Below are 284923 nucleotides of genomic sequence, written 5' to 3'. Positions count from 1 at the left end.
TTGAGTGCACTTCGGGTTGGCAGCTCAGTTAGCTCTGAGGGAGGGTATCCTGTAGAGGAATCTATCCCTGCTCAGCCTTTACCACCTAGATGGTTTTCTGTGATGTTTTGTAGAGAAGTCAGTTCTTTCTAAACACTGCTTTGGCCCCCTGCATTTGTATACTTCCTTTTTGGGGTATGACTTGATGCCCCTTGCCACAGTGGCACAGGATCACAAACAAACAGCTACGTTGCCATCAGTGAAAATGTTTTAGCTAACATGTGCACGTAAAACTGGTTAGAATAGAGCTGCGAACTCCGGGGAGAGAGGGGTTTAGCCTATTGTGTAAGTCTTGCCAGTGCCCAATTTGCAAGTCCCCTCCCTGCAGGGAAGTGTACGTCTTTTACCTAAAAAAGGAAAAACGTGCCATTCTCAGGGTGTGAAGTAACGTTAGTGTTTCACTGACGCATATCTCCTTGTGATGTAAAAATAAGCTAAACGGAGGCCTCAGGAGACTTGTGGGCAAAACTACTTTTCTCCTTATAAACAGAAGGTGATTTCACAGAGACTCTTAAAAGTAGAATAACTTTAGGTTCACGTATTGTAATGCAAATCTCCTGTTCCTATCACTGAAGTTTGGTGTGCAAAACTTTTATCTACTTTGATTCTGCTATTTCCTCTTGCTTGTTTGCAGCACTTTATTTAAAGTGAAGGTTTTCTATTCCAGTCAAAGCGAGGGGTCTCGCGAGGTTGTTAATTATTGCATGTGATCACTATTACTTCGTTATGCATTCCAGCTAGGCAAAGAATGCATTCATTTCCTCATACATCACTTAAATACACAACTTCAGACACTGAAATAAGAAAGGTGCTGAGGACTTCTGTTAATGGCTCACCAGCAGTTTCTAACACCTCTTGGAAATGCTCTCTCTTTTAACAATATGATTATTAAGACACTTTGGGTTGGGTTTCGTTAATATCACAGATGATTGTCTTTCATGAGAAGTGGATCCCCCTCTATCAAGGATTGATATTTTGGACTGCCATATCTGTGTATCCTCCACACACATGAATCCCAAAGCAAACTGCTAACAGGCTACTTAGCACTTTTTCATTTAGACAGAATTTGAGCTGGATTTGATCTAGAAGATGAAATTAGATTTGCTTGCCATGGCATATGATCATCTGAGTTGGAGTAAAGGATTTGTCTGTCAGTTTTTTACCTGGTCTGTGGACAATGAGAAGTCATGGTCTACTTGGGAGAGGGATGTGAAAGGTGACACAGAAAAGCTGTGTGTTATTAGAGGCCCTGAATTTGCTTTATGGGGATCCACAGGTACAATGGAAAACTATTTATGATCTGTAAATTGAAAAAGGTCAAACCTTTTGGCTTGTAGAATGAAATAATAGGTAATAACAGTTGATGACATCTGATTCAAGTCTGGGATGTGTTAAGTGGGCAAGATGTAGTCTTACACAGAGCTGACATGCCAGCTTCTCGCAGTGTTCTTTAGCTATTTCAGTGGTAATCAGAACCTTGTAATACAGCCGTAAGCCACTATCCTATGTTTGCTCTGAACTCAAAGATTGTCACCTCACTACTCCCAAACGTGGTCCAAAGATGAGCCTGATTTGTTTGCTTCTCAGAGAGTGACTATGAAGGCATGATATAGTCTATCGCTATAGGATACGTTTGTTCCCTTGCCATGGGCCTTCTGTGATTTTGACTGAATTGCTTCATCCCCTTCCATTCCGTGTGCAGTTTATAAGCTAGGGAAAGCTTTGTATCATGTTCTGTCTCTGTGCTATGTAGTCTGTGGGCCTTCTACCTCAGTTTAGGCATTTCTACAGTACTGGTTTGTAATCTCATCAGTCTTTTATCATTGCTGTGTAATGGAGCGTGCAGCTAAGCACTGAAGAGGCAGTTACAGCTGGAATGGAGTCCAAAGGTTATGGTTTATCATTGCAAACTGGAACAGAACCACCCCTGGATGGTTTTCTATGAAATAAATACTTAAACATGCCCTGCAATATTATTAATAGTGCTGACATTTTGTAAACAGGAGCAAAAGTCACTTTTATACCCTAAGTTTAGGAATGCAGAAAAAAGGTATTGTTAAAATTTAAACTGGATTACACTTCAGGGTGTGAAAGATTTTTGAAACAGTTGGCTGGCACAAATCTTTCTTCATCTTGCTATTGCGTATACTGTTCATATCTATTTTTTACTTGAATGGAAGACATCCTTGTGTGTGCTTTTCCAAAACCAGCTTGTTGAATGCGTTGTCAAAGCATCCATCTAAAGTCAGGGTTTAAAGAAGTAAAATGCTTGATGTTCACCTAGGGATTTCCTTAGGTATGTACAATAGGCAGAGTATACATTGTGCTTTGAAGTGTGCTCTGTGAGTTTTTCTGTAACTGGTGTGTGAAGAGTTGTAGGAAAACCTCCCCCAAACATTCTGTATTTTCCATTTATTACACTTTTCCCTGAGGACTGGACAGTAGTTGGTGTTGCAAAGGGAGGTATTTGGTTGGACAAATAATAGCATGATCCAGGAAAGCAAGTCCTGTGTCATCCTTCTTTTAAAAGAGGACGTTGCAATCAAAACTATTTCTAAATTTTCGTTTTCTTTGAAACATCCCATTGCTGACTTAAGCTTATTTAGCTCTTCAAGACCCACTTCCAGTATTTTTGCTTACGACCATAGAGAGTTTCCTTGGCTCTAAAAGTGGAGTCAGTAATTTTATTTCTCAGTTCTCCTTTTAAGAGCATTGTTCTTCAGTTTATTCTAGAAGTGTAAAAGGCTGTAGGTGTTGAGGTAAGAGGGCCTGAGGAGAGCCAGCACAGCTCTGTTAAGGGGAATGGCGTGCTGGTAGAGCAGTGCTATCAAGGGCATCAATACCTTTCCTAAACACTAGGTGAAGTTGCTTCTTACTGCGTGCAGAGGCTACACTGCTCTGGGTGATGTTGTCTCGGGATATAAATGCTGACAGGGAACTTGCAGAGTGTCTGTCAAGTTTGCATCTTTTGCCTGCATATCGGAGGAGGGAGGCTGCTCGGATACTTAGTGCCCCTACAGTGCAGTGCATGTTTGAAATCAATGACTCCCCCACCCTGTGTCCTCTCCAAGCACAGCTGCTTCCTTTCATTGAAAGACTGGAGAAGAGCCTGTTTGCTAACAGGTTCAGTTGTGGAAGCTGTGTTCTTTATACAAATGCATGATAGGAATAGGTGTTCCATTTTACAGAACGTTAAAATGCCTTGGAGGCCACTGCCACTTTCCCCAGAGTCCAGAGGTCGGACGTCTCCCAGAGAGCGCCAGGGTAGGACTTTAGGTGCCCTGGGCACACCTCAGAGAGTTGCTGCATTGTCTCCCCATCTGATGAGGTTGGGCTCAGCTGGCTGTGCTGCAGTGCGTGGACTCCACTCTCAGCAGATAGTTGTGCTGCCCTTTCCCACTGTACTGCATGTAAATCAACACGTGGCACTGGAAGCAGAAGTCTCTGGTACTCCTCCCTTTCTAGAATAAAACAACTGACCTCCTGAATTCTGCTTGGTTTTCCTGTTTCTGCCCATGTGATTCTCTTGGTTTTGTCAGGTGGTGTTCAGCCAGAAGCGATATTTTGGTGATAGTGGTGTTCCTACTGGTGTAAAAGCCATCTTTTTTCACACCAGTTCTGCACTCTTAGCTTAAAGGTCCCAAGGCTTTGGGTCTGTTTGTCTGCTTTATGAGTTTGCTGGATCCCCTCCATTGAGAATGCTGTCTCCTGCAAGCTTCCACCTGGGGTTCAGGAGCTGTATTCACAGAGAAACATGCAGCCATCTTAGTGAATACTGCTGAACTGCAGTGTCGGTGTTCTCCACAGCTAGGAAATTATCCTTTCACTGCTAGAGGCTTTCCATTTATGCAGGTAACCATAATGCTATTGGTTGAGCATAGAGCACATCTCCACGCTTTACTTCTCAACTGTACCACTTCTGCTCAACTGCAATTTAAAGTTGGTAATTATATGGTTTAGAGTTGGGGTACCGTAGCCTAGACATCATTTCAGCCTTCATTTCTTAATGAAGGTTCTGGGGAAGGTGGCAGAGTGGAGTCTTTGGAGGCTGTTCAATTTTGGTTGAATTGTAATAAGGTGACTGCAAAACTGTTATCTTCAATTCTGGTAAATTCATTCTCTGCAGATGCTCTTTTTGGCATGCCAAATTTTAAGCATTACCTTCTACTTTAATTAGAAAAATCTGCCTTTGTTTGCTTGCTTCTGGATGGAGATGGGTTGGAAATGTTGACACTTTTAAAGAGTCAAACTGGGATTAGAAGACGACAATTTGCTAATAAGATTTGAAATGCTCAGTACTGAAATTTACCATGGGACCAGAACTGTAATCCTCAAATTTGGGTAAACTTCTTCATAGGTGAATGAGAAAATTAAATTTAGACTTAAAAGTTTCCTTGAGATTGGTGGCAGACCACTGCATCATGTCATACTGGTTCAATCTGCTTGTGATCTTCTGAGCAAGCTGGAAACGGTTTTAAAAGTGCTTTCATTCCAGAGCTCGGAAATGCAGGAGTGTGTAGGTAGGAGCTGTCTCTAGAGAATTATGGAATAAGTCAAGTTTGGCGAGCTATTTTGGGCTGTGTTATGGCCACCACTATTATATTAGTTCTTTCCCTCTGAAGAGAGGGTTTGTCATGCCAAAATAGTTGGGAAACATTTGCATGACAGTTCTGGGGGAAGGACTCTGACACAGGCTTGTAAAGTGTCTGAAGCTTGAATGATAGGATTGCTGTTCTGCAAGCACTGGGGCTGGTGTACCCTTCAGTCGCACTCATACTTTGCAGGCAGTTTGCTTTCTGCTGCAATGAGAGCAAATGTCTAACACCATGGAAGCCATAGTGACTTCCTGTAAGCGTTGTGGGACCTCATTTAAATAAAAGCCTGTCTTATTTTAGGTGTGCTATGTTTAGTGTGTACTCCGCTTAAGCATGTAATGGTCTGCAGTTGTGTTGCAGAGACCCTATGGTTGCCTAAAAAGATTTCAATTCACATGCTAAGGTGAACTCCCCTTTCCAGGCTAGTTTTTTAGATGTTGGGTTTTTGTGTGTTTTTTTTTTTTCCCTATCAACATGCTTTAAATCTGTAAATCTCCACATGTGGTTTGTTTCACTTGAAACTACATAGGAAATCCCCTTCTTCATAGGAAGGTTTTTGAGAATGAAAAGACTACTTAAATTTTAGTGGGGTGAACGCAAGTAGGAGTTCATCCACCCTTAGAATTGCTCTGTGGCTGTGAACACCTCACTTTGGATAGATCTACTGTTCTTTTGAAGTGCTTTGGAGCTTCTGACATGAATTATAGGGACAGCCTTGTGGGTTTTTTGCTGCAAAGCTGTGGGTCAGTTCTTCCTTTGAATTTAATCCTCCTCCATGCGATCGTTTTGCACCCGTACAGGAGCCCCTGGAGGATATGATGTGCTGATTGTGTATGCAAGTGACGCCACTGAATGGTGTCAGTACCTCCAGAACCTCTTCCTCTTTACTCGGCATGTTCGAAAGCATCGGATTCTGAGCTACCAGCTGGAAGGCGAGTCTGCCATCTCCCACCAGGAGCTGGACCTGTTCAACAGAAGTCGGAGCATCATCCTTTTGCTATCTGCTGAGCTGGTGCAGAGTTTTTATCTCCCTCCCGTCCTGCAGAGCCTTCAGGAAGCTTTATGGCCCCCGTACAAAGTAGTTAAGCTGTTCTGTGGTGTTACGGACTGTGATGAGTATTTGACCTTTTTCAAGGACTGGTCTCAATGGCAAGAGCTCACAAATGATGATGAACCTGATGCTTACCTTGCAGCTGTCAAGAAGGCTATTTCAGAAGGTAAGGTAGCAGCCATGGAGTTGTGCTTCCTGGTCAGGTGTTGGAGGAGGGAGATACATGATATTGTTTATCCTTATTTTAACACTGGTAACATGTCTTACTGAAATAGAAAACTAAAGCAAATTGCACAACTGTTGTAAACTAGGAAGTTTTGCAAGCCAATTTTTCTATGCCTGGTAAATTGGTCCCCAATTCAGGAGAAATTACTAGGGACTCGCGGAGAACTTCTGAATTTGGAGGTTATCTTAGGTGCCTGGTTTTGAATGCAAATTGAAAATAAAAAATGAGTATCTTTGAAGTTCTGTCTGTAGATGTGGTGCCCTGCAGTTTATTGACCCCAGTCAATAGAAAGTTATCTTTTCCTTCAGACTTACATTTCTGTCATCCCAGAACTAAAATAAGGTTGTGTAATATGTATTCTCTAGGTCTGGGCCTAAAGTCAGAGATAAAACCGTGCTGGCAACAGATCAGCTTGTTACCTGTGATGGAATGGCAGAGATTAATTGGAGAATTGCACTGATAGCCTTAAAAATAACCAGTCTGAAAGTGATCACCTCATAACAAGCACAGAGGACTTACTAGCGCAGAAGTATTAACAGCTGGAGACTACAGAAGCCCAATGTACCAAGGTTTTAATTGAGTCTGAACTTTCCTAAACTCCAGAGGCATGTTCGGTACTCCGTTCTCATAGTTTCTGTTGAAATGGAGGTGAAGAGCTCCGGGGAGTTGCACTGGTCAGGATTTTTTTTATGACGCTGTGCCATACTTAGGGTTATAGTGTTCTTTGTCAGCCTTAGTAGGATTGGAGTCCTGTGGTTGCATCTTGGACTAAGATTTATTTGTATTCAGTGGCATAAATGAGGCAGTGCAGTCTTCCAGTGTTGTGTGCATGAAGGTGCTCTATGCCAGGGTAACAACGGCAATAATCATGATGACAAATTTATCACAGTAAAAACAAATTTTGAAAGTCATGATCTTGGCCAAAACAGTCCCCCTGAAAAAAGATGACTTAGGGACTGTGCTGAAGATGGCATTCTCAGGTAACAAGGTCACAACAGATGTTTCCTAGTACCTTTTAAAAACCTGCATAAGCTGAAGTTTGTGTCTCCCTTTCAAACACCCCTAAAACATCTTGGTTTCCCAATGGATAACCTAGGGCTAAAGTAGTCTGGCTCCTTTGCTTTCAGACTGGACGAAGACAGTAAACAGTGGCTGAGCTTTTGAACTCTCAAAAATAAAACTGACCAGAGATTAAATTAAATTTTCTGACACTTTCTGGCAAAAGTAAAAGTTTAGTTACTGTTTTCCTCCAAACTTGGGTCTAGAGCATGGCACCAATATTTTATTGATTTTAAACATGCTATTCAAAGTTAGGGAGGTTTAAACAACATCTCCCTGGATTACTAGTGTTAATGGTTTTACTTAACATGTCCAAGGACTGTTAGAGTTATTTTAGGCCAGAGTAGGAGTAAGTTCTAGTGTACCTGAAAAATGTGTGAGAGTACAATGGGATGTTGATCCTGAAATCTCTTCCCAGAGTCAGCTCTTGCCAGTCTCTTCTGGCTTGCTGCATTCTGAGTGCACAAAGCACAACATGGGGCAGAAGAAAGACTCCTGCTTCGTGGACTGCAGGTGTAGCGGGAGGTGCGAGTGTCTCTGTCCTTCAAGGGGACTTGCTGTAGTGGGAGGTTTCATGTAGCCAAGTGGATCCCTACCTAGTGAAAGACTTTCACCCATCTTGCTTGTTTTGGGAGCATTAAAAATCAAAGAGAATTTGAGGTGAAGGGAAGGGGATGGGAATGGATCAGCTAGAAACCACTCTGGATCAACTGCTTTGCTCTATAGAGGGAAGCTGTGTTTGTCGAAGAGAAGCATCCAAAATCTGAGTTTTATGCTGGGAAAGCGTATCTGTTGGCAGTGGTGCACTGGATGCAGAGCCTCGTCAGCTAAAGAGCAGCCTCCACTCTCTTTGATGTCGGATGCAGTTGGTCAATTGTATTATGCTGACCTGGCTCTCTTCCTCCACTGCAACAAGTGGTTCTCCACAGGTACGCTAGCTCTCCCTGTGTACGGCTGGCTGCCCTTCGGCGCACTGGGGGCTGTGCCTGGGGGACCTTCCCAGCACTACTCAGAACCCACCCTGGGAGGGGCAGACGTGAATCTTACTGGTAGCACTATACTGTCTGTCTGAGCAGCTGGGGAAGTACGTCTTGTGTGCCTGGCTGTTTAGTGGGCTGGCTGCCATACATCTATGGCAAAACTTCTTTGGGGTAAGGCACCACAGTCTGACTTTTCAGATAGATGTAGAGTCCTTCTCCAGAGGTGTCATCTCTGCTGAAAGTTAGCACATGCTGAAAAAACCTGTGCTTTAGCTTTATGTAAATGGTGTTTTGAAAGGGAGATTGTGCTTTGGATTTTTGTTGTTGTTTCTACATAACAAAAATAAATTGGTTTATTTTCTGTTTTCTCACTTGAACAAGCATACATTCATCTCAAAGTGACTTAAGTATATCTAGAAAATATTTGACTGAGGGGAAAAAAATGAGATAAAACCAAACTCATTTGCTGTGGAATCTGCTGTAGCATTTTCCAAATAGTTTGGTACACAAAGATTCAGAATTTCTGGATTTCTGTTACTGTTATCGGAGCCCTACCTGATGTGAGCTGTCAGCTGCATGCAAAAGTTGGGCAGTGTCAGGCTGTTTCTTCATGCACATCAGAGCAGTTGCCAAGGCAAGCCATCCGCTGTCACTCTGACTCTTGTGAAGGAAGAACCTACTTCAGATAGGCTGGGTTCATGGCAAAAGTGTTCGGATGAATATATCAGATCCTATCTCTGTGTGGGGAAAAAAATGACTAGGTGACCTCTTCCATCATGTGATTCTACAGACCAAGTTTTGTGAATGGCCTCAAATGCAAATGTTCTGATGCTTCCTCTGAAGAGAAGACAATCCCAGGTGTACATAGTTCCCTTTTTGGGTGAAACTGAAAACTTTCTTCTTGGTTGGTAATAAAAAATTAGCATCTCCCTTACAGTTTGGTTGCAGCCAACACCAGCATGAGTGACTTAAAGTTAAGATTGTTTGTGACAGCAGACCTTTCCCATAGAGAAACACAACCTGTGCTCTGCCCCCAGCACTTCATTGTTAGGATTTTAGATGAAGGCTTTAAAGTCAGGAGCTCTTAGAAGGTCTCAATAATGTCCATGCTCCACAGCAGACTGTGAACTTTTCCTGAGTAAGGTAGCTGTCAATTCTTACAGTACTTAGCAGAGAAAGTTAATGACTGTGTTTGAAATCATTTGTCTGGGTGTCTTCCTCCGGGAATTACTTCTCTCCACACACATTCACCAGTGCTTCTGACAGCAGTGTCAGCACACGTTGAAAAACTAAGCCTGATGCAAAAATGACCAAGCTTCAGCTTCCTAATAGCTGAATCCTGAGCTAGTGGAGCATATGACACAGGACACGATGAGGGCAAATACCTCCCCAGAGCCTGCACACTGGCCCTGCTCAGGCTATGCTGTTGCCTCTAGTGCAGCTGTTAGGCTGTGGTTTTTTTAGTGCATCATGAGAACATGACACCCCCAGACATCACACACTGAAAGCTATTTTAATTTTTATTAGTTTAGTACAAATTCAGAAATGAGGAAGCACACATGTAGCCTTGTTGAGAACTAACTGTGTGCTGATGCTGACTCGTGCTCTCTTGTAGTTGGGGCATTTTTACTTCTACAGTTTCTCAATCTTGGCAAACTGCAGAGGGCATGAAAGTTCCCGTTTGCAGGCACCCCTGTTATCTGTGGGGAAGTTTGTCAGGCTATGCAATAGCTGTGCTAAGGACGTGGAAATGCTCAGGATGGCACTGTACGAGCCAGCTCAGGTCCACCAGGGTATAGTCACCAGCCAGGGTGCAGTGACCAGCCTGCTACTTAAGCCCTCTTGTCTGGCTTGTGAGACCACACCATGCTGTGCTGTGCTGTGTGCATTGGGCAGCTGGGAGTCTGTGCCGCATGGTTGGAGTCAGTGACCTTTCTCTTCCTCCTGTGTTCTCAAAGCTCAGTTGACATCTTTTTTGTATTATGCACGTTTCAACTTGTCCAGTTTATTTCAGCCCCTACCTATGCTGTCTTGATAAATTTGAAATTTCCTGCTTTAGAAGTTGACGTTTCCAAAGCGTTTACTAATTAATCAGTGGCTTTGAACTTTCTGTACCCAAGCAAACTCTTGCAGGGAAAAACCCAGGGAAGTCAACATCTGCCTGAGATTCCTAAGGTGATAACTGATTGTAACAGCAGCTGTGAACCGTGCTGTTGAAGGTCAAGTGTGGCCTTGGCTGAGCAGTGCTCTCATGCAATGAAATGGACAAGAAAGAAAGATCAGTACAACAAACTTCTTGCAAAATAAGAGGGTCAGAAGTGGGTGTAAGGAAGCATGTGGTGAATATGGAGGACAGTGGACAGTTAGAAGGAAGATGAGAATTTTGCTGGAGCTTTGTAGATGAAGAAGAGCTGGAATGTTACCCCACCTAGTGAGGGGCTCATCGAGAGATGCCAGAGACCAAGGCAGTGAGCTTTTGTTGGGAGGGAAATGGCATAACAGAAACTGCATAAGCTGTTATCATTCTCCCTCCTGTACCTGTCAAGGAATTGAATTAACTTTCTGGCTTTTTTCTGTTGCACTGGTGAAGCCATGAATGAAACTTGAGAGCATATCACAGAATCATTCAGGTTGGAAGGGACCTCTTGAGATCATCTAGTCCAACCTCCGTGCTCAAGCATGGTCAGGTAAAGCAGGTTGCCCAAGACCATGTCCAGTCAGGTTTTGAATGTTTCTGCAGGTGGAGACTTCACAACCTCTCTGAGCAACCTGTTCCAGTGTTTGACCACCCTCAGAGTAACAAAGCGTTTTCTTGTGTTCAGATGGAATTTCATGTGTTTTAGTTTGTGCCCATTGCCTCTTGTCCTGTCAGTGGGCACTATGGAGAAGAGTCTTGTCCTGTCAGTGGGCACTATGGAGAAGAGTCTGTCTCCCACTTTTTCATTCCCTCCCATCAGGTAAACATTGATAAGACCCTCCCGAGTCTTTTTTTCTCCAGGCTGAAGAGTTCCAGCTCTTGCAGCCTCTCCTCATATGGAAGATGCTGTGATCCCATAGTCATCTTTGTGGTCCTGTGCTGGACTAAAGCTGTAAAGGTAAAGTAACCTTGGAATAGGCTACTCGGAGTTTCACAGAATCGCTAAGGTTGGAAAAGACCTGTAAGATCAAGTCCAACCATCAACTAACACCACCATGCCCATTAAACCATGTCCCACAATGCCTCGTTCACAAGTTCCTTGAAAACCTCCAGTGATGGTTTGAGGTCATGTTGGACAGATGCATGAGATGTTCTGAAGTGTGTCTCAACCCAGGGGGATGAAGTGGTAGTACGCAGGAGATTTCCTTCAGCCTGACACTTCTGTAATTATTTGATGGCTAACTTCTGCTCATCGCTGCGATATAGACCTAAAGCCTTAAATTCACAATTAATTTTTAAGTTTGGCAGGAGCTGTTCTCCTGTTACTTTGGGGGTTAATGATAAATGATCTGTTCAGTGATGATACATAAATTCCTATTTGTTATGTATCTCGCGATTTCTGCCGAAAGGCAGCTTTTTTCTGGAGTAGCTCATTGGCCGATAGTCCTTCTGTGGAAGGGTGTCAGTCTGTTCATTTGATTGCTCAGACAAGCTCTGTGTTAGACCTTGATGCACTTATGACCTTCTGCTTTACCATGTAACTATTTCAGGACACAAGCACAGTGAAATCCAGTGTTATCTGGTATGTTACCCTTATACTTGAGATGTCCTGAGGAATGGCAAAGCAAGTAGCATAACCTAGAAGAATAGTCTGTGGCTTTTATGAATAAATTTGAACACTCTTCCCTTTTTTCCCCCCCCTTAAAAGTATGTTAACTCACATTGAATACTTTTAAGGGCAACTTTTCACTAGAAACCACAGATGCCACCAGACAGTAACAGAGCTGCACACTATACCATAGGACAGTGGTGATCTTATCTCAAGTGCCTACTACAACAACTCATTGAGGTGCAGGTGCTTTGTACTGTGCAGTGGTGTTGATTACTATTCCTCTGACAGTAGCAGCTACTGTTATCTGTTGTGGTGTGTCTGTTCCTGGCAGGTAGCACATCAGTCAGGACTACTCTGTCAGCCTAACACTGAGATGTGCAGGTGAGGCAGTAGTGAAGGGGATGCTATAAACTGGGAACTGCAGCCTCACTCCCCACGGGTCCATTCTGTCCTGTATAGGAACATGTTCCTACAAGAGGGAGTGCTGTAGTATGATTTCCAGGGCCTGTGGAGTTTGCTGTTGCATGTGGATGGAGTTTGCTGTTGCATGTGGAGGCAGAACAAGACCTGAATGCTGTAGCAGCTCTTCCCTGTGCTGCTTGTTAAATTTCATAAAGCATGGCCAATGAGGAACACTGGATGCAGAAAGTAATCCTGCTAGGAAGAGGCATGACATGGCCAAGTACTTTATGGGAAAGTTGTGCCACACCCTTAAAGGATACATCCTGGAAATAAAGCAGCCAAAAAGAGTTCTGTGAGTTAATTTGACATCCCTGGTCATCCTCTAAGAGAAGGATCATGAAGCTATGTCAGATCAACACCTCTATGAAACTACTTCCTTAATCTTTTGCCTTACAGAAAATAGTGCTTTGGGACCTGTTATATTGCTAGAGAGCTAATACTGTATCTCTGAGGCTCCAGCTTGTGAGCAGACCCCAGTTCATGCAGCTCTAACTTACTGCGATGTTCCTCTAGCCCTGCCGGAGTCTCTTTACTTGTCTGTATGAGATCCTAGCATTGTATTTTCCTCACCAGCTGATCTGTTCAAGCCCTCATACTGTAGTCCCATGTCGTCACAATGTTCCTGAAGAGTTTCCAGTCCCATGCATACAATTGCCATTCTCTGCAAGATCCATTTTGGCCATTAGGAGGTTCTAGAAACTGCAGATTCGATGTGGATGCCTGTGCCAAGTTTGTGATCTCTGCTTGCATCTTCAGAGTCTGTTTGGGTATCAGAAATACAGTAAAGAAAGCAAGCTGGAGGTAGGAAGGGACAGGAATCGATGTACAGACCCAAAGGGACAGAGAAACGTGAAGCTGGGGACCATTTGGTGTTTACTTCTGGTTCTCAGTGCTCTGTGGAGGAATATGTTCTGAGTAGTCCTATCTCAGAGAATTATGTCCAGCATTTATTTCTGCTAGCTTATTGGAGTGGCCTTGAAGACATAAGGTAGCATGATTACCTGCTGTACTTCAGTTCTCCCTCCCTTGCTCCTTTTTTTTCCCCTCTTTGAAGGGGCAAAATTAAGTGAATTCTTAAAACTGTATTTTTCTGTGTTATATTGTGTTGAAATAGAAGATACGCTTCTTTGACCATGCTCTTTGAAGAGGAACGGGTGAGGTGTTAGTCAGCCCTCTGGGTGCAATGAGAGTCTGATTCATTATATGGGAGCTCTGCAGCCTGGCTGGTTCTCACTGCCTGTTAGGGAGAGGAAACTGTGACACTCTTGCACAGGAGTTAAGGTTGAGAGAACATACTGGTAGCATGCCCTTCCTTGCAGATGCTAGTACGGTTATATGTGACTGATGCTGGAAATGCAGAGACTTCAGAGAGCTGGTTAATGCAATCAGAGAAACCTTAACTAAGCCCCCAAGTGATATTGAGAGAAATGCATGAATGTCCTTATCCATCTGTAGCAAACGGGATCAAGCAGTTGAAATAGTCTTCCAGCTGCAGGATGGATGCATTGTTTGTCATCAAGGTGCTTCATAAAGTCCCGGTTTATGCACGTTAAAAGCAATACTTCACGGCTCACCTTTCATGACAGTATAAGGTTTAAGCAGCTAGCATTAAGTGCATACTAGCTTTCTAGACAGAGGCAATGAAATGATAGCCCAGAACTAGTGAAGTACAGAAACTGGTGTGGTTAGGAAGTGCTGGGCTATAACAGACTTTGTCCACATTGCAAACACTAATCATATTTCTCTGTAGCTTATAGTTCTGATAATCTCCCCGCAGGTTGCTTTAAGGTAGTGACTAAGCCTAATTCTAAGTATCTGCCAATGTGAACTGCAAGGCTTTAAAACACCTGCTTAAAATAAGAGCCCAGTGACCATCACTGATGGCTTCTTCCGAGTTTGGAACAGTTGAAGTAATTTCTGCAAAACCTTTGCAGAAGTGTGTGGTGGAACCAAAGATGCTTTACAGAGCAGGTCTGAAGAGATGTGTGGAGCAGACTTCAGGCTGTTTCAAAGACATTTGTTGTGCACTTGGACAGTTGTTTTGCTTCTAGGGTTGCATTTTGTAGGATTTTCATGTCTGTTCGTAATTACCACAGAAAACTTCTGATGCGTTTTTCAAAAGTGACTTGCGAATAACAGTGGATCTTGAGTTTACCAGGGAGAAGTTTCATCAGTGGCATAGGCTGACCTTAGCATGGACTGCTGCAAAAGAGAGTGTGCTGCCTCATTCTCCACATTTCATCTGTCTGGATGATCTGGCGTGGCATTGGACTGCAAGGGTGGTATTCCAAGGGAAACTATTTGAAGGAGAGGGAGGGCAGGACTGCCTTTTCTGTAGCAATGTGGCCTTAGATCTACTGAAGCCACCTGTAGAACCACACCTTCAGTCAAACGGTGATCTCCTGGTGGGATGTTTCCAAAGCAGCTACCCAGCCATCTTAGGTGGGATTCCAGCTTTGTGGGCTTTTATGTGGACAGTCTTTTCTGTCATGCAAGTGCTATGCATTGTGCTTAAATTGGAGAAAGCACATGCTGCAAGAGGAGAGATAATTAATCAGCAAGTTGGATGTTCATGTTTCTTGCATGTGGTTGCTCAGGAAGACTTGAATCAGTCATGGATGTAATGTGATTCTTGGCACCGTCAAAAATCATCAGCCATGCATATGCTTTTTCAGTAGGTGTTGTCTCCTCCTGGCACAGGTGGTTGAAATGAACAATTCCAGCCTCTCTTTCTTGAGATTTTGGTCTTGTACACAGTGTCTGTTGTCTGGGTGGCCAGAACCCTGCATCTTCCTCAGAAGCTCTTTCCCATCTCTGTCCTGTTCCTGTAAACCCCAGCTAATTCTTTAGGTTTATATACCTAATCCTGTCAAAAACTGACCACTAGGCCCATGAGACCCTCAGGCTAACTGAGAGCTCAAAGAATTACAATGAGTTGCCTTGCAGTTTCTGAACCATAATAGCCAGGCATGCTTTTAGCTTGAGGCAGGCATAGTGTGGTATATGTTTGCTTGAACCTTAGGGAAAGAACTACAAGCTAAATACACTTTGCATTTGTAGCACGCTCTAGACGTGGTCGGGTAAACTATGTTATCTCTGTCTTGTAAGGGGGACTTTGCATTTCACCCTTGAGCTGGCAGCTACTGTCTTTGCAGTAGGTATGAGTGAAATGTATAAATGTTCCTCTTCATGCTGAAGTTCAGGGACTGGCAGCTTAGCTTACACCCCCGTTGTCAGCTGCTGAAGCAGAGATCCTGGTCCTGTGTCTTGCTGATGCAGCCAAACATGTGCTCTTTTCCACTGGTTCTGATGCGTGGGCCATAGTCTCTGGTGAAAATAAAGACAAGAAGGGGAAACAGGAAGAGGAAAGAGGGCTGTGATGGGTGCAGTTGTATTTTAAACTGCTATAGCTCTTTCTGTTGTAATGTCTGCCCCCAGACAAATGCACAGATTTTTATTTTTTTTTTTTTTTTTCCAGCTTAGCAGACTCACTAAGCCACGATAACTCTCTGGAGTGAGGTGTGCGTCTGAGCTGAAACAAAGTCTTTTCTGGACAAGTAACAGCGCTGTAGGGGCAGTGTTGGTAGTCATGTGCTTTATTAGGTAATGGAAGAAGACATTTCTTCTCCAGGACTGTGCATTCCCTAAACAAATATTCCCACAGAAGGTACCTTTGATCCTGTGAGTTACCTTCCTGTTCTCTGCCAATTTGCCATCTGCTTGAGGTTTTCATTTTACCACTCTTTTCTAGTGTCTGGTATTTTTTCATTTTTTTTCCCTTCTTGTTTTCTCTTCTGTGTCCTCTCACTCTTGTGGCTTTTCAGACTTTCCTTTCTTAACCTCACTGTTCTCAGAACTATGTGCTGAGTTTCCTGTTCCTGCAACCCAAGTATGGTATTTATTGGCGACTTTCTCATCCCTACCTTCCAGTATTTACAGGAGTGACATGGAGTTGCCCTTGGCATTGTAAACAACTTCTGGTGACTCAGCTTTCTCAAAATCCTTTTTGTTTCAAAGTCTAAATTAAAAAATAACTTGGAAGCAGCATTTGGGAACACTGAGCCAAGAAAGGTGAACAGATCCATTCACTAGGGTTAAATTTTCATGAAGATCGTGAAAACCTCTTGCATTCCACTGCAAAGATGTTTTTCTCCTTTCAGTTACCTGTCTGTAGTTCTAAAATATAACAAAGGATACCCGTTCCTTGAAGTTTGGATGAGATAGAGGAACTGTGGAGTAATGTATGTTTTTGAGTATTAAGGATATATATTGTCGTAGTAGGTTACAAAGGTAAAAACTGTGCCTTCTGGCTTCTCACAGTTTGCTGAAATGCTGGTCCTGTCAACAGGTCTCTTAACAACCCAGTTGTGTTCTTCGTAAGGATACAGCTTCCCTAAGAGGTGCACAAGTGTGTGTGTGCACACTGGCTCAAGCAAAACTTGGCGTGGTAAAATACAGCCTGTTTCCTTGATGGAGGATGAGAACTAGTTCATTGTAACTTCCAATTTCACGGGACAAATGAAACATGACCGCTTTCTTTGTAGAACTGAAAATCTGGTTTTGGGTGCTAGGCTTGTAGATGAGCTGCTTGGGGTGAAGGATTTGGAGATAAGGGGGATATGTCCCATACTTTATTTGTTCTGTGTGGACAGTTTTACAAAGTTTTACATTTTCCTGTGTTTTTTCTTCTCACCTGCTGCTTTTCTGCATGCTTCTCTCTGCTCTGTTGAAAGGGAAAATGTTGCTACAGTATAACCCAGTTTTGAGCCGTTATCACAAGGTGTTTCACTGCTGAGCATGTATCTATCTCCTTGGTAAAGCAGGGGCTCTGAGGTTAGCATGATGAAAATAACTTTCCCTGCTTTCCCTGACTACTTTGTCAGTACTCTGACTGCTTCTCGCAGCTGCAACTGGAGTTGCTCTGGGAGGCTTTATGTCCTTGTTCGCACTTGGAAAAGGAGTCTGGCCAGTTGTAAGCTTCAGGTGGTAGCAGGAGCTCTCTTTGAGGGACTTCCCTCTTGCTCTGGGTGTACTGAGGTGAAAGTCAGAGGCCTCATGACAGCTAGTTGTCTTGGCTGGTGAGCTGGTCGATGGACGGAGTGGGAAGTGTTCACAGATGCCAGCGAGGGGGTAGTCCGCACATGCAAAACCTATAGGGACAAGCTGTTGCCTAGTTGTACCATTTGCATTAATATCTGGATGACAGTGGTCTGGACAGGCTGCTGACTCCTTCCGAGCATTCACGTGTCCTGTGGTGTGAGGGCTGACTTCTGAGAAACCACAGCTGTCGGCTCCATGCCGATAGCCTGCCAGCTTAGCCAGGAGGAAATGGATGACAGAGCGAGTTGCGTGCACTGTAGAGCAACAGGTCAAAATAACTGACTGTTTCATATTAGTTTCTAAAGCTGCTAAATGGCTCGTGGAGCACGTGGCCATGCCTGTGTTTTCCCTGGGCTTTTCCCGGGGATGAGTTTCTGCAGGGCAGCTGCGTGGGGAGGCCGGCAGGGCAGGTGAGAAGGGGCCAGTGCGGGGCTGCTCTCTGTAGCTCAGCTACTGACACTTCCTGGAGGGGGGCACGTTCTTCAAGGGGAAATGTGGTTGGGTTTCTTGGACCACATCTCCTCCCCTTGCTGCTATTCTCACAAGTATTTCACAGACTGTCAAGCGTGGCCTGAGGTAGCCTGCGTTTAAAGGGGAACACAAAGGTCCTCCAGTCAAGGCAGAACCATTTATAACCACGAGCTGTTGACCTGCAGTGGTTGCTCATGGAGAAGCTCAATTCAGGTATTCACTTAACTTTTTCTAATGAGTCTGTTGATCTCCTCAGTGAAGGCCTCTCTAGACTGGGTATCATTACAATGATATAATTGCTGAATCTGTATATGCAAATGGGTTGTCATTACTCGAGTATCTTAGTGAGTGGGAAGCCTGATCTAACAACACGTCCCTTTAGACCATGAATATTACCAAATGTAATGGGATGGTTTCCTCTTCCAGTGCCTGCATGTTCACAGATCTGTAGCACGTGACTGGAACTTGCAAGATGACCATAGCATCACTTCACTGCTTATGTGGGAAGTTGGTAATTTGCAATTTCCAAATTTTCTGAATGAAAAAACAGATGAATAATTCATACCCGAATCCCAGAGTGCCTGTTCTGTCAGCTGTTAATCCAGCTACTGATTAACATTGCTTGCTTCTTTCTGTATTACCTAACAGCTCTGTTCTTACATATGACCTCCGGGCAGTCAACTCTGTTACAAGAATGCGGAAGTGCAAGACAGGATCAGGCAATGCCAGAACTTCTTAAAAGCTCAAGTTATTCTTTATCTGCTAATTTGTTTCTAGTAACAAATAACATCAGTAAAGCAGAGAGACTGGGGGGCTTGTTCTTTCCCTGCTCTCCTCTTATCCTTGCTTACTGTGGTTATGATGTAGCTGAGATCCGCAGCTTTAGGTTTCATTTTTCTCTGAAATTGACCATATGTAGGACAAGTGGGATACAAATTACCACAGTAATGGTTCCATACTGGGGTGGGGATGATGCCCTTAGTGTCAGGATGCTGGCAAGTATCAGCTTGTGCATATGTTGCAGGAACATTAATGCTTTGCTGTAATTTGGTCATCATTGGCTCTGTTATCTGTAGTAAGCTTAGTCTTTCTGATTTAGTCATATTGGAAATAACCAACAGAGATTACAGAGACACTATTCTAGTAACAGTTGCCTCTTCTCCTCCTCTTCCCCAAAAGGCATGGTGTCTTGCTCTGCATGTGCCAAATGCCTGATAGCTATCATGTAAGGGAAGGATGTGGGACCAGTGCTTTATTTTCTCCTGTGCAGCTGGGCAGCCTGGCACTCCCAGGTGGGAGTAGTTCGCCTTTCCCTAAGAGAAGTATTCCTAAAACTGGAGTCTGGCTCTTGCAGGTGATGACTTCGGACAGTATCAATTAAAATACTGAGTTAAGGAATTTAAAAGCTCAGTCCATTTTCTGTAATACTTAGTACCACTGTCTGAAAATCCTGAAGACCACCTTCAGTACATAGCCTTGTGTCAAAGCAGTTTCTTAATCAAATCTGCAGATTTGTGTTGGTGCAGTATTAAAATCTATTTGCTAAATTACATGTACTGTTCTAGGTTTGTTTAAGAAATGTCGATGATGGTGGTGCCTTACTTGAACTTTACAGAGTTGCAGATTTTTGGCTCTACTCTTTCTACAGCAAACATTAAAGCAGCAATCTACTTGTACTCATGTGAGTAAGCTTACTTGCCATGTGGAGTAATTCACATACTTAAAGTTAAGCGTATGTGCACCACTATTTGTGACAAATTTCAGCTGAATGATTCACTAAAATTTTGTGGCTTAAAGCCTGTCTCCTGAAAGCAAAGTTGCATTCGTATAATTCATAAAATCCCATTTAAATGTATAGAAAATATAAAAAAAAAGCATGACAAAGAATTTCAAATAGCCTAAGTTTAAGTCTTTGGTAATAATAATAATGAAGTTGTCTAAATTTAAATTCCTGACTGACTGCTAGCTTCACTGTTTGAAACTAGCAGGACATGAACTCCTAATAGAAGTCTGCTTTAATAACTTTGACTCTCTTGATTTGTGGAAACTTGATGTACCCAGAGGTTGGGGGAGTCTAAGTAAAATCAGGATGCCACAGGTTAGATGGTGCGGTTGGTTGCTTAGGTCTTCTCATCAGGACTGAGCATTTTAAATAGAAAACTAATATAAAAACTCTGCCAGTCCAAATCTGAGATTTTATCTAGTAAGTAATTTGTACTGCTCTTTACAGATGTGTTTTACAATAAGTAGCAAATAACAAATAACTTCCAAAATGTTGTCTTAAATCCTTGACTGCTCCACAGTTTTCCAAGGTTTGGAAAATTTTGGCCATGGGAGATAGAGTTTTAAGAATTCATGCTAGTCTTCTGACAAGGGGAAGACAGTGACTTTCACCCCATGTTTGGGAGACAAGGTAAAAAAGGTGTGAATGATGTGAATCAAGAGGTAGAAACTAGATAAGAAGGCGCTCTACTGACTAGATACAAAATCATCTGTTGTTTCCTTTCTCTAGTTGGGAAAAGTATTTCCTGGCACGGGGAGGAGACCTGTAATCTATTTTAATTCTTGCTAGGTTTTTTTGCAGCCAGTGATATCAATTCAGTTTGTTTGCTCTTCCATCAATATCTATGCTGTTAAACAGTAGTGAGAACATTGGTTTGTACACACAGTTTGTAGGGTTACATGTGTTTACTTCTACTCTTGGATCTGTTTGGGTAGCATACTGTTACTCTTCAACACAAAGACTCTGTTACATTTCAGTTTCACTCTTGTATAGATACAGGAGCTTATAGTTCTTGCTTGAGGAACAGGATTCCTTCAGACTACTGCTTCATGTTGTATTTTGTTGACATAATAATGAACTTGGGAGTTGGGGTGAGCAAAATAAGCAGGATCCAGAAAACTAAAGATACTACTAAAAGGAAGGAGAAGTTGGTTTTCTTCATTTACTTTAGGAGAGGAAGACTAATGGCTGCTGCCCATCCTACAGTGTACTCAGAGCACAGCTGGAATCAGATGAGTCCAGTTGCCGATCATTCTTATATTAGACATTGACATAATAATTATCTAACATGAGAAGGGACTATCCATCTCAGCAAAGAGTGGCATTGTTGTTTGTTTTGTAAGCATGTTCAGTGCTACTCCAGCACTTCTGTGTCTTTGTGAATGTTCCCCAGCAATCCTCTTAAGGGAAAGAAAGAGGAAGCTCTGTAGTTTCCCGTTCTTCAACTAGATCCCCTTCTCTGAGCATTACTTTGAGAGGAATAGCAAGTTCCAGCCCACTACCACCCTGGCTGTTTCTCAGGATGGATGTGTATGATATGCATTTTCAGCAAAGGGGAGTGATCTAACAGGACTCTGTATGCTTTATTTTAGATTCAGGCTGTGACTCTGTGACTGATACAGAAACAGAAGACGAGAAGAACCCAGTTTACTCCCACAGACTTGCCATGAGTGAAGAATATGAATCATCCAAGAGCACTGGGGACCATCCGGTGGTGCAGCCTGACCGCATACGGTGTGGGGTACTGTATGTTCACTGCTTGGGCTACGTTCTTACTGTGGGTTGGTGCAACCCATTATGCTGCTCTGTAATGGACAGCTTTAAAGGCCTGGGAATTAGTTCCTGATTCCTTTTCTGTGGCCTTCCCTCTCAGCCCCCTGTCCTCAGTGTCTCTGTTTCATGAGCTCCCTAGGCCCAGAAATAGCTTGGTAACATGCAGTGCCTAGTGTTGTCTAGGCTGCAATGCCACTTATTGACAGATAGTCTCATTAATATAGCTGCTTGTCTTGTGTGCTGTGAGGCAGGTTCACACTCTTGACTTACCATCTTCCATTCTGATGAGATTTAGGGATGGCAAGTGGAGTAAGGTGATTGTAATGAACCAATTAACTCTACAGCCTGGATGCAGTCTAATATGACAGTTCTGGTGCATGTCCTGCAAGTGACATGCTCTGAAGAGCTTGGATCACGGCTTCCTGTCTGAAAAACAGGTTTTCTTAGTATAGCATTCCCTCAGATGGAAAAAGTCTAAGTTTCTTCCTTTGCTTCTCTTTAGAGCAGTGGGGCTGTGTTGCTTGATGGAAGAGACTGATAGAGTTAAAACGAAATCATTTTATGAATCTAGTTTTAATCAGTTTATAAATCTAGCTGATAAATCTGGAGTTTTATCAGCTTAATGCATGTTTCTGTGCTGGTGCAAGCGGTAACAGAAGCCACCTGCCCAGTTACTCCATGACTGGAAGATGCTCCTGAAAACCATTCAGGACCGTGAAAATGACAGATGATAATTTATGTGTTACTTGCAATGACAACAAAATCCCTAGAAAAGGGAATTAAAGTAAGTGTTCTTATGTTGTGAACCTGCATGTTGTAATGCTTTTTCTTTTAGGTGCAGACAACAGTTTATCTTATCATGCAATGTAAACTAGATGGCGAAGTGAAAACTGAAGTTGAATTCTCTCCAGAGAATGCATCGCCTGTGCGTGTGCTGGCTGAGATGGAGAATGAGTACACAGTCTCTGTGAAGGCTCCAAGTAAGCTGGGCTGTGATTTTTCGCCCCCCCTCCTCCCCCCATTGCTTCCTTTCTGTCTCTCTATCTCAACCTTTCTGTCCTGAAAAGTGCCAGAGGGATAAGCGTAAAGGTTGCAATGCAGAAAAACTTGAGGACAGGAAATCTTGAACTTGCATTCTCATCTGTAATACTTTTGTGATGAGGAACTGAGATAGATTGCTGCTTGGGGGCTCTGTTTTCCCCTCACCAGTGGCAGGGTTGCAGTGTGGCAACACCTTACTGGGAGTTCTGAGAGCAGATTGCAGCTTGTAAAGCACTTTGAACTTAACTGCATGTTATAACCACCACCACATTAGCATTGGCAAGGCACCAAGAAAAGGTGAGTGCTAGTACATAATTGCATGACTATAACAGCATGTGCTTAATGTGCGATGACATCTCTGTGATCAAAGCTGAAACTAGTTATCCTGGCTTGCCTTTTAATTTAGATACGTTCTGTCGCTCTAGATACTTACATTTACAAAACTGTAGGTTGTCTAAATTTTATGTTTGCTAAACTTTAGTTGCAAGATTTCAGAGCCTTACAGATTGATAGTAGTTTCCCAGCATGATTTTATTTAATCTACTTTGGTCTGTCCTCTTGAAGAGTCATTGTGCCAGCTCTGATAATAAAGATTAATAGTCATTATGGCAACTCCCATAAAGTCACTGAGGTGGATTGATTTAAAGAAGGTGACCTCACCCACATAAAAATGTTCGGCTTAGTCTGTTTTAAATCAAGACATGTAATTTAAAGGTGGACCTGGAAACTAACTTGCACTTTGAATTATAAACATGACCTTCACATTCATGGAGTGTACAACTATGTAAGCTCTGCAGTTTCTAACAGTAAGAGAAATATATTTTTAATTCCTTTTTCATGTGACTGGAACTATTTAATAATTTCCTGAGTTGTTAACAGCCGAGCATATATACAGGGAAAGATTAATTTCAGTGGGATTCAAATTATTTGTGTTTCAAAGAGAAAGTTCAGACCTGTGAATGCACATTGGACAAAACATCAAGAAGCTCCCAAGGTGCAGGGAGGAGAGAAATCTTGTGCATGGGTAAAGTTGCAGAGACGGAATTCTTTTAAGCTGATCTCATTCAGAGACTAGTGAGGCTGACAGGGGTTGCAAATCCCTAATGACTTTTCTGGTTTCTCTCCCCTTCTTCCCCAGTTGTCATATTCTATGGCATGGTTTAGAGACTGCTCCAGAGAAAGCCGGGGTGGAGAGATGTGAGGCTTGCTAGTTTGAGGTGGTGCACTGTTAACATTAGTGGTCCAGACTACTGTTAGCAGAGGACTTAGCAGGTCACAGGTGATGTGCATTGACATGGCTATGAACAAGGTAGTTCAAAAGTACTTTCCTACCAAGTGTTCAGACCAACATCATCTCCTTTTTTTCATGACTCTTCATGAATTCAGTAGAACAGAAACTGTTTTGTTATCCACCTGGCAGTATCTCCAGACTCCTCCTATCCTCAGGGTGTTTGATGCAGACTAATTCCCATTGTTTGTTCTTAATGGTGATTTCTTCTCTTTCTTTTCAAAGATTTAAGCTCTGGGACAGTGCGTCTGCAGATATATTCAGGGGACTTGATGGTGGGAGAAACAAGCGTCACCTATCATACTGACATGGAGGAAATCAGCAGTCTGTTGGCTAATGCCGCCAACCCGGTACAATTCATGTGCCAGGTAATGATTCCAGCAAACAGCTGCTTTGGAAGCCAGCTCTTTCAGAGGCTAGACAAGTGGACGTAAGCAAAAGTGCTTGCCATGAAGTAGCTCTTCTGAAATGAAGAAATGCAAGGTTATTTAGGGATTTTTCACATAACCTTGACATCCCATTTTAGCAAAAGCATGGGTGCTTTTTCTGTCTCTGGAGCAAATAGCTGGCTAAGGTGACTCAGGCTATTCAACTAACAAAAAAAATGCAATCAACACTCATATTTAGACCTTGATGACTTGAAAAGATTGGGATGACAGAACTTGATACAACAGAAAGTACCTTAAAGACAGAAACTGTTTGGAAATTTGTACCTAAGGGTTCTTGGAAGAAATGTGAAACGGTAGCAAGGATTCATACCAGCTGAATGAAGTAGAGTAACATAAAATGATGTGTTTTTTCTTAGCACTTATTTCTTTAAAGCCACTCCTCAGTTCTCATATCATATTTTGCACAGTTGGGGTATCTGAACCCTATTAGAGGGGTAAAGCTTGCACAAGCGAGTTCTCCAGCTGTGTTGTCTTGCTGCCTGCCTGCATGTCCCTGATCAGCCGTGTAGCAGAAGCCTACAGAGTAATGTTTTTAGTCACCAGCATACCTAGGGCAGGGGAGATCGTCTTTCCCTTTCTTTTTAGTTCAAGTTGTGGAGCAGTTGATACTGGGCTGTGCCTCTACTTGGGGAATAGGCATGCTTCACAGTCTTCGGCTAATAACCAATCCAAAAGCCAAACCCAGAGTGTACACCAGAGCAATTCAAAATGGGCTAGTTCATACTTAGAGCAGGAGTGACACTTCATTGGAGCAGTTTCAGAAGTAAGATTATACCTGTCAAGGAGGTAGGAAGTAACATTTTTCTGTGCTTCCAGTTGCATGAGTGACTTTCTCATTGTACTCTGTCTTGCTGTGGAGTGTACGATTCTTATCTGCTCAGATTAATGATGCTCTGTTTCTGGACCAGGAAGCTATTAATGTTCTTTGCTTGACCTGAACATTGCTACCTTCAGTGTTTATGCCTACTGTTTTCTGATATGTGCTAAATAAAGAAACACCTTATTAATCTCACCTTAACTGAATCTCCAGACTCCCCCAAACAAAATCACTTTCCATTTATCTCTAGGCCTTTAAAATTGTGCCATACAGCATAGAAGCACTGGACAAACTGCTGACTGAGTCACTCAAGAAGAACATTCCTGCCAGTGGCTTACACCTGTTTGGAATCAACCAGCTGGAAGAAGAAGATATGACAACAAGTAAGTTGAAAGATTGTTGTTTTCTTTTTAAACTTAATCTGTATCAGTTGTTTTACCTTGGAGTGCCTTAACACTGCAGTGTGTGGTGCCTGCACAGGCTGTCTCAAAAATCTTGGATTTCAGTCAGGAAGCTGAATTTCTGATGATGCCTATAGAAGGGGGATTACCATTTGAGCCAGGTAACCCTTTTTTTATTACATGCATCAGTCTCACTTCCTTGCACTGTGACAGATGCAGCTATGTAGACAGCTTCAAACACAACCAAAGTGAAAAGATGATGCTCTTCAAAATGTCTCCCATATTTTTCTCCCTTGTTCTTCTCCCAGTCCCATGTGGCACTTCTCCCCAGCCCAGTCCTCTTCCCCCAACCCCCATGACTCTGCTCTAAGGTGCACAGTGGGCACTCAGCAGTTGGATTGATGTGGCACCATGACACGGTTGCCTTACAGCAGCTGGATCCTACTGGAATGATGATCTAAGAGGTGCTTGCAAACCTGTGATCCTACATACATTAAGCTATTACAGTGCCAGATTCCCCATTAAAGATCATAGGACTCAGGCCTGGAGATGCACTAGATACCTCAGTTAATTTGTGTAGTTAGCTCCATTTTGAAACTGCATACGCATTTTTCAGGGCTTTCACACCTGCATTGGTCTGTGTGTTTGCTAGGAATTTTGTTTCTCACCTACTGACTGTTGCTGCTAGAATGAAACAGGTTAGATGCTAACAGGCTCCTGTTCTCACAGATCAGAGGGATGAGGAGTTGCCAACACTGCTTCACTTTTCTGCAAGATACGGGCTGAAGAACCTCACTGCCTTGCTACTTACATGCCCTGGAGCACTGCAGGCCTACAGTGTAGCCAACAAATATGGCCACTATCCAAACACCATAGCAGAAAAGCATGGCTTTAAGGACCTCCGCCAATTCATTGATGAATATGTGGTAAGAGGGAGCAGCAGTCCTTCTACATTGTCCCACAGCAGGTGTGGGTAGTGGCACCAAGCTTGGCACTTAGTGTTGTGGGAGCAGGAGTGTGATGGGGTAATAAAGGGTGTAATGTGGTGTGGTAGGATGTAGAAGACCAGCCACACTGAAAGCTTCCAGGCTGGAGAGTTGGGTGCATCTCTGGAGCTGGGGAAGTTCTTGGGACTTTTGCACAGAGCAAATAAGATGGAAGTAGAGACTGCCATGCTGGGTTTCCTTATCATCCATCCATCTAATGAAGTTTCTGCAGGGATGCGGTTGGTGCCTGGTATACTCTTCTAACCTCTGGTCTTGGCAAAACTACAGCCCCTATATCCCACTTACTTTAGGGAGTAATGTGGGAACAGAATATGGTTGGGAAGGTGCAGTCTGAGGTGCTCTCTGATTAGTCATAGTACAGTCTGGATTGCTTATTAGCTCATTCACAGCTGATCTGTGTAGTCTGCCTGCTCCACTTGAAATCTGTTTCTTCCTGTGTTAAGAGAGCTGTCCATACCCTACTTATTCTCTCTGGGAGCCCAATTCACAATTCAGTGCTCTTTGAGCTAATGCCATCCTCAGAAAACAGCACTCCGACTTTTCCAGATTATGACATGGATCTGACTACAGGTGCACCAGGCGATTGTTTCTGTGGGGTCCTTGGGTGTGCATGGGGTTTATCCTTTCTTTTCCATTTGAGTTGTTTCCAGCCTGTATGCTTCAAAATAACAAGCGGCTCCTTGACTCAGATCACATGAACTCTTGAGCAGATTTTATTTGCTCTGGCTTTCAGTTGAAAAGTTGTGCGTAATTGTCCCTGACAGTTCTCTGAATGGTGAGTGATAGATCTGCCAGCCTTAGTTTTTGCTGGTTTTGCCAGCCTGTTACAGTAGTGTTTAAGCCCTGTTTAGGAGGCATGGATGGTTCTTAGACTTGGGGCTTGCTTCTTGACATAAGCATGAATTTAGGGTTATACATTAGAGCTAAATAAAGGTCATTCCCTGTCCTGAGATCAGGCGGGCTGCAGAAATTGTAAATAGTGTGATTAAAATCTTTGCATTGGGGTAAGTGAGAGATGCTTAGGAAGTCCTTCCAACCTCTTATTGCTGTGCTGTGCTCCTCCCACGTCCTCCTCTCTACCAGCACAGTGATGGATCTGTGTTAAGAGTAGGTCCTGCTTACTGACCATCAAGCTATCTGTGCAGCTTAGTATCAGAGCACACAAATGATCTGCACCAGTGTGTCTACTGCAAGGTAGTGACTAGAAGCACTGCCAGTATGGATATCTGAAAATCCTGGTAAACCCCGTTACTCACCTAATTTTCTCTCTGGCAAAAGTTCCTCTGCACCTCCCTAAAGCACTGCATGAGCTACCTGCCTGACCCATTTTGAGTGCAGAGGGAAGCATGTGTAGACAGTTTTAATGCAATGTGCCCTGTGGATTGAAGGCCCATGAGGTGGTGGTTGTGGGTGGAAGAATATTTTGTAGTACTGCAACCGGTTAAGATGGCTGTGCTTGTGACATTTGGAACTTGGGGAGGAGGCTGGGATGAAGCTTTACATCTTGCTCCCTTGCATGGTTTGGTGAAGGTCTGCACTGACCTCCCTCTGCACTGCTCCCCCTTCCCCCCGATGTTGCAAATATGTGAGAAAGGGTTCTGCTGTCCTGTGAATCAAAAGTTGCCTATGTTACATGAACGGCTGCGTGCTGTGAGGTTTCCTGTTAATCTCACAGAAAAGGGTCTGTGTACTCCCACTCTGGGTGTTACGTGCTGCTGCTAATGCCAAGAAACTGAAACTGAATCTACACCAAAGCTGTAACTTTGCTTTCTTGTAAGCGTTCTGCCTGCAGCAAGCTTTCCCCCTTATGGTCAGCTACGCTTAGCCCAAAATAGCCTTTGACAAGCATTTGTACTGTTAGAATGAGCTTTGCTTATGTTCTAGGAGTTTGCAGACATCAGGTAGGACATGAAATTGGGGGGGCGAGAGGCTGTAATGGCTATTCAGAATGTGTCAGCACCAGCTTGTTTCACCTTCATTACCTATTATTACAACATAGATCTTGAAGGCTGGACCCAGACAGCTGTAGTGGGGATTCAATTCCTTTGAGAAGCCTTAGTCTTTGGGAGTGGGCTGCTTTTAGAAGTTTTCCATCCCAGTGATGGGAGAGTGAGATATCTTTTGCTTGCTTTGATTCTCCAGATTCTTTATTTAAATGAGACTTAAACTATTTTTTTTCTTGCCTTCCTTCATCTCCAGGAAACTGCAGATATGCTGAAGAGTCACATTAAGGAAGAGCTGATGCAAGGCGAGGAGGATGAGTCTGTTTATGAGTCCATGGCTCATCTGTCCACTGATCTGTTAATGAAGTGTTCCTTGAATCCTGGCTCTGATGAAGAGCTTTATGAATCCATGGCTGGATTTGTCCCTGGTGCTCCAGAAGATCTTTGTATGTATATTCACAGAATCGTAGGACAGTTTGAGTTGGAAGGGACTTCTAAAGATCATCTAGTCCAACCCCCCTGCAGTGAGCAGAGACATCTTCAGCTAGATCAGGTTGCTCAGAGCCCCTGTCCAAGAGGTCTAAGCTGCTCTGTCTGTCTTATACATAGTAGCGCCTCAGCTGAGTTTTAGAGCAAGGGCTGGTTTTAGCTTTTCTGCTGTCACCACAAGGCAACGATGCTCCAGTTCTGATGTTGGCTGGATGATAAAATTGCTCTAAACCTTTCTTTGATTGCCAGTGTACAAGATCAAGAGCTGTTTCCTCAGTGCTTTGAGGACTCCCTGAACCCTGCACAAGTGAATTAGCATTTGGAAGAGACCAGATTTTCTACCATGTCCTGCTTTTCTCTCCTGAGATCCAGGGAGGGAGGGACACTGACTTACAGACACTGGTGGAAAAGATCACTATGTAAGATGTGATTTTACTGACAACTGGGAAACTGAAAAACAAGAGCTGAGCTTTTATCTCAACAGCTTGAGAACCAAAGAAAGCAAACATCTAGAAATATGTGTACTGAAAAGATTATAATTGAAAAATCATTATTCTAATAATGCAATAAACTTGGTTTATTGCTAAAAATATAGAGCTAATTCTGATAAATACGCATATTTAACTTTTTCACCATTCCACTAATATTCAGTGAGACCAACTGCAAATACCAAGTTAAGTACCTATGCTAAGCAATTGTAAATTTGCTGTTTGTACTTATCTGCTTATTTGGTCTGGCTTCATCCCACTGATATATTTTTATGATTCCCATGACGAGCAGAGAATCTAGCTTATTATAGTTTAAGTACCTGTATAAGGACTTCTAGTTTTCTGCAGTTTTAAGTGTGCTGCCTCAGGGGAAAAGCTTCTTACCTAAACACTTTTGCTTGTAGACTATATCTGTCCTGGGCTGGTTTTCTCCTCTTTTAGATTAAACGATGTTACAAAACACATTTTATTTGATTATGGAGTCCAGAAGACTTTGTTGATTCTCTGCCTGAAATCATAAACTCTTCTCTGTGAAGTTTTGTTTGGCTGCTGCAGGGATAGTTTTGCTACCAAACCCAGGGTTATTCTGCCTTCAGGTGGAGATAAGCAGTAAGGCCAGTTGGACTCCTAAGGAGCAAAGCTGCTGTTGTTGCAGTAATGGGGGTGAGAGTTTCTAGATGTTTGGAAGCTCTGCATGCAATCAGTGCACCTCTGAGTGGGGTTGATTGACTAAGTCAGTGGAGGGGAAAAAAAGATGCTTAAAACCACTAAGCTCAACTTGTCGTCTTCTACCCCTGAAACATCCAGCTCTCTCAGAAACTATGCAGGGAATATTCCGTTCTTTCATGGATGCAAATCAAGCTCCCTGTAATTTACCACTTTTTGAACTGGACTCTGAAAAGCCTCTCCAAAAATATTCTCATATTGGTTCAGATTTAGATCAGAATTGCTCCCTGTCAAGAAAACAATTTGCTAGCCCTGCAGGCTGTTGATGGAAGAACTAATTGTTTTAAGGCACTTGTTTCTTCTTCCCTGCTGAAGATCACCACCTCCCTCAGTCTACTGCCTCAGCTGCTTGTGTGCATGTCCCCTTGCCTGTTTTTGTCAAACAAGCCACATTAAGTTAAACAGTTCAAGTACACAGGTTTTCCTACTCTCGCTTACTCTGAGTGACAGAGCAGGAGGGAGTTTGGCTGGTGTTTTGGATGAATACATGAAACAGAGCCTGCTTGGCTGACAGGCATGGAGATGGAGACCTAGGAAAGGTTGCCATGGGATGGGAAAGGTGGTGCATTCAAAGCCTAAGTCAGGCTGCTTTCCTTAAGCCTCCTCAGTGGCAAAGGCCCAGCAGGCATATGTCCTTTAGGGGAAGCTTCTGCAAGCGCAGCCGTATCAACATGGTGGCAGAATTCTCTGGGATCAGCACCAGAAAGTTCTCCTGGTGTGCAAATGTGCTGCAGGCTCTGCAGGGCTAGTAGGACTAGAAAGGTAAAAACCCAAGCTGTCCCTAAAGTAGATACTTATGATTCCTTTACTGAAAAGCAGAGCTGAATGAGTCTGCATTTCAAAATGTTTTCCTCATTGGTGAGATGCTGTATGTGGCTTATCTATAATACCTCAGCAAGGAATGTGAGTGTGTTTCCTGCTTCTTCTGGAGTTCTCCTAGTGTATTGCTCCTACACACAAATCTCTGTTACCTTCCACTCAGGAGTCTTTTACTGAAAATACCTGTTTTAATTATGTAGCCTGTTAGTCTTTGCCTGAAGAATATTTACAGCTTGTCTGAACAGTGCTTAAAATCTACCTGTATTGTAACAGGTAAGGTTAAATTGGCACAACGCTTGACACTTAGATCAGTTCTCTCAAAGTGAAGGTGTTTCAATATTATTTTAGAATACCAGCATGCAGGCAAACCCTCACTGAAATTAGTGGAAGTGCTGACTGGTTTAGAACTGCCATCACAAATAAAGGCTTCAAGCTTTTGTACTGACTTAAAGATTTGTGAGGATGAAGAACTCCTTGGGAAATCATAAACAACTCCTACTGAGATACTTTCTCCAGGTCAGAGTAGCCCTTATGTGAGGAGTTATGGCTGTGGTGTAGAGGACAGTACCTGGGCTATTTTAAGCGTAGCCATACCGTGACAGCATGCCCATTTATTGTGATCAAGATGTGCTTCCGACACAGTTTTTCAGAGACTGATCAAAGGAAGGTTAGATACCACAGGGTCAATTTGTCTGGCAGGAACTGGTTTGAGAATAAGGTAACACAGGACTGGAGCCATTGTAATGAGTTAATAGTAGTAGCAAATACTTGAATACCAGCGTGTTCTGTTAGTTCTTGTATTTTTCATCCCAGTTCTGATTTTTCAGTGCATTTTTATGTGTTGTTTTTTTCTCTCTGCATTTGGTCCTGGGGAAACATTTACAGAGAAAGTGCAGAAGCTGTGCAAGGGCCCAATTTTGCTTAAACTGATGCTGCATGAGAGTTGCACACACCTGTGTTGAGTTGCTAGTTGTCCCTTTAAGTTTTGAGATAAATGGTGGAATTAAAAAAAATGGAAAAGGTTTTGTTCATCTACAGAACACTGCCTCCCCTTCTGCTGGAGGGGAGTGTTCTTTCCCAGGTAGGTCTTAATGCCCTGAGCAGTGTAGATCATAAAGTACTCCTGACCAAATCAGTGGGAACTTACTAGCTCCTGCTGTTAACCTTGTTTGCTGTTCTTTAACAAAGAGGTTGAATTGCCTTATTTAATTTCTTATCATTAATTTAATTGTTCCCGCTTCAGAAGAGCACTTCTCTCTTACTACACTTTTCAAATACCTATAAAGTCAAACATAATTTTCCAGAATATGTTCCAGGTTGGTGCAGGTTGCAGGTAAATGTCATTTAGCTGAGTCACTCACACGCTGTAACAAACAGCAGCTGAATAGCAAAAAAGAGTTATCTCCATCATATCAGTCTGGTACTATGAACTACAGCATCAGATAAAGTGCTTTGCTTTTTCTGCTTTCCTTTCACTAGCATCTCCTGATTTTTGCAAAATGGAGTATTTTGAGTAGGCTGGAGTTGTGTGCAGGGGGGGGCTCTGAGAGCAAGGACTTTTGAAGGTGCTGAAAACCTGTTTGATTTTTGTGAAGATTAAACTGCCTGGTTTGTGTGTGTGTTACTATGCTGTTTTACTTGGGGAAAGAGTTAGGCTGTATTTCCTCTGTCCAAGGTCAGACAATGGCAGTGGCCAAGGGCTGGTGGAAACAAGTCTCTTGTCTCTCTCAAGACTCTTAGCCCTGTTTCCATATCTGTGAACTCTGTGGACACTCAGACCCTGGATAATGTGAGTTTCATGCGGAGATTTAATCCTAGAGAGTTTCAGCTGACTAAAATCTATTGTCCTGTAATTTGCAGACCTCCAACACCTAAAGAGTAGATATTAGTTCACATAGAAATAAGATGTGATGCCCTTATTCTACTCTTTTGCATATCCTCTCCCTCCTCCACCATTTTTCTCTTGAGACCAAGCTTTCAACACTGTCCTCATGAATTTTTATTTTTTCCTTAGTTAATGCAAGAAACATCAGCCTCCTTGTCATCCCTGAGCAAACTGAGGAATTGTGCACAAAAATATAATTGCTTATAAAGTTCTGAGTTGTGATTTATGTCAACACATTGAAGCCTTTGTCTTGCATAATAAAGGACTCGTGTCTGTAAAGAGGTAGCTTGCTTTGTGTGCAGGAGTACCTGGCATCCAGTGTTTGCAAATGTTTAAAGAGGGAAGGGTGTTACTACTTTCTAAAGGGTGCCCATGCATAGATATTTTAGCTGTTGTGAAGGGTCTGTAGGTCATAACTCGTCTTCTGTATGTCTGTCTGTTCTCGGGTTGGTTGAGCTCCCTTCTGAAGCCTTAAACCCTGCAAAGGGAAACTGAAACTCTTTGAATAAATGTATTTTAGCTACTAAATTCTGACATCTATGAAATATTTAACCCTCTTACTGCTAACCCTTCAGACCAACTTTCCCCAGTAGCCTCAGGAAAATCTGGGGACCTTTCTGGTGATACCCAAAGTTTGAGTGCGCCACCTTCTTGTCACTTCTGTCTCACTACCCTGTTTTTGCAGCAAGTGGAACAGGTGGTGTCATTGACGAAGTCAAGAACTTCTTTTCAGTTTTGGTGCATGGGTCAGATGTTAGGTCTCATCTGTATGCCATACAGATGCCCATGTGCAAGAGGGTAGCGAGGTGGCAAACATGTCTTCTAAGGAGAACTAATTAGCTGATGAATTTAGCTACAATGACTGTGTGATAGAAAACAAACCCTGCAGTATCCTGTTGCACTGCTGGTTTAGTAATCCTGCAGAGCACAGCCAAAACTGGGAAGATACTGTTCCCTCCACAGAGGATGAAAGGAACTTTGCACACCTGTTACATTCTCTTCTACCCCCAAACCCATAAAGAAGGGGCTTTTCTCTGGGCTTGTATTTGCTACAGGTTCATTTCTAAAAGCTATGTTAAAAATAATCAAGGTGGCTGCAAGGTGGAAAGATCACTCTATAGAAAAATACAAGTCTGTACTGCTGATTCTTTAGGATGCTCAAATGTCAAATCTCTGCTTCCATGTAGTGCAGTGATACTTGTGTGAACTTTATATTAGGTTGGCAGTGAGCAGATTAGCTTCAGCAGCATGCAACTTGGCATGGACTGCAGAGGTCTTGAGAAGCTGCAGTATTGCTGTGGCTATGCTGGAGGTATTCCTGTGAGGTTAAAGCTAGGTTGGGTGCATTCATATGACTGTCCTTTGACAATTATTGTTTAAAAAAAACCCCACAACATTCTAACAAAGCAAATTCTTGCTAGAATATTTTTATCCTTTTCTCATAATCTCCTCAGCTTTGCAGGAAAAAAGTAAGAAAGGTCATCAAATATTAAAAAGAAATTTATAGATAAATATTTCATATTCTCTCATGTAACCCAAACAATCTAGTTTACATAGTAATAGACATTTCACAATATGCCTCAGCAATTCACTTATATCAGTAAGCCTCAACAATTCATTTATATCAGTCTTGGTTTTAATATCATTAGGAGCATGGTTACCCAACATTTTATTTTAGTTTTAGGATTAGTTTTAGGGTTACAATGAGGTTGACCCTTTTTCTTAAACCAGAATTCTTCATGTCGAAAAAATGACTTGACAAAGTATCTTATTGTTTGCTGTCACTCCTTTCTCAATACTAAATTATCATTTAACCCTCTAAACACCTTCCAGTCCAACTAATTAACTCAGCCAGCTGTTTTGACTTTTATCCAATAAACAGAACAAATACTATCTTCTGTGTCATGGGCAAATTGCCCTTAATGTATTGTTTTGCCAAGTCACAGAGTTTCCACTCAGTTTGGCCTCTCAGGAGCACTGTGCAGAGGCCAAAACCTTCACCTGGCCAGCACACTCTCAATAATAGCTAATCCTCAGTGCCTGCTTGGAGCCTTGTCAGAACTTCTCAATAAGCAATGTTAGTCACCCTCAAGCATAAGCATCGGGCAGCTGGCAACGATTTGTGCAGAGTGGACTGAACATAGCAACTTAGGAACCTTTTCTGAGGCAAATGTCTGTTCAGTTGCCTGGCTTCCTCTTTGATTTTTCACCATAGACTAAAGGTCCAGTCAGAAACATCACATCATTTTATTATATTATATTACATTGTTCTACATGTTTAAAGGCATAATCAACAGGTTCATCTTTTTGATTTTTTTCAGATGTAGAGATGCTTCAGTCCAAACCAGATACTCCAGTTGCCGGAGACGAAGTTTCTCTAACTACAAAAGACTCAATGCTCCGCAAGTTTTTAGAAGGTGAGACCTGTTTGAAGAGAGGGATGGCAGTAGCACAGTTAAAGCAATTAAATGGAACTTGAAATTTCTCCTTGACCTGTTAAGGATAGGAGCTAGTCCAAACTGTTTGACATGGACAGCTTTGCCTTAGTGGGTACAAATGAGGCACAACAGAAAAAGCAGCTTGTGAGGTGATTTCACAAACGCAGTTAGTTTCTTACCAAAAAGAAAGAGTGATTTCTAGTTCCAGTCCCTGCTTACCAGTGAGTGCTAGCACACAGCTGGTATCTATTCAGGAATGGCTGTCTTTTGTCCATATCTTAGTGATGGGAATTCATTCTGGCATCCATATGTGGGTGCAGGCTCCACTCATGGGCAGAGGCTGAGTATAAAATAGAGCAGCACAAGCTAGTGATGAATTTTAGCATAGGTGCTTTATTCAAAAGTCCATCCATTGAAAGCAGAAGGCTGGAAAGGGGAAAAGAACTGCTGGCTCCCAAACCTGATCTACGCTGTGCCTCTTCAGTGTTCCCTCTGCCTTCTCTGACCAAAGCCAGACCGCAGCTCCACGCTATCCCCACTGAGCGTGATGGTGTTGTCCAAGCCTTTTCCTGACTCACCAGGTTCTATGGGATACAGGCTCACTTTTTGTGGGTGACCCAGCTGGACTCAGAGCAAGATTAAGTCTGGGGCTCTTAACATCTTCTTTTTCCCTGCCAACACTGATGCTCTGGCAGTCTCATTGCATTGACTCAGCTAGGTGTTTCAGTATCACTAAAGGAAAGTCAGTCCAGTGGTTAGGGTATTCACTTGTGGCTTGGTAACAGAGTAGGGAGTTAGTCCAGGGGCTCTTAATTCTTTTTGCTAGCATGTAAGAGGGAAACTAGGTTTTACATTTTATGATTTTGCAGTCACGTTAGGAGTGAGAATAAAATGGAGGTGATGAGGTGATATAATGGTAGCTGGGCTTGTTAAGTACAAATGTGCGTACCCAGCTCCCTCTGAGACACGTTGTTCTGAGATCAAATATATTGTCAGCAGATGGCAATTGCTCATTTCAGGCAAAGGAATAATTGTCTGTAGTACTTTGTAGACCACCACAAGTAGCTTTTGGAAACCAGTGCTCTGTTTGATTTGTTAACTGTTATGATATGTTAATTAACTGGAATTAATTGAACTAACTGTTCCTTGAGTTCTTAAAAACAGTTATGAGATTTTCCACTATGGTTTCTTCACCAAAACAGATGGTACAGGGTTAGTGGCAAACACTTACATGCTACTAGATGTTAATGACTTTATCAAGTCCTGTCTTGAAGGGCTTTGGCACTTTAAGTCACTGCAAAACTGGATGCTTTTGCCTGTGAAATAGCCAGCTTGGTAAGAATGTGGTACATAGTGCATCTGGAGGGATCCAGTGTTCAGTGAAGTGGCCAGGTTGTTTTTCATACAAACTCTACTCTGTTTTAGGCAGTAGCATGGATGTACCAGATTCAGAGGAAGGAGTTTACCAGAAGTATGGTGAAGATGTATACTACTCAGTGGAACAAGATACTTTTCCACAGGAAATGGCTAGCAGACCTCCAGTTCCTGTTCCAAGACCAGAATCCAGCTCTCCACAGCCAGACAATGAGCTGTACATCTCCAAAAGTGAGTTGGCTCCCAGGACCTAAACTGTAGACTAGTCAACTGTAAAATGGCCTTGACATGGGCTCCAGTTTCTGAAGAAATGCCAAGAAAATCTACATGTTTCTGAGACCCCTGGATTATTTGGCTCTGGAGCCTTTCTTGCTCTATCAGAGCTGGGTTACCTTTGGGATTCAATTTCAGATCTGTTTCTCATCTTCTGCCTACTGTGAAAATGTGGGGATGTTGTCTCCTAAGGTCTTGGCCTGAGCTTGCTCTTAATGAAAGCAGTAGGATGACAGATTACCCCCAAATGGTATAAACAAATCCAACTAAATAGGAAAGATCCTGATATTATAAGGACACGATCAAGCTAATGAATTGAGACATTGCTGCTCTGTAATGGTATCATTGATGAAATAGCGTTTGTATAGGACATGATTCTATACCTCAATACCTCCCTCTGAGGTGGGGCTTAATTGAAATTGAAGAAACTTGTGCCTCTTAATTTTCTAGGCAGTTTTGGAAATTTTCATCACATTTCACAAACAATCTAACAAGAACTACGGTAACATGTGGGAGAGTAATTTTCAGTGGCTCCTCCTTGCCCCCATGACAGGAATGTGGGGAAAGCACATCCAGATTTCTCTTAGAGGTGGCTGAGCTAAATTCTTTGAGGTCAATAGAAGGGGAGTTCTACTGTACAACTCCTTATCTTGTTTTCTTCAGTGGATTTAGTAGGGTAACAGAAGCTGTAATGCAGTGCAGAATTGTGTATGCTTCCCATACTCATCTGTGCTATTTCTGTCTTCATGAGATGCATTTCAGTATCTAAAGAGTGTTTGTTTTACAGTTTTTGCACAGAAAGCTCAAAGACCTGAGAATCTTTATGTGCCTAGAGGAAGGGTTAAAAAAGGTAAGTCAGAAGTTCACCCTGAAAATCTTTCCAGTAATCCAAAAGCAAATCTGCTGAGGTAGCTTCATTTGTGTGAAATGTGACAGAATAGTCTGCTGTACAAGGCTCGGGAGATAATAGTCCTATATGAATGACCTAACCTTTCTGACCTTATATGACATTGGAAGCTTTTTATAATTGCAGAGTGTGTGTTGGGGTGCCCTTTTATCACATGCTGTACATATTCCCTGACTTGGAGTTTATCCTCAGTCAGGATCATAGTGATCATTGAAGTCCTTTTTTATGTTGTGACTCATATTACCTCATGGAGTCCATGTCCCACTTTTGGTCTTCTGGATATAGCCACTGCCTGTTGATCATTATTTCCTGGGATTTAACCTTTAGTGAACTGCTTGCCATTGATCTCTGCACTTCCAAAACTGTGCCCTTATTCTTTCACCTCTTATCCTTGTACACTATCAGAGTGCCAGAACAACATCTGAGTTTTTATCTCATGTGTTGGGAACTCGTCTTTATGTTGCAAATGAGTTTCAAAGAGCCAGCATCAGTAGGATGAGTTTTCACCTTTCTGCTTCTGGAGTTACACTGCACAGATTACCTAGGAAGAGTCTAGCTTTGTGACTGCCAAGGTGAAAGCTGTCTTGTGGATTGCCGAGGAGAGAGATTTTTGCAGTGAGGAAGCAGAGCACTTTAAGGAGTACATTTCGTGCTGTTCACTTAAATTACATTTTTAAGAACAGAGGTTATCCCTGGGACATACTTATGTACAAGGCTACCTCTTAGCTGAGCTTTTAGCCCTGACAAATAGCAGGATGGCATAAGGACAAAACACTCTTATGGTTAGGGAAACTTTCAGTCTGTAATATTGATTTTTTTTTTCTTTTTTTTTTCATCTCTGCTATATCAAGGGTGCTTGAGTTTCTTTGTATTCAGTGAGGAGGGCAGATGCCACAATTTCAGTAATATTCTTGGTGTTCTCTCTTCAGAGACTATTGTCAGGCCTGTAAGGGACCTGTCTCAATCAAGCATATATGATCCATTTGCTGGAATGAAAACGCCAGGTCAACGGCAGCTGATTACGTTACAGGAGCAAGTGAAAATGGGCATACTCACCGTTGATGAAGCTGTACTTCATTTTAAGGAGTGGCAACTGAACCAGAAAAAGAGATCAGAATCATTCCGGTTCCAGCAGGTACAGGCTTATTCCACTGCTTTAAGAAATACAGCTGTCTCTCTAGGTATATTGCACAAGCTCTTCAGTGTGGGTACATTTCTTTCCTGGCTGGAGCAGGAAGACTGCTAACACAGTCCCCCAGCTAGCAGAGTTCTCTCCTGACACAGAGGGGCTGTTCCCATACAGCAGCAAGCAGGTAGCTGTTTTACAGATCTGTTTGTCTTGCAGTAGTATTGTTAGTTTTTGGAGATCTGCACACTAGGAATTGGGCCAAATGCAGTTGGCTAAATTACCTTTCTAGAGGTCATCTAGCACCTACCTGCTGGCAGGGGCCTTCCATGTTGAACATTTAGCTTGTCAGTTCTCATCCATTTCAAATCAGTGAAGACTCAGTGTCCCAGAGGCTGTACTGGCTTTAAAGTCCTGTCTTGTAGATGGTCTGATCCCTCCCTAGGTGTTTGATGGCTCCAGGACTACCTGTTCTTTGCAGCTGGGCAAGGTCTAGCAACAGTCATTAGTGAAAGCACAGTGTTTGGGTGGCTTAGCTGAATGAGGGAGTCATTATGTTGGCAGCAGCAACATAATGACTGGTGAAACTAGCAGTCATAGTTTAAAATTTCCATTCACAAGTTAGAGTGGGGCTCCCTCTTTAAAACCACTGCCTGCTCTCACACTTGAGGTGCTGGTCTCTGGTGTGGGATGCTGGTTTGGGAGCTGTCAGAACAAAGCCAAGACTTTTCTCCTCCTGATTCTCCCTTGGAAGGGTTCTCTCTATGCAGAAACAGTCAGAGGAATCCCTTCTTCTGTCAATAAAGAATGCAGTGCTACTTTAGTAGATGCCTGTAGCAGTGATGAAGTGGCATGCTCTGTGCCCCATCCCATGAGCAGCTTTCAAGGTCTCTGCTCCAGATCTTGCCTCATGGTACAGCAATTGCTCTGTCTGCTTTTCCACCTATTCAGGGATTTCCTTCTCTTACATATGTACATACTTCCCTGCTGGAAAGGTTGTCTTTTTTTTTTTTTTCCCCTCCCCACCTTTCTTTACTGTTGTAAGGTGCAGTATTCTACCACACTAGGGTGAAGAGACTTTGCTTTCAGTTATGTTTCCAGGTGTCCCCTCTTGCTTCAGTGAGGACATCCTGAATTCTTTCTGAATTGTCTCTCATACTCTGGGATGCGTGGCAGCTTCCTCTGTCCTTGCAGTCAGAATTACCTGTTCATTAGTACAGAAAGGACTGTGCAGTTACTTGAACGTGGGTCTTGTTTCTGTGCCAGTGTCACAGTGGAAACAGGAAATAGAGGGAGTTCTAAACCAAATGTGCTGCTTATCCACAACTGCCAGTGAGTCTGTGAACTTGACCTTAACATATACAATGAACATCTGAAAAAATTTGGCTTCTGAAAGGCACACATGGTTTTCTGAAGGGAATAGATTAAAACCTGTTGACATGATTTGGACTTCAGCTAGGTCTAGCAGCCTTTGTTACAGCTTGGTTGCAAAGTTAGCTGAAATATAATATTGGTATTGCCAGAAAACTGATCATCTTCCTTTATCCAAAGCCCTGAAAATAATATCTTGTGATGTTTTTAGGAAAATCTGAAACGGTTACGAGACAGCATAACCAGGAGGCAAATGGAGAAGCAAAAAAAAGACAAAAGTGCAGGTAACAGTGTCTGATTCTGATATTCTCTGGTAGTGAAGGAGCTAACAAAATTAATGGTCTCTTCAGGCAGAAATGTCTCTGTGTGCATTGTAGTTATGTGGTATCTTAATACTCATATCCATGTGCCTGTTGGCTAAAATATAGGGAAGTTGCTTTACTCCTCAATTTTCCCAGACTGAGGAACAGATGCCCACATCTGTGGAGTGAATCTTGATTCATTCGTGTACAGTTATGATCGCCCTTACATGATTGTGTTTAACTTTGTTCTGGGGTGCAGAGCTGTCTCTCAGAGGGTATACTTAGAATCATGGAACGGTTTGGGTTGGAAGGTACCTTAAAGATCATCTAGTTCCAACCCCCCTGACATGGGCAGGGACACATACTTGCATAGACCCTTCTGAGCTGTTGATTTTCCCTTCCAGATTTGGAAATTACAGTACCCATTCGACATTTTCATCATATTTTGGGGAAACCAGAATGTGGAATATATGAATATGCCCCCAGGAAAAATGTTTACCCACCAAAAAAGGGGTTAAAGCGAGGAGACTGGAAAACAGAAAGCACATCCAGCACAACAAGTAAGCAAACCCTGACTGTCACCCTCTCTACAGAAAAGCTGGATGGAAAACACTTCCTCAGCCTGACTCTGGGGTCAGCTCAGTGGACAGTTCCTGAATCCCAGTGCTGAATCCCATCACCACCCCAAACCCTGCATGTCTCAGGCTGGCTGCTCTCAAAACTGTAAAAGCAACTCGAGGTAGATCAAGTGGTTTGGGCATCTTGTGTCTGCATCTTTGCAGGATGAGAACCTGAAAGCTGAGAGAATGATTCCCTTGAGCCTTCTCAGGGAAGGCAGATCACCTGTCTTCAGTTCTTAAAAGTAGATGGCAGCTGCTGTCTTAAAAAAAGGATGCTCTCTTGCTGTGACTCTCAGCAGGCACTGTGCTCTTCTGGTCTGAAGGGCATAGTTATATTGCAGGCTGGGAACCAGTCTCTACATGTTTCCTCAATTGTTGTAGATAAAGGACAGCACTTTTCATTGGTAACTGTGGGTCCTGTTGAGTGACTTGGACAGTCTGCACATTTTTATTATCTTTGTTTTTTATTAGGTTTAATTTGTGCAAATTAAATCCCTGCATTCTTGCTGTTACTGCAGACTGAGCAATTCTTGCAGAAATCATTAAGATCATTTTGGTCCTCTGAAAGGAAAACTGAGTCCCAGTGAGGTTACTACCTTTGTGGCTCTTAGCAAGTTATAGCTGGCACGCATCCAGAGTAGGTGCCAGAGGCAGATAACTGAGCTGGTAACTTGCATATACGCAGTTGTGAGAGAAATGTTAACAAGCCTGCAGAGTTCACTGTGTGCAGCTTGGCTCTCTTTCCTGTGGCATGACTGTGAGAATGGACCCTAAGACAGTATTTAGCACTCTTAAGTGCTGCTGTTTGTACCAGCTGATTAATGAGAGTTATCTCACCAAGGCGAGGGATGGACTGCATCTTATGAGAAAACCCCTCTAGCCTCCATTTCAATGTATAGGTTTCTGAACATTAGTGTCCTAGTATTGCACAGCCCTATAGAACATCATTTATTTATGACTGCAACCAGCCACAGCGGTGTAGGATATGTTTGTGAGTTGCTGTCACCTTCAGAGATAGCATGACTGATTGCAAAAACATTCCCTACTCTGAGCCCAAGCAAGTTAAATGGGTTTGCATAAATGGTTGCTGAAGGTTGTTTGAACAAACTTGTCATTTTTAGCTCTGAAATTGACAAGGAAACATTCCTGCGATGAGTAAGGATTTTTGTGGGAGAGGGGGTGGTAAACAGCTATTAAGAACAGTAACCTCTCAAGCAGTCCCTTATTCCAGGAATGAATGTGTGACAGTGCTCAGAGCCATCAACTTCCACGCAGTTGTTAAGGTCATGGGGACTGATAATTTAGATATATGTAAATGTTGGGTGTGTAACACTCGTGAAAATATTTACCGGACTTGCTAGCTGATACTGGCACTGGATCCTTTCAGTTAGATTATGGTTGTGAGTATTTAACCAGAAGCCTGGACTTAGGGCAGAAATCTGCTAGAAAGAAGGCAAAACTGAATGGTTTGGCTCTGTGGTCTGTCTTGTATGAAATGCCATTGTTTGGATCCTGAACATGTGAAAAATAACAGTGGAAATAAATTAAACTAAATGAGCATTAAATTATGTGTGCAAGAGGTAAGCATGAGATTAGAAGGAATCCTGAGTTAGTGATTTGCAGTTAAAACACCAGGATTTAATAATCAGTTTGTTTTCTCTTGCTTACTTGCTCCAGGTAGTGCAAGTAACCGCTCCAGCACTCGGAGCATACTGAGCGTCAGCAGTGGGATGGAAGGGGACAGTGAGGTAAGCTCTCACCTCTGCTATATACTAGTTCACTCTTCTTAAGTACATGGCTTTGTTTTCATGCAAAAGAAAAGGAGCTCAGGGATGGCATTGCATTTGCAGAAATGGCAAAATGTAGCCACTTCTGTTGTCAAGCTAACAAGAACCAAATCCTGCTGGTCTCTAACCTCTTTTCTTCCTTTTGTAGGACAATGAAGTCCCAGAAACAACTAGAAGCCGCAGCCCAGTTGCCCACCAAGCAGAGAGGATGCCTTTCCCAGAAAGGCCTCCCAGAGTGCCTCCTCGAGGTGCAAGCAGGTAAAGCTAAAATGCAGCTCAAACATGAGCTTTCAGTGAGTCAGCATGGAAACCTTGGGCAGAAAACAACGCAGGAAGTGAATGTGCCTTTCAACAAAATCTACCAGACTATTATCTATAAACACACACTGTTTGGAATTGCAAGATCTTTGCTTCTCATCTGTAGCACTTGGTGGAATTGGTGTCCTGGTTGGTGACATGCCTATTGCAATGCTGTTACTGTGGTTCACGCACTGCAAGGGGCAGCACTATTGAAGCACACATCTCTTGCCATAGTAAGACTGACCCAGGTGGAGTAGCATCCTGCCCCTGGCAGAGATTTAGTACCTGATCCTCCTGAGAAGATCCTCTTGGAACATACAAAATGTAGTGCAGAGGGAATTCCCTTTTGGCATTCCCTTAGACTTTTTTTCTTTTTACAAATTTCAGATCTTTCCATAGCACACTTGTTTACATGTATGATTGGCCTCAAAGTAGGAACTGCACTGGTTTTGTAAAAGGTGTTGAGGAGTTTTGCCTTGATTTGATCAGACCACCACAAACTTAAAGTAACCTGTAAACATTCCTTTAGTCCAACCAGTGCAAGTCTATGGAGTCCAGGCCGCAGAGGTTTATCTAAGTACAAATGCTAATAAAATTCTCCAACTGTTAAAATAATAATTACTAATGTGTGGGTGCAGTAAGTTCTGTATGTTGACTTGGCTCTGTCAAGAATATAGCTGGAATGTATCTGTAGTTAGTTTGAAAAAAAGATTTTTAATTTTTTGATCTCTTCCTATTGCTCTTCATCTAATTTTCAGGAGAAAGCTACTATACTATCAAAGTTTAACTCCAACCATATATTATAGCACCTCTTTCCAGTAATAGTAGAATTACTGCAGCTGAAGAGCAGAATAAATAACTTGGACAGGAACAGGGCTGTGGCACCTTGGCATCTGCTCTGTTGCTAAATCACTGATAGCCTATTTTTCTTCTTGTATGACTATTGCTTGCACAGTATTCTTAGATATGATGTTGTTGCATGCAATGTGTTCCAGAACCTTATTATTTACTATTTTTTTTAATGCCTTTGTATTCTTTGTCTTTTTTTATAGGCCTGTAAGCTGTGAAGGCTTTTACCCTCCACCTGTGCCCCCAAGAGGTCGCTGAATCTCTCAACATCTGTGGAATATGAGATTTTTCTGTTTGTATGTGTGTTTGTACAGATATTTTTGGGTTGTCTTAAATTATTTATAAGAGGGAGCCAAATGTTTTCTTCCCCTTCCTCCTCCCTAAAGCTCTGGTGACTTTTCACATGATTTTCAGTGAGACTTCTTGGCCTTCTATAACTTTTTTGCTTGGAAGAATTTTGGTGCTTTGGGACTTCAAGAAAAAGTATCATGGTTGAGAAGAAAATCGCTGATGTGTGTCTTGGCAGCCCTGCACCAACATGAAGTTTCCCTTTGACCGAGAAGGAACACATGTCCTTTTAGAAACTAAACCCTGATAAGCATTGTTACCAAAACCCTTGATACAACTGTCAAGGGCTTGACTGGAAAACATGCTTGAAAAAGTAAAGAAAATAATTTGTTTGAAGAATTTGTTTGAAGAACACTCATTACAGCAGGAGCAGGTGAATGTACTGCTGTTTGGTGTAACATTTTGGGTATGGATATACTGATCTTTCAGAAGGTGTAAAATCTCCCTCCAGCAATCATTAAACCATGGGAGGATGAGAAGTTGTCTTTATTCAAGAATGTATTTTGCATACTGCCTTGCAAATGCCTTTTCCTTTCCCCTTCAATTCCTGAAATGGACAGACAAGGTGTTGTGTGTGCTGCATTTACCATGAAAATTCCCAAGACAGCTGGTAAGGGACCTGCTGTATCAGAAAACAACTGTACTTAAACCTTTTTTGGGGAGGGGGTGGGTATGTTGTTACTTGAAATCACATGAGTGACCTCTCAAATTGGAGGAAGGAATTGGCATCAATGCTTTGCTCTGTATCTCTTAACATGTGTTCATCGTAGAAGCAGTATGAAGGTGTTTCACTTCATGCTCTGGAATAATATAGCGAGTCTCCAAGTATAAATGCACACACCTCACGAATACCAGCCATGTAGTTAGCCTGCTGCAGTGGAAACAGGCAGCCTAGGGGCCGAACTTTGCTTGCCCTACTCTTCCTTTCTAGCAATGCGAATCTGCAACAGCTGTGTCCAACCTTTTGTCTGCCTGAAGGCTTACAAACTTAAGGAGAGCTTCCTGGTTTGGGTCTCTGTGTTCCAAATGTAGAAAGCATCTAAAGCAGAAATTAATTTTGATTCTTCATCTCAAGGGACTGGAATGATGGAAATGAGGTGTTTTGGGGTTTTTTATATTTATTTTTCTTCTTCCAGGCCTTGCGATCTCCCATGTACATCCTGGCCCTTGGGGGATAAGTATAGGGCTCTGGTTGTCCATGCAGATGGGAATTCTGCAAGATAAAATTCAGGGTAGAGAATTAAGCATCATTACCTACTTGGTTTTAAAGCCACTCCCCCTCTTCCAGCCCTGAGAGAGACATAGATACATCTGTATTAGGTGATCCCTCAGGTACAGGTAGGACACACAAAGCTTCTGTCATGTAAGCTCCCCTTAGTCTGTATGAGAGCAGGTGATAAGAGTTGTAGCTCCTTTCTTTTGCAGGGTGGCAAAGCCAATGTGTGGAGCTGCAGGAGTGACAGATGGCAACTGTGACTCAGTCAGCACTGAGTGAAGGTGGAGAAGCCCCTGCTGCTCTCACGAGGTGTAGGCATAAGCTAAATTATCATCTACACATTAAACTCCCAGGGCATGACTCCAAATGCAGTTCATATAGCCTCTCCTTTTCATGACAGAGGGATTCAGGTGTTGTGCTGCAGGCCTGTAGCTACAGAAGTGACCTTTTTCTTTTTTCCCCCTCTTTTAAAGAACCTCAGTGCCTTCTCCAGTAACTCTTAACGCTACAGACTCTCACTGAGAGTTTGCTTTTTGTTCACAGTAGCCAGGGGAATAGTGAGGTGGGAACCGTGTTCCGGTGCTGCTCTTGGAACAGAACGAAGTTCCCAGCACTATCTGGTCAAATTGGAAGCTGGGAAGGAGCTTTTGGTGCTGAAATGAGGAAAATGGTAGCATGGATAAGTGAAGGAAACTGGGATAAAAGAAATAAACTAAAAGAGGAAATTCAACTGCTTCATTGTCTACAGACATTGTCTACATTGTCACACATGTTTGGTTTGCACGCAGCTCCCTGGTTTTGCTTTAAAGTTCCCCATCTCCTTACTACTGGCTGCAGCTGTGTTCCAGAGCTTAGAGCTGTGATGTAATAAGAAGAATTTATCTGCTTCCACATCTGCCAGGCACAACATAAAGTAGAAATGTAGGATGTGGGGAAAACTGTAACAAGGCAGGAAGGAAAGAGAAAAATCTGGAAGTGTGTAATTTAGATTTCCTTTCAATGCTGTTGGACTGAAGCAGCCCAGGGATCTGTTTTCCCTGGCTAATTTTTAATTCTGCACCCACTGCATGTAATAGCTTCTGTGGGAGGGGTTTATCTGAACTGTATCTGAGCATTTGCCTTTGCATAATCCTAATAACATGGCTATGAACTGGATTTTTATTGCTAGTACTGCAATGAGATGGTTTATATCTGAATTGCTGACAAGTAGCTCATAAGTAGCCTTTCAGTCCCTGTCCTGTTTGCAGCTTAGATACTTCCTTAGCTTGACCTGACCTATCATACAAAACCAAATGCTAGTGGGGCTCTTGGAGGAGAGGTGAACTGGGACAGGCGGGCTGAGTAATGCTGTAAATGCAGTCTGTTCTGGCCCCTTCTGCGCTACGTAAGGGGGAAACATCCAAGATACAGCTGTAGTCTTGGACATTCCCGTCTCACTTTTTCTTTGTAACTTCCCCTGGATTAGTTAGGGATCTCACTGACAAGCAATTGCAGCAAAACTATCACCTTATCAAGGAGAAAAGGAACAGCACTAAAATGGCCTCACTGTTACATGCAGGTAAACAATTTGGATGCAGGCATGACTTTCATGTCTCTTGCAGGCCAGCAGAGACGCACCTTCTTAGCTGCCAGAACATGTGTTGGTTTGGTTTCATTTAGTTGCTTTAAGCCTCTTATGGCTCAGTGCATGGAGTTCTTGTAGGTGTAGACTCCAGCTGTGCTGGTGAGCATGCAATTTGTATTGCCTCCACCCAAGATGAGAAGTACACCGAAACTGAAGCTTGGAAGAGACTGGAGAAGAAAACCGCATGCAACCAGATTGTGGGTTACTCAAGAATATGCTTAGAGGGGAGAGTGAGAATGAAATGTATTTCCATCCAAGATTAGAGCTGGACTGAATAAATAATAAAATTGCTGGTAAAAAGTAAATGGCCTGGCCACATGGGGGACATTAACCAATCCACCAAGCTCAGGTGGCAGCTGGCTGGCCTGGGGAAAGTGTTTGCTCTTTGTACAACGTGCCTCACAAAACCCGCTGCAGCAGATGGCTCTGGCTGGCCCTGTTGTTGACTGAGAGACTTAAGTACTGAATAAACTGAAGATGCTGAAGCTTCCTTTCTCTGTCTCTCAAGGGTAAGCTACTCTGTTTTGGACTGAGATGCAACGACTAGAAAGAAACATATGGTGTTATCAAAGCTGTCTTAAGTTTTTCTTTTTTTTAAAATATGAACAAGGGTTATGAATGGGTTTTGACAAGTATCTCTCTCTACAGGGACCTTGCTGCTACTGAAACAGGAGATTGTGAACATACTATCTGGAAAAGGGTTCATATAAATGTAGCTTGCTAAAATATGTTCAGGGAAGGTAATTTGAATGTGTAAGACCACAAGGGGAAAAGTTTTTACTACAGGTGTATGGTGGTCAGTGGTAAACGGGGAAATCTGGTTTTGAATCGTTTCTACAGAGCATGGATGGCATCTAACAGCTTAGAGAAGCTCCTGCATTCAGCTCATGTCCTTCTCTATTTGTTGGTTTATGCAACATTTGAGAAGACGGTGTAGCCCCTGTTTTTTTAAAATATTATGCCTGATGTCCTCTAAACATTGTTTCTGTATTTGCTCAGTTTAAAAATTGTCGTATCACTGAATGCTTAATACAGTGAGCTTTTTGGCTTGGGGGTTTGGTTTGGTTTGGGTTTTTTTGTTTTGGACTTGCAGCTTGAGACAGTTCCAAGTTCACAGAGAGGTTTGTAGGCTTTGCCTTAACCAGCACTGACAGAAGACTTACCACGCGTTACGTTTGGGAGCAGCTTTGCCGCCTCAGCAGCTGCCCCTCCGCCAAGTGCATACGTTATTGATCAATGTGTTATGACTTTATCAATTACAAAATAATTCTGTCCACTAAAAGATAACTGAGCTTCCCTACAGTCATGCTGGAGGCCGTAGCGTCTCAAACGCCCGCGGTCTCTGGGCATTTCGGGTCCCTTTGTTTCCGCAGCCCCTGTTCCGCCCGCAGGCACCGACCGGTCCCCCTCAGCGGGGGAAGCGCCGAGGGCGAGGCCGGGACCCGCGTAGCGCAGCGCTCCGGCGCTCGGCTTGGCTCCTGGCGGCCGCCGTAGGCGCCGCGCTTCCGGCGTGCAGCCGGATGACGTGGCCGGGCGGAGCGGAAGTGGCGTCGCAGGTCGGCGTTGGCGGCGGGGCGCGGGCCGGCTCCGCGGCGGGGCCTGCTGCGTGCGCGGGGACGCCGAGGCCCGAGATGGCGGCGCCCGGGCTGCAGCTCTGCGCGGCCGCCGCGCTGCTCCTCCTCCTCTGCCTGCCGCTGCGCGCCCGCGCCGACGAGCACGAGCACACGGTAAGGCGCCTCCCCGCCTCTCCTGGGGGCGCCGCGGCGCTCGGGCCGCAGCCTCAGCCTCCCCCCCCCCGCCCCGCGGGCCCTGCTGCCGCCGAGGGGCGGCGGCGCCCGCAGCGGCCCGGAGAGCGCGGCCCGGCGGGCGGGGCGGAGCGACGGGCCGCGGCGCGAGGAGAGCGGGCGCGGCGGGTGGCGGCGGCCCTCGCAGCAGGCGGGTGGCTCCCGCCCCGCGGGGCTTCCTTCTTAGCTTCTCCGCTGCTCGGCTTATTTTGGCCGCGCGAGCCGAGTTTATGGGGGATCGGGCCCTGTCCTCTCTAGTGCGGTGTGAGCGGGACGCTGGGGTGCTCGGGGAAGGGCTGCCGGAGTTTTCTGATCCGGTTTGGACATCCTTGTGTTAGCCGCTAGCGTGGCAGCCGTGCGGCCAGCTGCTGTAGTGCTGTGCTAACTACCGCGCGTCCCACCTTTTCCTGGAGCAGATAAAAGCCTCGGCAGGTATGTGTGCTTTGTTTAAAGAGGGCTGCCTTGCTGTTTGACTTGCACTCTGCGGGAACAGTCATTTCTTCCGGGAGAATGTTTGCATTTGCTTCAGAACAGAAGTCCAAGGGGGAGCGCGGTGACAGCCCTGCGGGCAGACGCTGCAGTGTGACAGCTCGCCTCTGGGAGAGGGAGATGTACCGTGGGTCCAGGCTGAGGAGTAAGAGTGGGGCAGGGGGCTCTCGGACCTGGAGCACCGACAGGGACCTCTAAGGAAAATGAGTGCGTGAAATACTGCTGACTTGAGCGCTCACCTATTGGTATGAGGATAGTTTTTCTAAAGTGCTTGCAATATCACCTGGAAAGAATCTCTAGGAAGTAAGTACCAGTGCTTCACCAATTTCTGATATTGCATTGGAGTGTTGTTTCCCATGGCTGTTGGTGTGGGAGGGTGGAAGTCTGTGTGATGAGCTGAGATGTGATTTTGGAATGAGACTGCTGAAAACCATCCGTTTCCTCACAAGTGGAGTGGGTTAGAGTGTGGCTGGGATTAAGCACACTGTTTGTCTGTCAGAACTTTTGTGCTCTTGAGCATCCTGGCTGGTGAACGCTTGCTCAGTTTCTTAATGAAGCTTTCTCTAGGTGTGGTATGGTAAGCTTAATAAGTGTTTTTAATACAACAGGTAAATAGCATTGATAGTTTTTGTATAAGCAATAGTTAATTAGTTGCCTAATTCCATGCATATATGAGACTTGAAACTGTTTAGGGTTGTCTTTATTTCTTAAAAGCTAATGGGACTTATCAGTGCTGCACTAAATGACAGAAAAGTTAAGCTAATATTGAGTACTTTCAAGGAGCAGATATTCTGTGAACTAGCTTAGGTCTCAGTTTTGTTGCTGAGCCTGTGTTTTAGGGTTAGGTTTCTGCTGAGGTGAGATGATTTTCAGCATAGCACTGTGTTTATTTTAAAGGCTGTTTGACTTGAGGGTTTCCTAATTATTCATTTGATATTGGTAGTCTTCTGGGGAACAAGTATTTCATAAAGCTGTCACTGAATTTGTTGCTTTTTGAGCTCTACCTTCAGAAGTGAATTCTTCTGATGGTTTTTAGGTCTTCTGAATGATTGCCTAAACAATTACCAATGGAAATCACAAATTCCTTTTGAAGGCTTGTCATCTTTTCTTCTAAATTGCTCCACTCTTCAAGACTATAATTCTGTCTCTTGGTTTAGTATTCTAGTTCACATGATATCCAGCTTAGTAACATCACATGATAAGTTAGGAATAGTTGATGTAGGATGACAGTTACCTTTTTTTGGAAGGCTGTCTCCTTGCTTAGGTATTTTGATACTTTAATATTGTACAGGAGATTGGAGTGGAAGCATTATTAGTATGAAACATGAACAGGGTTTTGTAGTAGTACACTGATTTCGAGATTAAGAACCTGAAGGAAATGTTCCTTAAATACTGCATTTTTAATTAATTTCAGTTTTGAATATGATTGCAGTTTGAAGATCAGTCTTTCTGTAACCGAAGTGTTTTATTGCATTTTGGAGGCTTTGCTTGCTTTTGGGGAAGTGGAGAGGAAATAATAGTATACTGGTTCAGGACTTGGTAACTTCAAAATGTAAATTTTCACTAACTTTAAGACTTGAGTCCCACTGGTAGGAGTACACACCATTATGTGCTGCTGTTTCCTTATTAATGCTTTAGTGTGCAACTTCTTGTGCCCAAGCACTTGGTCGTGTCTGGATGAAGGTGTGTTGTTACATCTTGCCAGTTTACTTTTAACTGCTGATGCACAGGGCCTTATGTGTATTGAGCATGCTGAACATTTCGAAGTACTGACTTAACTGTTTAGTGCTCTGTGTTAGCAGGTTAATTTTTTAATTCCTTTACTGCTGCTATAATACATAATAGTACAGAATATTTATAAAATAATACACATGTGCTATAATATGTATTTTTGTATTAATATAAATTGGCTGTTAATGTTTTTTGTGTCCTTTATTTTATAACTGCAGGACTGCATAAGCAAATATTATAAGAGGTAATTGTGAGAGGACTCCCCATGAAGCGCTAGGACTATAATTATTAATGTTTCTGGAGGTAGTAAGTATGGATAGCTTCATTGGATCAACAGCTAAATGCTTTATCTTAAATTTGAATTAGTCTTTAAAATGGTGTCTGCATTTCTTTAGGGGAGGAATAGTATAAATACAGTTATAAGATAAAGACTTGAGTATTTAAAATCAGTAGTGAGTGAAGAGAAATTGGGATTTGATACAGCATTTAAAATCTCCGTTCTCAAGAGTACAGCAGCGTAACTTCAGACCACAACAGAAAAAATTATCAGAAACTAACTGAAAACTTGTCTGCTGACTCTTTAACTTATTTTCATGCTTCAGAGTGTGTCAGGTACCTGCTTTTTGCCTGTATTCTGATAGTTGCACCATTTTTTGACAGTTGGCCTTTTACTTCTGGAAGTGGTAGTATAGATGAGATATTGGTGGCCTTATCACAATACATGCTGATCTTGCAGAAGCAGGGTTGGTGGGCTCCTGCCTGCCCTTTCCTTTCACATCTTCCATTGCTAGACTTGTTCGAGTTGATGATAAAATAGAGAAACCATAAAAATATGCTGAAATATGCGAGGGTTTTTGTTGCGGGGGAATGGTCTAGGGAGTAGGTAGCATTTTAATTTTAATGTTGCTTCAATTTAATTATTAGTGCTCCGTAAGGATGGAAATACATGACAAACATTGAAAAATAAACAAAACACAGCCTATACTGCCTAGCAGAATTCTTAATTTGTAACAACTGAGAAAAGCATTTTTGTTTGGCTTTTAGCCTGATTAAGTATGTTAAAGCCCTGAGCCTGTAAAGCTTGTTTAAAATTAATACATAAAATTATGAAATTTCTATAGTATTTGCAAATTGTCAGTTAGAGAAGCATTGTAGAAAACATTTCAGTGCATGTAAAGTACCTCTTTGCATACGAAGTTGTGTGCAGATGAGCAGCCTGATTCCTTTTTGAAGTTCTCATGGTTCCATTTTGAAGAGGTGAAATAAATGTCACAGAAGCACCACGTGGTGTGCCTGAGCAACCTTGTGCATCTAGGAAGTGTAGCAGTAAAAGGACTGCTTGTACAGTAGTTCGGACTGTGCTGCCAGTACAGTTCTAGCCATGTTTTGGTGAGGCCCACAATTCAGAGAGAAATGAAGAGATGTTACTAGAAATAATCTGTTTTATCCAAAGGAGAACGTGAGTCTGAAATCCACAGTTTAATAGACTACGAATGTGAGCTGCAAACATTGAGTATTATCACAGTGCTTGTTAGATGGAATATCTGTAAGATACTGGGGCCTAGAAGCCTGGGATATTACTCACTGGTTGAGTCTTACTTGCTGCCTCTCTTACTTCTTGTCCTGCTTCTGCAGCTTCACTCTGCCAGTAACAGATAATGTTGGTCCTTTTTCCTCTGAAAGATGTGCTGGTGTTCAAGGAACTGCATTGTGGAAAGCCTCACTTCAAACTTCAATTTGAGAAAAGGAGTAAAATTGCATACTTTCTGAAAGAAACTATCTTGATTTGAATTTATTTTGCTGAATCATCACATAAGATTTGGTAGTTGTAAATCCTCTCTGTGCCTCCATCATTTTTTGCAAAGTGTTTTCATGGTTTAGAAAAGAATATCAACAACCTGCCAGTCTCATATCTTTTTCTGCAGTCTTTCATATGCTGACTTGATCTAGCCTTAATTGTTTTGTAGAATAAATAGTTTATTTCTAGGCCTACCATGCTAATTTCTACGGTTGTGCAAAGAGAACATTAAGTTGCTTTCCACATCATGAGTGACCTATTGGGTGACAGGAAAGAAAGATGCATGTACTGTGCTGAAGACAGTCTCAGTATTGCTATGCTTGAATTGTTTTTAAACCATACAGATGTATGGAAATTGTCTTTGTATTAAGCCTCAAAGTGGGTCACACACCCAAGTTTTCAGTAGTTGTATTGTCATGGAAGAAGTCCATGCTTGGCCAGGTCAAACTGCGCAAGCTTCGTGCCAGTTTAATACTCTGCAGGGGACTGGAACGGTAGTGTTGCCTTGTCGCAGCTATGGGTGGGTTTAACGTGATTTTACGTGCCCATGCATGACATCTCTATAGCTCAGTGCTCTGAACAGGCAGTGTGACCATATTGTGCTGCTTTGGAACAGATGTCCCCAGCTGTGATGAGGATTGTAGCTGATACAGGGTTGCACTTGAGGTGCAGATTGGTCCTCCACCACCTGGGTGGCAATTACAGAAAAAAGTTTCTGAAGGTTTACCTCCCATTAATCAGATTGTACCAGCATATGGTAGGTAACTTGTGTTGATGCTGAGGCTTGTTCAGGCCGCCCCTGTGGTTTTGCACAGTTGAAATAGATCATTATATACTCCATGTAGTTACTGAAATTGCCGAGCTGATATTAAGCTTAGTGCAGAAAAAGATGCAAAGCCAAACTTGCTATGCTTACAGAATGAGTACTACATTTTTCGTAAATGACATTAAGTTAAAGGTATTTAAAATTGTGTTTTGTAGTCTTTTCTCATGTTTGGAAGTAGTGAACACTGTGAATTCTGGCACCATTACCAAGTTGCCAAATGCTTGTGCCTTGTGAATTTAACTAGGATCTCTGAGCTATATGCAGTATGTTGTCCCTTGATGTGAACCAAAATCAGAAGAGCTTGCTGAAAAATACCAGGGTAGAGATTGCAGTATCTTATTTGTTGACCTTTTTTGCCTTGTTAGTTACTGTGATCTTAATAGGACACTGGTGTCCATCTTCTAGCATATGAAAAGCTGCCTTTCCACCGTCTAATTCTGTACAAATGAGTTGGGAAAGAGCATGAAGAACAAAAAAGAATTTCTGAAATAGCAGTACTTCAGTACAGCAAAGTAAGTCCTTCATGTTAGGAAGATGTTTGGCACTTGTTTTCATAAAGGATGAAGATAAAATGGCATTGGTGTGTAAGTGTAACTCTAGATATTAGATTTATGTCACTCAAATGATCTGGAGTCTACTCTGCAGATCATTAATTTTACTTCAGATTATTTTACTGTTTGACATGTTATTTCATTACTACTTGCCCCTGTTGCAAGCCTCAGTAGTTTAGATATAGCTGTAATAGGAATATGTTTGTTTCTTTTCTAAAAGTCTCATAGCAGTGATGGGTCAAATAGTGACTCAGGACCCTTATCATATGTGGAATGAGAGCAAGAAATTTTTATTTAGATCTCTTAAGATGACAGCTATTGTTGGCGAATTTAACTTGTTGGATGTGTGACATGGATATTCTTGCACATTGTAGCCGACTTCCTCTTTTGTTTGTTCCGTACCTGTATTGATAGGGAGTACTTGATACTTTTTTCATGTTTTCTGGGATCTGGCAGAATCTCAATGAGTCAAAGTATTTTGCTTGCTGATCATGTAGCAGAAGATAAGGAAACTATCACACTTACAGTTGGTTATGCAAGTTTTATATTGCTGTATAACAATTTTTGAAAGAGACCATTGGACTCGTCACCTCCTGTCTTATTCTGTGTTGGTTTTGACTGAGTTACTGGTGACTTGCCTGCTAAGGTTAACAGAAGGCAATAGGATTTTGATTTCCTCTGTTGTGTTCAGAGCTCAGAGGGTACAGTTGATATTGGCTCATCAGCCAATATCAGAACAGTAAAAATAAGAATTTGGGGTTCTTCTGTTTTGTCATTTTGTCCAGTGTGTCTTAGGCTGATCGGTTCCTGATGAAATGAGAATTGTCAATGTGTTCTTTCTGCCGAGAATGAAAGGTGGTGCTATGGAGCTGAAATTTTCTTCCTGTTTTCTATGGCTCCAAGTTCTCCACAGTTTGCAGGAGACTTCACATATGCTGAAAGAAGATATAAAAGAGCATGACAGTAGTTGAAACTACTGCAAGACTGACAATAAATGTGCTGACCGAAATCTGGCTGGTACTGATACAGCATACCTGAGTGCTGTGGCTCCTTTGGAACCAGGGCTTTCTTTAGCAACTTATTTTATGTTATCTTTCTCATAGTGTTATATTTTTGCTGGAAGCTGTGTTGTATGTTGGCCTTCACCAAACCTAGAAGTCCTCATACAGAGGTCCTACGAGATACTCTAGTTCTTTGTCTTGCCTAAATAAGATTTTTTTTCCTGTGTGTTGACACTGTTATTTGTTTTAGATGCTTTGACATTGTGAAGGCAGTAATGAAAAATTAAAAAAAAAAAAAATCTAAAAAACCCAAACCACCACAAACTTGAACTCTTTGATAGCACTGAGTTCTTGCCACCAAATTACCCTGCCACCAGGGTAAGATTATAAGGATGAGATATGTCATGATAGGGAAACATATTTAAATATGAAAGCTCATTTTTATAATTGAGAATGAGCAAAGCCCGACAAATACAGGGAGAAGAAAATCTGTTCGAGTTTCTACTAGACACCACCCCCAAATTCAGGCTGAAGTTGCTTAAGCTGGGTTACTTGCTACAGACCTTTTAATTTTGGGAGGGCACTAGGAGCACCTGATGGATTGCAAAGCGCTGTGGCTGGGGACTTTCTGATTGTGAGGGAGGTGTAGCCTGGGGTGGGTGAGGTGCCATGTAGCAATCCTGAACAGATTTCTCTTGTGCTGTTCTGGGATGGTTGTGAGAAAGGAGGAAGTAATAAATGTAGTCTGAATTCTTTGCTTATGTTTGGTTTGGTCCCTTTTCTCTCCAGAGCAGACTGACGGCATCTTGGAGTCATTGTGGGAAAAACTTGTATGCTCTGCAGGAGGCCTAAGCATCATGCGGATAAGAGACAAGCAAAGACCAAATTTGTTATTGTAGAGGTTGCAATTACGAGGTAGTTACATTATTAGATGAGAAAATGTAACAAGATTTTGAATAACATGTTCTTAAGAAGTTGGTTTCTGTCACTTGAAGGTGATCTGGTATAGTTCCAAAAATGCAGAGGTCCCAACTCAGTATGAAGCAAGTCAGAAACGGGACACTAAAGTGGTGGTCAATGCTTTCCTTATTCAGGCACGGTCAAAGATGAATTCACAGACCGAAGGATGTTGTTGTATTCTATTACTGAAGGTTGCACAGAGACATAGCTCAGTTCACATGTAAGCTGTTGCATTACAATGAGTAATACTAAAGGGGGCTCTTGACAACTTAAGACCATTTTGGGAAAAAGCTGAAGATATGTTCTGCATCTCTTAGAGGAAGAAACAGAAGACATGCGAGGCATAATAGACTAGAAAGAGATATGGACCCACTTGTCCCTTGTTACATTGGCAAGAGCTAGATGTGGTATCATAGTGCAGATTCCACTATCTGCTTCTGCTGCTGAGGGGGCTGGAACTGTGATTTTTCTTTCTTCCTTCTTTCCCAACTTTCTTTGAAGTTGGACAACTGTGCTGCACTGGTATAACCTTTCTGGTTGCTGGCAGAGAGAAGGAATGTCTGCTTTCTTTTGCTGTGGTGTTTACTTTTTCTTTGCTCCTTCATTGACATTCTTTACCTGTCAGAAATGTTCCGAAGAGTGTGCTCTGCAAATGGGCAGGTTTGTGAAACTGGTAAGTGTTTGGTCTCTGCTGCAGCTGAGAATGAAATTAGTAAGATATTTAAAGTTTCTTTTTGGAGATAGCTCACATAAGAGGCTGGAATGACCATTGTGCATTTTTGTAAACAAAAAAGATGATGCTTGTAATTGAGATGACGTGTTAGTATAAAGGGATTAAATTATTTCCCAAAGCATGTTTGTTTAAATCCTTGAGTTTAACTTTAAACAGCTCATCTGAAGAATTTATTGCATTCCACATGTAGCTAATTGTTTCTGAGTTAACCACAGTCATACCAATAGGTTATTCAGAATAAATGGAGTTGAAGAACTTTTGTTCATTTATTAAAAGGGAGATGCAGAACTGTATTCAGTATTTCAGCTGTGTGCTATGAAATAGTTACGGCTAATTAACATTTGACTTTCTTTTCCTCTCCAGTGTGTTCTGTGTTTGAGTATTGGTCTTAAAATAGTACTTTATTCTTCTGTACTTCTAAAAAAAAAAAAAGGATCTATATGGTGATTGTGCTAGCAGGTGGGTACAGTTATAAGTAGGGGATTTTTTCGGCCTTAAAAGTTAGATCACTGTCCTTCCTAATCTGTTGAAATTATAGCGGGTGAAGAAGTTGACTTGGGTGAGAGTCTTTGTAGTAACCAGCAAACTGGATACCTCATCCAGATGCATTCAGATATGGTGCAAGTAATGATTTCATGTCACTTAATTCTGCTGAATTCATGCAGTGTTTGAATACTGATAGATGAATGGCTTTCAGGACGACTTGCGTTGTTGAAAAGTTACAAGGGCTTGAAAAAAATTACTGGCTCCTAGCCAAGGAATAAGTTTTCCTGGCCAGCAGTAGCTGTGGAAAGTGAAGGGTGGATGTTCTCACAAAGAATTTCATGGCAGCCACCAGACATCTTGCTGTTCTGGTTTTTTCACTGTGAGAATGTTGGAAATGCATCAAAATACAGTCCTTCTGTCTGAATTTTTGTCTCTTGGCTACTGTAGGTATGCCACAGTTTAATTTTAGTGCTTCCTGTGAGGCATTGCGCTCTTCCGGGAATTTTGAATGTAATTTATACCATTACAAAAATGAAAAGGAGTTGCATTTTGGGAAAATACAGTATACCAATCACCATGGGTAGATTGCCTGATTTATTTGCTAACATCTTGTTTAACAAGATGGTAGTCTGATATTTCCTTTCTCTCAGTGCAGATAAGTAGAGTTTTGCTTTTGTCTGATGCTTTTAACTTGCACAAAATTTGTAAAAGCTTATTTATTTTTGAGAGTTCAGCTTTTCTCCGCTTCTGCTTCTCTACTAAATTTGTATGAATCTTCCTTTTCTGATACTTCAGTGATAGGATCTAAGAAACCGTATGATCAACGAAGTGTTTTTTTTTTTTGTAGGAAAGCAGGCTGAAAGTCTTGTCACAGAATCCCTGCCACCCAAAAGACAAAAATACTCAGCTGTCTTTAAATGTAACTGTTGCCTGTGATTGTTCAATCCTGCCTTGCTAGTTAATATGAATTAATATTTTGAAAATTTTTATTCTGCCAAACTTCTCATCTAACTCAGTAACTTTATCTTTCAGTACCAAGATAAAGAGGAAGTTGTTTTATGGATGAATACAGTAGGACCCTACCACAATCGTCAAGAAACATACAAATACTTCTCTCTTCCTTTCTGTGTGGGATCAAAAAAAAGCATCAGCCATTACCATGAAACCCTAGGAGAAGCACTTCAAGGAGTTGAATTGGAATTTAGTGGTCTTGACATCAAATTTAAAGGTAAGCAATTGAAAGTGCATTTAGTCACTTAAGAAAAGCTACGAACCCTTAAAACTTGATTTTTGAACTAGAACAACTGAAAGTTTGCTGCTGCTAGCAACTGAGTGTATTTTGTGTTGTTGCTTGAAACACCCTGCAAGGTTGTCTATTACCATTGGCTTTTCAGTTTACAGTGAAGTTTTCATCTATGTGCCCTTTGAGGAAGATGCTTGCAGCAGATACATGCTTCTGAAGTAACTGATTACATTTTATAAAGTAAAACTAAGCTTTCTGCGTATGACTGATTAGAGGTATATTTACTGGAGTTAATATTCTGGAATTATCAATTCTGATGATGTAATTTTTTCCTATGATGTTGAATACTTGCAGACTCAGTGCAGTTGGAAAGGAGTAGCAAGGACTCAACATCTCAAAGTTCTACCTTAACACAAAGTTAATTATTGTATTCTTCTGTTTACCATCTAGTTTAAAATACCTTTGACAAATACCTTTATATTATTGGCTTGAACTCATATGCCAGTCAGGATGGAGCTGGCCTGGTTTTTTTCTGTTGTTTCCTGTCCTCTCCGTCTTTCCATACTGTTCCAGAGATGACATTTAACTTCTTTCACAAATACATTTCTTGGTGTTAGAGGGTGAGTCTTCTATTGCATAATTTCTCTGTGTGTTTCTTTGGTACCCAGAGTCCATTCAGGTATCTGTAACTGGTAGTTGTAGAGCTTCAAATAATAACAGATTCTTTTTATCTGTATTGAATTATAACATTTATCTATTTATCCGATTTCAGTTTCTGTGTTATATGTAATTTTTTTCCCTAGAGGGCTACACTTCATTGCATCACAAGTGCTTAACTGGATGGAGAGCTTAAGCATAGTATTTTTTGTCTGAGCATTTGCAATCAGATGGGACTTAGTTTCTCTAAGTTACAAAAGTTTTATCCAAAACTGGACATCTGCAAAATAAGAGACTTGATGGTGTTTTTCTTACAAGTAGGATAAGTGGAATAAAAGATGAAACGTTTGTTAAAACTATAAATTCTACATAAATTTTTAAGTTGCATAGGGGATAGCATCTCTGCGTTAAAGGAATTTGGAGTTGAATCTTTCCTTTTAAAAAAAGGAACTGTACCTGCACAAACACTGGAAAACAGTCCTATGACTGGTTTGTAAGACTTGTAGCCTGCTGAAAATTTTATTCAATATGGCAGAAATAGTTTTCCTGTCAAACCTCACAGAATATGCTCGGAAATGCAAAATGGAAAGACCAGACAAGGCAACTGGCAGCTATTCAACATGGCTGTGAAGATTAAGTAAAACTTCTGTTGTTAGAATGTGATAAATATTTATTTTTACAGCCAGTTATATGTGTAATTTTTATCTCGTTTAATGGCTCCGTCTTTATAAAGAGCTCATGTTATTCCAGTGACAAGTGTACTTTCTAGATGCAGCACCAAATTGAAAAGACTGGAAGGTGAGTTAATGTTTACTGTTATGAAGTGTCCTATTGCCAGATCTATTTTCTGAAGATTATCCCTAGTTAATTTATTCCCCTATCATATAAAATTTTTGGTAGATCAAGTCTGCCATTTTGTGACTGGGAGTGCTGAGCAGATTGTGCTGTTCTGTAGCTCACTTCTCAGCACTTCCATCCTGGACCTGCCCTTTTCCTTACTGACCTGGAGGTAGTAATTTAGTAATCTGTTTTTATAGTGGCAATGTTGAGATGATATCAAGGGAAGGAAATGGACTGGCTCCACATCAAGAACTGGCTGAAATGCTTGAAAAATTTTCTTCTTTAGTGGTCCAAAACCACTAGATCCTCTGTTGTACCAGAAGTGCATGCAGTAGTCAGGCTGGTTTAGGTTTGCAAAGCGTGTTCATCTTGTTTTTCCAGAAATAACAGATGAGGTAGATGAAACTTTCAGTTTGTCTTTTCTCTCCTCTTGTAACCACTGTATAGCCTGTAGTCAGATGTTGTTTAGCTTTCCAGAGTATTTTCTGTCGTTTGAGGGAAATACACAGAGCAGAGCATTGGGCAAATCCATCCTTCTGTGAATACGCTCTCAAATACTTCTGTAAAATACTCCAATAATGGAGAAATTAATGAGTTTTTGGTTTGGTAATTCTTTAACACTTAGAAAAAAGATATTTAACATCTGTTTAATTAAACAAAAATAAGTACAACTTGGGCAATACCGAACCTCCAGTTCCTCAATACATAAAAATTGATACCATTCCTATTTGGTTAAGAGAAGTCTTTTGGAGTTCAGAACTACAGGGAGCCAAAGTCATCCTGGACTAACACAAACTCAGAATGGTGGAAAAGTGCTGTGGTTTTTGTACCTTGTGATTGTTTTGATTTTAATTATGTCCCTGTCATATTAGTTTATCTGTTGTCTTCCGTAGTTCTTTACAACAGCTAAACCTGTTTTCCGTAAGTCTTATTTTGCTTTCAGGTTAGGAGGTTCAGATTCTGATTCACAACTGCTTGTGCTGATGTTTTGACACAGAAAGTTTAGATTTTCTCTATTTTAAGTATTATTTATTGTGAAAATTTGAGTGCGATTTCTTCAGGGTTTACGGTCTGGTCTTCCGCTCATACTAGTTTTTTTAGGTGCCTTTTTGCACCTCTAATTGCTTTACCAGTGCATACCAGGTATGTAGTTGCTCTATTAGAGTATATTCTTCCAGACAGGCTGGGGATGATGTTGTTCAAAACAGGCTTTGAACAGGTACGGAAGAGTAGAGATTTCAAAAAGAAGTACGTGTTTATGGCTTGTGAGTATAAGTGATTGATGTGCTGGTACATTTCCCAGCAGGTGGGGAATTCCTCTTCATCTATGTCCTTTGTTGCTTTTTAAAAAATTATTATTAACACATTGGTGCTCTGTGTAGATTGATAATCTGTATTGGACTGGCAGTGAATTTACCTCCTAACCAAAGTGGCTGCAGGTCAGATGCTTTTCTCTAAAGCAGATGGTACATGGTAGCTGGTTGATGACTAAGTATGTGTACATGATCTGGGAAGCTGTCCATGTGCACTTCTAGTTTTTTCCCATACAATCTGTGTCCTCTGGATAAAAGATGAAGACAATAATCTCTTTGCTGTCAGCTGGCATCCAGCAGCTTCTGTATCAGGAGGTGCTTTAGCATTTCTAGCAGTGGATCCATGAAGTGAAATCTGAATGGGAGTCAACTCTATTTTACTATCTTTAATCTGCTATTAAAAGTATTAAAATAGCCTTTTTCCCAAATTAATTGTAGCAGTAGTTATTAGTACTTATTTAATATAAAATTATGTAGAATTTGTTGAAATCCAAATCCCCTTGATATACAGGTTTTTAAAATAAAAAAAAGAGCAAAAGATTGGTGTCTGAGATTAATTTTTTACAGGCTTAAAAGCTGTCATAAAACCAGTACAATTTATATCAAATGCGTGTAGGAAAATATAAATTTCATAGACCAGCCCTTAAAATTTAGCATTTTTATAGAGAATTCTTTTCCAATTTAGTTGTTGAAATGTGATGGTAGCTCAGTTTTTTGGTGACTCTTTAATGGTAGATCTTGTTCTTGGCTGAAGTGGGGTTCACTTTTTTTTTTAAATAATTGTAACTGAATTATATCAGTGAAATTGAATTTTATTTTGTAATGGATAAATTTTATCTCATTGTGATTGATCCATGCTCCCACCTCTGCACCAGTAGTCCAGAAGTTGCTGCAATGAAATTGAAACAGTTGTTGGTGATTTGTGGGTGGGGTTTGTTTTTTTTTTTCTTAACAAATAGAAGCTTATGTTTTGGCACCCATAGATTCATATATTCCTAAGAAAAAGATATGGCTTCAAGGAGTGTTGACTATCTAACATCTACAGCTGAAATAATTAAAAGCTGCTCAAGTACCTTTCAATAATCATTTAGATGCTTGAATATGCATTTAAATACCTAATCATAGGGACCTGCTTTTCAAAATGTTAGCATGACCATCTGAAAGACTTGTACAGATTTTCTTCATGAATATGTGAATCATATCTGAGATAACAGGTAATCATGTTTTTCCTCATGTGTGTTTGGAATTGTGGCAAGGCTAACAATTACAGGTATTTTTCCTCTTTAAATGAGTGTCATAAGAGTTTACAACATTAAATTAGATTTGGATTTTATACTTCTATATTTTCATCCTCTGGAGTGAGTAAGGGAGAATTAGAATTGTTCCAGTTCCCTTCTTCTCAGCATAGTTTGACTGGACAGCAGTAGCAGGTAAGCGTGAAACTCCGTATTGTTCATCATATTCAAAGAATTACTTAGGCTGCAGCTGTCAGTAAGTGAAGTACTGCAGACTGTGTAAGTAAAACTGTCAGTTGAATCAGTGGACCTTGCTTGTATTTTTGAAATAGAATAAGAAAACTATGGCTCTGCAGAAACGCATTCTGCTGAGAATGGAGGTTTGTACTTGAATGCTTATAGTGGTGACTAGTGGGGCAAATCTACACTGTATTCAAGAATCCATGAAGTAGTGTTTCTTTTTGTATTTAAAAATGTGTCATGTGAAAGGATACCTGCAACCATACAGGATCTCTGGATTTCCCTCTGTTACAAATATGAACAAAGTTGTTCTTTTATCACAGGTCTCAAATCTGTACAAATACCTTTGTGAAGAAAGTAATCAATTATTAACATGCACTTATATGGTAATATAACTTTAAGTTTTCAGTTGGCTTAATTCTCTTTTCAAGCTAAATCTAGAGTAATAATGCTTTTTATGTAATATGTCAAGTTCTTTATTCAAGTATTTGAATTGACATCCTCTACATTACAGCTGAGACCTAATGAATTATTAAATGTATTGAACATTGAGATCATAGTGACTTCAATTAGAAAATTAATTTTTGACATTGCCATAAAGTACCAATTAGAGAAGATGAATTTAAAGGGGAAAAGGTTTTTTTAACATACTTGAATTTTGTGCTTATTTAGAAATGTTATTAAATGACCATACTTCTAAGTGAGAACTCCTTGCCCAAGACTTCCTTCTGCAACACCTCTAGAAAATGTGACAGCCATTCAGTATGATGTTCAGTGTTGTACTAGGAGATGGTCAGATATAATGAGGTTTTATATGATTTATATGTTTGAATAAAACCCAATTGATCTGACTGTTCATGGGAACTTTGAAATCTGGCATAAGTGCACCTGCTTTTGTAATGAGTCTTGTTTTCATGCTCTTAAAACTTGCTTATGTGCTACTGACATTACTGAAGCTGTCTTCTATAGCAGATGTTACCTCTTTGACATCCCTGATGTTGACACAACACAAAACCTACTTCTGACTTCACACTCCTGTCAGACACACACACAACCATAACTTGGGGAAGAACTATCTTAAAATATGCAAAACTTACTTCATTACAGCTTTACTAGATCTAGACTTCAGCTTCCCCAGCCACTGAATGTTGTTCTAAGCTACTTTCATTTAAACATTTAACACAGCGGACTTAAGCTTAACCGTCTAATCCTGTCTTGTAACTAAATGACAGCTTCACCGTTCTCAGTGGCTGGAGAAAGGAGCACTTGTCTTTATTCGTCTTGCCTTCTTTCAGTTGCTTTAGGGGGAGGTGAGAGGAACTGTACTGTGTAGTATGGCTGAGGGTGAAATCATATACTATATGTAAAGTCACATACATGTTTTGCAAGATTTGAATGAGGTTGTTTCTAACGATTCTGCTGGGGTTTTTTGTATGTGCATTGGTGCGTATATGCACTGGAGTAATTCATAATGTAGTTGATCCACAGTTGATTGTAATATCTCTGTGATGTCTTTTGGTATTCTCAATACCGGGAGTAAAATCCATTAAAATGGATGAAGACCTTTTTTTGGTGGCATGCTGCTGTCTGCAGCCTGGTTGGATGTTAATGCAGTCATTTCACTTCAAATTACATTTCAAAGTCTTTTTTTCCTACATCCTAGAGTATTAGATGCAGAATGGCTCATTTCAGTTAGTTTAAAAAAAAAAAAAAGTGACAAATTCCAGGGGTCTGAAAGCCCATGGAGTAACTTGGTATTGGATTGTAATCTAATCTAACAAATACCAAATTTGTCTTGGTTAATAACTACAAACAGAGGCTCCTATAGTCAGCCTATAAAATGGGAAAGGTCTCTAAAAAGAGCACTTGTAGTTCATGTGATTTTTATTTCACTGGTAGCACTTGTTCCCATCCCCATGTTGTTCTTCAGTTGTGCTGGTACCGCCACGTGTGTGGGTGAACCAGTAAGGAGAGAGCTCCCTAAAACCAGCCTGGCCCCCCAGCGCTCCCCCAGATCAGGCCTCTGTTAGGTAATGCTTCTTTTAACAGGCTCTACCAGTTTCTCTTTTACCCTTACTTTAATTCACAGTATATTTTCATTTGACCTCTGCGTGTTGAACAATCCTTTGTGAGTTAAAAAATGTAACATTAGAAAGGTGTTATCCTTTATTTGAGCATAGTATGAAACTGCTAGAGAGTGGCAATAAAGTGCCAAGTATTTTAGAAAGAATTAATCCCGACTTAGCAACAAATCCAGAAGATAGGGATTCTAATTTTTCTTCTTTTAATTAATGTCAAGCTGACTCAAAAAAAAAAAAAAATCTGTTAAAGTGAAAAAGTGCCAAGCAGAGGCATTTTTGGGGGGAACATAGTGCCAAAAGTATAGGATCCGGCTCAGTAGAGGTGTAAATGCAAACTGAGGCCTGGATTTGTAAGTCTGTGGTGCCAACTTTAATGGCTTCCCCCTCCTGAATGTACCAGTACAGGTCCTGAAAATGTAATCCATGGTCTAAAAGTCCTCTTGGGACACTTGTTGACTTGAATGGTTTTGTTATTCTCTTTTTTTCCCCAGCAAAAGTTTTATCGCCTAATAAATCAGTCTGAAAAATGATAATTTTTTTTCAGTGAAAAAATGAAGCTTAGAGTGCATTCATGAGGTCTTGGAAGAAACAAAAATAGAAAATACTAAAGCTTTCATAAGAAATAGAAGAAAGAGATGCATCTGTTCCAGAATAGCCAGGGGCACTATTTTCTCCAGGGCTGTAGGAAATCACTGCAACTATGCAGGACTGCTCTTGGCTGGTTTCTTACTGTCTTGCTTCACCAGGCTTTGCTTCAGTTTTGCTTGACCAGAGGTACTGTGCATATTTTCATTTTGACAAATTGATGTTATCAGAGAAAAAATGTTTTGTGTTGGAAATACTCTACTTGCCAGTGCTTTTTCTGTGCAGGTGATTTGATTTTCTTTTTAAGCTTTATATTGCAGTTAATGTATAGGAGAAAGTAAGCTGAATTTCGACACAGATTAGAGCTGTACTTGGGGCACAAATTAATTTTGTCTAGTAGAAATGGGTCCTCGATTCCAGTGATGACAAAACACAGAGAGAGAGGGAGCTGGAATGATTTATGATCACTTTGTTTCACTATTTCAAAGTGAAAATATTTACAGAGAAGTGAAGGGGGGGGTGTGTGTGTAAATCTTTTGCTGCCTGAATTCTTGTAAATATGAGCCCTTTTGTCTGTTTACACTTAAAAAGGAAACATTAGGGAAGGAAATTGGGATGCGAAAGAATGGCTGCGAACTGCATTACTTATGAATTGTAGATGGGGAAAAATAGCTTTCTGGCTCAAAGAGGTGGATTTATTTCATTTCCAAATGCAGCCTCTTGTGCATTCTTTGCGTTACTCCAATTTTGTCTTCTGTCCTTCTTCTCTACCTTTACGCTGATTGCTTTGGTTTTTTCCTTTATGGTAGTTTTTTGAAAATTGCTGAGAACTTTTTTAGAAGTTTTAGTTTTTATGAACAGTATTCCTAGTCAGTGAGCCTGATTATACTAAAATGGAGAGATAATATCGTACACAGTTTTAAGTATTTGTTAATAATTTAATACATCTTGTTAAAGTAAAAGAGGTCTCATGGTCTGTCCAGCTAAAGCTGCCATCAGCGAATGGATCTTAATTTAGTGTGGGTGAAATAGCAAAAGGATACTTTGAAACCTTTCCTTATCCAGTCTGTGGGAAGCTTCCCTATGTGGTAGGGTAGAATTACAAAAACAATCATGTAATTGCTCTTTATGGTTCCTTTCTACATGTCGTTCTCTGTTACCTACTTGAGGGTAGCCAAGAGGGGTTAAAAACTCCAGCAATGACCATTTCTCCATTTGCTTGGTTTGCCTTTGCTTTGAGCCGGCTCATTAATAAATCATTAACTGTGCTTTAATTTTTTGCAGATGATGTAATGCAGACTACTTACTGTGAAATTGACCTGGACAAAGGAAGAAGAGATGCATTTGTGTATGCTATCAAAAATCACTATTGGTACCAGATGTATATTGATGACTTGCCAATATGGGGTGAGTGATATTATGCATAAATAATTTGATTACAACTACAGGAGTCCTGTGCTAGTGGGTTTCATGAGTCATTTAATGACTAAGCTTTATTACAAGAATCTCACAGGTATGTAGAACTTATGTAACCAAATAATACAAATAAGTTAAAGGATTATTGCATTGAAAGAACAGTAGGATGGCTTGTACTAGTGAATTACAAAAACAGTGAAAAGCTGTTTTGTTTCTCAAACACTGATTTAATAGTATCAAGTTCTTAGGGTTAAATTCTTTTAAATGTTCAAGTGAGTGGTAATTAGATAGGTCAGATATAAGGTCCATGGTAATGTGTTTATGAATAACAACTTTTGTAAAACTCTTTCAGTGTTTAAACTTTATTTTGCTGGTTCTTGTGTTTGTTACTGATGCAAGAGCTGTTTTAATTTGCTTTTATGGTAATTTAGAGGCTTTTAACAGTTTTGCATGTGCAGTCTGTGGTTATGTGAAGGAGTTTTATTTTACTTGTTCCAGTTCTTAAAATTGCTCTTGCTGAGTATTACTAATCTGGACTTAGAAGTGCTTGTGCTTGAATAAAAATTTGTGTGTCCTTATTGCCATTGTATCCTAAGCTCTCTGTTTCTTGTTACTCCCTTGTAACCTGTGATCACATACCTAGTAAAGAGTGCTCTGCGCATTGCACTTTGCACTGTTAGCAATCAACCAAACCCCCAAGCCTTAATCTCCCTGTTGTAGATATAAACTGAATGGAAGTGAATAAGTGATAGTTGTTGCTACAATATTTTTTTATGCTTTTGGCCTTTCACCAAAGATCAATGAATGATTTTCCTAGACTAGTGGCAGCTACGTAGGCTTTAGACTGCCCAAGGATGATGGATGCTGAGCTGACTTCTTTGGAATCCTGCGTGGCTAGTGAGTCTTAAGAGACTTTCTTTTTTAGGACTGATTTTTTTCTGATCTTATGTGGGAACATTTTTTCTCACCTCAAACACCAAGGAACAAATATACTTACTAAATCTTCTACGCACTGACTACATTTTATGCTCTCAGCTGAAAAATCTCTTTTATTGTGATTCCAGTGTTTTTAGTGTTCTTCAGTAGTATGCTTTTTATGCACAAGAAGTCATTCCTAACGCTACAGCTAACAAACATGTAGAATCTAGGTGTGATCTTTGTATGATATTAAGAAGCTGGTTTTGGTAGTTGTTTGGAACCAGGATCTCAAGTTGTGGTATTTAATAGATGACCGCAGCATCGTAAGTACTGGTAATATTATGCAAGGATATAATCTGACATCAGGTGTGAAAGCAAGTGGTGCTGAAGATTTTGGTCTATGTCTCCTGAGGGCTAGCTAAAACTAGCAGGACTGCAAATAGGTCAGTCAATATTAGCCTGGTTTTTATTCAAAAAAATTAATTGGTTCTTGATGGGGGGCTGAGAAAGGAGTGGGTGCACCTGAACTGATCAGAAGTGTTTATCTGCAAGTCTGAACAAGTCTTTCTGACCTTTGTGTTCCAAGTACAGTCTAGAAAACTGTGAATATTGCTTATCTGCATTAATTCTGGTTTTGCTGGGGCTCTGTTCAACAACAGGAATATTTCAGGCTCTGAGTGCTGCCTAAAGCTTAAAGCTCTGAGACTTGCTGCTCACTGAACAGTTTTTATTATAAATATTTCTGTTACGAATATGGCACGAGTGATACCTCATGCTGGCTCCTCCAGCTTGTTGGTGTCTTTGTCTGCATTGTATAGACTTTGCTAGTACCACGTAATGTGGTGGTAGAGATACTAAGGAAAACTAATATCTTTTGCTTGATTGAGTGTCATCACATAGCTGCTAATTTCAGTAACTGTAATGAAAAACATTAGGACTGCTTAAAATACGTGAGGGTAAGGACTATAGTAATTATGACGGCATCTCTGAAATACTCTGAATACTGAGAAGTTTTTTTGTTTGTTTTGTTGAGATAGTGTCCACCACTGGTTACTCTCAGCTTGCATAAAAAATATCTTGTGCCGAAATGGCTTTTTTTGTTACTATGTGAAGGCTACCATGTTTGATCCACTTTATTTGGATTACCTTTCCTGAGAACCCTACTAGCCAGCATGTATTGTATGTACTGTATCACCCAATCTGCTATTGTTGTGTCTTGTAGCTGAATTAAACCAAAATTTTGTTCCCTAAATGTAAATGGCTAGAATCCTTTTTCTGTGCTACCAAAAGAAAGTAAATATTCTCTGAAGAGTTTGAAAGAAAAGGATTCAGATGGTGTTAATGTTTGCTGAGAATTCTAGGCAACTTCTGTTTAATTCTGTTCTTAAAGCAGACCAGTCACTTCTCTGGGCTCATCCAGATGGATTTGTGGCTCTCCTCCTGTCTCCTGGAAAACTTTAGTTAAGGTCATCTTTTATGTTCTTTATGTTTTTCCACCTTGGTAAGGCTTACTGATGTCAAAGTCATATGCAAAGCCATTAATATTTGAAATTCTCCTTAGGAAGTCCTCAAAATATCCAGTAAGGAGTACTCTATTTTCAGTAAAGACTAAGCATAAAATAACTTTTCTTAACTACTCGTAACTAAAGGTAATGACTTAAAACTGCTGTTTGAGGGCTTTGAAAGCTTTATACTTTATTTTCTGACCTGAAAAAGGCAACTAGATCTTTTTAAGTGCATTCAGGTAAAATTATTCCATTTTCTATTTTTTCCTGAATTGTTATCCCAGAGTGGAATGGCTAGGCTTTGTTTCAGGACATCTCTCTAACTATATGGAGTACTGTGTTAGTTCCGTCCTTCAGGTAGCGATTGATCAGAATGTCCTTTAAGTAGTTTAGAGGTCTGTATTGTCATGGTTTTGGATACTACCATGGGAACAGATGGTATGCCAGGTGTTAGACTGTATGCCATAGGCACAAACTGGCACATGTTTCATGTGGATGGCATATACAAGGCAATGCTGACAGATGAGCATGAGTAAAAAACATGACAGAAAAATACCACCTTGAGAATTAAAAAGCACAGGTAATGCACAAGTGCCGTTCCTTCATATACCTGCTGCTTCATGGTAACCTGTTCCATATCCTTCACCTACTTGTTCTCCCCCTCCCCGCCCCCTCGCTTTGTATATCTTGAGTGCTGCTTTTACTATGGCTTTCCATCTTGTCTGTGATCTTTGGTATGATGGTCTTGACATTAAAGATGACACTTGTAGCCTGTGAGCTTGGTGACTGCTAGATTTGACCTTCTTTTTTTTCCCGGCATAGTACATTCTCTGGAATTTTTCTCTAGTAGATTAGACATTTTGCAGTAATTTATTGAAAAGTAAGAACTTAATCATGGCTAATATCGAGTTCAGTTGAGTTCTGATGCTCCAGGAGCATCTGAGCAGCTTTCCATGGTGGAGGTAATAAAAAACTTCAAGTAAATGATAACTTTCTGAATTTTCCAGTGAAAGTAACAGAGAAAGTAGTGAAAAACTACCATTCTTGGCAAGCATTGGAAACCGGTGTGCAAGAAGTGTGTGTTGGAGAGTCAACTAATGAGGAATACAGAATGAAAGTGAAATCTTTAAGAGGAGGAAAAATGAGTGGAGGGATAGACAGGAGATGGGAAAATACAGATGTCTTGGCTAAGTTCTGTTCATGGAAATTAAATCTGTATTCAGCTAGGTGTTTATCTGGTAAGAATTCCAAATAAAACTAGAGGAACTGTTGTTGTGTCTTCTGTTTCTTCTGCAGTGTTTGTAGCTGCATGCTTTTTTATTTTTAACACCATTACAAAATACTTTTTGCAGACACCTGTGGATTGAAGGTGTAATCCAGGTATTAGTGTTGAAAAGAAGAATATAAGGTGTGCTGTGTTCTCTTTACTGTAGTTATGTTGCTTTTTTAGCTGGCAAAACTTTTGTAATGCATATTTTAAAAAAATAATTACAGAATATTTGAAAAGCATACCTGTAATAGATGCTTACACTTGTTTCCTATGCAGGTATCGTTGGAGAAGCAGATGAAAATGGAGAAGATTATTACCTTTGGACTTACAAAAAACTTGAAATTGGTTACAATGGAAATAGAATTGTAGATGTCAATCTGACCAGTGAAGGAAAGGTGAAATTGGTACCAAACACAAAAATCCAGATGTCATATTCAGTAAGTAATTTGGTGATGTATCTATAATAAGAAATTCTGCATAGTGAAATAGCTCAAAGATAGGTACTTGTATACCTACAGCTATGTATTGATACGTCAGGCTATATTAGAGGAAGGTACATCTTCATTCCTTCAAATATTTTTTTTTTTGTATTACTGAAAAACTTTGATAGGTTTATTAAGAATAAATGTAAAATGATGATTTTTGAAACACTTCAAACAAACTGAAGCTTCTGTAATCTGCATAAAAGTGTTTTGATGGGAAAGGAAGATGTCCCAAAAGGTATGGAGACTAGAATGATAGAGGACCCCCCAGTAGGTAAACATTTTCTTAATGTTTGGAGCTTTGACATTTGCATCATACGTTTGAACTGGATCCTGAGCTAGGACCAAAACCCACTGTAAGCGTTCACACTTTGCAAACAGTTAGTATCAAAGCTTATTTTGTTTTTCCAATTCCAGTAGAAATTTGTCTTATTTATATAACCTTATTAGTAAGATTTTTCTCTGAAGCCCTCTGCTATTATATTGAATTGCTATGGTAAAAGGTAATGAATAAACACTGTTTGCTGATCTGAGATAATTAATTAAATTTTTCAGTTTTCCTTCATATTTATTTGATGTTACTTAAATCTGTAATTGTTCACTTCTCATGTTCACATTTGTATGCTGAAACTAGTTCTTAATACATTGCTTTTCTACAACGTGTTAGCAGTAGGTGTCAGCATAAAACTTTATTTCAGAGGATATTCTTGCCACTATTACATTTGTCTTGTGCTGAATAAGTTGTATAGTTTGAGGTACAGATAGTTGGTTTTTATATGTGCTTTCTAGAATTACATTTACACTAATCTCCCTATTTCTACTGCAAAATTGATGGTAGAAATTTTGAAATTTTCCATTTCAAATTCCATCAGCATTGTGAAGTCCGTTTGCTCTGTGAATGTTGAGGTGGACAGCACGGAGTAGCTGCCAGTAATGAAAATAACATTAGTTGTTCCCTTAAAGTACTTCTAGTATACAGAGCTCAAGACTAACCTATCCAATTCTGTTGGCACCACTGGGCAATTGCTGGGCTGGCGCACGTGTGGTGTTTAATTCACAGATTGTCTCCAGTGGATTTGTTCTAAGCAGTGCTTCTCAGTGGCAGATGCTGTAATGAGAAATGTATCTGCTTAAAACAATGCTGAAAGCTATTAATGTTTTGAGCTACTAATCTTGAACAGGGTTGTAATCTGAACTGAAGAATATTAATATCGTACCTCAAAGTGAGTAATACTTGAGTCTTGGTGTTTTTAATCTGTCTCAGGACATTTATATGCTTTCTTCTATACTGAATAAGAGAACATCTGTTGAAAAGGATAGTTCCTTGTCATGTATTTTGCAAAGATATGCACAAGGGGGCTACATTTTTTTCAAGATCACTGAAAATTCTGATATTTCCCAATCTTGGTGTGTTTTTGAAAAAATTTTGGTGTAGATTTGTGTTTAATTTCTGAAAATGTATTTAAAAATTAAAATGAAAACTATCTTGCAAAAATTCTGAAAAATACTTTGTGCTACCATATTAGCACCATATAGTTCATTAGTACGATTAAATCTTCCAAGTCCAAAGCAGTCCTCTGTGCACCTAGTGGAGTAACTGATAGCAGTAATAATGCTGTTACCCTGTGATAGTATGGCCATAAGCATGTACTTTTCTAGCTGGTTTCAGAGGTATTTATTGGCAATTGAAGTGTCTAGATTGCAGAATCCTGTGGACTTACAGATTTTAGGCTGTCTGTCTTTTAGGGTCCAGCTTGATCCCTTTTATCCAGTTCCCTTCTAGCCAGCTTGTATCTCAGTTTATGCCCTTTTCTTTCCTATTGGCATCTGTTTTAAATCTGCTCTTGTGTCTTCTCACTTCTCTCACTTCTGCTAGACTGCACCTTTTTTCTTGGGCACTGTGCTCAGAGAATTTAGGTACAGATATTTTCACTGAATACCAGTTGCAGTGCATGGCAGCAAAACAGATCTCAGCTGCCGTTGGGGGAGCAGAAGTAGAGGGTGTTGTCATCGCTTAATGAACACTAGTAATGTTCTCCACAAGCCTCTTTTCATACAATGCAGCACATAGAAATGTTGAGAAAAGGGAGTGTGCTGTCAGGAAAAAAAAAAAAAAAAAACTTTAGAAAAATTCCACTGCTTTTCAGCATGTCATTCTTGAACATATTTAAACATGCTTTCTTTTCTCTAACCTTTGTTCTGACATCTTGGGCAAATTTGGGAGGATTTTTCAAAGGTATTGCCTCATCATTTTACAAGTATCTACTGTGGGGGGAAAACATCATCATTGAACTATTCATTTGACAAAAGTGAAAAATCGGGTCATTTGATGGATTTTGATTTTGGCATCTTCAGTATGAGTACCTTTGAGCTCCTCCTATAATCATGAGAAGGGTTTGTTGTATTTGACAACTAGAAGTTCACATCTTTCGTTAGTCTCGCAGAGACAACGAGAGCTGAGGCAGCGCAAGAGTGATTCTTCCTTGTTCTTAAACATAAACATAGACAAGATGAGATCCATGAGGCAGGGTGACTGATTGTTCATTCTATGTCTGACCTTGTAGATATCAGTCTTTAAGAACATCAGTGCATTGTTTTTGCCAAAACCTAGGTTCATATTGAAGGAAACATCTGAAGTAGATCACTTCTAAAATGCGTTTTGCGTTTCTGCATGTGAGTATAGCTGAATGTATTATAATGAGCTTTTCAAGTCTAAATTTTTCTCTCTAGGTGAAATGGAAGAAATCAGATGTGAAGTTTGAAGACCGATTTGACAAGTATCTTGACCCATCTTTCTTTCAGCACAGAGTATGTAGTTTTCTAAGACAACCTTACAAAATATCCCTTTGAAATGGTTGCTTTAGGTCAGAAGATGTCATGGAATTTTTGGATGACATCTTTGAATTTTTGGATGTCCCAGGTGTTCTGGAACAATGAAACAGGCAGGTCTAGGACTACAGATTTTAGGTGATAGTTCTGTTGCTCAAATAGGATGGCTCCAGTTTTTTTAGAGTGCTTCAGTAAATGTGCAGGCAAGCTTCAAGCTTGCAGCAAATACAAGGCAGTTCAAGAAAATATGTTCACATGATCGGAAGCAGTGAAGTTTCAGGAATGCAACTGTGCAACTTGTAAACTGAATAACTGCAATTGGTCATATGTACACTTTTTACTGAAGTAAATGCAAAGTAAAAAACATTAGCCTAAACCCGTTGGCCATATCAGTTGTGATGGTTTAAAGCTGTGGTTGTAATCTCCTTAAGGGTAGTATACTGAGCTATACTACTTTCTGAAATTAGAGCGTTTGGATTCTGTTTGGAGCTCGGTGAAAACCAGATGATGTGCTTGTCAGAGGCAAAATAATGCTGCTGTGCATTTTGGTCCTGTGCAAAGCAATGGTTCCTTTGGCTTTTTGTCTGTGAGCATCTCTCTTCTTAAACCTCTTCTCTAGGAAGCCAGCAGTACATCGTGTGTTGCCTTGCCTTTACCAAGGGAGCGTATGTAGCCAGTTGTTTGAACTTTGCTGGTGCTTAATTAAGCTGTGATAACTTCGTCATGGGCAAGCTTGGCTGTTGAAAAGCTTTATGTATGGTGTTTCACAGGCTAGTTTTAGTGGGACATTCTACAAATCTGGTGTTACTTACAATATGGGTTTATTGTTACTTAGCTAATGCTGACAAGCTGTCCTGCTAGGCAACGATTTATCCTTATTGAAACAAATTTGAAACACGTTTACAGTTCTAAACCTTAGGGATGTGTTTTCTTTTTGTAGATTCACTGGTTTTCAATTTTCAATTCTTTTATGATGGTGATATTTCTGGTTGGCCTAGTGTCTATGATATTAATGAGAACTTTGCGAAAAGATTATGCAAGATACAGCAAGGAGGAAGAAATGGATGATATGGTAAGATCTGCATTCACGCTTTTTAAAATATTTTTTTTTTAAGGCTTATTGTTTTCTCTTCTTACGTTCATTGTGTTAGCAGCTCTGAATGACTTTCTTGAATTGGACAGAAAACTGCCTTATGTGTGTCTTCAAAGTGTTACTGGTTTTCTTTATAACATGCTCCTAGGCTGCAACCCAGAATTCTGTCTGTAGTCACGTGTTAATGTTCATATCCACACTTAGGTTAAATGAGGTCCATTCTGAGTGAGAAATAGAAGCCTATGTGTACTCCTAAGCACTTCAGTGGATTTTAGGGTCAGGGAGGGAATCTGATAGATTTTACTGTATCATACACTCAGGTAGTACCTTTTGTTGTCTTCATAAGCATCTCCTAGATTTGACGCATTCAGGAGCGAAGACATACTTGCACTTGAAGTTGCTTTAATAAAGCAAGCCTTTAATTTATGCCTAGCTTGTGTGTTTGTCATTAATTGTCATGACTACACTTTAAAAATTTTTTGTTGTTGTTCTTAGGACAGAGATCTAGGTGATGAGTACGGGTGGAAGCAGGTCCATGGAGATGTTTTTAGACCATCCAGTCATCCTCTAATATTTTCATCGCTTATTGGTTCTGGTTGTCAAATTTTTGCTGTGTCTCTTATAGTCATTGTTGTGGCAATGATAGAAGATTTATACACAGAGTAAGTATAATTGTGCCATGCCTTCCACATATAAATGCTTAAATGAACGAAGTAATTTAAAAAATGCATGCTCTAACTGGACTGCAGAAAAGTGTTTGAGAGTCTTTAGTCTTCATCATTAGATCAGATGTAGTATTCAGAAGGGCTCTTTTAAGTTGTAATGAAACTTTATCCTACTCTTATCATGTGAGTTGGTCTCCTTTAATTTTACTCTTTTAATGCTTGTTTTTTACGTGATTTATTATGAAACTAGTTTGTTGTTCTGCAGCATCACTGGTAGATTATATGGGAAATAAATGTTAAAAGGTACATACTTCATCTGACGTGACAAGATATTACTATATTTCTTACCCTGTTTTCCCTGCCATGTCCTGTAAAGACTGAAGTAGGAGTGTGCTGTGTTGTGAATAGTCCTGTTTACTGCTGACAATGCATTAAGTCAATCTTACCCACAAGTCTTCTCAGCAATGAAGATTTAATTTCTTAAGTTCTTTCGAACAGATACTGCTCAGCCTGTGTTGCATGTAAAAAAAAAAAAAACCTCCAGCAATAGGTAGGCTGTGGTCCTGACTGGAGAGAATTCATTTAAAACAAACAAATAGTGCTCCAGTTACATTTAACACACCACTTGTGGTTCACCTAGTTCTCTTCCTTTACCTTTATCTGTTTGAGGTTTTTGGTGTCCTGGATGGACTTCATCTGTTTCTGTAGTGATTGTATTTTGGATACTGAGGGGAATTTTTTTTTTTTTACAAGTATTTTGTTTTAAGCAAATTTCATAATCTCTGTCCTATTTTCCCTTGAATATCACCTGTAACCTACTGATTTTAACAAGTTGTAGTACTTCTAATTTGCCGCTAGAGAGAACTCTTGTTTTTGAATTTAGCTGTCTTTTAATGGTGTGTTTAAAAAGCCACTCTGTAGTACCAATATCTTGGCATATTTTAATTTTTCATATGTTGCTATTCCCCCCTTGTGCCCCATGGTTACATTTCTGGATAGATTTACATACACATTTTGTACAGCATGTCAGCCCTTTAAGGGAGGGAATGAAACCATTTCAGAATGTTTGTGCACTGTAGGGACGCTGTAAGTTAGTAATGGCAAGTGTAAAATGTGTCCGAACAGTAATTTTTAAAAATATACGTGCAGTTAGTCTTTTATTGCAATAGGCCTTTATATCACTTTCAAAGTGAATTTAATTCTGGGTGTGTAATGGAACAATTGACCAAATCTGGTGCAGACAATTCTTACATTTAGGAAAATGGTGATGTGAGTGAAAAAGGCTGTAAACCAGAATCACAAGAGTGATTGCCTGTCAGCGTTCTTCAAGTCTGTTAAAACTCTCAGGGATCATGCAGCTGGTGCCAACTGAAAGTCATTCAGTGAAATCTGGTCGTGTCAGCTATTAATTTATTCATACTGGTTTGTGTTTGAGAAGCTTTTCCATTGGAATATTTGAAACATAAGTGAGTAAGCTTGAGAATAGGAAACTTTGAGATAATTTTAGATGAACATCTGCTGGTCATTTTACAGGTAGCCTGGATTTACATATGTCACTTCAGACTGTGCATGGTCTTCTGGGGTTTTGCATGTGTTTCTAAATTGGCTTAAGTTAGGAGAAGTGTTGAAATTGTTTTCTGCCTAACCAGTAGCTTTCTAAAATGGAACTATTGCTTATTTTTTGTAAGAAGCAAATGTTAGCATAATGCTCCTTTAGTGTGTGTGACCAGCAGGTATATTTGCTTAGTTCAATCCATGCAGTCATGGAAGCCAGTTCTACTAAAGATTACTTCTTTGAGTAGGGCAGGCATCCAGTAATGGTTCATCAAAAGCCAAAATGCCAATAGTCTGGAATCTCTCAGAACAACTAATTTTGAAGAAAGTACAGCAAGCTGGCTGAAAACCTTCTACTGCTTTTTGCTATCGAAGAGTAGCAGAGAGACATGGGGAAACAGCTCTACTCATGAATAACGTATCCTGCTATTCTTAGATAGGATTTTTAAAAATGTATTTGGAGATGGCTTTTGTGATTTAAAAGCTTTGCCTGTAAAATTTTAGAAAAATTATGCAAAATGAGGAGTCCAACATTTAATGAGGTGATAATTTAAAAATTACTAAACTCTTCTGATTGGACTACTCCATGCTGATTTGTGGCTTCATTATAGTATTTATAGTTTCTAAATCAGGTCTTCTAATTTTCTGTAAGATGATCACTTTTGATCTTAAAAGTTAATTTCTGAGGGATGGCAGAAACATCTTTCACAATCTTAGTATATTTTTGTTAATACTGGCCTTTATATTAAGCAAAGAGTACTTTTTATCTGCAATAGTTGAAGCTTACACTTAATGTATGTCATGTAAATAGTTCAGTTCTTTATGCACAAGGTACACACATCCAGATGTTAGAGTATTTTGATCAGAGGTGAGATTTTTGTATTCCAGTGAAAATAAATGCATGTTAGAAAAGAACTTAGTGTGTCGGAACTGTTTTTCCCAGATTGAATTAGATTTTGTTAGAAGCTTTTCATACAAACAGTTCTCGTTCTTATGCAGATTTTTACAATTTAAGCACTTTTAAATTTTTACATTACTTAAAAATATTAAATAACTGCTTCTGCTAAATGTATATATTTTACTGTAATCTTTTGCTCTAATACGGTTTGATTTTTCTATTTCATTTACCAAAAAAAATCACTTCTTGCAGGAGAGGATCAATGCTTAGTACAGCTATATTTGTTTATGCTGCAACATCGCCAGTGAATGGATATTTTGGAGGAAGCCTTTATGCTAGACAAGGAGGTAAACTGTTTTCGTGTTTCAGCATTTTCATTACATTCTTAAATGGAGAAGTTAATATTTTCTGATTTGCCCCAATAGTGTCTCATGGAGTTAGGCCATTCAGATGGAATCCATTAAATTCTTAAAAACCAGAAAATATTTTAAGTATATTTAACTTTCATATTATTTCCCATTCAGTATCGGCTGCATTTTCTAACTAAAGATAGCTGAAGTCTTTTGGTTAATTTAAAAGTAATAAGAGCTAAAGGACTGTTAGCAGCTGTATCTTATGAGTTGCTTGTTGTACTCTTGTATATAATTGTTTGGCTTATGACAACCAGAGAGTATAATAGTCTCCCCCTCTTCTGTGACGTGCTGTTAAACAGCTCCTGTCATCTTCTCCAGATGACTCCCGCATAGCCCTCCTCTATAGGTACCAGGAGGGCTATGTTTACTAACACAGAAAGGATGAGTATACAGTACTTACTAGACCATTAATTGTGGATGGCGAAAGCTGTTTATAGCATCTTTTAGAGAAGGTTATTCTACTTTTCAGTATGTGCTCTGCTTTATACTTAACAAATTCAAAATGAGTATCAGTAGGGAGCAGAAGCCAAATAACATTGACATAACAGATTTGGACAGGCTGTCTTCAAGTGCCTCCCCGCTATGCCTCTGAGTTATGACCAATTACATCCTTGCAATCCACTAGCTTCATCCATTCCCTATGCTGCAATAAAAGAGTAATCAATATCTATTATCTTCTACAGTGCTTTAGGAAAAATAATTCTGGTTAGTTCGCAAAAGAAAATTTGTATCTTTTTAGCACGGCATACTTGTTAGTATTCGGTCTCAACTGCACTCTAATCTACTCTGAGTTGGGAGGTCAGATGTTTCTTTTCATGTGGCTTGTGTATAAACCTAGCGATTTGTAGAAAAACAGATGTAGGTGAATTAGGGTGGTTGTTCTAAAATGTACCGTATAGTTGAGCCAAATTTGTATTTTATTCTATCAAACATGTATCAAACTGTGAAATGCTGATTATGTTGGCCCATGGTGAAAATACGTATGATGGTCCTGAAAAGCATATACTAGTTTTCTGACTGTTTTTTATTTAGTGCATATTACAGATGCATGTATGGTGTATTAAATTTAAATATAGACAGTATTTAAGAGCATAGAAAGTAAAGGGAATACAGACAGTGAAAATCCTTAAGGTGTGACCCAAGAGGGTTTTATTGAGCTCAGGGAGCTCTAAACTTAGTAATAACTGCTAACAAATGTTGCTCTTCCCTTTATGCTTGGGGTTTAGAAATTGCTTTTCTTCTACTTTTTCTGCTGTTGAAGATATCCGAGTTCAATTTTGCTGTATATTAAATGCTGTGGCATTTTGATTTATACCAGGGATAGCCAGTTCGTTAATGCGTACTGAATGTATGGAGTCAGCTTAGTTGGGTCAAGACAACCCAGCGCAGGTGCTGCCTGAAAGCAGCTGTAGTGCTGAGTTGTCCTGGGAGCAGTGCTGAGCTCTTATGTGCTCTCAGGGTGTGAGCAGGCTCTGCACAGGGCCAGCTCTGCTATCTCTGTCTCTACTAATCTGCAGCTTGTATATACACTTAAGTTTCATACCCCAGTTTCTTTGGCCAGCTTAGTCAGCATATGCTATTCTTCAGCCAAAATGTTCCCGCGCTGTATCCCTTTTCCTGTCTTTTCATTTGGCCTAATAAATTGATTAATGTGCTGCATCTTGTGAGTTGCCAGGAGTCAAATGAAACTGTTAGTTGACTTTTGTAGTGTGCTGTTACTTAATTCTTTCACCTTTTTGGTGAAAATTCTTTCACCTTTTTTGGGGGAGAAGTCATCAAACACCTAAATTCTGGAGAGCTTGCTGATAACTTTTTAAACAAAATACATTGTATCTCACCAGTCCCATTGGAATGTCCCTTCTTACAGGAAGGCGATGGATAAAGCAGATGTTCATCGGAGCCTTCCTTATTCCAGCAATGGTGTGTGGAACTGCCTTCTTCATTAACTTCATTGCCATCTATTATCATGCTTCAAGAGCTATACCCTTTGGAACCATGGTGAGTCATTTTACTGGAGAACTTAAACTCCACTGTAGACACAGGAAAACTACCTTTTAGTCTAAATAAAATTGTGAGTCATAGCTTTAGCTTCCTAGCTAGGAATTTATTCTGGGAGTGTTTTAAGGTGCTTCAAGTATAGTTTGTTTTAATCACAGTAGCAACAGCTGCTGGATGCCAACAACAGTCTTCTCTCTGCTTCAAATGGCACTTCTGCTTTGTATTCAAGCTTAATGTTATAACAACATGGAAAGTTAGCAACTTGAATTTTCTTCTGGATGGCCAGTGCAAACTGGTTATAAGCTAAAATGCAATACAAAAGGATTCCAAGTGAAAGCTACTTCCAAATCATTGCAGTCAAGCAGAAAAAATAAAAATAAAAGATCAGCCAACAATATGAGATGACATGTCCTGAGGAGATCTGGCTTCACGTAAATGAATCACTGTTTTCACTTTGTGAAATGGTATTTAGTATCCAGTTATGGTCTTGTGTCTGTGTATTAACCGTGTCACTTGAAAACAATGCTGGTTGGATTACTTTCTCATTTAATCATGATGACTTTTCTTGGTTTTTCTGGGTTTTGTCAGGATTTTTTTTTTCCTGTCATGGCCCTTTCCAGTAACCTCAAATAACCCTGTGGATACAATGTAGGAAATAATCACTTGGCACTTTGGCAGCATTTCTGTTAGAGCTTGCAAGGGGTATTATTTGAGAGCAGAATTTTTTTAAATATGCACTATAAAATTGCTTTTTCTAATTTTATGCAGTAGCACTGTTAACTTAAAAAATACCTGAATACAGGAAGGCTTGTTTTCTTGTCAATATCTGTTGCAAATCTTGGGATTTAACCTTTTTTTATAGCTCCCTTCTTTGCATATCAGTTTTTGTGATATGTTAAATTGTTCAGTCTATTCAGAGATGTTTGAGTAGCCGTGGGTTTCTTCTTAGTTTAAATCCACCACAAAATGAAGCTTAGTATCACAAGTTCTGTCTTATAAATTGTATTATTTGGGATATAATAAAATTCAGTATGTGACAGAAAATAGTTCTTAAGAACACATTGCTAATGAATGAATGTGGTAGAAATCATAAATGGTAATAAAAAGACACAATTCTCAGTTTCAGGCAAAGGCTTTCAATAATTTTACACTGCTGGAGGAGTCATTACTTTGCATATACACTGCTGGTTCTAGTCACCTTCTTATTAGTAGTATTTTCAATGCATGCCAAAATACCAAGTTTTTAGGTTGAATTAGTTGTTATAAACCCACTAAATATAATATCAAGCTAAACACGTTTATAAACTGTTCACTTATTTTTTTCTGGTTTTCTTCTTCAAGAAATTAGACTAAAATTCTATCTTTGGATACGTTTGTATTAGTCGATCAGTGCCTCAAAGGAATATTGTATTGTTTTTTTCTTTCCTAAGCTAGCCGCAATATATATACAATACTGTCAGAGAAGTTTAGAGCATTGATCTTTGATATATGGAAAGAGGCACTGTTTTACTGCTGAGTAAGCATTTATGATACCACATTTTTCATTTGTATTCCCCTTTGGAGGTCAGGAATGCTGAGGGAAGGGAATTCCACCTGTGCTGAAGTTTGTCTTGTAAATCTGCTCATCTGATTTGTATTTCAAGATCATGGAAACATGTACATGCAAAAACAAATGGGACTATAAATCTTCAGGGGTCACTTAATCAGGATGTAAGGACTCTTTATACACTGTGATTTTAATGATCTCAAGGTTTTATGAATGTCTTTGAATCATTATGACTGTGGCAATAAAACTTCAGTGGAGTTAGCAGACTTTTAGTAGGAGCAGGTTATGAATCAGAAACTTCATCAGAATAAGTAACGCTCTAATGACTGCAAGTCAACTAGTGAAGCTGGTTTGTAGAAGGAAATTAAAATTGTTTGAAATTACCATGTTATGATTCAGGTTGAAGTCCCCGGGAAGCCCTCTGGCTTTATGGATAAGATACCTTCGTGTCTTTTCACCTTTCTTTTCAAAGTAGAGAAGCTTACAGAATTCTCTAGTGCAAGCTTGCTGCTCCTGCTTTCTTGGGGAAATAAAACCCCTGCCATCTAAACCTACTAGAACACAGAAATTACTTTCTTTACTCTGGCATGTCTTGAAACCACCCTCCTTGACTTAAAATGCTGACAAGAATTAGCACCTCTTCTTGACTACTGTAAATCTGGAAAAAGCAGAAACCGAGTTGCTGAAAAAAGTCTGAGCTAAAAGGTTGCTAAGAGACTATGCTTAAATATGACATCCTGTGCTTTTCCTGTTTTGCATTGCCACTTCCCAGTGAACCAATAGGTAGTCTCCTCTCTGTGACTTAATTCCTCCTTCCAGACAGGTTTTTCTATGGAATGTAGGCAAGGGCAGCTGATAGTGTCAAAGCCGAGACATCCAAGCTAACGCACAGTTGCTGCATGTTTGATCTACCCAGTATCTGCTCGTCCACATTTTGTCTTGAAATGCTCAAATTGATTGGGCTCTTCAGGACCTTCACACACTTCACTGTCATTGCAGCCTCTTTTGAACTTCAAAGCTTTGTTCACCTTATATATCTCATTCCCGATGTCTGGATCTCCTCGAAGATGTGGTAGGGACTGCGAAAATCCAAAGCTTGTTTCTGAAATCATTCTTCAGTCTTGGGACTCTGCCTTTAGCCCTTTTGGATATACATGCAAGCCATCTACCTATACTGTGACAAACCTTCTATAGTGAAATACACCATGAGCCTGAACAAAGGCTTAATCTCTTCCCTGGGAAATCTTTCAGCTGCCCTTCCCTTCAAAATGCAATAAAGAATGTGACAGATTTTATTCACATATGAGAGCTTTTTAAAACTTAATGGTTTAAAGTTTTCAACTCCCTAAGCATATGAAGGAAATACAAAAGTCTGGGTTTTTTCTCTCATCTCTTCACCTTTAGAGAAATGTAGTGGGTACTGCTCAATTCTTCTTTTGGAGCCCAAATTTGACTTTTTGGGACATTTTGTTTATTATACCCTGTTACTGCTGAACATAGAGTTCTTCTGAAGGTGTTGTACACCTTGACTTACCTTTTGTTGATTTTTTTTTTGTCAGGTTTTTTGGTGTATTTTTCAGTCATCTTTCTATTTTGTTGTGTTTGAAGTATATGCAAAAAATGGAGCATGGAGGAATTAAAAATAATTTTAAATAATAACAAGTGAAGTGACCTCTCCATATACGTTTATGAGGAGTGTGGTGGTAGTTCTGTGCAGAAATACTTACTAACTAATGCAGAATTTCTAGAGAGTACAGCATGATTGAATTTGAAGGGACCATCTTAATTCTGGCATTCCATAAGTTGTGACTGCTTACGTTGTTCTGTGTGTGATACATAATTTAAAGATTTCCATTAAGGCTACTATGACTAATGTAATATTCTGACTGCAGAATCTATGCAGCTTCTATTAAACTTTTTAAGATATACCGTTTTTGTTTTGTTTGAGCAGTAGGTTCCTGTGTGGCTAATGTTTCTAGTATGCATTTTTAATGATTTAATTAAATAAGGTTACACACACTGAATTTCTCTTGGGATCGAGATCCTACTATTTGCATCTTTTATACCTTGTTTAAACTAGAAAAAAGTGTTTCTTCCAACAGATAGCTTAATCCAGGCTGCAGCCATCCCTGACAGCTTTAAGTTGGCATGAGTATTGGCTGCCGCTGAAAAAGGAGGACCTGGTAGCACCAAGGATTTTCATGCCTTGAGACAGATAAGGAAATACACCTGGCTAAAAATAGGAAGAAAAAAAAAAAAATCTAGTTATATGCATTCATCAGGGTCCTTCCTCAGATTGCTTGAAAGTGAGTGTGGAACCCTTGGTCAAAACCTCATTTTTGCTGAAAATAGACACAGCCTAATGCTTCTGCCTAAATTTTCAACAGTTCAATTTGTTACCCAAAGCAGCACCCTAGGTTAGCAACTTAGTTGTAATAAAATTAATAACACTTTAATTTCAAGCCTTCTATTCTTTTCTTGTTCTGTGTAATGTTTGGGCAGACGATGTGCAGAAAACTGTTTCATGGCACAGATTCAGTAACCTCTATAAAGGGGGGAGGATCTCATGACTGAGAGTGTAGTTTTGGTAGCTGACAGGAAAGATCAAGCCGCTGCTTTGACAGTTATTTTTTATTACTTTTCTCCCTTGCGCATTAAGCAGTCAAGGCACTGGAGCCTGCCAGTAGCTGTTTAATATTAGATATGCTCATAAAAATTTTAATTATCACCTTTGAATGAAGTTTAATCTACAGTTGTCAGAAAATATGAAACACACGGCACTAGAACATAAATTATATCTCTCTTGACAGTGCTTCCTTTCAAATAAGGAAAACTGAATCCTGCACATTCAGTCAAGGGCAGTAGAATATTCTTTCCCTATCAAAACAAAACAAAAAGGGATTAGAAAGAATGCAGGCTTGGTGAGGTTGACGATCTGTTCTATGGCAACTAAAACTTGCAAACTAAATCAGATGCTCGTGTATAAATAAGATATTTTGTACAACAAAACTACAACAGTCAAAATGAAATAGGCATGTTTTAACGTACTGGCTTGGTAGAAAAACTCACGTAATTTGTCTTCAGTAATATGGATTATGGAGAGTGTGTGCTTCTTTGCTTGATGTAGTGTAGTAGCTTTGCCTGTTTGCATAATTTGTGTTTTCTGAAGCAGTAGTTAAAACTGTTCTCTGAATTTCCCTTGGCTGATGTTACACTAATACTTCTCTTAAAAGGCTCACTAAGACCTAACGTTCTTATCTCTGCCTGTCATGCAACAGCTATTATTGGGGTTTGGTTTTTTAGTATGTTACCAGTGACCTCTGTAGGGAGGCGCTTCTGCGAGAGGGCAGAGCACGTATGTGTGTTGATCCTGCCTTCGTTTCCTCTTAGCATTTGTGATGGTGAAAAGGGGGCCAGTAAGTGCCTGAGCTGCTTTCGCCATTGTAATCTCATTCTCTGAAACCTTTGAGGCAGAAATCTCATAACTTCATCTCTTTTTCAGTTACGACATCTGTGTACCCTAGTGCCCTGTGTTTGCTTCAGTTTGGATTTAAACTCCCTAGGTTTAGGCATTGCCCAGCCTGCATCATCACTGCCCTTGCCATCTGTGGCAACAGGCACTACTTGTTTGGTTTGGGAGGGAAGCAGTGTCCTTCTCTTAATTTCAGATCTGAGATGAACGTGGCTGAAAAGGCAGAAGTTAGAAGAGCCAGTTACCTCCAGTCATCTCTCACATCCAGAGAAGACTATTACTGCCAAGAATGAAGAAAGTAATTTTCAGCAAGCATCAGTCTGAGCAGGTAGACTACCTTGGAGTCAGACAGTGAGTTGAAAGCAAGAAAGAAGATGCTACTGAAGTCAGCATAGTGCGTGCCAATTCTAACCAGCACCGGTTGTGTTGGTCAACCTACTAATACCAGCAGATTGCTGTCACCCCAGTGGGGTTATGGGAAGTGGGAGGCATTCCTGAGCCTGCACTGTGGTCCATCCTTGCTTTGTTTAGTTGGGCCTCCTTTGCACTGCAAAATCACCTCAGATAATTTTTAGACTCCTGAGTGGCTCCAGGAAAAAAGGAAAAAATGCACTTCAATTCCAGCTGTCCTCAGAATATAGCATAGCGTTAAGACAGGCAGTTCATTGTTTAACAAAACTTTGACTTTACCTAATGCTGCTTACTAGATTTCACTGAAGGTACTAGCTGTTCTGTCTGAAGTCAGTTCGTTTTTCAGCCAAATGGTTAATAGAATGGAAGATGTTACAACATAATCAATCATGGTTTGACTGATCTGATAATGAAACCACAAGCACTCAGATTTTCTGATGGATGCCAGTTACAAGTGTACTGGGGACAGGCTGGCAGTACTTAAGCCATTATTCAAGAAACCTTGGTCTGTCTCAGCTTGTTTTATGCAGATAGACATTTTCGATTTCAAAACTGCTGCTGAGTCAGTCTCCTGGACAACGCAACAGCCAAGCCCTGTGGGAACAAGTTGGGCCTTCTCCTTGCCCGCCTGATTTGAAGCCGTTCAGCTCTGCAGTTGGTGTCACTAGAATGAAATGCTACTGACTGCCTTTTTTCATCTAGGAGTTTGCCAGCTAATCAGTAATTAGGCCTGGATGTTCCTTGCTTGCTTCCTTGTCCGAGGTTATATTCTTTCCATGTGGATTCTCTATGGTAGATGGGTTTTGCAAGATGGACAGTTACCAGCTACTAAGTTTTCTTTTTCCAGGTGAGCTTGGAAACCAAGGCTGCTCTTGGATAGTTTCTTTCTGCAGTAAAGCAGTAGATTCACTTTCTACCACTGTCCCCAGTCAGGGGTAATTACCGAGATCAAGAAACAAAGCTACGGCCACCTTGATAACTGCACTGTAAAAGAGAGTTGTGGTTGGATGAGCAATACAGACGCCCTTTCACACTGTCTGTGTCTGAGCTTCCTGCCTCAGCTGGGTTTGAAACCTACCTGCCAGAGTGCCACGGAGCACCATGGATGGGGCCACCTGACACACCTGGAGGTCATTGTGCAGGCAGGAAGCAGAGCAAGCTCTTCTTGGAAATGGAAATGGTTTCAATATAGTCAACGCACAAATTCTTTGGATCCTGTCCAGGCCTTAATTCTAGAATGTCTCTTCTACCCACTGCACTTCAAACAAGCTGGGACTACTTGGTCAGGATTTTTAGTAAATGTAGGACTCAAGATGTTCTTCTTCAATGTTTCTGACACTTTTTGACATTTTTCTCTGAAAATTCTCATCTGCTCATTCTTTTAGACTGAGCAGTTCTCAAGTGCAGACCCTGCATCTGTTAAGTGAGTTAGTTTTATACTTTTCCTGTAATTTATTCTTATTCAACCTCAGTGTCCTACCTAAGACACTATGCTTGATTACCTGTGTTTTTTCTAGTAATGGAAGATAAATGGGAGATACTGAATATGTATTACTTGTGTAAAATCTGCTTTATTATTGGCAAATATAAATACTACTTAGCTTTTCCTTATTTACCATTGAAGCTTCATATTTTAGTGGCTCATGATGTAATTTTTTAATAACTTCTCCAAGATACACAAAGCAGTCTGGACAGTGCTTCTGCTTGTTGACCATCTGTTTGGTGTACCCCTTCTGCAAAGCATGAAGGCTTGCTCCATCCAAACCCATGGCAACGTTTTCCATTCATATCTGGCCTAGGCTAGTGATGGTATGCAAGTCAGTAACAGGGATAACCCACTGACTTTTCTCAGGTGTTGCCTTAAACTCATGTGATTTACTTAATGCTGAGTTTGTATTGAGCTCATGTAGTGCAGCTCCTCATCTCATGAAGCCTAGTGGTTCTCACTTGTCAGCTGCTTGCAGTAGATTTCCATAGATATAATACAGGTGGGCAGCCTTTATTTTTCCTGGTGTAACTGCTTCTTAAACAAGTCAGTGTGTGGCTCTTAGACCTCATCCTCTGTCCATTGTTTTGGATTAATCTGCTGCCATGGACTTTGCGTCCTGATGGGTGAAAGAGGAATATAGCGTCTTTGCTCAGGAGGCACCGGGGTGTAGACAGACCCTCAAGCAACAGTGCTTTTAAAAGGCAGTATTTTCATATGTTTGTATAAAGAAGATCACAGGGTCAATATTCAGAACTATGGTTATTGCATTACAGGCAACTTTTCTGTCTTTAATTATCAATATTAAAAAGTTAACAAGCTTGTCTCATGCTAATTGAGACACTGGCAGCTCGTGGCTTAGACAGGTGTACCCTTCACTGGGTAAAAAACTGGCTGGATAGCCGAGCCCAGAGTCGTGGTGAATGGAGTGAAATCCAGTTGGTGGCCGGTCACAAGTGGAGTCCCCCAGGGCTCAGTTTTGGGACCGGTCTCATTTAATGTATTTATCGATGATCTGGACGAGGGGATTGAATGCTCCCTCAGCAAGTTTGCAGACGACACCAAGTTGGGTGGGAGTGTTGATCTGCTCGAGGGTGGGAAGGCTCTGCAGAGGGATCTGGACAGGCTGGATCGATGGGCTGAGACCAATTGTATCAGGTTCAACAAGGCCAAGTGCCGGGTCCTGCACTTGGGTCACAACAACCCCATGCAACGCTACAGGCTTGGGGACGAGTGGCTGGAAAGCTGCCCTGCAGAAAAGGACCTGGGGGTGTTGATTGACAGCCGGCTGAAGATGAGCCAGCAGTGTGCCCAGGTGGCCAAGAAGGCCAACGGCATCCTGGCCTGTATCAGAAACAGTGTGGCCAGCAGGAGCAGGGAGGTGATTGTGCCCCACACTCGGCGCTGGTGAGGCCGCACCTCGAATCCTGTGTTCAGTTTTGGGCCCTTCACTGCAAGAAGGACATTGAGGTGCTGGAGCGTGTCCAGAGAAGGGCGACGAAGCTGGTGAGGGGTCTGGAGCACAAGTCTTATGAGGAGCAGCTGAGGGAACTCAGGTTGTTCAGTCTGGAAAAGAGGAGGCTGAGGGGAGACCTTATCGCTCTCTACAATTACCTGAAAGGGGGTTGCAGAGAGGAGGGTGTTGGTCTCTTCTCCCATGTAACTAGTGATAGAATGAGAGGAAATGGCCTCAAGTTGCGCCAGGGGAGGTTTAGGCTGGATATTAGGAAAAACTTCTTTACTGAGAGAGAGGTCAAACACTGGAACAGGCTGCCCAGGGAAGTAATAGAGTCATCCTCATGGAGGCGTTAAAAAAACATGTAGACGTGGCACTTCGGGACATGGTTTAGTGGGCATGGTGGTGTTGGGTTGATGGTTGGACTTGATGACCTTACAGGTCTTTTCCAACCTTAGTGATTCTGTGGTTCTGTAATTCATTTTGCGCTAAAGAGTTATGAGTAAAGAACATCTTGCTAAACACTTTAAATTTTCCCATTTTGGAAGATAAAAATATCTTGCCTTCAAGGAGTAGCAAAAGTAGAGCTACATACATATACTGGTAAAAAGATGATTCACGGTAAAATTTTAAGGAGGCTGTTCCTTTGGGAAGAGCTGGAACATTGGCTTGGACTTTGCTACATAGTGTATAAACCTAATCTTGATATGTAAGTAGGGCCATTGTGCTTCTAAATTGTGTATCTGTGCCTACCAGTGGTCACTTGTGTTGTGGCAGTCTCTGTTCTTAATTACCGGGTTGGTGGATAGTGGAGAAAATTGGACCCAAAATTTTGATTGTTAGCATTCTGACATGGCTTTGCAATTCTTGTTTGAGTTTCTTTTTTGTGCTGGATTAAACATTTTGCACCCAGCAGTTGTAGTTTTGTATGCAACTGCCTAACTGCTAGATGTAAACTCCCAGGGACAGTATACTCTGCAAAAGTTTAAGAGAAGCTGACAAAATTTTCTGGGATGTGAAGTACCATGAAAATTTCCATTTAATTTCTTTGCAATGTATTGAGTATAATGACTAGATGAAAACAGTTAAAAAAATCTGTAATGGTTCTGTTCTCTCAATTGATGGAAGAAAATAGACTTAATGTTTATTAGGAACTTTCTCAGGAAGTAAATACTTCTATTTGATAAAATAGATGTATGTTGACTAATGCTTCATAACTAGCAGTGTGATTCTACAGCAATACCTATTAATGATTAATATATACAGATTGGGCTGGTTATCTTCTTTTGTCATCTTATACCTGGTTTTTTTAAATTATTATTTTATTTTTTCCTTACAGGTGGCAGTGTGCTGTATTTGTTTCTTTGTCATTCTTCCATTGAACCTCGTTGGTACAATTCTGGGCCGAAATCTGTCAGGACAGCCTAATTTTCCATGTCGTGTCAATGCAGTGCCTCGTCCCATACCAGAGAAAAAATGGTAAAGACAAGCATGCATGTTAACTAGATGTATTCACTTCAGTACATTTAAAATGACTTTTCAGATGTGATCATTAAAAGGTTTGGGGTTTTTTTTTAGAATAACTTTTTTTTAATTTAAATTGAGTTGTGTCTAGAGGAATAGTTATGGCAGATTTTATAGTGCTGGATCACTGATTCACATTTTGCCTGAAATGCTCTTCAGTTTTTTTATGTAAATGGGAGGGTCCCAACCCAGTTCTTGTATGGGTATCTTGGAACTAAACCTTTCCTCTTTAGTTAATGCCTCTTACACATTTAAGATTGAGTGTGCCTTGGAAACAAAACTGTTCAGTTTAATGGTCTTCATGTACAAGCTGAGACATACTTGCAGGGTGATGGTGGGGAGAAGCTTGCAATGCTGTTCCCAATTCTACACTTTTGTTGATGGCATAGAGCCTAAAATACTCCAGGTATACGGTTTGAATTGTGAATAAGCCTTCATTATTTTTGAAGTGAATATAAAGGGGTGGGTGCCTAGTCTCAAAAAGTAGACTTGTTTTTTTGGAAAATCATGAATGCAGTCACTTTTTCCTATTAATTTAATTCTGAAATGGAAGCAGCAAGCTATGGAAATGAAAATATCCTCAGAGGATTTTTTTTAATAGATTTTTCCTGCTTTCCCAGTTCAGAGGAATGGAACAGACAAAGTGAAGGGGGCACTGAAACATGGACGCCCACAATATCCAGAAGTGCAGCACACTTAGTCTTTTGTTAATGGTGGGTTGTGCAGCTCAGATACTAGGATTAGATTTATATTGTGGCCTGTATCTTGGGAATCTGACGGATTTTTCTGGATCAGCGTGACGGATAAAAAGGCATAATATACTACTCTTGAAGATGATGAAATTGCACACCGTCAACGTAGACAAGTCTCCCTATAAATAATAAAAGAAGCTGCAAATTAAATCAGTGGTTACTAGCTAGATTCAGCATCATTGCAAGTACTACACAGAGGTCACCTTTAGTAAGTGACGGTATCATCTACAGGTAGCTGAGTATTCAATTTTGGCCATAGGGTCATGACTCAGTATAGCATTAAAAAAAAAAACTCCACTTGTTCTTAATTTTATAATCATTACCCTGCGAAGTTTTCTTTGCACTTTTTGCTGTATTTGTAGCCATCAACAGCATTGAGTTTTCACTGCCTTCATTCAAGTGTAGTGGATGTTATGGGGCTTGATTGCTTAGGCCCTTTTTGGGCAAGAGAGTTTCTTTCTGTAGCCTATAAGGCAGGTTAGATGCCTAACCTAATGCCTGTAGGTGATAGGCACAAGCCTTATGTTTTGTTTCAGCTTTCCCCAAGAGTAACTCCTTCTACTCATACACATGACATCTTTGGGGGAATCTTCTTTCTAATATGCTGGTATGAAACAGAAATGTTCTTGTTAGCAGCATGCTTTTTAAATAATTCTCTGTGCTATGTTAATTATCTGGTAATTTGTCTTAGTATGTTTATAAATGAAAGATGAAAACTGTCCCTAAACTAACCTTATTATCTTTCAGGTTCATGGAACCAGCTGTTATTGTTTGCCTAGGTGGAATCCTCCCTTTTGGATCAATTTTTATTGAAATGTGAGTATGTCAGCTATTTGCCAATTTTATTAAAAAGTACAAAAAATTAAGTTCAATTACAATATCATCTGCATATTTTGTTTACTCTCTTCAGGTATTTCATTTTTACTTCATTCTGGGCTTACAAGATCTACTATGTTTATGGCTTTATGATGTTGGTTCTGGTTATCCTCTGCATTGTGACAGTTTGTGTGACTATCGTTTGTACGTATTTCCTGCTAAACGCAGAGGATTACAGGTGGTAAGCATTGCGTTATTTGCATAGTTAACCAGATTGTTAAAGTTTTCTAGAAAAGTAATTTTCTTCAGTCTAGATGGGTCTTTTCAAAGTGTCCCATGTCCAGATTTTAGCTGTAGGGAATAAAAGCAGTTCTTGGATCCTTTCTGTACAGGAGCTTTCTTTGTGTATGAGTATCTGTGCGTGCATGTATGTATGTATAAAAAAAAAAATATGTCAAGGCACACAGGAATGTGAAGAAGGATCGTCACTTGGTATCAGTGGTAGCTGTAGCTGTAGAAGCTTTTGTCACTTACAGCAGACAACGTGTAGATTTTTGTTAAGTAAGTCTGTAGAACCAGTACATTTTATATTCAGGGTAAGGTTTTAGCACGTTGTGCACCTTGGAAGCCTTTTGGTCACATATATGATGGATATGTGTGTTTACTTTCAGGCAATGGACAAGCTTTCTTTCTGCGGCATCAACTGCGATTTATGTTTACATGTACTCCTTTTACTACTACTTTTTCAAGACAAAGTAAGTGGCAGTTTTCTTGCTTGAATATCAGATCACTGTATTGCCAAATAAGTTTGTTGAGAAAAACTGGGGAAAATTCCTAGCATAAATTCCTATCTTTCTTTTTCAGGATGTATGGCTTGTTTCAAACATCATTTTACTTTGGTTATATGGCAGTGTTTAGCACAGCTTTGGGAATAATGTGTGGTAAGTTTCAAATATTTACAGTTTTCTATCAGAATTTTTCAGACTGTCATGTTTCTGATTTTAGCTCTGTGGTGGAGTGTGTATGTCTGCAAGATCTGCTCAAAAAAGCTTACAGTCTTTAAAAAGAATCTTAGAGTTCTCTGCTTATACTTGGTTCCTACCTAATATAGGAGATTTTTGAGGATTGTGTCTTCTGATAGGAAGATAATTTATGTACTGTGCAGAGAATTTCACACTCAGTGCAAGCTTGAAAGACTCAATATTTAGCAAGAAATTCTGCATAATAAATTCCAAATTAAGTGGAGTCCATGCTAGCATTTTGTTTGAGTTGCCCCAAGACAAGGTACACCCATTGAGGCATAAGTTGTATGGCAATACTGATGACACTGCCATCTGTATCTTGTGGCATGTATATATGAGGCTGACCAGAACAGACAGGACTGACACTTCAGGATAGCATTTGAGAAATAAGTATTGGAATATTTGCAGGTGAGGAGAGTGCAAAGTGCTCTTGTGTGCAGCTGGATTTCATTGCTTTTTAAAATACTGTTTTGATAGATGTTTAGAAAAAAACATAGTTCTCAGCATGGAGGTCATCTGATAAAGTCAAATATACTTGTTCACTTGTTAGCTTTATTTTTATCCTTTGCTTTATGAGTTTCAGAAAGTGCTACTTGGTTCTTTTGCACTTTCCTATGATGTTATTTGCTTTTTATGTGTGATCCTTATTTAATACTTCCCTTCTTAGTAGTGAATGAATAGTCCTGTTGACTCTAGAGGAGGGATTTCTTTGAGTTAGATATTTGAGACACATCATGTCTTACAGGAACTTACTTTCTGTAAAATATACGTTTCTTGATGTCCCAAGAGAGTGGGTAATTTCACGAAAAGGGGAGGGAAATAATTTCTTAACTGCCAAGTACCTGTTCCCCTTTTCTCTCATACAATCTAATCTTGCTTCATCGGGTTCTTGGCACATTACAAGACTTCCCTGCTGTTCTGGTAGCCTTGCAGCCATTTTTTTTCTTTAATAGGCTTATACTTTTCAGCTCTAATCTTTTCTTTTTAAAGTGCTCAGGCTGGTATTGATGAAAATGTCTATGATGCAGAAGCCAAGCTTGCCCACCAGTTTCTGTAATTAAAATGTTTTTTAAAACATGGAAAAGGAAGATTGTCAAATGCCTTCTTGTCATGGTAGGACACTACTTGATGGAATATTAGCGTAAAATCCAAATTTATTCAAAATCAGAAAATACTTCAACACATTAAACACATTTACAAAAATACAGCACTGTTGAGATTTCTTTTTGTCTTTTTAACTGTGTTGGAAGAGAAGCTGTGAGATTCTTTTTTCCTGAGAATTCCCATTTTCAGCATGTGGAGGGAAGAAAAAAAATCCCCTGTCAAAAAGCATTTGTCTAGGGAACTTGCTGCCATTGAGGTCTAACAAAGACGTTTGTGTTAGAGAATTGGGCAGTGTGCACACTGTACGTCTCCTGTGAAAAGTGTGTAGAGCTGTGCTTTGGATACTCATGCAACTGGGCATGTTCAATATCACACAGTTGGATATGAGATGAGCTAGTTCAGGTCCAAAGCAGCCACAGGGAAACTCTCTGTAGGCTTGTTATCATCCAGCTCTGTTTTTAGTGCCCCTGACAATGCCTAGTGAACTCAAATCCCACATGTAGTGGGATGCTTTGATCCACAAAGTCTGCTGCCCTCTGCAGAGCATCTGAGTTCTGGGACTGGACAGTAGGGAGCCCATGAGAACTTCCAAACCTTTTGAGCTCCTCGTACTTCCCTCTTAGTGACAGAAAAGAATAAAATTTATTCCCCAACTCAGTGGATGGCTTAGGAGCTAGGTCATATAGAAGGGCCTCTTGCAATACCACACTTGAGCATCCAACTAAATACTGTAAGTATGATTGAAGGGCTTTTTAAAAAAAAATCTGTGCTTACAAAGTCACAACTATAGTAAGGGTTAATTGGTTTGAAGTAATAGATGGGAGTTAATCTGTTTTCTGGTTGCTCTTCCTCAGTATTTGGATATTTCTCTTTATTTAAAAGCTTGTTGTTCTGCTGAAATATGCTTGCAGTATATTTCTGCGAAACCTATATAGGCCATAATCAAGTTAAACATCTTATCAAATTATATTTATAATAAATAAATAAAATAATTCCCTTTACTATGGATTTTTTTATTCAAATGAGCCAACTGTCCTGCATTTGTTTCAGGAGGACATTCTTTAGTCATCATGGTTTAGGGTTTCCCCCTCTCTGCCCCACGTTTTATTCAATGTCTGTGAAGTAGCCTTGAGGCTTAACCCCTGCTTTGGGTATTGGCCATTAGTAGCATTCATGGTTAAGGCTCCTGTGATTCAGAATAGGTTATGATTTGTTTATGGGGTTGAGAGCATGTGGTCTCATGTGATTACTACTCTCTACTCCTCCCCCACACTTCCATCTCATGCACACATTCTCTAGATCCCAAATGAAGCACAATTAGTGCTTTGTTCTCCCAAATCTCTGTGATATCTGGCATCCCATTACTAAAGAAACCCTCAAAGAACAAGTTCTGGAATATATCTGAGTTTAGCAATTAAAATGGGCATTGGATCTGTTGGCAGTGTCTGCTTTAACAGGCAAAACATGATGAGTCTTAAAACAGGAGCCCAGTGCCATTGTTTTGTCCATTTACTGCATAAGACAGAAGATTAGTTTCTTGACAGGCTACAGAAAAGTCCGCATGTGCTCCCATATGACTCAAAGCTCATGTCACCTCCTCTGCACAGCCCGTGCTTGGGTCTGTCAGAATGCTGTACTGGTCTCTCCTTGAACTGCCAGGCCTTCTCTCTGCTGCGTCATCAACACACTTAATGCTTGCAAGCAGCAACCTGATCTTCTGTGTGCTGTATTTGTTTTAATCGAACTCTACCTTGTCCAAGTTAGCAATACAAATTGCTCATTTGCTGGCCACTGGAATGGTTGTCATGATAGTTATACAGCCTGAAATGCTATCAGCGCAGAGGCTGATTCCACAGGCTCTTTACTATTCCGATAGCATCAGAACGATGCATCAGGTTTGCCTTGATATGCTTGTTGGGCTTTTGGGGGTCTAGAAAACAAAAATTCTGTGTGAGTTTAATGGCTGACCTCATGAATTATCCTAGCAGTCCCCAGGATTTAAAGAATTCTCCATGTTCTGAGTAAATCTGTGGTCAGCAATGCTAGCTGCACGTCTGTACAGCCTTGATTTCTAAAGGCAAAAAAACTTTATATTTTTATTGAAAAATGAAGGGTTTTAGCATTGGTTAGGCTTTTGTATTTAACACATCTTATGCAAGTCTGGTGCATCCCAGATCACTGAAAATGTTGTTTTATGCTATGTTCTGGGCTTTTCTTTATTGCTTCAGGGAGGCAAAAATATCTGCTTAGAGTCCGTTCTTTACTGAGCATCCACGATGTTAGGAGTTCTCTTATCTGTACTGAGTTATAGGCCCTCACTTCTCTATCCTTTTCTTCCCATATTTTGTGATGTGTTATTCTGTCAGTCTGACAGCAGTTCTCTCTAATTCTTGCTTGATTTTTCAACTTCACTTCTAACCTGAGAGTTAGGCAAACTGACTTCCACAAGGCTGATTTACTGTCGTTTTGCTTGGAAGAGATGAAGGAGAAGCACTGGGGTAATCCCTGCGGATATCCTAAGACAACAGTATTTACTGAGCCTGGCAAACCTGAGATTCTGGGTTTGACCAGGTAGGTTGCTGAATCTCAGAAGAGCTCTTGGTCCAGTTCATTTCTTTCATTTTTCTAGGTGTTCTTAGTCCTGCAGTATTTTGGGTTTAGCATAAACTGTTGCCCCTATCAAAAACTCAGTGACCTATTCTTTTATTACTGCTGTGACAATGCATGCTCTGCTCATGACTCTTACTAATTTGAAAACCACAGGTTGCAATTTCCTTTAACTACTAACTGCCACTAGTTTAATCTCTTTGTACAGACCTCCTTGGAGTTTTAAGACTCCTGGGATGGGGATCTATTATTGTTTGTGCCTTGTGGGAAGGAAAAAGCCATCTGCCAATAAAACACTCATCCAGAAGGCATGTAACTTACAATAAAAACCCGCCCTCCCATCCACCTTCCCTGCAGAGTGGGTGATTGTATGTTTTTTACCCTCTGTTCAGAAAAAGGGACCCAGTTATTGGCAGTAGTAGGGGGGCTGCTATATTTATCGAGGCCAAGTGAGCATGACCTCTTGGTAAGATGGCTTAATGGATTTAGACTGCTAGACTAGGAGAGTTCTTGCGAGACGTTCACTGGGAGCATGGATAATTAGAGTTTGAGAACAAGTATTGCAGGTAAATAATTTTCTGTGTGCGAAGTGCATGCTTTATGTGACTTTCTGTTTAAACGTGTGTGTTTTATATCGCTGGCTTATTTTGATGGTTAGCTCTCTAACATATTCAACGTTTTCTGTTTATTTTGCAGGAGCTATTGGTTACATGGGAACAAGTGCCTTTGTTCGTAAAATCTACACTAATGTGAAAATTGACTAAGGAAATAAGAAAATTGAACTATGGATCAGTTCCTGTTTTCATGGGGATGAACTTGCACAACAAAAAGCGCGAGAAGAGATTTGGGTTTTAACACTGGGCACTATATGGGTCTCCATTTTGTGGATGGCTTAAAGTAACATCTATTTCATTGATCCTAGGTTCTTACTGACTGCTTTCTCCAACTGTTCACAGCAAATGCTTGGATTATATGCAGTAGGCATTACTACAGTACGTGGCTAATCTTCCCAAAAACAAAAAACAAAAAACCTAGCTCATTAAAGATGAATAGACTAGCTCTCTTCAGTGAAGAGGACAAACGGTTTATTTAAAGCATTTGTTCCATTCAATAAAAAGAGGGAAACTTGGCTGCTAAAACTACTTGATTAGTAGTCTTCCTGGTACTTAACATTTCTAAATTATGTAAAAATGCTGTTCCAGAAAGATTACTCTTCTGATTTTTACTGCCATTGCCAGGATAAGGAGGTATGTTTTATATTTTGACTCCAGGTGCTTTTTGGTTTATTTGCGATATCAACTATACCCTACACTCATTTGTTTAAAAAATAATTTAAAAATATATAAAAACCCCATATGCATGTAATATATCAGCTATTGTTCTAGTTGGACCAACTTCCCTTTATTTATCTTTAAAGTAATATCCAGCTACATCTTAAATCCATCCAAAGAAAATACAGTCTGAAGATGGGATGTGTTCTCTGCAATGCAATTTACTGTACAGTTAGAAAGCAAAATGTTAAATGAAGAGGATTGTTTTTTAATAAACACTTTGAGGTCTAGATTAAAGCAAAACCAACATTTTAACTGAATGTCTAAAGTGATTCTCCTTTTTTCCAAGTTAGTATTGCATTTTTTTTTGGTTTGGGTTTGAAAGAAGATTTTTCCTTTAGACATTATACAAGGGGTAATAAGTGTATATAACATTAAATAATGTAACTTAGGTGTAGATCCCAAATGTATTTGGATGTACAGATTTACTACAGAGTACTTTTCTGATGATTCGGTGTAAAAATGTGTGAATTTGGGTGGCTTTTTACATCTTGCCTGCCATTGCATGAAAAGTTGGGGTTTCTTCACAATGTGTGTATGTCATGCTTTTCTGTTCTATTTCCTTTCTCAAGCTCTTACAGGAATTAAATTTGTAATTTAGAACATTTTAATTTTTGTTAATCCTATCTGGACACTTGTGTAACATCAAAAGCACAGTTGCTTTAGAGTGTTCAGAAAACTAAAATAAACTTTTCAGACAAAAATGTTCTGATTGTGAAAATAGATGAGTTTGCATTTGAAAATGTTTGAAAAGGCAATACTGCTGAACGCCAGTTTCTGTATACCGTATTAGTGTGGTTTTCAAATATCAAACCCCCATGCTTTGAATTCAGAATTTGCTTACAACTGTACAATACAGCTCCAAAGTGGATGACCAGCCCAAAAAGATTCTTCTTGGCTGAACTGTTTGTGGAGAAATCTGTTTTGTGATCCAGATAGTGTACTGAGAAAAATGGGAGTAAGCGTGGACTGAAATAAATGGGCAAATAAAGGTTACGTCTTTCTAAAATGACTGTTAATTATGCACTGTATTTAGCTAGAAATATCCTGAATATGTTTGTGACAGATTTGAGAGCCAGTCGGCTTAATTATTTTTATTTTTTTTTAGGCATCTGCCATATAGGGATGTTTTCATCAGTGTGGATGTCTGAAATAGAGCAACTGGCATGGAGAAGGCAGCTTCCTGAATTTAAAAAATGAGCAAAGTATTTGTGTTGATTAGCACTGTATTTTCTCTATATAAAAAGTACTGATAATGCAGTAGCCACGATGAGAAACAACCGTGCTTTGGTAGGGTTGGGTTGGAGGTTGGGGGAACTGAACTGATAGGTAATAGCGAGAAGCACTATCGTGCATCCTGTTGTATGTGGCTTCTGAAAATTATTTGAGCTTTCAACTCTGATTTCACTGGCCAATTTTAACCAATCTGTCAGAAAATAATTGTTTTGCTTCAAGTGAATGGTTGGTGTCTGTAGCTGAACACTCTGCCATTCAACAGAAGATAATTCTGTTTTTTTAAAGTACAGGCTGATTTTCAGATGAGCTTATAAACTGGGTCAACAGTTTTTCTTTGTTTCCAAACATGGAGACTTAAAGCAAAGAATGGGTTTTGTACTAGTTCTTGCTAGTGCATGCAGCTGTGGGAAGCCCTCTTTTCATCCATGTTCTTCTAAATCTGAAGTGAGAAGCCATTAAGTACTCCACTGATATACAAGTTTTTTAAAGAGAATATTTTGATAATGGGTCTGTTTCTCTATTTAGAACACTGCTATGTGATTAGTCTATCAGAAATGTCACTAAACCATTTGTGAATGTCATTTAATCACTTTTTAATGCCACAGAATGGTGGGCTGCCTACTTGCTTTCTCTATCCTCTGGCATTATAAGCTTTTGCATATCCAGATAGGGTTGTATAGCTTTTAAAGTGACATTGAAAAGATACTGCACAGGCATTGCTTTTGTTTCTGCAAGCACGTTCCTCTGGAGACGTACTGTGTTTAAATAATTGACATTTTTATACTTCTACCCTAGCACGTGAGTAAGTTGGGGGTTTACTTTGGTTTTCCCCTTCCTTTTGGTTTCTGAAGGAGTGCAAAATGTGACCAGTTTTTAACAGCTTGTCTTTCTGGTTGCTGTTTGGGGGCAGGCTATTTATTTGTCCCCCAAAAACTGTGGGTATAGCCTGAACCATCTTGCTTAACAGAATTCAGAAGCTCTCTGCTTAGATGATGTAGTCCTTCCTCTTTTATGGAAGAAATAAAGATCTTGCAGCCAACACTCATCTTTCCATGGTTGTTTCTTAGGAGTTCCTGGTTTTTAAATTGAAGCTTTTTGATAACTCTTCTGTTGGCTGCTCAGTGCTTTGCTTCCCACTTCTGGTACAGAGGCCAGAGAATTGGGTAAATAGTTGTGTAGCAATAGCCAGTCTTGATCAAATGCTTTAGATAAATAAAATTGTAAATCTTTTCAATTGAGGCAGAGTGCATATAGAAAGCACCTCTGGTACTTCATGTATGAAAAGTGGTGAACGCTGGATTGGAGATAATGGAGACTGCAAATAAACATTACATTATGCTCTTTTTTTGATGTCTGAATGTTTTGAAGCAACAGTGTCTATTAATTCCTCTCCAGACTTACATTCCAAAGTGCGTAAAGAGCACACAATTAAATTGTCTTCTGTATGATAGTCTAGGTGTATTTCTTTAACAAGTTTCAGGTTAAAAAACAAGAACCTAATACTTTTTACACTACTGGTGCTGAAACGGGGTAAAATTGATAACACATTCTTATCACTATCATTACTGCAGAGGTAACACAAATGAGAAAGTTACATTTTGCTCTGGCTTTAGTATCACCTGCATCTAGCCAAATTTGCCCAATGAAGTATGTATACACAGCTTCACTGAAGACAGCAAAATAGGATAACTGTGACTACATCAGCAATTTCTCCACTGGAATGTGTCCAAAAAGCATAAGCTCAGGAAAAAACAAGTCTCCTCTCCAGTCTGTGGACAAGAAACTGAATTAATTTTTAACTGTGCAGCTTGTGGTTCATTTTAAGAGTTGGTTGGAACTGTAGGTTGGAGAAGGATTCCATTTTTTGATCCATTGGATCTTTCCTAGCTAAATGCGCTGTGGTAGCAGCAGTCTTGCAATTGTTGCTAGCGCTGCTGCTGTCTAAAACAAGTATCTCCTACCAGGGTTAGCACTGAAGTCACGAAAGCTGCTGCTGGTGTTGGACCTCTGTTGCAATAAATCCACGTTTTAAAATTTTGAAGCAGTGCATTTATGGCTTGCATTCATCAGGAGCACCTTTTCTCAAAAAAAAAAAAAAAATGTTTTGATGCGATTTGTTTTCCAAAGGCAGAAATAGAGAAATGAGCCTTGCAAAGGAACATTTGCTTTTTGCTGAAGAGCTTCAGTGAGAAGATTCTCCTAATTTTCTGAGGAAACATCTGCATGCGAGTTCTACAAGTACTTCCTCACATCTCGCAGTTTTATCCAGGGGGTGAAGGAAGGGGCTGTTACAGTAATTTATGACTAGTTCTGTGCTTCTGAAAGTTTTCTTCAATTTTTGGGTTATGGCATGTGGAACCAAAAAAAAAAAAAAAGGGAGAACCCATGAATCTGGAAGGCTTTGTGCAGTTCCAGTAAATTCAAGCAGTTCTTAGAGAGAATAACTTTAAAGGGCAGAAACTCAATTGGGAAAACGATAAGAAAAAGCTAGTTTATCTTGGGGACTAACCTGTTTCAAAGGCAAGTGTCTGGAGACCAATTTGCTGTTACAGTATCGTTTGGCCCCAGCCCCATATCAATTACGGCCTTTTCATTTTCATCAGTCTGTTCGCCATGGTGCAAGGCTTTTGCAATAAACCAAGGATTCATCTGTCATGAGCAAGGGAGATGTTAGTTGCTACCAGCATTTTTGGCTTGTTGATAGGTTACTTTCTCACCAGCTCTTAGTCATACAATACAGAACAATATGTCGACTATCTCGAGGTTCTACCATGCTGAAGCTCCATTTCCTATGGACTACAAAACCATAGGAACTTTCCTTACTTTCTATATGGAAGATCTCCTTCAAGACCTCCAAAACATAACTCTACAAGTTCACACTTATCCCTCAGCTAGCATTGCATGGCTACAGCATTCCAGAAAATACATGTATTAATTTTACAGAACTGTTCATTTAGGGGGGGTTCTATTACAAAATAGACCTAACTTAGAAATAAACTCTTCTAATAGTGTGAGACATGCTTACCCATATGATGCAGTAGTTACCTTGCTAGATTCCAGTTCACCAAAGCATAGAATTAAGCCTTATAAACTTGAAACACTATGCTGGGTCTGAGCCAAAACGTCCAGTCTGTAGTAGTTCTGTCTAACAAGCTGCCCAAACTAGAAATAGGTGCTACAATTAGGCACCATGCTGTGACAGTTTGTTCTGAAGATTGTGCGTGGCAAGCTTTTACTTGGTTTCTGAAGTTGTGAGGTGTTACAGAGTAACTCACTGTTTTTGAGAATCTTCCAAACATGGCTGAGAACATCATGTCATGCGGAACTCAAGGAAGCTTTTGTGGCCGCTCATTCTCATTCCCCAAAGGTTTGTCTCAGAAATTTTGGAGTTGTGTGATGTACTAAAGTGCGAGACAAGGCATGGTGGTTTTCCAGAGTACTAGAGCTGTAATGCTCCCTCGGAGTTCATTTTATGCTATTTTTTCATTCTGAATCACTACAGTCTTGGTTTAGCTGTATCACTTCATTGGGCTGAGAAAAATGGATTATGTTATTAGCTTAGCATGAGGCTTTTCTTGCTTTGCTACAGAGGAGTAGCTACAAGAATGGGATGGAAATTTTCCCCTCATTTCCCTTCTCATGTCTGACCAGGAGTCAGCAGGTGAATTAGTGAACATTACCTACTGTTTGTTTTAAAAAGAGATCTGACAGTTTTACGGAGACAGACACCCATTTACCTGCAAGAATTGGAGACTTTTATAATAAAATGTTGAAGAGATGCTATTAGGTTACTTCAGTTCTGCATTTGGACTCTGCAGAATCATTTTTAGTAATTTGAATTGCTTAGCTGAAAGTTATTTTTTTGTTGAGAATTTTTTTTCTGTTCATTTCACTACCAGAAAGTGATCAAACACCCACCTTTGTCTGAATCGGAAATATACCACATTTTTGTATGATATGTATAGCAAATAAATAACAAAAAAGGAAGTCACTATTCCTGGTTTTAGCGATCTAAAAAGTGACACGTAAGACGAACCTGATTTAAAGTACTGCTTGCCTAACGAAGGGAAGTATCTGCATGTTCTGTGCCATAGCCAGGTGTGCGATTTGGATGAAGACGTTACGACAGATAAATTTATGTACAGAAACCCTGTGCAGAAACTGTGATTGGGAAACTTCTCTAAGGCAATTCTCCATGAAGCAGCATCTCTGCTTTTTTGACAGATTCATTAAATTCTACCCACTGTTGTGAAACGGCCTAAACTCAGGTAGCATATGCTGTCAGCCCTTGTAAAGGAGGTCTGTGGGTGAACAGGTAAATGCAACTATCTCATCTTTGTCTCATAGCAGAGGCTTGGAGAAATGTTTTTACTTTCCCAGCCCATCCCTTTGGGGAAAGAGAAAAAAATTATTTAAGACTGATTTTTTTTTCCTACAACAAAAAGTTCTTTGGAAAGACTGGTGGATTCACCTTTAAGAATTTTGAACTCAAGAGTTGCTTTTCCAAAGGTGTTCCCATGCCCTCGTGCTTAACCTTGCAGCAGAGATCACCAAACCCACCAGCTTTGCTCGGTGCTTTCCAAGCACAACTGACTCCTGTGTGAACCCTGAAAATGGATTTTAAGTGAAGTGATGAAACATCAGTTTCACATGCCTCAGTTTGGGAACCAGCGGTGAAGCCAAAATTCATACTTCCAGATAAGATAGATTTCTCCCCCTGCCTCCCACAGCTTGTCTCTGACTACAACTCAAAAATACTCCAGAAGTAGCTTGGTTTTCCTCACACAGTTTAAGGTTTGCGGTAATGATGGGAAAATGTTTGGTCCTTTTTGAGATGGGATAACTTAAAATCCTGTCTGCTGCTTCTTCGGTGAACAAAAAGGAATTTTCCAACCATCGATTACTTACTCTTAACTTCCCGAAGTGTCGCTGCTTGTGTATAACAGTGCTACGTTGTTAAATGTATGTTGAGTTGTTAATGCACAGGTGAACGTGCCTGTGACTGCAGTGCGCTATCTGTACAGTGGATTTCAGAACCCCTGGAACATGTTTAAGCACATACGTGCCGGCACCTTTAAAGATTCCTTTTGGGTAGGGAATCATTTAGCCTTAGGTGAGATATTTCCTGGGTGGCAATGCAATAAACTTGATAAAAAAGAACGACCCATCCCCAACCTACTGCAGGAGAGACTAAAATGGGTGATGGAAGGAAGAGAGAGCAGGGATCAATATTCATTTTGTCACCTGGATTTGTCAATGACAGTGGTCAAGCTGGTGAAGAAGGGATGTCCTAAGAGAGGCCAGCTGTAGGAGTGATAAGGGGAGTTGAGGGCTGCTAGATAGGAGCTCCTACATAGACTGCTAGGTAAAACCAGATGGAGAAAAGGGGCAAGAGGAGATGGGGAAAGCGAACAGGCTTCATCGGAGTGGGAAGCCTGTAAAGGCACTAACAGAGTAAATGAGCCTTTGATAGAGTGTGACGAAGCAGAGGGAGGGTGATGGCCCTGCAGAGCGCCCAGTGGTGCCTGTAGGAAGTGATGCACAGCACATCAGACTAAACCTGCAGCGGGGGTTGTTTCCTACCAAAAAAGAAACAATTAAATGAGTCGAAGCAGAAGTGAGGGGTACTGTGAATGCAGAGGGAAGAGGAAAGAGAATGCTTTGGGCTGAGAGGTGTGCTCCAGCTCTCCAGGGCTCCATCTGCCCTTGTGGTGGTGATGTACATGGAGGAAGAAATAGCTTAGCATGTTTGGGGAGCTAAGACTAGGAAATAAAATCTTTGCTTGTAAACCTGGAGGCAGCTGAGGAATCCACAGCGGGACAAGCTCCAAAGGAGTGGTGCCTCAGACACTTTGTTAGAAGATTTGATGGACTCAAGTGTTGGCAAGAGGGAAGAAGCACGTCGTGTGGAAAAACTACCAAACTTGTGTGTTGTTTTGGCCTCGGGACATGTGTGCAGGGATATTCCATCAGCGCTAAGTAGCTCCCACATAGCTTTGCTCATGGATGCTGTTCAGAAAGAGCTGTGTGCATTCTTGCTCAGTGAGGCTTGAAATGACAGTGGATTTTGTTTGCATGTGTTGGGCAGGAGGGGATTCTGCAAAGGAAAAGGCTGCCTTTGACAGTGATGGATATAGATTGGTTTGTTTTCAGGTAGTTAACTCTTGGTGTCACGAGTGTCACCACTGATGTGAAACTTCACTGACTGTTTTACCAGCTCAGATGAAAAAGATGATTTCACAGGGCTTTTTATGTTCCTTATTTGCACTGATGAGGCACCTGCCAATCAAGATGACATGAACTGATCTTCAAAACACTGAGAAGCAGTCATTACTCTGCGTGCACTGCTTTGGCTGCCGGTTGCAAAGTGCTATGATTGTTACTGAGAGCTATGTCTAGAAGGGTCGAGCAGCTCTCATGTTAGGGAATGGACTTCCAGAAAGAGTTTGCTGTAGTGGGAGAACTTTTTTGTTTGTGTGTGGATAATAGTAATAGACTCCTCCCAACTCCCTCACGAGCTCATTCTAATTGCACAATTAAGGATCCACGTTTTATTTTGCTCACTTCCTCTTCCTCCTTCAAAGCTAGACGATGCCCTCTTGTACGCCCATCCATGTCTACAATAGAGCTTCTATATGCAGAAGAGGTTGGGCTCCCCAACATAGGTTGCTATTCTGGAAGAGGTTAGCAAACAGTTTCCATGTAGGCAAAAAACCTTTTGGGTCTTAGTGGGTGACAGCCAAAATCTCCACACTGCTGACAAGGGCAGTGCTTGCTCTGTGATCCATGACGCTGGTCAGGAAAGCTGTGGACCCACCCTTGCAAGCATTCAAGCTTTTATTTTCCAGCTTCCCGTACCCTCAGAAAGTAATGCTCCTAGGACCTTCTCTACAGAGTAGAAGGAAAGGATTGCCTAGTGCTCTTATCTCATAGGAATCGGGAATTCTTCTGAAGCACAGAAGGCGATCAGCCTTTCTTTTTAAAATAACCACTAGGCTCTACTCTTTGTCTGAGAAAGTCATAGAAAGTCGCAACCTAACGCAGAAAGAGTAAAAGTTGTTAGCGTTAGTGGATATATGTCTACATTGCTCTGAAAAAAACCTACAGTGATGGAAATGCCCTTGGTTCTTCATGGCAATGTGCTCTAGAGCTTCCCTGTTTTATTGCTAGAAAGCTTGCCTGAAACCTAAATCTTCCTTGGTGCAGCTGCTGCCTTTTCCTCTGTCCTCCGTGCAGGTCTCAGCTCAGGTCTTCCAGAGTTGTGCCTAAAGTCCCTGGTAATCTTCTGCTAAGATGGTGAAGGCAAGAGCAGCAGCACGATGCTTCTATGCCTATGAGACCTTGAGTGCTAGACTGGTTTCCAAAATTACCATTCCTTTCATTGTTTCTGTTCAGGACACTTATCAATGGATGGGTCAGCTGCATTTCAAATCCTCATGAGTTTGATGAGAACATGTACTCATTTAGGGCTCCTGTTGAAAGTGCCCTTATTCTCCAGGCTTGATCTCAACAGGTGGATTTGGTGTTACAGCCCCAGTTTGGTGACCATCAGTGAGGAGTGAAGGGCAGAAAGTTTGGAATGAGCATCCTCAGGGAGAGCAAATGGCCAGGCAGCTGTGTTTTTATCCAGCATTAGCAGTAAGTCCTAGTAACAACCTTGCCTCCTCCTTTGAAACGTGTTTTTGTTATTCCTGTTTTCGCCTCGTTTTGCCAAAATTGGTACAGCAAAAGGGTGTTTCACTCTTCCAGTGAAAATCTGAGACGTTTCCCATGCATGTTTTCTCTGCCGACCCTGTGAGTGATGGTCCCTGGAGTAGGCTGGGACTTAAACTCATGGGTGACCCAGACTCCCCCACCTGCCAATCCCTGTCCTTCAGGTTTCTCCTCTGATCCTCTGGGACCTGCTTGGAAGCACAAAGTGGAGGAAATGCAGTGTGTCTTCTGCTCAGCTATTGCCAGAACTGCTGATGTTAAAGGCTGAATGCAGCTCTTGGGTGTTAGCGTGGACCAGCGGCTGCATTTATTGGGGCCGTGGAAATAAATGGCCACCTTGCTCCATCTCATATCACAGTTCAAAAGACAACGAGAGAGATTCTGAGGTATTGGTGGATACCTGACTGCCATCACCTTGATTACAGCCCCAGAAAATGCAGATTAGACAGAAAAACATTGGTGTTAGAAGTTTTCCTTGGGGTGTTTCTTGTGCAGAGGCTACGATCATGTCCGTCACATGCACAAAAACATCTCATGCTATAAAGATTTTTAGAGTGCCCTTGCTGTAATGTCTTGTACCTTGCTGGTAGTTGTTTATATGGCATCTGTTTTTTATCTTTCTTGACCTCTCCCCCTGGGTAGCTATGCAGGCTATGTCTCTTCAGTGCTGTGTGTTACAGAAGACAGGCAGAGAACCTGATGCTTGGGGTGGAAAGTGGGCAACTCATGCCAGCCTCCCCTTCCCGTGGGAGGGAGTCTCATCCCCGCTCCCCAGCCAGCTGTTTGTCTTTACCCGATGGGCTTTTCACCAGTTGTAGAAAACTCTAGTGCATTCGATCAGCAGAGCTTTTGACCATGGTCTTCATGCCAGGGTTTGATGCAGCCTTTTTGGCCCCTGTGAAGATTTGGAGAGGAAATTAATTTCCTGACTTTATCTTTTCTGGGAAGCCAATATTAAATGGGGGAGGGGGGAAAGGCAGGAACAATTTGCAGTAGCCTGCGCTGCTGCTGAGCTGATGCCTGATTCATGTTGTGCCTTTTTATGCTCAGGTATCGCTCATTGCTGTAGACTAGAAGAGAAGTGACAAATTTATGGGTAGCTGATGGCAAGCGATCGTCTGGCTGAGTGAAGGCAGGGTTTGGAGCCGGTGCTGTAATGGGAAACACTGCTTGAAGATCCTGCTGTGGGAGGTTGGAAGTACGCGGTTGAAGGAGCAAAGAGTTACAGTACAGGGAGACTGTGGTATGCACGTTCACCACAAGAACCCCCCACTGAGCTTGTACCTGTATCAGTTCTCCTCTGCTCACTGGTATAGTGTCTGTACTGTCTTTGCATAATGCTGTATCTGTTGAGCAGCATGAGGATAGGGGAGTGACCCCTAACTACTGCTGTAGCCTCAGACCATAACGTCTTGTCCAAGCAGCAGCTGCCTAGGCAGTCTTGAATTCAGACTGAAGCACCTGGCCCTTGTGAAATGACTTTTAAGACTCTTCAGCATCCAGTGAGGTGGCTGGGCTTTGGGCATCTGCCATTTCCCTGTGGGGTCACTGTAAATGGCAGAGATGTCCCACCTGTGCAGATTACCTTCATCACAAGCCAGCAGCCCTGAAGTATGATGCTTTCCAATGTGTTACCCCATGTTCTACAGTTAAAGATGTCAGAGATACCGTACAGCCTCGGGCAGCTGGCGTCTACCAGCTCAGATACCCCAGTGCAGGTTTTGATGCAGCTGAGCATCTCGCACACGATCCAGCTGCCTGATTTCCCAGGCCTCGCTGTATACGGATCATCCCAAAACCCAAATTTCCAGTAAAACAGCCCAGGTGCCCCTGAAAGCTACTGTAATACGCTTAAAAAGCGGGTGAGAGGGATAGATGCACACCCTGATCTTTCGTCCCATCTTTCTTAATTTCTCCCATTCTTTAGTTTCGTGGTTTTTTGCCCCATCTTCCTCCATCCAGGGTCTCACAACTCCACTTACGCATGGATTTTAAGGCTGCGATGCAAAATATTGTTTCTCCCGGCAGTAGATGAGCTATTTCTCTTTGGCTGCCCCTGAAGTAATGATTATTTCGCGGGAAAATATTATTATTATTAATAATAATTATTATAATATTAATCAATGCTATTATTTTAATGTATGTTATTATTATAATTTGAGCTTTTGCCGCCCAAGTGCGGCAACCGGGAGAGGGAGCGGGTTCCCCGCCCCGACGGACCCCGCAGCCTCGCCCGGCCCGGGGCGCGGGTCCCGGGCGGGGCTGCGGGGTCCGTCGGGGGCGGGGCAGAAGCGCGGGCGCAGACGTGATTGGCTTGTCGCGCCTTGAGTGACAGCGGCGGCGGCACCCCCCCCGCCGCCTCCCGCGGCGGCGGGGCCGCTGGCGCCGCGCAGTGCCCGCAGCCCGGGCAGGCGTGCCGCCCTCTCCGCCGCTATGGGCAGCGGGGCCGCCCCGCTCCGCCGCTTGCTGCTGTCGCTGCTGCTTCTACCTACGGCGGGGACGGGCGGACGGGGAGCCGCCTTAACGGTGGGGGAAGCGGAGACGGCGGAGGAGCTGACGGAGTACCGCGACCCTTGCAAAGCCGGTAGGGGAGCGGGAGGGCTGCAACTCCGGGAGAAGTTTGCAAGCACGGCGCTGGCGGACAGGTGTCCCTGCGAAGCGCTCCTCGGTACCCCGGTGTCGCCCGGTACCGCGCGGAGGGATGGGCCCGGGCTCACCTGGCCGCGGCGGGAGCCCCCCCAGGTCGGGACCCGCCTCGGTATCCCGCTGCCCTCCCAAACCCCAGCGGGCGCCCGGCGAGCTCCCCCGCTGCTCCCCGTCCCGCCGGTGCGGGGGGTCTCTGGTTGCCCCCCGGCCCGCGCCCCCGCTGCCCCCGTTACCCGCGGGCTGCAGCCCCGGGGAGGAGGCTCCTCCTGGGCTTTTTTTTTGGAATTGTGCCCCGCTCCCCCACCGCTTCGCTCCCCCACCTGTTACCCGCCCCTCCCACGCCAGGTCTCCTCTGCAAACCAGGGAGATGCCCGGCGGCGCTCTGCGTTTGGGTGTTGTTCCCCCCTCCCCGAGCGCCTTCCGTGCATTTTCGCAGCCCGCTGGCAGCTCTTCCCCCCTGTCCCGGCGTCTCTCCGGCCCGGCCGTGCGGTGCGCGCCCCGGAGAGGCAGGAGCCCGCCGGCGCTTCGCGGGCTGCCTCTCCGCCTGCGGCGGTGGGCGCTGGCGCGGGGGCTCTCCCGGGGCTCCCCGGCGGGCAGGGAGCCGGTGCGACCAGCCCCGGGCTCCAGCCGAGCCTGCCGGTGCGTCCGGATGCTTTACAGTCGCCGGTGTGCGAGTGGCCGCATCCTCTCCAGAAGCCTCCAGCCGCTGCCTCCCCTTCTCGGAGTTTTTCGTTCCCGTGTTACTCCGCTCCGTTGGTTCTGAGCTCGTGGTAACCCTCTTTAACCGGCTGATTTCTCCAAGAGCTTCTGTCACCCCTGATGTCTTAATTTGAAGGGAATATCAACCCAGGTTTTCTCTTCGGAAAACGGGGTCGTACTCTTGGTGTGCCTGTGACTCCTTTTGGTTCCAGCTGTCAGCGAATGTCGTGGTCTTGTGAACAGCTTCTCTGCTGGGAAACTGGCGATCGATCCCTTGTTAGTCTTGTTCCATTTACAGATAACTTTGTGCAAAGTCTTATTTTCCCAATACTGTAGGAACTGAAAAAAGGAAGGAGTTTCTTTGCATGTGGTGTTCTTGGTCTCTCTTTTGAGCTGGGGCTTTGCCCCCCGAACACTCTCCTAGCTGTTCCTCAGTGTCCCTTGGTGATAGCTTCCCTTCTTATCAGCTCTCTCCTGACTGCTTTTAGGGGACTTGTAGTCATATCTGCTCACAAAGATGAGCTCTGTCAAGGAAACGTCTACCAAAGCTCCTCTGTCTTGTAGAGCAAGTTGTTTAACTGGCATCGGATGCTGGTTGTGTTACGGGTGGTGGATTTTATCCCAAAATCCAACTCAGTCCTCCCCACAGAGTATTTTTTGCACAAAACATTCCCTTGATCAGCAAGTCATTTGTGATTTGATACAGGGTTTGGTGTTTTGGGGATTTTTTCATTCTTTTTAATCAATATGGGACCCAGCCCACCCAAACATGCTTTTACTGTGCTTGTATCTATTTTCTAAATGGTAATGAGTTCATCTCTCTCTCTCCAGTGAAACTAGGTAGTAGTGATACGGCTGTGGTTCAGCCCTGGAGAGCTGCAGGTACAGTGCTTTGGCCTTCCTGTCTAAAAATGTATTAGCCTTGCTTTCTCCTCAAAAGTATGGCATCATCTGTAGTGTGCCTCACTTGCACTTGGGACTGTTTGGTATTACTGTCAGGTCAAGTACGCGGAGGATGAGGAATGCTCCTTTAAGGACCACATAGAGAACATTTACTTTAATTGACTTCCTCACGTCAGACAGGGAACCTGTGGCAGAAAAAAAAAATTCCCAACCTGTCATTTACCTGCCTTTACTGTGAGACCCTTTCTTTCTCCTGCAGTGCCCCCATCTTCCAGGCTTTCTACCTCTCACTTCTACACTTGCACAGAGAAGAGCCTGGACGGTAAATGGCAGCCTCCCTACATTGTACATCCTCACCTCCTCTCCTGGTGGGCAGAAAAACCTTACGTGTGTTATTCCTGTCAATTCAATTCAGCCAGGATCAATAGCAGAGATGATCTTTGTATTCTGACTTCTCAGAGTTTGCCTCTAATACTTTTCCAATGTCTTCTTTCCAGTCGAAAGGAAGGAGTGAACAAGAGCTCTGGAGGTCACACAGTCCTTTTCTGGATCCCGGGGCCAGGCTGGTGTTTCTGACATTGCTGGCACACATCTGTCTGTGGTGGAGGCTGCCAGGCAGCCTAGCCTGGCATTGCTTTGGCTTTTCTGTTGTCTGACCTGAGGCTCCAGTACTGCAGTTTAAGTCTGCCTTTCTCATCCACTCTGCATGGGTGTGGAGGACAGTACAGTGCCTTCTGCTTTGCTGCAGCCTTTTTCACCCGTGAGTACTGTTACTGCCTTTCTCAAGTTTCAGTCATCTTTTCTGTAGAAGAAAGAGACTCTGGCTCTTTCGGTCTGTCCTGACTGGCTGTGCTTCCCGGCTCTCTGGTTCAGTTTCTCTCCATGTGGGCTGTATCAACCTAAAGCGCAGAGCACTTAGGGAACAAGACACTCCTCACGTGCCATGTACCTGTCTCTGTGTACTGAATGGCTCCAGTTTCTAAAGTCAAGTGCAAAACAGAGCAAGCAGGACTTGTGCCACATGGACCCTTGTTACATCCTGCCTCTCCTCCTCCCTCGGCCTTGCATTCACAGGTGCCTTCTTCCAATGCTAGACCATCAACAGAGCTAAGCAGGTGTTCACTGCTGCAAATGCTATCCCAAGGTTAATGAGTGAAGAGATCCATTTCTGTAAACGAGACAAGATGAAGACACCTCTAATGAATGGAGTTGTCCCTCCAAGACGAGCTGTGTCGGGGCTGTTGTCTAATGCCTAGGAAGTCTATCGCGCTCTGTGGCTGATGCGCTATAGCAGCGACAAGTCTTCTTAACTTTCCTGAGTCTGAGTTTCTCCACTTGTGGGACAGTGTCAATATTTGTCTAGAAGCATGACTGGTGAGAGGGCAGTGGTTGCAGACCTGCTGTGAAAAGCTCAGGTGCCTGGTATGTTTTGCGAGGGAAAGTTTTTGATGGTCTGTGGAAACGGAGCTGGCACTGTGACACTTGTGGTGATGTTTCCATTGCTGCTGTAGGCACAGGCTCCTGTGCATGGGCTTGTGGCTGCAGATTGTATGCAGGCTTTTAGCCCATTGCGAAGACAAACTGCTGCTCCACTTACGTGTTTTCCAAAGCTGTTAAAACTATAGTGCTTTACTTCTTTTTTGCTGCAGGCTAACGGCTGTGACCCAGAGGGCGTGATGGATTTAGATCTGGCAGGTTATGAGATGAAAGCTTGCCAATTCCTCACCCTTGCAGCTCATGCCCTGAGGTTGAGTGCAGACTGTCGGTGGTTGATCTGCTGGACTGGGAATGAAGAGCCTGGCACATGCTCCTCTCTGTTGCATTAGCTAAGGGTGTAATAATCTCCAGCAGCAAGGCAGGACAGACAGCACAGGGCAGTAACCTTCTAAATCACTGCAACTACTGAGCTGCTGGTATAAAAATGTGTCCGGTTACCAGGGCTCAGCTGATGGGCCATTAACTCCAGTGCTGCTCAACCTCTTAACTCCGGCCATCCAGGATTTCCTTCTCCTAATATGTGGCTGCTTTCCTGCCTTTTTGATAGGGTAGGAAGAGAGGGTAAAATGCCTGAATGGTTGATAAAGGGGCAGGTGAGGCAGGGCTGCACCGTTGGTTTGAGTTGCCAAGGGGAGGTGACAGTGCTGACTCTGCTGGGTGGTTTTTGCTGAGTGTTGTGGCAGGTTACTGGAGCTTGTCAAAGGGAACAGTGCAAAGGTTCCTGCCTAGATCTGCTCCGTTATAGATGGAAAAAATGTTGTAAGCCTGACATGTGCTTCGGATAGATCTGCTGCTCAGAGTGTCCAACTAAAGATACCCAGGCCAGGGTGCAGGTCTGGGTGAGGCTGCCCGACAGACAGGCAGCAGGAGGAACTGTGGATGCCTGGTAAACAAAACAAGCACATCCTTCTGGGGCTGCTCAGGCAAACTGGAACCAAAGGAATTAAATAGGCTGCAATTCGTTCTGGTAGTTATTTTGGTGCACGCTTATATGAACTTTAATTTGAGGTGAAGAGCAGAATCTCTCTGAGGTTCAAAGTGACCTCTGGAGATGGTCTAGTCCAACTGCGTCAGCAAGGGGAGGTGGGAGACATAAATAGGAAGGAAAGCTGGGCACTGAATAATTTGTCCCCTGGATATTTACAGGCTCGATGACCCATTCCCTCAAGAGGCAAGCCTGTGATGAGACCAAATCAGCAGGTGAGGAGAAAAAGCTGCAGTTTGGTCTCAGCATCTTGGTTCCTGGGTACTTTGGCTCCTAGTATGGTGCCTCCTGCCCTTTGTGAGCTGGAGGTGCGGTGTTGCTTCCCGAGGCCTGGCATTTCCCTCGGTAGCTCATCGTACAGGGTCGGGTCCTTTGAGGGTGTCCTATGTTGGAGCCCCCTGTTTCTTGGCGCAGTTCTGTCTGCTCTGGCTAGGCAGTTTAGTCTCATGTGACATGTCCTGTCTATAGGCTGACCGAGTGCGGACACAAGCCAACCTGCAAGTCTTGACTCCCAAGCCTAACAGGCAATGCAGCGTTTCTCTGTGCGGGTGTTTGCGTTAGGAGACAGGCAGACCTGCCTGCCTAGCCGTGCGCTCCTGAGCCAGGTGCCAGCAGTGTCTAGGGCTTCTGCTGCCTGTGCATGCCTTAAGTACCCTGCAGGAGGGTTTGCGTTGCTGAGGAGAGCCAGACTGAGGAGGAATTGCATGTAGGCACAAATGAGCCTTGCGAGCAAGTTCAGCTTCTTCCCATGAGACTTTGATCAGAGAGATGGCTTTTGCTCTGGGCCGTTGCTGGCAGAGCTCCTGAGCAGGCAGACCTGGCGTGAGGGGGCTGTGAAACGGGAGCGGGGCTCTGGCAGGGAGATGGCACCAGCAAAGTGAGTTAGTCCCTGGGGATTTTGCGGAGTGCTGCGGATGTGAGCTCAGAAGGGGAAGAACTGACGCAAGGGGTATGTGGGGGGACCTGCTGGGGAGCTGAGCAGTAGTCCCATCTCCCCAGTTTCTTTGTCACTAGCAGAGTTGTTAGGGAAGCAGTTTGGCAATGATAGAGCAGCTTTTCCTGCTGAACCACTGCTCTTTCAAGGGTGGATGCTGTTTGCCCAGTTGTAGCGTACCACTGTACATCCCTGTTCCTGCTCCACCTGCTGATTTGATCCACTGGCTTCTAAATGCCCCATGCCGAAGGTCTCACACCCTGAGTGCTGTCCTGAGAGAAGCTCTCACAGAGATACATAACTTGTGCTTTGCTGTCATTCATTCCTTCTAGCTCTCCCTATATATAGGCACAGTGCCTGCTGTTTGGAGGCAGCAAATTTCATTTGGTTGGATTGTGGTGCAAACATCTGAAGTCACATGCAGACATTTCTGCAGGAAGCTGAGGAATTTGCTGTTAGAAACTGAAAGCCTTGAGAAAGGGGAGACAGGATCTGTAAAGTCTGGGTTACTTGAATATTGCTTGGGTTTTGAGTGGGATGCAGATGCTGTTTTCTCTACTGGAAGCACAGATCCATCGTGTTAGTTGTAGAGGAAGAAGAAAGCTCTCACAAGCAATCATTCCCGTCACATTTTTTCCCTGGTAGGTTGCAGGAAGGGTTAAATGCTCTAGGAGGAAATTAACTGAGTCTTTTTGGGTGGTCTGGGAAAGAACGAGAGAACAGACTATTCAGTCTTTAATTTACCTGTTTTGGGGAGATGACAGCAGTTACAGAAGGGAAAGCAGGTGGGTGAAGACTCTTGGAGACACTCTGTCTCTATACACATTTGGTGATGCAGCTGTTTGCTGTTGGGGAGGCTGTATTCTGCAGTGAGGTAGAGCTGCAGCAGCAGCTTCCTACTCAAAGGGAAGGGTTAAGGTGGCTTTTATTATAATCCTAGCCAAGCACAAGCTGACGGCTGTGGCTTAAAGAAAAAATAACCACTAACCATTTTCTTGCAGCTTGAGATTCCCAGGTACAGAAGCCATTGGCCTGGGGAATTAGAGAGCAAAACTTTATGATCACCGGGCAAAGGAGCACTTGAGATCTGGGTCTGAAATCCTTCCAGTGTTTAGCTGTCTACTTGGGATGTGACAAAAGTATGCTTGATCTTTGACGCTTCTTGGGGTGTGTTGGACCTGCTTGTCTTGTGGGAGATGTAACACTTAGTGCTATACCTATGCCTTGGGATTTAGCAATGGACAGGACAAGGGATGGGCAAACTTAGGACGGGGGCTTTTATTTCCTTAAAGAAGGCTGGAAGGCTCAGGAAGAAGTGTGTCGAGTTGTCATGGATACTTCTCTGCAAAGACCTTGTAGAGGTTTTATTGAACTTTGTAGTCTGGGTGCAGTTCACGGCTGTATGCCCTTGACCATAGCCTGTGCAGGTTTGATCAATGAAGACTTCTTGTTCCTCAGGTGTTCTGTGACATAAGATTAGTAAGTCACAGAGCCCCACCCAAAAGCATTTAGCAACTGTGCTGCAAGTCTTCCAGGCTTCAAAAGTCCACAAAGCCAAGGATTTTGGTTTGAGGTACTTTCCACTTGTGTAATTATATTCTACCTTCGCAGTCGTGCTTGGAGTTTCTCTTCTCCTCTTGTCCTAACCTCCTGTGTAGTGTGTCTGTGCGTTGCTGGACAGCTGACCCAAGAACTACCTGCATTTTATTGGTAAGCCACCTCTTTCTCACTGCTAAAACTGTGCTAAAAAGGCTGTGGCTGTGGGGTATCCTGTCTCCTCTCCCAGCCCAGCAGTAACTCATGCTGGTCTCCCGGCAGTCAGTAGGTTCTTCCATCCTCACTCACCTGAACAGCAGCCCTGTGCTGTGGTGTGTATTTACCTGCTGTGTTGCACATGCTGAAGCAGTTCTGTGCAATGGGCTGTTTGCTGTAATAGGTGGGCTGCTGCGCCAATCTCCCCTTGCCCTTGAGAAACCAGAGGGAAATGGTGCGGCCGGCTTCTGTGAATCAAAGTCCAGAGCTGTCTGTGCCAAGGAGATGGTGCCGGGACAGGGGAGAACACTGACCTGATGAGGCAGTCTGCTCTTTTTGGAGATGGGCAGCCTTGGAAGGAAGGGGGCATCTCTGACACTGAACGACCTGGTTGTCCTGCATCACGAGTATTGCAGGTACGAACTGGCAACAAAACTGCTTTCAACTGGTGCTGAAATGTGCTTTCACTGCTCAGAAAGGATGGGTGATTGAGTAGAAACTAGCTGTTGTTTTGATTCAGCTACTAGGTCTTCTGCTTCTCCCCCCCCCCACTTTGTCGTAGCTGAGCGCCCAGAAATGCTGATCTCCATGGGCGCCTGTGCTTTGATGTTCAGATCCACTCTAGCACTTCCTGAACAGGAAGGTTCCCTGTCAATAGAAACTGCTTAAATGTGCAAGGAAGCCCTTGATTAAAGAACTCTCAATGATTGATTGCTCTTTCTTGGCCAGTTTGTGTCAGCCCAGCTTGGAATGGAGAGAAATGTTTAACTGCGTGTTGAGAAGGAAGCCCACGCGAAACCCCAGCCACTGGTAAATCACCCTCTGGTTTGACTGATACAAATTGTCAGAGACCCACAGCTGCTGCCGGGCCATGAATCAGCTCAGCTTCAGGCCCGAACGGAAATTCACATTCTCTCAAGTCATTTTATATTCGTGCAAATGTCAGCACCCAAGCAAAAAGCATCTGTTTAACCTCCCCATCCACAAACCCCAAAGCTATTTGCAGAGCAAACTGTACTACAGTGTTACAAGACACAAGTTCAAGTCTGCTGAGCATTTTGTCTCTTCCTTTTGAGAGTCAGTGTTGGAGTATGGTTGAGTCCCTTTGTCTGGTTATTAGAAGCTGGTTGATATGGTCCTGGAGGGTGCTGAGAATTACCTTTCTCCAATCCTTATGCCATAGCTGTGGGTGTTGCCTGTCTCCCACGCCTCGTCAGTGTGAATTTGAACTTCGATAGCATTGCCTGCAAATAGCATTGCCTAATAAGCAGCGTTTTCATTTCCTCTGAACTTTGGCAAAATTAGCTGTTTTGGTTGGTATTTTGCATGCTGAATTTCAGGTGAGACCTGCTGGGGGTTGTTCATTCATTTCTGTGAGCAGAGTTTGGAGGAGAGAGATTTATTTACAAACTGTGCCCTGCCTCCTGCTACTACTGACTGTACCTGACAAAAGGGCCTGTCCCTGCTCCAGGGGCAGATGTCTGTTGTGGAAGTAGAGGACTGTCTGTACTGATGTGTGTGTTGACAGGTTGCTGTGTGATGAAGGTATTGGTTCAGTAAGGTACTGGTTTTGGTTTAAAATTCCCCAGATATAAAAACACTTAGATGCACTGGACTTGCAAAGACAAAACTCCCTCTTGCAGAAATGCCTTGGGCATCAAGGTGGACTCAAATGATGTGAAATGGAACTCTGCCTCTCTTGAACAGCTGTTCTGTACCACGTGTCTACCCTGAGACTGCATCAAATAGGAGTAACAAAGGGGACTTTTGGCTGCGTTGTCCATGTCTCTGCTGCAGAAGTTGAGTACTGGGTAACAAATGAGGCAACTGCTGCAGGAGAAGCTTGGATATCTACGTGGCAGAGGTGTTTGAGCTGTGCGGGAGTCAAGAGGCCTCAGACTGAGAAAAAGCAGTTGGTAAATGATCCTGGCAGGTAGTGGGGGAACCTAATATAGTGACCTGTGACTTAGGTGGTCTTGAAAAGGTTGGAAGTCATGCACCTGCATTTCCCTTACTGAGTATCTTGGGCTGAAGTAAGGCTATTCCTTAGTGGCCTATTGTCAGTAGCTCGAGCTAGATGTGGACAGGGGAGTGATAAGACAGCAAGGGTCTGCACTTCTTTTACGGAGCCTGTCAGTTGAGCTCCAGTCAGAAGAAACTGCAGTTCAAAGTTATATGCACCTGGCTTTGGATATGTGCGATACTCCAGAGGTAGTTCAGGCTTCTGTGGCCACCAGATCTTGTACTCTGCCATTGTCCAAACGCTCCTCTATTGGTTTGTCTGCTGCCTGTGCATTCCCAACAAGAGTCTTGAAGGGATAGAGTGTGCCCTCAGCAAGTTTGCTGGTGACGCAAAACTGGGAGGAGTGGTGGACACACCAGAAGGCTGTGCTGCCCTTTCAGCATGACCTGGACAGGCTGGAGAGTTGGGCAAAGAGAAACCTTATGAAATTTAACAAAGGCAAGTGTAGGGTACTGCACCTGGGGAGGAACAACCCCATGCATCAGAACAGGTTAGGGGCTGACCTGCTGGAGAGCAGCTCTGTGGAAAGGGACCTGGGAGTCCTGGTGGACAACAGGATGACCGTGAGCCAGCAATGTGCCCTTGTGGCCAAGAAGGCCAATGGCATCCTGGGATGCATCAAGAAGAGTGTGGCTAGCAGGTCAAGGGAGGTTGTCCTCCCCTTCTACTCTGTCCTGGTGAGGCCACATCTGGACTACTGTGTCCAGTTCTGGGCTCCCTGGTTCAAGAAGGACAGGGAGCTGCTGGAGAGGGTACAGCAAAGGGCTACAAAGATGATTAGGGGACTGGAACATCTTTCTTATGAGGAAAGGCTGAGGGTCTTGGGTCTTTTTAGTCTGGAAAAGAGAAGACTGGGTGGGTGGATCTTATTAATGCTTGTAAATACTTAAGGGGTGGGTGCCAGGAGATTCTTTACTTTGAGGGTGGCAGAGCACTGGAACAAGCTGCCCTGAGAGGTTGTGGAGTCTCCTTCTCTGGAGATATTCAAAACTCACCTGGGCGCATTCCTGTGCGACCTGCTGTAGGTGAACCTGCTCTGGCGGGGGGGTTGGACTAGATTAGATGATCTCCAGAGGTCCCTTCCAACCCCAGTCATTCTGTGATTCTGTAAGGCACAGGCCTTTACCTAAAAGTGAGTTTTGAGAAGTTTTTGTCACTGGGCCAAGAGCTTTCTGAGTTATTTGCACAGTGTGACTTCTAGAGTGGGTTGGTTTTTGTGGTCCTATTGCAGTTACTCAGAGACTTATAGACCAGTTTGTTTTGTTCGTCCTGGCACCGCTGACCCGGGAAAGCAGAGATGCTCCAATGCTTGGGGCTGACCCTTCAGGGGGGCTGGGGTGACCTGTTGGGCTGGTTTTTGCAGTGGAGAGAAGCCCGTTATTTGCTGTGCTGTTGATGTTGGAAGTGTATTTTGCTCTGAGCTGCAGCTGCCCGTGTATCAAGCTGCTGATGTGTTGTGCAGTTGACCGCTGCCTGGATTTAATCTCTAACCTTTGATTGTTCTTGAAAGCATGTTCTAGGGATTGTATTCCCACCCACACTGCTCCTGTGACCCCTTCCATTTCCTAGGTGTCTAAGTACAGAACAGAAAAGATTCATTAACCTGGCAAGTAACCTCTTTTTATGGGGGAAGTGATTTTCCGTCACGCTCTGTTAGATCCTATTGATTTCTGGTTTTCCCCTCTTTGGCCTCTTCTGCCGTATATTCTCTTCTTTGTCATGCTTCAGTAAGAAGGTGATATGTGATATGCTGGGGTTTTTTTTGCTGTTTCCTGGGCAGAGAGTGGGATCTCCTAAGGCCATTGCTCGAGTGTCCAAGTCTGCCTTTTCTTGGAAAGCGTTGTTGTCAAGGTAAACTGCTGGTTAGTAATGGGATGTTGACATGAGGAGTAAAACTTCCTGGCTGCCCTCTTTTTTTGTCTTGATGTTGAGAAAAGCATTTTCTGTTCTTTTGCCCTCTTTTGCCCATTGTACAATCCCTCATCTCCTGACAGAGGTAAGTTTGCCATGGGGTTTGCAAGCATGCGTGAAATGGAGACCCTCAAACCATCAAGTGTGCCAGCTCCTTCTGTCCTGCTGGGCAGTGTCAGCGGCTGGATCCTGATGCTTTTGTGGTGTCTGTGTATTTCATAGCTACACCTCTGCCTGGTGCGAAATGGAAGGAGCTGCCAGGTTTGGGCTGTCCCACTGGCTCGTCATTACGGAGGTAGATTGTGGCAAGTGTGAGGTGAAGAGGCATGTCCTTGGAGCTGGGTGGGAGGGCATGGGGGTGTCCCCTGTTTCAGGAGGACCAGGACACTCTGTGCAAAATTCCTCATGGGGAATGGGAAAGTGTTTTCTTCCCAACAAGTTCCCCTCCTCCTGTGCACATTTGTGTATTCCTCCCCCTGGACAGTCATCTTTATGCTAATGCAGCTATTGTAAAGATAAAGTATTACAAAGGTAAATGCTAAATACATGCTCTCTGAGCAGGATACCTCATATTTGAGAAGGCTGTTGCTGTTTACTAATATATTTGATTTTAGACAGACCCTTTCTGTGATTCAAAGCAGATATTTCACTAGTTGGAGAAATAGTTTTCCTTCCAAAAGTACACTTTCAGCTTTTGTATTAAGTTCTCAACTTTCATAGTTCTTGCTAATTCCTCCTTTTTATGTATGAATATTTTATGGTAGTCCTGTGTAGAAATACTGCAATTGAAGCATCAAAGACTTAAAATCTAAGGGAGCATTGTTGTTTCTTTTAGACTTTGGTATTGTTACAAGAAGCCGTATTCTGAAGAAATGGTTGGCCTTTGCGCTGCCTGCTGCGCTGCTCAGGTTCAGCTGATCAGAATGAGGAGCGCCGCCCAAAGGGAGAAATAAAGCTTGCTGTGGCAAGGTTTATCATCTAGGTTGTCCTAAAGGAAGATGCATGAAGAACAGATCCTATTCATTTACAAGTATTAGGCTGCACTTTCCCTAAAACAGGCAATTAAACCCTGAGGGGTCAGTGAAGGGATATGAGCTCTGTTTGCAGACCAAGCAGACTGATCTGCAGTGATGTGGAGAGCTGTGCTCCGAGCACTTGGCAAAACAGGGCCTGGCTGTTTGGTGCCAGGCTGTTTGAAGGCTTGCTTTCATGGTTCAGCTCATTACTTGGGAGAAGGGGGGAAAAGCTAATGGGAAGTTTTTGTATGGAATGAGGGTGGTACTTCCGTGAGTCCTGGAATACACCAGGAAACTCCTGAAGACCTTGCCTGATCGTAGTCTTCGCTTTTGTGAGTGGATGTGGGGAGGCAAACCAACAAGCTCTTAAAATGCATTCAATTCGGCATTTAAAGTTGTTTTCCTCGTATTGCTTTCCAGGCTTTGAACTTTCAGTTTCTATGTTGTGGTGGTGGTGGTTGTTTTTTTTGGTTTTTTTTTTTTTAGAAGATTTCCTCATGTCCTTCATTAACACCAAAGACTCCTAACATACCTTGAAAGGGGGAACAGTAATCTGTACATGTTAATACGATTGGGAGTAGAGACGTTGGAAGGTCTCGTAGCAAAACTGCGAAAGCTGGCAATGTTGCAATCAGCAGAAGGCAGCACCGTCAAAGGAGGGACTGGATGTGGGGCTGGCTCGGGAGGTTTGGTACTCTTCATGCATTTCAAACGTGCTTTGGAAGGATGTTTACTATCCGGTGTGAATGCTGGGCTGGAGCTTGGTGACCTCTCCCTGCAGGACTGTTTTCAGAATGTCCGTTCAGTCAATATGAAGGCTCAAGTGGTTGTGTTTAGGGGTGTACAGGTCTTCCTTCCCGTGTAAGGAGTGGACCTCTTCTCTGCTCCACAATGCTGCTGTGTGATGCAGGCAGCTGCTGCTTCCTCGAGGGCTGGCCTGAGGATGCCGTTGTCCTCTGGAGAGAGAAACTCTGTAATAAGCCGTGTCCTGGAGAGGCTGGAGGTGAGGGATGGCGTTGTGTTGCAGGTGGTGCATCTTCTCTCATTCTTCTGCTGGTGGTGAGGCAGAGAGGGTGACGGGTACACCAGAAGTCCTGTGCATCCTGGGGTTCTTGTTACTCATTATCAAAAACCTGCCAGCAACCTCTGTTACACTGTCACAAGACAAGGTCCTGACATTGTCTCCATCCCCCTGCCTTGCCCTGAATTTTGCTAACATGCATGAATGCAGAGTCCTGAAATTCAGGTTCATGGTTCCAAAGTTCATGGTCTTGAGAATAAACAAAAAACTATTGTGGTGGCTGAGAGCTGGGTACCCCATTAACCCAGAATCATGAATATTTATCATGCTGGATTACAAAGGAACATAGAGACTATATTGTATTTCCTATAACTTTATTTCCATGGCATCTTTTCTTGGCGGGTCACTTTAACGTAAGCTTTGCTTATTTAGTTGCACACTTTAAGCCGATTAACTTTTTACTAATAAAGTGTGTGTTGACTCCCTTTGTCCCAGCTCCTGTTTGTTTGTACCTACACTCCTGTGACAAAGAGCCACAAAGAACTGCTTTAAGCTCTGGCTAAATCTCCCTGCTGGAAGCTTTGAACGAGCTGAATGTGTCTGGGGGTGATTTCAGCCTTGCATTTTCTCTCGCTGCCTGGAAGTTGGGCCCTGCAAAGCAAGCTCTTCTGAACACCCCCTCTACTTCTGAAACCATTTGTGGTGCTTTGGGGTTTGGCAGGAACGATCCAGCCTATTATTGTCGCTCTCTGAGCTGGGTCAGAATAAAACTACTGGGTGGGGGGGAATCACAGAAGCTTTCCAGCCATGCAGACTGATCTGTGGCTCTGCATGTTCAGTAGTTTCCAGCTGGTAACCACATTATTCCCTCTCTGCTTACATACCTTGCCCTGTCATTCAATGCCCAACATACTGCATGTTTTACTGGGACTTCTCTCTAGGAACATCCCAGAAAGATGATTACATCCTGCTGTTTCATTAAAGATGCTCTATAAAAATTCTCCTTTTCCATCAAAGGCAGTTCAGACCAGAATTTTAAAATTGGTTGGGAGCCTAAAAGTATGGATAAGCACTTGGAAAATATTTTCTAAAGGCCTTTAATAAATATGCTCCTTTGTGTTTGGAGCTTTGATAAAGCTAAAGTGATCCCTTAGAAATGTACTGTTAATACTTAAGAATGGCCGATCTGCCTCCAAAGAAACTCAGTAGCCTACTTCCATTGGGCCAGCAGCTAATGCCAAGGGAGATGTAGAAAAGCAGGGCAGAACAGAGGGATACATCCAAAAAGTCTCCCCAACTGTAGTAGACTCCACAGTCCCTGAGCCAGAGATCGTTCATTGTCTTTAATGATCTTGGATAGATTTGTCTTCCATCTGCTTTCTTTTTGAACCTGCATAAGCAATTAGTGTCCATAGCTTCCTGAGATGAGACGTGCCAGAGCTTAACTGCAGCATCCCTTTACTCTTTCCTTGTCCACATGTGAGTCAGGTGTCACAGAGGTTTAGTTAGGTGTTGCCTACCTGTTTCCATTCTTGCCTCCTTTTAGACCAAACCTTTCCATTTGTTGTCTCTGTCTTGGGGGATTCAGAGAAACCCAGCTGGTTTTAATAGCAGAAAATACTTATCCTTTGCTATTGCAAGAAAATCTTTTCTTGAAGAACTCCAAGCTCACACTGGCTGGGGAAAAGGAGGGGAAATGTTGAGGGCAGTAGCAGCCATGCTCCACACCCTGGGAAAGTTGCTTAGTGCATCTCTGCAGCACGTTTTGCGAGTATTGGACCACTCAGTTGTTTGAGGGACAATTTTGAATGTGCCCATTGGTTCATTTGCAGTGGAGAAGGGCTGACCAGAGGAGGTGTATGCCATTGCTCCCAGGTGGCTATCCTCTCCAGGGAAGTGTCTAACAAATCATGGGGGGTGGGTGATGGAAGGAAGGGCAGCATAGGAACCCAGCGGTAAGTACTTGCCACTGTAGTATCTGGACATCGTCTAGTACTGGAAGTTTGAAACGTCTGTTACTTTGCTAGAGTTTTTAGTCAGTTTTGTCGCCAAAGGCATGGTTTCAAAAAGCACAAAAAGTGTTTGTGATGGCTCTGATTTCGGGGAAGGACATTGTGCCTTTACTACTGGACCCTGAGCAGGATGATAAACAAGTTGTTCTTTACCCAGTCTCAGCTAAGCATTTGGCTGCTGTGATGCTCTGATAGGGGTGTATGGTGGACACAGACTGGTAGCTCTCTGTTGTAATATCTACCTACAGATGGCTGCTGGTGGTGTTCATCGCATGGGCAGTCAGTGGGTGAACCAGTGAGGTTAAGAAGAGAAAAAACCAAAAAACAAATCCTTGTAGAGTCAGTAGCAGATCTCTAGTAGTGCTCATTCAGCTGTGTTGGACAGGGCAGAGAAGTCGAGATGTGTAAGAATAAATACACGTCCTCTGTCAGTGTCAACAGAAGGAAATATGAAGGCAGTGCTGTGGGTGAGTTGGTTCTGTGGCTCGCCCTGAACACAGAGCATGCTGTTCCTGAAGCTTTGATTATATAAGCTTATAACTGGCTTTCCGCTAGTTTGGGATTCTGTTTAGGAGCTAGGGGTGACTAGGGAAAAGCAACTTTAAAGAGCAATTGATAGGAGCACTTCCTAGCTTGTGGAAGTTTGCAACCTGTCCTCATTCTGATGGCACCTGGAAAGCATGCTGTGACAGTGCATGTCCTTCAGGTGGTTTATAGGCAATATTCTGTGCTGATAGCATGTGTATTTGGTGCAGTGCAATTTTTCTTTTCTCTTGGGGGAATATTTTGGGTTTTATTTGTCACTTCTAGATCTGTGAAGTTCCTTGGGTTGTCTTCCCCAAACTTCCCAATGGCTGTTTGCCCTGCATCTAGGACTAGTGGAGCAGATAAGGTTTCACGTGAATTGTGACTGATTTTCAGTATCTAGTATGTGGTTGTAAAAAGGCCTGCTAGTAATAAGCCCAGAGAAATATATTGATGTGTTCCCCCTTTCCCTTGCTCTCTGACCCATTGTGCCACCTTCTGCCATTGATCATTCTGTCTGTGACCTTTCATGTGCAGTCAGACCTGGTGAGGAGGCAAAACCAGCCTTAGCATGTGAAGCCGTCACCAGCCATGGAAATACTGGTTCCTCACCTGATAATACCCAGTTTCTTTGTGACAGCTGTGCCATTCCTGCGGTAGGGACACCTTTAATGTGAAAGGACACAGTGAACTACACTCATCCTGCCTAGCCAGCATTAAATAAAGTATGAATCTCTGTGCTGGATGCAAGGTTTTTCTTTGTGGTGCTGACAGTATCTTTTTGTTGCTGCAGTTCCTGCTAGGGAAAAAAAAAAATTAAGGATCTTGGTGCTCTCAATTTCCTCCTGGCTGAGTAAAATAAAAATTGGGTTGACATGTTTGCATCGCCTCTCTGTCAGCATTGTAGTTCAACAGTCTCCATTGTGTCAACATATCAGGAGTGGTGTGTGTACTCCGTGACTGCTGCGTGTGGAGTATTTGAGTGGGTCTGATGAAGACTGATGCAGGGCAGTAATGTCCAGATAAATGAATGAAACATGGACATGAGGTTACTCGTATAATTGAGTGTGGAGAAGAAATTGTCATGTGTTGGTTGCTTTGTTTGAGGAATGGTACTTTAGGAACTGAGTTATGTTTTCTGGACTACCTTAAATATTACATTTCTAAACTTCCTCAGACTTCTGGTACCTAGACCCTGGTAATACCCCTTTTTACCAGTGGATTTGCCTGCACTCAGCTCTTCAGTGTTTGATGGTGAAGGAGCTCTGTCCTCTCTTGCAGGTGGATGAAGAGTGGGTGAAGGTTTGCTCCCCACTATACTGCAGGTCTGTGCAAAATCTGGAGGGGAATCAGCAGAATACAGCTTGAAGACCTCTGTTCTAGGCAATGCTGCTTTACGGTGGTTTTAATCTTGTGCAAGGTTAATATGAAAGTGCAGGTGTGTACCATGCAGGGAAGCACTGGCATTTGATGGGTTAAAAGTCGTGGTGTTGATGTAGCTGCAGAGCGATAACTGGCGGGAGGGGGAAGCGGATCTGCTGCGTTATTACAATAGCTCAATAGCTGGAAACTCTCTTTGATGGGGGCAGCCCTTCTGGAAAGTGCTTGCACTTTTCTTTCCACTGATCCAGAGCTGGCGTGGGAATCCTGCTCCCTGAGAGGGCGAGCCAGGGGCAGATCTCCCTGCTCATCCTTTCTGCTAATGGTGGGAGGGAAAGGGGTTTGCTACAGCTCCCTCAGGCTCTCCTGCTGAGTTAATCCCCTGTCCCTGGCATCTTCTGGAGGAGCAGAAGGTGTTGAAAACCAGCAGATGCTGGAGTGAACGCCTAGACACCAAGTCCTCTTTCTGACCCCACACAAGTGTCCTTCTGCAATGAATGAGCCACTTCTCATTTCTGGTACCTGCCTTTTTCCGGACGGGCTGGTGACTGGGGGAAACTGGAACCAGTTTCTAGTTTGTAGTTCTTTGGGCTGGAGTTTTTTCCTGACATTGGCCTGCCTGGGGCTGGGAAGTGTTTTCAGAGCTTGAGACAAAAAAGGGCTTCGCTGCCTCAGAGCAAGGCTAATGCAGGGAGACCTTACTGGCACTGTTAAATCCTGGCAACTGCCTCAAAGCAGCTCTGTCCCCTCTCCCCTTTGCTCCCTGCTTTTGTCAAACTGCAACCTCGCACTTCAAAGGCAGGCACGCTCCTGACGCAAGCCTGTTTGCTCTACAGAGGGCACAAACAGCTTGTCAGGGGAAGAAGTTGTCTTCATTCCCTGTGTAAAGTCATTTTTATTAAGGCTGGGGAATGTCAAAATTAAAGTTGCTTTTGTACCTTCAATCCAGCCCTGCTTGTGCGTTGTGACAGTCACTAATTATAGGACTGCATTACGCTGCTCCTGGAATAGATCCAGCTGTGGGGTGAAGGGGACCGATGATGACAGGGATCCTTTCCTTTTGCAGAGCCAGGATGGTGCACACTGAGCGGGATGAAAAAAACCTCTGTCTTACAGACACTGAGTGGCACCATGGCAGAGTGTGTGCTGATGCTCTGTGTCAGTGTTCGATGTGGTTCTGAGGAGGACAGTCTTCCATCTTCTTTCTTCTCCCAGTTATCAGTGAGCTGTGGAAAGTGAACAGAATCAGGGACTGAGCTGGTTGAGAACAAACTGGCTGTTGCTAATCTTCACTGAAAGAGCCTCCAGTTTCCATAAAGTTGTAGGAGATTTTATGTATTAGTGATCAAATGTGACTGGAAAGCACTAAGAATGAGTTAGCAGTTTATGGAGGTGTGGAAGGTAGACCATATTTGCCTGTGCATAAAGCATAAGCCTTGTTGACTGTCATCTTCTGCTGGATGCTTTAAGCGAGTCTCGCTGCATGAGGGGACAGAGCTCAGTTAGGCTGGCCTCTCTTTCTGGCCTTCCCTTGGAGGTGAAGGATTAGTGATGCCTCCTTCAAACTACTTAACGCTGTGGTTTTATGCTGATCACATCTGCTGTGATGTGATACAATGCTGAATGCCCTGGAGGGCCTTTAAGTGGCAAACAGCTTCCACCTGAGATCCTCCGGACTTCAGAGCCTTTGATTCCAGTCTGGAGCTGGGTCTACCAGCAATTATATTTTGTATGAATTCCACCACCTTGCCTTTGGAGATGGCCGTGTGTTGATTTTTCCTTCTATACCCAATCTTCAGTATACTGATTTCTGTTCATGAGAAGGCTTGTGTGTTCTGCAGTGATCTCCCCAAAAGCTGCATCTTGCAGTGAGGAGACAGACTGCGACAGAGAGCCTGGATATGTTCCTAGCACTCTCTCAGGGCAGCCTTCCATTACTGTAGCCTGCTACTTGCATGTGCTCCAGGCTTCCTGCAGAGTTCAGTGCATGAAGTAACTCCTGTATTTGGACCCACGGGAAGAGGCTGAACTGGAGAGGACCCTGCCCTACCAGTGGAGGATGCAGAGGTGGCTGCCGTTAGCGTGCTGAATCGCACAGCATTTTCACTCATTCCAGCTGTTTAACGGGATTACGTGAGGAGTGGCTTCTGCCTGCAGGCAGTTAGTGCCTACGGAAATCTGCAGCTGTCTGGATCGGTTATGTGCAAATCTGAGGCCTCCCCTTTATGCATAGGAATTTATGAATGACGGAAACCATGTGAATCAATTGCATGAGTAATTTTTCATATGCTTTACCCTACGTCAGATTCAAGCGGGACTTTCAGTTAACTGTATCTGTGGTCCCCGACAGCTTCCCCAAAGAGGGAGGAGATGCTTGGGGATGGCCTCTGGGTGTAGGAGTAGGATAGCTTTGGTCAATGTGAATCCCCTTGCCTTGGGCAATGGGAAACAGCCCAGTGTGCCAGTGAACTCAGAGCTGAACGCCCTCATCTTCTGCTTGGTCCGACTGCCCTTTCTGTAGCATGACTGCCTTGTGAAGTGACAAGGACTTGAAACCCTTCAGCCTCAAGAGAGCGACGGTAACTCCAGCGCCGTGGTGCTGGCCGGCAGCAGATGGTCTATCTAACGGTGGAGCATGGGACATCCAGCTCTACCTCGGATTCTGTGACTGAAAAGAATTGCTTCACTTCTTCAGGACAGGCTGAGAAACATATCTTTCAATGGCTCTTTGGGACATCTGTTTGGTGCCTGCTTCAGCAAGCTTTGTCTAAAGAGATGAGGCGGGTTTTACTGTGCAAGGCCTGTTCCGGTAAGCACAGCTTCTGCACTGTGCTTTCTTGGGGTGCAAGTATAGCGTGCTATTATTGACAAGGAAAATAGTGGCATCCGTGTACTCTCCCCTTTGAGTTTTTAAATCCTTCTAATGGCCTTCCCTGTGTTTCCAAATAGAGATATTTATTGTCTGCTTCCCTGACCAGATCTACCTTTGGAGAGCAGTACCCTTGAGTGAAGGCCTTATCTGTGTGTCTGTCCAGTCTTCCTATCTATCCAGCTACAGACCATTAGCTGTAATATGGCAAATTGCCTGTTGCCAGGCTGGAACTGAGCAGGAAGCCACAATGGGTACCTTAAAAGTGAGATGCTAATTTCAGATGGCACAGCAAAATGTGGAAACATGAAATTATAGCTTACACGGAGCCCCAGAGCTTCATTTACACTTTGAGGAGTTCTAACAGCTATGGCCTGGTGCCCGATGGTAATGTCTGGATGAGGGCTAAGCAAAAAGCATGCCTGTCCTATGAGTAAGTAAACGTCTCTGGAACAAGGAGCAGGGCATGGTTGCACTGCATGACCTGACAGATCATCTTCACATGTTGAGGTGTTCATTGCAGATCTTTCCCAAAGTCTGCTCACCACAGCCCATAAAGAGTGTTGCTGTGGTGGCATGGTCCTGGGAGGAGGCAGTGTGTGGACCGGTCAGCAGCATCTGACTGTGGAAGGGACTGGGGAAGCCCGGGCAGACCTGGGAACAAAGGAGCTGTTGCTCCGAGCTGCGTGATAAAACCTTTCTCTGTGGAAGCCAGACAATCTCCTCGTTTATTTGCAAGTGGCATTCGGTCACAGTTTTTTGGCAACATATGGAAAATGTTTAAATTAGCCGTATGAGCCATACGTGAAACAGATGCATATTCTTGAGCAGGCTTTTGTCATTGATGTTTGAGCGAGTGAAGGGTGCAGCTGGCTCGCTTGGGAAGTGGGGAGCATGTCCTCACCCAGATGTAGTTAAGTGCTTGAAGTGAAACAGAGAACCAGAACATTACAGGATGTGTGTCGATAAAGACCAACTTCTCATGGGCACCTACTGCATAAATAAGACGAATGGGTGTAATGACACTTAACCCCTCACTGCTTTCCTGATTGCTCACTGCTGGTGCAGGATCAGTTGCGTCAGCAGAAGACTGTATGGTCCATGGCTGTCTTGCCTGTGTCTTCCACTTGTGTGCTGGTATATCGACACACCAGTTTAAAGTTCTGAGGTCTGATCAGAGCAGAATGCTACACCTTTCTGAGCAATCTTGGTAAATAGAGAGTAATGAGATCTTGTTGAAGAAAGCAGAACATTGTGACTGCCGTGGCTTTTTGTTGTGAATCTTGAGAGGAATTTTGTATGGGGAGAAATTGCACCCAAAACTGATGCCTCTGTAACTGGAGCTGTGACAGCCTCTGAACTTTAAATCCTTGTGGAGCTCTGTACATGGGGAGGATTGTGTTGCTGCATAGTCCTGGATGCTCACTGCAGTGTATATGCCTGGGACAATAAAAAGCAGCCTTGAATATTAAGAGCATTTACTTTACACATGCAACTGCAATGGAATAGACCAAGGTGGGAGTTGCTGAGACTGCAGTGGTGGTTGCTGTGGGTGCTTGGGTGGCTGAGTTTAGCTGATGTGGGACAGCAACATTGACAGACAAGAATGGAGAGTTTATGGCAGTGGGGTTCAGAAAAGCGTGAGGAAGCAGTGAAAGCAGAGCTCTGGGAGCACTGCTGATAGGGCTGTCTGGAAAGGAAGAGGTTTTGAGGCATCAGAAGGAACCACCCGAAGGAAGGCCATGGCAGGATGTGAATCTCTCCTACAAGGGCAACGCTGTGATTTTTGTGTGCCGCACAGGGGTGTCTGCACAGTGCAGTATTCATATACGGGTGTGCTGCTGACGGTCTTGTAATGCTCGTTATCACAAAGCAGACTTGACAAGTGTCTGCTGGGGTGAGCCTCTTGGGTCCTTTGCCACGTGTCTCTAAAGGTGCAAATCCAGAGAGGTATTCCAACAGGCTGCTGAGAAGGCTTAACAAGCTGCGGAAGGGAAAGCGGGAGATCCTGTTTACTCTATATACAGGACGAGAAAAGGCAGTCACTGTTTTTCCAGGCTTTCTTGTGGAGTTTAAAACAGGCAGGGAATTACCAGAGGGGTATGGGGTGTTTTAGGGGGCTCTAATTATCTGCCTGAACCAAGTGTCCTTGCAGCAGCCAGTGCTCTGGGCCATGTCATGCTGAGCTAACAGCACAGTTCCCATCTGGGGCATTGCTGTATCCTGCAGGATTGTCGCCTTCTGGGAAAGCCACCTCTTTGGATTACATGGCACCAGAAGTCAGGTTTCTGTGACCAAGGTGAGTTACTTGGCAAATGCCTGTTTCTGGTCAAATTGGCGATACGGGGCGTTTCCCTGAGGTGCATGGTGCAGGTGCGAGTGCCCCTTCTCAGACACGACAGGCTGAGCCCTTCCCCAGGCTTGTGGGCAGCAGCAACCACCTACAAGCAAAGGCAGCGCCTGTGCCGAGGGGATTCCCTTTGCTGTAAGCATCGAAGGCTTCAAATGTAAAACCAATGTGTTTTCAAACTGACCAGGTGAACCAAACAGCTGTTTGTGGTGACAAATACTGATATTTTGGCTTATGGACGAACCTGGGTGAAACATCTCTTGGGATGTGTTTTGTCCTCTGCTTTTTTTTGTTTCGTTCATGTGTTTCTTTGAACTGTTTTTGCCCGTGGTGAGACTCACCCGGGAGCATCCTTCTCACAGGCATTACTCTAGTCATGTTTTGCGTACTGCAGGGGGTGGAGCGCTTCATTTTGCAAGGTTATTTTTAACTCCTAAATACTTGTGGCGAGGCCAGTCCAGGATGGTGGCTGGATTCTTCGCAAGGACGGGCTGTGCTCCGCTGCCAGGGTGAGCGATTTCCACTCTTCCTGCTCAGGGTGCCGCTGTAATTTTCCGCGCGTAGTATCTCCCTCTGGGGAGTGTTTGTCAAGTTGGATTTTTAGAGGGAAGAGGAAGGAAAGGAGAGAAAATCTGCTGGTCTCCTTTTGTTGTGTGTTTGGTGTTTTGTTGGGGTGGGGTTTTTTTTTTGGTGGGATTATGTTGTTATTAAGACAACATTGATGCAGTCTGAAACATGGCATTTCAGCTCAGCGTGTGCCTGGGACAGTGCTGGTGCCAACCAGCTTCCTCCTTGCTTTCTCTCCTAAACTTGTGTTGCTTACTGTTTCCCTGTGTTGTGCTACGAGACAGACTCACCTGTTTCCTCCGCTGTCACCTCTTGCTTTTCCTTGACACTATGATTTCACAGCTTGCGAGGGTCCCAGTCCTGTGGGGTGCTCAGCCTTTCATTCCCTGGAGTGAGCTCAGCAGTCTGTAGAGGTTCTTGCTGGTTTGCAGAACAGGACTGTGGCATTTGCCCAGTTCCCGAAATCTCATACACAGATAATGATTTTATTTTTTTTTTCTGTTCTGCTGGGCACCTATGCCTGGCTTAGGGCACGAACCTGACTATAGTCTGGGGGTGCCTTTGGTTACATCCTATGCCCCCACCATACCATTCTGTGGTGCAGCCACTCTGGCTGCTAATCTCATTCTGATCTCTTCATTGTTGTGTTTTTGGCAACCCAAATTCTCCACCCAGGCCTGAGAATTTAACATCAGCGCATTTGCATGACTGATCGGATTTGTCTCGCTTCTATGACGACATTGTTTCTATGGAAAATTAATGGATTCTCACGTTGTATTTTTAATGGCTGAAACCACCCCCCTGCCACCCTCCCATCCCTGAGCTCTCAGAGGGGAAGTCTGTAAACAGCTCAAATTAGCTATCCTCCGTAAATAGCTCCCATTTCTTTCCTCCCTGCTGTCCATTTCTTTTCTCTCTTCCAACAGTGCTGCAACACTCCTCTCCTGGTGTTGGTGGATAAAGAACAATGAGTAAAATGAGCCTATGTTTGCTTTCCTTGTCTGGCCCTTGAATAGACGTGATCTATCATGAGCTGCCCCCTTTCATCCAGGACTATGTGGTTTTAAATTGTCAGCCTGCCTTAAAGTTTGCTCCAAGCAGGCCTGGGTTGTTACCTTCCTTTTTTGAAGATGCAGCTCAGCTAATGGCTCTGCTTCTGTTCATTTTTGTGAGAAGTCCATTTTTTAATGTGGGTAGGCAGGTGGCAGTGAATTTCCTGTCTGTCTGTTTGGGGTCAACTGTTTCCCTGCTGCATTGCTTGGGGTGAAAACAGGGAGGTTTTGACACCTAGTGTGTCAGGGAAAAGTGGCAGGTTTTGCAAAGGAACCTGCCACCTGAAGGAAGAACATCCCTCCCCAAACGATGCAATTAAATAAGCCGTAACAGTTCACTCTGTGTTGTGGGCATGGCTGGTGTCCTCAGTGCGGGACAGTGCTTAGCCACTGAACCATTCCAAATGAAGTTTAGGGTTACAGCAGTTTTAGTCTTAAATTTTCTTCTGCTGTCTCTAGGTTATTATTCCTCAACTTAATTTCAAGTAATAAATCCAGGGCAAGTCCCATGGTATGGGAGTTACCTAAGGAGAAGGTCTGGCCTGGATTGTCTCCTCCTGGAAGACTGAAGCTGGTGGCCAGAAGGCTCAGAAGGGCTCTTGTGGGACAGCTACTGAGTGGGGTGCAATGTTTTAGGTCAAGGTCTCCTAACCCACGGCACTGTCAAAGTAGTGTTGAACAAGGACCTGAATGCCTAAGACAGAAACTGCTGGCAGCCACCGTGCCTGTCCTTGGGGTGACACTGGGGTGAGCGGGTGATCCCTAACCACCCCCAGCCTTAAATGGTTGACTGCTGAAAATCAGCGCCTGTGTCCCCCACAAGGTGAAGGTCCTTTCAAAACGAACTTGTTCCATTGCCGCATAGCTGGACTGCACTCGGTTGTCCTTGTTTTCCTGCCTTCCCCAGACCTGACTTGTGCACTGGAGTGTGCTTGCTGCTAAAGATCTTGCTTTCAGCCCCACAAGCCCAAGGTGAGGTGCTGTCTCTCTGAGGGTAGGTGGAGTTATTGGGGAGCTCAGCTGAGCTTGGTGTTCCTACCTTCTGGTTTTAGGTCCAGATACCTGGAGTATAAGACCAGCCTGGTACCTCAGCCAGGAGGTCATGTTTGCAAGCGGAATAGGCTTTGCCTTGGTGCTTTGGTAATTAAGATGCACTACTACAAATGGCAGGCAGGAAACTGGGGACCTGATTGCTTAGTTACTTAGGACAGAAACGTTGCCAATTTTTTAGGCAAAAATGCTGAAGGTATGGAGATAAGGTAAGGTGGTTGATTTGAATTCTAGTGGGGGAGGGAGAAAAGGGGGCAGGAGAGACTCCGCTCTGTGCTGGCAGAGGCTGGGCTGAAGCAATGGGCTGTGCAAAGTCTTACTTTTCTGGATGCGATTGTTGCTTGGGGCTTTGGATTATATTAGCATGGAAAAAGTGCCTCTGAGTGAAGGACCACAAATCATAGCTGGGCCAATAGGGAGGGAAAGAGGACTATAAAACAGGAAATCAATTTAATACTCAGTGGGTGTTTGCAGCATGCTCACCCTTCCTTCAAATTGCCAGCGGAAAGATTAATTAAAGTTACATTGAGCAGCAAAAATGATGGAGGGTGTGAGATAGGGCTTGCATGGTACAGCTTTCTCCATAATTAATTGATAAAGGCATTCTTGGATTTCATTACCCAGAACCTTGCCATCTTGTGCTCTTAAAGGGCAGCTGAAGTAATGATGGATTTCCAAGCCAGTGTTGCTGCCTTGTAGGTTGAGCTAATGAGGAACACTTTGTAGGTGTTTGGGGAAGGTGATGCCTTTGTCAAGTAGTGCCACCATGCTATTTATGGGTCCTATCATTTAGGATCAGAGCACAAAATGCTTTTATCTGTTCGTGGCTTTGGTTCCTGGTTCCCCCTTCCACCAAGGTTGGAAGCTGTATGCACTGCAAGGTGGAGTTATTGGCAGGGGGTGGAGATAGCTGGTGGCTACATCTCTTGTCTCTGTCTGCTGCCTTTATTTAGTCAGAATGACTTTTGAGCAGGGTGTGACAAAGCTATAAGAGGCCAGGGCTGTCTGGACCACCTGCTAACTGACGAACAGGGGCAGAACTGTATGTGGCTTCCCTTTCCCTGCATCATGGTCCAGCTGCCATCTGTGTCCCTTGTGTACTTTTCATGAAAAAGTTGCACCTGATCAGTGTGATCTTTGTAAAAGGCCTTTCCTGCTTGCACCAGCTGCTTTTTGGGGCTGTTGTGTATTACTTTCCACCTCTTTGAAGACACCAGGGCTTTGCCTTTGTGATGGAGTTTCAGAAGCCAACTCCTGTAAGCTGAGATGCAGCCCAAACTGCCAGGTTCTACCTATCTGTGACTAGAGCATTTCCTCACAAATTTTCCCGTGAAGATCTTCATTCGGTTTGATGCCAAAGCTTACCTTGAATCTGGCTGGATATGAAGCTTTCTGCTCTTGTCCTTCTGAAAGGAGCTGTGGCAGTCCTCTCTAAGGGTGTTTAAACACTTTGTGGTGCAAGAAGTAGTTTCTACATGCCATGCTGTTATAAGCAGAAGGCTCTGCCATCTGCCCAGCAGTCCAAGGTCTGGTAATCCTGGAAGTTTATTTTCTCTGTTAATTCCCGTAATAAATTACTGAATACACTCACTAGTGCAGGGCTGGGAGATGCAGAGCAGGCTGAAGCTTTGGATTAATTGGATGCAGCAGCTCCAGTCTTTATCGACAATATGAGCACCATGGCCATGCCTGAGTTCTGTTTGTTGGGCATTATTGCTGTGATGGCTGATAGTGCCTGGCTGGGGGATACTGCAGGAAAGAACTTATTTTGTTTAAAAAAAAATGCGTATGAATAACAGTCTCTTGATGCAAGTCCAGCACTAGATGTTCTTAAAATCAATTGTAATTGATTAGGCCAAGAAGAGGAAAAAGTGATGGCAGTTTAGTGCAAATGCTGGGTTTGGCACTTCTAATACCAGCTAGGACAGAAGAAACAATGTCTGAGTTGGTTAAATTACATGAAGTTGGCGAATCAAGGGTTTGGTTTTTGGTTTGTGGGCTTTTTTGTTTGTTTGGTTGGGGTTTTTTGGCAAGGGCGTCTTGCCAGGCTATTGGCTTAAAGAGAAGATACCAGATCTGTTCTGAGTCACTGTTGGCTTTTCACCTATGTGGCTCTGAACTTTGTGTAACTTGGAGAACAAACAGACCCATGAACGCTACCCCTGTTTAAAAGTAATTCCCCTGCATTCTCTTTTACAGGCTAGGAAGGTGTCAGCTGCTCAGCTTATGGATGTAGGTAGCTAAAGACACAAAATGTATGCTTTCTCATCAGCCCTGGATGCTCTAAAGAGAGATTGTTGCTTCATAGTCCACTAGCTCAGTGCAGTAAAAGACGGGTTTTTTACTAGCCTATCTTATATGCAAACTGCTTCCTCAAACACCAAGTAATAGCAAATGGAGAGATGTCCAGGCAGGGATGGGGTTAGTATCCATCTGAGGGCTAGACACTAGGGTGGACGGAAAGAAATACTGAGCTGGCAGAAGTTGCAGAGGAAGAATCTCACTCTGAAGTGGTGGCACAGGGTGGGGGCATGCTGCTTACACTTGGGAACAAGCTGGATCTGCAAGCCCTTCCTGACTTGTGAGAAAAGAAGGTGCTGAAATTGAGCCCCCTCCTCAGCAGAATGGAGCATCCATGGCCATGGTGGAGTTGGGCAGGAGCTGGAAAGGGTACCTGTGTCCCTCAGCAGGAGGGGGCCAGGGTTGCCTGGGCAGAAGGTCAGCCAAGTGGGGGTAGGGATCAAAATACATTCGTTTGTGTGTCTATGACAGCTTCTTCCTGAAGTCTGTTGCCTGCTTACATGTAAAATGCGGCCAAGAGGCACTCCGCAGGCTGCATACAGCTTTCGCAGAGAACAATTCAGAGATGCACAGCCAAAGCCCTGTCTTGTATCAGCATTGCTGTGGGACATTCACAGTCACCTAGAGCAGAAAGCAGAGAGAGCAAAAATATTATGAAGCTCACATAGCTCAATATAATTTGCATGGAAGCAGGAGGGTTTAAGCCAGTCCTTTGGGTTTTACACACTGGATTACAGGGGGAGTAGCATCCTTAACCCTGTAAGGCACGCTGAAGAATTGGGCGGCAGACATCCTCCTGCAGTGCCGCCTTATGAAGAGGCAGGTGTTTAACCATTTAAGACCCTGTAGAGGGAGCTGCTTTGCTGCCTGTGGCATGGATTCCAGTTCTGCGTGTTCACATAATGCCCTCCTGCATTGCTCGTTGTACCAGGAATGGATTCGTGGATCACTGGACTGGAGTGACTGCCATATCGATGTGGAAAGGATGAAGACCTTGAGTGACGAAGCAACCAGCAGCAGGAGAGTTCTGAATATTAAAAGGAAAAGATCTTTTTCCTAACCTAATTGTGGCAGGCAGTATCATCCATGACACTGAATTGTTCAGTTCTCGGTTAAAATAATGTGGCATTCAGCCAAGGGAGAGCATGTATTGTTCCTTAAAGCTGGTCATTGTGTAGGCTCACATGTATGTTCGCAGCTTTGGACAAAATCAAGCCCAAAGTATTTCTTCATTCCTGCACTGTCACCTTCCAGGAAAGGAAATTAATTGAACATTAATTGGAATTTCTGGGCTAATTTGGTCTCCTGCAGATAACTTCCCAAGAGACGGTGCTGTGGGAGCACTATACAGGCAATTCGGGTTTCTGCGGAAGTCTGAACCGGGATTCAGACTCTGATTCCCAGAAGGTTTTGATATTCTTGAAATATTTGTTGCTGTTTAGAAGTGGACCATTGTCTTAGACATTCCTCCACAAACTGAGACTCATTTCTGAAACGAAACGTGCTCCCTGGGCAGTAGAACTCCTGCTCACTGAAAACTGAACTGCCGAGTCGCTATTGCCAGGAAACCCTGCTCATGCCAGGCGGCAGCTCTGGCTCCAGCCACTGTTGCTGTGTGGAGGGATTTACCACCAGAGCCTTCAAGCCAGCTTACCCCTAAAGCTGGCCAGTGGGAAACTTCTGATCCGTCCTACCGAGGAGAAACAAACTGATCCAGACGAAAACATAATGGTTGAATTATGGCAGTATTGATGCTTTTTTTTTTTTTTTTACTCCTTACTGCCGCTTGTTTCCCATCCTCCTTTGGCATGAGTGTTTGATGCTCAGAATCTGCCCTATTTCCAAAGTGTTGGTTTGGGATTTTTTCTCTCTCTCCTTTCACTGGTGTCTGCCTTATTTCGAGGCTTTGCTCTTCCCTCTGACACAGTTGTTCCTTTGCCCAAGGGAATGTGTTGAATTTTTTCTTCAATGTATAAATCTTTCTTAGCATACTTCAGAATACTGTTCTGCTGGTTCCTGTGCCAGCAGGTGGTTCAGCAACAGCAGCAGACTGGTCTTCCTGCGAAGAAAGAAATACGAAAGTGCTGGGAATGCACTTTGATCTGTTGATTTTTTGTTTGTTTGTTTTTGGTTTTTTGTTTTTGTTAGACTGCAGAGTGTTACCCCTAATGAAACTGTTGCCAGCTCTGAAAATTAAATCTCCCAGCGCTCAGACCTGTCAGGTTGGGAAGCAATCAGCAAATGCTCAAAAGTAACTTGCGTGTTTTTGCCAGTGCATGAATATCCATATTGTTGTTTGCCAGGAGATGGCTCTCGTTATTGCCTACCTGTGTCTGCATGTGCCCAGCACTCCTTGCCCGTAGCTCATGTGGCCAAGGTGGGACCCTCATTTTCCCGTGTACTATTCAGATGTGGTGCAATCACCTCTGGAACAAGAAGAGCTGGTATGCTGGGATCTTTCAGCAACGCAGATGATGGATAGCAGAGATCTGGGTGGGGATAGGCATTGCCCCTTGCAAATACATGTGTGACTGATCTCATGGGTGCTCTTTGATTGCACTGTGAGCCACAAACAGCCAGTGTGGCTCAAGACTTGGGTGATACAGTGGAGTCTGCTACCTGGCTCGCCTGACAGTGGCGTCTGTTGATGCTCATGGAATTGGAGATGCCAAGGTTAATTGTGCAAACGCTTCTTCCTTGGATATTTTGCACTGGCACGAGTAGTCATGAGGCATCCCTGCTTGAGAGCCATCTACACACAGAGGTTGTGGATATCAGCAAAACCAGAGTTTGAGTTAATAGTATTGATGAAACAAGTCTGAGGCATCTGCTTGGGTTCACATTGCTATTTGTTTTCCATGCTCGTTGCTGTACTGCGCTGTGGGAAACCTGCTGAGCAAGAATGAAGTCCGTACAGCAAAACCGTGTTAAAACTATGCTGGAAGAACTGAAATGAAGTCTATCAGGGTGAGCTGTGCCAGCTGGCTGCAAGGTCAGATGAGACCCTCGAGCTGATGACATACACTAACTTAGCATGGCTCTGGCCCCACAGAAAGAGGGCTCCTTTGGCTCAAGTTGGAGGGCATAGGCTTCAATCTAGGTTCAGATCTCATTCAGCACCATTTCTTAATAAAAGCTTCAGGCGGTGACAGAGTCTATGTTTGAGGTGGAGTGGGATGGAGGGAGCTTTCTTGGCAGGCAGGGTATGCGTTTCCAAGGCCTCTTTTTCTGTGCATCTCTGTCACAGCTGGTCCTGATGGGTGCTACAGGGAAAATGGCAGTGGTCTCCCATAGTGTGCAGAGGGTGACTGCTTTGCTGATCCCTGTCATCAGCATAAATCTATGGCCTATACTGAAGCCCTTGTGCAGGAATGGGGGCTTCCTGGCGAGGGGTCGCGGCAGGCAAATGGGTTAAAGTTTTGCTCCAGCTTGGTGGCTGGAGATCAGTTCAAGCACAGAAGTCGGGTGACGTTTCTCAAGCGTGGAGTTATATTCTTCTTTTGCCAGGTCAAGTGGCTCTCATATACTTGTGTAAACTTGGAGCTGACTGTGATGAGGGTGAAGGATACCCGTCCCCAGGTATTTGTCTTGAAGCATTAGAGATCAGCCTGGTTTTGACAAATCACAATATTGCATTTTGTTTTGAGATGTATTTTTAGGAAGAAAGTTATTCAGTTTTCTGGCTGAATACCAGAAGCTTTTCTTGGTGATTTTTTTTTCCTATCTTGTCTTTTGGGGGGGGGGGGGGGGGGATGTGGAATAGAAAGGACAAGAATTTTGTTAAAAGACCTGGATGAAACACACTTTTCACGGAAAAGGAATATTTTAAACTGATGTGAACACTTTTGTCTTGAGTTCTCATAAGAAACAGCAAAATTGTTTTTCTCCCCTGAAATCAGATTGTGCTGCTTAGAACCAGGGAAAGGAGAAAACGCAAACAGGGAATGGGAGAAGGGAATTGCTTGGGGGTGTTCTGGGGAAAAAACAGATTGGAGGTGATCTGCAGGGAAGAGTGGTGAAGATTTTAAAAAGAACACGCTTTGGGCCGTCACATTGCTTTGGAGTGGAAGCCTGCCAGAGCCCCCCCAAGAAATCACCGTGGAAAATGAGGACTGTGAAGGCATTGGTGGGTTTGGACTCTGTGGTTGTCTGTGAAGCACCTGGAGAAACTGTTCAGCCTGTCCTCTGCCTAGAAGGAGGTGTTCTCCTTCCCAGTGCCATCTGCCATACCTTCCAGGCGTCGTGGGACCTCTGTGCTCCGCACGCAATGCGGACACCGGCATGTGGACTCTTTTCCTGCGGGAGAAATGTGCTGAAAATGAAGACAGCTTGCCAGGCTGCTTGTTTCATTTGGGTGCTGGATTTGTTTGTTAAACATAGTTGTCCTTCCCCTTTGCCCCAACAGACAAATGCTGTCTGGTTGCATATGCTGGGAGGTGGTGAGGTTAAACATTTGGGGTGGTTGGTGCAGGTTACTAGTTCAGCGTGGAAGTAAAGTGTCTTATATTGGCTCCATCAACCTCAATAAGAGCTGGTCTGTTCTTACTATCCAGAGCGATTAATGCATCTTCTTTAAAGAAATGCTGGCACGCTGTTGCACCGAGTGTTAAGAGTTTGCACCTGGCTGTACACTGCAGAGCTCTCTGCCAAGAGCAATACTGGTTTCCAAGTTTGTTAGCCTGCTGTTTGGAGATTTTAGATTTTTTTTGTTTGTTTTTATTTTCTTTTTTGGAAATCATCCACATTAAATTAAAAAGGAGATCTTGGTAAAGGAAATCAGAAGGGATGCTTTGAGATACTTAATTTGCCAGCAGTCTCTGAACTTGTGACCCTTTAAAATAAAGTACTTGGGCTTTCCTGTGGGATGGCTCCCTCAGGGTGGAAGCAAGTGTCTTTCAGGCTTGCATGCCTTTAGGAAGGAGCCTTTGACAGCACAGGAGAAGTTGCAGCGCAGCATTCTCAGCCGGGACTTCCAGCGAGGAAAGTTGTTCAGCTGGTTCGGGTCTGTGATAAATCATGGTTCCCCTGGAGCACGCTGGGACTGCAGAGGGCTGGAACTAAATGCTAGGGAAATTCAGCTTTTGTGGTGGACCATCTTTCAGGATGATGTATGGCTTTGTAACAGAAAGAGATTCCTTTGCTAGGGCTGGGAGAAAACTGCTGCCTTCCATTGGGAAGGAAAATGTAACAATTCTGTTGATATAAATCCATGCTGCAGGCTTGCCTTGAAAGCTCTGCTTTGGCATGGGCTACCGTAGCCTGAGAAACAAACTGTGTGATGCTAATGGAAAAGAGCCACTGAGAGCCCAAGGTGGTGACAATTAGTTTGGGGCTGAAATGGGATGATAGGTTTGGCAGGAGGGTAGGGAATGGATATCTACTTGGCCAGTATAATAGTGGCTGGGGAGGGAATCAGATGACATGGGATGCTCTTTGAATCTCTGCCCCTTGACTGCTACGTTGTCCTGAGCACATAATTTTTCAGGATGGATAAAATGTCTTTTCTTCAAATTGCAGTCACAGGAGCATATGTCTCTGCTTTCTTCCACTGGCCATTCCCAATCAGTTTGGGATGTTTGGCCATGCTGGTAGACTTGTTAGCTGGTGGGGATCTGACAGTGGTTTAGGTTCTTTGTTCATCATGAGGGCTTGGATTGCCAAGAAGTCGGAGAGAGCCCGAGTTCTGTATTTGTGTAGCAAACAGAGGCTCTGTGATAGTTATAATTGATGTCAGTCTGTGTATAGGTTTGTCTGCACTAACTACGGTCTCTTGTGGAGCTGTTGCTGTATTTCTGTACTCTGGGGTTTGGTAGCGCTGTTGAGGAGACCCAACCAAGAAGCCAGAGCCAACCTCCTTTGAGGGTGTGTCCCATTCCTCTGCTGTGGCCTGGTAACCAGGGGGAGAAAGCTTTGTTCCAGGGAAAGGGGGAAGCATCTGAGTCCCCCTCTGCTCACACCAGGGCTTTGCTGCTCGTAGCAGCTCTTGGCTGGGGCAGTTTGTGGTAGCTGGGATGTGCCCAGTAGCAGGCAAAGACTTCTTGCTGTTCCCATGTTCCAGAACAGTGACATTGGCAAGTGCTATTGTAGCAACTGAGGTGCTGAGATGCAGAATAGAGGAGGCAAGTGCTGCATCAGAACCAGTGCCATGTTGTATGAGGAAAAACTCTCTGCATTAACCTTTCATAATTCGGTTGCCACAGATCTGATTGCAGGTTTCTGATATTCAGGCAAAGGTCCATATTTCATTTGGTCTTGGCAGTAAAAGTGAGATGATCAGTAAAACCCATTGGTTTCTCAGGCCTAACATACTTTGATCAGTGATGTTGCTAGTGTAGCAATGGGATATTTTCCCCCCCAAGTAGTGTAAATGTTGTTGACTTAACAAGAGAAGAAAAAATTACTCCATCAAATCTGGTTGCTGTTGCAGACAGCAACTCAACATTGCTCCTTGTCTGACTTATTGAGTTCTCTTGAACTGTACCACTGATTAATTTACTCTGTTTTATTATTTTTTTTTCATCAACCTACGCAGGCTTCTCATATGAGTTTTAACAGCTCTGTTCGTAACCTGTTTGTTATCTCTGAAAGATCTGTTCTGCTTGGTCAACTGCTTCATTGCCTGTGTTTATTTTGTTCAAATTCTCAAAATGGTAACTATACACTGCAGCGTCACCTGGGTCAGGATACTCCCGGGATATAATTTTTTCCACTCAAATGAGTTCCAGTCTGTTTCTCTGAGCTGTGAATGTTGAGGTATCAGTTTGTTTACCTTATTTTCATGGCTTCTGGCTGAAACTCAGGGATTTTTACCAAATTGAAAACTCTGCAAACTTAAATCTGGGTAACTGATCCACAAAGGGACAAATAACTGGCGTTTCTCCACCGAAGTGGAAGCGGTAGGCTGGCTCTCAGCTTGGATTTAGACCAACGCAGTGTGTCTGTGTGCTAACCATGTATATGAGGTCCTGCAGGCTGACAACTGTAGCCTTTAGAAATACGCTGCTGAGCTTGAGTGCTTCACTGCTGTCCTTCTGTCTTATGCAAATTGTTACCCTGGGGATGGTGGGGATGGAACATCTCAGTCAGGATCTGAGATGGGACTTAGCTAGCACCTTCACACTAACTAGGGAAATGCCAGTGGTTGTCCCTTGTGTAGGTGTTAATGAAGAGTGAACACCACCACCTTAGTGCGTGGTTGAGAGGCAGACCTATAACAACGAGTAACACAAGGAATCCCAGCTAATCATCTGCTTTTAGTGGATCTGCACAGTGGCTTAATTTAAATGCTGTCACCTGGCCTCCACCAATGTCCACTCCGCCTGTACTTTTAAAACTGCTGCTGTGTATTACCTTTTTCTGGTCCATGGAGTAATAGCCTTTTAGCTGTGATACGGGCCACGTAGGAACTGTGCTTTCCTTCCAAAATAAAAACTAAACTAATTGCAGTTTGTTTCTCTCCAGCTGCCTTTTGGGGAGATATCGCTTTAGATGAAGATGATCTGAAGCTGTTTCAAATAGACAGAACTGTTGACTTAACAAAGCACTCAGATGGCAACGCAAGACACACTTCAGGTAAGGGCAGCCCCGGGGTGGCGATGCCTTCTTTCCCCTGCTTTTATCCTTAGGGAGGAGGGAGAGTTCCCTCTCACTCGTGATGCCTGTTCCCACAGCCAGGGAGGTGCATGCAGAGCTTAGTTATGTGACTGAGGGTGGGATCCAACTCTGAGCTTTGTTAAATAAAAACAGAGTCGCATTTGATGTAGCCAGTCCTATCCTGTCTGAGGGATTTACGGCACTGGTCTCTTTCCACGAGGAACTGTCTTTCTGTTCATTTGGAAGGAAATGTGTTTGAGATAGAGACACTCAGTTTGGCATTAGTTCTGACTCTTATTGTCCTCCCCCCTTTTCATGCAATGTATGATCTTAATGGAATAATGCATTTTTTCAGCTGTCTACCTAGGTAAAACCCACTGCAGTCTTGCATACAGACTACCCTTGGAGTGTTGTTATGATTGAAATAAATTAACAATTGTGTTTATTTTCTGTAAAGCTAATAGATGGGTTAACATATGCTAACGTTGCCCCCCTACACAACTTTTATGTATGCTCAGTCTTGTGCCAGACCAGAGTTGTTTCTTGATTCAGTAGCTCTGAGTGGACTCCAGCTCTAACAGTCTCTGAAACACTCCGCAACTGGTTTGGAGGGGTCCCTGCAGTATTGTTGCCTCTACTCTACTTTATGCTGGCAAGAGAGAAATTGTTCGAAGTCTGAGCTCTGAGATTTACCAGGGGGACTGGAGACAGAGCAGGTCAGGACAAACTTCTTTTCTCTCTCTGCTGATACACCGTTAGGTTAGCAAATAGGATGACAGGTTGGGTAGAGACAGAAGTCACTGAAATCACCTGTTCACCTGACCCCTGTGCATCTCAGTTCATACTGTATCATTCATAAGGACTGGTGGCTGGTTCTGTATCCTTGTGACTGCCTAGCTTTATTTTCAGAGCATCTAAGCACTGTGTAGGTCCTGTTTTGGGGATCAGTGCTCCAGCTTGCTGTTGGGATGAGTGCAAAATATGTCACATTCATCTCCCAGCACAGAGGCATGCTTTTGATGTTGATGTAACTGATTAAACTTATGCAGATGCTGGGCAGAGGAGGGCTGTCCAGTTCTTCAGATTACGGATCGCTCCCTGGAAATGCAATTACCCTGCATTGCTGTGTCACTTCACGTTTTTCATTCATGTTTCAGGCCGTGGCACATTCTCAGGGCTGCCTTCAGAGCAGAAGGTAAATCAGAAAATGAGGATTAAGTAAGTGGGACAGGCAGCATTCATCTCTTCCACATCCCTTTGTCAGCTGCTGAAGTTAGACGAGGAGGCTGCTGGGGAAGCAAAGCCAGACAGTGTTTGACTGTATTAGTTTGCTGTGGTGGCTTTTGTAGTTGTCATATCTAGCAGATTTCTTTCACTTGGCACTGGTGCCAGACCTGCACCATCTGGCAAATGAACTGGCTTTTACAACCCACATCTGTATCACGTAATGCAGGTGCTGGTCTCTTACAACCATGGCTCATGTTGTGTGGTTGGACGAATCTCCTCCTGGCACCTTTTATTGACTGAGGCAAAGCTGGTGCATCATGCCATGCTTTGCACTAGGCAAATGGTGATGTCTTGTCACTCACTTGGGCCTGTCCTCATCTCCGGCAGGCTTCCTTTGCCCCCCTGGAAGCGCAAGCTGACAAATGGGCAGCCCCCGTGAGTGCCGTGCTTTCTGCGGAGCACGCACAGAGGGATCTCTGTGTTCACCTGCCCTGCGAGGGGGCTCTCTGCACGGGCAGAAAGGGTTGATTCTTCTCTTGTGGGTCTTGCTTGACACTCATGTGAATTGTAAGAGGGTGGTCTACTTCAGCATGGTGGGGATTGGGACCCATTCTTCCCTGGAAGAAAGTCCTGCTCTCTGCTTTTTAATTTCCAGTGGGAAGAATGCAACCTCTGTACAGAAGCAGCCTAAGACCTTTTATGAATGGGACCCCTTGAATTATAACATTTCAGAGTTTCCTAAAGCTGTTAATCGGATTAGTTGTATAGTGGAGGAAGTACTTAATACGTATATACAGACACACAGGCTCTTCGTATCTGGGAGCTGCAGTTCTGAACACACTATTAGGCCAGGCATTCTTCTTCCCTTGTGTTGTTTCCTTGTCCCCCAAAAATGCTGTTCGGCTGGGAGGAGGGGTGAAAATCATGCCATTTGACACTGTTGGGCTGTTTACAGGCATGCACTGTGCTGGCTTGTGTGAGCATCTGCAGCTGTCAGGATCTGCAGGAAGAATGAGGTTCCCTTGTTCTTATGGATGATGGGGAGACATGGTTCTTCACTGGATCCAACTGGAGATGATTTGTTTTAGTAAAACCTCTACCTTGGTTCGTGAGGGCTGAGACTGTCAGATGTTTAAAACTTTCCCATTCCAACTCACCCTCTGCACCTTCTTCCAGTCTCCTATCTAGAAAGATAGCTATGCCCTTCTCTAGGCCCTTGAGAGAGGGGCAGGGAATCTGATCCGAGGACAGCCTGGATTCTGCCACAGATCTTTGCTGAGTTTAATTTCACAGCATGGATATGCTCCAGGCTTGTTTTCTGCATAAATTTCCTACTTGCAGAAATGCCATAATCGCTGTTCAGACCCTCAAAATTTGTGACCCTGCTTGAGTGGGATGCCTTTTATTTTGCTGAATCAGCAGCACCCCTGGTTTGGCTTCTGGGAGAATGGTATGCCTTGAAGTTCAGCGTTTCCAAGCATTTTCTCAACAAATATTAGAGCTAGTGATTCATTCCCAAATAGTGTTGTCCTCCTGGTGAAGTCACAGAGCAGGGTCATGGTTCCTTCCCTCTGAGGGATGTTGGGTCAGATCTCTCTGGCTCTTGTGGGATTCACAGTTAGGGGTAGCTGTCTCTTTGGTACCCAACTTGGTATCTTGCTTCAGAGCTCCAGCAATGATGCCCCTCTTTGGCTTTGTCTGGATGTCTCAATCCAGGCACACTGGACAATTTTGTGTAAGTGGTCACATATAGGGAATTGGCATTACACAGGGAATTGCATCACGCGTGTTATGTACTTAAAGCCTTCTGGAGTGCCAAATATGACCTTGTTCATATGAGCAGTCTCCTTTGCTCCGAAGGAGCTGCCTTTCCAAGAATTTGTCATGGAGAGCACAGGTTGAGCAGCTGCAAACTGCAGAAGGCTTTGCAATAGCATATTGCATGCAAACATCATTCTCTGATATGTTCAGTGGGGTTTTCTTCAGAACCTGTTGAGTGAAAGGCAGGCATGATCACAGAATCACTAAGGTTGGAAAAGACCTGTAAGATCATCAAGTCCAACCATCAACCCAACACCACCATGCCCACTAAACCATGTCCCACAATGCCTCATCCACATGTTCCTTGAACACCTCCAGTGAGGGTGACTCTACTACTTCCCTGGGCAGCCTGTTCCAGTGTTTCACCACTCTCTCAGTAAAGAAATTTTTCCTAATATCCAGCCTGAACCTCCCCTGGCACAACTTGAGGCCATTTCCTCTTGTCCTGTCACTAGTCACTTGGGAGAAGAGACCAACACCCACCTCTCTGCAACCCCCTTTCAGGTAATTGTAGAGAGTGATAAGGTCTCCCCTCAGCCTTCTCTTCTCCAGACTGATCAACCCCACTTCCCTCAGCTGCTCCTCATAAGACTTGTGCTCCAGACCCCTCACCAGCTTCGTCGCCCTTCTCTGGACGCGCTCCAGCACCTCAATGTCCTTCTTGGTCTACAGCTAAGTGTAACCCATTTAATCCAAGCAGGTTTTAGGTGTCTGCATGTTGATCTCGGTCGACTTGTTGAAAACTCTGAGCTGTGGATTAGTAGAGAATATTTGCACAGTGCAGAGTAACTCTGAGTGAACGCCAGGAGATGTGCTCTTCTATGAGGGCTCAGGACGACCAGCTAGTTAATTTTTCATCTGGACCCTTTCAAGATTTCCCTGAAGATTTATTCCAAAGTGCTTTCCTCTAACCTAATTTTAAATCATTCCAGTAATATGACGTCTGTGCTCCTTTCCACAGGTCTTTCAACCTCAGCTTTGCTTTACCTGAAGCTTAGTTTTACTCTCATCAGTGATCTGGTAAAAGAACTGTTTAAAGTTGCACAATTTGACCTTTCTTTGAGTTGAGATATACTTTTTTCTAATTTTCTAAACCAGGAAAAAAAATGTTGGGTTTTTTCCCCTATTAGCTGCTCTCCTTTGAACCTGGGTTCTAAGCTCAGACAATCGCTTGTGTTCTTTTTGTTTGCAGCTTCTTGTATTATTAGAGATTCTGCAGGCCAAACTATGCCTTCCTCATCCAACCATTCATCCTGCTGTTACCATGCGTAATGCCACATTAAAAATCTGCCAAACAGGAAATTTCCTCCTCCTCCTTAAAAATGTTTTCCTTCCTTTGCAAATGTTTTGGAGGAAAAACAGTAAGGGATGTTGTGAAAATGAAGTGTTACTTTGCATTTTAATTTTTTAAGTTATCTACCTCCCTGTCTCTGTTTCTGTGGTATAAAGTTTAGATGTCATGTTTACTATGCAAATCAGTTGTTCTCATGCAGTGGTGTTGAAGTGGATACCCTTAGGCTCTGGCTCTGTAGAAGTACAGTAATGGTTCAGAACATAATGAAATGAATCCGGTACGTGGAGATCTGCCAGTGAGCGCTGTCCTCAGCAAGCCCATGCTTCACCAACTCCTAATCACTTTGATGAAAGATTTTTTTTTCAAAGAGCTTACAGTTTTGAAAAGTTTCTCATAGATTTTTTTTTTTTAAGTTTAATGAAAATATTTCCTTTTACAACACATTTTTAGTTTAGAAGAAACCTGAGATAAAGCTTTGAGGATTCCTGTGCTGCTGAGAACCACCGGATGGCTTTGAAATGTGGGGACACAAGAAATTCCCCCGGCAGGCTGTGTAACTGCACAGTGTCGCTTCTCTTCTGGACCCAAGTGAGTCCGCTGGTGCAAGGTGATTGCCTTTGCTTTATTGCTTTATCTGCTGAAGCATTCACCATGGAGGAAGAAAGACTTTTCTTGCCATGCCCATGGGAAGGATGTGCCTATTTAATCCTAATGGGCTTAATTTAAGTCTTTTCAGGAAGCTTAGGGATTAAGAGGTCTTTTCTGATATATTACCTCTTTTCCTGATATCACAGAGGCAGTTTCTAGTCCTGAAAAGCACCTCTGTGAGTGAGAAAGGCAAGTTTCTCTCTTCTGGGTTTGGCACCAGCAGATCAGAAGACACGGGAGTCTGGCTGCCCTCGCTGATGCCGTGCTGTGCTGGACTTGATGCTGAGGCACTGACTCTGCATCCCGCTGCCGCCAAGAATGCTTTTCAAGAACAGTCAAAACAGGTTTTCTTTGCCTCTGATCCTGAGAGTTTTTTAGGCTCATGGCTCAAAAGCCTTGATGAGGCTTTCACACTGCCACGAATCAGTGGCAGGAAGGATTTACAGAGCATCTTTGCTAGCTGGAGTGAGTAATACTTCAGATAACAGTGCAGCTGGGTCAGGTTATGTTTGATCCCGGGGTTTCTACTGAAATCAGAGCCGGGGACAGAGGCTGCTGTGAATAGCTGCAGGCTCTGGCAGCAAATTCATGCAAGTTGTTATTTGGCGAATGAGGCAGAGAGGAGTTCTGTGTTAAATCTTCTCTTAATAAGAGTCGGTTTGTTGGGACACGCCAGCTCTGCTGTTCTTGAGCGTGCTGTGAAAATGCAGGCAGCTACCCCACTGCTTCACCAGATCTGCACCAGGCCCACATCTGCAGCAGGCTGCTCTGCTGCTTCTTGGTTTGGGATGCCTGTGGTCATCTTGTTTCACGGGACTCTTCCTGTTTCAGGACTGGCTCACAGCTTTTTTTTTTGCAGCACAACAACCCAGGAATTACAGATTTAAACGTACTGTGCGTAACTGCTTTGGGGTATGGAGGCAAGCCTTGCAGAGATCTGGAAGGGAGCAGAAGAACGTGCAGTCCTGTGTGAGTGCATGCCTGAAAGTCTGTATGGTACGGGAGGGTGACCACAGTGCCTTTCAAGTTACATAGCAGCTTTTCATTCAGGTGTGGTGGGCTGTCAGCCCCTGAAACTTGTTCCACTGTTCTCTGGTTACATTCCTGAGGCAAAGGGTTGATTCCTGTGTGAGCTGGAATTGCTTGCAGGACAGGCTGCTCGAGTGCAGCTCTCCCGCTAAGAGCTGTACTGTTTAGCCTCAGGCTGGAGGATAAGACGACTCCTCCACTGGAGTGCTTAAGGTGCTGGAAGCAGTCACAAGCAGGGCTTCTGCTGCTTCACGTTGGGAGAGGTTGCTCAATCTAGGGCTGTGGCCTATAGTAGTGCTGCACATTACTTCCAACTCCTCTTTGACGCTACTGATGTGTTTCTAGTGAAATTTAAGTCACTGCAAAGTGCACTTCCAGAAAAATGCAGGGATTTTGGACCATGACGGACTGAGATTCAAGGGAAGATCTGATTTATGGATTTGAAGGAGAGATGGTTAAATTTAGCCGATTTGGCACATGCACGCCAAGCTCAGAGCTGTTTTTCCCTTGTAACTGATGTTTGGTGCTCTGCTGTAGTGGCACTTGGTTCAGGGTAGAAGGGGTGGACTTCAGCATTGCTGGATTCAGGGCTGCCTGGGGCCCAGCGTTTAATTCATTTAGGCTTAGAGCATATCTATAGGTTGTGCTAACTTGATCTGAGCTGTGTTGGTCATAACTGGCCAGGAGCAATGCAAATAACTATGTACATGCTGTAATATAACCCACATCTGTGAACTCTCTACAGGGGTCTGCTCTTCCACTGGGAAATTTTTAGTGAAGGTTGCTTCCTCTTATGTGGGTAGAGGAACATCTTTATTCCAAGAGACCTGTCTGAGGGCTCTGTCCATCTGTTTGCATACCTCCTTTCAGTTTTCCACAACACATGCCGTGCACTCTAGGGATGCCTTTCTGCAGTCCGTGCAGTCTCTTAACAGGAAGAGGAGCCTCAGCCCGCTCTGCGGAAAGGTAGGTGCCAAATGCCTGACGCTTGGCCTGATGCTGAGGTTTGTTTAGCTGTGCCAAATGATTTTCCTATGACTAGCCCCAGTGTTTACCTTTTTGAGTCCATTCAGCCAGGGGTTTTACCAGATCAGACAACCATTAAATGGATTTCCCGTAGTTCTGTAGTTTGCTAAGGCAAGGCAGGAGCTCCCCTTTGGAAGAATTGGGTAAGTCCTCTAGGGTTGAGAGTGCTCTTGTTCACGCTGCTTTTCTGAGTTACCCCCTTTCCCAATTCCACATTCCTGTGCAATAAGCCAGGGATCTTCTCTTTGCAGAAAAGCAAAACTGTGTTTTTTACTTCCAGCCCAAAGTTTTGCAATCTATTGCATCCTTCTCAGACCTGCCTGATTTTCTCCGGCATAAAGATAATTGCCTAGAAAGCCCATGACCCTAGGCTGTTGCTGATGAACTTTCTAATTCCCCCTGTAGTTTAGCATTTGCTAGCAGGACAGCCTTATCTTTAGGGGTGATACTTTCTCTCCAAATGCTTTTCTTTTTTGAATCCTGAGAACCAACTTGAAGTCCTTTTCGGAAAATGTTGAGAGGGATTTTTCTCTCTAATTGCTGATCTTAGGGATCCCCTTTTGCTAGTCACAGGAACAGAGTCTGCCAGTCTGCTGCCTGACAGTGAGAGAGGAGAGAAGGTGATGAAGTCAAGGGGCCAAAGCGTGGGAGGTGTATCTGTCTAAAGAGGACAGATCTCCCTTGCAAGGTTGGAGGAGCAGCCCTGAGTCACCCTGGTCCGTGGCTGTCAGGAGTGGAGAGGTTGGCTTGTCAGGCAGGTCTGCCCATTCTCATCCTGCCACTGCTGCTGGATTTGTCTGGTGGTTGGACGCTGCCTGTGGGGTGATCACACAGGCTTTGGGTCTAGAGCCCTGGGGACATGCTGCATGGCGTACGTGCTGGCTCATCCAGTGAGCAGCAGCTCAGTTCACAGGCATGGATTCTGCTCTGGAGGTCTTTGCATCTTGCACTTCCAGAAGTGCAGCACAGGCCAGCTTTGTGCTTTTGGCTGGGCTCTTTAGCCCTTTCTGTACTGCTTCCTTCCAGTAAGGAAGAATTCCACTATTTGTTCAATGTGGGGCCACAAGAGAGGTGCAGAGCACCAGCTCTGTTTTTTTGCTCCTGCCCTTGGGCAGGAGGGGCAGCGGGGGATTCTTCCGATTTCCTTGCTCCACAAGCTCCTGTGTGTTGCGCATTCAGCTCTCCTGCTTTAGAGATCCCCAGTCATCCTTGGGTCACCCATAGCCCCTTCCCATAGTGCTGTAATCTTCTCCCTTAGGAGGCCGTTTCACCTTGCCCCTGCCCACAGAGGATTCAGTGTCTTTGGCACTTTTTCCCTTCCTATATTGACCGAAGGGAGTTTGTTCTTCTCCTTACCTGCCTCCTCAGACCTCTCCCTTAGGTGATAACCCATGGAGAGCTGTCTCAATGCTGACAAATGCTGTCTTAACTGTTCCCTTATCCCTGCTTCCCAGTGTGGTTTTTGTTCCTATTTTTGCTGTGTTTTGTACAGTTCCTATGTGACCTTGAAGTATGATGAGGGGAGAGAGTGGTCCTTGAGTGCTAGATAATGTTTGAGTCAACATCAGATGTTAATGGAGGGCTGTCCACTGCCTCCCTAGGCAGTGAGGTGCTGCTTGTGATGTGCCTGAGTAGCAGCAAGAGGTGCTAGAGTCTTTACTCCACCTGTCCCACCGAAAGATACGCAGGCTCCTATTTTCGGACTGGGGTCTTCCCAGTATGACACGTTGCTTCAAAACCAGTTGGGACCAGTGGGACTTGCAGTGTTCCTTCACACAGTGGACTGTGGTGTTCCAAACTTGGCCTGTGACAAGCAGAGAAATGCTTCACTCACTACAAGAGAAATACAGTCCATCTCCTCTTTCCCCTTTGCTTGAGATAAAGGTGCAGCAGGGGAGGGTAAAGAGAGTCCCAAGCAATAGGTGAAGATACCATCTGGTCCTTGCCAGAGCACAACCTGAATGACACAGCCCTACTACTTGCTCTGCGTTCCCCGTGGAGTAAGATGTATTTTTTCCTCTTGTCTAGGTTCCCGATGGCAGCTGCTCACATGCACCACAAAGTTTGTTCTGTAAATGCACTGTTCCCTGAAATCAAGTTTTCTGGATGGTGGCCTCTCGCCTGTCAAAATAAGCGGTTTTATTTCTGCTGTGCAGCCAACATTCAGCCTTACAGAGTTTTTCTTCTGGTGATTTTATGAGCTCTGCAATATTGCTCAAATTAGTCCACACAAGCAATAAAGCTTTCTCTGTTGCAACAAAAATCCCCACCTATTTCAAACTCTGCCACTTAGTCATTCTTAGTGGAAGCTTTGCTGGTGTTTATCCTGTGAGTCCAATTCACATGCTGCTTTCAGAAATCAGCTGGGAGGGCAATAACTCAGTATCACTCTTGCCAAATGCTGCACATCAAAAATTAATCAGCTTGGATTTTGTTAATGAGCAATTAACTTTCTTTAAGCACCCAAAGACATCTGCAGAAACTATATATGTTGATGCCACGGTTCAAGCAGCTTCCAAATAGCCTGTTTCTATCAATCCTTCCTATTCAACGTGGTGCCACCATCAGCTTTGGGCATAGCTGCAGCTTTGGGCATAGCTGCAGCAGTGTCGCTGCACAGACAATGCTGAATCCCTGCTGCTCCCTGCCTGACTTTGCCTGTCTTTGGCTCCCAGCCCCACTGCTTTCCCCATCCCCTAAGTCCCTTTTTGGGCACATCTCAGGCACCTGGAAGTTGGTGCTAGATGGCCTTATTAACCCTTTACGGAGCTGGGGTGGTCACAGCGTAGAGCATTTATAACATCTGATTTCTGTTTGCAACTGTCTTGCTCTCGATAGCTCTTAATTAAATTTTCTTTCGCTCTTGTCTACAGCTGGTGTAACACACTGGGAGGCTGTTCCTTTTACTGATGCCAGAAGAGTCTGAATAGTCTTTTGTGTTTAAGTGGAGGTTATTAAATAGCTTTATATTAATTAACTGTGATGCAGGGAACACATGGGCAAATGTACTTGAGGAGATCAGTTTATCCATATGGAAATTACATTGGAAGTTAAATCCATTACCCTAATTGTAAAATTCGGCAGTGCTTAGCCAATAACTGCAGAATTGCCTAAATCATGCATTTGTTTCAGAGCTGGGCAAATGCCTAATTTCCTTGAATACTTGCTCAAATGAAAAATTGAATTTGCCTCAACTGTGTAGGCTGCCTTGTCATTTCCGAGAGTGTTTTAGCAAATGAATTTGGAGGCAGAAACGGTCAGTGAAAGAGTAGGGTCTAATAAGCTCTGAGAGCAGTCATTGCAGGATGGTCACTCCGCGAGGCTGGCTCGGATGCCTTGACCCTCAGGCTCTCTCCTTTTAAGCAGGGATGTTGCTGTGCCCACAAAATAAAAGTTGCTTACCCCGTTCAGTGGAATAGCTGGCAGGTCCAAGAAACAATCGGTAGCCAAAATGGCTTGATGGATAGTAGCAAACAGCAAATAAATCAGAAGAAGTTGTAAACTGCTCATGGTTAATTGTGAACAGAAAGGGGTTACATTTGTGGAAGAAATGTGTTCACTTCGCGGTGCTTGTTCAGGCCTAATTTGGAAAGAAGACTGGCGTTTGTAGCTACAGTGGACAAAAAAAACCTTTGCCGCAGCTCCCCTTTTCAAATGGCAAGGACAAAGTATTTATTCAGCTGTCAAGTGGGGAAAGAAAGCAAATTAGTTTTAGGCTAAAATGCTGGACTGTGTTTGCTGCTGTAGTTCTGAGGCCAGATGGTGAGTTGGACAGCCCTGGGGAATGGGTAACAAGTTTCTCCGGGGCAAAGATCAGAGGCAAAAGGAAATATTCGGATTATCTTGCTGTTCCACTTCCTAGAGCGGAGAAGATAGTGTCAGATGGATGAAGCTGTGTTGGGGAGGGGATTAGCCACTCTTCTTTTTGCAGTTGATGGTGCTGCTGAATCCTTGAGTCAGTTTGTGGCAGAAGGTGGGTTTGAGACCCGTCTCCCCCATCGAACTGCAGCTGTCCCTGGGATGGACGGGGCAGCTCCTCTGCCAGCAGCTCTCGGAGAGCAACTCACTGCAGTGAGGGCAGCTCCTCTGCCAGCAGCTCTCGGAGAGCAACTCACTGCAGTGAGGAAAGCTCCTCTGCCACTTAACGCCCCAGCTCCCCTGCTGCTGCTTTAATGACTGCAAATGATTTGGGCATCTGTTTGACCATGGGGCTGGAGGTGGCCTAAGGCTACCCAGCAGTGGCCACGTTTGGCTTGTGTTCCCAAAGCTTTTCAAGCCCTGCTTGCTCTATTGCCGCAGTGCTGGCTCATGCCTCAGTTTCCCTGCTGTTGGCAGTCAGTTTGGGGTTTGAACAAGCTGTGGTGGAGCTGGTAGGTAACCAAGCAGACAGGGTGTCTTGGCTATATCTATTTAGGGTGCTCAACTGTCTGCTAAACATGGTGCAGGCTCCTGGGGGTAAAAAGGCACCAAAAACTCTCCAAGAAGCGCCAGGATGGGGAGTGTCTGAATATCCAGGCAGAAAGCAAGCTGGAAGAAAGGTCTCTGTGCTGGCATCACACACTCTCCGTGGAAGGAGGTTTAATTGCATTCAAACATAATTTAGCTTCCAGTGTAGCGTTTTCATTTTGAGTTAATTTTTATCCAGTATAAACAAGGTAGGGGGAAAACAAAAGGATTAGGAAGGCTGAGTGGGAGGAGCGGTCTGGCTGGGCTGTGGAGAGCCCTGGGCTCTGACTGGGAGCCCACAGCTGGAACCGGGCAGGGGGATGCTGCAAGGCAGGACAGGGAGCTGTGCATGGCCCTGCCCGAAGGGCTGCAGAGGAGAGTGAGGCTGAAGCAATTAGACTGTGCAGGTCAGAGGGAAAGGGATGTTAGCAGGGGAGCGCCGGGAGGGTTTGTACTGCCTGCTAGAACAGTAATGGGTGAATCCAAGCCAGCTCTTACGGTTTCCTTATCACCTGCAAGTTCACTTCTGTTTTTCTTTCCTTTCAAAGGGGAAACAGGGAAGGAGGAGAATTATTATGAATCACGAGGAATGTGATGAAGAGACAGACACCTGTTAGAAACAGATCTTGATCCATCAGATTGATGAGAAATCAAATGCAACGGGGTTGGGGGGGTAGTTGGTGCTACACATTACTGCTTTGATGTGCTGGGAGGGGAGAAGTTGCACACTGTGTGTGGGGACCTGGCCATACAGCAGTGGCATGCATATGGCCAAAGCACTTGTGTACTCACTTTAGCTTTTAATTTTCACTTGCCTCACTAAAAGCACTGTAAGCCAGCGACTTGCAGAACTCTTGCTGTAATGTAATCGGTGACATGACACAGGTTGTAGGTAACTTTTTTCTTTCTTTTCTCTCTCATCTCTCTGTCTTTTTACCTCAGGGAACAGAGGTGGTTGTTACAGCCTGCAGGAAAAAGGCTCCTTCCAGTCTTCTCAGTCCTTCCTTGTCTCCAGAGAGCATTGCTCCCCTTAAGCATTGACTCCTGGTTGAAAGGTTGGTGGAGAGGTTGGGTCAGGTTGTCCTTTTTCTTGCGATGCCATCTTTAAAAAGAAGATGCATCACAGTATAAAAGTGATGCTATCACTTCCAGAACAGCAGGGAGCACCCAGGGAAGACACAGGGTGTTGGGGAACGGTGCTGCCCACACTTCTGCTCTGCCTGCTGTGCCGCTGCAGACACGGATGGCCAGTAGAAGGGCTTGGTGCATTAAATGCTTTGCAGCTCATGTTTGTGATAGCCCTGCATTCGCTTAGCTGTGTTCACCTTCCTCTTCTCATGAACTTTCCTGGGAGGCCAGTGTCCTCGCCCTATACGAGCATTTGCAGAGGTGATGTGGAGATGACACATCTGCTTGTCAAGACTCTGGACTGTGGGACTCTCTTGAGTTATTGCAGCTAGTCAGCTTACTCTGAATATGAAAAACAGATTCCTGCAGGGAATTTGGGCTTCAGAATTCTTCTCCTCTTTAATTTACTTTTCTTTAAGTAAATTGAAGTAACTTCAGCTATTCCACTGACAGGAAATGCTGAAGGATCTATCTCAAATCATTTGCTCAGATCTCCAGGGCCCAGGGGTTTATGAAAGGTTTTTTGCTGTAGACTCTCCACCAGCTCTGGGAAACATCTGTTCCGCATTCTGAATGCCTTTTCCCAGCAGAGCTTGTTTTAATAAAATCATCACTTTCTCTGTGGTTAGAAAATCCAGTGCAATAAAGTGGTTTTTTTCTACACTAAAAAGTCCTTGACCACTGGTTAATGAGGAAGTTAAAAAGCAGCATGTAACATCAAGTTTGACTTACCCTCTTCTTCTAGAAGCTTCTCTGATGGTCATAATATGACAGAGTTGACCAGAACTGAAGCTCTGAACAGTGACGAGTGTTTAATGTTACCTGCACTTCTTGGTTTTGTTGATGCTTCATTGTAGCCTCTCTTTGAAATCCAATCTCTAAGCTGGGGCATGTGACAAGCATATAAATTGAATAAGACTATTAAAGTGAGCTGGTTTAAGGCATAGGCAGGGCAGGTGAAATTGTTAATATTTTTAAAAATGTATTTTATGATGCTTTTTTCCTTTAGATGTGTCCCAGCTCTGAAATGGCCTTTCCTCCATAGTAAGACATGTTGGAAAACAATCTTGCTGGGGTTCGATCCACCTGAGACCAGATAATTATGTGTACAGTCAAGTTATTCACTGCTAAATCAGAAAAATAGGAGAAACTGGCAAAGTCCTCAGCGCTCACTGGGGACCCCTTTGTCCTCAGCGGAGGTGATGAACGTAGTGGTGGTAGCTACCTTCCAAGTTCAGCTATGGAGCCCTTCACCTGTGTGGACAGCAACCAGGGAAGGCAGAGCAGATCCAGTGAACATGGAGAGGGTCTTCATTGGTCTGGAGAGGAAAAATTATCCTGGCTTGGCACTGCTCTGAAGGTGGGAGGTTTTGATTTTAATGGGAATTTTTCCACTTTGGAAAAAAGGGAGATGTTGCAAGCTTCATCCCATCCAACTTCCCATGTAGGAACATTTTGTGTTCTCAAACTGTAATTTTTCAGATATCTACAATTCCTACTGGCAGTAGTTTGGGTTTTAGACTAAAATTCTAGATAGGCGTCATCTGAAAATGAAGTTTGATGTATCTCAGGATAGACTGATGTTTCTCCTTTGCTTTCAGTTGGGTAACTCATCTGGCCCCAGAGTAGTGTTTTCAGATAAAAGCTAGAAGACAGGTGGTGTTAAAATGTTTTACAAGTCAGCTGCCTCTCAAGCAGCTTTGAGGTCTTACAGGGACTCAATAGGAGGGTGGTGGATATTTCTAGGCCCACTATGTGCCTTCCGGTTCACCAGTGGGCTGCTTGGCTGCTTTGCCTAGCTTTCCTCTCCTTTTCTAGACAAGAAGCCCCTCATGGTTTGTAATCAAGTGGAAGCAAGCGTAGAAGCTTTATTTAGTAAGGGATCTGATTGCCCCCTCTTTGGTTCAGACTACGTGGGCTTTAAAAAAAAAAAAAAAGCACAACATGCACAGCAATAAATACCTTTAACCCTAAGCTGCATCTTGTAGAAGACAGATTTTCAGGTCCAATATATTACTACCTCTCCTAGTCCCACCCTCTCTTGTGGGCAGTATGGGTACTCAATGGAGTCTGCTTCCTGCTCTTTCCTCATGTTATATGTCTTTTATCCTGTGCTAGTGGTACAGGGGAACTGCAAACAGTACAGTTTTGATAGCATGCTTTGTGCGCACTCTCTCTCCCAATAGGCTGTTTTCCATTTTGGTTCCAGCTGAATAACTTGGACTTCTTTTAACAAAATTGGATTTTCATTTTCCTCTTCTAGAAGAGTGGGAGAAACTGCTTTCTTCCCAACAACTCCACAGCCTGCTGCTTTCTGCTTCACTGGACCCTTACCTAACACCTCAGGCTGCCTCTCTAGTTCCTGCAAACAATTTAAGCACCTGTTTTTCAGCCAGGGCTGCAAGTGTGGTGCATTTATCTCAGATTTATAGTGCATTTAAGCTACTGGACATTTCTTTCAGTCAGCAAAGCTCCCTTGGCAGTCCTGCTCTGTGGATAACAGAAAAACAAGTTGTTGTACAAGTGCACTGTAGGTAGAAAATGAAATATTCCCAGCCTGGGCTGAGAATCTCTTGTGTGTTCTCTGCCAGGTTGTGCACAGAAACTGGGTTATCTAGTTAGGGAGTCCAGCAGTGTCCTGCTGGGGTTGTAGCTGTTAAGCAGGACAAGTTGTTAGGAAGGATTGAATCACAAAAATGTGGGAGTTAAAAGAGCTTAGGAGATCTAGAACAGCTCCCTGCACGGAGGCATGATCTAACAAATTCTGTATCATCCCTGGTTGTGGGAGAAGCAGACAAAGCTTAAAGAGTCAGGCTGGAGAAAGGTGGTCTGGCACAGCAGCAGGGGGGAAGTACCGAGGATGAAAGTGATCAGAGAGGGCTCGTTAAGTGCTGGATATACGTTAAAACATGGAAAAGTCAATCCTGTCTTGCTCGTCTCATTAGGGGTTACTGTAAGTGGTAGACCAAGCCTGCCTTTTTATTACTGTATTGGCTTTCCACGGAGCATTGTGTCAAACTGAAAATCTCTGTTCTCCTCTTCAGTGTTTCTAATGCTAATAGGTTTCAATACATATGCAGGCATTTCATGCTCTGGAGCAGTAACACTGGAATCTGCTCTACTCTCAGACGTGACAGAATAGTCCAACAGAGAGGTACAACTTCAGGAACATGTTGAGGGGGCAACAGGACCTGTGCATTGCCTGCAACCTATGTGCAGCTGCTTCCAGATGCAAGGTGCATTTCTTGGCTTCCTTATTTATTCATTATGGCATGTCAGTTACTTATCTTTGTTTTGCTAGGATCCTGCATTAGCCTTCTTTGGGCAGAATCAGAAGAGAGGACTAAATATCTGTCAAGTCACTTTAATCTTTGGGATATGTTTAGGTATCATAAGGATAGGAAACGTCTAAAAGCTCAAGTGAATCGGAACAGGATCTTCCAAAATTCTCATATATGAATCAAAAATCCCTTTGTGGGAGAGAAGGATGTGGGTGCTCCCTTCTCCCTGTCTGTACTAGTGAGATTAGTAGTGTTTGAAAATATCCAGTATATCTGCACACCCATATCTGGCCTTTGTGTAGTGCTGTCCCTTTTCATCGGCTACAATGAGACAAAATATGCAAAGATGTTGTAGATTTCATTAGTCACACTAGTTTATTCAAAAATCTCCTTTGCATAAGAAACCAAGGCTTGCACTGATCTCTGGGAAAGAATGTGCTCACAGCTTGGAAAAGCAGTCTGTGCAAATGACACTGCAGCTCGGCAGAGGTCAGCAGCTCGGGTGCAGGAGAAGGGGCCCGGCTGTAGGGTTTGGTGCCATCATTTGCAATTCAATCCCATACAGTTCCCTCTTAGGGGAACAATTCACTAAATGCAGAGTTGTTCTTTTTTCCTAATTCACCATATAATTCACCTCCCGAGTTCAATTAAGAAGCAATCTGTTTGTGACTGGAAGCAAGCTGCATTTATTTAGAAATACAAAATTATCCTTTGCTTCAGCAAAGACCACATGCCTTAATAATTCTGGTGGTGAATGGCTGGTTGGGGTTTCTTTTAAATGGAATGGGATATTGTGTGAAGAATAGCATACCTTGGGGGAGTGAGAAGTCCTGGGGATGTAAAATTTAACTGAGAAGAGGAACTTTTGTTGAGCTTGGGCTTAAGGAAGTGACGAGGACTGGGCATGAAAGAAAACAAAGGGAAATGTTAGGATGGGACATTGAGGCTGGAAAAGAGTGATAGAGTTCAGAGCAATCCATCTTGTTGAATCAGGCTTGTTCCTGTTCACACATCTTGTGGCTTTTGTCCAGTCAAGCTCTGTTAAACTATGGGACTTCCTTTGGGAGACAAGCCCCTGATTTAGTGTGCCTCTTGGACCAGGAAGCTTTAACCTATAGTCAGCTGAGAGTCTGGGTATTTTATTTCCCTCTGGTTCATTTTGTTGCCGTCTTTCATCATCCCTTTCCTGATATTCTAATTAGTTATAGTAGTATAGTGTCGGAGAGGTAGAATTTGATACCATCCTCTCAGCCCTCCTGCAAGGTGTCAGAGATGTACCTTTTCCCCTGTCCTTGCCCCCTTGGAGGGGCTGGAGAAGGATTTGCAAGAAGCCAGCTCCAGAGCAAAAGGAGAGTTTTCCAGCTGGCAAAGCAAGACTGGTTCGGGGCTGGAAGATGTCCAGCTGTCTTGAAAGTGGGACATACCTCTTGGAAGTGTCCACATGGCATCCAGCAGTGCTGTGTGACTAACAGTATCTCCCTTTCTGCATACGGTGGTTGACCATGCTCTTTGTGCTTTACCTTGCCACCAAGACTGTAGAAACTTGCTCTTGCCAATACCTCTGCAGAGATCAGCTCATTCAGCCTCCCTTCTGCTCACAGGGGACCCACGATACCAAGATGGGGAAGGAGGGAGGGGGACAGCAGTGGTGGTATCAGCAGCACCTTCTTAAGGTTGTGAATGTAATCTGTGCCAGTTTTATTTGTTATATATCTTGCTGTTTCATGTGTTGTGCTTCCTGACCCTAGGCACCATTTTTCAGTTTTCCCTCCTACTACAGTCACCATGGAGAGTTTTCCTGCCAAAGAGATGCTGGTTGGTTTTCCACGTTGGGTCTGTGACTGTTCGGTGACTTGCTGCCCAGGTTTCTATACTTCTGTCTGTAGCTGCTCTCTGGCTTCTGTGGTCTTCCCAAGTTGGACCTTGCAGAGTGGAAAGCCCAGGAAACCTGAGAGACAAACAGCAATAGAAAGAAGAGCCTTGTTCTTCTCTCTTCCCCCTCTCCCATTTTCCAACCATTTTTCTATCCCTTTTGCTACATTTTCTTCTACTGTCCCTGTCCTAAAGATCCTCTTGCTGCTGGATGATCTCCTAGAGCTCCCTTCCTCACCACACTTGGTAGCTGCTGGTACTACATAGAATTCAAATCTCAAGACTGTATGACTGTTGGTCCTCCCTTGGGGGGGCAATCAGCAAATAACTGGGTAAATTTTATGGTAGGGTGCAAAAACATTAAGCGCTCTGAACTTTTGATTCATTTAGACATTTTTTAAGAAACTGAAAAATACCACCGAAAACTGATATTGTGAAAATACCTCTGCTTCTCCAGCCTTTATCATAAAATATTTAGCCTCTCTGAGTGTGTTGGGGTTTTTTTTGTTTGTTTGTTTTGGGTTTGGGGTTTTTTCTGTTGTTGTTTGGGTTTTTTTTTTTTTTGTTTGTTTGCTGGCTAGTATTGGGGAAGTTCGTTTAGAAACAGGTGTTTTAGGGGAAGTTGAAGATGATGGTGGTGGGAAGAAAGATCAGAAAATATTTTGTGAACAGAAAAATATAGTTACAACATCAAGACAGAAGATCTGTAACTCAGGGTCTTTTAGTGCTCTGAAAACTGCTTTGATTAAAGCAGTTATCCATGAACTGCCTGTAAGCATTCAGAACTTCACTGTGTCTGGTACTTTGCTAGCCCAGTAGCCAAGTGAATATGGAGTGGAACTCAGTCCTTGTCCCGTGTTACCTGATTGAGATTCTCTCTTACCTGCTGCTCGTGGGAGGGTTGTCTGTAGACCTTAATAGGTACCAGGGTGGACATAACAGTGCTTATAGAATTCAGACTTTAGTGGTAACATTGTGTAAGGGAGGGAGATCTCAATTTGCTTCCTGCAGCACAGGTGAGTTTGCACAGTTGCTATCTTCCTTTATAGTGGGCAGAACTATTATGAAGTCTTTTGAAACAGAAGTGTGAACAAGTTATTGTTTGTTTTAAATCCGTTTCTGGCACTGGGTGATATCTTAAATCTTTTTCCGTGGCAGGATGGATCCAGTAATGAGGGAAGATCCTATTTCTACATCATACATCAGAAAAACTTAAATCAAGTACTGGGCTATTGCCAAGTATTGTGGTACCTTAATGGTCAAAAGACCAGTAGGGGCTATAGTCAGGGGTCTCCATTCCCTAGCAATGTGACTTTTCTGGGGAGCTAGGATCTCTCCCTGAGTCTTTATCTTAAGGTAGAGGATTCTGGATGCACTGAGCCCCCTCAGCCCTCTTGGTGTGCTGGACAGCTGAGCCTGGTGGATCTGCTTCTGCAGCCCCTGCACCCTGCTGCCAGCAATGCTTTGCTGTAGCACACTGGTGGGGAGAGGAAGCAGCAGTGCTGTCTGGAGGAAAGGAGAGGGTTAGGCATAGTGCTGGTGCAAAGATGCCTTGGAACTCCTGTGGTTTCTGTGCCCAATAGCTGTGACATCAAGCAGTCAAATCCCTCCCCCAGCATCTTGGTGTCTTGTGCATCACAGGAACATCATGAGTTGGTTTTCCATGGAGGAAATAGGAGAGCCAGGCAGGGAGGCACTCAGAGTGGGACCAACCAGTTTTGTTCTGGTGACTGAGCTGGAGGGAGCCACATCCATGGACAAACTGGGGACGCCCGTGTGCCTGGCAGTGCTGTTCCAAAAGGGACGAGTAGCTGGTGCTTGATGAAGCACAAGAAATACCCAGGAGCTAACATCACAGATCTTCCTGCTGTGGTAGCCAGTGGGTATTAGCATCACAGAGGAGTTTTCAGATTAAGCTGAATTCAGGCCAAATGTATAAGAGTTGGTAAGAGTGTATTGATCTGAACGTAGATTGTGCTTTGCCTTGACAGTGTACCTATTTTAATTTGAGATTTAACAGTGGTACTTACTATTGCTACCATTCTCCTTGTATCACTCCTATTCTCAGTAAATCTCCATGGAATTAGCCTTCCCTAGAAGAGACTTTCTGTGTACTCAGTATATGGGGAAACTAAGGCACAGGATGGTGATGAGTTGCAAGGTGTCACTGTAGGCTAGGAACAAATCCAGGAAAAGAGCCCAGCTTTATCAGGCTCTTAGTCCCTGCTCCCTGTACAGGGAAAGCAGGCAGTTTTGGTGGCTGCAGACCCACAAATGGCATCACTGACAGCTACTGTCCTTCCTATGTCAGAGCTCTGCCAGCCTACTCACCAGGAAATGTGTCTCTGCTCTTTTTCCTTTGCAGGAGGCCTGGGAGAAGAGTCTCTTGTGTCAAGTGAGAATGCCACTTCAGCCGATCGTAGTAACAAAGCAGTTAAAAAGGGTAATGTGGTACCCCACCCAGACCTTTGGGTATCTTTTATTTACTTTTTTTATCCCCTGTAAAACCACATTTTGCCCCATGTACATGTGTGTGCCTCCATACCTAGGACACCAGCCCTGCCCAGGCGCCTGCATTTGTTGCTCTTGGTAGATTCTCTGCAAGGGTGGGTTTGCCTTGTAGAGTGTGGTGGGTTGACCCCAGCCAGCAGCCAAGCACCCACACAGGTGTTCAGTCACTATCCCCCTCCTCCAGCAGGACAGGTGAGAGAGCAGGAAGAGCAAAAGTGAGAAAACTCATTGGTTGAGATAAAGGCAGTTTAATAAGTGAAGGAAAGAGGGGAGAAAAAAAACCCCAAAACCAAGTGATATAAAGGCAATTTCTCACCCCCATGCACAAGCAGAGTGAAGCCCAGCCAGTTTCTGAGCAATGGCTACCTTGGAAGACAAAGCCACAGAGTTTTTATTGCTGAGCATGATGACATATGGTATGGGGTATCTATTTGGTCAATTTGGGTCAGCTGTCCCAGCTGCATCCTCTCCCAGCTTCTTGCCTATCCCATCTCTACTTGCCTGGGGAGTGGAGAAGGATCAGCAGAGTAAGAATAAGAAAGCTTTGACACTGTGCAAGCACTGTTCAGCAATAGCCTGAGCATTGGTGTGTTGTCAACACTGTTTTAGTGACAAATCCAAAACACAGTACCTTATGGGCTGCTGTAAGGAAAGTTAACTCCATCCCAGCCAGACCTAGTACATACAGGTAGCCATGACTGTCACCAGGACAGCAAAACCATTTTTACTTCAAGGCAGAGAGCGTAATGCTAGCTGGCTGCTCCTTGCTGTGGGGATGTTTCAGCTAAACCAGTTTAAGTTTCTGTTCCCCTGAAACAAGGCTATCACCCAGGCCAAGTTTTGTAGTTGGCTTCTCCCCCTTACGTGCCCTGCTCTGTACAAGCTGTTTGCAGCCCACTGTGTGCAGGAGGGACTGTTGTTTCCCATGTGTAGACAGAGGCACTGAGGCAGAGAAACCATGCAGTAGGTCAGTCCAGGGCAGGGACGTTCGCACCCATGGCTGCTGTGTTCATAGCTCAGTGCTGTATTCCCTTATCGGACCTGCTTATGTCCCCTGAGCTGCTGGCAGGCCTGAGGCAGTGGTGCAGTGAGCAAGAGCACTTGAGGAAGGTGCTTCTGCTTGCAAAGCTATGTTGGTGCTTCTCTCTGCCTGTTTCCACTTGGAGATGGGCTGGTGCTGCTGTTGGCATAAAGCTGGGCTGTCACTGCTGGCCAGATGAGACTGGGAGACATCTGAGTGCGTTTCAGAGAGCAGAAGGGACTGTTCCATGGTACATTGCAGATGCAGAGTGCTGCCTGGGCTCTGGGCAGTGTAAGGAGTCTCCCACCCACGGCTGCTGTGCAGAAACCTCTGAGTGTTGTTCTTCATGGAGGGAGGGGGGGATTTTAGAAAGGATCTCGGTTGTCCCAGGCTTAGCACAAGTACTTAGCTTAGTACAAGTCAGTAAGAGAGGTTAAGTCCAGTTAGACTTAGCATTAGAAAGGCTGCATGGCTTTATCTTTCACTGAAAAAACCCCCTCCATACATGCAACTTGGCAGTGGCTGTAAGCATGCTGTACAGATTTCTGCTGTCTCCTGGTGATACGTTACCTGCTGCATGCTTTTTCCCCAAGTCCCTGCTAGGAGGGAATGCCAGGCCTCTTGAAGGACCCACTGCAAATTTAAGTTGTTAAAGGCAGAAAACTTTAGCAGGAATTAGGAGCAGTCAAGAGCTGTTGCAGGACTGGTAAGGAGAATTTGCCCGAGAAGGTGTGTTGCTGGTGAGGAATGGAAGTGTTGGTGACACAGAAGTGTGGACCCAGGGTCCTCTGTGCAGAGCTCCCACCACACCAGGTGCAGGAGAGTGTGGGGCAGATGACTACTCACTTGGCTTTGCTGGCAGAAACTGTCTGTGTGCACATCCACAGAGATTTGGGGCAGCCCCAGGAGCAGTTTTTGACTAGGAGACAGGTATCCAGAAGATTACTTGTGTCTGGAGACCCTCTCCCTTCTTCCAGCTGTGGCCCTTGTAATGCCCCAGCAGTACCTCTGTGGGATAGGTGTATGCAAGGAAGGGGAGGGTGACTTATTTCACCGGGGGAACCCCCAGCCTCAGAGCATCTGCCTTGCAGGGTCCAGCAGCTGGGTTGGGGATGGGGCAGCTTTTGAAATGCCGGGTGCAACCAGCATGGCGGGCAGGTGCTCAGGAGGAAGAGGAACAAAAGGCAAATTCCCGGCTTTGTCCTGCAGCTCAGAGCAAGGCCTCCAGCGGGAAGGGCTGGACCTGGTGAAGCAGGAGGGAGGGTTTGAAGTTCATTCTTTCCATCCCCCTGCACTGCCTTAATTTCCTTCCCATTGTTTTGATCCCCTCAGCCTTGACAGTAGTGGTTTGCTTACCCGTGCTTCCGCTGGAGGGGTGAATGGGCGAAGAGGCTCTCGGCAGCCCCTCTAGTCACTGGGGAAAGGTCTCAGTGCACCTTGTGCTTTTTCATCAGTGGCAGCCCATGTCCCTGACTTGGGAAGCAGAGCTGTAGCTGGTCTTGCTGGTTTCCATACGAATCACAAGACCACAACTGGAGCTTAGATTTCTCGTCTTGGAGCTTCAGAGAGGTCCACCAGCACTGAGGAGCCAGCAGTGCTGCCTCTCAAGGTGAGAAGGGAGTTCCCCTTGGTGTGACCTTTTAGGCCAGCACTCTCTGCAGGTGTAGCAACCCCTGTACTCTATTATTCCTTTGCCCAAGTCCAGCTGATGGGTTGGCTGTGCGATACAGGCAGTTTATCTAAGAAACGGTGTCTATGCAGTCCTTACACATGCTAGTAAAGCCCAGCTGGACTATGACTGCTTTGAGAATTTGGGTCACCCATGGCATAGTAAATAGGGGGTGAACAGCCAGGAAGCTCTGCATGGAGGATGTTTTCTGCTGGATCAGACCCACGCCACGTTAAAAGTGCAACTTGTGTAGGCATAACCAGTGTCTGAGCAGAGCTGCAGCAGCACAGATGCAGGGCAGGGTACAGGGTCTGCCTTAGAAGCCTGAGTGAATCCTCAGGCAGGTTTTATGGCCCGCACTGAGCACCACACAGCCAGGGCTCCTCTGTCTTTTTAGCAAGAAATGAGACACATGTTCTGTTTTTCCTTTGGTATTTTTGTTCTTTTTCATTAAAATTAAGAGATTCAGCATGGATGGACGTTTGTGCTAAGTATAGAATGCCTCAGCTTTTCCACCCAGAGCATCCCTCCTTCAGCAGAGACTATCCAATCTGCATATGTTTTCAAACGACCCAAGACTTAGCATGTGAAAACAAACACTTTCATGTAATATTTTTCAGCCTTGAGTATAGGTTTCAGTCTAAGGAGCCTGTCCTCTTCTTCCAAGGCCAACTTGAATGAGTAGTTGTTGCCGTTGCGATGCTAGCCCTGCCAGAACAACCCTTTCTTTGCAGATCTGGATGAGCAGGGCAGGTTGAGAATATGCAGTGGCATGTGGGCTTGTTTGACCCCCTTCCTCCCATTCCCCTTGTTTAAGTACTGTGTCCCCATCTATGAAGTTGCTGTTGAAGACAGTGGGTGGCTAGAGATGGGGGGTCTCCCTGTATACTTTTCTGGGATAATAGGTTTGGCATAGTGCATAGGGAGGCTCCAAGGCAAGAAGGGCCAGGTTGCTACAGATTAACTGTCTCTAAGTTCCAAACAAATCACTGGCAAATCTGGCTATGACTATGGATTAACATCTTGCTTTTTCTGATTTTCTTTTTCTGAAGCTCCAGGGTATTACCTGAGGGCTGCACGTGGAACTAAAGAGGATTTAAACAGTGTTGCCACTCTGTCTTGCAGACGGCAGGCAGAACACAACGCTTGCAAGGAGGCTGAAGAGGAAGGAATATAAAGATGAGTCTGGGATGGATACACACTCCTCTCCCAGAGTGCGCAGGGCAACCACATCCAGGGCTGAGAGGATCTGGCCAGGGGGGGTCATCCCCTATGTGATCGGAGGAAATTTCACTGGTCAGTAGTGAAAATGTTGCTCCCTGTTTGCTCAGGGGTGAGTGTCTCAAAATGTGTGGGAGATCTCGGGAGCAGAGTTTTCCCACAAATGACTTGGGTCCTTGGGAGCCTCTCTCCTGAGGCAGGGTGGGCATGTGGTTGCACAAGGAATTGTGCACTGTGGAAGCCTGAGACTGAAATGTGCAGTGAGATGGTTCTTCTTTTGGAGTCCAAGGAATAATTGGGTGACTTGGTCACTTTCTTGATTGCTTCATGGGCCAGCACTTGTGAGCTGCACTTATACCCTGTGTTTCCAGACAGGGATCCTCTCTGCTTGGAAGAGCAGAAGCAGAAGTACAGTGGGTTGCTTTCTGAATCCTCACTCAGAGGACTTTCCCTGTGCACTTTTCTTCCTGATCTGCTGTTTTCTGGGCACCAAACTTCAGGGTCTCCTCTAGCTGTGTGAGGGAGAGGAACAGTGAGCTGGGTCCCATGGTGGATGAGGAGCTCACTCTAGAGTATCCTTTTTAGGATCTTTATAGCATCTCTGGGGCACTGTCCAAACTAAGATGTCTCTTGGGGTGCAGCAGATCTCTTGCAAGTCTCTCATAGGAAGCAGACAGACAACTGGCTCTGGTGCCACCTCTCTGTAGCTCAGTGGTTCCCCATAGGATTGGTTTCCTTGACTCATGGATGACAAATGCTCTATGCCTCACTGGAGCCAGCTCCTTCCTGTCTCCTCCAGGCTGCCTCCACCATCTCCCCCTTAGATCCAGCAGAACTTACTCCCTTGAGCTCCTGTGATGTACTTTGTCCCAGCAGAAAAGGGCAGTTTGGGAACCACTCCTGTACAGTGTGGGTTTGCCTTGCCAGTCCTGCCCCTCCTACCAGTTTTGGGTGATTGTTGAGACCTCTTTAATATGTTCACTCAGACCCTGTCTCATACTGGCACCCATACTGCTGCCAGGAGTCTGTGAAGCCCCAGTGGAAGGGTCTGTTCACCCCCTAGAAAAGGAGGGGCTTGTGCAACCTGGCAGGATATTGAGTAGGCTGCTAGCCACAACTGTCCCCCCCTACATTTGTCAGAGAACAGCCATCCCCATCCCTCAGGATCTGATGAGAAAGTCTTCTCTGTTACGTGTGTCCCGCTGCCCTAACCAGTCCATAGTAGGTAACACCATCCTTCCATTTGGGTGACTGTGTAAGAAGCAGCTCTCACCATAGCACAGTTCTCTCTTGCATTCAGCTTGGTGTTTTGCCTCAGCTTAATCCCACCCTGGAGCTCCTGTCTGTATTCCTTGTGCCTTTCTGATGTACTTCTGGCCTTTCCCCCCTCTCTAGTCCCTCTTGAGAGTGGCAACTTGCTCTGCAGCTCTATATGCAGAGACTATGCTGGAAAGGCGGTGTAGGGAGGCCTCCTGGCCATGTACTGCTCTGGGGCAACACTTCCCAGCCATTTGTATGACTGTTTTGGATGCTGCCGAGTGACTGCTGGAGGCAGCCCGCTCCCTGGGGAGGGAAGGTCCCGTGGCCTGTCTTCTTGCTAGTGTGCAACAGGCACATTGCTCAGGTGTCTCTCTGTGCAAGTCCTGAGCTGTCCCTCAGTTCAAGCACAGAGCAGCAGTGTATCTCTATACCTTCTTACACTGCACTGAGACTGCCTCTAGCTCTTATATAGATTTTGCTTCTAATTTTAAATACCTGGTGACAGTTTTGCTGTAGTTTTGAGGAACATCTGTAGCACTTACAAGATTCCTGGGTCTTGAAAGCTGTGTGTGGTCATGTTACGTTGCAGCATGAGAGCAAAGTTGGCACCGAGCAGCCGGTGCACAGATCAGAACACCCAGCAGCTCTGCCAAAATGACCTCTATCTACTGAGGTGACATTTCTCATATGATGTGCTTAACCAAGTTTGCTACCTGTTTAATTAGAGCAATTAGCTCATCAAACAGAAGGAGAGAAAAGTATGACACAGTAACTTAGTGCTATAGTAGGAAGTGGGTCCCAGATTCTTAGAGGTGTCTACAAGTATAGGCTTGACTGTTGGAAAGATGGAGTGTTTCCCTATCCAGATGAAGTCCATTAGGGATTTTCCTGAAAGCCAGGCCTTCACTGCTTGCTTTCTTGGATTTCTTTTTCAGGAACCCAAAGAGCTATCTTTAAGCAAGCGATGAGGCACTGGGAGAAGCACACTTGTGTGACATTTGTGGAGAGAACTGATGAAGAGAGTTTCATTGTGTTCACATACAGAACGTGCGGGTAAGTGATATGCACATTCCCTGCAGCTATCTGTGTTGCAAACACCCCTTTCATTGACAGATGGCTTTGTAAGTCTAGCTCTGGTCAGAATAAACCAATGGCTACATTGGGGAGTCTGTCACAGAGGTCCATCCTTACTCCCTCTACGGTTTGCCAGGATAATTTAGTATTTGCTCAGAAGAAGGTGCTAAGCCTTTCTGCATTCTTTTTCCTGGCATAATACTTAAGTATATATATGCGTTTTTATAGATATGCACTTACGTGTTTTCTTTATACATACATACACACACGCATAAGTACGTATAGTGTATGCAGCTGCTGGCCTGTCCTGGACCCTACCAGATGTCATCTCCTGTTGCTGTGTCTCAGACTTCCCCAATTCATTGATGTGCTGCATGGGTTTGTGGGTTTTCTTTTCCAGATGCTGCTCATATGTGGGTCGCCGAGGAGGTGGCCCTCAGGCTATATCCATTGGGAAGAACTGTGACAAGTTTGGTATTGTGGCTCATGAGCTGGGTCATGTGGTGGGTTTCTGGCATGAACACACACGGCCTGACAGGGACCAGCATGTCACGATCATCAGAGAGAACATACAGCAAGGTAAAATCGCACTTCAGGTTATTCCACCTGGCTTTTGGGTGGGTGGAAACCTTTCTTGCTGGACTTGTGGAAAACCCAAGTGGTCTGTGAGTTGGGATGGACTAGTCCTTGCCTAGAATAAGGGCCAAGATAGTTGGGTGAATAGAGATTTTGGATGTCCACCTGAAATTGTTGGAATGTAAGAGTATATCCCTTCCATTCTAGGCGCCCAGAGGTGGAAGGATTTATTATTTTTTTTAAAGTGATTTGTTTTTTTCCCTTTGTGTTTGGCATCACAGGTCAGGAGTACAACTTTTTAAAGATGGAAGCAGGGGAAGTGAACTCGCTGGGAGAGACCTATGACTTCGACAGCATCATGCACTATGCTAGGAACACATTCTCCAGGTGATAATCCAAGGGTACATGTCTTTAGGACTCTTTTCAGTAATTGTGATTAGCTCTGTGGGATACACAGAGCCTAGAAGGAGACCTGTCATCTGTTGCAGAGATATGTAGCAGTTGCAGTGAGCTCTGCTGCATTGTAAAGCTTGGAAAATATTTGAAAAAGCCAGGTGGGTGAAGAGAAGTATGGTGGACTCCTGTTTTCCCCTCCTCACTGTATTCACCCAGTGCTGATAATCTCAGAGACCTTCCAAAGCATGTTTTGCAACCTTCCCGGCCAGCATATATATATATGTGTGTACGTATCTGCCCACCTTCAAGAGGATAATGCTAAAACCACTTTTGAATCTCTTGGTTGTCCAGCTCATGCTTTGGGGTCAAAGTATTGCCTTTCAAACTCCTAACAACTTTGCCAAGGGACAATTTAAGCTCTAGATCATGATCTTTAATTGCTTGGCTATTTTTTTAACCATTTATGCATGTGCTTTAGATCATGGCCTCTGCAGCTCTGTGATTCTATGTGACTGGGTTCTTCATGGAGAAGTTTTCAGTCCTGTTCCTGTCCCAACTAACTGGCCCATTTCTGCGTGGACTGTTTGCCCTTGACTCCCATCGCATCCCCCCAGACAGCTCTACTGGATAGAGAGGTGAAATGAGCATAGTTATTTACGTCCTGGATTTGGAATGAGAGCTACTGGATGACCAGCTCCATTTTGCCGCATTATTTGAAGGGGTTTTTTTTCCATAAATCCTGCTACTGCTACTTCCCAAGAGCTTTCCTTCACTACCTACCATGAGTAAAGGGGATGGGAGGCAGAACGCAAATATTCACACTCTTGAGAACTTTTTGTTGCAAAATTTAAATGTCTTTAGGGCTTTTTTAATTTTCTTACTCCCCAGTTGTATGGAATCGCCAAGCCTATTGTTTTGTGCTTTTGTTTCTGAAACTTCATGTCAGTCAGGGAAAATTACCAAACGTGCTGAAATGCTGCTTTTTCTGGCAGGAGGAGATGGTGGCTGGGCAAGGGTGCTTTGGAGCCTTCAGAGATTTCTTTAGATCAGATACCCAAACCAAACAATTTTTCTTCCCTTGAGGCATCTGCTGGACCCTTCCAGCATTTGCTAGACTCTAAATGGTTAGAATTGTCTCGCACAAAAGCAGGATTAAGTTATTACCGCCGTTTAGACTGTGGATGCCTTTGAGTCTGTGTCTCTTGAAAACCAGGGTCCTTCAGAACTCTGCTGGGCCAAAAAGGGATAAAAATGGCAAGAGTCCTTCTAAAATTAAATTGGTGCTTAATAGGATTTTTAAGTCTGTTTTCTTTAAGCCCTTTGTCTCTGTGACCCCCCCTCACCCCAGCAGCAGTCTTTGTGCAGTAATTGAACTGAGCACTAAGTGCCTCTGTGGGCTGATTGTGCTCTCACTGTAAATAGGTAGGGCTGGGAACAGGCTTTTACTTTACCAAGACCTGTCTTGACATCTGCTACCGTAAGGGAATGATGCTACTTTGACCAATCAGTAGAGATCTGTGAGTGGATGCATGTCTCCTTCCCACCTTACTGAGGTTTGTGGGTGCTGGCCAATTGCAACCAAAACTGATAAAAGCATGGAGCCCATGAAGATACTGAGTTCCAGCAAGTTTCATTAAGATCAGTGGCTAGGAATGGGAGATAGCCCCTGCGTGATGCTGCTAAGGGAAGAGCTGTAGTGGGTGTGTTAATACATTAGCATACACCAGAAAGTCCACATAGGAAAAAGATGGTCTGAGCACCCTACCAGTGGAGATGGGGCATGTGAGTGAGGAGGAGGTGAAGGACACAGCGCCTTGTCTGTGACTCATTGTCTTGAAGCAATTCTTACGTGGCATTTAGCACAACCTTGTTGTTTGTGACTCCTGTGAAAATTGATGATAGCAAATCATATGGTGTCTGCCATGGTCAAATGCTGCTGCAGATCCTAGGCCCTTTTTATTCTAAACTTTGTACCTAGAACAGAAAGGGACAGTTTTTCTGAGACACAATGAGTCCTAGCAGTGGAAATTGTTTCCAGTGGTGCCTTTGAAAATTGCTGCAGGAGTCACTGCTTGTTTTCACTTCACAGCAAAATATGTTTCTCGTTTGCGTCTATGACTAATAGGAATAGGTCTACGGCACAAGAGGCTGTAATGACAGCAGTAACAAGTTTTTTACCATGGGAACTCCTGTTGTCTATGTCAAAAAGTTGCCCATTTTACAGAGTATGGCTGCAGGCTTTTATATCCTGGTGCATTCCTTACAGATATGGCAGCAAATTAAATTGGATATTGCTGGCTCATTAAACAATTTCTTTTACTGCTGTCAAGACTCATAGATGGCAGCTTAGCGATAAGAAAGTTTAAACGTCCACGGAGCCCTAAGCAAATAGTGGGTTACCTTAAGTCACTAAGCCTCTTGCCAGTAGACAAGGCAGCACAGCCTGGAGTTACAAAACATGACCTCTGCAAAGCTCCCGTTTGAATCAGGATGCAGTTAGCACTGCCTGCATATCAAGGGCCATCTTCTTGATGTATTGGCAGCACACCATCCCAATCCTGCACAAGATGTATACACATGGCACTTACATCTTCCACAGGTTTTACTGTGTGAAGTAGGGTTACGTTGTCTCTCCTCTGCAGTTGGGGATATAAATACAGAGTTGGGACGAATGTAGCACCTGCAGCTGAGCGCTTAACCTGCCTTCAGCATCTGCTTTCTTGAGTGGTGTTTAAAGCACCTGTGTCTATTGCCCTCAGATGGGATGGTGAATATTCAGCGTTTCTCAAGATCAGTCGATAATTGCATAATGTTTATGTAACACTACATATTCAGGGTACTAAGCGGGTGCTAATGACTCTTGAGAGCATCTCTGCTTAAACTCTGTCGTTCTTAGCTAGTAGCAATGGCGGGTTGTTGTGCTTGATTTACCACTGCATTGGGCAGCTATTGCATGCTCTGCCTGTGCCGGGATGGCAGGAGAAGGGGGCATCCAGGATTCCTGGGTTCTTTTCCTACCTCTGGGAGGAGAGGTTCGGTATCTCATTCAGGAACGGTTCAGGTGTTAGAGTGCCTGAGCTGCTCTGTTTGATGATGTCTGCTTGGTGTTTATTAATTTGTGAGACAAAATATCGGTGCTTTTAGAGATGCTCACCAAACATGCAACTTAACATCTTAAAGTGTTGTTAAGCAGATGGGGTTTGGGTGGACAGCATGGGGCTGCTGGGAGCTGCGTGGTTTAGGCCAGAAAGACTCTCCTCTAGTCTCAGTTCCTTTGATTGTAAAATGAGATGAACTATACTTACTGCCTCCTAATTTGGAGTCATGTTCAGCAATGCACTTGAAGGAAGCACAAAATTCAGTTGGTGGAAAAGGCAAAACCAGAAATCTTACTGGCCAACGTAGGCTACAGCCTTCTGGAAGAAGATGTGTTTGACAGGTAATGAGGGATCACCAGGTAATCTGAAGCTGTGGGTTGTTTGCATTGTGTGAGAAGTACCCTAGGTGTATGTTATGTGCAGGAGGCTGGGGGCCGCAAGTACGCAGTCGTGAGGGCTGGAATGGGAAAAAGAATCAAAAGCTTGAGTGTGCGAGTGGTGCTTTCTCTATTAAACGTCTTCATTTTTCCCTGGTTGAGCCTGGAGATCTGCAGAAAGCGTTTCACTGGCCACAGAAGTATGTCCCTGCCAAATGCAGGGTTCTTCTGTGAACTCCTGAGGAGGCTTGAAAACTTACTGTGAGCAAACCGACCTGTTTCTCTGTTTGTGGTGTTTCTGGAATTGGAGGATTTATTTTCGATACATAAACTTAAATAAATTCAGCCCGAGGCATACAGCTGGCATGCAGAATGCCAGCCTGAATTTGTCAATCAAAATTTGATGGGTTCACCTCAGAGCTTGTAAGCACTGATTTTAGTGCTGATCAGGAATTTTCCTACCACTGAAAAAACCCAACATCCCCCATGCAAGAGTTGATTCTAATTTTTAAAACAGATTAAATTACTTCCCCTCTATTTCTTCCTTCAGTTTGAATATTTACAAAAGAATTTTCCCCCACAAAATAAGTTTAATAAAATGATATTTTCTGTTCAAGAATATTGGCTGCAGCTCTGGACAGCTGCAATCCAAATACTCTGCTTGCAATATTTACTTAAAATTAAACCAGTACAAAAAACCCCTCTCAAACTCCTTCCCAAGGCTCTTATGCAGCTGAGCAGCCCAAGGAACAGAATTACTTGTGTACTTAGAGCTTAACCCATACTTGAAGACTCTTGTATCAGGACTAGGCAGCATTAAAATTATTGCTTCTGCTCTGATTTCCCATTGGATTCTACGGACAGTTGTATCCTGTCCTTCAGAAAGAGAAGTCTGCCTCCCAGAACTGGCACTGAAGTTTCAGGCTCACTGTTAGCCTTGGCACCTCCAAGCCTGTTAGACATTCAGGGGTGCAGTGAAATGGTTTCTGTGGACTGGAGAGCCTGGCTGCGAGAGCTTGGACTTTACCAACCTGGAGTTCAGGTTTCTGATTCTTCCGTCCCTCTTTAGCCCTGCAGTCCTAATGCTGCCTTGGGGTCTCTCTTGCGTGCAAGCTCTTGCTTGGATACGCAGACTTTGCATTTTGATGTAAGTGAATGTAAATCCTTTTCTGGATTGAGATCAAAAGTGCAGTAGGAAGCTCCTGAGTATGAAGTACCACATGGAAGAAATAGCAGCGAGGAAAAACAGGCAGAGACAAATGGAGTTTTTAGCTTGGAAACTCATACAGAGCAAAGGTAGAGCACTTGATCTTTTTCTCTTGTCTGTGACAACTGCAGTCACTGCCAGCCCAACCCCATCTGCTACTGAACAAACTCCCCTTCCCTCTGCTCCTTTGGCTTAAGTGTCCAATCTGTGCTCCTGTGGAGCCAGATGCTCAGTGAACCTTCTGCAAGAATATTTCATTGCCTTTTCTGATTTATGGCAAGCAATGTGTCTATACTCAAACAGAGGCAGCGGCGATCTTGATACATCAAAAGGGGAATTTAGTGGCTTGGCAGACTTGCCTGTACATTTGGAAGCTATCTGCTATAGCGAGAAGTCTACCTCAAGACACGCAGTTATCACAATCTGCATTACTCTTGCTTGTTAGCATGGGATGTATGGTCAAGGGGATGGTGTGGGAGGCCTGCCAGGATGACTTTCTGTGCATCGTGTCACTTTCCCTACTTCACTGCTCTTTGTCTCTCTGTTCTTCCCTTTAGAGGGGTTTTCCTCGACACCATCCTTCCCCGTCGTGATGATAACGGGGTCCGGCCAACTATTGGTCAGCGTATTCGCCTGAGTCAGGGAGACATCGCTCAGGCAAGGAAGTTGTACAAATGCCCAGGTAAATATGGCTTGTGGAGATGGCTCCAGCTTTACTGTAGACACACGGTTTGTCTGGAAGGCATTGGAGTTCAAGAGCACCTTAACGATCCCTTTGATGAAAGAGACTCAGGAAATGCGGACCATCAAATGCTTCAAGCTGGAGATGTGGGAGAATTGAACTTGCCTAACACGTGTCTCCTATTAGTACTTTGCCAGTGTTCCTGTTTGGTTTAGGGCTTCTGGTTTGTCCAGTGTTCTGTACTGAAATGTAGTAAAAGGAGCTACCAGAGTAGGCTGGGGAGAGGGGCTAGGATGAGGCTTGTATTTTGCTGTTGGTTTCATATAAATATACTGTCTAGAATTAAGGGTCTAGGCTCTGTTCATAGAAAATGAAATCAGTGTACAAGACCATGGACAGAATGGGGACTAGCAGTTAGCGAAGTGGCAGAGGGATATCTGGTAGACCGGGATCTCTGCACACAAACCATCAAACTTCTGTTGAGTTATTTATATAGGTGTTGTTCCAGGGATAAGCCTAAGGAAACCCTTAGTGTGTCTCTGTGATTATGGTGTGTTGCACTGAGGCTTGGGAAACAACATGGAAGAAAGCCCAAGGATGCCGATTTGTGAAACAAGTGCTGGTTGCTTTGGGCTGTTCAGAGTACAGCTGTACCCCTCTCTCTGATGCAAAAGAGTTGATAGACTGGGAAGACCTTTGATAGAGAACCTGTCTACATATGTGTGATGTATTGAAGACCGATAGTCTGAGTCCTGCTTTATCTGGAGTCTGAAAAGATTGGCAAAAAGAGCATTGGGAGGATCCTTTTAAAGTGGAGATATTAGACAGTGAAAGTTTATGCAACAGTTTTAGCTGAATAGGTTAATAGAGAAAACCGGACGCCAGAGAAGAAATCTGCCAGACTTAAGGACGGGTTGAATGTGAGGATGTAAAGAGAGACTTGAAGCAAAGGTGGCACCCAGTCTGGTGCCTGTGGCATGGACTGCAGCGACTGAGAAGGGAGATAGCATGGAAGGTGTGATGCTCGAAGGGAGAAAATTTAGCAAGCTCTGTTGAATTTCTGCTGGTAGTGAAATATTCATGAGAAGATACTGGAGAATGAGAGAGTTGCCCTAATTCTGCAGAATGACTCTGTAACATTTGTAAAATGAAAAGAAAGGACTTTTGCAAGCATGGCCCAGAAGTATATCTAAATGCGTTAGTCTGGCCAGCATATTGATCCCATTGAGAGTGGCTTTGACTGATCATAAACCTAATACGATAATAAATGACTAATCATCTTGGAATAAGCATATCACAGAGAGAGGGGAAAAGGTGACCAGTATACAGAGTCACATCTTAAGTGAGTGGCTGGCTAGCACTGCTCCGTGAACCATTCCTGAGGCCATGGAAAATGGTCTATAGCTGGTATGCAAATCTGCTTCTTCTCTGTATCCAGCTACGGGTCAGAGAGTATGCGTTCATAAGGGTCTAGAATAAATTCTGAGGATCAACAGTACTTCAGGGTCTGTGATGTTTGGAGATCACTGCTTAGCTTACAGTGAGTGATATAACTTTCTTAGGTGTGCTAGTTCTAACTTTTTTTATTTTGCTTTTTACCAGTCATAATTTTCTCTAATTCGCTTTTGGTTGAACAGGATGTAGTTCTTGGAAAATTATCTCACAGATTAGTTTAGGGATTGATTTGTTTGAATACTCAAAAAAAAAAAAAAAAAAAAAATTAGGGACATCTTGCACCATGTTTTTTGATTGTGTCAGACTTAATTCAAGCAGGCTTTTCATTCCCATAGCTGGAAGCATCGACTACAGATTCAGATTTTTTGAGGCAAGCTGAAAAGCCACTTTCGCCTGAGGTTAAAGTCAAACTAACAGCTGCAAAGCAACTTTCTTAAAATGAGGACCCTTCTGAGTCTCAAGTTTTCCAATTGCAAAGTAGAACTTTTCTAGTTTTTAGGGGGTTTTCCACACAGATTTAGCAGAGGTTATTGCAGTTCAGAAAATATTTGGCAGCAGAATGATTAGAGCTTTAAGCCTACTAAACAAATTTTCTTCAAATATCTATTGGTTTGGTTTGGTTCTTTTTTTCTTTGAATCAAAATTTACACACAGTTTGCATTTGAAGAGAAGGGGTGCAGTATATTTAGTGACATTAACATCTTCATCTGCCATTTGAATCTGTAGCTTGAAAAGTCCTCTTCCTCTGCAAAATGCAAAGCACAGGAGTTCAAAACCAAAGGACTTCAGTTGTATGTTCAAGCAGGGTCTGCATGAGACTTTAGGTTGAGGACAACTTTGTTCAGTAGTCAAGCTGAGGATTTTTATGTAAAATGCAAGAACATAGCCCAGAAGTTGAATGGCAGATGGTTTCCCATTTAGAAGGAGAGGTCTTCATCTGAGACCGCCTGAGAAAATTTCCCCAAAAAAAGAGCTAGCATAGTGGAGGATGGGTTACAAGCATGCACTGGCATGAGCCAGAATGACTGCTCTGTCTCTTGTAAGAAACAGGGCTCTCCAACTCATCACACTGGAGCCCTTCTGGCTGCTACAATTAGAGCTGTCTTAGCTTTTCCATTCTAAAACCCTGCTGTTTTAAATCCCTCTGAATTCCCCAAAGCTTATACCTGCTGCGGTTAAAGTTAGTGCCAAGCCAGGTGAAACCAGATGAAATTTGCTGAAGGAATTTCTGGAAGTCAAGATGCATTCTGCTGCATAGTAGTAAATGCTAGGTTTTATATGGCTGCATGGTTGAGGATTTGATGAGTATAGTAACTACAAACGACTTTAAAACAGCACGTCCTGCAGTCTTGTGCTGTGCTAAAGGAAACAGGCCTGTGTGGCTGTGCTAACTGTGCAGGAATGGTTAAACTATAAATTGAGAATGGTCCTGCATTATGTCATCCCATCCAATTCTCTGTTCAGCTTCAAAAAGATGTAGTGTACCAGTAACCAGCTGGTGAACAGTAAGTGCTTGTTACTGAACTACTTCATCTACAGATGACTTCTGAAGCATTCACCTTTCCTACTTTGCTTTTTGCCTCTGTTTCTTTCTAGCAGCTTACATGTGCAACAGCCTTTTCTCCATGTGTGAAAACCACCTCAGCTCAGTTTCTTGGATCCCAAAAGTACCAAACACTAGTCTTATTGGACCTGTTGGCTTCTTTGCTACTAAGCGGAGTACATTTGTATTGCGTATCGGTGTGCTCTGCAAGAGATTGTGCTCTACACAAAATACGCATTGTTCATTATTACCCTGCTTCTCCCTACACACGCAGGCAATCGCTGTCCTCTGCTCTGGAAGTCCAGCCTCTTCCAGTGTGCCTGGAGAGTTTCCTCTGCAAGGTTTGGATAGTTAGCTAGGTCTCCTCTCATGATGTTTTAGCAGAGTAGTGTTTGGTAGTAGATACATTAGTACCTGTTCCATAATTACACAGTCTTGCCAGGTAATGTGTAATTACGCTCAGGAGAATTAAGTCTGGGCTGTTGGAAACCTTCACTGTGGTTTAGCCGAGGGTGGTAATTCTCTTTGTCCTGTGTCATTATGGTAATGTAGTATGTGTTCCCAGTGATTTAGAGCTTTCTTTATCATTTAATGGGGGGCAGTTCTGTTTAAATGGATTTTTGACCAGAGAAAAAGAACATTTATGTATCTTGGTGAGTTATGGATTGAAATCCCATCTTTATTGGGACACCTTGTCAGATGTTGGCATTCCTAGAGCCATCCCAAGGTGGTGGCCGCTCCAAACCATGCATTGACCAGGTGATGGCAGAGGATCAGCTGAAGAATGGCTTGCTGTCCTCAGAATAAATATAGCTGGGATTCAGCTTCTTTGAGATGTTTATCTGCTGGGAAAGTATTTCGTGATTGAGTGTCCTAGGAGCATCCTGGGAGCTGGAATTATCCTAACAGATTCTGACACAGATAACTAGGCAAGGCATCTTTGCAAGAGGTAGAAAGGAAGAAAGTGTATTTATTCTGCAAATAGAAGTCCAGATTTCTTCTGCAGTTCATGCAGGTCATCACCTTTTACAAGCATCTCTCTCTGCCCACCTGAAGAATACAGACAGCATCACCTACCAGAGAGGTGGGAGGATATTAGCTATTTCTGCAGAATTGAAACTAAAACTTCCTGTGCAATGCTCCTTTGTAGCTGTGTAGTGGTAGGGGGAGTTCTCAGGGCTCAAAACTGCTTGCGAAGAAAGGAGCAATGCAGAGGTTTTGAACTTTCATTTATTTTCTTCATTCTTCTGGGGCCCATGTGCGCATTTACCTGCCTTTTTTGCTCACTGCTTTTTTCTAGTAGTTCAAAATACCTTTGACTTTCCTGACAGGAATCTCTTTGCCAGATCCCATGCTGACCTGTGCCTTGAAATATGTGCGACTTATTCCTAGTGGTGACTCCACCTTCCAGAGCACCCCTAGGAGCTGTTCGGTTGAGCAAAATCCCTTTTTGTGTCCCTGCCCTATTGTTCATCTAGTCTGACCTGTCAGGCTGTGGGTCAAACTTCTTCAGTGAAATGAAGAATTTCTGGCATAGGTGACTGCCTTTCCCCTTTTTTGAAGATATTAAACTTTTTGAATGAGACCGGTCTCTTTTAATCTCCAACTTGCTACCTGCCCATCTAAATGTAATCATGGCTGAAAAATTAGTGAGTGTGTGATAGCATCAGGCAGAGGAACATCCCCTGGCATTTCCATGAGAAAGGGAGCCAGATGTTTGGCCTTGTTGGATCTTTCAAAGCACTGCTTCTTAAGGAGGGATTTTTGGAAGCTGTCTTACCGTCACTGAGGAAACCAAGTTGCAGGTCAAGGGCAGCTTTATAACATCAGTGTGTTATGAAATTGTAAAAACAACTGGAAAGCAGGCAAGCCAAGGTCCCTGCTCCTTGTGATGGGTATTTGCATGTGTCTCGTGAGCGCTCTGAAGGAAATGGGAGCTTTGATATTTGTGATCCTCCCACCTAGCCAGTCAGCTGCTCTGCAGATGTAGATGGTCACTCCTCATTCCAGCTCAGTTCTCCTGGCTCAGTGAGCAGGAACTACAGTAGTCGGGGCTTTCCCAGATGTTGGAAGCTGTGGTTCCCTAAAGGAGCGTATGTGTGTGCATATTATTTGCTTCCCAGAAGTCACTCTGGGATCTACATTTCATCAACTGCAGCAGGTCACGAAAACGGGAAGGTGGAGAGCAGAGTGAGCGGCAGTGCTCACGTCTTGTCCCGCAGAGTGTGACAGCGGGGTAGGTGCTGGGCAGCCGAAGCCTGAGGGCAGTGGGGCTTGCTCTGCTTTTGTTAGGACGTTTTAACCTGAAAAAAAGACACTTAACAATGGTAACTAAGGAGAACTTCGTTCAGCAGCTTGTAATGAAGGGAAAACAGATTTGCTGGCAGCAGTCTTGGGGTTGTGGGGTCGGGTTAACATTTTGCATCTGATCAGTGGATGAGATCTTCCTCAGTAGGGTTGAAACCTGAAAGTGCTAGCGTGTGGAAGGAAGATGAAGGAAGAAGGGTGCCTCTTAAAAAGCTGTTTCCCCTGTGTCTTTGCACTGATAATCTTCTATCCTGGGAATCCTGACAAATTTCACATTACCCCTTTGGCAAGGTCTCAGGCGGTCAGATATGTAGCCAGTACCATGAATGAACATCCTTAGAGTACAAGCCACCAACCTGCACACAGCAGCCACGTGCAAACATTTTGGAAGACCCTGATATCTTTCAGAGGGTCACTCCTTGTTGCTGGTCTGGGTTTTTTTTCCCCTCTCTCACAGCTTGCGGAGAGACCTTGCAGGACTCAACAGGGAACTTCTCAGCCCCTGGCTTTCCAAATGGCTACCCTTCCTATTCCCACTGTGTCTGGAGAATCTCGGTGACCCCAGGGGAGAAGGTAGGTGCCACGCCAGCATAAGGTGTACGCTGCACTTCCCTTGTATGTGGATAACAGTGATAACAGTGTTAGCAGCTGCCAAAAGATCTCTGCATGCCTGGATTGCAGGGATGGAGCCTGGAAAGGCTCCCGAGCACCATCGCCATCCTCCCAGGAATGGAGTCAGGAATACATGGTCCTAAGGAGAGAAGAGGTAATGCTGGAGCAGAGCCCTCTCACAGATCTGGGCTGCATGTTAATCTCTGATCCTTCCTCTCTATTCGAGACTAATCCCTGCCTGGACAGTCTCCTGCCACCTGCTAGCTCTGGCTGAGCTAGGAGCTGGGGGAATCACCTTTCAAAGCCAGGTGCCAGTCAGATGAGTTAGATAAAATGTGCCGGCAAGCTGTGGTCCCCAAGGGAGCCGAAGAGCCATGAGTGACATCAGTGGTCTGCCCCTGTCACGCAGGCATAATGTCCCTGTCAGGGGACTCCCACTCCCCGCCTTGAAACGCCGAGCCCCACTGCGCATCAATCAGCCGCCCTGTCCACTTTCTTCCCAGCTCCTTTTGTTTTATTGATCTTCCTGTGGAAATGAAATCTTTCTTTAATCCACTAACGCCAGCCCTTCAAGCCTTTCATGCTGTATCAGGCTGCAAGAATGCGCAGCCTGGCTTGGGAGCTCCTCGGCAGAGTGGCTTTGCTGAGGACCACCCTCGAGATGCACTTAAGACTCGGACTTGAACAAAGAAGGGCAGAGCTTGCTTGTTTTGCAGCAGCCGTCTTGCTCTGGGACCCGGTTCTATCACCTGCAAGCCCAGTCCTCTGCAGTGCTGAGCACCTGCCATTAGCTGCAGGGAGAGCTTCACCCGTGGCAAAGGTGCCAAGAACCGTCCAGGTTTTGAAACTGTTGCACTGGGAGTTTTGCAGTATAAATCTTACCATAAATTCTCCCTTTGTCTCTCAGCCTCTTCAGAAGAGTTGTATTGGATAGGACCCAGCATCTAAATGCTGAACCACTGATGTTAAAAAAAAAAAAAAAAAAAAAAATTCAGATTAAATGCTTCAACTTACCTGTTTAATAAAATGCAGCAATTGGTACAAAGTAGCATCACAGCACTGAGGCATTAGCTTAGAACAGATACTGGGCTTCTAGTATTCATCTGCATAGAAACAGATGAATCTCCTTTGGCAGTCCAAAGTCAGAAAACTGCAAAAGTGTGAACAAAGTAAGCAGCATCATTACAGACTGTGCTCTGCACATCCAGCCAGGGCTTTGGGGGTGAATATCTATTTTAATCTAGTGATATTTCTGTGGCAGACTTTAAATGTAGATTAATACATGGGTCAAATCTTGCAAGGACAAAAATGCCGCAAGTACACCCCATCGCTGACTTCTGTAGGCTCAGAGCAAGGCCTGTAATCCTTGTTACAGAGGAAGGAGACCAAAGGGATAAAATTTTAACCCTCAGCTCTGTTCAGTAAAGCCACTGAACACAGTTGCATCACGGTGATGGTGTGAGTCTAATTGTTAGAATGTGGAAACTTGTCAGCAAAATTAGCTATTTCTTATAAGCATCATTTATATAAGTGTATAGACCCCAAACATCTGTATTTTGGGCAATGTGTTTCTCTGGTGTTCACATTAATCAAAACCAAAGATTCAAGTTTTAGTTTTAAAAAAGCCAAATTAGGCTTTTCTTAAGTAGCATTTTAGTAACTGAGGAGCAGTGACTGTGAATTACAGAATGGATAGTAAAGTGCTGTCTGCTGTCATGTACTTTCATGGTTTCATTAAAATACCTTGAAAAGACTTTTTTGTGGAAAGCTGATTTAAAAAGTCCAACCAACTGCCCAGCTGTCTTTTCCTGCATACTCACTTATGCAGCACTGTAACAGAGGCGACGCACGTAACCTGTAGGGTCTTTTTAAAGTAGTTCCCTTCCCAAAGAGAAGCATGTACTCTCTCCTTTCAGATTATGTTAAACTTCACATCAATGGACCTGTTTAAAAGTCGCCTTTGCTGGTATGATTATGTGGAGGTGCGTGATGGCTACTGGAGGAAGGCTCCGTTACTGGGTGAGTAGCTGTTTCATTTTAATTGCATTTTGTATGTTCTTCTTGAATCTTTTTGCGGGAAAAACCCCAAACAGGTAGAAACCTTCCTTTACCTGGAAGGAGCCTATGTCTAGCCAGTGCACTGGCCATCCATTCATGTCTCCATCCAGAGATGTCAGTGTGCTATATTCACACCAAATGATCCATGCTCCAAGTCCAAGTGAGTCGGGGGTATGGCTAGGATTAAAAATGTGATCTCTGGAGTTTTATTAACGCTTTTTCCTAAGACCTGTGTAGAACTTCCAGGCGGTCAGAATGAAGCAGCCATACAGCTCCTGGCCGAAGCTCCTGCCGTTATTTCTCAAATATTTGTATCTACAAATACACGGTAGTCTGTACTTTGGGCCTCTGTATTTCTAGCAGGGAACTTGCTAGACCAGGCCTAGGATATCAGACTGTGCAAGGGCACTAGTCCGCTCCTGCTCCCAAAGATCTCAAGGAAGCACAGCTCCTCTGTGTCCTCCCTGTTCCTCTGCCTCCTGCTATCGTAACTGCAAATCTTTTCCACCCCGAGCGGGCAGTCAGGAGTCCCACCTGCTTTGCCACTGGCTCTAATCCTGATGTCCTCTCCTAACCTCGGTATCCTGACGTGTAAAATGCTGCACTGCAAACAGCCCCTCCTGCCTGACAGGAAAGAAGCAATCAGGTTGTGTGGCATCACCAGCTGTGTTAGATTGCTGTGCCCTGTGCTGCAGCGCAGGACTGGGCTGGTCAGTGTGGGGTCAGTGGGCTTAGGGCGGTCTGGGTGCTCGCCTTGGCCCCGCTGGACATCCCAGCCCTGGTACTAGGTGTGGTGCTGAGGCTGGAGCCGTGCTGCTCTCCAGAGGTTTCTGTGGGCCTGCCTTTCAGTGCAGAGTTGGCAGACGGTTTTACTGCTTCCGCAGCATTTATCACTGTTTTCTGCTGCACGTGCATCAGGTAACATTGCTCCAGCAGCTGCAACTTAGCTCCTTGTTATTTATTTTTTCTGCCTAGTAATGTAAAGGTATTTCAGAAGCCAAGCACCTCCCCGTCCCCTAATGCAGGTGGGCTCGTGAGTGTTTCCATCTGGAAGGAGACGCTGCATGAGTGGCCACGGCTCCCGCAAGGGGCTGAGCCCATGAAATTAGCTCGGAAGAGGCAGACAGACGGCAATTCAGCAGGGGGCGGGGAGGGGGATTAGTGTGAATTGTGAAAGCACGGGCTTCTTGCGGAGAGAAAAAATACATGTGCACTGCATATTTTCCCAGGGAAGTGTGTGAAAACCCAGCCTTTAAATGGTGTATAACTTTTTATGAATGGGCCCTTTATCACACTCCGAGGAGTTTGCTCATTCTCGTTCCTCATCTGCGTTTCCTCTCCTTGACACCCTTGTTAAACTCCAAGTCTAAATCCAGGAGGCAGTTGCTCAGTGACCCTAGAGGAAGGAGCTTTGCAGTGCTGATGCTCTCTGTTAGCATCCCCTTTGGGAGCAGAGATGGGAGATGCTATTGGTACACTGCTGGGCTGTCACCGCAGCTCAGAACTGAGTAGCCGAGCAAACCTAGGGTCTGAGATGATACTTGGATGAGTGACTCCACAAGAGAAAAAGTTGGTGGTGAAACTGCCGTTGAAGAGAAACAAAGTTTGCAGCTCACCTTCTGATTTGCACTGACTGGCCTGTCACAGAGGCATAGCTCTTGCATCCCTGAAGGTCATAGCCTTCCCGAGGCTGCCAAGTGGTGAAGGTGGGGCAGGCAGAGCCAAAAATGGCAGTAGCTGGCTGTGGGCAGCTGACTTAGCAGGGCCCCCTAGGCTTTTAATGCACAGGATTCATGCCAACTACTCTGCCCGGCCATACATAGGAAAAGCAGCAGCCTTCTCTGCCTGCCAATCGACAGGCCTTGAACTGTCTGTCTCCTTACCCAGCGTGGGGAACCACCAATGCAGTCTGCTAATGGGAACTAAGGTGCTGTCTTGCAGGTAAGCCATTAACCAGGTCTTTACCTAGTGGAGGTTGTTCAGAGAAGCCTTTGCCTGCTGTTGCAAGGCCAGGATCCCCATCACCGCTGTCCTGACTGAATTCAACCTGAGGAGCTGCTCTCTGCTGCTGTCAAATTCCCACTGGGGGTTCAGTTGCACAGGGTGCCGAGGCCACGCTGAATTCAGTATATAGCCTTGCTGGTGTCAGCTGAAGCGAAAAACCATGTTTCCACTGTGTGCTCTCAGTGCATACTTGGTGCTTGCTCTGTTTCTGTGAGGAGCTTCTGGCTGGAACAGATAAAGGAGCACCAAATCAGGGTTGTTGAGGTTGGTTGGGTTGCAGATGCCATCTGCAGTTATTCTGTTTCAGAATTCATCCTTGCTGGCAGGATTTGGGTATTTACCAGTGCTGGTGCATGCCAGTGCTCAGAGCTGGGTGAACCATGGAGCAAAAAGGCTCTTGGTCTCTTTCTCTTGAAAGAGATTGAATGACTGCAGAGTCTTAATTGGGAAGAGGTGAGAGCAGAGGACGAGGTAAGGGGTGTTTTCTCATTAGCATGGCCACATATCACCCTCAGTTTGACTTGGACAATTTGCTCTTGGGTGCAAAATGCTGAAGGAGTTTTCAAGGCCTAGCAGGTGGAAAGGACGTTCCCTAATGTCACATCTCTAGAAGGACGGGGGATAGTTCTCCACCCTTGCAGCTCATTTGCCCAATTATGTGATCAAAACAAGAGCCCTTTTGAATTTATCAGGGCAATAGAGGCTGCATCTGTGACTACTGGATTCTGCTCCCAGATGAAGAAAACCTTTATTAATTTAATAATTGAAGAGAATATGAGTTAATGGCGGGGGGGGGGGGGAACAGAAACTCATTCAAAAGCACAAGTGGTGGGAGTGAAAGGGGGTTTTACACAGCTCCTTTAACCACAGACTCTTTGCTTCCTGGAGCCACAGGTGCCTGCTGTGCTGCCCATCAGCCAGGAGATCTTGATCATCTCTTTCCTGCCTTCTAGGTAGATTTTGTGGTGACAAGATCCCTGAACCAGTAATCTCCACGGACAGCAGGCTGTGGATCGAGTTCCGGAGCAGCAGTAACATCCTGGGCAAAGGCTTCTTTGTGGTCTATGAAGGTACAGCCTTTAGCTAGAAGTCATCTGTCGCATTGCACAGAGCAGCCAGAACAGGATGCAGGAATTTATGGGATCAGCAGGAGTTCTGCTTCACTGCGTGGTTAGACGCAGCCCCTGCTCTTTTTTTTTTTTTATGGGAATTGGCAGATTTTGTAGGCTGTTTCAGCAGGCAAAGCATGGATCTTCCAACTAGATCATGACATTTTTGGGTGGACAACTGGATGGCAGCACAGAGCAATAGCTTCCGTTTGTAGGCAGGTTCTGTTTGCCCTAACCAGCCCCTGCAAGCAGCAGTGTTGGGAGTAGCAGGAGTTCCTTCCAGTAATTTAACAGACAAAGTTCTGTTTCAGATCATACATTTTATATCACTTAATGCAGCTTATTTGTTTGGGTTTTTTTCTCAAATGCAAAGATTGTTCTTTGGTTTCTCCCTTGTATGTTTTACTTGCAGAAGATTAAAAATTAGCATGTCAGATCTGCAGGTCAGATACTTTGGAAACTTGCATGGCACTGGGATGCTGAAACCTCTTCAGAGGAGGAGCAATACTACCAAAGTCACTAACAAATCAGTAACATCCCTTCTCCATATATGCTTATTTTTTTATAATAATGATTCTAAAATGTACTAAAAGTCTTCATTGTTCTTTGGGCAACAGGCATTTTCTTAGAAGTACCAGTGTTGTCAACAGTATTGAGGTTGACTGTGTTGGTACCGACTTTGCATCATCTTCTTTCTGCAGCCACAGGAACAAGCATGACACTAGAAGCCCAGTGCCCAAGTGTCCAATATACTCATGAATAATGATACTAACAGAGGGAAGTGGAGAAAACACGGGACTGTTGGGGAAGTGCAAATAAAGCATATGAGGATTTCACAACAGTGCGGGGCTAACAAATCTGTTTCACAGGAGAAATATCTGGTTTCTGCAGGAATTGTTGCCTCAGAGACAGAGGTAGCTTGCTGATATTTTTTTATTATTATTATTTTATTTTTTTTATGTCTCTCCTGAGAAGCAGCTGTTGCCTGGACCGTGTGGTTTGTAACACCCCTTTTATGGTAGTTTGTTGGAATTAGAATTGATCAAATTAGTGTGTCTCTAATAGACTGTTTTATTTTGGCTTATTGCTTTGGTGGGCTGGTCAGCTTAATTCTTACAGTGGATTATTCCCCAGTGCTGTCTGCTCCAACTTCAAAAGAAAAAAAAAGCAAGGTGAGGAATGTTTTTTGGGAAGCTACTTCTCTAGTCTTCCTTGTGTGTTTTAATATGGCATCATCCTTCATATTGCTAAATGATATTTTTAAAAAAATTTTTTACATTAGCTACATGCCAAAGTCACTTTGCAAAACTTTCTTTTCTCTTGATAATTTTACATATTTCCTGCTGATTAATGAATGACCCCTGAAGGCTCAGTAAACATGAGCAATACTTGCCTCACTTGACTTTTGAGGAGAGTAAATGAAAGTGGAATGTGCGTCTAGTGGTCAAACTTTGCATCCCTCTGACTGTTCATATTTTCCTGCCTCTTCAAGGCTCTGGCTTTTTATGTAACCCTTTCCTGCAAGAAACTTCCCACTGGAAAGGTATGAAATCTGTGCTTGCTCTCAGGCTTAGCAATAGAGTATGACTGGTGGAAGCCAGCTTGTACCACAGAAACAGTGGTGGCCCATTGCATACGCCCTTTTCTTAGCTTGGCCTTTTCTTGTCAGAGGAGCAGGTAATGAGATTATCTGCATCTCTGTCCATTATTTATTTGCTGAAATGGGAGTTGCCAAAAATCTTCCTTAATCCCTATTTCCCTCTGATGCAAGCTCTGGTAATGGCTTCTTTCTTTCTCCGTTGTCAGGTAGCTTGCTCAGCTGTTCTATGACTTCTGTGTCTAGGCAATAAGGGTAATTTTTATTTCCAGGAGGGATTGCCCTTCAATGTTTTATTTTTGTATCAATTTTTGTCCAAAAGCTCTCTGCGTTGCTGTTAGTTCCTCTTTTTCTTTTGAACTCTTCTCCCTCACATACTAAAAAGCCAAAGTGGGTTTTACCACTGCTTCTCTGTCCTCTGCTTTAGTGAGAGTGCATGTAAATGCTCATGCATCTGAACTTTGCTGGAAGCTCTGTGGATAAGGACTGATTTTTTGGATTTGGGTTCCTCCAAGTCTTGGCCCTAAAGTTTTCAGTAGATGGGAGGAAAGAGGCCCATGTGTAGCCACGTGATGGGAGGATTATTTGTTCAGTCATATTGTTCCTTTTCTTTCATGAGATTCAAGACTGGAAGATGCTGGTGGTTTTGCCCTATGGCACTGCTGGCAGCCCCAAATTTGTTGTCGTTATTGTCTTCTCAGGCTCTATCAGCAGATGTTCTTTCCGTTTTGCATAAAGCTCTTCCAGTATACTTACCTGCTCAGCTGAATTTCAGTGTGAACCACTGCAGTGGATAGAGAAAATACTGTTTGCTGCCTGACAATTTTATGGCTGCTAAAAAAAATTGCCAGTTCTCTGCTCTTGTAGTCCTTTTCCTATTAGGTGGAGGAGACAGTTCTCTAAAGGGTCCCTCAGAGGTTCTCTCTAGCACCACTTGTAGCTCTGAATATATGAACTCAGACTACAACTTAAATTGTGCTCTGCAGCTGAATTTTGGGTGCAACTGTTTGGTGGTGCCTTAGCACTGATTCTCTAAGAAAGAAGTTAGCACTGCACTAGTGAAACAGTGCTTTTAACTAGGTCGCAGTTAAACATTAGCAGCTTACAAGGCAAAACCAAGACAATGTTACTCAATGCAAGCAATTTCCACGACACTACAGGGACACACACATCTGAACTGCTAATGCAATGCGTTGTGGGAAGACCCCAAGGGTGAAAAGGGTTGATGTCGGGCAGGAGTCATTGCAGTGCCATCTCTCTTGTACTTACTGTCAGTGCTTTTTGTTTGCTTGACTTTAAACACAGCCAAAACGTTACATGCTTTCTTTAGACATGTGTGTCTTGCATCATGGGATAACACAGGTTTTAGCCTGTGATCTTCCTTTCATTTGTTACATGGTCTTGCAGACAATTATGCTGAACTGCTATTGTCTTTGAGGTCTCAGTTAGTTTTGTGTTAAACTAGGTTTTCATTAAATTTTCTGTTCTTGGTCTTTAAACTTACTCATTCTTACATTTAGCACAAAACTTAATTTTTCAGGCAGAGCAGTCAGCCTATTGGTCTTCTGGTCAAAAGCTCAACTCGTGCTTGTTAACATTGCCATCGTGTGGTTGGATTAGATTTGCAACTGGTTTTTATTTAGGTGGTTTTTTTGCCAGCTTGTATTGGTCCTTAGTGCTGATAGCAGGTTTTAAGCAGTTATGAAGGCGACCAGGAGTATGAAACACACAAATCCATAAAAATTCTCTGTCCCAGTGAGTTCGCCTTCTAAGGAGGTTGGCACAGCAAGACAGCAGACACTGTCACTAAGACAAAATGTTAAATTTGTAAAAACTTCAAAGACTTGTGTGTTGCCTTTGTGGAAAAAGCAGTATTGATACAGATTTGAATGAGGAAGAAGACTATGTATGGAGCAGGCTTTACCTAAGGAAAAATCTGCAATCTCATGGTTTTTCTGTTTGTTTTTTTATGAAGCTATTTGTGGTGGTGAAGTTCACAAAGATGCTGGCCAAATCCAATCTCCCAATTACCCAGATGACTACAGACCTTCCAAAGAGTGCATCTGGAAGATCACAGTTTCTGAGGGCTTTCACATAGGAATCACGTTCCAAGCCTTTGAGGTGAGAAATGTTATTGTATATTATATTATGGATATTATTTCACTTCTGTAGGTACTTTAAAATTAAGAAGGAAGTTACGTAAGTAATAATAATAAATATTTCGAATAGTTCAGAACAACAATTCTCCTCACCAGAAGTTTGTTCAGAGATTTTGAAACCAAGTTTTAAATATTATGAGTTTTCAAAAACTGTTACTCTAGACAGAAAGAATTAGAAGGGGCACAAAATTGCTGATGATGTTAAGTAGGCACTCCTGAGTCCTTAAATTTTCACTCTGGTCAAATGAAATTGAATGGTCACAACTGAGGCAAAAAAATCCTGTTGGTGTCGCTGGGGCTTGGCAGATTTCAGGGTGTTTGTGATTCTCTAAAGAAACATCATGTTCCCAGATGGCAGACAGGCTTTGAAGAGCTCAGGAAAGGTTTTATCTAGTTGATTATAGGATGCCTTACGCTCTTAGTTAGGTGCCCAATGATGTGCTTCTGACTACTGATTTAGAAGTCACATACAGGACTGGACAGGACCTGGGTTGGTGCATAAAAGCCGTCTAGCCCATAGGCTCCTGTGGCTTCTGCATACTTACTGTACTGACACCATTAGCTCCTGGTTGTGACCCCATGGCTATTCCTCGAGCCTTCATGTTTGTAGTTGTTCTGCACTGTCACTTACAGCTTCTCATAGAAAAGCAGCTTGCAGGTAGTCGGGGACCAGGTTTCGCTGAAGGGTAGCCATGAAATAGGAGTAGAACTGAGATGTACCCAGGCTTGAATGCAATTTCAACGGCAGGAGAGCTCAATGGCAACCATGAGGCAAGTACTTAGTTGTGACCAGTTGTTTGGGATGCTCCTTTGGAAGCTGATCTCTGGCCAAAATCTAACTGGGTAGCTAGCCTGACTCAGAGCACTCATACTAGTGAGCTACAGGCACACCCTTTTCCAATTGCAGATTGAATGGCATGATGCATGTTCTTATGACTACCTGGAGATCCGAGATGGCCTCACTGAATACAGCCCACTGATAGGCCACTTCTGTGGCTATGAGAAGCCAGAAGATATCAAATCCAGCTCAAATAAAGTATGGATGAAGTTTGCATCTGATGCAACCATCAATAAAGCAGGCTTTGCAGCAAATTTCTTTAAAGGTATGTGGTCTAGTACCTCTCAAGGTCAAAACTGGGGATCACTCATTCCTTAACCTACTGCCATCCCAAAGTGATCAGTTACCATTGTATCTACATGTAGTTAAGAGCTGTTAGACTTGTCTGTACAACCGCCAATATCAAGTTTATATACAAATTGCTTTGAGAGTGTAGAGGGGATTGATGCTGAGGCATGAACACCACCTCGCTGATTAAGACAGAGACCCTACCTCAAAAAACATTAGTCTTTCATTTATGGGTCAGTACCAGCACAGGCACTAACACAGCTGGACAGAATGTGACCCCCATTTATCCAGGCCATGGGATACTGACGTTTTCAAATAAGGTACTAGTACTGTACAAAGAATGTTAAAAACAACTCTCTGCTTAAGTTCTATTCCAAAAGAAACTTCTGGAGCAAGGGTAAATTTGATTGCAAGTAGAATCCCAGGGAAAATTTCAGAGTGCTTTAGGAGACAAATGTGTTCCTAAACAGAGATCCTCTTCACGAAGATGCAAATGAAGACTAAGATTCTTCTTAAGAGCAGGACCCAAGCCATGGTCCTTTACCAGCATCGTGGTGACTTGATAGAGGCAAGAACCCAATATCTAACCACTTGGGAAAATACCTGCGGAGCTACTGCAAGCAGGAAGTCATGTTTCTCTTATTTCTGTACAACTGTCACTGAACCTAATAGCTGCAATGCCAATATTTGGATTGCATAAGTGCTTTATTTCTACTTTAACTTTTGTCTTGCGTTAAGGGTGTCATGGTACGTTTGGATTTCTCAAATTTACAGGACAATGTACTCTTGTGAATTAAACTTTATTGCAGGAGCTCATTAAGAAATACAACAAACGAACACATCAGGGCTCAATCCCTTTTGCTCAGACTAGTCTATCATGTGAATTCACTTATTCACCATTCAAGTCATAAGGTTTCATAACTTATAACCCGTAATTCTTAATCCATGCACTTATGCGCAAAAAAAAAGAATTAGTTAAAGTTTAATTCACAGAATATGTTGTCCTGTAAATTTGAGAGATCCAAACGGACCATGACAAAGGGTGATTGCAAGATCACTGGCAAATACTGTGATGTTTGATCCAGTCCCTGAACAACTCTCACAGTGCCTAGATTTCCTTCTTTAAATTTCTCAGGTTCCATAAAGACACAGAGAATTCTTCTTCCTAAAGACAGTTTGGCTTCTTTCAGGAGCTGATAGTGCAGGTGGACTGTGGCAGAGATATCTTCCATGGATTAGCACTACATGGAGACTTCTTGGCCTGCAGCAAGTCAGTTTGTAGAATCTGAGGTTCTCCTGCAAGTTTGTAGGGGAACAAAGTTACACACCTGAACCCGGGATGCTTTCCTGGTGATACAGATAGTCAGAAATAAATTTATTTCTTTTTTATGTAAAAAATGCATAAACATGCACTGCTAGTGCAATTGCAGACATAGGTATTGTCTGTGGAGTTTTTGCTGGCAGACTAGATCTTGCAGCATCTGCTCAGACTTCACATGTTTGAACCAGAAAGTGTGTAGCTTGTGGATCGTTAGGGTGTTCTTAAGTCCAGCTGAGGAGCAAAGTGTATTTGCCTGGACGAAGCACCATAGTAGCCATAGCTACACAATTTCTAGCCAGCTTGCATTGTGGGCAAACCTGATGTCAGTTTGCAAAAGCTGGGTAGACATACCTGCAGGCTACATGTGAATTTTCAAGCTGGGCTCTGAAGTCTGCAGCCTTTACCTCCGTATTCAGAGGGATTGTGACTACCAGCCACTCCATGAACAAATTAAATGAACAAATTAGATGGCTTTGCAGGCACTCTTCAGACTGCCACCCATAGATGATTGAGCAACATGTCAGCTTTGCCTTAATGAATTATGAAAGGAATAGAGCTTCAGTTATATGTCTTACAACATTGAAAGAAAATAACTCAGCTTAAGAAAAAACACAGTTAAGGATGGAATTGAATGTGATGCTTTGTGAGAACTTGCAGTGGTAACTTCTAACTTTACAGAGAAAATAAACCTGCAAACAACTCAGAGAGAGTAAGACAGCTCAGAGTGGGTAAGTCATTGGTCACATCCAAGAGACAATGTCAGGAAGATATGAAGAGCAATTACCTCATGTCCATCCCATCATGTATATCTCAAGGAAAAGCTCTAGGATTATTCTTTATGTCTTATCTTCATTTTGGTAACAAATTGTATCACTGAAGCCTATTTTGTAAATGGTTGAAGTGTTAGTAGTGATGTGCTTGTCTTACACTCATGTTGTTGTGCCTTTCTTCTTCATGGTAAACATTAGAGGAAAGACAATACTTTGCAAAATATACCTGCCCATAGCCAGGACATGTCCCTCCCATGTAAAGACTGATCACAGGAGTTTTTGATGATCGTAGGAGTTGCAGCCTCTCTTTTCTCTCAAGCAAGTGATTTAACAGCCAGATTAGAAGCTATTGAACCTATACCCAAGCATGGAGCAGGAAAGAATTACTCTACTTTATCCATAGTGAATCTGCAAACAGAAACCAGAAAATAAAATCTGTCTGGACTGGAACTGTTGCAGTGGGGGGTTCCTGACTGTGGGAAGGCTTTGCAGGAATACAGTGTTATCAATAGAACTGAGTATTTCAGTTGGAAGGGACCTACAATGATCAGCTAGTCAAGACTGTTCCTATTTGATCTCTGTAGCAGTAACTGTTTCTGGAGCATTGTATTGGGTGTAGGTGCTAAGGTATTGGCAGTGGGAGGCTGCAGGGGCTGCCCCATGCCAGACAGATGGTACAAGCTGGCTCTGCAGTGGACCAACCACAGGACACAGCTGAGTCCATCAGCTGAGCTGGTGGTGCCTCTGTGAAAACATGTTTAAGAAAGGTCAAAAATGCTGGAGCAGCGGGGAGGTATGAGAAGGAAGGAGCGGCAGAGTCATGTACTGACTGTAGCTCCCCATCCCCTTCTGCCTTTGCATGGTCATGGCTTTGCTGAAGGGACTGAGTGTAAGCTGCAGTGGTACAAGGCAGGGGGAGAGGAGTCTGGAGTGAAGGTGAGCCTGGGAAAGGGGGTCAGAAAGTTGTTTTCCCTGAGTGTTTTAACATTTGTTTCTTTTTTTTTTCCAGTTTTTCTTTCGTAATACCCGAATCAGTACTCAAATATTTATATTAATTGGCAATAAATTAAGTTAAATTCCCCAAAGTTGAGTCTGTTTTGCCAATGACAGTAATTGGTGGGTAATTCCCCTATCTCAACCCAGGAGCTTTCTTGCTCCTGTTCTTCCCATTTTCTCCCCCATTCCACTGGAGTAGGGGGCCGGGGAGTGAGCAAGCAGCTAGGTGGGAGTTTGGCTGATAGCTGAGGCCAACACCCGACAACCATGTTAATAAAACCATCTATTAAGGGATGCAAATGGAATCAGGGGTCAGGGTGAGAAGCCTGTACATCTGGCTATCTGTATGTTAAAATGTCAGTTCAGGTTGTTGAGATGTGATTGGAAGAACCTGACTTCAAAGTCTAGGGTAGCAAGACTTCATGTGTCTATGAAAAGGAAGAACTACTTGCATGTCCTCCCAGCTCCTTTGCTGCACCCCGTTTAGTGGGGTATGGCCTCCTGCAGCTCCATTACTGTGGGCACCATAATGGGCTGGTTCCTGTAGCTCAAGTCACTCAAGAGCATGTGGAATTTAAAAAAACAAAAAAAACCCAACCCAGGAGCAAATGAGAACAAAAGGCAGTGAAGTCTTTACAGGAGACCATGTTTTCTTGTTCCTGTCCAGAAAAAGCACTCTTGACTAGTAACGGTAATTGTAGTCCTTTATGGTTTTGGTGGTAGGAGTACTTTAGCACTTGTGAGGTTTGCTACAGTGCCTGATCTCTGGGGTCGGCTCATCAGCTAATGCTCTGGCCCTTCTGTCCAGAAGTGTTGCATGAGGAATATTGAGGGGGTTTGGGTGGTCAGGAAACTGTGACTTGTTCTGGTTTTCTCCTGACAGAGATGGATGAATGTTCTCTGCCGGACAACGGTGGGTGTGAGCAACACTGTGAGAACACACTGGGCAGTTACAAATGCACCTGCGAGCCTGGCTATGAGTTGACAGCTGATAAAAAGAGCTGTGAAGGTGAGTAACATACAGATTGAGGCATTGGTCTATAGGATGGGTACTGCAGCTAGTAATGAAATTGAACAATCTTGGAAATTATTTTCCTTGCCCCTACATCCTCTTTGTTTCTGTTTATCTTCCCCCACCTGAAAAATGTCTTTTTGTCAACATCTGCCATTGAAAAACTAAAAATACTCTGATTCTCTACTACTAAACATCTCTAAAACCAGTTGTTCTTCATGGCCAGAGTTCCCTGTTCAAACTAGATCTCCCACAGTGCAGCATAAGGGAGGGTGGGCATTACAACCTAACCATAGAGTGGCCCCAAAGTATTTCAATCCAAGGCTGAATTTATCTTTTTTTTTGAAGAAATTTCTTTTGTAGAATAAAATATCAATGCTTTGCCTGCATGCAGAATAGACATTCTCCATACTGAGGAGTAAATTCCCTTCTTTGGTTATGGGGAAAAAAACCCACATCTTCGATAGAAACTGTTTCTGTCAGCTTTCTATTTATACAGTTAATCTCTTACAACAAGTGTTTGCTTCCACCAACAATACATCTGTTGGTGTGGTGAGAATCCACCCATTGTTCTTGTCTCCTAGCTCTGCCTCTCAGCTGAGACGTGGAGGGAGCTCCACACACTGTGAGTGGTGCTCTCAAAGTCACCCGATTTACCGCGACTTCTACTTTTGTCAAACTGTTTGAGGAAGGCTGCTATCAACTTGGTGAGGGCAGAGTTAGGTGTGTGCAAAAGGCTTTTGGAAACTTTACTTCACTTTTTAAAATAATGTCTTGCAACTTTGAGCAAGCCAGTTGGTATAAGTTGGCAAGCATTTTTTGAATTTCACTTGTAACCTCGTATTTTAAGCTTAATTTGTGGGCAATACAGGAAGGATAGTCTTTGAAATTGTAGTGATGCACATCAGAGCAAATTGCTTTTGTTTCTCCAGACACACTTGCTTGCTACACTTTTTATATTGAAGCTGCTCCCTTGGGTTGGTTCTCTTAATGCAAAATGATGCTGGGAACAAGACACGGGAAGCTTTTATCTCTGTGGGTTTTGAAGATCTGGCTGTATCTCATTACTCCCAAGAAACAGCAAGAAAAAATTGCTTTGTTGCAAACTAGAATTTTTCAGCAAAAGAGCAAACTGAGGTTGATTCCTTTGAGGTAAAAGCCATGCCCTCCTACAAGAGGGTGAAGCTGAGATGTCCTAAAATTTTAAAGAGAATGGGATAATAAAAGTAAGTCTTTGGCTTTGTCTTCAATTTTCCCTAGAGACGATGCAGTCCACATATAATAAGCCACTGAAATGTTGAGAGGGGTGTCTTCCCTAGGATTCCATTATCTTCTAATTATTCCATTACTGATAAATTTGTAATAGTAAGGTTTGTAGGACTGAGCGTGTGTGAATTTACCAAGCTGGCCTTTACAACTGTATTGTGCATGTCAAGTCAACTGATCCACAGTAAGCCCAAGGCTAGAGAATAAAAAGGAGATCAATCTTACATGGTTTACGTGGCTCTCAGGGCCATAGCCTGGCTGTGTGAGTTTCACTGGTGATTTATAGCAGGTGAGGGTTCTGTCGTCTTCGCAGCTCCCAGCATTTTAAACCTGTTCTGGAGGCCGGGATTTGAAATGTGCCACCAACCAGGATCTGATTCATTTCCTAGCTAACAGTGTGGCCCAATCTGTGTGTCTGAACAGAACCAAGTAAAACTTGTGTTCATTTATTGCCTCTCCAGCTGCCTGTGGGGGCTTCATCACCAAGCTCAATGGGACCATTACTAGCCCTGGATGGCCCAAGGAATATCCTACTAACAAAAACTGCGTCTGGCAGGTGGTAGCTCCAGCCCAGTACCGGATCTCTCTACAGTTCGAAGTGTTTGAGCTGGAAGGCAATGATGTACGTAACCAGTCCCCGCATCTCAGAGGTGTGACTATTGGCTAACTCAGACCTGGATAAATCCTTGGGGTACAATGAAGAGGAGACTCTGTCTTACTGGTGGAGCTTCTGGTTGTTTCCCCACCCTTGATATAACAAGCAAATAACAGTGATTGTTCTCCTTGAAGTCTGGATCTGAAGTGGAAGGACTAAAGCTGTTCTGTTACAAATGGGCTTCTTTTCTCTACCAGTTTTGCATAATTGTCTGTGTTTTCCATCCCTAATAGGTGTCCCATCCCGCCCCCTTCCCCAGAGCTGCTTTTGCAGGAAAATAATTGGAAATGAACAATGAAGTAGAGTTCTTCAAGGATTAGCAAAATAACCAGTAAAAGAGTCTGTTCTCTGCCCTTCCAAGGGCAGGGTGGAATTTCAACAAAGCATTCAGGTCTCACTTTCCCCACTGTAAATGGGAGCAGTGGCCCTTCCTTAATTCAGCAGGCTGCTGAAGTTCGTTCAACACTGCCAGGTTCTTGGATAAGATGGGAGTAATCATTTTAGCTAAATTAAATGGAACCTTTGCTATTCTGATAAACACACCCATGCTTTAAGACCGGGGCAGCAAGGGAAGGGGGTGAGAACACTACAGAGGAGAATTTGGGGAAGTTAGGATTGTGTTTGCATAGAAGGCTGTTTCTGTTCCCTCTCAGTCAAGTCTCTGTCCCCTTCCTCTGAAATGCTCTGTTCCAAGTCCACAGAGCTGAGAAATCTCCTCTTCTCTCTGCAGGTCTGTAAATATGACTACGTTGAGGTTCGTAGTGGGTTGGCTTCTGACTCCAAGCTGCATGGCAAATTTTGTGGCTCAGAGAAGCCCGAAGTAATCACGTCGTATAGCAACAACATGAGACTGGAGTTCAAGTCAGACAACACGGTCTCCAAGAAAGGCTTTAAAGTTCACTACTTCTCTGGTACGTGGCTGTATGCTTTGAGTTGCTTACCTGTCTCCTCTGACTGAACCTCTTGGTTTTGGTGAATTTTCTTCAACCTACTGTCAAATCAGACAGAGCCTGACATGGTTAGTTACATCTAAAAAGCATGGTTGCTCTGTGCTGTGTCACCTTTCATCTTGGTTACTCAGTGCAGCATATGGTCCAGTTTCACGGTGTGTCAGCAAGATGCATGGATTTCATCAATGCCTCCAGTCCTTCCACAGCAGAAAGCAATGGGGAACCCAATCATATAAGTTATTTCTGTCCCTGGAGTCATTAAAGAAAAGCTTTTTCCTCTGAAACTAGAAGAGTTAGAAAATTTCCAGAAGTTTTCTATACAGCAATCCTTCCCATCAAAGCAGTACATGCAAATGGAAGTTTGTAATCCTCTGTTCTGAATCCTTTGTAGCTCTTGGTGTCAGTGATGTACCTTGTTAGCAGGCAGTTCTGGAGGTTAACTGTACATCATATAGTAGTGGAAATTCAATTTCATGCTGTGTTTTCAGCAGAGACTGAGGAGTATTAACGTTTTTGAGGAGGATGATCAGGCAAAATGGCCTTGAATCAAGGCAGTTGCAGAGTAGAATCAGGGATAGGGGCTTGGCTTATTAAATCTAACAAGTGGAAGGAATACATCTAGAAATACATTTGGGAGTGAGGAGACAGATGAGGTTAATGAGGTCCAAGGAGGGCATTGGCCCAAGAAATAGTGGAGATAAACTGCTCATAAATTAAATTGAACTGGAAACCATGAGCAGATCCTATTCTCAGAACAGTGAGATTCAGGAATGCATAGTCCTGAACACACGGAAGTGAACATCCACTGGGGCATATTTCAGCTTCAGGGAGCACCTCGTACCTTAGATCCTCTTCTCCATCTGGCTGCTTGTGCTCTCAGACAGAGCTATTTAAAGATGGAGGCTTATCAGAGCATGTAGAAACTTGATAATATGAAGACTGGCCAGTAGGTTTTTGCCTAGGCTAGTGAGTTTGTGTGATATTTTTCCTGGACTCTGTTCTAGAAGAATGAGACATTGCTATAAGTTTCTTTTAGATAGGACTCTTTAACCACTCAAAACCTACATTATGTAATAAAACACATTTGTGATGCATTTTATGGAATGAAAGACAATTGAAGAGAGTTGCGTCTGGGCTAAAAAGCTGGCTGGACTAATCCAGCAGCAGAGGTTGGCGGTTTGCACTGGTATCTGCCAGTCTGGGTATGGGACTTCCAGCTGACGACTGTGGTAGTCTGTGTCTCGCTGTCAACTCGGTGTTTGTTGGTTTGATCCTGCCCAGACAAGGATGAATGCTCCAAAGACAATGGTGGTTGCCAGCATGAATGTATCAACACCTTTGGGAGCTACATATGCCAGTGCAGAAACGGCTTCATGCTGCATGACAATGGCCATGATTGTAAAGAAGGTAAGGCCCCCACTTTCCCTCAGGAAAGACAAGGTTCTTCAAACATGGTTTGAGCCAGGGTGCTTCCTGCCCGGTTTTGGAAGGTTGGTTGTGCAGCGTACCGGGCTGGGGCACCGAAAAAGCCCCAGCTAGCTGAAAAAGTACCTAGAAAAAGGAAGAAGAGGGCTTGTTTTCAGCTGGATCAGACTGGATTCCCCAGTCTGGCACTCTATATGGCCATGGGAGATGGACAGGGTGGGGGCAAGAAGTTGGGTTAGCGAAAAGAATAGTTGTGGGACATTACCATCAGACTAGTCACTGCTGCTTCATTTAATTATTGGGTTTGAGTCAGAAGGGAAAGGATGAGCTGATCTAACTGCTTGCTGCTGCCAAAATTACCTTTCTTCCTGCACCCCTACCCCTGCTGTGTGCTGCCATGGCCTTCCTGTGTATGGCCTCTGGTCCTTGTCTGATCTCTCCATGAGCTGATTCAGTGTTCGAAGTCAGCAACACAACTCAAGGCTGAGACAGCACCAGAGTCAACACGGTGGAGGGGTTGGACATCGTGTCACTGGGAACAGGACAGACGAGATGAAGGAGCAGGAGAATATGTTTGGGAGTGAGGAGGTGGATGAGGTTAATGAGGCCCAGGGGAATGAGACGGTCCATTTCACCAGCTGCCAAGTTAGCTCAAAAAAATATAGGACAAACCCACCAGAACGATGCAGTAATACTAAAAGGTCTTGTTCAGTGACTGAAGCCTTCCCTGTTTCTGCCTTGTTAAGGGTCTCAGTGGGCAGAGAGGAGCATGTAGGATGTTATGTGGTTCCCATGTGAGACCTGCCTTGATGCCTCCACCTTGTGATCTCTCTCTCTCTCAAGCTGGTTGCGAGCACAAGCTGAGTGGTGCGGAGGGAACAATGAGCAGTCCAAACTGGCCTGACAAGTACCCCAGCCGGAAAGAGTGCACCTGGGACATCTCTGCAACGCCTGGCCACCGAGTGAAAGTAGTGAGTAACCAGTGAGTGGGAGTGCGAGGGGAGAAGCAGGCTGGATTGTGAGGAGCTGAGGTGACTTTCACCCGCCACTGTGTGAGTGGGAGCTTGATTCCCGTATGTTCTGTATAGGGTGCTCGGAGGGGGGTGTCCTGAGAGGCTGCCCCTGGCCTGCAAAAGGGCAGAAGGTCTTGGAGGGACACAAGGCAGGGGTGAGGCAGCTTGGAGGAGACTCCAGCAGGTGACAACTGTGGAGCATTGCTGTCTTTGTTAACAGAAGGTATAACATGCCCTCCCACCGCTACCCCTCCTTGTGACCCATTCTGTTGGGACCGTCTCTGCATAAGGTGGTGCAGACCCTCTGAGGGAGAAGCGTCAGGCCCGTTTTATAGCATGGCCTGATGCATATGGCAGGGCATGCCCAAAGCTGTGCAGATGGCCCATGCACTGCAGGAAATAATGCCTGGATCCCTGTGCTCAGTGGAAGTAGTATTGAAGAAATGCCCATCCGGTGTGCTAGGCAGGGTTCCCGGCAGGAAAACAAGACTGTATAAGGCTTGCAGTTGAAACCTGTTGTCATGCACCCATGTGAGGCAGCAAAGCTAAGGCTACACGGCACATTCATATGAACTTCTGAGCTTTGCCACCCTGAGATCCCTCCTGTCTGAAAGCGCACTATTCTGTTGTAGTTGATGGGAGGAGTGGGGCAAGTATAACGTTTGACCTGTTTCTCACTTAGCATTTCATCCTCTGCTCAATTGCATACTCAGATTTACAAATGTCTGTCTTAATTCTCCTTATTCTTGCTGTAGACCTTCAATGAGTTTGAGATTGAACAGCACCAAGAATGTGCCTATGACCACTTGGAAATATATGATGGGCCCAACAGCAAGTCACCTATCCTTGGTCGCTTCTGTGGCAGCAAGAAACCAGACCCTGTAGTGGCTTCTACCAACAAGATGTTCCTCAGATTTTACTCTGATGCTTCTGTGCAAAGAAAAGGTTTCCAGGCAAAGCACAGCACAGGTAAGCTTGGTGCCTGCCGATAACCCAGTGCGATAAGATGTCATCAAATCTCACTGTGTTGTTTACCAGGCAAAACGAGACACGCTTTTCTCCCAAATAAGCTTAGTCTGAATTTTAAGTGGTTGTAAATTGCGCTAACCAGTTCCCAGACCATTATTGGCACTGTGCCATAAACGCCAGCTTCCTTATCAGCTCAGAGGTCTCTTGATGTCAGGCATTCCTGCTCAGTTCTTTTGTTTAAATGGGAGGCGTTTGGTTGAGCAGCAACCCATTTTGTTCCTCATCAACCCTCAGAAAATGAGGTGATGCAACTTACCCCGTGTATTGGCCCACACACGGAACAGGCTGGTTATGGTGGAAGCAGAGATGTGCTGTGGACAGACACAGCAAGCTTGATCTTCTATCTGTGGCAGCTCAGAGGTGGGTGTGTTGTACCAAGGTTCACTTTTTTGAAATCCCTGCCACTGTAAACAGATGAAGCATGGCCTGAGCAGCAGTGCCTGAGAGGCTGATGAGAAGCCATCTTCCCAACTGGCTGCAGGGAAACTCTGCACCAAAGCACATGCATTTTGCACAAGCATGGGGCTACCTTTGTGCAATGTGTGGGCAGAAAAGGATTATTTTGGTCCTCAGTTTTTTAGTATGCTTCAACTTACTGCTGATAAAATACTCAGAGTCAGAATTTCAGCTGCAGGACAAGTGCAAAGAACATGTTAAGTCTTCCTTTTAAGCAATTGCTTTATGAAATAATACATTTTTCCAAAGCATAATGTGGCAGGAACCCCATCCTGCCAGTTTTAACTGATTGTCTCCTTCCCTCCATGTTCTGTACCAAAAGAACCAAGCTTCCCTATGCTGTGTGGGTCAATGGATTCATGGGTGCCTGGAGAATTCACTGGTAGTTTGGTGCAGTGGTTAATTACCTTCCCTGTTGTACATGCACTTCATGCTGAAGGTCTTCTCTCTCTACAGCTGGCCCAAAATTGGGGTGGCGAGTCTTTGTTGTGATGTAGGGCCTTTAATGAGACTGTGTTTTGTGCTCTTTTCTTCCTCCAGAGTGTGGTGGGCTCTTAAAGGCTGATGTACAAACTAAGGAGTTGTATTCCCATGCTCAATTTGGGGACAACAACTACCCAGGTCAAGTGAACTGTGAATGGGTGATTGTAGCTGAAGATGGTTACGGGGTGGAGCTGATATTCCAGACATTTGAGATTGAGGAGGAGGCCGACTGTGGGTACGACTACATGGAGATTTATGATGGTTACGATAGCACTGCACCCCGCCTGGGACGATTCTGTGGCTCAGGGGTAAGCTGTGGTGGTGGGGATTTCATAGGCATAACTGAAGGTGGCAGGGAAGCGTACTCTCATACCCTTTTTGGAGAGGGGTAGCTCTCACAAACTGGTGATGAGAATGCCTTGTGTGTCTAGGTTTTGCTGCTTCTCCTGTTGCTAGATATCACAGCCATTTTATCTGATGCACAGAGTTGGTCTGAAAACCTTGCTGACTGACTTTCCCTTGTTAGCCCAGAGCCATGTGCAGCAGCACGGGACTGCTGTGCTGCTGTGCCCCAGCCCTGCTGCAAAAGCGTTGTGTAAATGTTGGAAACAGCGTCCAAAGGCCAGTTTCATCCTCAGTCACTTCTTGCCTGAAGCCAAGTCACATTGAGGCCATGCTATGGTGAGGACAAAGGGTGAAGGCACTTGCAGAGTTGCTTGTTGACTCCAGGGTGGTGTGCTGTCTCCTAAACTGTTATCAATGTCCCCATTAAGAGGAGTGACTCTGTTAGCATGAGCAACAGCGTGTGGTATTTAAAACCAGAGGTTCTATGTTTAATTTCTCTAGGACTTCAGCAATTAAGTGGAGAAAGTTCTTATTGCATTTAAAGAGACATCCAAGGAGCAGGTGTGTTGGAGCAGTCCTTGAAAACTGGTGAAATGGTCTTTAAAATAAACAAAGGCATAGCAGCTTGGTCTGAAGAAGTTCATGGCAGCAGGGTAGTCATCTACCTACCTGTACACTGATAAATGGAGAATGGCTAGGAAAGTGTTGGTCCTGCAGAGAAGCACAGGGAGGTTGCAGCAGGTCACAATGGTGGGGGAGATAACCAGAGTTATCATGTAAGATATGTGGCTAAGTTATTTTGCTCCTAATGAACCCTGGGAGGGCCTCAGCTGCCAAACAGGGTCCAGTTTGGATTGTGTCATTTTTCCAAAAAGATTAGGGCAAAGTGGAGAAAACTCAGAAGACTGGAACAAGAACATCCAGGGAGCCCTGCGAATGTGACCTACAAAAAACAACTGGAAGAACTGGGATTGTAGAGTGGGCTGGCATCAGTCTTCAAACATAAGGGGCAAGCATGCAAAGAGCAAGGGAGTGTGCTCAGGAAGTCAGAGCAGGGCAGGAGGTACTGAGTGCTCAATGTTTGTGTTTCCTGGCCAGTCTGTGAGCTTAAATTCTAGTATCATAGTGCAGACGGTTATTTAACCTGCAGACGTGACCACTCTGTGCTGTCTTCTTTACTTTTCTGCAGCCTCTGGAAGAAATCTACTCTGCAGGGGATTCCATCATGATTCGATTCCACACAGACGACACCATCAACAAGAAAGGCTTTCACGCCCGATACATAAGTACCAAATTTCAGGATGCATTGCACATGAGAAAGTAGTTTGGCTGCTCCTCACAGACATTCCCATCTGAAGATTGAGACATTTAACTGTGATCTTTGTCTTTTTTATTTAAGCTTCTGTGCACCTGGCCAAAAGCAGCGTACAGTATTTTCTGTAACTAAAACTAAATCCAGCCTCAAAGGTTTGCCTCTGAAATTATTAGCATGACCTTTTCTTGTTAACATACCCAGGACCAAAAATTGTCTTCTAATCATACCTGCCAGGGCATAAACATTGTATTTCGCACAGCCTGCCACGGGGCTGAGTGAAGACTGAGACTGAATGAGAAAAGCCTTCATCTCTTGCATATCCTGTTTCTAGGTGACATTTCCTAAGCATCCTGTACACATGACCTGTCCGAACACATTTTCTGGAGCAGATGATGTGGACAGCCACCCAGTAGGATTTTCTTAAAGGACCTTGGGAGCCACCCACTCTCCCCTACCAGCCCAAAATACTCTGTGCAATAAGTGAACAACCAGATGACTGGGACTCCATCACTCCTTCTGTCCCATCTATTTATTGTCTTGGTTATTGTGGGTTGAAAGGTAGGCAGGGGCACAGGGACAGTCTCTTTAGGACTGCTAGCTACTTGGATCATGGTGAACGAGAAGGGCTCAGTGCCTGACTTGCAGTAATTATCATGGTATACGTTGAATTGAAGTACTCTGATGCGGTGGCCAAGGGAGAGGTGGTGGCTGACAGGGAAATGCTGTGGTGGGATGCAAGGCATGACTGTGTAATGGTGGCAAAGCTTAACAACTGGAGTGCTGAGAGCGTGCTCCAGTTACACCACCAGGCAAGGCAGCTCAGAGGGCTGTGGCAGCAGTCCAGGCCTTATCTTAAATAAGGAATCTCTCCTCCTCACTCCACCCACGTTTGCTTTCTCAGCCTTCTTTACACTGCTTCCTTTCCTTAGTACCACTTCCATGTGAGCCCTTCCTTTTCACAGCTGAGCTGCTCTCCCCAGGGCTCCCCGCTGCAACCTAGGAGTGCTCTGCAACATCAGCTAGCCAGAACGTCTCACCAAAGGAAATGCTGGTCCGGAGATAGTCAGGGTGTCCCTGAGGCAGAGAGACGCAGGCCATGCTACAGGTCAGCTCGGGTGAGCTCTGGGAACCTGTCAAACATGTGCAAGCTCCAGGTGTGGGACTAGGAACGGGAGAGCTCTGCTGGTTTCTGCTTCCTCCCCGTTCCTCGCTGGCCCATGGCTCAGTCTCTTAACTTCATGGCAGGGGTGCAAGCAAGATGGTGACTTAAGCACTTGAACTATAAGGCTCAGACATGCTCTGTGTTGCAGTTATTTATGTACATGGACGCTACCGAGCCATGGGCTTGCAGTGTTAGTAGGCAGCTTGGCACTTCTTTGGGAAAAAGTAGGGAAAAGTGTGCTTCTGGGGGAACCACTGTAATTGAGATGTTCATATGGGAAGAAAAAAAAAAGAAAAGAAAAAAAATACTTTATTCTGAATGATATGTCATTAAGGCACTCATGGGCAATTATGAGCTAAAAGCTGAGGTATGTTAGCTTTAATGAAGTATTTATAATCCAAGGATTACTATGTTTACATAACCAATGTACTGTCAGGCTCTGGGATGACACCTCTTCTCTGGGGTATGACTGTGGAGAAGTGTGGGGCCAGCGCCACTGTCAGGAACAAATGACATTGCTGGACATGAGGTCATTTCCAGATGGATAATAAATAGACCCAGCCCTCTCCAGAAGTCCTTGAACAGAATATGATCCAAGTATTGTGAATACTAGGAGAAGCAAATGCATGAAAATATTTTCTTGCTTAGAAGAAGAAAAATAAAGTAATTTATACACACACACACACACACGATTATATGTATATAAAATGTGCATGTAGAAGACCAGTAGTCAAAGCCGTAATATGTGTCATGTGAACAATACTGTACCATTGACTGTAGCTTTATTGCAGGCTGTATAAAACCATGTTATTTCTGTTTTGTGGTTTTAGCTCTGTTTTGTTCCTCTTTTCAAATTTTGTGGTCTTTTTACAGGCAAGACCTCTGATCTCAAGCTGTTTGACCATGCAGGTCTGGGGAAGTGAGCTCTGCTAGATGGGGTCTGCGTTTGTCCTCCTCTTCCTTGTCCCCATTCAAGCAAAATCGCAGTGACTCAGGTCTGGAAATAAAAGGTGACACAGATCCCTGTGAAACAGAAGGAAAGTTTCAGATGACAAGCAGCAGTTCAGGTTTCCTGGCTCTCAAGTGGGAGCAATGACTCTGGAGACAAGTGACTGTAGGAGCTTCCCGTGTACTTTAACATCTCTGTTCCATGTTCCAGTAATTTCCCATCTTCCCCAGAGCAGTTCGTTGCAGATGCTTGCAATGTGTTTTGACGGATCTACTACACTTCTTAGCATTCATGCAGGTGTCTCTTGTGACAGTGTGCTCACAACTGTTGTACTGTGCGTTTCAACCAACGATCTATGTAGAATATTTCTGCTGTACTGACTGGGCTTAACAGTCAATAATTCTAAATGTGTGAAAGTTTCTTAAGAAAAAAGAAAAAAAAGTCAGACCCTCTAAGGTGTGTATACGTATTCTGGTCTTTGTGTGGTTTTACATTTCACTAACTAAAATAATTTTTTAAGAGGAGCAGGAGATGAGGGTGTGGGGGCAATCACAAATGTACCTGTGCCCAGAACGAGTCTCTACATTCATTAAAGACTGTGGATTCAGTTGCACGTTCTGTTGTATGCATGCATTTACCACTTCCGCAAGGGGAGGAAATTTCTTAATACATTCCTTGTTCTGCCAACTGTTGTTTGTGTCTACTGCTAATACTGGGTGGGATTTACTCTCTGCAGGAAGCGACTTTCCCTTGAGCCTTTAGCTCTGTCTTGGCTTTTGCAGTCAAGAGGGCATTTAGGAAGTGGGGCAGAGGAATAAGTTGGTCAGCCAAAGCGCTACATCATTGTGTTTCACATTCTCCACTCATGCTTTAGGGGGCTGAGATGCAGATCTGCAGCAATAAATGTTAGGGATCTGGGAATTAGGCCATAAGTAGACTTTGAAAGAGCAGTCTCATTTACTATACTACAGCGTTTAGCCTTCAGCAGCAGGTCCCAAAGACCCTGGGACATGAAATTCCTGTGCAAAGGACAGCAGGATGAGCATGAAGCAGGTGTTCCTTACTGCAAAGTTGTGGTCCGCACTCTTACTGTGGCAGCAAAATGTTCAGTAGCTAGGCAGCACTTAAAATGCTTTTCCTCTTTCTGTCTACTGCCTGATGTCTACCCTGCTTGCTAAGGATCATGTCTGTGTTCTTTCCCCAACACATACCCAGTTCATGCATGTCCCACCACCCAGAACATTTCCTGTGGTGTGTGTCACAGCCACTCAAACCTTTGTGGTGGCTGAATTTCCTCCCAGCTGTTCCCAAAGGCAAAGCAGCAATGGAGATGAAGTAGGGAATAAGCATCCCCATGAAGCCTCCTGCACCAGCATATCATGGCACAGTATAACCCTGGAATGAGCCTGGAGGCTGACAGTCAAGTCACAAGGTGGACATAATTTCCAAAACGAGGGCCAGAAGCCTTCAGTCACACAGAGAGTTACAGTCCAGAGCAATGCTGAAATATTAGAAATGATGCAGCCTAAGTGAAGCTGGTGGGCAACAGGAGGTAAAATAGAAAGTGGAACATGAACTGGAGTCACAGATGTTAGAGAAACACAGAGACATTTGCAATTGCAGTGAGATAGATCATGCACACAGTAAGAACCCGTTTGTTGTATGTGTAAAGATCTTTTGCAGGCTTATATCTTCCCTGCTGTTCAACTACAATGTTCCCTCAATGTCTCTTTCTACACTGACTGCCGGCCACCAGTGCTGTGTGACATGGGCAGTCCTCACTTTCTCTGTTTATTTCTAGAAACAGGACTTCATTTTCCAGAAAGTGCCCAAGGACCATCCAGTCACCACATGTGAGAAGCTGAAGGGAATATCCATTGTCTGCCAGGAGATTTTTCACCTTTTGAAAATCACGAGTAGCCAGTGGTACAGCGCAGTTCAGACAAAGAACGATGCCTCAGACCAGACAGGCTCGTTGGTCTCAGCATCAAGCCTGCAGAAATCCTCCACTTTGTCCTGGCGTTTCCAGCAAACGTGCTCTGGCAGACGAGGTGTGAGCCTTAGAAAGCAAAAGCAGGGTTCCCCTCAGGCTGATTTGTGGTACATATTAAACACACCCTCGGAGCCAGGAGCAGTTTTATTTGCCCTGGGGCCGGCAGAGAAGAGGCGGAGTCCCCAGCGCCCTGAAGCCCAGCTTCCCAGGCACGTGCCAGACCCTGCCCCTGGCAGGGACCTGCTCTATCAGGTGTGCTGGGACCCAGCCAGGTTGTCTGAGTCAGCCGGAGAGAAATGCCATCGTCTCTTCCTCTTTGCAGGTCCGCAGTTCAGTTTTTAGCAGGAAGAGAAACTGATCCTAAACGGAGCGCTAACCCTGGCATCGGACAGTCTGCTGTTAATGCCTGCAGGGACTTCTCCAGCAGAAGAGCGAAATGGTGAGTGGGAGTTGTCCTGTCGAGTCAGTTGGGTCTTGTTTGGATGGAAGAAGCAGGGGGAGGTCAGAGTGCATGAGAGGTGAGGCCACGGGACCGCTTAGCTGTTGGATGAAAAGCTCCCCCGGGGTGTTTAACCCACCCGTTCTCTGCCCCGACCAGATCAATCAAGTTGGCCCCTTCGTTAGCTCTGTATTTCCTTACAGTGCAACCAACGGTTTCAGATACCTGCTTAGATTTTAGGATCTGCCCCAGCTTTTCTGTCCTGGAGGTATTGCCTGGTCTTAGGGCGGTTGGCTTGTGCCCTGGATCATGCAGCGGACCCGTCTTGAGGAGATTTCCTGCCCCGGGAGATGGGACCTGCTGAAACGCACATGCTGTCTGTTTAGAAATGGCCAGGTTGAGAGTGGCTGGGAGCGAAACCTTCTTTTTCCCAGCACCTGTCTGTCTCTGAGGCTAAAGCAACATCCTCCTCTGAAATGTAATAATGAATTAGTTCCATGAGCATTCACTGAAAACACGCTCTCAAAGGATCTTGGATCAACAGCAGAGCTAGAGGAGTGCAACACAAAGTTACTTGTTAATGGTATACAAACAGAAATAATAGATTAGTGGCTTTGGTCTCTCTAACCTCTGTTGATCTTCTTTCACTTCCCCATATCTGTTCCCTTGGGATCTCCCTTTGTCTCTCTTCCACAGCCCTACCCAGTGAATGGCATGTAGCCTCTGCCGGCTCCATCCAAGAGCAGGCCAGGTGTTACCCCTGGAGCTGTATAGGCACAGAAGAGGAGATGGTCCCTGCCCATGAGCAATCACAGTGTGAACAAGTGTGAGAACAGCTAGGGGAAAGGGAGTTTTATCCATATGTTGGAGAGTTGATGCTGGGAGGTAGAAGCATCTGTGGTAAATCTCAGAAGTAAATCCAGAGCATCTGATCGCTGGATGTGTATGTTAACCACATTCGTCCATCTCCCCTCTGCTCCCTTCAGTGAGAAGCTCTCTGTACTGAGCAGCAGGGGCCCAGTGATGCTGATTTTGGTTGGGGAAGAGGTCTGTCTCCTTGTGGTCTCCCCTTCTATTTCCAGGTCTGCAGGATGCTATGAGTTACTGAGTGGCAAAAAGGGAGAGGGAAAGGTTGCAACATTTATTTTTCACCTCAGCTGCAGTATAAGGCTTTCTTTCACTCTCAAGATGTGCTCTTGGTAGACAGTAGATGCTGTAGTTAGTGCTGCTGGGAAACCTACCTGACTCACATCAGGGTCACTAATATGCAGAGCCCTGTAAACATTACTCTGGAGTAGTCAAGGCAATCTATGAGCAAAAGCAGGGGCACTGCAGGCATAGAAAGATATCACAATATTGCATTACATTCACTTTATATTCAGAAATTTCAGAGCAATGGCCAGGAGTTTTAATCAGGAGGATTAGAATTCTCCTCTTCTTTCTTTTTTGAAGTAAATAAGTAGGAAGTCAATAGTAACTTTCATGTAAAGGACATCCTTGTCTCTCCTGACATGGCTAGCATACAAACTTGCATACCGATCCATTTTTGCAAGTGACTTGAGACATTGGCTTTAAACCATTGGACAATTGAGAGAAACAACCTATTTCTCAGTGTCTTGCTATGGCTTTCTGTATTTGCTTGCTAGCAGGTTAGACACTTCAGTTTCCAAACACGACAGTCTTACGCTATCCCAAATCCTGAATTTTGTAATCAAAGGCAGTCAGAGGAGAGCACAAATGCCCTGCAAGTCACCTGTTAGAGATTTAAGTGCGGAACCAGACTTTTTGTTTAAATAAGGGCTTTCTTACACAGTCTGTCCGCTAGTGTGCCACCTTAAGAAATGAAGTATTTAACCCTGGTCTGGAACTGTAATTGAATAAGCCAGGTAAAACATTTCTACTCAAATCAAGGACTACCAATCAGGTTATTGTGAGTAACAGACCTGTTCCTAGCTGGCAACTTAAAGTTGTAAATAGTCAGTTGCACACACCAATATAGTTTCACAAATAACTTGAGCAGGTGACCATATGTAAATATATTATTTATGTGGCTCCTTCTATTCAAACTTTCATTTAACCTGCATGCATAGTCCTAGAAATAATAATGAAGTCCATTAAGTGCACTGTCTTTAACCAAGAAGAAGGAAATAAAACAAATTTACAGCTTCAGAGAAGAGGCAGATATGAAAATCCAAGCTCAAACATTAACAGGTCAGCTGTTCACAAAGGTGTGTTTCAGTGAGTAAGTTCAAGGAAGGCACAATAGAAAATTTGGGTGAGAAATGTCTCTGCTATATTTCATTCCCAGCTGGCAGCCTGGGTGCAGCAATACCTGCACCTCTAAGGAGTGTGAAAGAGATCCTTTTTACTCAGTACCCGATTGCTAGCTGTGTCTGTATGCTCAGAGGCATTTCCCAAGGTCTGTGGTCCCATAAGATAAGCTGTTCAAAGGTTACATTTTCAGCACAATGTCCACAGCTTGCGTATAAAGGCCACACTTCTAAGCGAGCCTCTGGCTGGTGTCTGTAATGGGAGGGTGAATTCTGGATCATTTAATAATCTCATCCCCTCTTTGACTTTGCTGTGGATTATGGTCCTCAACACGCAGCGATGTGCCCTGCTCCTAGACTGCAGGAATTAGACTGAGCCAAATCTCTCATAGCTTGCTTGCATTTTGAGCTTTCCTTCTCCATAACCTGCAGTATCCTGACTTTTATTGGCAAGCTTTCACTGCATTGACCTCGTCCTTCTGAAGTGACCAGCCCCTTAGTGCATGGCAGCAGAGCTTCCTGCAGTCAGAAAAAGGACAACTTTCTGCCAGCTCCCTCTCTACTGACTTTTTGTGGATGCAAAGTGACACACTTTCAGCCTTTTCCTGTCACCTTCCAGAGCACCAGAGGTTTCAGTTCCAAGGGAGACCTCAGCAGCTTTGCACTTTCACTCCGGTTTATTTAATGCTTATGTGTTTCTGGGACTGACTGGGGTTCAGGAATAACATTGAATCTAAGTGTCTTAAAAGAGCTGTTTCATACAGTTGTGCATAGTACTTGGCCCTGGATTGTAGGAGAGGAGAGGCTCCTGCACTGCTTGTCGTGATAACCCACCTCTGAAGCTAAGCTTCTCTGCAGTACCATTCCCAACACTGTTCTAGCACCGATACCTACAGGCAGCCCCAGCTGCCCGCTGAGCTCACCATGTAATGGACCCAGTATTGCTTCCAGCAGTAGAGCCGCACCGTAAAAGAGGTTAAGAGCAGTTTTCAATTATCTCCAAGCCTCTGCATTCCTCCCAGATGGCAGTCTCTATATCCCAGCTGACAGATAGGCAGCATGTCTAGCAGAGACTCTTTGAATACTTCCCTTTCTATGTGTGGAAACAATTTAGTCAGGAAGGAGTTAATGTGTTTCTATCATTTTCAGCTGTCCTTGAGTCAACAGGAGCAGGCACATGTGATTAGTTTGGGGCTCAAAGGCTGCAGGTGCAAGTCCTTGCTATTTTACAAACTACCACTGTACTTCAGCTCCCATGCCATGGTGGGGTTAAACAGCTTTACCCTTTCTCACTCAGGAGCTGTCAGGGTAAATGCATTAAATGGTAAGTCCCTGACTACTCAGAGGCCCTGCGTGGTATAAACAATTCAGGCAAACCAGTTCATGTTTCCTCATATTACTTTCTTCAATAGCACGGCATGGTTTTTGTTTTCTTTGGAGTAGCTAGCATGCCTTCCCTGTTCAGCTCAAATGGAGTATACCCTCATGCCATCATTTCCAGTCACTTCAGAAGCACCTCTCCCCACTCCCACACCTGGCCAGGGGCATATCCCAATTGCTAATACTCAGTTCTGGTGGGTTTTTTTAATTATTTTTATTTTTTTATTTCTCTGCAGGAGACAACAACATCTTTCTCACTGTTTTACAACTCAACTGTATATTCAGTAAGTACATTGCATAGGATGAAGACCAACTGACTACTCACCATCATGTTATCTGTAGGAGCTGGGGATGGGGCTTATGGAAGAGAAATTGCTGCTTTTATGGTTGAGTGTTGATGGGGATCTTCTGACAGACTGTCCTAATGCTGCTGACTTCATATTGTAGCAGCAAAGACAGGTGAGATGCTTAAAGTACCCAGATTCCTGCATTTGTGCCTGTTCTCCTGTTTAGAAATGAGCAAATCCAGCTAGAGGTGACTTTGCTAAGCCTGTAATGCAGCTGAACATTCTTCCTGCTCCTTTCACCAAAGGGAACGTGAATGTCATTTCAGATTTCATTTCTGTTCTTTCCCAGTGAGAGAGGGGGTGACAAGGGGAGCAAGCCATTAGGCATCGCAGCAGTTACCAGAGGGTCCTTTACATGTCCTGCCACTCAGTTTGGCTAAAAGACATGGGGTTCCTCTCTCTTCCCACAAAAAGTTGTGGGCATGCAAAGATCTGGGCTTTCTAATCCTACCTTTCTGCTTGCTATGCTATGAAATGTAGTCTCTGTTCTGACACACAGACCCTTTCTGGTTTTGCAACTTTCCAGACAGAGTTCAATGGCATTTTACTGCTGAGTTATCCAGCCAGGAATCAATTTCATTTTACTGCTGAATTATAGGCATTGTGTATAGTCCAGCCACAACCTGCCTCAGAATGGGGAAGGGCAATTTTTCTGGGTGCTAAGTTACTGAAAGATGGGTGTAGATGTGGGTATTGGTCATGGTTGTTCTTTGCTAAACAGAGTATGTGTTAGCTGAGGGGGCCAGAGAAGACCTGGCTGAACTGTGGCCTTTGAGGAGGCACGTACAGCTCTCGAGCCCTGGCCTGTTCCCAGAGCCCGCTCCCCATGGCTGTCTGGGGTGGATGCTGGGTCCTGTGGCTCTCAGCTGTAGCAATGTCAGCTTCAGATGGTGGGTCAGCCTGAGAGAGGGGATAACAAGTGAGGCACCGGCCGTCATCACTGCCTGTGTGATGGACTTCTTCCTTGCTGGAGCTGCCTTGCCATTTGGAGCTGAGTGTGACATTTTGCAATGGCTAGAAAAAGCCAGAGGATTTTGGTTTGGGGTACACCAGGTTTGCCAGTGCCCTGCACTGCATGCCTTGCATCTGTGAGCCAAGGCACTGATTGATCCTCCAGGCAAGGCTACGCAGGTAGCTGCCTCCAGCATCATGGCAAGGACAGAGAGCAGACTGTTGCAAATGCACATCTTTTCTTGGGGCTTCCCACTCCCCTTTGTGTTGCTTTTCCTTCTGAATCCAGCTTTCTCTGGCATATATTTGTGCTTATCTCTTGTATATGCTTTGTATATGCTTTTTTCCAGCCTCAAGCCCCCTTTTGAGGAAAAACATGTATTCCTTCCATTCAGTCAGAGCCATTGTTGGAAGGACCAGACTTTGGGTTCTTGCTTATGACTGGGAAGTACAGGCCATGACCTCAGGGCGCAGATGGATGCTCCATGTGTTACTCGCCACATGCTGTTGTTGGAGTCTTGCAACTGCTCACTCAGCCTCTCTCCTTGCTTGCTTTGTATGAAACACTTTTTTGTAAATGTTCTATAACCATCTTATTTCTAGACTTCTGCGCATACATCTGGAAGTGCAACTGTCCCGGAAAATTGTTCTTCTGGGGTAAGAGTTTGTTTCATTATTTAATGCAATTGATTGCATGGAATGTTTTCCCACGGAAATCAAATCTCTGCTTCCACTGTCTGTCCCAGTGTGCAGTACAGCTGGGCTGGATGCCACTGTTTTGATCCAGGGCTGCAGTTTTGTTCCTCACATTGGCTTTTCTTGCTGTTGTGTGGTAGCCACTTGCTCAGCTACTAAGCACAGAGTTAAAAGATCACACTGCATGCGTTTGACCTGACTGTCTGTCTTTGTGAGTTAGTATGAGCCCTGGGTGGTTGGAGTAGCCGCAGCGATACCCAGCATTCTGGCCTTGGCCCTTGCAGTCATCTTGGCAGTGGTCTGTGTTCTCCAGTGGAAGAACTACAGCTGGAATCAGGTGACTACCTTCCATCTCCTAGGTGCCTTGCTACTTCCAAGCCTAGACCTCCACATCAGAAACCTGATTCAACACCCTCTGCAGCTCTCAGGAAGTTCAGGACCACATCCTTTGGCACTCAAACTGTCTCTGCTGTCTCTCAAAGGCTGGACCTCAGCCTACAAGTTGAAGGTTCATAAGGATAAAAGAAAAATTCTTGTGCAAATACTGAAGGGGCACTGCCAAGTGGTCTGTTAACTAGCAGGAAATTAAAAAAACCCCAAACTATCACCACTGTTCTTCAGAGGATTTCTCTGTCATTTCCCACAGAAAAGAATTCATTTGGGGATCCTCTCACTCCAAAATGGTGTTACATAGCTACAGAAATGCTGCCAAGGTGTTTTGTAGTATGTTTAGCTTTGTCACCTTTTTCCTCTGTTCCAGCCCATGGGGTGGATCTTCGTGCTCTGCCTACCTCCCCAGTGATGGGGTAGAGTTAGGAGTTTCTGTAGCATCACGCTTCCTTCCTCTGGGGTGAAAAAATCACCCACACCTCCAAAGAGACAGTCAACCTGCCTATAGGGGAAGAATGCCATGAAGCATTCTGGCAGCCAGACATTGACAGTTCTACCTAAAAGGGCCCTTTCCTTCCCCTGCCACTTTACAGATGTTCTTAATCAGCTCTAGTACTTGCATGGATCTTTGTTTCCTTACTTTAGAAAGGAAGGTGTAACAGTACAGAGGGAGATGATTTCCCTGTAGTTGTTGTTGGTTAACATAATCTTTTTTCTTTCTTTTTTTTTTTCGGGCATAAATGTGAAAGTGAGGGGTTTCCCCTGTGTTAAAAGATCAGACAGATTTTGGATGTTCTAATAAAGGCAACACTCAGGCAACACTCTGTCACCAGACAGATTTTGGATGTTCTAATGAAGGCAACACTCAGGCAGTGAGGTTTCCCCTCTGCAAGGTCATTCTCATAGGCAGGCATCAAGTGGACCCTGTGATTGTTCCAAATGAAAGAGCGTTTTGGCATTCAGCTTAGAATATGTTGGATATTATCCCCAATATTATCCCCTGTGTGGTTATTTATCCCCTGAGTATGTCCTGAGTTCTGGAGCTGTTTAGTAACAGAACATTTTCTCACTGCCCTGTGCTTCTTAGGCAGTTGTTTGTGAGTTGTAGATAGATGTTGTTTGTCACTGTTTTGTTCATCACTTCAGATGAATCAACATCCCGATGAGCAGAAAGAACATGAATATGAATCATCCCCTCCCAGACCTCCAGATGTAAGTCATCTATTAACTGAGTCTCAACATAGCACACATACTGCTGAGCGAGTTACTAAATGCAGGACTGGCTTTAAGGGTAGCCCTAGACTAATAGAGAGCTCATGAGACTCTCTCTCCCCACGCTTGCCTGGGGCTCCTACATGGCTGCTGTTTCTGGTTGCATGTCTGTCCATTTGATGCAATCCCAGATGAGAGGCCAACAATGGTTTGCCATTGTTTTGGAGTACACAGGCATTAAAGCTGTGTCCTGCATGGGAAAAAATGGAGGGACAAGGAGGGATGAACCTGAGATGTGAGCAAATACGACATTTTCTTCAAAATACTGCTAAACATTTCCAAAGGGAGGTGGGAATTCTTGCATACTGTATTCTTTGCAGTACTCACAAGGTCTCTGAGTACCTTCTGACAACCATCACAGAAATTGTATTTTGCCTCTAGGACTTCTATATGACCATGATGCAGGGGACAACAAATATCTATGTAAATGAAGATCCAGACAAACACCACAAACCGGAGATCCAAACACAACCAAAGCCCATGAAGAAAAAGAAGCCCAGAAGAGAGCCACCTGTGGTGGAATTCGTTTATGAAAACCATCCACCCTACCACTGAAAGAAAAGCACCAAACAGTGGTTGGGGCCAGAAATAACAGACACAATCCTTTTCCTGGGCACCACGGGTCACACAGTTGCAGTTTATGAACAAGAGAGTTTGCCCTTTGTGCATACATAAAATTCTATGGAGAACAGGACAAAGAGACTTTGGATGGGGAAAGAACTTGTTTGCAATGATGACTCTGAGATGTGGAAGCAAAATCAGATTCCCCTGGATTACCCAAGCTCTCTGGGAGACATGGTTTTGCTGTCCTTCTAAGTTAATTCATTTTAATAAAGAACATCTAAATCCTTGCAGTGATACTGATGGTAGAAAAGAGCAGCCAGAGAGTTGGTTGGAGTCCCTATTGTTCAGGTGCCTGAGCTCCTCGCAACAGCCTGCAAAGACAGGGATGGACTCTTCTCTTCATTTGGCAGAAGGAGTCCAGACCGTAAGTGAGATGAAGTGATATGCCCAAGAAAACTGGAAGGAGAATGCAACTCCAGCTGTAGAACTTAGCCCCCATGATGGCAACTTCCCTTAGTTCTCAACTGTTCCTTACCTGCAACAGCCTCTCACTCACGCTGTTCTCTCCTCTGTACCTTGGCATTTCAGCAGGGAAGTGGGGTGAGAGTGTGATTCAGGCAGGAGACACCATCCAGAGAAATGATCTCCTCAGCAGCCCGACATTGATTCGTGCGGGCGTGCTGAGTGGCCACAGTGACAGGCGGGGTTGTGCTGGCAAATGCCTCAGGGAGAGCAGAAGGCCTGAGGGAGATGGCAGGAGGAGGACAGAGAGGAGCCATAGGGAAGGTGCTCCCAGCTTGTGGAACGGCTGGGCCATAGAGTGCCTGAGAAATGAGAGAATCCCCCAGGAGCAGTCGGAGGTCCCACGAAGAGGGTGAAGGCAGCCAGAGCTTCAGCCCCTGAACTGGGCGGAGAGTGCTTTCCTCCAGGAGTGATGCTGCAGCTATCCTTTGTCCGGCTGTGGGCAGCAGGATTGGCAGCCCCAAGAACGGCAGGTAGAGCTGCTGATAAGCCCCCAGGCTGCAGGACCCCCTTCCCCTCCCACACCCTGAGCCTTCCTGACTGACGGTGTGCTGCGACTGGCCGGGGGCTCCTTGCAGGCAGCAGCAGTGTGTCTAGTGGATGAAGCAGGCAGGACCCTTGCCCCAGGAGGGACAGCCCTTCCCACAGGGTGCTGGCTGCAGGTGCTGCAGACCTACTCTGCAGTGCAGCAGCAGATGTGGGCGGTGCCCCAGTCCAAAGAAAATAACTGCTCAAATCCTCATAAATAATTTTTTCTTTATTGGGTCATTAATGTACACACGTAGCGCTATCCATCTGCAAAGCATTCTGCTCTTGGTGGGACACGTGCTGTAGGAGAACCACCTCATGGGCAGTCTTGGGAGCCGTGTTTGTGAGAAAATCAGCTGTTTGAGGCAGCCACTGTGCTCAATGAGCCTGTGGACAGAGCATCGGTGCAACAGGCTGCAACGTCACCCAGGGCCTCCCTGAAATGCAGTGGAGCAGTTCTGGGAGGCTTTGAAGGTGTCTACTCTGTGCATGTACCTGTGTTTGGGCTGCCTTCCTGGAGGTCTTGGAAAGGTGGGCCAATGCTCCTGCAGTTGGTTTTAGTGAGGGAGCTTTAAAGGAGTAGCCAGGCTCAGGACACCTTGGAGAGTGGTTTTGTGCTTTTCAGCGGGGGAGAGCACAGAGCTGGTAGGCAGGAGGTACATTGCCTGTCCCACTCAGTGTCGGGGTTATGTTGAGTTCCTGGGGGTCGACAACAGGCTTCAAGGTAAATTTCTGCAAGATGGCGGCCATGAGTAAGAATATCTCCATGCGTGCCAGGCCCTCTCCAAGGCATATTCTCTTCCCTGGAAATGAAAACAGCAAATAGCGCTCAACTGGTGTTGCCGCGTAGACCAGAGTTCGTACTAAGCAGATGTGTTGCACAGCCTTATTTACCAGATACAGCCACAGCAGTGAGATGACTGTCAGGATTACTAAGGACATTTGCAAGAGAAGAGTTTGTTGGAGAAAGACCTTTGGCAGTTTGGTTGGGTGTGTGAAGGAAGAACAGGAGCGGGAGAGGTCTTAAACGTGGAGGGGATATCACAGGAGGCAAGATGAGAGAGCAAGGTGACGTAAAGCACGGGTGAGAAAGCGGAGGGTTGGGGCTATTGGTAGGTGAGTGGTTGCATGTAGCCAGAGAGGTACTTAAGAGGTGCTGGGGAAAAGTGGAGCTACCATAGAAAGACAGGATAACTTTGGTGGTTGTGTAGGAAGGTGACAGGTATTTCAGAAAGTGTCAATGGGTCCCATTCATATCATTGCATCGGCAACTCTCAGTAGGAGGTTTGAGAAGCCACCAGGCCCGAACAATATGGGAAATGCAGCTGAGGAAGGGAGCAACAGGGAGGAGTCATCCAGAGAGCAGTGAGCCCCAAGGAAGCATCAGTGGGACCATGCTGGGAAGAGGGAGTGTGTGTTACAGGGAAAGGCAAGGTGGTCTCCAGAGGAGGACGTGACAGAGAGAGGAAGAGAGAGAAAGCCTGAGCTTTACCTGCTGAGAAGGGCATGAAGAATTCACTCTTCCTAAACGTGCCATTCTCATTCAAGAAATGTCCAGGGTTGAACTCATTTGGGTTTGGAAACTCTTTACTGTCATGGAGGACAGAACTGAGGACGGGAAAGATTGTCGTGCCCTGAGGTAACACAAGAAGAAGAGCAGAACATGAAGGGAAGGCGAGTTAGATCACTTAATCTGACTGCCTGCGAAGTTAAGACTGAGCTTCCCAGCACAGCCCTACCAGTGCCTTTGGTTTCCCTTTGGGGACCCTTGCTTTGGGGAGGCAGCTTTAGGGAGACCCTGCTAGATGTCACAGCAGGGACAGTTGTTGGCTGCTCTTCCTGAGTGCTCCCTCTCACTTTCAGACTATTTATCCTCACCTTACTCTGGTCATCTGGGGACAGCCCACCTAATTCTTCCTCTTTCTTAATGTTTCACAATAATGAACTTGTAGATGTACTATGTTTCTTCTTTTCTGCGAGCCCCGAAAAGCAAAAGCAGACAAGGTTGTGGAAATGAAGCTCTCTTCCCCTCTCCTGACAAATTTTTCCTGCCACAATCCTCTTCCTTCCCTCTTCCTGACCAGCCATTGATGCTGGGGTGGGATAAGTAATCCAGCAGTGATGACACACGGGCCCTCTGCTGGAAGCTGAGCAGTTCCCCAGGTCCTGCCTTCTGATTTTACACAGACAGCTGAAAATCAAAACGCCAACAGCCCGTGTGCTGCTGTTCCCCTGCTGCACAGGGGCACCCAGAAGAGCAATGAGCCTTGCTGCAGCAGGCCAGGCCAGGCCATGCGTTGCTCTAGCCCGTGAGTCTGCCTCTGGCAGTGGCCAGCAGTGACTGCCTCGAGAAGTGTGCAAGAACGGGGCACACGGGTTTTGCTTGTTCCCTTGAATACAAACATAGCCTCCAGCACTTTGTGGCTCAGGGGCTTTCTGTGCTCGATAACCACCAACTGACTTTGCTTCCAAGCACGTGCACAGGGTCTCCTGGATGGTGGTGAGCAGTTCCATGGCTTTGTTGCCTTTTGTGTGAGGAGTCACTGCTCTGTTTTTTTGTAAACCCACTATGTTTCTGCAGATAGGTAAAGCTGCAGAGCAAGTGAGCAAAGGTGTTGGGCAGAGCTACTGTTCCAGTCTTGGCCCATGAAGCAGCAACAAGGGATTGTTGGAAGCTACAGGAGCCTGAGGATAAAACCTTTGTGAAGGGCTGGACGAAGTTAGGCCACAGCATTTCTAGCTTCTGGCTTGTAACTGACAGCCTAAGAGCAAACATGCTGCCACCTTGTTGTTGAATTTGAGGGAGCTTGGCCACTAACCTTGGGAATGACGTACTCTCTGAAGTGTGTGTCTTTGGTCACAGTGTGAGGCAGAGCCAGGGGGATGAGGGAGATGAAGCGCTGGATTTCATGGACCACTGCATCTGTGTAGGGCATCTGGGTCCGGTCAGCCACACAAGGTCTTCGTGATTGTCCTACTACCCGGTCAATCTCTTCTTGAACTTTCTCTATCATGAGAGGCATAAACCATAATAAAATGGGTAAATAAAACTAAACCTATCTAAACAGGTTGTCCTAAGCTGTCCACAAATCACAGATGACAGGAGCATTGAAGTTGGTTTTGGTGTTGACTAGAACACAGCTCCACTGCGGCCCGTGCAAAGAATGTCCTCCTAGTGACTTGGCTAAATAGGAGTGCTGGGAGATAAATATGTGGACACAGTCAAGTCCCTGGCTGTGAGGGGAGTGCAGCTGATGATGATGCCAGTGAAGCTGAGGGATCTCTAATGGCCACCTTGGGGAATGATAGTGCAAGGACTTTTCCCTTTTGGGTAAAATACGAGAGAGAGAGGAGAAAAGTTGGGAGAAGGATGTGGTGTTAGACATGCGCCCAGCCCAGGGCAATAGCTAGAGAGGAAGAGGTCACAGACTGGTACCTTGTATCTTTGGGTATTTGAGAAGAAGCAGAAGCCCATATCTTATGGTAGTGCTAGTTGTCACAGTTCCAGCAATGAACAAGTCGAAGGTGCTGGTTATCAGGTTCTTCATGTGGAAACTGGAATTGGGATGCTCCTTCTCCTAGGGAAAAGGCTGGGCTGTTTCTCTGGCTGAGCTGAGAAAAGTGGCTCTAAGCTCTGGGTATGTACAGGCAATATCTGGACTATTGTTGGTGTCTTCCCACTGCTCAGCCCAGCTGCCTGGGAAGGGGTCATCCCAATGTCTGTGTTACTTAGGAGAGGGAGGGTGCTCAGCGCAGGTGTGTTTGGGGATGAACTGGGGCTGTATGCTGTCTCCTTACCTCCTGCATTTTGTTGAGGAAGCAGTCGATGAAATCCTGAGGGGAGCTGGGATCTAGGGAGGCTTGGTGCATCTTCACCTCCTCTGACACGAATGCTTTTAGGGCATCAATTTCTGTGAATAATTTGTTGTGTGGGCCAGGCAAGTAATCCAGGATCTTTGAGAACATCTGGTAGAGCTGGAAGGAAAGAAACAGGAAGGTCCCTAGCATGACCATTGCCCCATCCTTTGATATTAACAAAAAGCCTAGGAAGGCCACAACCCTCTCAACTGAGCCAAGCAGAAGGGCTATGAGGCTGGGCAGTCTGACAGGGCAGCAGGGGCTTGCTTAGTAGTAGTAGGAACCTTAGAGGTGGAGAAGAAGGGTGTTCAGGACTAGGGCAGAGCTGCATTTAGCTGGCAAAGCCAACTCCATTGGTGAGGGTGCTTCTTGCTCTTGAATGAATTCCCTCCTGTGCAGCAGAGCATTGATGAGGTCCTAGTTAGAAGACTGAAATGGGACTTCATTGGGAGGAAGGCCTCCTGCTCCCCTGGGATAATGTTGCCACTGTGAAATGGCTACTGAATGTACCTGTCCCCAGTAGGAGTTCATCATCTCAAAGATGCTGTTCATGTTGTTCATCAGGGCCAGGAACTTCCTGTCTCTATAGCCGTATCGTTTCCCAAAGACGATGGAGCATATGACATTGGAGATAGCACAGCTCAGCGTGAAGGTTGGGTCAAAAGGTGTTCCTGTGATTTCAGAAAAGTTACAAACCATAAAAAACCCCCAAAACTATGGCTACTTATGGCTACTGTGGGTAACCTGAGTTCTGGTTGTTAGTGGAAATATCAGATCACAGTCTGAGTGACATGGAAGGGTCCTCCAAAAAGAACAGTACGTGATCACGGAATTATTTACTGCTTTGTAATGAGGGGTAGTTGGTGCATGGACCAAACACATGGGAACTTCAATTTTATGCTAAAGACATGGGGTCCCTTAATACAGGCCTTTTTTTGCAAACATAAGCTATATTAAAAATGGACCATACCCTTTGTTTTGTTGATCTCTTCCAGCAAGTACTGAGTTTCCTCCTGGATCCTCTCTTCAATGCTCCTCTTCCCCATTCCAAAGTTGCGCAGAGTGCTGAGAGTAAACCGCCGGAGCTGTAACCACTCCTCACTGTTGCTAAAAACAATCCCTACAGAGGAAGCAGGAAGAGGGAAGATCTGGCTTGGGCGTGCTGGGTGTGAGATGAACAGAGGCTCATGGTGACAGTGAATCCTGTCCCTGGAAGACCACTGACATGGTAGTGTCATAAAGTACTGTGGTTTGGAGGCAATCTCTGGAGGTCCAGCTGCCTGCTTTTGGCCTTCTCCATCACATACCCAACCTCCTTGTGAATAATTCATCACTCATATCCACACATCATTTCCCTTGCTGCAGCTGGTGGCTGTTGCCACTTGCCTTTTTACTGCCCATCGCTGAGATCAGTCCAGCTCCATTTCTCTGCTACCCTCTTTGCATGGTGGAAGCCAGCAATTACAGCCCACTCTGCTGTCCCTTCTCCAGGTGGGACCCACCCACTCCCCACAGTCTTCCTTTGTGCATGGTACATGCCAGCTCTAATCTGCTGAATGCACCCTCTTCTCCTTAGAAGGAGCTCGGTCAGCAAACATACCTAATCCATTGTTAGCCCTGTCTCCCATTGGCATGCGTCCTCTGGTAGCAAACTCATCCGCGCGATCAACCAAGGCTTCTTTCACCACATCGTGTCCGTGTAGCACCACCACTGGGTCAGAGCCAAGGTGCACTGTGAACACTGGTCCATACTCTTCACTGAGCTGTCAAAATGCAAGACAGAACGTGGCCATGGAGCAGGTAGGGAGGAGGAGTTGAAAAGTGGCCTTGCTGCTGCATCCCACTGCAGGCAGTGGAGCCTCACAGACCAGCAAGGTCAAGATTTGGTCCTCTCATGATAAATGTGGGTGTGGAGAGGGTTCCCAGCTATCAGGCCCTGAACAACAATAGCAACAGCAGTGAGGGGGAGCAGCTGAGATCCCCATGACTTTTCTCCTTCTCTGAGATTGCCATTCATCAAGCTGTGGCCACAGGTTGTCCCCATGCACAGGTCCCACACATGTCTCGCCCACAGAAGAAAGTGGCCTTACCTTCTGGAGGATTTTGGCCAAGTTCTTTGGTTTCACCTGCAGCATGTTACCCAGGATGGGAAGGGGAGCTGGTCCTGGAGGCATCTTCCCCTTTCCAGACCTCCCTGTCCATGCTACGAAGGACAGCAGGCAAGCAATGCAAACCAGGAGGACAACAGTGGCTGCTCCCAGGAGCTCCATTTGCTTCTGCAGCTCAGGAGGGAGTGACTCTGGCTGCCCAAGCTGGAGTTTATATACTGAAGGGCTATGAAAGCTATGTAGCTGTGTTAGCTCAACAGCAGATTTTGAATCACGTGGCTGAGTTAGTCAATGTTACTAGTCAATCATTTGTTAGACTACCTTGTGTTATGAAACTAGGACTTATCTCAGTGTTAATTGGTCATTGAAGACACACCTTATCTCAAACAACTGCAGAGGCCAACAGGGGTTAAGAAGTTTATAATGTGCTCATAAAACTTGTTCTGTTTTACCTGAAGTTCATTGTTAAAGAAGTCACACTAGGGGCATACTCTTCTGAGATGCTCCCAGAAATTCACTGTCACAAGAGCACCTTCCAAGTACTTCAGTGCCATTTGGATTTTCCATTCTTTGGCATTGATTGTAAAAGCTCTCAGTGGGTGAGCCATCCTTGCTTGTTCCTGAAGTCTTCCTGACATTATCAGTGGAGTTCACACTGCATGTGATGTGCCAAAGAAATACGGATGTGTCCTCCTCAGTGCGTAGCAATTGCCTCAGTCTCTCTCCCTATGGGTATCTGGCCTCACAGGAGAGGAAAGCATAAAATATCCATCTAGCAAGGGCAGAAAGGTCTCCAGACATCACAATAGCCAAGAAAGGACTTGCTGGCAGAGATAAGGTAAAGACATAAGAAAAGGGGACTAGACCTTGGGACTCTGACCTCTTCAAGGTCTCCTAGAAGAGAGAAAGAGTGAGAGAAGCAGGTAGAGAAGAGAGAAATCAAGAATTTGAGAGGGTCTGGGGAACGGCTTCCCAAGCTGAGACAGAGCTGCACTGGGTATAGGTTAGTGCAACCTGGAAACTAGTCCTTGCACTTGCAATGACCAAAGAAGCCCACCCAACCTACTGCTGGAAGCTGGCATGCACAAGTTCCTGTTTCATTGGTGTCTGACTCCAATATGAAGAATTGCTCCCCTGGGAGGCTGCAGAGCATGTCTGCTGTGTTGTAAGCACTTCAAAAAGAGCTGGAGGCTTCCTGCCCAAGATTACTCCAGGGACTGCATACCTGCGAGGTCCCAAGAGCAGTGGCAATGGGGGGTAGAAAGGACCCTCAGGGCTGTGGCACTGCCTGTGCTCAGCTTGCTCAGTCTGGCCATATCCCTCTGTCTCTCCTGAGCTGTGACACTTTCACAGGCAGACAGATCTCACCCAACTGAGCAGAAGGTGTTACAAGGATAGGGGATGTGGGACTTGGTGGGAATTAGCGAGGGGCCTGGGTGAACCAGGTGCTTGGCTGGAGTGTGTTGTGTTTGTTGTGCAGAAGTGTGTTAATGTGAGTTTCCCCTTCACTCAGAGGAGCTAGTCAAGGTCTCCATCCCTTGCAAAAGTTTCTGTAGCTCCCCTATGAGTTCTTAAGTCATCCTCGCTCTCTTGCATAGGCACAATAATTTGCTAGTTGTTCTTTTTAAATCTCATTTCAGTTCTTAAAGACCCGTACTTGATACTGTGGTGGAAAAACTGAATTGCCAACAAGTTTGGGCTAGTTGCTGATCTGCTGGCCTAAACTCCTGCATCAGCTCAGATGTTGCCAGGGCAGTTCATGGAAGTTCATGTAGCTCTAGGGACTTCCACCTGGTGAAAGCGGAGTTCATGGGAGTTTGCACTGCTACATGAGGTTTCTCTGCTGCCAGCATTCATAACCTTACCACCTTCCCTGTAAAATTCCCTCATTCCTGGGTACAAGGGCTCACTTCTCAGCTCTGCCTCACAGTTTGTGACATACTTTGGGCAAAAGCCCTGGAACTAGGAATACTTTCAAGATTTCTCATTCTTATCAGGATAAAATCATTATATTCCACCACCCTGGCAGACACACTGGGGATTTACAAGGGAGGAAAACCCATAAGACTAGTCACTCAGACCTTTCCCTGTGGGAAACCATGGGCCTTTTCATGTCACAGTAGTGTCCAAGGGTTTCCTGAGTACTCGATTCTGTTTGAAGATATTAAGAGTAGGCAGGGCTGGTCTGTCCTCTCCATCCATGTGAAAGTACAGGAAGGCCAGGTTGAAATCCCCTCCTCTCAATCTTCCCCAGGAACTTTGGTTTTAATTTCATTGGGGGCATGTGTTAGGGATATTCAAAGAAAAGGCTACTAGTATTGTAGCTTTGCCTATCATTTTTTCCTAAAATAAAGCACAAGCTTGAAGAAAATATGACATCATTGTCTGGAATCTCCTGCAGGCTTGAATGAATGAGGAAGAGAGACCTGCCTGTTTCCTCTGAGCCAGGCTGCTTTCCACTGCCTATAACATCTTCCAAACAAAGCATTTCATTTCCATGAATTTCAGGCTTATTTCACTTGCCTCCCATCCCTACATCATCCAACATGGCTGTCAAGTGTGTGTGTAGAAATTGGGAAAGGACACTTACTTGAAACCATTCTCAGCACGGGTATTGCTTGGTGGATCTACAGCACTCCCAGTGTTGTTTCACAGACAGTTATTCATCAAGTGCCTGTAGACATTTTTCCTGTCAGCATAAACAAAGTATTGGTGTGTTAAAGTGTAATAAAAACTATCTCTCTATAGCTTCAAAGTATTTTGTTTATTTGTTATTGTTTACCCAATTATCAGCAGGTAACGCAGTCAAATGAAGCATTCAGCAGTCACAGAGTGGCTGTGAGATTTGGGCAAGCACAACACTCAGCTTCTACAGAGATGAAGCCTCCCTCCCTGCCAAAGTCCAAATGTTTTCCCCAGGTGCCTCTTCACTGTGGCTGCCCGGTGCCCAGGCAGGTACTGGGACGAGCACATTTGGTTCATGAGCACTGCTCAAACAGTAGCCACGCAGGCAGCCTGTTGCGATCTATTTGCTTCAGTCCCTGCTGGGCAGAGCAGCTGAAAAGGTCTTGTACTTTGTGGAACAGCCCTCCTGGTTGGTGCATGAAATAAGCAGTGTGCAGGGTCGGCACAGTGACGTTCTTCACCCAGCTGGCTGGCTGGGATCACAGCATCCTGAACAGCTGTAGAGGAAAGATGAGCTGTGGGCTAAGGTGGAAGAACAGAGGAAATCCCTCTCTTGGACTCAGATACTACCCGTGCCTGTTGATGAGGGCTGGCTGGAGGGGCAAGCGTGCTGCATGGTGCTGTGCAGATGTCCGAGAGCTGGAGGGTCTGCTGAGAGCAGAAGTGTGGGTGGCTGCCAGTGGAAGCGCATTATTAAGGGTCAAGATTAGAAATCCTACTCATCTAACCCACACACCATGCTGGGATGTGTGTGATGATCTAGTCCCAAAGAAATAAGCAGATTACAAAAGAACATGATGGCACAGGCTATGCCAGTGGTCCTGCTGCAAAAAGTAGGGCACAAAAAGGCATGCACAAACTATGTGTGCATCACCTCTGCAACAGTGTAAAGACATTCACACCTCCATTGGATGAATGCAGAAACATCTGTATGGAAAGATGGACAATAAGGCTTTTACTCAGTGTGGGTGCTGTAGCCTGATGCGTGGCTAGGGAGAAAGCTCTGCGTGAGACACGTTGCAGTTACAGGCAGGCAATGTGTGCTGGCAGGCAGAGCTTTCTCTGGGATCACAGAGGCTCCCCTTACCTGTGTTTCAGGCCCATCTTAGGGGCCCACCTGTTGGCTTTTGGGGGTGGGGGTTCCCACAGAGCATATGGTCCTGTGGAGGGCTATTTCTGGGCTTATATGTCAACACTCTGTGTCTGGCATTTGAAGCAGTGGCACCTTTAAAAGAGCAAAAGAACATTGTCACTCAGCTTCTTGCACTCATGACATGTAATGAGCAATTAGAGCAGCAGGAGGGTACATGGAGAAAAGCAGGTGGGTCTCCTGGATGGGTCAGTGGTAGGAAGAACTCAGGGTGAGAAAAAAGGGTTTGAAGACCCTCCTGGGGCTCTACGGTAGATTGCACAGATGAGCTCCTCTCAGCTTAGTGATATGAATACAGACCCATCTCTTGACATAAGCTCAGCTCCTGCCACGTGGTTTTCTTCAATGGGTGCAAGCAGACTGTGGTGGGTTCAGAGCCAGGTGAGGGCAATGGAAAGTGTTAAACTGCTGGGTTGGGTCCACCTGGACACTTCAGGAATTTCTGATCCCAGCTGGCTCCACAGTATAAAAGGACTAGGCTAAGAACAGCTGCTTTGTGGTTCTTGTAGCAAGAGAGCAAGAATGGGTGTTGTAGGGCAGTCTAGGACTGTATTTGGAGCTATGCTTTTCTGGGGGTTTCTTGGTCCCCTTGCTTTAGTTGTAGGGGCTCAGGGTAGTTTTTTTTCTGATCCCACTCTTCTGGCTTGTGGCCAAGAAAGCCTGCAGCTCACCTTACCTCCAGGCTGGGAAGGGAATGCTTCCTTTGTGCTGACTACTTGGGGTAAGTGAGGGTGGTGTCAAGAGGCTTTCTTACTGCTGTATCTTTGCACAGTGCAGAGGTATGCCTGGAATGAGGAGAAAGGGGCAAGTTTTGATGTGAAGTGTTGGCTAACAGCTTCAGTGCATTTTGTGTAACCAGGGAGCTGTTTATATGACCCTGCAGTTGGGTTTGGTGGAGTGCTGTGCCTGGATCTAGATGGTCTTGGCTGCTGGGTTCCCTAAGACATCCCTGCTGGCCCAGACCCTAATACCAGCTAGGGATTTCTTTCCTATAGAAAGGTAGGATTGTAGTGGACCCCAAATCCAATGTGGGATGCTGAAGCCCCTGCTGCTGTCTCCTCTTTCCCTAGATATTGAGGGGAAGGCACATGCTCTGCAGAATGACTCTGACTGTGGGCTCTCAGTATCCAGGACTCCAGATGGCTCCAGGAAAGTATTGGTCTCCTATACTGGCTGTTATATCTTTGAATGGGTAAGTGACTTTAGGGGTTCTGCTGGGATTGTGGCTACTGTTGCTGTGGCTGCCCTGACTTGTGTGGCTCTCCCCCAGGATGGCAATTACTTCATGCTGGTTGGGCTTGAAGGAACAGATGCTGCTGGACAAAAGGCTCTTCATGAAGAGAAGCTGCTCAGGTGCCCTGTGGACCTTCCTGGTAAGACTCTGACAGCTCCCTGGGAAACCCTGTTTGTATCTTGTGGTGATAAGTGGCCTTCCTTTTGGATGGCTGTTCCCAGTCAGTCTGGGGGCTGGGAAAGGGGACTTATTGCTGTGCAGAAGAGTCCCTGGTGGAGGGTTTGGACACAGGAGCCACCAACTTGCTGGGGACTTGTGCCCCTTTTTCAGGGTCAGCAGGTGAATGTTCCATGTGTCTCCTATCCATATTCTGACTGCATGAGTCCCTGCAAGTTCAGGGATTGAGCCAGAGACTGGGTACAATGATTTTTCCTAACTACCAGAGTTGATCCAGAACACTATCTTGACAGATCCCATGCAGTCGAGTCTCCTGTACATGGCTTCAGGGGGCATCTCTGTTCCAAGGAAATGCAGGTCCCTTCTGATCAGACTTCCATGCCAGCTCCAGGCCATGTGTTTGACCCTCACCTGAGTCTAACTTCCCTTGATCTGTATGCAGAGTCACCAGGACACCTTTCTCCAGTGTCCTCTGTGTCTTTGTTCCCCTGCTTTTGTGCTTTAGCTGCAAACTCCTGCTGTTTCTTCCAGCCCTGGATGCTCCAAGCAGTAGTGTGTGCTCTGCTGTTCTCAGCCAAGACCGGCTGCTGTGTGCCTCCTTGCCTATCAGCCGGGGAGACTGTGAAGTGCGAGGCTGCTGCTACGACCCTAGGGACAGGGTGAAGCCTTGTTACTTTGGTAACACAGGTAAGTGTGAGCAACTTTCCTCCCCTCCTCATGGAGGAGCTGCAAACTGGGATTCCTCACTTCCCTGGCACAGCAGGATTGGTGTGTACTGGTCCTGCAGGTGGCTTAGGGCTATGTTTTTTGGCTGTCAAGAATATTCTGTCCCATTGAAGTGTCCAGCCCTTTCATGTGAATTGAAAGAGACCTGGCCAGAATCAGTGTTGCTCTTAGAGCTGGTTGCACTTGTCTTGCTGTGCTTAGCACTTGCTTTGGGGGTTATGGGCAGGAGAACTTGCAGGACTTGCTGTCCTTGTCTTTCCTGTGATGTTTGAGCCTCCTTTCCATCCCTTTTCTCTCTGAGCTCAAGACTGATAATACCTTTTCCTCCAGTGACAGCTCATTGCACATCAGATGGCCAGTTTTCCATTGCTGTCTCTCGGGATGTGACCCTGCCACCCATTATCCTGGACTCTGTGCGGCTGGCCAGTGGACACAGTACTGGCTGTGTCCCTGTTGTGAAAAACAATGCCTTTGTTGTGTACCAGTTCCCACTCTCTGCCTGTGGCACCACTTTTCAGGTAAGAGCTGCAGCTGGCACTAGGCTGGAGTAGCAGGAGCTTGCAGACCTGGAACAACCTGACATGGCTTTGGCTACTTAATGGGCACCCTACAGACTTCCAGAGGCCAAATGCTGTTCTCCAGCCTGGCATTAATCCAGCTTGACTTTACTGCAGCAACAGTGCCTGGTCTGTCATTCCAGGTGACTGGAGACCAGGCCATATATGAGAATGAGTTGATGGCATCCAGGGATGTGAAGACTGGAAGCCTTGGCTCTGTCACTAGGGATAGCACTTTCAGGTAATACCCTGGGGCTGGTATTGCTGGGTGCCACTGTGTTCAATGTCACTAGAGAAATTCCTGCTTGTCACAAGCTCTGAATTCATAACAGGGCACTGGAGTAGGCTAAGGACTAGACCATCTCTATTTAGTGGTAATAGTAATAAAGCTGGTGCTGATCAGTGACACTCCACAGACTCAAATCTGAACTCTGAAGAGAATTTCAAGTATTTGTTAAAAGGAAGTGTTGGAGGAAAGACTGGGGCTATGATTAATTAAAGCAGGTATTATGTTGCCATCTTAGAGTCACTCTGATATCTCCTTTCTCCATCTGCCTGATTTGGGGTTTTCATGTCCCACCAGGTTACATGTCCGCTGTAGTTACTCCATCACTGGGAGCTTCATTCCCTTGAGCGTTCAGGTCTTCACACTGCCACCACTCCCTGCTGTGTCCCAGCCAGGGCCTCTGTCCTTGGACTTGCGTGTTGCCTCAGGTATGAGAGGTTTGCAGGACTTGCTCAGGCCACTTGGTGCAGGGCTCTGGTCTCTGCTGAGTAATAAGGGAGTATTGATGGGTGATCCCAGTGCTGCTTCTTCCCTGTCATGGTGGAAACTTACTGACGTGGCTATAAAGGATGCTCTCTGGTTGCCTCTTTCTGTTTGTTCCTGCTTTAAAATGGCTCTTGGGTTTCTCCTGTCCCAGATGGAAGCTATACTTCCTACTATACTGACAGTGACTATCCTGTTGTGAAGACTCTGAGAGACCCTGTTTATGCAGAAGTCAAGATCCTTCAGAGAACGGACCCAGACCTGGTTTTGGTCCTGCACCACTGCTGGGCCACACCAAGTAGCAATCCCCACCAACAGCTGCAGTGGCCTGTTTTGGTGGATGGGTAAGTGACTTGTTAATAGCTTTGGGTCAGGGGAATGATACGCACAGTTTTCACTGCTGGCCTCTCCTTCTCAGGTGCCCTTATGCAGGGGACAACTATCAGACACAGCTGGTGCCTCTGAGTCTTGCCTCCGGACTACTGTTCCCCTCTCATTACCAGCGTTTCACCCTCTACACATTCACCTTTGTGGACTCCACATCCCAAGAGATGCTCTCTGGGCTGGTAAGATCCTGTCTTGATTGCCTAGCTTTCTATTGAGGACAAGTAACATATGCGAGCGATAAGAACCACTTCATAACTATGAGATGCTTGGCCTTTGGGGGTGGGGGGGGTGGGGCAGGGGCAAAGACTAGGAAAATCCCCTCCTGAAACAGGAGGGGAGAAGCTGATGCAAGAAACTCTTTACTCCCTGAGACAAATGTGGTAGAGGTAAGGTGTGTCATGGGAGGGGTGTGACAGAAAATGAGACTACTGAAAGGACATGTCTACTTAAGCAAGTGCTAACTTGCTGCCTAAGCTGTTCTATTGAATTAGCTTAGGGTGTGTGCTCTAACTATGCTAAGCGATATTCTCTAAACTAAATTTCTTGGCCAAAACAACTTGGAAATAGCTTTTGGTACCTTGGAAGCATCTGGGCTCTGAATCTCATGAGCTTCTGAGCAGTTAAGTCACACGAAGTTCACCATGCCTTGTACCCTTTGCCCAGTGCTCCTGGGATAAATTAATACTCAAAACTTGTCCCAGCTGCACCTAGCAGTGGTCACAGTGTAGTGGTGCTTGAACAGCTGTGTCCCAGGTGTTGGGGGGAAAAGTGCTGTAATGCCAGATCTGACTGAGTTTGGAGGTGTATAGTAAAGGTATCAAAGCTGCCTTGCAGTAGGTGGCAGAGGGCTCCAAGGCTACAGCCTGTACATGAAAAAAGCCAAAGCAATCTTTCTGCCTTCTGTGACCAGGTGCACTGGGTCTGGCTGGGATGGAGTTAACTTTCCGCATAGCAGCCCATATGGTGCTGTGCTTTTGGATTTGTGTCTGAAACAGTGTTGATAACACACCAAGTTCCAGCTATTTGCTGAATAGTGCTTGCACAGCATCAAGGCTTTTCCTCCTTGCTTTGCTGTTTCTCAACCCCAAGTGAGTAGGCATGGGGTAGGCTAGAAGCTGGAAGGCAGCACAGCTGGGACAGCTGACCCAAACTGGCCAAAGGAGTATTCCATGCCATCTGATATCATGCTCAGCAATAAACACTGGAGGATTTTGTCTTCCAATGTAGCTGATGATCAGAGACTGGCTGGGCATCAGTCTGCTTGTGGGAGTGGAGTGGGTGATTTGCCTTTGCATCACTTCTGCTTTGGTTTTGTTCTTCCCTCTCCTTCACTTATCAAACTGTCTTTCTCTCTCCAGCCATGGGTTTTCTTGATTTTGCTCTCTTTATTCTCTCCTGACCCTGCTGGGGCAGGGTAGGGGGAGTGAGGAAGTGGCTGTGTGGGTGCTTAGCTGCTGGCCAGGGTCAATGCACCAGACCAGGATATCACCTGTCTACAGATGCTGCCGGAGTGATTCCAGGCTGGGTCCCATTTTTTCTAGGTGTACCTGCACTGCAGTGCCTCAGTGTGCCACCGGTCTGTACAGGAGTCCTGCACCACTGCTTGTCCTGCTAGAGCCAGTAAGTGTCCTAGCCTTCCTGCTTCCCCATCCAAAGGGGCAACAAGGGTCTAGCCTCCAAGCTGGGGGGCAGGGGGGGGGCATGTAGGCTATGGACTAGTTCCCTGAAGCCATGGACAGCTAGACAAGGCATTTCCTGCTCCTTTCCACTGAAGAAGGGCCCTTGCCTTTATGCCAAAAAAGCAGATGTCTTCATAGGCTCTTAATTCTGTGTTGACTCAATGGAAGGCTTGTCCTTCAGAGCTTCTCATGTGTTGAGAAGCTGACCTGGACAAAGTTTGCTGGCCTTCAGGGCTATACATATCATCTAAAACTTTCATATTGCTCTGTAGGGGGTAAAAGGAATGCTGAGCATCCTCCTCAAGACACTGCTTCCCATGTCTCCAGCAAAGGCCCTGTGATTTTTCTCCAGGATGAGCCAAGATGGGACACAGCCAAGGATGGCCTTGGTAAGCATGCCAGCCCAGCATAGCCAGGCTGGGGAAGGGGGCTGGTCTAAGTCTTTCCTGCAGAAAGACCAAGCCCCTAAGTCATCCCTGTGCCTTACTGGGGGGTGTTAACTGGGGTGTCTCTCCCCCACAGGAGCAGCTGTGCATGCTGCAGTCCCCTGGGCTCTGGGGTTTTCTGCTGCAGCAACTGGGGCAGCTCTGTGCATGGTGCTTGTGGCTGCTGTCCTGGGGCAAAGGAAGGTGCCTGTAACGCATGAAATCAATGTATCGCAATAAAGTGGTGGTCAAACCCACTTGATCTGTGGGACTCCTTCTCCCTGGCCCAGAGCACATGAGGTTGAACAGGAGTGTGTCTTGGGGATCCTGGCTGTAAGCCTTTGTTTGCAAGACAAAAATCATCCTAATGGCTGTGAGAGCTTTCCAAATGCTGTTTCTCTGAATGCATCTCACCTTCTGGTTATTATTCTGCTCTGGGATTAGTGTTAACTGTTTGCTGCTGTCAAAAAGGAGCCCTTGTCATGGCCTGGGCTACTGGGAAGCTGCAGACAGAAACAGGAGTGATGCTGGGTGGTGTCTGCCTTTCTGTCAGCGGCCAAGGTGGCCTTCAAAAGCATTTATCTTGGCTCCTCTCAAACACTGAGTAGAAGTGTAGCAAAACTAATTAAAAGCAAATCCTGCAGCTGCTCCTCCTTTGGAGAAGCAGAGCTGGTATTTGACTGTGTAGAGGAGCTGGGAATTGTCCACTTGCCCCTGAGCTTACTAGGTAAGTCAGGGCTGTACTCATGTAGCAGGACTTGGAGGCAGGGATGGCAAAGCACTACACAAATGGGCCTTCCTAATGATGCTGTATGTGAACCTATCTCTTTTGCTCTAGAAACAAAAAAGGGCAGGTGGGGTTTTTTTTCTGGAAGATGACAACAGGGACACTTCATTCCAACTGAAAAAAATCAAAGGGCCTAGGTGGTTTGAACTTCAGGTAAAAATTCAAACTTGATTTCAAAATTAGTTTTGAACTTTCATGCGAGAGCAGGCAGTTAAGAGTCTTCAAAGCTCTTGGATTAAAGCTAAGTTGACACCACTGTTGGCATAACAGTGCCACAGATGTGCTTTTCTGAGATGAGAAATAAAACTCGCTGTTCTGAGCATCAGGAGCAGTTCAGTGTGGTGTGGTCAGTCACAGCAGCTAAGCAGGATCATTCTCAGCTTCCTGAGGTCCTGGGCAAAAACAGTCCAGCAAACATCTCATGATGGTGGAGAGGAAAAGGGGTTCCACCACCCCCTTTCCTGCCCAGGCTGACGGAGCTCTGGTGCTTGCACTCACACTGAGATCCCCTTATGGCTGACTGGGTAGTCCTTGAGCAAGCATGCTTGAGGGGAAGCAAAAATATTTTTCTTTTTTCCCCACAGGTTTGGTTAGAAATTCCCCCCCTGTTAAAAGACAGGGGAGTAGTCTTAATCATACTGCTGAGGGGCCTTTAAAGCGGAAGAACAGCTCTTATATACATGGAAGCAAAGAACTGAACAGTATCTTGCTTGAGGTAGCAGATATTGTTCTATTTAATTGGCTTCTGCCAATACTGTGTGGAAGGTATTAACAGGTCATGGGAACTGCTTTTTATTCCTTTCTTACTCCAACAAGAAATTTCAGGAACTATCTTACAATGTTTTTATTTTTCTAGCAGAATTGCTCTTCCCTGCTACTTCCAGGATAACCAGTGGTCTTAGTCTCCTTTTAAAATCTAATCAGAAGAAAAGATAAGACTCCTGCAAGTCATATGGTGGGAGGGTGAAGGAGATCACAGGCTGGAGAAATCATCAGCTGGAAATGGGTCAAACAGCCTCCTCCTTTAGGGAGTGCCTCTGGCAACTAAATGGCCTTGGTACAGATGGAGGTCTCTCTGGGAAAGCAGAGTGTAAACTCATAATTGTGCCTTATGACAAGTCTTTAGCAGCTGTCTAATGTTAATTAACTAGGTAATTAGAGGAGTAATGCAGACTACACCTTTTCAGTACACCAGCCAGGGTGCTCTGGCACTGCTCTTAACTGTGTGTGCAAGCCAAGAGCTAAACACCTTCCTGGCTGCTGCTCAAGTCTTCCCATACCTTAGTAAGGCAGACAAAAATATTTGCTTAGAGAGCTTAGATGCCTGTGTGGAGGCTGAAGGGGCTAAGAGAGGAGAGTCCCTCCCCAGATGCTCCCTGCTGCCCTCCATGGAGTTGCTGAACCATCCCAAAGTGGCAGGGAGCTCTGGGCATCAGGTAGATTCCCCTGCAGGGACCGTCCCTTCTGGTGCAGAGATGGATCTTGCTGTAGTGGACCTGCTGCTTAGTGCAGGGCTCATGTGGAGGTGGGTGAGCAGAGAAGTGAACTTCCTTATCCATGCTGTGGGAAGTCTTCTGTGCTTAAGGCTTCCTGTTGGTCCCTAGCAGGAGGGGAAGGGCACGAGCAGCAGTGGGATGTGAGTTGGCTATGTGAAGCACCGGCACAGGGTGAAAGCTAGGCAACACGCAGGTTTCCTCCTCTGGTGCATTGTCCCCCTCTTCTCAGCCTGTTCTCCTTCTCCACCGGGGTGTTAGTGGCTTTCATTGCTGCTTTGTTCTGTACTTTTCTCCTGCAAAAGTATACTCTTTTTCTGCCTTCACAGGTGGATTTCTGGCTTTTTTTCTAGGCCTCTACTTTCTTTAGGTGAGTCTCATTGACTTCTCTCCTTTACTTTCTTTTGAGTAACTGCATGTGACTTCTTGTGTCAGCACCCTCTTTAGCTTCATTCCATACTGCCTGGTTATACAGCTGAACTAAGTGTTGTGGGTTGCTGTAGACATTGGCTTAGACTCCTGCAGGTGAAGGAAAGCTGCTCTCTCCAGGAGGGTGCCTTGGGCTGTGAATGAAGGAGGAGCTGAGAACAAGCAGCCCTGAGGCTAGCCAGCACCTGTCAGTTGAGGCTGTTGTGTGGTGCTGCTAATGAATCCAGATTTTTGGGAAAAAAAAAAAAACCACAAAAAACCAAACCCCAGTGCTGAGCATCAGTGCACTTTTGTCCCCAGTGCCTTCACCCTTTCCTCTGGAAGCAGTGTGTGCTGCCCTGCTGTGTCTGCCTCCTCTGCAGCTTTGCAAGCAAAGCCCAGGAGCAGCACCTAATGCAGAGCTGCTCAAAATGAACATCCCTGCTTGGCCATATCTGAACTTTCCAAAGGCTCTCCTTGCCCTCTGGTTCTTTGAGAACAGCACCAGCCTCAAAAGAAAAAACTTGCTGCTTTGCCAGAGCTAAAGAAGTTCTTTAAAAGTTTGGAGGTAACAATTCCTTTCTTGACCACCTATGCTCACTTGAAACCTTAAATGCGTGGTAGTTGCTATACTACAACCTGGGTATTCATTAAGAAAATATCTGAAAACAATTATCATAGTGATGTTTTTTATTAAACTTATTATGCTTGTATTACAATGCATCCTGGAGTGGAGAACTATACAGTATGTTACACATCATAAATATATTTATTTCTGAAAATACATGAATATATTTCATATAATGTTGTAATAAAAAAAGAGTGCTAGTTCATTTTAGTTAAACAAAAAATGAACAAACCTATAATGTGAATGGAGGGGGGAAATACCAATTCACGATGCTATGTCTTAAAACACTTTTAAGTTCAGTTTGCACCGATTCACATTTCTTACAGTTTCTGTAAAGCTGGAGGGATAATGGAGGGTGTAAGTTAATGCAGGATTTCAGCCCCCTGTATTTATGGAGATATACAGACTATTCACAGAATAATCTAGTTATAAATCTTTCTAGCTTTGGATGAAGCTAGTAAGATATACAGTGAATAATTAAGTCCCACAGCAGCTGCAACTGAAACATTAAACACAGCACCTACTTTAGGGTGCTGACTTTGACTTTGAGTCAGCACAGACTTTTTTTTTTTGATTTGGGTGTGTGGGTTTTTTGGAGATGCTAAGTAACAATAGCAACAACCCTTCTGAGTACTTGGAGAACCAGGCCTGGGCTGCTGCCTTCACTCACCCCTGCAAACTACATCTGCCCTGGGAGAGCATGGCTGGGGAGCTTTGACCCTCAGAAGAGACCCTGCTCTGGTTTTGAGGACTCCAAAGGCTTCAGCTGAGCAAGGTGGAAGCATCTGTTACTGAAAGGCTAAGCCTGCTGAAGTTGATCTACTCCTGCAAGCTTCTCAAATCTTGGTTCCCAGGTGAGTTTGGGTTGGGCATTTTTAAACAGCAATTGCTTGACTTGCAATTATATTGTAAGTTAGGGGGTAGGATAATCTTTTAACAAGAGGCAAAGTTGGTTTATTTAAATCTTTGCTCATGTATATTAATTATTGTGCTAGTACCAATAAGAGCTGCAGAGACTACTGCAACCATGGGACCTTCAGAAGCATAAGCTGCCTCTCTCTTGAGTCTGGAATTGGTGGACATGTGACAATAAGGCAGCCACCAAACATGGACATAGTGTTACACAGTTGTTAATGTGGCCCAAAAGAGCAGCAGCTTATAAAGGATGTATGTATTTCAATAACTCTTCCTTGCGGCTCTGCTCTCTCTCTGTCTTGCCCTTTCCCAGCAGAGAGCACAGGCTGAGCCATACAGCAGCATGAGTACCCCACCTACAGCCTCAGGCCACCACCTGCACAGCCAGAGGACTTAACTTGTATCTTAAGTAGGAATTCAAGCCTGGTTCCCCCCAAAAAGATGGGCAGCACAAGAGCTGGGCTGCCTGGTGAAGCTGAGGTGTTGCCTTGGATGTACTCTCCAGTCTCTCAAAAGGCTGATTCCAGCAGTGCCCCTCACTCTGGTCTCTGCAATGAGCCTGCATGATGCCAACTTCTGTGTAGGGTTAGCACCGGAGTCGAGGGGCCTCTGCAGAAGCAGCAGGCCCACAGGATTAAAGCTAGTGGTGGATTCAGGAATGGCATCATTGCAAGTCTTGGCATTACAGACTTTGCCATGTTACTGGAATCCAACAGGAAAACCACAGCTGGCCAGATACTGCTCTGCAGAGACTGCAACTCAACCCCTGCAGAGGGAGGAGGCTGTCCTTCCAACAGCCACTTCTGCACCAGGCAAGGAGTCCCTGGCACTTTTCTAGATGCTGCTGTGTCCCATAAAGCTTAAGTTTTTTCAGCTGGAGAAGGTCCCCAGAAACCAATGATAATTAAAACCTTCAATGTTTCAGGTAATTCTGTTCCTAACTCAGAGGAGGAAGAATTTCCAAATCTTACTTAAAAGTCTCTGGTTATGTTGCCAAGACACTAACAGCAATTTTCATCTGTGCCTTGACTTTTGTAAGTATACTTCAAATTCAGGAGCGAAGCTGTATGTAGCTGAGCATGCATCTGTCCACAGACCCTTCTCAACCTCCCCCGTCCCTCTTTCCTTTCCAACGCTTGAATTGGAGTTGCTCTGTTCACAACTGTAGGATGCAAGTTGCACAAAGTAATCCCGGGGTTCTTGGTTTTGTGTCCATTGGTGTTCCCCCTTTGCCTTTCTGAAACACAAACATGCAGTGAAGATGAAAGATTAGAAAGGGTTTCTCTGCGTTTAACCCATGGGTTACTTCCATGGGTTCCCAACTGAGCTGGGAAGGTGGGTGATGAGGTTGAGCCTGGTTCACTTTTAGTCTCGATTATGGGCAGGTTGTCTCTTTCCCAAAACATTGGGTCGGCTTATTTGGGAATCTTTTGACTGAATGCAGATAAATGAATTTGCTGTTGTACTTTTTGTAGAAAGGCTATATGATGTAGCCTATATGACTACAGATGTCTTTAAATCATGTTGTTTTGTTTTTTAAAAAAAAAAAGTGGGGTGCTATTACAACGAAGGTATATGGGCCAGTCCTCAGCTGGCATAAATTCATATAATTTGAACTTCAAAAGTCTGACCTGTTCCTGTCTTTGCATGTTGGAGCATGTCTGGATGAAGGAACAGGACTGTCTCATTTCTGTGCTGAGAAGAGGCAAAAAAAAAACCCCAACCCACAAAAAACACATGCTGCTTTACTTATTTTACCTTGTTCCATTTGACTTGGGTTATCAGAAAGGCCATATGTTTTCATTCTTTGTATTTTGCCCCAGAACGATCATGGAGTTCCTCTCAGTTTTCCTCAGCTCCGAAGACATAATATCTGGCCTTAACAAATGGAAAAATACAATTAAAGTTGACAGCAGTCAGAATGCATGGCTGTGTTTTTAGCATTAATATGCTGTGCATATGTACCCAACATCCAAGCTGGATCCAAAGCAGCTTTCCCCTCTCCAGTTTGAAATTCCAAAACACATGCTGTCTAAATACTTGTGGCAGCATCCGAGAAAAGACCTACAAAATGCCTTACTTGGCAGGGAGTCACAATGTAATGGATGGATACAAACATCATCATTTTTGTGGAGAGCAACCAGTATTTTCCACCTAGCTGGAAGCGAGGGGGAGAGACTAGTGGGTGAATGTCACAGGGAAGTTAAATTCTGGCCTGAAGTAGTGAGTAGGAAATGAGACTCTTTAAAGAACAACACTAAGCTAGCTGCTGTGGGCTGTCTCTAGCTTAATTTTTTTGTGCGTTATTTATTATATCCAGTTGAAATAAGTGTAATGCATCCTGTTTGGTCGTAACGGCTTAGTTAGCTCAGGCCTCCAGGGTTTATGAAAGACAAACCTTTTGGAATACTTCTTAAAAATAGCTGCTCTTTAAGACAGAAAAGCTGTGTGTTTTGGTTTTTGGGGGTTTTGTTAATGCACTATTTCAAAGCTATTTACAGAAAACGAATAGCTAATACTATCTTAGATTTGAAAAAAATTTAACTCAAAGCCCTGACTGATGTGGTGCAGACTTTTTTTTTTTGCCAGCTACTACTTTATTTTCTTTTTAATCTAATGTTGTATTATTTTTGTTTTGTTGACCTCTTAAGTCTTTTATAATGGGATGGTCAAACCTCTGCCTTGATGTTAGTCTTTAATTCTTTGGCTGCTACTCAAGCCTGAGTGCAGAGATCTTCCTTGGTAGTAATTTCCCATGTAAAAAAGCAGCATTCACGCCTGGGTCTGAGGCTCTAGGGCCCTTTTCAGCCTTTGCTATACAATACTGAAGATGGGTTTTTGTAATATTGGAACTGCACTCTCCTTCCTAACTTACTTCACACTAATCACAAAGTAATCATCATACAGCAGCAAGCTTTTGGTGGCTGTCAAACTGAAACTAGCATCCTTACCATGAAAGATACCGTAATTTTGAGGTTAGCTCATTCCCACGCAGCTGCATTAAAGCTGCAGCTCCCATAGATACCCAGGTGGGTGTGTCTGCACAGGGAATGCCAGGCTGGGATTGCCCAAAGCTTCCCAAACTAGATCCTGCTCTAGAAAGGGGTTGGGGGATAGCATCAGAAAAGCTCCTGAGCACAATTGCTTTCATTGAGATGGCTGTCTCTGTATCTCTGCCAGGGCTGGACCAACTGCTGGGTCAGTCTGCTTCCTGGCAGCAGTAGTAGCAAGTAGTGGGAGACTGTACATTTTGTCTGTTTGTCCTCAAAGGGAGCTAGGGACAGTAAGGAAAAACGATATGAAGGTGCTAATGCACTCCTCCTTGACCCTGTATTTTTGGGCATCATTTGTAACACCATTCTGGCCAGAGACAACTTAACACGTTTTATAATGTCAGATAGAGTGGCAAAGTATAGGCAGTAAATTGATCAAGGTAGGCTCCTGCAGAATTTACAGGCCAGGCTTACTGTTCAAAGCAGTATCAGAGTGTAATTGTTTAACAAGGGCAAGTATTTGACTGTATGATGCCCCACTGTCATTTGAGAACAGTTTTCTGTCACTAAAACCAGTCACAGTGGAAAGGCAAAACATTCTTGTCTTGGGGGTCGCTTATGCTGGAAGTAGGTTCCTTGCTCTTCTGTGGAGGGATCACTCTGCAATGATTTGGGGGAGAAATCTACTTTTCCTGCCATAGGTCAGATCCAGTTCCATGTGCTGCTTAAGTCTGTGACACCATGATCAAGTTATCAGCCTATTCTGGTCCTTTGCACAAAATAGATATTGCTTTGTGGGAGTAAATGTACTAGCAGAAAAAGAAAATGAAATGAAAACCTGAGCCTGTTTAGAATAACGTATGACAAACCCCAGAGTCTTGTGCCAGTATGTTTACCTTGGCAGGCCCCCCCCTCTCTCCTGTTGGAAGAACCAAGTTCTCTCTCTGCTATGAGAATTCTTTTGTGGATGTTAAAAAAAAAAAAAAAAAAGGCAGACAAGAAAAACAAAACAACTGCCCTGGAGGAGATCATTCATCATACACAGAGTGGGAGCATGAAAGGGGATTTGCTTTGACCTAGTTACAAAAACAAAGAGACTTTCTCTAATTGCCCAAATGACTCAAGTGGGACTGGGTGTCAAAAGCAACAAATCTCTGCTTCCTTCAGAGCTGCATGTTAATACAGGGCACCAGGTTCCAACCTGTTCCAGTTCAAGACCTTGTGAGATGTCTCTGAGCCCAGGGAAGCCCGGGTAAGCAAAAGCCAGCCAATTTCATATGCTTGCATGTACAAACAGGACAAGGAGCCAGGACAAATATGTTTCATAAATTGTAACAAAGACAGTGGCTTTAAATGCTGAGAGTATTAGGGCTTCAGCGTTTGCTCTGCCAAGAGTGGCAGACAAGCGAGACTTTCTTGCTTTACCGTTCTGGTACTGCTGTAGGAAGGGCCTGGCTTTGTGTCCAGCAGCATTTGCAGGGCTGTCCTGGATCCGCTAAGCCTAACTTTTTATTTCAAAGGAGCCTGAGGGCAACTATGTATCCCAAATGCTATAGGAGCAAGGTGCCCAGCTTTTCCAGGCACCAGTGAAAAGCCCAGTATCAGTGCACTGCTATTGCAGGGTGTGGGGTAAAAAGAGCAAAAGCAAGTACAGATAGGGCTGGGGAATAAGAGCTAGGAAGCAGGAGAAGAGGAAATGGAGGGAGATAAGGGGCATGAGTAGAGGCAAGGGTTTTATGTAGATATATGGCAGAAGAAAGTTAGTGAAAGAAAAGTCAGCATATAGATCTCTGGGGCTGCCCAGTTACAGCCAGGTAAAAAAATCATCCATTTGGCATCTCGTTGTACAGAGACACTTCCATGACAGTAGTAGTTGTCCAGTATATGTGTGAAAGTAGCAAAACCTGTTTCTGTTAGGAACTATTGGGCTGGCCCTTCATTGGAATTACATGGATTTAGCCAGCCGAGGACCTAGCCTGCAATTCTCACGCAGGGAGCACTGGCAGTGTCCTCAGGACCAAGCGGGAGATTACAGAGACAGGACTTTCCTGAAGCCCAAATAAAGTCCTGGTTCTATTCAGGTTTAGAGGGAAAGTTCACATGAGTTTGTATTTTTTCCCCAGCTGGTTCACCATCTATTTTAGATGGAACTGTTTGATCTCTTTCTGCTTTGTGTTTCTTTCAGTTTCCCAAACAATAGGAGGAAGCTCGCCTGTTACGTGTGCTTGGGCCCCAACCAAGTTTTTCCCAGCTGGAAAAATCACTCCATGAACTACAGAGGGTTTTTTTCCCAGCTGTAATTACAAGATTCCCAGTTCCCTTATGCATTTTGTAAGGTACATACAGGCTGTCTAAGGAGAACAATGGGACATTCCTGAGTGCTTAAACAACTGCTGTTTCCCCACCACCACCCCATCTAAAACCTGAGGAGGGCTTAAGCATATTTGAGCTGTTCTGCTTAAGGTTACTGAGACATCAGCTGAAAAAACACAGGAAGGTGCCCAGCTCCATGTAATACCCCTGCTTTGGTGAGTAACATACCCAGGCTCTTCCTGTTACCTGATTACACACACAAACACCCCAAATTCATCAGACCAGCTGGGAGGACTTGGCAAGCACACAGGGAATATCTGTGCAAGGGGTAGCTGGCAGCACTGTCATCACCTCAGACAGACATGCACCACACAGTATAGCTCAGAGGCCAGGCCATAACTAGCCTGGTAGACAAACTTGCCCAAGGGACCAGCACAGAGATCTCTTAATAGAAATGAGACCCCATGCTTGACCCAAATGTTCATCCATAGCAATAAGCAGGACCTACCCACGAGCACACACTCAGCAAATTGCATGTCCCCTTCCTCTGACAGGAAACCTTCCAGCTGATCCCGACTGTCCCACCCCATCACACATCAGATGTAATACAGGTTACCGTTCCACTGGATGAAAGATGTGAAGGTGGATGGAGGAGAGCATTAACTTTGACTGTAATGCTTAGGAGGGAGCAGAAACACAAATAATCAGGCTACAGAATGTCTCTGACTGATTGTGAACATCCCCTTACCCTCTTGGGGGTAAGCACCTTAGTGTTTCCATTGTTCTCACATAGGTAACATTATCCAGTTGGGATCTTGGAGCACCTGGGCACTAAGGAAGCAAATAGCTGTGCTGGCCAGGACCACCATATGCAATGGAGAGAAGGTAAGGAGGGGTCTTCTCTGGGCAGCAACAACCAGAGGTAACTCTCTCACCACCCCCCAACACTAAGTGAAAATCTCCCACATCTCTGTCTTACCTGTACAACTGTGGGCAAGACCTCTTCAGAGCACTGGAGGACAGCCCCAGCTTGTTCTGGTTTCTCAGCCGTGTCTTCCTCATCAGATCTCTCATTCTCCCCCAAGCATGGCTCTCACCCTAGGGAGCAAAAAAATAAGCCACAACTTGAAGGGCCAGAGGCTAGTTGCTGGCAGACCTCACCGGGCCAACATACAATACTTCGGGGTACTCCAGGGGAGTGGGAAGACAGGAGCTTCTTTATTTTGGACTGATAGGAGTCAGGTCCCACAAAAGAATTTTTAACACCCTGCAGTGATGACTAGTGGCCAGCCTGTATCTGTATAGAACACAATGAGACAGGATGGATCAACCATCCTTAATACCCTCCCTTTTGTATTTTGTTTGGTAACATTTCCGTGTCTAGGACCCTGCTGTTCTTTCTGACTTAAGGTTTCAGAGAGTGAGGGCGCTTTGCTGAGTAGCTGCCTAAAGGCATGTTTCACCTCACTGTTATACTGTACTAAAGGAAAAGAAAAGATCACAGTTAGCTTTCCTGCTTAGTCGCATGTAAGGGGGGGTGGGGAGGGCTTTACAACAAAAACAACCCAAAAAAGCAGCTTAACTCCCTTTTCCTTTCTATTAGGCCAGGTGCGTTGGTATCCACCCTTTTCAAGGTAGTGACTTTTGTGGACTATAAATTAGAAGAGATCAAGCCTTTGTTTCCCTGTCACGTCTACAAGACACAGCTATTGGGCACTTACATTTGAAATGCTAATAGAGATTATCAGGAGGTCAGGGAGTCTCATGAGGCGCCCCCCTAATGTTTGCTCTCTCAGGGCTGAGCTCATCTGAACTCATGAACTGAAAAGGAGTGATGTATAAAAAAATGCATGTTTTTTTGCTAAATTGTTTTACATTTCCTAAAGTAATGGGTGGAAAACCTTGGGAACAGAACAAGAAAAGATCATGCCCCAGGACTCGCGTAATGGGGAGAAACGATTCCCTTCCCGTTTCAGTAAAGTTCTCAAACCATTGTCACGTTCGGGGCATTGTTCTGCCCTGTCCCGAGGTGCCTTCCCACTGTGCCACCAGCAGAGCCATCACTCCATGAGTTGTGGCCACCTTGGGAGCACGACCTGGCAGCTGCCCAGCCGCACGCACCAGCCCAGGCAGAGCCTGTTGTGGTAATTCTTCCTGGGGCTCTGCTAAGTTTTCAGTTCAAAACTTCAGATGAGGTCATGGGCTCAGCTGAAAATGGCAACACTGGTTTCTGTGCTATTGAGTTAATTGCCCGTAAGTGAGACTGTTTACTCATGGAAATATCAAACCTTTGTGTTTACTACTGGGATTAATGTGTGCTGTGGAAGGGTTTTGGAAGCCTCAGCAGTTAGTTCCTCGTTGTGCTGGTGTTGTCCCGGAAAAGCAAGCACTGTTAGTAGTGCAGAAAGCCTGAGCAGTTGCCTGTTCCCGAAGGCTAGTTAGCCATTGTCTGCAGTGGGGGTGGGAGAGCAATGGACCAAATGCAGTAAGTCATAATACGTGCATGTCTGTTACTTTGATAGTAAACTTTGGCGGTCAGTGAACCTCTTTTGTTCATGTATAATGCTACGCACTACAGGGGCTTGGTCCATGACAACGGCAGGTACAAGTTAAATATATTCTGTAAAGCAGTACATACCGAGATGTTTTTGCTGACGTCCAGACCCTAAAAACAAAAGGCAAATAAACTGATAAATAATGAGACCATGGGATCATCCTACAGTGCTGGGAACAGACCGGGCTCTGTTCTCAGCTCTGCCCTGGAGTCCACCCATAGCCTTGGTCTAGTCCTTTATCTCTTTGAGACTCAGTCCCTCACGTGTGTGATAATCCCTTCTTTCCTCCTCCACCTCTCAACTCTCGTATTTAGACTGCTAGTTCATGTGTATAGCACCTAGTAGCCCGGGGACTGATGTGGCAGGATTCCCATACAGTACCTGCACTGTAAAAAGCAATGGGGCATTTCATGCTCAGGGTACAAAATGCAATATTAAGTGACAATACTAAGGTATGGTGTAACAAGAGAGCACTAGGATTCAGTTGAAAGAGTGTAGATCTTGATTCTGCAGTCCTGTGAAGTCATCAGAGCTTCCCATGTGCTTAAAATCCAGAACTTTGCTGAACACAAGCCAGAGCACAGAGCACTTTTCAGGATTGAGCCTTAATTGGGTTTCTGAAGTTCATTGAAATGTTTGCAAATAATTTGCAACTTTGGGGTGGAAATTTCATGAGAAGGTCTTTCCCGTGAGAGACCTACTCCTTCCTCTTTCCTGTCAGGCTGGGAATGCTCTGATTAGAGCCTCTGCCCTGGCATTTCAGCACTCCTGATCCCCACCGGAACCTCAAAGTGCTGAGGCAGCCACAAACAATGGGAAAGAAAGGCAGAGGAAAAGCATTCCGGCTCCCTTGGACTTCAGCAACACGGCTTCCCTGAAACACACTTTGGGGACTGGAGCTAATCAAACTGCTATGCTGCCAATCTGGTAATAAGTGTTGCCAGCTAAGGACTGACCCACTAAAATTTTTATATGTAGTAATGAGTGTGTGCTTGGTTTAATCTTGCTAGCAGCAGTAGTGAAGATACTTATGACAGAGTTCATGTGTCAAGTTATCTGGAGTTAGAGAGGGCTAAAGCCCATGCTGCTGTCTGCAGTGCTCTGTTTGTGCCTTTCTTGGCATATGGACATAGCCATTGTCTTCAAGACTGGAATCCGAGAGGTACGGAGCACCCTGGCCCTACTGCCCCAGCCCCATTCAGTAGCAGACAGGGTTGGCTTGTTCTCCCAGCACCCCACTCTGCTCTGCCTGAGCAGAACTTCTCCCTGCTTTTCCCACAGGTCCCACTTGGAGTCTGGCTCCAAACTTATCACTCACCTTTCTTACTGCAGCGTCCTTTGATGGAAAAGCCTGTCCCTCAGCCATACTACCAGCTTCTCTGAACTCATTCTCCTTGTTGTTCCTATTGTTTGACAACTTCCTGAGCCCCACCATTGGCTGGCTGTTTCCTGAATCTGTGTATCTCTCTCTTCCTGCAATGAAACACAAGGACTTGCTCACATTTCTTACCACTATCCTGCATGGACAGCCTCTGGGCAGTGCTGCCAGCAAGCTGCAACTTCAGATGGGATGAGACCCCTAAGGACTCAATGGTAGGATGAGACCCCATGTGTTTTCATGCCACACTTCAATGGAAAGAAGGTAAATGCTCCAATAAAGTGTCCGACCACAGCAGACTTTCTAACGCCTTCCTCATGGTCTTATTTTCCTTCCAGGTCTGCTCTGAAACTGCCAGGAAAGGGTATTTCTGAGCCACAGCACTAGAGATCCCAAAGGCCATTTACACTCTGACTCAGTCCTGCTAGGAGGTGTGTTGATGCTCTGCGTTTCACCAGGTATTGGAGGCAGGCTGAAGTCTGAGGTTTGAAATAAACTAATCAGCCTTGCTTAGTGGCCTGGTTCGCATCTAACATTGGATCCAGACTTTTCAGCTGGCTTTATCATCAGCAGGCTGAGCCCAGTCTTTCTCAGCCTTCTGGAAAAGTTGGTCTCTGGATCCAAGCTTTGCAGCTGGGGCTTATTTCCACTTGGTCTGTAGAAAAAGTCATCCTCTAGGAATGTGTTCTGTGCCTGCTTGAGAGGGTAGGAGACTAACAGGCATAAGGCTTTCCATCTTAGATCAAATCCTACCTTGGCTAGGGGGATTTTAAAGCCACATGGGGGGACTCCACTAATAGACCCATTCAGGCATGCTAAGTTTCTGAAAGAGACAGACATTTTATAATGCATTTGTCCTAATCTTTGTAGCCACAGCTGCAGAGCAGAAAGTCCTGCTTCACACATGTGAAGAAGCAAGTGTTAAAATCCTAGGTGTAGACAAAGCATTTTGAAACGCATCTCTTAGCTTTCCAGCTAAGGTGTAGTTCCACTAACACCTTGCTCTGTTCCCATCTGTCTTCCCTAGGGAAAAGGAAGTTGCTGGTCAGATTATTCCACCCAACTGGTGGCAAGCAGGCGGGCAGGTTAGAGGTACTTGAACTCACCATTGCAGTTGCTCAGCTTTTCAGTGTTCACTCCTATTTCTGGGATGATGGAAAGATCAGAAGGATTTCCAGTCTGAACCAAGAGGCTGTGAGGTCTGCTCCTCCCAGCAAAAAACGTCTTCACATCTTGGTACGAGTTGAGGAAGACACTGGCAGCTCCACAGGAGCAATGCTGCAGAAGGTACTCCTACAGCAGACAAGAAGAAAGTATGCAGACTCTCAGGCTGTATCGGCCCAAGGTAACCGGGTGGTGTGATGGTACAGACAAATTGCAATCATTCCAGCCCAGGGATGCCCAGCCTTGTCCTGAGACCCATCAGAACCCAGAGAAATTATTTAATTCTCTAAAAGGCTGAGGAGCCTGGAGTTGGTAATGTAGATTCTTTCAAGGGTTCATTGGTGTTTACCTTAAATTGCCTGATACTCAGCATCTTTTGGGTTTGTTTCCCAGAAGGAATTGAGTACAAGTTTCTAAACACAGAGCTGCTCAGCTAAGGCATTTGTGTAAATAAACAGATCCATTATAAGTGGCTCGCATTTTAAGATGTTGTTTGTTTTGGAAAGTGCACAGACAACAGTGTCTTGTATTTTTATTGAGGGGATGCCATAGTTCTCTTACAGTGAATCTGACTGATAACATGCATGTGGTACTTCAGGTGGTATGCTTCTGCTGTAGCTGGTGTGGTGGGAAGGGGAGATTTTTCTACCTTGCACAACCATGTTGCACAAGAGTTTTTAGTAGGGCAGGAAGCAAGGAGAGCTTTATCCAGCTGAAGTGGAAGGGGAACCAAGCTGTTTATTGGTGTTGGCCTGTCCTGGTTCCAACACCAGTTTAGCACCTCTGGAGACCCCCATGCAACTGACAGTCTTAATATAACACCTCATCTGGGTATGTTGCCCCAGCAGCATGACACCTTGCAGTACCTATACCTTGGGGGGATGCTTTGAAAAATCTGATGAAAGATGCTGCTTTTGGCCCAGGGCATTAAAGATTTCCCTGTAAAGCAAAGGATGTGGAGTAACCGCATTCCCTTTGTGTCCCAGGATCAAAATGTCATCAGTTTCTGTGGTGATGTCTGTACAGCTCTCAAGAACAGCATCAGGAGCACTGGCCATCTACCATCCTCATGACCAGCTCTTAATACCACACTAATCCATCTCTGCTCTGGGAATTGTGTCTTCCCTAGCCATCTCGGGGGCACAGAAATCTTTCCACGCTCACAGTTTGTATGGAGAGTGAACATGGTTTGGAAAGTAGCCTTAGGACACCCTCCAAAATGCAATGTGGACAGTAATCTCCACCTCTCGTGGCAAACAGTGGTAGTAGTGTCCTCTTCTAGACAGAGAGGCTGTGACTGTGAAGAGGAAAATGACAGAGAGCTGCTCAGATATAGGAGATGCAGGCACCACAGAGACACCTGAGAGAGAGCAGCCAGTTTTGCAGAGCACACTGCAAGTGCTGAACATTGCATCTGGGGGTCCACTTCCCCACTGAACAGTATGGGACAAATGCGGCCAAGAAGGCACTTGGAAGAATACCAAAAAGATCAAAGTTTCAAATATTTAAATGAAAGCATGGTGCCTTTCATTTCAGTGGGAGCTGGGGAGGAGGGGGCACATACACCAGATGAGGATTTGACCCTGAATTTGCAGCTTGGAAGAGTTACTTTGAGCGATGACTCACAGTTGTAAAGCTTCAGGAAATGTGTTAACAATTCCAAGGCTCTATGTAGGAGGCTGCATTCCTCTGAGCGTGAGATATGGCTACATGGAAATGACGGGTTATGCTGCTCTGCAACCTGACTCACAACTTGGCTTTGGCTCAGAGGAGGAGTCAGTCACCTACTGAAGATCCAGTCCCAGCAGGTGGGAGAGCAACACCGGGGGAGGAATGACGCTGTCAGGAGAACAAAAGACTTGCCACAGCATGGCTGGGAAGAAATAGCTGAGTGTGACAAATCCCCCTTTGGGGAGTGATAAAATAAATAGAAAGGGAGGGGAGGGGAAAAAAAGCTGGAAGCCTGGTGTCAAGGCCAAAGAAAAAGAACTGAGAAGTAGAGGTGGGGTAGAGCTGAACAAAATATGCAGGGGCTAAAAAATCCTGTTTAGGAGGATGCTGATTTGCAAATTTCAGTCAAATTCCCCAGCTAGCTCTGGCTGATAAAAAAAGACACATGGGGACACTGAGATGTTTCATGTCAGAGATTCTTCATTTGGCAGCTCAGAAGCATAGAAAGGGAAAGAGAGCATGGAGTTGGGTAGTGGTACCACTGCTTCTCTTTCCTATTGTGTCTGTTTAGTGGGAAATTCTGGGATTTTGAGAGTTTGAAACCAGAAGGAAAAGAAAGAGCTTTTAATTCAAAACACAATTGCTAAGGAGGTCCATGGAAATGTTTTGTTTTGATAGTATTGACGGGGGAGATGTGTTCTTGGGAAGTTTTCAACTGTAGAGAAGTAAAAGCTACTGACTTTGAGCTGGCCATTGCATGAGGTGAAAGGGACACTTTAACTCAGCACAAGCAAGCGCATCTGGGAAATAAAATTGAACAAGAACAGAAACCCAAACCCGCCCTAAGGGAAGCTGAGCCCACTGTGGTGGGTGAGGGGCTCCCTGAAGACCAGAGCACCCAGCCCAGGTGGGTGTGGGGTCAAGTAAATTAGCATCTTACCTCACACAGACTTGGAACTTCCCATCTGAGTATATAATTTAATGGAAGATGGTGTCTGCTTACCTCTTTTATCTGGCTCATCTTCTGCTCCTTCTGCAAGCTGCACACTTGCTTTTGGAGGCGCAGGTTGTGCTCCTGCAGCTGCCCAATCTTCTCAATCAGTTGGCAAATGTGTTCCAGGTATCCCAGACCAGATCCCAGGGCTTTGCTGTTACCTTGGTTCACCTGCAATGACAAGGCATCTTGGACCATGGAGTAAGAGCAGAGCAATCCTTACTAGCAGCTGGGAGCCCAGCACACTCAGAGTTGTGCAGGCTGTGGTAAAGACACTCAGGCTTCCTCTTGCAAGGGTTTTTGGTTATAGCCAGATCTAAGTTACAGTGTTGCTTGCTCACAGCTCTTTTCTGGACTACTCAGCCAGATGTGCCATCAGAGGGACTCTTCTGACTGATGACAGGCTGATGCAGAGGAAAACCTCATGACAGGCTGTTTCTAGTTCCACGTCCCATGCTAATTTTTGTCTTTTACTGGCCACAGGACCCTTACAAACAAATACAGTTCTACTGTGGGGTATAGATGGCTGGGGTTAGTATGGCTCACTTAGCCCATAGCCCTCAGTGCAAGTCACTTATGTGTACTGAGGGTGAGTTTGTCTCCTCCCCAAAGGCACATATCTGCAGGTTGCAGTTTTGCTGCTTTGTGACCAACTTGGGGGTACATTTTGTCTGCCTTTGGCAATCTGCAACTATTACAGCACAGCTGAACTTGGATCCTCATCGCTGGTGGGTCAGTAAGAGGGATGCGCGCCTGAACCAAGCTGCCAAAGTGAAAGAATATCTTTCCACTGGTCTTCAGCAGATCCCAGCTTACGTCCCTCATGCTACTTTCTCAGTCATTAAGAGATGCCTGAAGAAAGTCTGCAGGATCAAGCTTGCTGTCTGGCTATGGCAGGATATTCTGTACCACTGATCTCTCCACACCCAGGACCTGCAGAATCTCACTGCTGCTCAGCCAAGGGCAGTGCCAGAGACAGACAGTAATTATGTGGCAGAGGAAAGGCAACGGTGCTTCCCAGCCTCCTGCTCTGCACCTCACCATTTCTGGCCCCAGGACTTCTCTGTGTAGAGCAAGTGTCCTCTGCTGTGCCGTGAGCGGACTCTGCTGAACGTGCTGCTAACAAATAGATGCAGAGGCTCACTTCTACCTTGGTGCTGCCTGCTGATGTGCATGTGATATCAGTAAGTAAAACAAGCCTCGATCTTTACAAAAGCAGTGCTCTAAGTTTATCTTACTTCAAAAAATAAGTTCCCTCTACAAAAGCAGGAAGCTTACTCTGTCTCCTTTCCCACAACAATCTACATTTTTGGGGAAATGCCAGCTTCGGACTCTTCCTGTCTTTTCATTATATCAGAAAGCTCATGGTGTGTTCAAAAATAATCAACATCAGAATTTACTTCTTTTTAAACAAATGATGATACAATGTTATTTATAAATAGGTATTATTTATGTCCAGATGCTTTTGTGTCTGAGGCTGGGACAGAGAGAGGTCACATGAAATCATATGAAAAACTGTGATGACTCCAAGCCAACCAGTCATTCACATTCATGATTTTTATTTTCCTTTCGGGCAGAGCCTGCAGAAGTGGTGGCAAGACAAAGGTTACTCAGCCATAAAACTGAGTCCTCAGGGTGTCTGTGCAGTGGGAAGGGGCACGGTTCTAAGACCCCCAGGGAGAACAAAGCCCATGTGGTACCTGCTGAGAAAAGCTTGAATCAAATGCACTATAACCAACATATCTGAAAGCAGCTAGGGATTTTGGGGTGCCCAGCTTCAGAAGCATGATTTTCAGAAAGTACATGAGTATTAGCGTCTGAAAATCTGGGCTTTTTTTTTAAGCTGTCCTAAAACGGGTAGTCAAAAGTTCCTCATTCTCCTTGACAATGTAGGCTTTCTGCCACTTTGTACCATCTTTTTGCACATTTAACAACTCCCCTTTCTGCCAGTTTGCTGTTGCATGTGTATATTCCCTATGGAGACAGTGAGACAAATCCAAACCCCTTTTATAACTGTAGAAACACAAGGGAAGACTACAAGGGACAGAGGAGCTCCTGGAAAAGAGGATAAAGTAAAACATTTGGCTGTAACATCAGGATTGGGGAGAGAGTATGAAGCATTTGACTGTCACCTCTTTCAGGCAGGAACCCTCTTTTTTTTCCATATTTGTCCAGTGCTTAATATTCCAAGGTCCTGCTTTGTGTTCATGTCTGCTAGGTTTATAGGGCAAAAAGGGCAGGGGAGGAGAAGAGAAGGTGCGGCTGATTTCCACTGCTCTGTGCTTAGGCCTGAAGGCACTTGAAAGCAAAGAGAAAATCTGGCTTTTAGCAAAAGTTAGAGAGAACTTCCAACTCCTGAGAATAAATACTAGTCCCCAGAAAATGAGAGGGAAAAGCTGTAGAGCAGTTGCTCCAAGTCTTGGGGCAGGGTGGATTTACCCCTGTAGAGGACCTAAACCAGACTGAAGGTTGGACCCAATACGCTGGAGGTATGCTGGAAGCCCCTGTTTCACAGCCATCCTTCAGAGGCTGCTCAGGGCAGGCAGTTTGGGCTATTTAATAGGAAATTAATTTGCATTTTATTGAAGTGATCCCAGCAACTGCAAAGAGCAAAAGGCAAATGAGGCAGTGCCTGCCCATCCCTGCAGGGCCAGCCACCTCCGTGGTCAGCATGCAAGGGTAAAAGTTTTTAAGGGGAGTGCTTCGCCTTGCTTGCCCTGCCACAAGGCCCACTGGCATCAGGATTGCTTGGATATGGCAGGCATTCGATACAGAAAATTTGTGTAATTCAGCTGGTTGCCCCTGAAACAGTTGCTCAGAGAGGGCCTCTCCAGGGACCCTTCCAGGACTTTCTTTTCTATAGACTGGAAATACCTAAACAGCCCTCACTATCTTCTGGTCATGCCCCATGCAGCATAGAACCTGCTCTGTCACATTCTGGTCTAAATATTTTCCTCTCAGCACCTGTGAGAGAGTTTTATGCTAGCAGTGGATGGTGAGCAACCATAGGAAAGCTGCAAATGTTTTCCAGGACGAGTATCTTTCAGTCTCTGTCCTCCCAGTTGAAGCTTTCCAAAACATTCACCTAATGGGACTGAAATTTTTCCCATTCCCCACATGGGGATTGTCAAATAGTACTGGAACAAAAGCCATGTGCCCATTTCTGAGTTGATGAAACCTATGAAGAAGGAAAAAACATCTCATCCACTTCTTTGAAGGTGAAGATGCAGAGGATCAGACAGACACAATTTGTGAATCAGATGATTAAAGTTGCACTAAGAAAGTAAAAACATAATGTATAAATAGGTGCCAGACTTTGCTTTCAGGTACATCAGACTGAACCAGACCCTCAGCTGCAAGAAAAGGAATCCAAGGCTCTTGGCTATACTATGCTGAGTTATTCCCACTATGGTTTTGACACTGTGGCATTAAGGTGCCCTACACTGACTTTACACCCATGTAACTAAAAAGTGATCTGTGCCCTTGTGAGAGCTCACTTAATGAAGTTTTGGGGACAGGTTTTCAGTACATGTATCCCTGCTCAGCTGGCAATAAACCATCACAGTTGTGCTGGCCCACAGATTTCTTAGGAAGCTTAAAAATACAGGATCAGCATCTGCACTGGGAACTTTGGCTTATCTAGAGCCCTCCAGTCAGTATTTTGACTGGTATAAAAATCACATTTTTTCCTCTGAAGCCACCAGAGTCGCACAGGCGGGAGCCTATCCCTGTGTGTATGTGTAACATCGTGCTCACTGCAGCATCTGAGCACTACAAAGGTTTGAAGTTCAGTGCGAGCTGCAAGAGAGACGGTTGTTTTCAAGCCTCTTGTCCAATTGAAGTATAATCAAAATCTGCATTTCTGATCATCTAATCAGCACTTTGTCCTGCCTCATTTCAGCCATGATCTGTTACTTTGGTGCATGTGATGGGCTTTTCTTCAATTGGGCTCAATGGAAAACTGTCCTGGGCTGGACCTGGCAGTAGGAGCTGAAGCTGATGGGCAGGACTAGCTCGCAGGCGAAGCTCTTTTCATTCATACAAGAGCTTGCTGATGTTCCTTGCAGTGACTTAGGTTTCTGCGTTTCATGCAACGCTCTTTGCTTTCTCTTGTGGATAGTTTTGAGTTATACCATGCTCCATCCTTCCATAAATCCCTCACTGCCCGCTCCCACTGTGTTAGCGTGGCCAGTATGGAGGCAGTATGGTCACTGCAGAGAGTCAAGGAATGTAATTACAAACCTCCCATCATGGGCTTGGAGCAACTGATTAGTGACGCCACAGGCTCAGTGGGAAGCATTTGTCACTGGAAGCTGACAGCACCAAAAGGCTTGTGAATAACAGGAAAGAGCGGGATCGTGCGGTATATTTCTGACGGCTCCACCCTGCCGTCCAGGAGGGGCTGCGCTTGCTGATAGCTTCTGGTTTCCTCCGAGCGGCACGCACAGGCTACGCGCCTGACGGTCACAGGTTGCCCTATCCTTCCCCTGAACCGTACCACTCTCTGCAGAGAAGTATTTTGATTGCTTCGACCCAGGATAATTAGAACTATGTGAATAATGGGGTTTTTTTCATTTAATGAGATCAATGCTCCCACCCTCTCTCTTCTTCTAGGGGTATGGGCTGACTTTAAATGTAAACTTTATGGAGAATGAGGAAGTGTTTGCAAAGCAAAAGCATCAAAAGCTATGTATCTTCAAACTGACCCCAAACATTTAATTTGGCTTAAAAGGAAACGGTTTTATTTAGGCTTCAAAGTTCTTTCACTTGTTGTTTGACAGCTTCCACTTTCTTTCATCTTTCTAAATGTAGGCAAATTTCAAAATAACGACGGTTCAAAACAGAAGATCAAAAAGCTTTGTTTAAGAAATGCCAGACTGAAATGATTTGATGTATATTTTCAGCCAAAGCCATTCACCAAATGAATCAAACAGTCATAACATTTGGTCGTTTCCAGTCTCTCTTTTTCAGCATTTTCCTTCCTGTTCTCTTGGAAGTGGCCTCAGCAGTGAGGAAGGCCGGGATGACATCAAGGCACATCCTCATCCAGCCCATGAATCCTTGCTCAGCTGTGGTGTGCTGGCAAGCACAGTGCTGTTGGCATTGCCACAGCCAGCTGGGCTGGGGAATCTCAACTGCTCTCCTGTTACTTGAAAGTTATATTCCCAAAACCAGCAACAGAACTGAGGAAGTCATTGTGCCCTATAATTAAATAATGCTCTTACTTGGCATTAAATAGAGATGCAAGAGTGCTTATACTGGCTTATATCAACATGAATTAATGCAGCAGGAATTGATTCAATGGAACAATTTGGTTTGCCATGGTTTTTGCCAAGCAGAGTGGGAATACCCTGTAATGGCTTGCTATCTTTCAGACAACATTGATTGCATTTCCAGGGGTATCTGAGTCCCTGAGATGACATCAGGCCAGACAGGAGATTGGCTCCTAAGTACCATGTTGTACTTTGGACAGGTTACAGGCAAATGTGAAAACCACAGAGTAAGCCTGGAGCAGAGCCTCAGCTGGGGTGAACCAAGATGCATCCGTCAGCTGTATGGGCAGATGATCATCTGGACGTCGTTTCTGAGTGGGTCTCACTCTGTCCTGTCGTTGTATGACAGTGAGGACAGGACAACCCTGTGCAGGTTTGGCAAGGGCAGAAGGCTCTGCAGCTGCAGGAGGCTGTCCCTGCGCTCTGAGGCACACAGCACAGCAGCAGCTGCAGGGCTGTGCAGCAGCCATGGGCATTTCTTGCCCCAGTCAGCTTGGGTGCTACCTGGTATCCCAGCAGTTTGAAGAGCGCTGCTCTCCGGATACAGCAGCCTGGAGGTGCTCTCTGAAGAAGGACAAACTTCCCCAGCACCTAGGTCACAGCTGTATTTATACAGCTCGAAAAACAAACAAAGAAAAGTGCTCTGGGGCACAAAGCTTTAGCATTCAGGCAGTGAGGATATTAAAAAGGAGGGGAGATAAGCCACCAAGAGCTTCATTTCCTCTTCAGCTTCTTTCTAATTTATTCTCTTGTTTATTTAAATGCTCTGCTTTGGGAAACTGAGGCTCCATTTCACAAAGGATTTAAAGGAATTTCACAGGCAGCCAGAGCTGTCAGACAAGACCAAGCTGGCTGCAAACCCTCTGGAATGTGACAGAGAATTCAGGTAAATTTTTGTAAAGTCTGCTTGTGGTCAAAGTCTCCTGCTCTGGTCCTTTCTTGAATTCTCTGCCAAAAGGCCAGGTTGCTAACTGTTTGGGAACTGTGCAAAATAGGCATGTCTTCTGCCGCGTGTGAGAGAGCTCTGGGGAGGAAGAAGCTGTTAAGCTGGATTGGGTGTTGCTTGTATTGCCTCGATATGCAACGCTAATGGAGATGGGCCATCTCTGACCTTCCTCGCTGCTTGGGAGGATTTGGCATGCTGGAGAGGAAGGCCATTGCCTCATGGTTCAGGGCCTGGGCAGAGAGGTCATGGTGAAATTATGTGCACAGCACACAGTACTTGTCACTTGGCTTCCTCCCACCCATCTCCCATTCCAATTCATCAAACTATTACCGCCCCAAAAAGAAATCCCTGTTATGCACTGTTTGACGTTTTTGGTGTGTCTGTGTGACCCTCTTCACCTAGTGTGACCTTCTCCTTTCCCTTTGCTCATGGGGCACTTTGGTCTGTCTCTCTGTCAAGAATCAGCTCCCTCCTCAGTTAGATCTTTCCTTTGCTGGTTCATGGAAGCCACCGCAGTGGGCAGGCAAAGCAGCAATCTGTCTCCATGTTGGCAGCATGGGGCTTCAGGCAAAGCACTGTGGTGAGCACTTGCCAGCATCCACTATGGGAGAAGGTGCATGGAAGGGCTTTTTATTCTCCTGTCAGCGGCACAGTGTACCCAGCAAGAGGGAAAAGAGGGAGTCTGGAGTGGGACAAACTGCTGAAACTATGTCTTTGCAGTTTGGTCCATCACAGCTGTGCTGGCGAGTTAAAATGTGATCTCCATCTCCAGCCCAGCAAAGATTTGAATTTGTGCATTAGCTCCTTGCTCACTCATTATTTCAGAGAGCTGGCTCAAGAGGACAGGACAGGCCTGGACAGGAATGAACTACCCCTTAGACAAGTTCTTTCCAAATTTCGGCACCCCAAGAGCAGTCCAGCTGTTCCCAGGAACAGGAATAACCTGACCTTGAAAAAGAAACTATGTTCTGATCCCCATCCCATGTATCAGAGGATGATGACTAACTTCACAATCTTCGTTTTAAGACCAGAATCAAGTCCATCCTCTAATCTAGGGCTTTTTGAAACATCAGATCTCCATGAGCCATTAGTCATCCTTACCCAGACCGGATAGATGTAAATTACTTCAGAATTTTACTGCTATAAAAAGAGCTCTTAAAAATCAATTACCAGTATTTGCTGCTTACAGCAGTTTCAGGGGAGATTTTCTAACTCACTCAGATGTGTCCTAGTTTGTGACAAACAATAGGACTTGAACCCTGACTGAAGTGTTTGGACAGGCCTAGCTCTAAGACTCAGTTTAGGTGTTTCTTACCTCACTCAGTCTACAGCATTCATCCATGTATTCATCCAGACTGTCGCTTGTGGCATACTTCTTCAGCTGATGCCCATGGATCTGAAGGTCTTGCATGCTGCCAAAGTTCTCTGGGAAATTGTCAGCAATTGTCTTTGGTTCTTCTATGGGACCTGGGGTGGGAAGAGTGCTTTTTCTGGGAAGGTCCGTCTCTGGGGTAGGTTCCTTTTCCAGAGATTGCCTTTCGCTCTGGTCAAAATGTTTATCATGACTTTCTTCCTGAGGGACACTGAAATCTTCAAGGGAAGCTGCAGGACCCTGCACAGCATCTGCCTCCTGGCTGTAGCACTCAGCTTCCTTTTCGCTCTCTGGATCTTGGTGGCTGACGTTTCTGGCACGCTCTTTACATGTTCTCATTATCAGATGGTCAATTTCTGGAGAAGAAGAGGTGCTAAGCATGCCCGAGTCACAAAATGAGTCTCTGCTGTGAAGCACAAAGCTCTTCTCTGAACCCGTTGGTGTTGATGGAGAATTAGCCCCACTTGGCAATTCAACCCCCGAGTCCTCGGATTCAAATTTGGAGAATCTGTGGAGTCGGCACTTGGACTCGAAGGCGCTGAGGTCAGGCAGCGTAGCTACATAGTCTGTGCTTGCTGGAGCATCTGCATAGTCTGGATCTGCCGGTGCAGCTGCTGCATTCAACTTTCCCTGGCAGTCTGGTGGGAGGCTGGTGTCGGGGAGATGGGACTCTTCCGTGCAGGCTGTGTCAGCTGGAGCCTCTGGAATTAAACCTGGGTTTTGAATTCCTTCATTGCTCAGTATCTTCATATGTGTTAGCACGACTTTGTCCTCAGCAGGTGGGCTCTTCTTGCCTGCTTAAAAGAGAACAAGTAGAAGGTCACAAGGGGCTGCAAAACTCAATGTATAGTGCATCCCCTGAGGGACGTGAAATGTAAAACTGTCTATAGAAAGGTGGTAGAGGGGGGCAGCCCTAATTTGTTTTTCTTGAGCTATATGAAGCTTTCTTGTAGGCTTTGCTACACCAGAAGTGTTGTGTTTCGTAGACCTGGAGTCCTTCAGGGGGAGTCATAAATGCACACAGAGTTCTGATTTAGTTAGGTAGAAAACAACACATGTAGCCAGATAACTTTTTAGTGATTACCTGCATACAGACGCAGAGAAGTACGTGTTCTTTCACCGTGATAGACATTACATTAAGGCTAAAATATTTCCTCTGGTTAAATATATTCTGAACCAGCAGAAAAAAGGGTAAAATGAAATCCATCTTTCTGCAGACTGAAGTGAATTTGGGATGGCAACAAGCAATTTGCAAACTGTTTGGTATTCTCTGCACACATACAGGTAACGAAAAGCAAGTACTGATAGGAAAAGCAAATGAGGCACTGTAGATTTTTTCACTCCCTGTATGATTTTAGCTATGAAGTAATTTCTTTAAATGAACTTTTTCTTTGTGAAGAGAAAGGATATGGAGGCAGCTTTGTTCATGGGCTTTTTGCACACGGACAAAGACGACTTGTTTTCACATCACAATTATTTCACAGGGTAATGTGGTAGAACAGTCTCTGGATGAAAAGTTGATCTACAGGAGTTGAAGATCTGCCCCCAGGTTTTCTTACTGTTTTTCTGATTCTAGCATTTCACAGTGCAGACTTCTGGTTCACACTGGGATGAGAGCTATGTGAAAGCTCTGCATCCATCCTTTAGCGAACTGCAAATCTCAGCTCCAAATCCATCTGTTCATGGATTTGGGATCAGGAATTGCTGCAGCACAAAACTTCAGTTTCTCTTCCTTATTTGTGCCTGACCAGAGCACCTCAGAGGGCTACAATGCATACACTTTTCAGGATATCTTACTTCCTACTTCATTTCCTTTCATTCCCCCCTCACTTCCTTCCTTTTCGCCTGACATCAAACCAGCAGCTGCTTCGCAAACTCACTCCTGGTAACGTAACTATCCCTAAGTAGGCAGAGAAGCCTGGGTTCCCTCGTTAGCAGTTGAGTGGGGAGAGCTCTACTGTGCAGTCCTCCTTCACAGCAACCCAGAAAACTTTGTTTCAGAAATAACCTGTTTTCCAGCCTTCTCTCCTCCAGCTTGCTTTCTGCAATGTCCACAGACAAAGGAGACTTCTACTCATTAAGGCCAAGCTAGCTATTACATGAATCATTTTCTATTTTATTTAAATTCCTTCTATTTGATCTTGAGAATTTCTTGGGATAGCACTGCAACATGCCCTGTTTCTGTGCATAGGCAGCCATAGATTTAGTATTTTACACTGGATTTTCAAAAAGGCTGTGGGTGATAAACAATCCCAGCTGATGGGCTTTTATGGCACTTGGGCACATAGTGCTTATAGCCCCTTATGGAAGATCTTGTTTATCATATACAGAATTGCAACTGCCTCCATTGGCAGGATTCACAGACGTCTCTCCACTGTAAAGAGCCACATTTGGGACAGTCAGCGCCAGACCATCAGCAATGCAACACCAGTACATTGCTGTGGTGGGGGGACAAGAGAAAGACATTGCCCACAGAAATAGGACAGGAAATCTCATCAGGAGCTGCCTGTGCTGGTCTGGGTAACAGCCCTTCCACTCTTGGGATAAGCATGAACTGAGGACAAGGAAGAGGGACCTTGGTTTGCAGCTTCACACACAGCAACACACCACCTGTAAGAGGGAGCTCAGTGCCAGGTCTTGGAGGGAGGAGGTGGAGCTAAGTCGTTACTGATTTGGAGTGAAGAGGATCTACCTGCTCAGCTGTAAACATCTCTCTCAGCAGCGAGAGGCAAAGCGTTTTATCTGCATGAAAAATAGAAGGCTAATAGGCTCTTCTGATGGCATCACCACCCCAGATGGCACAACAAAACCACTGAGAGTCAAGAGGAGAGCAGTTGTGTTGCTGTACCTTCTTTTTAAAAACAAATCATACAGCTGTCACTTTTACCAGGAGTTACTATATGCAATGGTAGTCCCTTCCCGCAGACTCTGATTGCCTTCACTTATTAATCAAGCCATGCTTTCCCTTGATTGGAGACTCTCTCACTGTCTTTCAATCTGCCCCTTTTTTTCTTGCTTTACCAGTTTCACCCTGGCCTACACAAGTATTTCTTTGTCTGAAATCAGGAAGCAGAGTATCAAAATGAGGTCTTGCTGCTTACAGAAGAATATGTCAGATACTTTAATTCCTATTTTTTATGACTACAAAAGCTACAACATGTAGCGGAAAGTTTGGCTGGGGTAGAGAAAAAAATAAAAAAGGAGATGAAATCTCTGACCCCCTGTGTGAAGGCCCCTCGATGCCAACAACTCCAGCGCTGAGAAAGGTCTGTGCTGTGGACAACACGATCCTTTGCTCTCGCCATCCCGTGGTCACTAGCAACATCAAATGGTTTCACAACAATTTCTTGTTTATCTGTTCTAGGCTGCAAACCATTGGTCTCGGCACTGACAGGTCCTAGTAACCACAGTGTTTGAGCATTTCTGATTTATCCTCCCAACCCCTTGCAATGATGCAAAACGATATCATCCCCGCTACCACAAGTTCGGAATGGATGCAAAGGTGGCAGGATTTTGCAACACACTTAGGCCCCTCATTCTCATTCATTCAATGATTCTTTCCCATGGTCAATGAGGTCATCTGTGCTACAGCAGAAAGATCTCCCATGATTAAGGCGGTGACCTGAAACTCAAGTTTTTCTTGCTGCACCTCACTGAAGGAATAGTCTCTTCTTCCTCTCTGTTAACTGGGTTATGGAAACTAAACCATGGGGCTTCCAAAACGCAGATTGTTTCTGCTACAGATCTTGAAAGAGGCATACAAAAATGCTCAGCTCTTTCAAGCATATTGCCAACAAACACCAGAATGGTGCAATTAAAGCTCATCTGTGCAATTACAAAAAAAAAAAGTGAGCCTGACCCTCAGCTGCTATAAATTAGCTCATTACCAGGGCCCCTAACAGAGTTGTGTCAGCTAATTCTGGCTGAGGACTTGGCCTGTAAGTGCCTTGTACAACAACAATACTAGGGGCCCAGAGCAAAGCAGGGAAGATGGATTCCTGCCTGGCACTTAGAGGGAGTGTGCTGCAGGGGTACAGTTACAGTGCTGCATGGAGGCTTCTGAAAGGAGGTGTGAAGAACTTCAGAGAACTGAACAGCGGCATTAAGGTTGGTAAAATGTATTTACACGTGCTGGAGGCCAGCCAGGTTTGACAGTGCTGCTCCTGGGAAACAAGCCAAGATATTTTTTGTTGCTGTTATTTTTTGTTTCCTTTCCCCTGGATTGGTTTTTGGCACCCCTTCTGGGGTAGGGGTAAGGTACTAAAAGACGCTGCTTTCAGAGAGCTGGCTGGGACACTGGTATGGCAGCAGGGAAGTGAATGGAGTTGTGTGTGTATGCTTAGGAATCAGTATAGCTTCCTGCAGCATCTTTGGCAGACCCGGGCTAAACGTTGTCTCAGGTTAACTTGTGCTACTTGCCTAGTAGCCCTTTTAAGGGTTATATGGCTCTGTAATCACAGTAGACATAAACAGGGTTACCTGGGCTGCAATGTAAGCCTGTAACTGATGGTGACTGATTATGTGTAACCTTAGGCAAGTTGCTGGACTTCCTGCGCCTGTACAGTCGGAGAATAAGACTGCTTTCCATCTCACAGGGAGGTGGTAACAGTGAACTAGCTAATATCTGAAGGTAATTGGTAGGGAGCAAAAGGAATTGATGCTTCCCAGCTAAGTCTCTAGAATTTTGCTTTGCTTTGTTTCCAAATTGCTTTCTAGGATACGTCTCTGTTGGCAGTTAGCAAAGCCTAGCAGGGAAACTTAAATCCTTCAGAGGTGAATACCCTCCCATCAACTGCTGTCCCAAGGCTTTCCTTTCCTTGGAGTTTTAAGTGCAAGTGTACTTTTCCTGTTCCACAATAACTAGCAGCTGGCAGGGCACAGCCTAGTGTGTTAATATAGAGATTCCTGACCTGAGGAAGGAGGGTGGATAGCTAAACATGAAATTGCTTTCAAGCAGTTTCTTTATCCCAAGTAAGTTGCATGCACGAGATGCACTCAAACAACTGCCCAGGCAAAACTCCCAGGCATTCCCAGTCCTGTCCAGGCCCAATTCCTGCAAAAGCTCCCACCTTTCTAGTAAACCAAGCCAAAGTCTATATTCAAATCCCCATGCTCCAAAGCACTGAAATCCAGGTCCAGTTTTTTCTTTTTTGCATCTATGCCTGTGGCTCACAGCCACATTTTACTAGCAATTCCTTCAGTGCAAGCCCTGTTAAGCTCTGTTATGTCCCTGAGAGGGGTCCTTGGCCTCTGATGCACTGACTCGAGTGCCATAGCATGTGGTCTTCTGATGCATCTGGCTAATGAAAATACTGGTGGTGGGAAGAGGCCAGGCTGGCAGTGCAATGAGTGCTGCTTATGGCAGTACAGAGCTATACCATACAGTGCTGCCCTGTGCTGCTCTCCTCCCTTCTGGTCTGTACCCACCCATCTTCTCAAAATGTTCATCCTGATTTGTAGGCTGCTTGGCATGGGGAGAGTTTCTGTTGAACATGTACACAACAACTGGCACAACTGGAGCCAAAGCTTTGCTTGTCTCCATTTGCTATTGCGTTACAAATGATAGCAGCACTAGAGCCATCGCAGCCCTCTGCTTGTCCCCAGAGCTGCTGCAAGGTTCATGTGCACAGTGAACCCATCCCTGGTGGGTGGTGCTGGCAGGGTGGCAATCCCAGGGAAAGTCCAGAGATGCTCAGAGTGCTTATTCCTCTCCCCACACCTGTCTACCACAAGACGTGCAACACCCTCTAGCTTTAAGTCCAGAAGACCAGTACCTTACAACTGTAGTGTGCCACAAGAACAAAGCACCAGAAACAAAGGGCATCACCAATGACTTGGGTTGCTGGAGTAGCAGGGATTTTTGCACAGCTGCCCTGCAAAGGAAGACCAAATCAAACCCCATCATTCCTACCAGTCTGCTTAGCCCCAAGCACAGGAGCGAGGTACACATGCAAAGCCCCAGAAAAGGTTTTTCAGCATCTCGGAGGACCCGCACAGCCTGCCTAGTAACTCCTCTCTAGCTCCAGCTGTGCCAAGGATTAAATCCTGTGCCATGCAGGACAGGTTCTGTGGTGGGGCTGTGGCCTCCAAGTAACAGACTAAGAGATGATCATCAGCTTTTGAAGAATCATTAGGCAGCAGTGACTAGTGAGCTGGAGTCAAACTCATGACCTAGAAATGAAACACTGCCTCTCCTATTTAGTCCTTGCATTCCCTAATTTTCTTCCTTCCTTTACAAAAAGTCTCCCTTTTAGTCCTCTCGCTGTGACACATTCTCTAATGCTACTGGCAGTACAGCTCAGGTGGTATTTCCCTTTCACTGTGAAGAGGGGATTTTTTTTTTTTTTTCTCACCAATGATGAGGTCTCAATTTCCCAGCATTTAAGAGAAAAGGGGTCACTTCCTTTCTGAAACAATAGGCATTTTTCGCTGCTGAGTCTTCCCCCATATGTGCTGAGGGGTGTGGCTGGGTGGTGGGGCTGAGCTGGCACCTTCTTCTCAGCACTAGCCCACCCGCTGGCCCCCATGCAGAGCACACAGGAGCAGTGTTATTTTCCTAGCTGGGCAATGGCTGTCCATTCCATAACCCTGTGAGCACAGGGAGTCATTGCATGGTCAGGACCCCAATACTTAGAAGAATTGGATTACTCTCATGCTGCCAAAAAACCCAAAACAGCCCAACAAACAAACAACCCCCACCTAAAAAACCCCAGCAACCACTACCAATTGACCCTTGGGGAGGGAAATCTATCTCCACAGAGCTTTGCCATGGACTTCCATGGAGTGAGGATCTCCCCACCTCCTGCTGCTTTACAGGCCTGCTGAAGTCCTGATGCCAGTCCTGGAGATGGCAGGGGTGCTGCTTGGCACCAAGTTTCTGGAGACATCTTGCCTTTCAAGCAAAGCTAGTCTGTGAGCATGCTGCTGTATCTTGCGCTGCCCAATCTGAGTAAGGGCTTCTCCTAAACAATTAGGACAGTCATGAGCATAAGAATTCCATAAAGCTCCCCTTAGAAAAGGCCTTGTGTCTTCAGTGCACCAGTTACAACCTCTATCTGCAACATCAGAAACTTGTGAAGGCTTGAAAATGACTGTCATAGAAATGCTGTTTTTTTTTTTTTTACTGGAATTGTGACTGAAAAATTCACATTTGCAGAGGAACACACTCCCAGGTGGTAACTGAATATTTTCATGATAGACCCAATTCTCAAAATTTCAGTTTATCCATCGGGGAACTGAAATGCTTGTGGATTTCACAGGAATATATATACAATTTGATTTGCTTGAAATGTTGAATGCAAAGGAATAATTATGACAAAGCTAAGATCTCAGATGGTCCTTGAACAAAAAGCACAAAGTTCTTGAATCATTTGGTTCCAAGGTGCTCACCAGTTTCACTGTTAGTTAAGTGTGTGAAGTTCCTCCAGATGATAGTTTGGTAATATAATGTGACCAGAAATGTTATAGATCCCTCATAGCTGCAGCTGGTAATGATAAATCCAATAAAATAGGTGCTGAGAGAAAGATAACAGGGTTCAAGGACTCTGATTGAAGAGGCTTTCATTGCTTTAATTCATATGTTTTAGAAGAGGAGGAGATAATTATAGCTCTCTTCAGGCATTTGAGGAGGAATGAGAGGGAGATTGATTGTTTACTGATGGATATAGTTGGGTGAACTAAAGAGGAAATGGATTTCCAAGCAGAGAGGCCACTTGACATTTTTACAGCTTGATTCTAGTCATTCCAAGTGACCTGTGAAGTTTTCAAAACAGAGTGACAGGTCTGATAGATTAGTGACCTCTGGCAGAAAGTCCGGGCACACAGCTGGTCCCCACAGACCACCTGGTTTATTGGAGTTACTTGTGTAGGCTGGCAGTCACCAGTTTTTAGACCAACACTTGACCTTGTGCATAGCACCAGCTGAAGAGCCTCTCCCACTCATTACTACATTTACCCTGCAACTTATTTCTTTGGATATATAGCTCAGTGGGAAAACCAGTCCAAGGATAACTTTGGTGCACAAGGATCAGTGCCCAAGTCCTCCCTACTCTGCAACGTAACTGATCCTGGGGTGGGGGGCAGGCTCAGCTCCCAGAGTCACCTATGGTGCTTATTTGTGAGACTTTGTCAGGGAGGTGACAGTTCTCACTGAAGACCTGCAAATCCTTCTCACTGGAAATTCCTGTGTGCTCCTTCAGGAGAAAGGTTCAAAACATTAAGTAAAGAAAATAGTGCTTTCATGAGCAGCCCTGTATAATAGCAAAAGATTATTTGGCACACAGTCCACTAATGTGTCTGAGCAGAAAATGAAAACAATGGAAACAAATATACCACACCTTGGCAAAAACTGTCTATTTTAGGAGATCTTTCCTTGCCCATCTGACTTACAAGCTGCCTCATGTCGCAAAGGAGTATTCAGCCAGAAACAAACTAGGATACAGGAGGCCCTTTGCAAGGATGGAACTCGCCCCCCAGGGATGACAGGTATGTAGTAATTCAGGTTTTATTGCCTATAATAGGCTTGCATAAACAACTGTTCAATAGCCCCACAGATCAAAGCCATTAAGACCCCAGTGCTTCAACTGAAGCCGAAGAAACTCATGAATTGTATCAGAAAGGTCACTATTAACCCATTTTTCATGTGCAGTCATTGCAGTCCCTAGGCAAAACCCCAGAGAGCTGCTTCTGCTCAGATGAGGTAGCAGTGGGCAGGTGTAACCATACTCTTTGGTATGTCTGAAACATTTTATGGTTGTAATGAGTGGTGACAATTTTGGAGTTTGTTGCTCTTGCTGAGGCCCCACAAGGACCTTGGTGAGATGACGAGGAGGAAGAGGTGGTGATGCAGGACTCTGTAGCTGCAGTAAACCGAACTTGCTGATGTAAGAGGTCCTGCCACCCCGATACTTCTGCTCTAACAGGCCCCCCCCAGGAGGGGGGGGGAAGATCCAGCCTATAACCCTGTTATTGAGCTATCACTCTAAAAAAAAAAAAAGTTTTGTTCAGTTTATATTCTCTATCTTAAGCTGCATTTGGAGATACAACTTTAAAGTCCCTGCCACAAAGCTTGCAAGAAACAGTATATTCTTGGTTCTTTCTGAGTAGAGATGGCGTCCAAACCAGGACACAAAAAATATTTGGTGCCTCTTTCCAGCAGAGGTGATCAGGGAGCATTGTCCCTGTTTCTTACTTGTAGACATTCTAACTGAATCTCTTTTTTGATTCCTCAGTGCTCTTTAAGTCTGTTCCCCCACCAAAGCTTCCATCTACCCCTATGACAATACTGCTGTGTCTGGGTGATGAGGGACACTTCCATATGGAAGAGCAAGCTTCCTTTCCCCTCCTAGCCCTGCCATCAGGCTTGCACTATATAGCTTGGGGGAAACAAGTTCATGGTCAAATTGCATCCAGGGGAAAAAAAAAAATAGCTGTTTCCACCATACTGTAAAATGGCATCTCTTCAAACACTCTCCACTTCTTGTGGTGATGCTGGAGTGCTCTTGCAGCAGCACTGCTCTAGAGCCCTCTGCATCGTTAGGTAAATGTGGTCTCCAGACCAAACCCAGGCAGACCAACATGCTTCAGCAACCCTTGCTAGCAGGGTGTCCAGCAGTTACCTGCTCGGGCACCTCAGAGAAGCTCCAGCTCACACTGAGCTCTGAGTAGCTGCCCCAGAGCAGGAGACCTGGCAAGTACAATCCCAGCAGTGGGTGCCTGAGTGGATGCCCATGAATATGGCAGCTCTGGTGACTCTGCAGGAGCTGCCTGTGCTGCAGCAGTCCTAGGAGGCAGAAGTTCAGCATCCAGACAGGAAGCCATACCCCAGGGGAGGCATAATCATTCCAACACAGTGGTTTGCAACATCTTTATCATCCTCCTGTTGCACAGCACGCTACACTTGGACTTTGGCAAACCCTGTCTGTAGCCACCTCCATGCCAAGCAACCCAACCCAGTGCAGTGATGTTAATGGAGACAGAAACTGCAGATCTCACTTACCGCTGGTACAAGCCAAGCTGAAGGGTGAACAGGGATGCTAAGGGGATTCTGCTACTCAGGGCTTGTGATCTCAAAGCCTGCAGCACTGGCTAAGGAATAAAACATACCAGACCCCTTGTGCCTGAAAAAGGCAGTCTGAGACCACATCATTTGTTTTGACAACAGTCTTATAAAATTACAAGTCATCTGCTGTAGGTTGATAGCTGCCTTCCCTGCCTGGGTCACCTCATCTGCCCAGAGCAGGAGGGAGCAAATAAAACCTCTCAAACTCAGGATAATCCCCGTTGGAGGGGGACGTACCAGCCCCGAAAGCGACCCGATATCCATCGCCAGTGCAGCGATCGGCTGAGGGCAGACCCGACCCGCCTCACGTTGGTGACAACCCGAGCAGTGCCGGCGGGACGACGTGGGATGCTGATCCCCCGTTTCACCCGCCCCGCTCCCCCCCTCGGCAGGTCGCCCTCCTTCACGCACAGACCGCTCGGAGTCACAGCGCTCCCGCCGTTCCCTCCCAAGCCGTTCCACGCTTACAAATGCAAAATAAACCCGTTTTAAGAGGAAAACAAATCTGTTGCTAAAGCGCGATCCTTCCCCCCTCCGGCCCCGGGGCAGGAGCTGACCGGCCGGAGGCTGAAGCGGGGGGGGCTTATTGCAGCCTTACCTGCCTGGGGGCAGAGGCAGCCGGAGAGCAGGGAGCGCAGCATGGGGCCGGGGCCGGGGCCGGGGCGGCAGCGGTGCGGCGCGGCGCGGGCAGCCCGTCCGGCGGGGCCGGGGAGCGGGGCGGGCCGGGCTGGGCTTGCCCTAAGCACCGTCTGCGCGGCCGCGGAGGGGAAGGAAGGGGGTGGCGGAGGAGCGGGTTTGGGGAGGTGTGCCGGCAGCCGCCGGCTGGCCCCGGGGGGGCGGCGGGACTCACCTCTCCTCCAGGGCGCCCCCAGGGTGAAGCTCCGGTGCCAGCTGAACATCCCGGCAGCAGCCGCCCTCAGGGGCGGGCGGGGGACGGGGGTGCCATCGCCGCCGGCCCTCCCCGGGATGCTGCGCGTCCCCCGGCGGGCGAGCGGGGCCCGGGCTAGGGCATGGCGGGGCGGCGGGGGCAGCGCGCAGCTCTGCCGGCGCGGAGGCTGCGGAGCGGCGAGCGGGCGCCCGGCCAGCAGTGACTTATAAAGGGAGCAGCCCAGAGGAATGCATCTCCTTTGGCTGATAAGCCGGGATGACTGGAGGGGTTTGAACTACCTTTGCAACCCCCGGAGGAGAGAGGGGGAGAAAGGAAGAAAGGGACGGGAGAGAAGAAAAAAATATTTCAGCACTTGCATAATGTCAATAAACAACCCCCCTCTCAAGTGGCAGGAAAGGGAAGGCTGGAATGTTTTGGGTGGGGAGGAGAGAGAGTAGAGTGGGTTTGGTGCTTTTTTTCTTTCCAGTTTTTTTTCTTTCTCTATTTAAAACGCACGTTACGTGTTCGTAATGCAAAACTCTGCCTTGGTTGTAGCTGGGGCTGCAGGCTATGGGTAAGAGGGCTGAGGGGGAAGTGGCAGGACTGTCCCAAATGCAAGCTCCCATGGGCGGGTTGTGATGCCACCCCACCACAGTGAACTTCAAACAGGCAGGCCAGGCGGGAAGAGCTCTGGCACACCTGGGGCATGGCTGCGCTCACCGGAGTGCTGCCTTGGGAAATGCGTGGGAAATTACTCCTAGGCTAGCTTTAAGCAATACAAGCTCCCTACAACTAACAGCCCCAAAACCTATATGGGGTCTCTGCTTGCTAAGAGAGCACCAGTCCCTGTATTACTCTCCCATCCAGACTTCTGCTGACTCCAGCGCTGTCAGGAGAAAATGTGCTGTTCCACCGGTTAAACCGGACTTCAGCTGTCCACAGGATCAGTGGCCCCGAGAAGACCACAGAGAGCCCGTGGGTGCTACAGCCCTGCTACAGATGCCACGAGAAAGCCAGGCGGGAGGGGAGCTGTCAGGGGAGATCCAGTCCAGCTGACCCCTCGCTCTGCTCCCCCAGGCGCCCGTCCTCCTGTTCCTCTGCAGCAAACACCACAGGCCAGATATCAACTGAAGGGAATTGACTTTTTCGCTGTAGCAGTCACTGGAGTTTGCTGATTGGCACCAACCACAATTTAAAGACAGGGTTAATTGCCCCCTTTCCCCCACCACATTGCTCTTGTATTTAGTTATTATTTTATTGCTCCCAAACTCATGTCATCCAGCAGAAGGCTTCCTTCCTCCCCAGGCTGGGAGATTCATTAAACTGCTCCCCCCTGCCCCCCACTGCAGCAGGATAGAGTGTTTGTGGGCTGCACCCAGTTTCCTTGCGGCACTCCAGGCACTCATCGTGCACCCAGTGCCTGCTCCTGTTTTTCCGGGAAAGCCAAAGAGGATTGCATCCAGGGCTGGTGAGAAGGGAAGGCCATAAATTCCATCAGGGAAGGAGATCCCTATTTCTTGCACTGAGACAGTCCCAGGCCGGGGAGGTGTGCACTGCTGTGGTTACTGCTGTGTGCTTGGCACGCAATATGCTGCCATGCTCTACCCTTGCTACCAGCCTGGGCTCACCGTCTGAGCTCCCAGCTTCACTGAGCAGACTTAAATTATCAAGAGCAGCAGAAGGGTAATTTACAGGTGCCTTAGCATGAATTCAGTAGCACTGTTAGCAGCCAGAGGAATTTTAGGGACCAAGGATTATCCTCTCACCTCCAGCTCTGTTGTCCATATACTATTGCACACTCCTTTCTTCCTGCCATAGAGCTCCATTGTTTTGTACGCTGCTGAACAGACTCCTATACTATCTAGAGGCTTATTTTTTAAATAACTAGTTTGGAGAAGGAAGAAAACCTACCGTGCTGATGTCTGTATATAGCTGCAACTCAAAGTGCTCTGAAATGTCTCTACTTTGCAGTGAGCAAAATGTTTGTTGCTGTCAGAAAACTAGGTTCCTAAAGAGAGTCTCAAGCTGGCTGTTTCTAAGCTCAGTTTACCCCTTTGTGTTCAACAAATGCTTGGGGCCAACAGAGATGACTGTGTTACCAAAATATAATAAATAAAAGAAGCCAGTCACAGTAAGCTTTTTGAACAAGAATAAAACATCCCCTGCAATGTGCACAAGCCAAGCGCTCGAGCCCTGGGCTAGGGCAAAACGTGGAAGGAAAATGGCTGGCAATGAGCGCAAGATTTTAATGCTCTAGGTACTTTCACAAGAGGGTGTGTTTGTGTGTATTTAACTGATAATTAATATTGGAAGTGCTCTGTGTTGACACAATATGTGACAGTGTTCAGAGTCTAGAGGGCCCCACAAAGCTGTTGTTAGTTGTTGTATACGGTTATTTTTGTCTACACTTGAAAAGTTTTAGTAGCATAACTATGTTTTATGTATTTTTTCAACCCAGGTTTATTGGCTATCTTAGCATCAAAATGTTTTACACCTGAATATCTTAGCACTGGATCAGGAAAAAAGCTGTAGCATGCTTAGGACTTTTATTCCAGTGTAAATGCATCTACCTGAAGGGAGGTTTTACAATTTTCTGGTTGCATTATTAACAGCAGTGAAACCTTCCAAAGGGTGGACAGCATCAAAAACAGCCCACAAGCAAGAAATGAAAGTGGTGCCTGGTTTTGGTGTCCAAACTTGAAGAAAGTACAGAAAAGGGAAACTGATTATTAATGTGCTTTTCTCTAAACCTTGTGAACACCCTTGACACGGGGAAGATCATATCCCCTCTATACAGAACTGCATTGAGCCCAGTTGCAAACTGTAGTTCAGCGAGAAAGGAAGGATGCTCCTACCCTGCAGCTCCGTCCCTTGTCTGACAGCAAGAGTATTGCCAGGTCTCACCATTTAATTGGGAGTTTTGAGACAAGCTGGCTCCTTTTCCTTAAAGTCCAGCCTGTTGGCGAGGGCAGCGTGGGGCACTGGGGTGGAGCTGTACATTGCTGTCCTGGGGGCAGAGCACAGGGATGGGGAGGAACCAGCCAGGAGGGGAAACGGACCTGCCTCAGCCGCGCAGACAGCCTGGACCGAGGACTGGAGCCACCTTACCAGGGGCCTCATGAGGATGCTGTGGTTCATGGCACATGCTACCTCTGCCCTTTCCCTGTGGCTGCCAGGCCTTGTGCTGGGGCTCCTTCCCATTCACCCGTGCACTGAGAGTGTGGGATGTGTTCTCTGAATTGCAACTGGGCAGGAAATTCCCTCTTGAGCTGCAGAGGATGTAACGGGAAGAGGAAAAACCTCTTAGTCAGCATCGACTTCATTTCTGATGGATGCATCAGTTTCCTCAGCCATAAGAAAACTCTCCACCCAAAGAAGTCCCCAGGTGTGGAAAGCTGTTGTGTCTCTGGATCCCCTGAGCATACAGCTGCATCCTATCTTCCTTGTCACCTTTGTGAGACCTGGGGCTGGTGGGAAACGACTTCAGAGCAGAGGGCACTTCCCTACTGTGGAGAAGCCAGGCACGAGCTTGCAGGGAGCTGCTCAGCCTTTGCACCGAGGAGGATGGGTGAGGGTGTGCAGCAAGGTCTGTTTATAGTGAAATTCCCAAGCTAGGCACCTGGAAAGCAAGACAGATACATTTAGTGGTGACTCCTAAAAGTATACGGGCCATTGTGCTGTTCTTCCATGCCCCAGTTACTACTATGCACTACAGGGGTTGAAATCGCCTCCAAATCTTCCACAAAAGTGATTCTTGCAATGCCCATTGAGATGCTGTGCAGTTGCAAAGGAGGATGCCTGTCAAAAGTGATCTTTGCTTCAAAAAACTCACTAAGAGCCAGTTTTTGCAGTAGGAGGACAGAGCCGTGAGCGTGTGCAGCCCTGCACGGGTGAGCTCTCCTGGCTGGGACAGGTGTTCCTCTGCTGTTTGGCTTTAGGCAAGTCCCCTGTGCAAATAACTTCATGTCCTTCTGCCGCAGCTTGTCTGGCAGAACAGGATTTTTGTCAGTAGTTTCAGGACTCGTCTTCTTTAAGGTGTGCAGCCCCCAAATCACAGGATTTGTCATGCATGTAAAAGGTCCCTCCACCTGGTGTGAACTATTCGTGGTGAAGAAAAACACATTCCAATAGCATTGTTACTGTGGTTTTTACACTGAAGCACACAATGAAATAACTGTCAACCTTTCATCAGATGTATATATTAAACCTCATTTTCCATCCCGTTCCCTGACCCCCTTAGTTAAAGGCCGGATCTGGACAGGTTGCTTGACTACCTCCTGGTTTGTTTGGTACACCTGCAGTGTGGCACGAAAGCACTCTGTGCAATGCAATCACTGCCTTGACTCGAATACCTTTTCTTTCATTCTGATACAAGCAAAGTTTTTGGATGTAGCTGGCAGAGGGACATTGGATCCGTGTGACAGCCTGAAAAAAAGGGGGGATATAACGTTGTGCTACGGCGGGGGGGGGTGCTCCCTATCAGCAGAGAAAGGACAGGGAGGGGATGATCTGTGCAGCAGCCATCAGGGTTGGCTTGGGCCTGTCCCTGATGGGTGACTGTAAGGGGTTGGTCTTTGTCTTAGGTTTTAGCTACCCTTTCCTGATCAGACATGCCAGCGGTGCTCTACTGATCTCATTTAAGCGTGGACTGGCAGCAGCTCCCGCATGAGAGTGTGCAGTGCCACCCGGGGGGTACCCTGGTGCCACGGGGCTGCTGCCTCGCAGAACCCCATGCCAGGCAGTGCTCCTGAGTGCATGGCTCGGAGGAACCTGTGCTGCCTCAGCCAGCAGCCCCTCTCACAAGGACTGGGTCAAGAGACAAAAAAAAAGGGGGGGGGGGGCAGTGTTCAAAGAGGAAATGCATGATATTTGCATTACTGTAAACGGAAGTTTCCAGAAGACTCCAGTTTCCTGTGAAACGGTTCTCCTGCTAACTTGGCAATGGCCTGCACATGTACAGCTTGTCCAGGTGAAGGTTTGGGGTCAGGAAAGAGGAAGTTTTGCTGCAGTGCCCTTACGGTGCAAAAAATAGCTTGCTGGGGTAGTGGGCAGCTCTTGAGGCTGTTAGCTGTAATGTGTTAACCCCTGCAAATCTTTTGTCTTGCTTCAGACACTTGTCTTAGTCTAGATACATTGCTGTTTTTGTCTTTCCTCAGGGAATCTGATAAATGCAGTAAATACTCAAAATGAGCAAAGCCTGTCTGTACAAGCAAAGCCCCTCTGCATCTTCTCTGCCTCTCTCATGGAGACTGCTGCCCTGAGCAATTCCCCAACCACAGAGGAGGGGAGAAAGCTGCCACCCAGCTCAGCACCTACTGCCACAATTCTGCTTGCTGGTGTATCCGCCAGCCTTTCCAGAGCAGGGAAGGCTCAACGCCAGGCATGTTTTGGATCCCGGAGCAGGTATGTGGTCCCCGCTCCTCCCTGCTGTGAAAGGAGCCCTGGTGAGCCAGGTGGGAAGCAGCTGCCCAGCACTGTGCCCTGGGGAGCCAGGGCTGGTGGCTTGCCAGGCACATCACTTCCTTATGTGCACGATGGAAACACCTTTGTGGTCACTGAGTTGGGCTGACTAACCTTTGACTTCAAAAGCTGTTGCAACACATGCTTAGACTCAGGTCACTGCTCTCTAACTCTCCAGAGCCAGCACAGTCCCCCTTGCTTTCCTGTGGATTACCTGCCCTGAGGGTCCACACCTTTCCTAGCCAAGGGACAAGCTGGCTTACCTTGTCAACCCCTTCCCAAGGAAGGCTGAGCTGCGCTGTGCTGCACAGGCTGCTTTCTGGGTTATGGCACAACCCAAACCCTCCATTTTCCTCCTGTGATGCTGCAGGCTGGCTGGTGACATGCGGGCACAGAGGCGTGCCCATCAGCTCTTCTTTCCCCCAGCATACCTGCACCCCTTTCCACCAGTGGTTTTGGGTTGGGTGTCTGAGTCGGTGGGCGCTGGGGCTCAGCCAGGAGAGAAGGGTGCCTGGCTCGGGATGGGACGGGCAGCAGAGCGGTGCTGGGCACCTTGGGGCCACACACAGGTGGGGCAGCCAGGCACTAGTGGAGGAACAGAGCGGAGCGACGCTGGGGAGCTGCTGAGGGGCAGGAAAAGCAGCAGAGGTGCTCATGGAGCAGCAGCAGCCCCTCAGGATGGAAGGAAGGGAGGAAGGGAGGAAGGGAGGAAGGGAGGGAGGGAGGAAGGAAGGAAGGAAGGAAGGAAGGAAGGAAGGAAGGAAGGAAGGTAGGTAGGTGGAAGCTGAGCTGGGTCGGGGAGAGAGGTGCCTTGGTTTTCTGCGGGGACCTTGATGTCCTGGGGGTGCCAGAGGGCTGCTTCAGTGGCCCTGACAAAGGGCAAGTCACGGGCAGGGGCACCCTGCTCCCGGGCTCTGCCAGGGGCCATTGCCCTCCTCTAGGTGTGGGGTCAGAGCCCGCTTTTGCTATGCTGCATTTATTTCTATGATTCTTTAATTTATCTTGTGATGGAGGGCAGCGTCTCTTCCAGCTCAATAGCCCTCAGCTCAGTCTCTCTGTGTGACAGTCCCGATAGGTGCTACGGGGTTACTGTGAGGAGCACTGCGGCAACCTCCTGTCCCAGTTCACCTACCAGGATCCCCCTGCTTCGTGCCAAGCGGTAGGCAGCCCCCCTCACCAGAGCCCTGCTGTCACGGGTGCTGCCTTGGGGCCAGCCTTGTCCTTCCTCTCACCACCTCACAGGTAATGCCAGAACAGATGGATGGGGAGTTGTAGGGTGATCACAGCCCCAGGAGCAGAAGACATGTGAGAGTGTCTGCCTTGAGGAGCTGTGCCAGCTCTCGCCTGGCTCTTGGCCTCCCTGGGGGCTGTGAGCCCGTGCCCAGCAGTGAGCCCGGGCTTGGCCGTCCATCTGGTTCACGGCATCCCCCAGAGTCGGGGCAGGATAAGGCGAGGGTCACGGCACGGCAGCATAGCATAGCAGGGCTGGGTGCATGGCAGCAGGAGCTCTTCCCCTCTGCAAAGCCCTGGCTGAGCATACTGGAAGTGCTGCATAGTTTCACGCTCTGCTTTGTCAAGAGGAGACTCTTAAAACTAGACAGGAATCCAGGGGACCGTGACAGAAAAGATCAGAGGGCATGAGGGAAGGGTCGGGGAGTTTCCCACCATGAAATCAGGGGAAAAGGTGATGAGGAGGAACTCAGAAGAGCAGTTTTTGTTGACCTGGGCCTCCCTTTGCAGCCCTGTGAAGCTCCAGCCAGGCCTGGGCTTGGCCTGTTTCTCTATCCTCATCACAACCGCCCAGTGTAGAGCGAGGGGTACCCTCCGTCCTCGCTCAGACTGCTGCCGGGAGGCAGCCAGGCTGGGCAGGATCTGCCGGGCGCACACCAACACCGTGTCCTGGGCCACAGCTGGGGAGCGAGAATATCCAGAGCTTGTTTGTTTCGTTGCTTTTTATCCCTGGAGAATCCCAGCAGCTGTGAAAGTGCTGCTTAAACCTTGCAATTAACAGAGCTGAGGGTTTGGCAATCTTTGCCTCATTTGACTTCTTGCAAATGCTGCACCCTTGTAAATGCTGCAGTTGCTTTAGTTTGGAAATGCTCACTCTCAGTTTAGAGCAATCTGTTTCAGTGGAGTGCCAGAGAAGAGTTAGATGTGACTTGCTAAATATATCACCAGAGTTTAAAGCAGTACAAATACCAATTAATGAGATCCTGGGCAATTTGCATTGCTTTCCCCTGAATATATGTGCACACATCAATAGAAATAAATATTTTTCTTGTCTAGCAATTAAATTAGAATTTATTAAAGTAAACATGTCCTGGAGGGTTGAATAAGATAGCAGCATTGCATTATAAATGTCATTTTGTTTAAATAATGGCTGCTTTGCTTGAACAGGGTAACTATCCACCCGAAACACAGAGGTGAAACTTTAGTTAATAATAAAACTCCCACCAACTTCAATAGAGCTATATTTCACCTTAATTGTACTCATAATTGCGCTTTCACAGTTTGATTACAGAATTGACTGTTTCCCGCTTGGAGGGGGTATACATTCTTGTACACCTCCTACAAAAAAACTGTGAACCGAGGACTGTTGACATGCAGTACATGAACCTCGGCTCAGGAATGAGGTGGTTTGCCCTGTCCAGTGAAATGATGGAGCTCCCTTGTCCCTGGATGTGACAGGAGCACTGAGAGTTGCCACATGGGCTCTCACTAAAGAAGATACTGTAAGATTAACCTGGAGCAGTGGTTGCCAGTTCCTGTGGATCTGGCTACTCCGATATTTGGGAGAAGTAACTGAGGCCAGCTGTGAGTAGGTTTAAATATGCTGCACGAGACCTGATCTCCACTGGAAAAGTTTACAGGGGCTTCCCAGGCTGAAAAAGGTTGAAAACAACTGTCCTTGACAAGAAGATAGTATTCAATAGCCAAGGACCTGTCCAGATGACCTCAGGACATACTTTACAAATAGCATCTGTTTCTGCAAACCTGCTATTTAAAAAATCTCTTGCTGAAGCCAAATCAATGCTCTTTCATTTGTGTACAACTCTGATATCCAGTTCTTGGGTGTGTATTTCCTCTGGACATCCCGGAGGATATCTCTGGCTCCCCTGTTTGTGAACTGAAGTTGGTAACGTGACTGTGGTCTTATGCCACGGTCTGCGTACATGACTGCGTGCAAGCAGCAGGTGCATGCTGCTGCTTGGCCCCACATCTGGCACTTCCTTCACATGGTGGAAAGAGCACAGAGCTCAAATTTGACACCAGCATTGAGGTGCTCTGCCTCCTCTGCACATCAGTTCAGTGCTCTGTTCTTTTCCCCTCCCTACCTAAATAAAGGAGGTAAAGCCAATCTCCATTGTAAAGCCACGTGGGCATTAAAGCTGTGAGTCTGTATTAAACGGGGCGTTTCCATGAGAAATGAGTGACCATGGCTGTCCAGAGTAACAAAAGTGAGTTCATCATAAAGACATTTTTGACCTTCCAAACTAACCCCAAAGCAGGGCTCTTCCAGGTCTAGATGGGAAATGCCTATCATATGTTCATATCCCGTCTGTTCAGGTCTGATCTAAACCCACCATAGAGAATGAAATACTACCAAGGACTTTTAGGGGTTGGGATCAGGACCTTTGTGACTTTTATCTTAGCAGTGCTACTTGTGCTTTTATCTATAAAACTCTGCTTTTTTTCATATGCTTGTTTAGTGTGGGATGAATAGACACAGTCTGCTATTTTACTGCAGACTTCCCTGTGCTTACTAATTTAAGACTGCTGTTCAGACTGAAATTTCCAGGTTGGCTCATGATGAATCCATAGTCTATATGCAGTGCTTGAGAGATATTTCCGTATCCTGAAATAACAGGAGGCTTGTGATACATCACTTCATGACACTGCGGTGCTCTGCGACTCACAGGATAGAGGACAGATGTCACTAAATTGTTGTACACCAAAACAGTCACTGCACAATGATCCTTCATTGAAAGCCAATACGATTGAACTGATGAGTTAAGACATGTAGGTTATTATGCCAAGTAAAAATAATGGGCATATGTATTTTCAGTGCATTTGTGTAAGGAGAGGTTTCTTTGGTACCTTCCACAGAGTTCCTGGCAGTGCTTTTAACAAAAAAAAGAGCGAGAGTGAATACTGACCTCCAGATGACCCAGCTTTGAATCTGGGTGATTTGCAATCCAACAGCACAATTTGCTTACTCCCGAGTTAGCTTTAATGTGAAGGAACAGGCAAAGACACAATAAAATATTGTCCCAAGCTTGCAAACTGAATCAGTCACGTTCCAGTCTGTCAAAGTCAGCGGTAGGTGGGGGCCAGACTTACTCTTGCCCTGATAACCCACGTTCGTGCAGGCTGAGAAGGCAGCAGGAAACAAGGGAAGGACTGCAGAGCAGATTTCAGGTAAGCTTGGCTGCCAGGGAGGCACCGAGCTACAGTTTGATTTTTCAGCAAAGGTTCTGCATGAAACTGTTTCAGGGATATTTAAAGTTTTCATGGTGTTTCCAAAGCACACCGTTACAGAGAGCCCTCTGGGAAGAGCTGGCTGCTCATTTTAGCACCCAAAAATGCAGGCTAAGCTGTTCTGAAGATCTAGCTCTGTTTGTGGCTGCTGAACTGTTTTAAAAGCCAAACCCTTTTTTCATATAAACACCAAACTGCCTGATGTCAAGTCAGGTTTGCAAGATAAGATAAGAGTGCTTCAGTGGGGAATAAATGGAGGAGAGTTTATGGAAACTGAGTTATGGTAAATAGTAGCATCAAGAAGAAGGGGGTTTTATGCGGTGCTGTGCATAGCAGAGATGGATAGGGAGTGTATATCTATTTTTCAGAGCTGTGGGAGAAGAAAACAAGTGGGAGGCCAGGGGTTCCTCACCTCTGTCATTGCAGCAGCCAGGAACCCCATGCCACAGGCCTGAGCAAGGGGATCTGGAAGGCAGTGGGGTGCAGCAGTATGGGCTCAGCGTTTCAGAGGCAAGCTCAGAGGGCGATGAGAGGAATGGAGGGAATGTGATAAGGCCGGGGGAGGATTCTGCAAGGGAAGGGGAAGGAATGAGCAGGGGAAAGGAGGGGGTGTGGGGAGGCCAGGAGTGCTCCTTTTCCACTGTCTCCCCGTTTCCCCATACTGGAGGCAGGTTTGAGTCCCTCAGCTGAAACACCAGGGAACTGCTGTACTGAGGGATGTCCCCGTTCCTCATATGGATGAAGCAGATACCCTGACTAGAGTCCCTTCAGTTATCCCCGATGGCAGGCACAGGGGACAGTGTACTGCCAGCAGCCACTCATCCCGGACACCAGCAACCTCAGAAATAGCAAGCCTTTGTGGTTGTTTTCCTTGTGTTCATAGATGACTTGGCCTAAGCAAAGACAAAAGCCAGTGGAAATCCGTAAGTTGCTGTGGATGTTCCTGTGAAGACGCAGGATCATACCTTAGAGACTTTTTTTATTAACAGAGAGCTCTTGCTGTTTGAAAAGGTGGGCCAATGTAATTTCACAACACAGGAAAAAAGCTCAGGGGATTGCAACTGGTTACACTGCTGGTCCCTGGGAATCTGCTGACCTGCACTGTGTGGCCGCAGTGCTACTGGATGCTGAATGCAGAGGAGCAGTGGTGGTGCACCACCGCTCCCTGTCAGATCTGGTGTAACGTTTCTGGCTCCAGCACTAACCCAGGTGTCTGCACATTCTTATCAGCGAGCCTTGCAGGTAGCGTTACATGTTTGTGCACTTGAAACAGAAATATTCCTTAACTCTGAACCTCCTTGGCCTCTCTCTTCATATGCTAGTCTCTCTTGGTGGCCAATAGATTGATATATTTATATTTAACCTTTCTGGCTATGTAAATTCATGCCTGCAATGGCTCACAACCATTCGAATTCAGAAAAAAGACAATTAGAGAAAATCTATTATGATGTAAATGTACAAGTGAGTCTGTAACTCACTTGCTATCCCCACACATTTGAGCTAATGATCTGGCAGTTTTGAGGTATGAATATAACCCAAGCCCTTTATCTGAATACCTCGACCTTTACAGAGATTTAACACAAATTTGGATTGGGTAGCTCACAAACACTTTGAGAAAGTTCTAGGAGAAGGAGAGGTGATCTTTAAAGCCATGGGTGGAAGAAGACAGTGGGATATAAGACAGACAAAGCTTGACAGGCTAGACAGCTCTAGTTAGTACCTGACTGTGATTTTTTTTTTAGGGGTTTCTTTGGCATAGATCCTAAACTTTTTGGATCATTGATCAGTTTTAACTCTCAGTTTCTTGCAAGCCATCATACATTTAGCTGAAACCACTAGAAGGATGGTGCTCTGCAGATTTCCTGGCCTCTCAGAGCAGACCAGACTTCACTGCTGGCACAGAAAATACGATGTGGAAAGAATTGTGGTAAGCAAAAGATTTCTCAATGTCAGCAGTACGCAAAGGGAGGACGAGGTGGAGCTCTCGATGAGTAATGTGAGGTTTGGTACCAGCAGGTCTAAGTATCTCAGATAAAAGTTGTGATTTCATCCTGGTATTTTGGTGAAGATCTGGCCTACCAAGTGTGCTGTGGCCACCCTGCTTTCCCCTCACAAAAAAGGAGTAGTCTTCCCTCCCTTGATATCAGGGTGCTGGCCTGCAAGGGAAAGTGTTACATCCCTCTTCTCACTCCATCCCACCAGTCAGCCAGCAGATGGGCCTCCTGATCCTTCCAGTGTTGCTTCCCAGGTGGCTCTCCCTATGTTCCGTGGGCACATCTTGGGCAACCTCTGCCTCTTCAAAACCCTCCTCTTTTTCCCCAAACAGATACTGCTTTCCCACCATCACACACACTAGCCATGCTCTCTGCTATGAAACGCACTAACAAGGGTTTAAGTCAATGTAAGGTGAGTCCCCAAATGCCACAGCTGTCTGAGAGGCAGGCAGCTGAATCCTGCTTGTGCTGCAGCAAAGGGCTGTGCAGCTGGATCTCAGTGGGATATTTTGATTTCACGGCCAGACGATGTGCTGGTGAAAAAGATGTGCGATTGGTGCGCTGTCGTTTTGTGTTGGAGGAAAAAATGGCGAGGAGCCTGCATTAATTAGTATTAAACCACACTTGGCAGACACTGACTCCTCTGCAGAGTATCTGTTGCTAAAGGGCATGAAAATATACTTGTTGAGTTGGATGGGTGAGGTGCAGAGATAGTACCAGGAAGGAGGATTTACACTGCGATGGTGCAGAAACCAGCGTGATGTTCTTGGATGAAAAATCACTTAAAAGTGATAATGTCCATGAATTACATCTCCCTTTTCACTTGGGCACTGAAGTCAGCCAGTATTAAAGAGAAAGTGGTTGGCCTGTTCTAGGCAGGAAAATGCAACTGTGATTGCTGATGATTGTCTGAGACCTCTGGGAAGAAATATCCCAGCATATGGAAGTGGCAATGTGTTTCTACTGGTGTTTCACCAGTAGATCTCAATGTGTTATGCAGCGGAAGTCTCTATGGTTATTTTCACTTTTCTGTGGGGAATACAGAGTTCAGGTACCTGAGGCACAGGGAAGGGAGGGGAGTCAGCCATTGTAGGAAATATGCATAAACTGTTACCCTCTTTAGGGACACATGATAATTAAAGCAAACAGAGAGCCTTTGGTTGGCATGAGGTCTCAATAAACTAAAACCAAGCTACCTGCAATTCATTGCCTTGATTTTGTGACAGTCATTTGAGTATAAGAGCAAGTCCTGTACAGGGATGGGTATTTTTTTGCTCTTTACCTCTTTCCAGCAGGTGAAAACTAGAGTTTCCTACAAAAAATGCAGAGTACTAGTATAGTTGGTGACAGCAATAACTCCTGTGGGCTCTCAGGTTGGCATTCATCTGCTAGGAACCTCTGCCTCAGTCAGTCTTGAGGGCATATTCAATGTTCATATTCATGTTCTCATGGGCTTCAGGGGAAATGAAGTGTCACTTCAGCTTCTTTCCGCACAAATCTTTGGTTTTCCCACCACCACCCTAACAAAACCCTCCAGCACTGAACACAATAGATCGTTAAACCTAAATTGATGCCTTCAGTATTACTGGAATACAAGTAAAGAAAATTTCAACACAGCATTAAAAACATGTCACCTTCGCTGTGGCATTGTACGGGAACTGACATGACTTCTTATTTTGTTTGCCCATGGAAGGGAACTGTCATTTTCATTGCTAAAATATTTGGCCATTGGATGGAAATAATTACAAATGG

General features: G+C 44.5%; 6 protein-coding genes across 9 annotated transcripts in view; 4 read left to right on the top strand and 2 right to left on the bottom strand.

Annotated features, from left to right (window-relative positions):
* PIK3AP1 (phosphoinositide-3-kinase adaptor protein 1) overlaps nucleotides 1-44576 on the top strand; it is a 45386-nt gene extending 810 nt beyond the window's left edge. Inside the window, 16 exon segments of the mRNA XM_059821324.1 lie at nucleotides 5435-5851; nucleotides 21108-21256; nucleotides 22124-22268; nucleotides 23843-23985; nucleotides 25134-25266; nucleotides 26014-26210; nucleotides 28491-28680; nucleotides 34963-35058; nucleotides 36505-36684; nucleotides 37514-37576; nucleotides 38563-38768; nucleotides 40342-40414; nucleotides 40837-40992; nucleotides 42730-42800; nucleotides 42988-43097; nucleotides 44192-44576. Coding sequence (XP_059677307.1) covers nucleotides 5435-5851; nucleotides 21108-21256; nucleotides 22124-22268; nucleotides 23843-23985; nucleotides 25134-25266; nucleotides 26014-26210; nucleotides 28491-28680; nucleotides 34963-35058; nucleotides 36505-36684; nucleotides 37514-37576; nucleotides 38563-38768; nucleotides 40342-40414; nucleotides 40837-40992; nucleotides 42730-42800; nucleotides 42988-43097; nucleotides 44192-44246 — 2384 coding nt within the window. The 3' untranslated portion in view covers nucleotides 44247-44576.
* A 4120-nt stretch (nucleotides 44577-48696) lies between these two features.
* On the top strand, nucleotides 48697-99846 carry TM9SF3 (transmembrane 9 superfamily member 3). Its single transcript, XM_059820966.1, has 15 exons — nucleotides 48697-48903; nucleotides 58568-58763; nucleotides 67014-67136; nucleotides 71115-71275; nucleotides 74051-74128; nucleotides 75090-75221; nucleotides 75738-75904; nucleotides 78612-78706; nucleotides 80640-80770; nucleotides 90481-90620; nucleotides 92165-92233; nucleotides 92328-92474; nucleotides 92905-92988; nucleotides 93098-93174; nucleotides 97663-99846. The coding sequence occupies exons 1-15, from the start codon at nucleotides 48697-48699 to the stop codon at nucleotides 97728-97730; spliced, it is 1875 nt and encodes a 624-aa protein (XP_059676949.1). The 3' UTR covers nucleotides 97731-99846.
* Nucleotides 99847-109679: 9833 nt separating this feature from the next.
* TLL2 (tolloid like 2) lies at nucleotides 109680-206211 on the top strand. The gene is made up of 21 exons (XM_059820946.1): nucleotides 109680-109830; nucleotides 144201-144311; nucleotides 164470-164547; nucleotides 168431-168601; nucleotides 170722-170839; nucleotides 171261-171439; nucleotides 171718-171823; nucleotides 177072-177196; nucleotides 182959-183074; nucleotides 185030-185132; nucleotides 188129-188245; nucleotides 191857-192002; nucleotides 192948-193143; nucleotides 197137-197262; nucleotides 198993-199153; nucleotides 199917-200097; nucleotides 201418-201543; nucleotides 202405-202532; nucleotides 203330-203543; nucleotides 204600-204850; nucleotides 206077-206211. Exons 1-21 carry the CDS (start codon nucleotides 109680-109682, stop codon nucleotides 206209-206211), a joined length of 3039 nt encoding a protein of 1012 aa, XP_059676929.1.
* A 14075-nt stretch (nucleotides 206212-220286) lies between these two features.
* LOC104260632 (cytochrome P450 2C9) lies at nucleotides 220287-225793 on the bottom strand. 3 transcript variants are annotated; one of them, XM_009816410.2, is made up of 9 exons: nucleotides 225614-225793; nucleotides 225124-225286; nucleotides 224494-224643; nucleotides 224025-224194; nucleotides 223464-223631; nucleotides 223102-223243; nucleotides 222485-222672; nucleotides 221158-221299; nucleotides 220287-220468 (listed from the first exon to the last, which is right to left on the bottom strand). In XM_009816410.2, the coding sequence occupies exons 1-9, from the start codon at nucleotides 225791-225793 to the stop codon at nucleotides 220287-220289; spliced, it is 1485 nt and encodes a 494-aa protein (XP_009814712.2). The 3 variants fall into 3 exon arrangements, with proteins under 3 accessions (XP_009814712.2, XP_009814711.2, XP_009814713.2); XM_009816409.2 differs by having other exon boundaries at nucleotides 223464-223640; nucleotides 224034-224194; XM_009816411.2 differs by lacking the exon at nucleotides 223464-223631 and having other exon boundaries at nucleotides 224034-224194.
* Nucleotides 225794-229988: 4195 nt separating this feature from the next.
* Nucleotides 229989-235660, top strand: ZP4 (zona pellucida glycoprotein 4). The gene is made up of 12 exons (XM_059821323.1): nucleotides 229989-230187; nucleotides 230537-230658; nucleotides 230737-230839; nucleotides 231409-231564; nucleotides 231934-232121; nucleotides 232304-232401; nucleotides 232744-232874; nucleotides 233084-233273; nucleotides 233348-233495; nucleotides 234858-234936; nucleotides 235268-235384; nucleotides 235518-235660. The coding sequence occupies exons 1-12, from the start codon at nucleotides 229989-229991 to the stop codon at nucleotides 235658-235660; spliced, it is 1674 nt and encodes a 557-aa protein (XP_059677306.1).
* A 3139-nt stretch (nucleotides 235661-238799) lies between these two features.
* Nucleotides 238800-271296, bottom strand: LOC104261795 (uncharacterized). Of its 2 annotated transcripts, none has more exons than XM_059821178.1 (9): nucleotides 271221-271296; nucleotides 260254-261107; nucleotides 252729-252890; nucleotides 249997-250183; nucleotides 248831-248985; nucleotides 247596-247622; nucleotides 245937-246055; nucleotides 241410-241529; nucleotides 238800-240888 (listed from the first exon to the last, which is right to left on the bottom strand). In XM_059821178.1, exons 1-8 carry the CDS (start codon nucleotides 271267-271269, stop codon nucleotides 241433-241435), a joined length of 1650 nt encoding a protein of 549 aa, XP_059677161.1. In that variant the 5' UTR covers nucleotides 271270-271296; the 3' UTR covers nucleotides 238800-240888; nucleotides 241410-241432. The 2 variants fall into 2 exon arrangements, with proteins under 2 accessions (XP_059677161.1, XP_059677162.1); XM_059821179.1 differs by having other exon boundaries at nucleotides 260254-261104.
* Between the last annotated feature and the right edge of the window lie 13627 nt (nucleotides 271297-284923).

This window comes from Gavia stellata, chromosome 9 (assembly GCF_030936135.1).
Source record: "Gavia stellata isolate bGavSte3 chromosome 9, bGavSte3.hap2, whole genome shotgun sequence".
NCBI classification, from domain to species: domain Eukaryota; kingdom Metazoa; phylum Chordata; class Aves; order Gaviiformes; family Gaviidae; genus Gavia; species Gavia stellata.
This window is presented reverse-complemented; position numbering and strand designations above follow the sequence as displayed.

Excerpts from the sequence above, each read along its gene's own strand:
- LOC104261795 (XM_059821178.1), bottom strand. The coding sequence starts at position 271,269 with ATGTTCAGCTGGCACCGGAGCTTCACCCTGGGGGCGCCCTGGAGGAGA. Across the intron at positions 252,891-260,253 it reads AATGCTGTAGACTGAGTGAG|GTGAACCAAGGTAACAGCAA; the intron begins GTAAGAAACACC and ends TTGTCATTGCAG. Across the intron at positions 246,056-247,595 it reads ACGTCAGCAAAAACATCTCG|GGTGAGAGCCATGCTTGGGG; the intron begins GTATGTACTGCT and ends TTTGCTCCCTAG.
- TM9SF3 (XM_059820966.1), top strand. The coding sequence starts at position 48,697 with ATGACGTGGCCGGGCGGAGCGGAAGTGGCGTCGCAGGTCGGCGTTGGC. Across the intron at positions 75,905-78,611 it reads ATAGAAGATTTATACACAGA|GAGAGGATCAATGCTTAGTA; the intron begins GTAAGTATAATT and ends CACTTCTTGCAG. Across the intron at positions 93,175-97,662 it reads AGCTTTGGGAATAATGTGTG|GAGCTATTGGTTACATGGGA; the intron begins GTAAGTTTCAAA and ends TTTATTTTGCAG.
- LOC104260632 (XM_009816410.2), bottom strand. The coding sequence starts at position 225,793 with ATGGAGCTCCTGGGAGCAGCCACTGTTGTCCTCCTGGTTTGCATTGCT. Across the intron at positions 224,195-224,493 it reads AGAGATCAACAAAACAAAGG|GAACACCTTTTGACCCAACC; the intron begins GTATGGTCCATT and ends CTGAAATCACAG. Across the intron at positions 223,632-224,024 it reads ACTGGGGACAGGTACATTCA|ATGTTCTCAAAGATCCTGGA; the intron begins GTAGCCATTTCA and ends CAGCTCTACCAG.
- ZP4 (XM_059821323.1), top strand. The coding sequence starts at position 229,989 with ATGGGTGTTGTAGGGCAGTCTAGGACTGTATTTGGAGCTATGCTTTTC. Across the intron at positions 230,188-230,536 it reads CTTTGTGCTGACTACTTGGG|ATATTGAGGGGAAGGCACAT; the intron begins GTAAGTGAGGGT and ends CTCTTTCCCTAG. Across the intron at positions 235,385-235,517 it reads CACAGCCAAGGATGGCCTTG|GAGCAGCTGTGCATGCTGCA; the intron begins GTAAGCATGCCA and ends TCTCCCCCACAG.
- TLL2 (XM_059820946.1), top strand. The coding sequence starts at position 109,680 with ATGGGCAGCGGGGCCGCCCCGCTCCGCCGCTTGCTGCTGTCGCTGCTG. Across the intron at positions 170,840-171,260 it reads TTCACATACAGAACGTGCGG|ATGCTGCTCATATGTGGGTC; the intron begins GTAAGTGATATG and ends TTTCTTTTCCAG. Across the intron at positions 171,824-177,071 it reads GCTAGGAACACATTCTCCAG|AGGGGTTTTCCTCGACACCA; the intron begins GTGATAATCCAA and ends TCTTCCCTTTAG.